The following is a 243,793-nucleotide window of genomic DNA, read 5'->3' on the forward strand; positions in this document are numbered from 1 at the left end:
GACTGCACCATTCCAAATGCTACTCAGTTGCCGTAATGAGTACTCTGGAGATCAGTTCTTGTGCTGCTCGGACTGTTGGAGATCTAGATTTCAGTTACTGAAATCCTACAGCAATATCACTGTGAATGGGAAGAGCATGTTTCAATGATATTTTACAATACAACCACACTAGACTGGGGGTACTGTGTGATACAGCACAGGCAGCCAGTGGAGAGGGGTGGATTTAACAGTACCTCTGATGATGTGCATAGTCTTGTTAAAGACTATATCAATTTACTTAACATGAGGGCTGTCTAGCCAGACTGCAGAGCAATACTATACCAAGCCCAAAGCAAATGTAGGGTGGATACAGAAGCTCCCCATGTGGAACCAACAAGTAGTATGTTGTTTCTTGTCCTTAATTTAGCAGTACTATTAGAAAGATGCTTGTTGAAAAACAATGTCCTATCAAGAGTTATTCCAAGGTACCTTGGATTGGTGGTGTGGGGTGAAGAAATTCCATTGCGTGAAACATCAAGTTTAGTATATGCTTATCTATTGTCTAGGTGGAAAAAAAAAAAAAAAAAAGCAAGTTTCTGTTTTACTGGTTCTTGGTTTTAAGCACCACTGCCTGAAATATTCCATTAGAGTTGCAAGATTGCCAGTATAAGTTCATTTTCAGGAAAGGCTTTTTTTTTTCTATTTGCTTTACGTCGCACCGACACAGATATGTTTCATGGCGACGATGGGATAGGAAAGGCCTAGGAATTGGAAGGAAGCGGCCGTGGCCTTAATTAAGGTACAGCCCCGGCATTTGCCTGGTGTGAAAATGGGAAACCACGGAAAACCATATTCAGGGCTGCCGACAGTGGGACTCGAACCCACTATCTCTCGATTACTGGATACTGGCCGCACTTAAGCAACTGCAGCTACAGGAAATGCTGTTAGGCATTTCTGCAGTATAGAGGTTAAACAACAGCAGAGATAGCATTCATCATTCAGGGAAACCATTGTTTAGAATTTTAACTTAGCTGTGCCAATTATGCATTGCAACCAGGATTAATCTGTTTGTTAACATGTTGTGCATCAACTGGGTCAGAACTTACACACTGTCAGCTTGAAGAATTTACTCACAAGACCTTACCTCCAGACTATGTCATATGCAGCAGTCAGATCTATAAACACAGCTCCACTCTTCAATTGTTTCTCAAAGCCTGTTTCAATTTGAGTAATTAGAATAGGAACTTGGTCTTCTTTAGTTAAGAAGGAAGCCATACTTTTCAGCATCAACTAATTAAAAAATATATATCTGTAACATACCTGTTAAAAAAAAAAAACACCAACAACACACCATTAAACAAATAATTTCATGTTTCATTCTATAAGAACAACCTCACTTTCTATCAGATCACTTTAAATCATGCACATGTATGTACAATATTGTTGACATATAATTTACAAAGTTTATTCCACCTACTCAAATCATATGTAATCTTAATTCAATACGGAACCAAAAATGAAATTTATAACCTTGAATGATATTGTTTACATTACGTAAACTAGTCACTGTTTGTGAAATGGTGATGTTATGAACAAATAATGAATGTAGTAGTCCTCTACTGTCACTTTAGTAACTTACAGAATTTTTCTTTTTACAACTTGTTTTACGTTGCACCAACACAGATAGGTCTTATGGCGACGATGGGATAGGAAAGGTCTAGGAGTGGAGAGGAAGAGGCTGTAGTGCAGCCCCAGCATTTGTCTGGTGTGAAAATGGGAAACCACGGTAAACCATTTTCAGGGCTGACGACAGTGGGATTCGCACTCACTATCTTCCGAATGCAAGCTCACAGCTGGGCGCCCCTAACCGCATGGCCAACTCGCCTGGTACGGACATTTTTCTGTATTTATCTTACCTGTGTTTGGACTGCTGCCACTTTTTTGGTTCCAGACTTGATCTTGGTAGCCAAGTGGGGGGGGGGGGGGGGGAAGAGAAATTTTGACAGGCTTTACCAGTGTTTGATGGGCATCAAATATTTTATTGTTATTAAAAAGTATGAAATTACTGATTGATTGAAACAAAACCATCAATACCATGGAGCAAAAAATAGCTGTTGACGCTAAACTTCTCACCACCATCATCATCATCATTCATCATAATCGTCATCATCATCATCATCTTCATCATCATAGAGACGGTAGGGAAAGTAGGTGAGGTGAGGTGAATGTTGTGCGCATTGACTCTATACATTGGAGACCAGAAGAGGGAATACTTCTTCATCTTGTAATGTATTTTGTGTATTAGAGAGTAAAACTAATTTAATGATTTTGATGAAATAAAAGTAAGGAGTTGAATTAAAGAGCATCTAGTTAGACATTATTTTTAGTCATAACCTACTAAAATGTCTCAATTAGCGAAGATGCTCCATAAATTCATAGAATTTACTACAGATAAGAATATCCTAACCCACATTCCAGACATTTAAGTCAAGAGTAGCCTGCTGTGGGATTCATTAAGCGCTAATGCAACAAGTGTGATATGTTCTGTAGGCAAAAACTTTGTTCAGTTCAGAGGTGAAGGGAAGTGGGATGGGGGTTGAGGGTGGGAGTGAAGTGAATTTTGTGGGCATTGCCTCTGTTCATCGGAGAAGGGTGTGGAAGTGTTGCTTCTTCACCTCATGCCACCTAATTTCCCTCCCCTCTCCAGGAAACAGAGTTATTGTCTACAAAATTTCTCCTCACTCACCTATTTAGCTACCAAGACCAAGATTGAAGCTAAGAAATTAGCATTAGTCCAAACACAGTTGCTGAAGGTAACTGACGATAGCAGGTAAGATAAGTACAGAAAAATTTCCATAAGTTACTAATGTGACAGTAGAGGACATATTACATTCATTATTTGTTCATATTGTTCACATCACCAATTCACGATCATTGACTAGTTTATGCAACATAAACAATAGTGTGCATATATGTGCGTGATTTAAAGTAATTTGATAGAATCTGAGGATGTTCTTGTAGAACGAAATATGTCATTATTTGTTTAATAGTGTGCATTTTTTTACAGGTATATTATAGTGTTATCAATGGATTAAAAAGCTTTTTTAAGTTACATTAACTTTGTCTTCACAATTCCCATGAGTTCTGAAATCTGCTTGTTCAACTGGAAGGCTGCTGGAAACTCCAGAACTTATTCTATTATAGATGAGACATTCCAAAAGTTTATAGCAAATACTCAATAATGCAATGGCTCTGTAGCTTTCTGGATGATCATCAGGTTTGCTTGGTTTTAGAATAGCTAGGATCTTAATCTGTTTAAAATCTGGAGGAAGCTTTTTTTTTTTTTTTGGAATATGTTAAAGAAAAATTGACACAGCCATTATCCCATATGATGGAACTTGTCAATGACAGCTAACATGAATCTGTTGTTTGGTGCCTCCTTATTAACTTCTTACAAAATTGTACAAAATTATTTTAATCCTCCTAGTCAACACTATATATTTTACGTCCAGTTAAGATGAAACTTCGCAAATAATAGACATGTTTCGACCCGGCATTGGGTCATCCTCAGTAAGACATGTCCCTAGAGGGCGTTCTTGTTTGTGGGCACCTTGTCCCATTTATGTTGATATAAGACTGGTCCTGTATGATTTATTATTTATTTATTTATCTGATGGCACCACATATATACAGATGGACATTTACTAATATCTATGTTTACAGATATCTACATAAATAGACACATCATAAACTAACAGTCGACAAAGCACTGGGGAGTCATAATATCACATCTAAGTTGTCCAGCCACTGTATAGCCTTTCAGAAGCTATCATGAAGTCCTCTGTAGATCCTGAAAATGACCTCTATGTAAACATGTCTTACTGAGAATGACCCAATGCCGGGTCGAAACATGTCTATTTATGTGTGAAGTTTTGTCTTAATTGGAAGTAAAATATATAGTATTGACTAGGAGGATTAAAATAATTTTGTACAATTTTGTAAGAAGTTTAACCGTCAATATGAATTTAGCAGGAGATTCATAGCCTCCTTATTAAATCACTTCTCGTACTGTTCTCTAACATGAAGCAAACTCGCCCCATTCTGATGCCCTATACCGTATGATTGGAAACAATGTTCTCTGATGTGAGAACCATAATTGCAGAAATCAACACAATACTGATTTCACAATATGTCAGACTATTATATACAATAAATAGCTCATTGCTAGGGAAAAGTGGACAGCAGATGAGTAGTAATGTCAGTGTCATCTGCTTTGCTGCATACCGTATAAAATCAAGTATCTGTTATTGCCATTATTTTATATGAAATAAAAATCATATTGAACTTGTTTAGCATCAGGATAACTCACATACAATAATTCGTAAGATTTGAATTCAAAGTTTGATTACCAATCTACAGTACCTGTCCATAATGTGAGTAATCAATTCCAAGGTTCTGATTAGATAAATACACAAGCTGAAGATTTTTATTTAGATACTGTCAAAATCAAATAAATTTTGAGAAGCTTTACCAGTTCTTGATGGGCGTCAAATATTTTATTGTCATTAAAAAGTATGAAATTATTGATTGATTGAAACAAAACCATCGATACCACGCAGCAAAAAATAGCTGTTGACACTAAACTTCTCACAACCACCACCACCACCACCACCACCACCATCATCATCATCATCAATTTTCCACACCAGCAGGTCAAGTATGGAAATGAACAAGCCTCCTCCATAAACTTCAATCTTGGCACCACTTCTTTTCCAGTATCTTCTCCTATTTTTTGGCTCCTCCTGACCATATTATTTTTCTCTCCACTTCATCCAGCCATCTCTAGGCTGCTTCATGTTTTTTTCCAGTAAGCTATCTTTCAAAGAAGGAAGCAGATTCCATTCTCAAATGTGGCCAAACCATTTCAGTTGTGATTCTTCTAGTATATCATGCACACTCTGTTGAAGCCATAACTGAATGAGGACTAATTCATTCCTGACTTAGTCCCTTCTGGTCTTCAGGGAAACAGAAGTACAGACGGCTACAGCTGCTTTAACCCTGCTGCTAATTTTATACGTAACTCTGTTGTTAGCTTGACTGCTTTGCTTCCTCTGCTCAATAGCACTCATCCTGTTTTGGTTGGTCTGATTATAAACCAAAACTTGTCAAATACCAGTGCCTTGTTATTTTTGTCTTTCTACTTGACTATCTTCAGATTTTATTCATACTGCTGATGAAGAGCAATGGGGAACAAGCAACTTTCCACTCCACTTCTTGCCTTACATGATCCAAACCTAGTTACTTGTACTGAAGACACACCTCTTAGTGTTTTGGTGTAGTTGTTTTGCTCAGGCCGTAATGTCTTCTGGCAATGCCTTCTCAAGTAAAACATCCCAAATGTACTGACGAGGGATGTGATCATACACCTTCTCTATGCAAAGAAAGACTGCTATTATATGTTTATTCCTCTTCAAGTTTTTTAAAACAGCATCCAGATAACAAAGATGTCTGCCTCAGTAGTGTAACAGTTAGCACTATTAGCTGCCATCCTTGGAGGCTCGCATTCGATTCCCAGCACTGCCAGAAATTTAAGAATGGCAGGAGATTTGGTATGTGGTTAAAATGGTACATGCAGCTCACCTCCACTGGGGTGTGTGCCTGTGAAAAGAGCCGCACCACCTCGGCATAAGGACACAAGTTTGCTTACTTGTGGATTGACCATGTAGAAATCCATGTTGCTCCTCTTCTAGATTTGGTTCAACAACTATCTTTCTTATATTTCCTTGCAGTAGGAAGATCTTACAACCATGAGAAAGAAGAGTTATGTCTCTCTAATTTGAACAGTTAAACACAGAATTACAAGGGCAGATCGGAAAGTAACACACAATAATGTTTTTTCTCCCCTGATATTGCACCTGGAATGTTGAAATTTCACAATGATATAGTTCGAAGTTTGCACTACAGAGGGTAATTTGTTTTCATGTGGAGCTCTAGCGAGAGAAGCCTGAACTACAAAACAAACATGGTGCGCATGTTACTGTCATCCGTGTGTGAAGAGCAGAAAAGTATAGTTCGATACTCATAGGCCAAAGGGCATACACCGAGTGAAATTCACAGGGACATGCATGGCATGTATGGGGGACCACTCGTTGGACTGTAGCAATGGTTCAAGGTGGTGTATATTATTCCAAGAGGGCCGTGTGAACCTTAGAGATTCGCCACGCTCCGGGCAGCTGGTAACAGCTTCAACTCCGCAGAATCTCCATGCCATTGAGGCAGCAATTTTTAATGACCAGCATGTGCACCTGTGAACCTTATCACAGACGTTCAATTTTACTATGGTGTGGTGTACAATGTTGTTCATGTCATGTTGAAGTTCCGTAAAGTTAGTGCTTGCTGGGTGCCTAAGAAATGGACAGACAACCACAAGAGCCAGCGAATGACGACAAGCATGGATCACTTAATGCATTACACCATAGAAGGGCATGACTTTCTGAAAAGAATTGTCTCTAGTGATGAGTCGGGGACGTACCACTACACGCCCGAAACCAAGCAGGCCTTTATTGAGTGGAAACATGCTGGTTCCCCAGCACGAAAAAATTTGAAGTGACTCAATCTTCTACTTGTAGGAAAGTGCTTGTGTTCTGGGACATGTTTGGTTTGTTATTGCTGAACTTTGCTGAACACGAGACCACTGTGAATGCTGCAGCCTACATTAAAACTTTTGTTAAGTTGCGTCGTGCCCTTCGTGACAAACGCTGCAACATTAGTGCTGACGGTGTCAAACTTCTTCATGACAATGCCCGTCTCCATGTTGCTGCTTCTATTCAAGAGGAACTCACTAAATTTGGGTGGGAGGTGCTCCAGCATCCACCATACAGTCCGGACCTGGCACCATTGGACCTTCACCTGTTTGGTCCCATGAAGAAATTTCTCACCAACCAACAATCAGCAGTCCGCAGATGGCTATAATCCAACCAAACGGACTTCTATGAACAGGCATATTGAAACTGGTACCACGATGGGAGAAATGTGATGAGAAACTTGGTGACTGTGTAGAAAAATAGGTCAAAGATGTAAGTTCATACGTGAATTGTTTGGTTTTGATAAATATTAAAACTTTTTTGGAAAAAAAATTGCGTTACTTTCTGATTTGTCCTTGCATCAAACTTTCTTTTATCCTATCATCCTCTCCATACTATACTATTTCTTGTAAAGTAACAATGCTGTATGAGCTTTCTGAACTATACCCATGAGTACAAAAAGAGCAATGATAACATACATTTTGTCTTCGGTAAATGGTTTCCAGTTTCACATCAGGAACAAAATATTTGTTTCACACACTAACAATTCAACTAATTCATCTGTAAAAATATCATGAAAGAGAAAGAATTCTCAAGAATGGCTCCCTCAGTGAACATTAATATCTGCCTCCCTGATAAAGCTGCAAAGCAGGAAACGCTTTTTGAGGGCTGGAGGAAAGAAATCTGGAAGAACTTCAGTTGATGAGGGGAGAGCTCTCTAGTTAAAGAAGTCCTTTGAGACAAAATTCTGACATCCTGGCATCTTATAAAGGTAATGCAATTGAAGAGATATGAAAGAAGTATTATTATTATTATTATTATTATTATTATTATTATTATTATTATTATTATTTGAGTCATCAGTCGATAGACTGGTTTGATGCAGCTCTCCATGCTAACCTATCCTGTGCTAATCTTTTCATTTCTACATAACTGCTGCATCCTACATCTGCTCTAATCTGGTTGTCATATTCATACCTTGGTCTACCCCTACTGTTCGTACCCCCTACACTTCCCGCAAAAACCAACTGCACAAGTCCTGGGTGTCTGAAGATGTGTCCTATCATTCTATCACTTCTTCTCGTCAAATTTAGCTACAACGATCTCTCACCATATCGATTCAGTATCTCTTCATTCGTGATTCAATCTACCCATCTCACCTTCAGCATTCTTCTGTAACACCACATTTCAAAAGCATCTATTCTCTTTCTTTCTGAGTAAGTTATCATCCATGTTTCACTTCTATACATTGCCATGCTCCAAATAAAAGTCTTTTTCTAATTCCTATATCAATGTTCGAAGTGAGCAAAATTTCTTTTCTTAAGAAAGGCCTTCCTTGCTTGTGCTACCCTGCATTTTATATCCTTCTTACTTCTGCCATCGTTAGTTATTTTACTACCGGTACCCAAGTAACAAAATTCATCTACTTCCTTTAAGACTTTGTTTCCTAATCTAATATTTTCTGCATCACCTGACTTTGTACGAATGCACTCCATTACTTTTGGTTTGGACTTATTTATTTTCATCTTGTACTCCTCACCCGACTCCACCCATACCACTCAGCAAATTCTCCAGATCTTCTGCAGCCTCTGATAAAATAATGATCTCATCGGCAAATCTTAGGGTTTTGTTTTCCTACCCTTGGATTGTGATTCTTTTTCAAATTCCTCTTTGATTTCCTTTACTGTCTGTTCTATATAAACATTGAAAAGGAGGGGAGACAAACTGCAGCCTTGCCTCACCCCTTTCTGGATTGCTGCTTCTTTTTCATAGCCCTCGATTCTTATCACTGCAGACTGATTTTTATATAAATGAAAATCCACAGTCTGTTTCCAGTCATTCAACCGGGTTAGGAGAGGAATGAACGAAGCCCCCATCTAGCGGCGAGGATAGGAATAGTGCCACCTGCCAAAGCCTGTCGCACTCCTCTGGGGCAATGATTAACGAATGACATACGAAATGAAATGATATTGGAGAGTGTTGCTGGTATGAATTATGGCAGGAAAAAAAATGGAGTACCTGGAGAAAAACTTGTCCCGCCTCTGCTTTGTCCAGCGCAAATCTCACATGGAGTGATCGGAATTCGAACCACAGAACCCAGAGGTGAGAGGCCAGCGTGCTGCCGCCTGAACTGTGGAAGCTCTTGATTTTTATATACATTGTAGATAATTTTTCTTTCTCGGTATCTGATCCTGATCTCACATGGCTTGGTCCAATCAATGTTATCGAATGCCTTTTCTAGATCTACGAACACCATGTATGTGGGCTTGCCCTTCTTAATTCGATCCTCTAAGATCAGGCGTAGAGTCAGGATTGCTTCACACGTTCGTACATTTCTTCTGAAGCCAAATTGATCTTCTCCCAACTCAGTTTCAACTTGTCTTTCCATTCTTCTGTAAATAGTACGTGTTAGAAATTTGCATGCGTGATATACTAAACTAATGATGTGGTAGTTTTCACACTTGTCATCACCGGCTTTCTTGGGAAAACGTATAACAACATTCTGCCAAAAATCGGATGGCATACATTTTGCACACTAAATGGAATAACCTTGCCATGCTGGTTTCTCCTAAAGCAGTCAGTAATTCAGAGTGAATGTCATCAATTCCAGGTGCTTTGCTCCTACTTAGGTCTCTCAAAGCTCTGTCGAATTCTGACCTCAAAACTGGGTCACCCATTTCATCAGCATCAACAGCCTCTTCTTGTTCCAGAACAATATCATCTACGTCCTGACCTTCATACAACTCTTGGATATGTTCCTGCCATCTTTCTGCCTTGTCTTCTTTCACTAGAAGGGGTTTTCCATCTGATATTTCCTAATATTCATACACCTAGTTTTCCTTTCTCCAAAGATTTCCATTTTCCTGTATGCAGCATCTACCTTCCCAAGGACCATCCAACTTTCAACATCCTTGCACTTCTCCTTCGGCTATTCTTCCTTAGCTGCCCTGCACTCCCTATCCACTTCATTCTTTAATCACCTGTATTATTTTCTGCCCTCTTTTTTTTTCTTCTTTTCATTCTTGTATTTTCGTAATTTATCAATCTAGTCTAGTATCTCTTGAGTTATCCATTGATTCTTAGTTGATCTTTCCTTTCTTCCCAACATCTCTTCAGCAGTCCTACTGACCTCATTCTTCATTCTTCTTCTACTGTGTTACCTTCAGTCTTTCCTTGCAGTCCTTGTGCAACATGTTTCTTGAAACAATCCTTCACACTCTTTTCTTTCAACTTGTCTAGATCCCATCTCACTGGAATCCTTCCCTTCTTCAATTTCAGATGGTATTTCATGAGTTCATGACCAACAAGTTGTGATCAGAGTCCACGCCTGCTCCTGGGAAAGTTTTGCAATCCAACACCTGGTTTCTGAATCTCTGCCTAATCATAATGAAGTCTATCTGATACCTTCTTGTGTCCCCAGGTCTCGTCCATGTGTACAGCCGTTGTTTATGGTGTTTGAACCAAGTATTAGCAAGGACTAAATAGTGATTGGTGCAAAATTCAACCAGCCGACTTCCTCTTTCGTTCCTTTGTCCCAATCTCAATTCTACTACTGCATTACCTTCTCTTCCTTGGCCTACAACTGCATTCCAGTCCCCCATCACAATTAGATTCTCGCCACCTTTTACATATTGTATGAGATGATCTATCTCTTGACATATTCTTTCAGTTTCCTCATCATCTGCTGAATTAGTAGGCTTATAGACCTGCACTATTGTAGTGGGCATTGGTTTGGTGTCTATCTTGATAACAATAATCCTTTCACTATGTTGGTTGTAGTAGCTTACCTGCTGACCTATTTTCTTATTCATTATTAAACCAACTCCTGCATTTTCCCTGTTCAATTTTGTGTTGATAATTGTCACCTGACCAGAAATCCTGCTCTTCCTGCCAACGTACTTCACGTATACCAACTACAACTAAGTTTAGTCTATCCATCTCTCTTTTCAGATTCTCTAACCTGCCACAACGATTTAAACTTCTAACATTCCACGCTCTGACTTGCAAAATGTTAGTATCCATCTTTCTGATGATTGTCCCCTCTCATGTAGTCCCCATCTGGAGATCCGAATGGGGGACTATTTTACCTCCGGAATATTTTACTCGGGAGGAAGCCATCATTAATACATCATTCATACAGAGAGGGCTGCATGTCCTCGGGAGTTAGTTACGGCTGTAGTTTCCCATAGCTGTCAGCCGAGCAGCAACATCAACACTGCTAAGCCATGCTGAGTATTATTACAAGGCCATATCAGTCAATCATCTAGACTGCCGCTCTTGTAACTTCAGATAGGCTGCACACCCCCCTTTCGATGAACCATTCATTAGTCTGGTCTCTCGACAGATACCCATCCGATATGGTTGCATCTGCGGCTTGGCTTTCTGCTTCATTGGGACGCGCAAGCCTCCCCACCGCAGCAAGGTCACATGGTTCACAGGGGAGGTTATTATTATTATTCAAGAAATTAGTGAAGAAAGGAAGGCAGCATCTCTCAGAAGGAAGAAATATTAGGCTGATAAGAAATTTTAAAAAATCCTTTGTATAATTGACTCTTGCCTTTGCTGGCAAGATGTAGTGTTTACAGTGCACTATGTCTTCTGGTATGGGCTAGAATAAAACTGTTACTTTCATTGACCTGTCTCAGTCTCTTCCTTGGCTTTGACAATATGAAAGTGGCTGAGGTATGAGTGACGCTAGTAATGCCATTCCTTATGCAGTCAGTACCTGCTATGAATGGTGTGAAAATGTCGCTCATAGGGTCGGTTGGTGCAGGCATTTCAGTGGGCTTGGCAGACTGATGTGCAATAGCAACTTCTGGCTCAGTAAGGAAAGTGACAGGAAACTACCTCACTCCTCATATTCCTAGTACGCCTCTTCAGTGTCACCTAGGCCATCTATGACAGCTAATAGTGAACCTGTTGAGGATCCAACCAGCCTTCGGGCTGAATACCCAACATACATACATACATACATAATTGACTAGAATGATCCTATGTAGGAAATAAAATGTAAAAAAAATTAATTATTCAACAACCATGCAACTCAAATACCACAGAATTTGGCCTCCTTTTTAGGTGCTAAACTAACAAGTTTAGTTTCAAGTTTATTCTTAAAATATTTGTATAATGAATCAAGACAGTGAATCAAGTCACTCGTTAAACTGATGTGATCAACTGATAATAAAGGCTATAACTACAGTAGTTGACTCCATATTCTTATAAAAGATAGCTGCACTTGAGTTCAGCACAAAGGTCAAAATGAGTATGGGGATAAATCACTGGAAATACTTTATATGCTTTTGGGTAATGAAGGTTGATACAGTTTTAACCGTGGTGAACAATCAGCCAAGTCACTTTGGAAAACAATATATTTGGCAACTTTTTATCAAATTCCTTTTTCAGGGTTGTCTCTCATTATTGGTAGGACCAGGGAGCTATAGTAATAAAACAAACTGTTAACTTATAATATTTATGGTACTGAGATTTTGAGGATAATACACTAGTTCAATTCCAGTTGGAATCCCACACACTAGATGTACCACCTTTATTTTGCAACCAAGACTTAAAAGATGTATGGTTTCCTCCCTGTTGCATAGGACTGGTAATTTTATTCCGACGTGCTGCATGGTTCAGGGTAGCCACTGGTATATTAAAAGCTCGAGCTGCTGGTTTTATCCCCATTTGGCCTTGACGAACCAAATTCAGTGCTTGCTGGAAGAAAGAGAAAGTTAAGACCAAATAAGAGTACATTCTTTATACCACAGTAAGTCATCAAATTTTCTATACTTTTCAATCTGTTCTGAAAATCAAGCAGCCAAAATAAGCCCAGTCATCCATCTCCGTACAGGACAGAGGACCCTTAAAACAATGGAAGGTAAAGGCTCAATTTTCCATAACCTTCGTGCTAAGTGGGATGGCTGCTTTTGTGCCCAGGAATGAACCAGTGCTCATCTTTGGTGTAAGCTTGGTGAACCTCAGTGCCATGTGTCATTCCAAAAGTGGAAATCTTGCTTCTTAATTTTTAGACTTCCTGACAGGGAATGAACCCATGTTCTTTAAGGTGAGCCACGCATGCCTTTACCACCTCAGCTAGGCAGCCCGTCAAATGAAGCACTCAAATAAATTTGTAATCTTGACAACAGACGGCTTTCTCTCTAATACCATAGTTCTCTGAAAAATCTTTAGAATTTATGACTTGTGCATTTACATGGTTTTCTATTCTAACATTTTCAGCACTTCACTCCTTGGGAAGTTTACTGAAGATTAAAGTTAGGTGCAGAATTTTTCTATGAACGGTTTAATCAGCATTTTGCTTTTTATACAATATATTATTCGATAACTCTTTGGAAACAAATGTTCTTGAAATATTACTAGAAATAATGCTCAGTCCATAATATTATTAGCATGGCAGTGCAGCAATAAAGCAGGATTACTCCCATATTATCAGTGAGTGATAATATAAAAAGCTGACTTAGGTACTAAGTGTTATTTAAAAATAAAAGTTCATGATGTACAGAATAACAATAGAACAAACACAGCTCTTTATGTGCTACAATGCATATTTCAGTGAGTTTTCTAAATATCAACAGTTAGAGGAGGACATAAAGAATAAACTTTGTGTAACAATACACAAACAGCAGGAGTTGCAAGACCAAGGGAACTACCTTGATAGCTTAGTTTAAGATTCCTATCTAGTTGGCCTAGGTTGAATGTACTGTATATGCCTGGTATGGAGAATATTAGAGCTGGAGTGGGATGCACTTGAGCTTTTCAGAAGAGATGGGGATTCAAATTTTACTCTCAGCTAACCTCTACAAGTAGTTTTCTGTGGTTTCTTATTTCAACCCCAGCAGAATGCAAGTATGGTTTCTAATATAGAGGTGGTCATGGCTGCTTCATTGTTAGACTCAATTAATAACAAATATCTGCCACCTGGGCAACTGCCCTAAATGCAGATCAGGATTGATTGATTGATTGATTGATTGATTGATTGATTGGAACAGACACAGCAAACACATTGAACTTTTAACCATGATGCCCCAGTCCCTAAATAATAATAATAATAATAATAATAATAATAATAATAATAATAATAATAATAATAATAATAATAATAATAATAATAATAATAATAATAATAATAATATTGTTTTCGAAAGTAATAACAGTAATATTAGAATGATACTATTTATTACATACGTAAATCACAGATGGATGCAGTGAAAACAATAGACATGGAGATTACAATCGTGACGTGTCAGAATGGAAAAAAGAAAAAAGAAACCGTAGTGTGTAGGTGGCGCTACTTGATGGTGGCTCAGCCAGAGTCATGTGAATATATATACATATTCTCAACACCGCCTCTCAAAGGCTGCACCAACTTCAACGTTTCAGTCTTCTGACACCTAGACATTCTAAGCACTTCCAGTGCTTTTCCTTCGGTAGTCCCTTGGTTAATATGTCTGCAGGCATCTTCTCAGTTGAGAACCATTCGAGATGGATGTCCCCAGAGGGAAGAACCTCACGTATAAAATAATGTTGCACATCAATGTGCTCAGTACGAGAGTGGAAAACAGGATTTCCAGCAAGCTTCTGAGCTCCAATGTTGTCGTTATATAGCTGTACAGTCGACACACTGTTAATGCCTATCTCCCTTGCTAGTTGTAGTAAGTGCACTGCCTCTTTTGAAACCTTACTCAAGGCCATATATTCAGCCTCCGTTGAGGACAATGCCACTGTTCGCTGTTTCCTGGATTCCCAAGATACGACTCTGCCAGACATTATGTGTATGATCTGCAATCGTTGATGCATGCAGCCCAATCAGCATCTACATAGCCAGTTAAATTACTAGTATCACTTCCAAAGGTGATTCCCACATCAGAAGAACCCTTCAGGTACCTCAGTACCCTCTTTGCCGCTTGCCAGTGTTCTGTGCCAAAAGAAACATTGTATTGGCTTAAGACACTCACTGCAAGAGATATGTCTGGACGCGTTGCAGTTGATAGGTACATAAGAGCACCTATGAGCTCTCTGTAGGGGGGGCCTCTCGCCATCATCCTTGGACCAAGTACTCGATCTTGACAGTTTAATTCCAGCTCCAACTGGTGTGGCCATGGACTTGCAATCAGACATTCGAAAGTGATCTAAGATGTCCATAACGTAACATTTCGAGAAAACTCAATCCCGAGACAGTACTTACAGTAATGTCTCCGAGGTCTTTGACCTCAGACTAATTTTGTAGAAATTTGTGGACCTCGTCAATTTCTCTCGAGTTCCATGACAAAACTAAAATGTCATCAACATAAACTATGATTAGGAGAGTATCAGCATCAGAACCCTTCACGTAGACGCACGAATCGCCAGACGTTTGTTTGACACCAAGCTTTAGTAGTTGCTCGTTCAAGCGTTGGTATCAACAGGTGGTGGTGATTGTTGTTTTAAGAGGAAGTACAACTAGGCAACCATCCTCTATATAACACTAATCAGAGAAAAAGAATGGAAGGGGTCCGACACTTTGAAAAAAGAAGGTATCGGCCAAAGGAAGACAAGGGCCACAAAGGGAGTGAAAATGAAGGAGTCCCTAGCCCTCGCAAACCTAATAGCGTCGGGGTCGGAAAAAAACAAGAGTTGACCAAGAGAGATCGGATAGGATAGATGAAAGTGAGGAGCCTGGCACAAGTAAGTGGAAACAATGCCAGGACTCAGCTAAGGCCTCGTGGTCGCCAACCCACGCTCCAAAGTTCAGAGCCCCTGGGGCCTCTTTTAGTCACCTCTTACGACAGGCAGGGGATACTGTGGGTGTTATTCTACTGCCCCCATCCACAGGGGGTTGGTGTCAACAGTGGCCAGCCTGCTTCAAGCCATACAGAGCCTATCTAATACAGCACACACAATCCTTGTTCAGCATCTTCAGCATCCTCTTGGTTTCAGCTATGATCTCGGATGTTGCACTGCTTTCCTGTACAATGAATTCGAGTATTTCCCTGGTGTAGTTCGGTACCTCCATAAAGATTTCTTCTTCAACAATTCCATTTAAGTATGCAGTTGCTACATCAAATTGTCGGACATACATTCCATGATGTGCAGCGCGCGCAATAGCCATTTGTATTGAGCTGAGTCGTGCTACTGGTGTGAATGTTTCAGTATAATCTATACCTGGCCTCTGGGAAAAACACCTGGACACGACTCTAGCCTTCCTTCTTGTGATCTCCCCATTTGCTCCGTACTTAGTCCTAAGGACTACACGACTTCCAGTTGTCGTCCTGTTTTCTGGCCAGTCTACAAGATCCCAGGTCTTGTTTCTTAGAATAGAGACAAATTCATCTGCCATCACCAGCATCCACTCATTTTTCTCTGAACCTGAAAATGCCATCTGAATTGGAACCTCAGCCAGACATACCGAATCAATTTGTCCTCCACCGTGTTCCTGGTGAAGCTTTTGAGGTCTGCCTCGTGTGCCTCAATGAATCATTTTTGGTCTTCTTGAAGCATGTCGAGATTGTCGTATTTCTGGTTCTGGTTCATTTTCAAAACCAAGAAATTCTTCTTCTGAACTATCTGGATCTTTGATGCTTTCTGTACGTTCTGTGTGTCTAGGAGTTATGTTTATATTGATGAAGGGCTTAACCTGCTCTGGCTCTATCCTAGGATGATCTTCATCAAAGTCCTCTACATTTAGGCGCTGACTTGGAAAAATATCAAGATCATATTTTTGCTCTTTTCTGTCTCCTTTCAGAAACTTGACATCGCGTGAGATTTCCACTTTTCGTTCCTGTGGTATCCAAATTCGGAAACCTTTGAACTGCTCCGCATATCCGAGGAATATGTCTTTTTTCCCGAAGGGTCGAATTTTCCTACGTTCGGCGATCGATTTAGGCAGTAGGTTTCAGATCCAAATTTTTTTGAATTTACAAACATTTGGAACTTTTCCAGTCCAGGCTTCGTAAAGAGTTCGTCCACCCAGTTTACTTGTAGGGAATCTGTTCCTAATGTAATTCGCTGTTGCAACAGCCTCTGCCCAGAAAGAAGGAGGAAGTCCGGACTGCACTAATAAACATCTGACCATCTTGACGAGCTGTACAGTTTTCCCTTTCCGCTAATCCATTTTGTTCCGGGTTACGCGGAATCGTCAGGCATCGTAGGATCCCGCAGCTTTTCAACAATGCGTCGACTTGGAAATTCACGTACTCCATACCATTATCAGACTGCAAAATCTTTATCTTTGCGTTTTTCTGTGTTTCCAGACATTTTCTGAAGTCCTGAAACTCATTTATGACTTCATTTTTCTGATGAAGAAACTTCACTTCGCACCATCCAGTCGAATCGTCGACGAATGTGATGAAGTAACGCGTGTTTCCATTCGAGGAAACCCTCATAGGGTTGCAAATATTGGAATGAATCAATTCCCCTGGTTCCATTCTCCTATTGGACTTCTTCGGAAAAGGGGTATGTGTCATCTTTCCTTGGAGACAGATCTCACATTCAAAATCCTCTTCAGTGTCGATGACTTTATTCCCTCTATATTTTTATTCTTCACTGCCTCAGGTAGATCCGTTATGTTTAGCTGCCCCAATCGAATGTGCCAGTCCATAATAGACCCTTTTCGCGTATCTTCAGCTCGGGCAATTTTTCCCTGTTCTTCGGTGTACGACCCATTAACGTAATAAAGTCCGTTTTTTCTATGTGCAATGAATAAGGTACTCTCGTTCGCATCTGTAACTCGAGCGGATGTTTTGTCAAACACTACGCGGTGACCCCTGTCTACGATCTTCTTGACTGAGAGTAGATTAGTATAAAGATCAGGTACGTATAATGTATCGCAAAGGTTGAAACATTTATCACAACCATCAACGCTCATTGACATTGTCACAACACCTTTTTCACTTATTTTCATTGTAGAACTGTTCACTAACATTAAATCGTCAGAAACACTGGATTCTACTTGTGAAAGATAGTCCAGATTTTTACACATGTGCGATGTATAGCCGCTGTCGAGGCACCACACTGTATCTGCGTCGCGGTCAGTCACGAACTTACACAAGTTCAGTTCTGATGTAATATATAGTGAGGTACTTCCTTCGGTCTTGTGAGCATTGTCATGATCGTTTTTACTCCATTTGCACTCCTTCGCCTTATGACCTCTCTTTTTTACAACGATAGCAACAAAGAGATGTGGACCCTCCTTTTTTGCCTTTATCGACTTTGCTTGTGGGCTTTCTATAATTCTTGTTCTTATATTTTCGTTCAACAGTCATACAGTGTTGCATCATGTTGTTCCGGTCACTGCTCCTCACGTCACTTTCTTCGACAATTTTATGCGTAATACCTCGGGCTTTGGAAGTTCGTCGCAAGATTCTATCGCGAACCGGAAGTATTCGAAACTGACTGGCAAGCTATACAGAAGTAATATGGATAACAAATCATCGTTGATTGCCACGTCCATACCACGGAGCTTGTCCACGGCATCAAAAAATCTCCGCAAATGATCGCGTACATCCCCATCTTCACCCATTCTTTGAAGCATGATCTGCTTTAATAATGTTGCTTTTTGCGCTGGCCCCTTCGATTGGTAAATCAACTCTAGTTTTAGCCACAGTTCGCACAAAGTGACACAATCTTTTAGCCGTTTCAATTCTGAGGGTGAGTGACACATTGCTTTACTGTCAAGTTCTTCCCATTCTTTAATAGCGGCCGCGTTCTCGCTGACCGACTCAGGTTTAACCTTTATCCCAGCTAGGTTATAAACTTCATGGTTCTGATCCGTATTGAATTGTAAGTACAGTCGAACCTCCCTTCTGCGGACACTGTCGGTTCCGAGGAAAAATGTCGTTACGAGAGGTGTCCGTTAAAATAAGTTTGTAAAAATAATCAAACATTTTAACGGCAAAGAACATCCACCTTAAATATAAGCATACATATCTTTATGTTTATTATTCTAAGTCATTTCTGTGTTAGTATTTCATAGAGAGTTATTATAAGTGATTTTACATCATTTACAAACATTACAGCTTCGTGAAGCTTCGTCTGCGTAAATTTAGCACACGTTTTCTTAACTGCGATATTCTCGAAAATGGAATAAAGTCTGTTAAATGGTTCCATAGTGTTCTCGCCGTTCTCACGGTCCAGCGTGATACACAAATTCTTTATCTGTTTAAGCATATTTAGTCCCTGCTTCATTGTCAGAACTTCTTGTTCTTCTACCGCCTCACCGTCATAGTCACTTTTCGTTCCTGATTCGGGCTCTGTTAAACGATAAAAAGTTTTATTCAAAATGGTCCTTTTGTACGACTAATGAAGGCTGTTATGGACAGCTAGAAATATTTGTGAAGTGCAGCGAATTAAATGAAAACTGAAAATTTAGCTTAAAAGAATTAAAAGCTGTCTATCACAAGAAGAAAATGAACGAGGAGTTGAGGTGCAAACAAACACGGACCTTACGATACGTGCAACACACAATTACTGTATAACTTGATAACACAGAAAGCTTACCGTAAAGTGCGTCCTGGAGTCGGGACTGCCTGTCGCCCTCGAGATCGTCACAGCAAGGAATATTCTCTTCTTCGGCTTCAATATCATACGTCAATCCAGCTGTCGTTGCTAAAGTCTGAAGTTCATCATATTCATTTTGAACCTCTACTTCTGCTTGTTCTTCAACTGTAGAATTAACGATGCCGCATTTTGCAAAGCATTTCCTGATTGTGGTTTCGCTGACTGCATTCCAGGATGCCTTTGTCCACGAAACTGCATCGCCAACATTGATCTTCATCAAATCAAAAGCGGAGTCTGTTTCATCCATGTGTGCCACTAACGACCATAAAACCCTCTTACGATAGTCTAATTTGAATGCTTGAATGATTCCTTGATCCAATGGCTGAAGATGAGAAGTGGTATTGGGTGGAAGGAACAAGAGTTTTACATTTGAAAGCTGTATTTCTGGATGGCACGTAGCATTATCTAGCAATAAAACCACGTTACAGTTTCTGGCCTTCATCTTGGAATCCAAAGCTAGGAGCCAATTATCGAATATTGCTGACGTCATCCATGCCTTTTTATTCGCATGCCATTCGACACCAAGACAATTTAAGTCCATGTTTTTAAAGCACCTGGATCTCAAGGAATTACCGATTATTAGAGGATTTTCCTTTTCACCGAGTGCGTTACAACAAAACACGATGGTGATCCTTTCTTTTGACATTTTCCCACCGTTGCAACTTTCATTCGGCAAAGTCAGTGACTTCTTCGGGATCACCCTAAAGAACAGACCAGTTTCATCAATATTCAAAATGTCTTTCAGTTCGTAACTATTCAAAATGTCTGGTAACCTATCTTTCCAATCTGCTACTTCAGTTGCAGACACATCACCACCTTCTCCACAGACTGTTTTGAAACTAACGTTATGACGTTTTCTAAAACAATCTAACCAACCATTGCTAGCTACAAAATTCTCAACTTCCAGATTATTTGTGATTTCTTGAGCTTTTTCTTGTAACATTGGTCCACTCACACACAGTTTCTTCACTCGAGCACACTTGAACCACTCATATACAGCAACGTTCACTTCTGAAAAAACTGAGTCCCGCTTTCTTTTCACTCCTCGATTCCTATTTTCCTCCCACTCCTTTAAAATTTCAGTTCTGTTCTTCACAATAGTGTTTATTTGAGTTTTCCCGCAGTTGAATTTTTCGGCAAGCTTTCTCACTGAAAGTCCCTTGTCACTTTCTATAATTACATTTCTTCTTGCCTCGAGATCTAAACAAGATCGTCCCTTGTTACTCATGTTTAACAGACAACTGAACTGCTACGGTATTACTGTCTCACTAATTAGCGCCTGTATTGTCTTTTCCTTCTCAAGTTGACTACATGAGCTCGACCTTATCAGCGACAATCCGAGTTATGAATAGAATGATGCAAGAAGGGACGAAAATCCCCAGGTAACTTGTGAGTCAACAGTCTCTGACAGCATTTCTGGGCAATTAGAATTCTCGGAATAGGCCTATACACCACTAGGTAGAATTGCATTCCGATGTACACTCTCTCCCCTTGCACTCGAAATAGTACAAACATTCAAAAGAGTTTTCCTTATGACTGAAGAATGGTTTTAAAAGAAAGAATGACATGTAGTCCAGCGTAATAAATTGTCCTGCAATGTGCAAAGTGTCCGCTTAAGTCAAGTGGACGGGACAAATGGCACCGTCCGCTGTCCGTAGTTCAAGGTGTCCGCTTAAATGAGGCCAATTTAACACTTGTCTTACATAAAATAAAATCGGTTCTGAGGAAAATTGTCCATATAGGGAGGTGTCCGCTGAATAAGGGTGTCCGCTAGGACAGGTTCGACTGTACAATATAATTATTAAATTAATGTAGTAATGGTCCACCTTTCAATACTATAATATGTAATATTCTAAATTACATTAATTAGGGACTAGTTTGAGCCGGGGCTGGCCATCTTCAGCCTTAATGTAAAACACCTAATAACTAAACAAATGTACATTGCACACAATTGACATAAAACAAATTGTTTTCATATATACAAAATGACATTAAAAACTGGGATGGAATTATGAATAAATTTGAAAATGAACTACGTTCTAACATCTTGAGTATGTTCATAGATTTGCTTTTAAGAAAGTTGGGTGTCAAATTGTGAGCGATACACTGAGAAATTCAATATCTTTGCCTAATTTGGCTATCTTGACTTTAAGACCTAAATATAAATAGGCTTTCTGTTTTGCCTGGTTGGCTATGTAATCATAGGTTATAAACTTTATGGTTCTGATCCGTATTGAATTGTAAGTACAATATAATTATTAAATTAATGTAGTAATGGTCCACCTTTCAATACTATAATATGTAATATTCTAAATTACATTAATTAGGGGCTAGTTTCGGCTGGGGCTGGCCATCTTCAGCCTTAATGTAAAACACCTAATAACTAAACAAATGTACATGCACACAATTGACATAAAACAAATGAAAACAAACATATACAAAGTGATATTAAAAACTGGGATGGAATTATGAATAAATTTGAAAATGAACTAGGTTCTAAAATCTTGAGTATGTTCATAATTTGCTTTTAAGAAAGTTGGGTGTCAAATTGTGAGCGATACACTGTTTGAGAAATTCTAAGTCAAATTAGGCAAAGATATCGAATTTCTCAAACAGTGTATCGCTCACAATTTGACACCCAACTTTCTTAAAAGCAAATCTATGAACATACTCAAGATGTTAGAAAGTCAAGATAGCCAAATTATGCGAAGATATCGAATTTCTCAAACAGTGTATAACTCACAATTTGACACCCAACTTTCTTAAAAGCAAATCTATGAACATACTCAAGATGTTAGAACCTAGTTCATTTTCAAATTTATTCATAATTCCATCCCAGTTTTTAATATCACTTTGTATATATTTGTTTTCATTTGTTTTATGTCAATTGTGTACATGTACATTTGTTTAGTTATTAGGTGTTTTACATTAAGGCTGAAGATGGCCAGCCCTGGCCGAAACTAGTCCCTAATTAATGTAATTTAGAATATTACATATTATAGTATTGAAAGGTGGACCATTACTACATTAATTTAATAATTACATTGTATTTATCCCAGCTATGTACGCCCACATACGATTTTTTACTAACACAGCCTTCATGTGAATTTTCCACGTGTCAAAGTTGTCCTTTGACAACATCTTGATGCGCACCATACTTGAAGTGGTCATCTTCACACACTATTTCTTCGCAGAAGACATTTGGCTAAATGTTTAACTCCACCTCGCCAACCGTACACGACACGATGTTTTTACGCGTCTATTCTTCAGTGTATTTTATTACTACGCATTTAATAACTTTCCAAACGCACATTCTGGGCCCATAACCTGTTGAAAAGGCATGATGTTTCAGAAAGTAATAAGGTCAGCATGGTTTATATTAGAATGACACTATTTATTACATACGTAAATCACAGATGGATGCAGTGAAAACAATAGACATGGAGATTACAATCGCGACGTGTCAGAATGGAAAAAGAAACCGTACTGTGTAGGTGGCGCTACTTGATGGTGGCTCAGCCAGAGTCATATGAACATATATGAATATTCTCAATAATAATAATAATAATAATAATAATAATAATAATAATAATAATAATAATAATAATAATAATAATAATAAACAATTAAATTAACAATTAAAATTGAACGTGGTATATTTCAAGGAGATTCATTAAGTCCTCTGTGGTTTTGCCTTGTAATGAATCCCCTATCCAATCTTCTAAAAGCTACTAGTTTTGAATTTGATATTAAATATAACAATGGGAAACACAGAATATCTCATTTGTTTTATATGGATGATCTGAAAGTGTATGCCCACAACGAAACACAAATGAACGCCCTGCTGAATATAATAGACTCCTACTCATCTGATGTGGGAATGACGTTGGGAGTAAAGAAATGTAAGCTGCTAACAATTGAACGTGGTCGGTACACAAACTCCCAGCCATATGAGCTCCATACCGGATCTTTAATTGAAGGAATGACACAAACAGAGACATACAAGTACCATGGATTTGCTCAGAATACAACTCTGGAGCACAAGAAAATCAAACAGGAACTCACTGATAAATATACATCGAGGTTGCATCAGATTTTGCGCAGCTACCTAAATGCCAAGAACAAAATTAAAGCAATAAACACGTACGCTATTCCAACCCTTGTTTATTCATTCGGAATTCTGAAATGGTCTGCTACAGAAATAGACAGCATACAAAGAAAAACGAGAACTTTGCTCACCACCAATAGATTACATCATCCCAATTCATGCATGGAAAGGGTCACTCTCCCACGAAAATCGGGAGGCTGAGGAGTACTGGATCTTCAAGTCATGCTCCTGAATCAGATAAAGAACCTACGGAGATACTTCCATAAAAAGCAAGAAAACAGCCTTCTCCATAAAGCTGTAGTACTTGCTGACAAGTACACTGTTCTGTATCCATACAATGCCTCTGACCCACATACAAATCACCAAGTATCCCTGCAGGAGAAAGAAAGGACATGGCGAGAAAAGACCCTCCACGGAAAATACTACAGCAATCTAAAACAACAGAGCATAGACAAGAATGCGTCGTGTATGTGGTTACAAAGTGGGCGCTTATTTGGGGAGACAGAGGGATTTGCAGTTGCTATACAAGACCAAGTAATAGCTACAAACAATTACAAAAAGTACATCATCAAAGACACCAGCGTACTCTCCGACAAATGCAGACGATGCTCCGTTCATCTCGAGACCATCGACCATATCACTGCGGGCTGCCCAGTACTTGCCCCCGTAGAATACACGAGACGACACAATCATGTTTCGGGAATCATACACCAGGCACTTGCTCAGGAAAACCAATTAATTTAGGAGCGTATCCCTTATTACAAGTACCATCCAACACCATTCCTGGAGAACGAGTCGATTAAGCTTTATTGGGACACTGCTGTAGTGACAGACAAAACAGTCAACCATAACAGGCCAGACATCATACTGGTAAACAAGAAAACTGGGACGACTTTCATTATTGACATCGCTATCCCCAATGACACCAACATTGACAGGAAGTACAGTGAAAAAATCTCCAAGTACAAAGAACTTGCAGAAGAGATAAAGAGGATCTGGAAGATGAAACTGGTATGAATAGTTCCTGTGATTCTGTCAGTCAACGGCCTCATTCCACACACACTTCACAAGAGTCAGCGAGAACTGGGTCTTCCACCGAACATCTACAAAATTGTGCAACATTCTGTCCTCCTGTCAACATGCAACATTCTGCGATCGTTCCTCTCGCAAGAATGAAGATCCCGTGATCTACAGTTTTGTATATACCTGTACATCAACGTTTGCATTATAATGTGTAAATACTTTAATTATGTACGACACTTGGTGCATCCCGTGCCCCATTACTACCCATATTTCCTGTGGAGAAGTGTATGAATAATAATAATAATAATAATAATAATAATAATAATAATAATAATAATAATAATAATAATAATAATAATAATTTTATTTATTTATTTATTTATTTATTTATTTATTTATTTATTTATTTATTTATTTATTTATTTATTTATTTATTTATTTATTTATTTATTTATTTATTTATTAACTTATCTAAAATATATTTGCAAATATGCAGTAGGATATTATGCATTATCTTTGCAATTATTTACACCTGCAAAGCACTTGATGTGCTTATTTGCCAGTGTAGTTGTTTCACATTTGTAAAACATTGTTGCAATCCTTACTGTTTACAACATTAATAAGGTTTGTATATTTACATTAGCATTGTAATTTTGTCCTGTGGTGTGAGTTTTTCTCAATCCCTGAAAGTATCATTCAAAATAGATAAGTCTTTGGTACATTTTTCATTCATGAACAAATATTTAAACTGTAATTTTATTATCTATGATCCATAGTCTCACATGTTTTTTTTTAAGTTGATATTTGGTTTTCAAGTGTGTCAACTCTGAGGACAGCTTGCTCAAAAAAAAAAAAAAAAAAAAAAAAAAAAAAAAAAAAAAAAAAACAACCCACTAAAGTCCCGTTAATCCGAAAGTCCGGTTATTCCGAACTGATGTATTAAATTTTTTTTTTAATTCTCCTTATTGAAATGAAAGAACATATTATAGAATGAAGATTTCCTTGCATTTTACTAGTCATATTTTACTAGAATAACTTAATGTAAACATAATTACACATCATAAACCATCAATCACCGTTTATCTTTACAAAGTCTGTTAGTTTCTTTTGCCATAGTGATTGGAAACTACTCGAAGATGCAGTGTTAAACCAGCGTCTTATAAACATCACATCAGTGAGCGTAGCAGTGGAGTGTTGCTCGACGTAGCGTACGGCAAGTTCTAAGGCGGCCGTGGCATCTTAATGTGACACTAGTTGTTCACTGTGGTCTTCTTCGTCGTCACTCTGTTCCTCATCAACTCCAGATTCTTTCTCCACCATAGCTACAATTCCTTGGTTTGTTTGTAATTGATGACCATCAGCTTCCTTCCACTCGCTAATGTCATTTTCACTGTCGTTTCCTCGTCTACAGGTTCTTAAATACCCTACTGTAATTTTGTATTTTGTTAATGTAACTGCTAAAGAATAGACATTTCAAATTACAGTATGTACTGTACTGTATTGTAGAAACTATTTTCTGCAGACGGTTGAGGCGCTGGCCTTCTGACCCCAACTTGGCAGGTTCGATCCTGGCTCAGTCCGGTGGTATCTGAAGGTGCTCAAATACGTCAGCCTCGTGTAAGTAGATTTACTGGCACATAAAAGAACTCCTGCGGGAGAAAATCCCGGCACCTAGGCGTCTCCGGAAACCGTAGAAGTAGTTAGCAGGACGAAAAAGCAATAACATTATTATTAGAAAATATTTTCCGGTTAATCCGAAAATTTCGTAATCCGAACAGGCTCCGGTCCCAGTTAGTTCGAATTAATGAGACTCTACTGTAATAATAATAATAATAATAATAATAATAATAATAATAATAATAATAATAATAATAATAATAATAATAATAACAATAATAACAATAATAAAATTGATAATAATACCATGTGATTATGACTTGATGTCAAACTACTGACATGTCAAACTGACATGTTACCTTACCACACAGCAGATAAACCTAAGGGTGATTAATACTGAACTTTAATTAGTATTGCTAGGTAAACACCAAATGTATAATATTTAGCTGTAGCAACACTTTGAAAAACGGAGGTATCAGCCAAAGGAAGACAAGAGCCACCAAGGACATGAAAATAGACTCCCTAGGCCTCGTAACCTAATACCATCGGGGTCGGAAAGAGAACAAGAGCTGACCAAGGGAGGTCAGATAGGATATATGAAAGTGAGGAGGCTGGCATAAGTAACTTGAAACAATGCTAAAGCTCAGCTAAGGGCCCTGTGGTCGCCCACCACGCTCCCAAGCTAACCCATTAGTGCACAGCGTCCGAAAAATCAGAAGTCATAAAAAATAAAATTGTGTGATATTTATGCATGGTTTAAGCCCGCGATACTTTCTTGTGCTTCAGAAAGGCTGTGCCTAACAAGAACCAAGAATACATCATTTTTATCCTTACCATTCATTGTTGAATCACACTTATTATTGCGAGCATGGCGGCAAGATAGTACAGAGTTTTGTGCAACAGTCAAGATTTTTATTTATGAATTAACAAATATTTCCAATAATTGTAAACTTTGGTATGTCTTATAATTGACAGGACAGAGGCATGTAAATATAGCTGTCCTGAAAATCGGACGCTGTGCACAAGGGGTCCTACTGTCTAAGACATTTTTACTGTATTCCCATACTAGTTTGATGGTGAGTGAAATTTTGGAAGTTTTGGAGGAAGTACCGACATTTGGAGAGGAGCAGCACATCAAACCTCCTGATGATGGGTGTGAAACAGTAGGAGTATGAGGGTAATCTAAATTACATTGGTAGAAACCTACTTCTGAGTAAATGTGAAGGGCAAATTACTTCTGTAACCGTACGAATGTACGATCCCAAAATTTTTAGGTTAGGAAATTTTCGTAAGATAATTTGTAATATTGAAGTCATTAAAATCATGTAACTTTGTTCATTTACATGTAAAAACATAATATTTTAAGAATAATTTATAGTAGGGAATTTTGTGTATGTTTGACTTTAATTTGTGTAAGTGTCTGCACATGGCATGGCAGTGTAGGTTGCTCAAGAATTGTGCAACACGGAAAACAGTGGCTATATCAGGAAAGACGGTTGAAGTCAGTTAGAATTGTTACAACATCTGGTTTAGAAACCCGGGCTTAGGCTGGGAAGTGGATGCTGAAGATGCAAATTCATCAATGTGGACAAACGTGCAAGTTCGCCATTTGCGGATCGGCAGCTTGGTAACCAATCTGTAAGCTCCGATTTCGAACGAGGTTGCATTGACCAGGAGACGCTTGAAGATGTGACAGTGGTAGTGTTGCTCCCTGTGGATTTTAGTAGACGCTACGCCAGATGGAACGAGTCTATATATGCGTGCGCGTGCAACGAGCTTCTCAGCTTGCTTGTTATGGAGTGATGGACGAAACATATTGTGGACGCATGCTACGAGTTTATTATTTAATGTGCACGAGTTTGAGGTTGCTGTTGAAGACGATTGCCACGGCGAAGTCTTTGCTGTGCGAGTTCTTCACGGGTGCAATACTGCACTATTACCGAGTCATGACGAGTGCAGTAGTCGTTAATTCACATTCCTGGCGAGCGGTTGGTGGAAGATGCTACATGGTGTTCTTTTATGAGTAAGGCTATGGATTCCTCGCCAAGGAGATGCACATTGTGCGCAGTCTGTTATATGTGTAATTTGGCAGCAATATGTTGTGCACAGAACTAATTAGGACATAGCCGAAGTGTTTAATACTTGCTCATTCCTTGAATAATACGACATGCTTGTCATTATTTATTAATCCCGCAGCAGACATTTTACGTTGTGGATGTTTATGGCTTAGTAACAGAGTATAGTGAGGTGGCTGGGTTTGTTCTTTTTGTACAGTTATGACATGTGGTAAGAGTCCATGGTGATGATGCCATTGTGCTAATATATTTAAGGTTAGGAAGGGACAATCTTCATACCAGTAGGATAATCAGTTTGAAGCTTGGCCTTCAGAATTATGTACAGTTGTGGTGTATACTTTGTAGATGTTGTTTGTGTAGGTTTATACTGGTTTCATCATGTGATGAGAATTGTTGGTTTATGTTTTGCTTTAATATTGTTTTGGGAGTAAATTGTTGTAGTGAAACTCGTGGTAAATATTCTATTGGTGGAGTGAGGATGAACCTGGCATGCTACCCAAGTTTAATTTCAGGGGTAAACAGCAACAGGTAAGGTTGTAAAGTAAGTCTGGAGCTTCGTCAGCCTGATGACTGTCGCCTTGGGAGAGGGAATTGCTCATGGCTCTACAGAATTAATTATTCCTGCAATTGTTTTGCAGGTGGTGCCCAGTCTTGTTATTTATACTTACTTTAGTCACAATTTATTCATTTAATAATTTCTATAGCTTGCAGATGTTACACTTCAGCCAAATATGAAAATGAGAAGGCTAGGTCCAGTGGTAGTTAAATTACTACAGAAAGTTTACAGATGGAACTGAAAAACCAGAAAACCGTGCAAAAGGAAGAGTCATACATAAGATTGGGCCAGTACCCCTGTTTCTGATATCCCTGATAAAAAATTCAAAAGCATTCGTAGGTCAAATTGTAACACAAAAGAAGCAACTCCAAAGTGGACAAGATCACAATCTACATCTCATTTGGTGAATGCCTGTTTCCCTGTCTCCCACTCCCCCAGCCCCCTCCTCCTCCTAATCAAATGATGTGCAAAATTGCGAAATTCTGCTAGACTACTTTCTCATCCAGTGGCTATAGGATACCTTTCCACATTTCCAAGTGTATCCAGCAATGTAAAATGAAAAGCTGAAGTAATTTGGACTTGGAGGAAGTGTAGTCCTACCTCTCATTGATGCAGGTGGAACTGAATCAAACATGGGGCATACAATATTCTTTGACAACTACTTTACATTCCTGAAATTGGTAAGACATCTGGCTTCAAAGGGAATAAGTGCAAGAGGGACATTTCAAGAAAATCACACAGATAAGTGCCCCCTTCAAAGAAAGGCAGACAAGAAAAAGAAGAAGGGGATCATACACCTGCAGGAATTTTGGTGGTGTATTGCTGGTATACTGGAATGGCAGTGTTGTCACTGCTGGTACGAATTATGCGAAGTGTCTGTACTGGAATGAAAGCTGTTCAACTCCTGTAGTGGCATCCAAAGAGTGGATCAGCTTGACCAGTTTAGACTTCACCTGAAATGCTTCTGTGGATAACATATTCAGTAAATACATAACTGTAAATAGCGTATACACTATACAGTACAGTTTTTTTTTTTTGCTAGTTGCTTTACGTCGCACCGACTCAGATAGGTCTTATGGCGACGATGGGACAGGATAGGGCTAGGAGTGGGAAGGAATCGGCCGTGGCCTTAATTAAGGTACAGCCCCAGCATTTGCCTGGTGTGAAAATGGGAAACCACGGAAAACCATTTTCAGGGCTGCCAATAGTGGGGTTCGAACCTACTATCTCCCGAATACTGGATACTGGCCGCAATTAAGCGACTGCAGCTATCGAGCTTGGTACAGTATTGTTAGTGGAAATTGTAGGTCTACTTTACAGTGTAAGTTGGATAAGATAGTCCAACTCTCTAACACTACCTAGCTTGCAACATTATTGTACTATATAATGCTGAGTAACTAGTGTTGTACTGACCTGAGTGCATAGCGTCCGATATATCGGACGGCCTGTGTAGATAAAACTATCACTTGTATGAACTTTCTGATTGTTGGGGCATGTTTCTGCAATTATTAAGAGTGGAAAGTGTAGATAAATTGAAATAAAACACAAAAAATTAACTTTTTGCAGTAATGGGTTAAGAGCCCCTGGGGCTCCTTTTAGACACAAGCATGTCCACAGGCCCCCTGTGGATGGGGGCAGTAGAATAACACCCACAATATCCCCTGCCTGTTGTAAGGTCAAGGACAATTATGTTTATGTATGGATAACAGCATATTCATTCAGGTTGGAGTGAAGAGCTACAACTCTAGGGATTTTCAAGGACAGATGGAAATACCAGCATCATTTAACTTGTGTGATCTATGAATTGGAAGATTTTAGTAAACATTTTAAGAGATGCTAATTTTAATAAATTGATTATATTTTCAGGTAGTAGACAAGGATGATGTTTTAATAAGATTGTAAATAGAATAGTGCAGTTTTAGTGTTCTTTTATGACATTTATAATATATTTTACTTTAATTATAACACATCGTCGTTGCTGGGACAAAACCTCCTATGTGATAATATTTTTGGAGATATACTGACCCGCAACACATACATTATGAAGAGCGAGAATGCCTTGACAATATTCACACAATATTGCACCTTAGATGACAGAACCTTACTGTCCAAAGTTCTAAGCTAAAATATTTCACATAGGAGGTTTTGTCCCGGCAGCGACAACATATTAGATTTTATTAAGAGATGTTTAGAACTTTGGTGTTTGATGTGTAATAATATGTAAAGAGGTTCAAGTAAAGAGATAGTGTGAAGAAACCGCTGAAGAAGAGGACAGTAAGGTCCTCAAAACATGTATGGTGTATGAGGTGATAACAAATAATTAATTAACTCTCAGTATTGATAAGGCTGATTTTTAATTATCAAAGGTGTATTTATTGAAGCAGAAACAATATACGTAGACGAGGTTTCGCCAACTCATAGAGGGAGGGATAAATCTGTTTCCTTTCTGACCATCATGACATCGGATTAGCTTGCTGGGCAGAGGAGGTTCCTGGTGGAATTTGTTCACTTCCACAACTGCAAAAGCTTTTGGGTTTGGGATTTTTATGATTCATATAACAGATTAATTTCACTCATTCCAAATGATGGACACAATCTTGAGATTTACTGTCGGTGTTGATGTTGACACAATGCTTCAATGAAGTGATTTCTCACAGTGACTGTCATGGGCGACTTTTTAGCCCTTTCAGTATTTCTAGGATGAGAGAAGCTGTAACTCTTAAATCTTGAGTAATGAGGCTTGTGTGAACGCAATCCCTTCATTGCACTTAAAACTTATTACAAGCTTGAATGAGTTTCTCAGCCATCTGTCTTACATTGGCCCTCGCAGTAGGTGTCATAAAATTAGAGCATCTTTCCTTTTTTCAATTTTCATTAAGTAGAGCTGTGGACGGTTAAAAATAAGAAAGATATATATACTGCACAATCAGTAGACCTGGTAACACTGATAAATATTGCAACTAACAGTTTAAATGGACTAGTTTGTATTGGGGAATCCCAAAATAAGGGAAAAGTGACAAAGTTCTCAGCTCAGGTTATACTCGACCATGTGCGACTGCGAGAGAATGATTTTGGCTTCCATTTGGAATCCGACAAAACTTCGACCAACTCAAGTGATCAAGTCGAAACTCGAAGGTGCGAGTTTCGACATTTGCACCACCTCTGCAGACTTAAACATGCAGATGCCTGTCCACTTTCTGACAGATTTCTTATTCTGTCCTCATTAGTAAGAAATTTCATAACGTTTTCCATATCCATAACTGGGCTATCACAAGACAAATATGCACCATGCTAGTCAACTTCACACAATTATGTACCTAATCCAGATGTAGGCTATCATGCAACAAATATTTGCTTCCCTTCACTGTACCACTCAACAAAAAATCAATTTCTAACTTCTGAATGGAATACGAAATACAAGCACAAACAGCCTTACTGTGTTATTCAGCAATCTCGCTGCCCACCGGCAAGCAAAACAGAACAATCCTGAGATTAATGGCTTGCTCCTCGAAGGTGCAACTCATCCTGTGAAGTTCAGGAATTCAAGGCCTTTTCCCATTATCACGCAAGATGCAAATGTTACATAAAATCAACTTCATGGTCTGTATCGCACTTTAACAGATTCACAACTAAATTTTTTTTTATTATTGTTATTATGTGGCTGAAGATGTTACAAAAATACGAAACATGTACCACCATTAACCAGTAAGTTGCCTTAAGCAACTAATGTATCGACAAGGTGGATAATAAAAAATATTTAGTTGTGAAACACGCAACTGTGGCGAGGTTTTAACCCCAAGTTGGAAATCATGTTCCTTTCATATGAGATGGCAAATAACATTTACAGGGCTAGGAAAAATGTGATTGTATACTATATGATAATAGAGAAAAGTCTTGATGCAATAAGTAAGGTACATAATCAAAAAATAATTGAATGGGAAAGAATCATTATTTGATTGTCTCATTCATTCGAATGGAGTTTCGAAATTGAAAAAATAATTGGATGGAGAAAATATTCACTATTTGATTGCCTGATTCATTCAAGTGAATAATTTAAAAAAAAATTAATGGAAATGTCGCCGGTGGTGAGTTGATAAGAGTCGGTGGAATCATTTAATCCTTGACATTATACTGAAAATTTGTCATGAAACCGTCATTGAAAGACATTTTTGAAGAAGTCAATTGAATATTTTTTTTTTGTTGCTGTAAATTGAAGTCAATTGAATTTTTGTTGTTGTTGTAAATTCACGTAAATTTCTGTGTTTTAATTTTTGTGAAATTTGTGGATTTAAAGAATTTTCAGGACTTACAGGAAAGACTGATCACCCTGTAGTTGCCACATGGAGACTTCGATCACGAAGTCACCGAATTTTGCAATCGAAACCTCTAGAATATATTTCCCACATTACAACATATGGTGCTGTAATGCCATTGGCGAAAATAACACTAATTTGTATTGGTGAAACTTCGGGTCAAATCATAGGTATCTTCCCTGGTTGGCTGTTTGAGTATTTCCCAATTTCCGGCCTTTTGGCTCCTCAGCAGGAGCAAGGCTCTGTTCAGCATCTTTAGTTTTTGTACGTCTTAACGATCGGACGCACCTTGTAAGGTGGTCCGCTCAGCGGCTCAGCCATCTCGGGGTAAGCATGTTTTCTTTTCTCAAGTATTAAATTAAAATGTAAATTCATTTGTTCGGAGTTTACCTTAGACCCTGGTTTTCACAGTTTTGATTTTGTAATGCCTTGGTTTGTCAGCTAGGCATATTCTTTGTTTTGGAGGCAATTCCTTTTATTAATCTTTTGTGTAAATGTAAACTTTAATTTTTTTTTCTTCCGAGCTACCTCCAGTAATTCCGCGTCAATTTAGTGTACACCTGTTGAGCTATGCATCCCTCACTGACGTGTATTACAAGAGGACTGCCCCTCTATAGGCCTCTGCGTTAAGTTTAATTTCCGTTGTTTCCTTTCCTTGTAACATTTTTCAACTTGCCTTGTAAGATGTTTATAATTATGTCATATTCCCTGTTAAATTTTCATTGTAAATTTTAATGTCGAAATTATGCTCACCTATTTAAATGTAATTGTAATATTATGTAGATATTTACTTTTCCGAAGAAACACTGATAGGAACCTCGTGGTTAGATTTAACCTTTTCTTAATTGATAATGTTATCCTTTTAATTGGTGTTCTTTATACCTTGTTTAAATTCTATATGTTGAGTAAAATCGAACAAAAGGGTTAATGCTCTCACGTTTCTTTCCCTACAACGTCACGTAAGATCTCGTCCTCTGTAGGGTCTCCCGGCCTGCTTCCCATACAACCTTTCTCTAGTTGTCATGTTGGTTATCCTGCGTAGCCATGTGTTGTTGAAATTTAAAATGTTCTTCTGGGTGTATCATCGGCTGACGTTATTCTTTCAGGTTTGTTATTTGAATTATTAAATCATTACATGTTTTGTATGTACCTTGTAACCTTGTATTATGTGCTCTTCTTCTGTAAAAGGGGGGGTCACAGGAAAAATTATTGAATAAACTGAAATAATAGAATAAGTGATTATTTTGTATTCGATTATCCCATCACTACATGGTAGTGAGTTAACGGCTGATGATGTGGTTCAGATTCCATGTGAAAGTATTTGTTCCAGCTGCTGTAAAAACATCATAATAATAATGTTATTTGCTTTACGTCCCACTAACTACTTTACGGATTTTGGAAATGCCGAGGTGCTGGAATTTAGTCCCACAGATGTTCTTTTACGTGCCAGTAAATCTGCCAACACAAGGCTGACATATTTGAGCACCTTCAAATACCAATGGACTCGGCCAGGATCGAACCTGCCAAATTGGAGTCAGAAGGCCAGCGCCTCAACTGTCTGATGATATAGATGTTGACCATTTATACTGGTATTATCAACTGTCTGTATCACTCAGATTTAATACAATGAGAATTAGGACTTTGAATTTACGATGTACTAAGCGGAAAAATGTGTTACTGAGGAATACACTAATGAGGTTTCACTGTACCTAACCTTCTGGTCAAATTTCACCAAGTCTTTCTCTCACCAATTCGATTCTGTGTCTCTTCATTCATGATTCGACCTAGCCATTTCACATTTAGTGTTTAATTAGACACATTATATGGTTTAATGCACAAAATATATTAGCTCCTTGTTACAGTAAGCATAACATAAAAGGCTTTGTCTTTCATTCCTATTATTGAAGGGAATAGACAGATAATGAGGGCTGCTTTATTTCAATAGACCTAAGTTGATTTATCAATGGTCTAACCAGTGGAATAGTAGCTCAGCCTATAAAACGAATGGATAGTGTCAGATACTGTAGTTGTAAACTGAGGTTTAAATCCCAGGCTCTACCATTTTTGTGTGTTTAACTTTGTTATTATTATGTTTGGCATTACTAGCCCGCATAACGTCATGGAGGAGCTGGCTAAATTACTTCTAATGAAAAAAAAAAAAAAATCTCACTGTAGTGAGTTAATCATACAGCGTTATGAGTTACTAAACTTGCTTGCCAGGTGGTTCAGATTCCATGTGATAGTATTTGTTCCAGCTGGTGTATAAACATAATAATAATAATGTTATTTGCTTTACGTCCCAGTAACTACTTTACACATTTTGGAAATGCCGAGGTGCTGGAATTTAGTCCCACAGGTGTTCTTTTATGTGCCAGTAAATCTACCGTCACGAGGCTGACATATTTGAGCACCTTCAAATACCACTGGACTGGGTCAGGATTGAACCTGCCAAATTGGAGTCAGAAGGGCAGCGCCTCAACTGTCTGATGATATAGATCTTGACCATTTATATTGGTATTATCAACTGTCTAAACCACTCAGCCTGGCTAAAAACATCATCAGCCGTTAACTCACTAACGTGTAGTGATGGGATAATCGAATACAAAATAATAGCTTATTCTATTATTTCAGTTTATTCGATTATTTTTCCATTCAATTATTTTTTGATTATTCATTCGAAAGAATCAGGCAATTGAATAGTGAATATTTTTTCCATTTGATTATTTTTTCAATTATTCATTCGTAACTCCATTCAAATGAATGAGGCAATCAAATAATGATTCTTTCCCATTTGATTATTTTTTGATTATTTATCCAAAATTCCACTCACATCAATGAGGCAATTGAATAGTGAATGCTTTTGAAATAATCAAATGGAAAGTGATTATTTTAACATTCAGTCCAAATTAGTGAGTGATTCTGCTAAAATAATTGAATTAAACATTTGAACAAACAGTTTCTTAGGAATAATCGAATTAACAATGATCTGTCCCATTGTCAAGCAAATAATTGATAAATTAATTGACTGACTGAGGGAGCATATTAGCTCAGTGATGTAATCACTGCCTCACCACAAAGACGGACTGGGTTCAATTGCTGGTCATTGCATATTAAGTCCACGTAAAATACGATGACTCTTGTAGTCACAACGTTGAAAGGCATGTAATAGTGGAAATGAGGCTTTTTGACTCATTGAAACAGAGTCTTTAATCACTCTCCTCCCAGTTTCAGAATAGGTTAAGTTGAATTTGAACTTATAAACAGCTCATACTGTAGAATAAAAATCCAATATTATATTACCTTGTCGTTACAGCAACACATGACAAAATGTTACATAATATTAAAATTAAAAAAAATTAAAATATGTTTTTACTTTTGTTGTCCAAACATAAATTGCTTTGAAAAATATACATGAAATTTTAAACAAATAAGAATCAAAGATGCTGTTATACAAATTCACAGAAACAGTAAAACATACCATATACAATTTCACATGAAATTATTCAAAAGCCTGTCAAAAATAAACTCTATAAACTTATACACGCACTTGAAACTTAAGGAAGCATAACGCACATTTTAAAACTACCTGTATCTGGGTCCAAACACTTCTGTATGAAAATGGTAGATGTATTAATGAGAAAATAAAAATGACTGAAGAGCTACAAATGCTGGCTTATCCAAAACAATAAAACTCCTGTAAAAAGGAATCATAAAACATTTCAAAAAATACACTTTAAGAACTTGTAAATACAGCAAACTCTCAATTATCTGGGCAAATCACCAGACAAATTCCCACGGATAATTTAAAACATGGAGAATACAATTTTGTGCACTGTAGCAAAACTCTTAATACAGAACATACAATACTGTTAGAACAAGCATAACGTCAAACAATTAACACATTCAATAACCACTTTTATCAATAAAGTAGGCCATTATAAAAATTACTTACATCTATTGTTGGTAAAACACTTGAGGTACAAAAAATATTCAAAACATCAGTTTCTGTTGTTTGGCAAAAAATAATCAGTAATGTTCTTTTGCTTTCGAGATTCATTTAAGTTCTTTCGTATAAAAGGTTGAATGTTTCAAAGTGCAACAAAATCACTACAATTAAAATCTCCCTGTTCAGCATAAGTTTTAAAATTAAAAGCACTATCTTTTGCTCCGTAGCCACGACTGGTGAGAATCAACTAAGAACTGCTGTACATTACAATGTTTAGTATTTAGTTGTCGACAAAGCAGGTAGGTAGGTAGGTAGGTCGGTCGGTCAGTGATCTGCACTTAGGGCTATCACCAAGGTGGCAGATTCCCTACCCATTGTTTACCTTGATTTTTCTTAAAGTTGACAGTGCACTCGAATTTCAACTGTGCAGTTCACACGTACTCAAAATGCCATGACAAAAATAAATGAAATAAATTAAAAATAATACTGCAGTAAACTTTGGGGGTGCATGGATAACCTGCAAACCGGATAATCCGCACCCGGATAATCGGGACCTTGCTGTATAAACAAAAATACACTTGAATTTCATTCAACCATACCAAAGATAGGGAACCAATTATTGAACCCAAAAAATATAAATTTGACCTACATTTGTTGTATAACAGGAAATAGAAACTAAATATAAATACCAGTTTCAGAACATCAGCTTCACATACACTGTAAATCCACATTAACATTCATGGAGAACTTTGAAACTACACACACGCTGGAAACTTAATAAAACCCCTGGTGAATTGAAACTTACAGTATGTTCCTGATATATTAACACATATCGTTATAAAAATCAATAATACAGCAAATAGTTAATATAAAGTTAAAAAAAGAAAACCAGCGCAAACATGCAATAGAAACTTATGAAAGGTATTGGGATACACTACTTCTTAATCTTCTAAAGGAACATTTCAATCAACCAAATCAATACTGATCTGCATTTAGGGCAGTCGCCCACGTGGCAGATTCCCTATCTGTTGTTTTCCTAGCCTTTTCCTAAATGATTTCAAAGAAATTGGAAATTTATTGAACATCTCCCTTGGTAAGTTATTCCAATCCCTAACTCCCCTTCCTATAAATGAATATTTGCCCCAGTTTGTCCTCTTGAATTCCAACTTTATCTTCATATTGTGATCTTTCCTACTTTTATAAACGCCACTCAAACTTATTCGTCTACTAATGTCATTCAATGCCATCTCTCCGCTGACAGCTCGGAACATACCACTTAATCGAGCAGCTCTCCTTCTTTCTCTCAATTCTTCCCAGCCCAACCTTTTCAACATTTTTGTAACGCTACTCTTTTCTCTGAAATCACCCAGAACAAATCGAGCTGCTATTCTTTGGATTTTTCCCAGTTCTTGAATCAGGTAATCCTGGTGAGGGTCCCATACACTGGAACCATACTCTAGTTGGGGTCTTACCAGAGACTTATATGCCCTCTCCTTTACATCCTTACTACAACCCCTAAACACCCTCATAACCATGTGCGAGATCTGTACCCTTTATTTACAATCCCATATATGTGATTACCCCAATGAAGATCTTTCCTTATATTAACACCTAGATACCTACAATGATCCCCAAAAGGAACTTTCACCCCATCAAAACTGAGAGGTCTTTTCCTATTTGTAAAACTCACATCCTGACTTTTAACACCGTTTATCAACATACCATTGTCTGCTGTCCATCTCACAACATTTTCGAGGTCACGTTGCAGTTGCTCACAATCTTGTAACTTATTTATTACTCTATAGAGAATAACATCATCCGCAAAAAGCCTTACCTCTGATTCCACTCCTTTACTCATATCATTTATATATATAAGAAAACATAAAGGTCCGATAATACTGACTTGAGGAATTCCCCTCTTAATTATTACAGGGTCAGATAAAGCTTCACCTACTCTAATTCTCTGAGATCTATTTTCTAGAAATATAGCAACCCATTCAGTCACTCTTTTGTCTAGTCCAATTGCACTCATTTTTGCCAGTAGTCTCCCATGATCCACCCTATCAAATGCTTTAGACAGGTCAATCGCGATACAGACCATTTGACCTCCTGAATCCAAAATATCTGCTATATCTTGCTGGAATCCTACAAGTTGGGCTTCAGTGGAATAACCTTTCCTAAAACCGAACTGCCTTCTATCAAACCAGTTATTAGTTTCACAAACATGTCTAATATCATCAGAAAGAACGCCTTCCCAAAGTTTACATACAATGCATGTCAAACTTACGGGCCTGTAATTTTCAGCTTTATGTCTATCACCCTTTCCTTTATACACAGGGGCTACTATAGCAACTCTCCAAACATCTGGTATAGCTCCTCTGACCAAACAATAATCAAATAAGTACTTCAGATATGGTACTATATCCCAACCCATTCTCTTTAGTATATCCCCAGAAATATTATCAATTCCAGCCACTTTTCTAGTTTTCAACTTTTGTATCTTATTGTTAATGTCATTGTTATCACATGTAAATTTGAATACTTCTTTAGTATTAGTCTCCTCCTCTATCCGGACATTATCCTTGTAACCAACAATCTTTACATACTGCTGACTGAATACTTCTGCCTTTTGAAGATCCTCACATACACACTCCCCTTGTTCATTAATTATTCCTGGAATGTCCTTCTTGGAACCTGTTTCTGCCTTAAAATACCTATACATACCCTTCCATTTTTCACTAAAATTTGTATGACTCCCAATTATGCATGCCATCATGTTATCCTTTTTTTTTCTGCTAGGGGCTTTACGTCGCACCAACACAGATAGGTCTTATGGCGACGATGGGATAGGAAAGGCCTAGGAGTTGGAAGGAAGCGGCCGTGGCCTTAATTAAGGTACAGCCCCAGCATTTGCCTGGTGTGAAAATGGGAAACCACGGAAAACCATCCTCAGGGCTGCCGATAGTGGGATTCGAACCTACTATCTCCCGGATGCAAGCTCACAGCCGCGCGCCTCTACGCGCACGGCCAACTCGCCCGGTCATGTTATCCTTAGCTGCCTTCTTTGCTAGATTCAATTTTCTAGTAAGTTCCTTCAATTTCTCCTTACTTCCACAGCCATTTCTAAATCTATTTCTTTCCAGTCTGCACCTCCTTCTTAGTCTCTTTATTTCTCTATTATAATAAGGTGGGTCTTTACCATTCCTTACCTCCCTTAAAGGTACAAACCTGTTTTTGCATTCCTCAACAATTTCTTTAAACCCATCCCAGAGTCTGTTTACATTCTTATTTACCGTTTTCCACCAGCTTCATGATCACTAATACCATCTATTACTTCAGTTTCTCTATAGAGCTCATCTGGTTTTATCAGCACCACGTCCAGGATATTTTTCCCTCTGGCTGGTTCCATCACTTTCTGAATCAGCTGTCCTTCCCATATTAACTTATTTGCCATTTGTTGGTCATGCTTTCTGTCATTTGCATTACCTTCCCAATTGACATCTGGTAAATTCAGGTCTCCCGCTACAATCACATTTCTTTCCTTGTCGTTTCCTACATAGCTGATTATCTTATCAAATAATTCTGAATCCGTGTCAGTGCTACCCTTTCCCAGTCTGTACACTCCAAATATATCAAGTTGCCTATTATCTTTAGAAATGCTAGTTGCTTTATGTCGCACCGACACAGATAGGTCTTATGGCGACGATGGGACAGGAAAGGGCTACGAGTGGGAAGGAAGCAGCCATGGCCTTAATTAAGGTACAGCCCCAGCATTCGCCTGGTGTGAAAATGGGAAACCACGGAAAACCATCTTCAGGGCTGCCGATAGTGGGGTTCGAATTTACTATCTCCCGAATAGTGGATACTGGCCGCACTTAAGCGACTACAGCTATCGAGCTCGGTATCTTTAGAAATGAGCCTTACACCTAGAATTTCATGTGTCTCATCTTTAACTTTTTCGTAGCATACAAATTCTTCTTTCACCAAAATGAATACTCCCCCTCCCACCATTCCCATCCTATCTCTACGATACACACGCCAGTTCCGTGAGAAAATTTCTGCATCCATTATATCATTTTTCAGCCATGATTCAACTCCTATTACAATATCTGGTAAATATATATCTATTAAATTACTCAATTCTATTCCTTTCTTTACAATACTTCTACAGTTCAACACTAACAATTTTATGTCATCCCTACTTGATTTCCAGTTCCCTGTTCCCTTATCACCGCTCCCTAGGCCACCCCGTTTCCCTGAATGTATCTCCCTATTACCCTTCCAAACAAATTTTGAAAGTGGGCCCTACCTAAGATGAAGTCCAAGGCTGAAGACAGCACAAGCACCTAGTCCCTGAGCTATTCATCTTAACTAATGAAAGTTAAAATCCCCAACCCAACTGGGATTCAAACCTGGGACTCCTTGGACCAAAGGCCAGCATGCTAACCATTTATCCATGCACCCGGACAATATAAAATTAAAGTAGGTATATTGCACACTGCTAGTTAAAAGAAATTGTCAATTGGTATTACTGGGGCTTAGTTGCATCGTGTGTCCAGAAGATGGCATTTATTTAAATAAGGGACTTTAGTTTACAGATGTTATTAAGAAAGTTAATTCACTCATTTAGTTTCAACATTTGGAAAAAAAAAAAAAAAAGGTGTATTTCTATTTTTTGTAAGAGTTCACCTATTTGCTAATTTCAATGGATTATCCATCCGACACATTTAAACTGAAAACTTTATTCATGACACATCCAATTATCCTATGTGAAACAATAAATGATATTTGAAACTCATTAGATTACTTTATTTGATTATTTGAGGTCAATTGATTATTAAAAGTATTCGATTATCCCATTACAACTACGTTGAGGTATTCTTATTCCATAAGGGCCAGTTAGCCACCTCCCACATGACATGGCTAACAATACATAATAATAACATAACATAATAACAATACTGAACAAAAAAGTAAAAGTAAATACTTAAATTCGAAACTCAACTGCCAACCATAGTATCTGACACTATGCAACCATTTTACAAGCTGAGCTATTAATTCACTGGCCAGTCCATAGATAAACTGAGATTGATTGAAATACAACAATACTCGTTATCTATTGTCTTCAATCACTGGAATCAAAGACGAGGACATTTAAGTTGAGCTTAATGTAGCAATGAACCTACATGATCTGTGCGTTAAACAATTAAATAACACCGGCCTGCAAAGATTTTGCGGCAAAAGTAATTGCATGTGATATACGTTACATTTAGTGTTCTTATGTAGAAAATAATACCAGTTGTTTCGTATCACATACAGATTTGTCACAAGCCTGTCTCATGTTTATGCTAATGGAGCTTCGTTGTTGTAAATTAGGTTTGGATTGGTTGTATGGAATGCAGGTATGGACATGTCTGAGAGAAAATATTGTATGTGCTCTGTTTTGGAGGGGAGTAGGTAATCATACAGGAACACTGGAAGAACAATTAGAACAGTTGCAGTTCGCACATGCGCAATGTCAGACAAGGTCAAAACGCCAAGATTGCTTTTCTCCATAGTCTGAGAGGAGAATCTGAGAATGTGTGTCACGCCTTTGTCTACAAGTTATAACGTGTACTTGAAGTCGATTGAGTAAATAAGTGAGTTAGTTTGTGTTAAAATGGCAAGTGGCAATGATGTTTGGAGGCGAAAATGTGTGAACAATTCCAACTCTTTCTGTTATATATGTGGTCAGTATACAATTAAAGGCCAGAAACAAAATATTACACCATTTATAAAAAGCCTGTACTTGGCATATTTTAACATGACGTTGGTGATCAGGACAAGAATTTCGCACCCCATAATGTGTGAAAAACGTGTGTAGAAAACCTGCAGCAATAGTAAAATGGGTTGTTGCCGTCAATGCCATTCGGAATGCCGATGACTTGGCAGGAACGAAGAAATCATTTTGACGAATATTATTTTTGTGTATGTAAAGTGTCCGGGTTCAATACGAAAAACAAAAAGTACATTGTGTATCCCTGCCTTCCATCTGCCATAACCCCTGTACCACATGGACCCGATATTCCTGTCCCAAAACCACTAATACAGTTACCAGAGAGTGTGTCTTCGTCATCTTCAAGTGCAGAGGATGGTGATGATGATACCTTTGTACCGGATGTTGAAGATATAACTCCGCGTATTTATAATCAGTGTGACTTAAATTATTTAGTGCGTGACCTAAGCCTCACTAAAGAAACGAGTGAACTTTTAGGATCAAGATTAAAAGAGAGATTTTTTAATTCCCGGGACAAATTCATATTGTTACAGAAATCGCGAGGAAGAATTCCGGCAGTTTTTAGTTCACAAAGACGAACTTGTGTTTTGCTGTGATATCCCTGGCTTGATTCATCGTCTTGGAACTATTTACCAAGCAAAGGACTGATATCTATTTATTGATACCTGTAAAAGAAGTCTCAAAGGTGTTCTTCTGCACAATGGAAATAAACTTGCTTCAGTGCCAGTCGCCAATTCAACATTTCTTTGTGAAAACTATCACAATTTATCTATGGTGTTGCAGAAACTGAACTACAATGAACACAGATGGTTACTGTGCTGTCATTTAAAAGTGTGCAGTATCATATTAGGGCAGCAGGGAGGACATACAAAATTCCCGTGTTTTCTGTGTGAGTGGGACTCTTGGGACAGGGATCATCACTGGTTAGTGTCTGAGTGGCCCAAGAGGAAACAGTTCATGTCTGGAGAAACAAAAAACATTGTAAATTGTCCATTAAGTGATCCTCAAAGTGTGTTATTGCCCCCTTTACATATTAAATTGTGAATTACGTAGCAGGAACTGAAGAGTTTGGATAGAGGCAGTTCCTGCTTTTGGTACTTCTGTCAGAAATTTCAAGGACTGTTGGATGCCAAAATTAAGGAAGGTGCTTTTGACGGCCCCCAAATTCGGAAGCTTATGAAGGATCCGACATTCAGTACAACGATGAACAAAACACACCTTCAGGCATGGGAATCTCAAGCATGTTTGTAACAAATTCCTGGGTAATGTTAAAGATATCAACTACTGAGAGATTGTGGAAACCATGCTGTACAACTTCCAGAAATTGGGTTGCTGCCCAAGAGCTTAAAATTACATTTCCTGCACAATCATCTGGATTATTTTCCTGCAAATTTAGGACCATTCAGTGAGGAACAATGCGAGCGGTCCATCAGGATCTAAAAGAAATGGAACGAAGGTATCAGGGGCAATGGGATGTCTCCATGATGTCAGATTACTGTTGGTGTCTAGTGCGATATAACACTACTGAGGAACACAAACACAAATCAACACAGCGTTCATTTGCATCAAAGTGCAGCAAACAATAGTGTTCTTGTAGTGAGATTCATACATTCTAGCAATGAACATGTTACTTTTTAGCATATTCGTTGCAATTTGATCATGTCTCATTAAAATTACATATATTCTCTATTATGGTGTTTTCTATCAAAATTACAAAAATATGTCAAATTTGGATTTCAAATAGAAAAAAAAAAAAAAACTATACATGATAGCCAAAAACGGTTTACATATTTGAAATTTGCACACCAAATTCAGGGTAAATCACCTCTTCAACCTTTCGCTGGAGAGAATTTTTTTTTTTTTTTTTTCGCTGGCCAGTGTAATCAGTCTAAATAAATGCAAGTAAAAACACAAATGAATAATACGCCTTCTTTCTATGCTTACCATCTTACCTAAGCTATTAATGGACCAAATGTTACTGTATGTACTGCTATACAGAGAAATTAAACAAAATATGGGAATTACAATAAATGTTAGTGTATTCCAAAAAGCGGCTGTGCTTACACATAGTTCTAGTTAGCGATAAAAGGAAAGATTAGTGAGTACTGGGTGGATTTGAACCACTGCAATTTATACCCTATTGCCCACATACAGTATATCTACCAAATAAGCTACTACATCCCAGTGTTGGAACAGGCCACCACTTAGCGATGAGGTATGTTATTAATGAGATTATTGGAAAGACAGCAGCTCCTTTATTTGTTGCTTATGTGTTATGCATCGATCTAGAAATTGGATCTCAATGACGTCTACAAACCAGATATTATGTATGCTTTTGTTTCAGAGTCAGTACTGTACAGATTTACACTGATTGGTGAGTCTCTAATGTGGCGGATTCTTTCAGTTTAGCTAACGGTAAAATTTTATGTGACTGAATGTATGTACCTTTAAAGATTAGATGGTAAGGAATTATAAAAACCCACTATATTATAATAGAGAAATAAAGAGATTACGAAGGAGGTGCAGGTTAGAAAGAAATGAGAAACAATTGTGGAAATGAGATATTTTATTTATTATTTGCTTTACGTCGCACTGACACAGATAGGTCTTATGCCGATGGTGGGATAGGAAAGGTCTAGGAGTGGGAAGGAAGCGGCCATGGCCTTAATTAGGGTACACTCCACAGCATCTGCGTGGTGTGAAAAAAGGAAATCATGGAAAATGGAAAACTATATTCAGGAGATATTGAAGGAACTTCCTAGGAGATTCAATTTAGCCACTTCGGCCACTCTGTGAAAAGCGTGAGCTAGGCAGGTTACATGTACTATTATTGAGTAAAATGCTTTGATTGCATTGGCAGCTTTAACTATGCAAGGCGCTGCAACAGTCACGAAGAGCAGAACATCATCATACCTTAAACTCTCAGGCCATCGTAGTCCCATCGATTTCTCAAAGAGGCGGCATATTGTAGAATGGTTCGCAGATTGAAAACTTCGGTCGTGAGCTAAATTATTTTTCCAGGCCTGTCTACATCTAACGTACCCACGATAACATTGGCAATGTAACAGCCCTCTACATCACTGATTTCATCGATTGAAACAAATATTTTGTTTCTGCAGACTTCTTCTCTGATATGCCTTATTGTGTCATCATAGCATTGGGATACATACTGTAGTTCTTTCTCAGAGTAGACTCATCCGGAATTACACAGCCCATATACCATTCTAAGAAATCTCTCAGTTTAATATTCTTCAATTTGCAGAGTGGAATGTTTGAAGAAACCAAAGCTTCACACAAGTCTTTACAAAACACCGAGGAAGTACCACCATCGGAGGATGACTGTGAGAGTAACAGTTGAGAAACTTTTCATTTGCTACTATTTTGGACTCCACGTATGTGCTTCTTTTGACTGATATGTTGCTGAACGGTAAATCTCCTCTCTCCTACCACTTTTACTTCACATATTTTGCAGAATAGAATTTCACCATTGGTGGTAAAAATATCCTCGCTGAATTCCCAAATTATTTGTTTGAAATGAAAAGTCCTAGGTAGCTTTAACTTCGGCATTTTAAATACACTCGAAAAACAATCGTGGCCGATAACACAAATCCACTTAGCACAAGTATGGTTGCACTGAGGTACTAGACCAGACTGGCATTACTCGGCCTACTGTCATCTGTCTCCTGGAATGTGGATATTCCAAGAAATAAGGGTTGAACAAAGTTGTGAAGATTCTCATGTCTTCGTATTCATCCTCACTTTCAGTTCTGTTAATATCCAGTACCATATGCAAAAACTGCATCATAAACAATTAAGAATGTGAGAAAATTACTCAAAACTTATAAAATATTCTAATAAATTCCATAAAATGACATTATCATGATGTAAAAAGTGAGAAAATGACCTAAAAATAAAATACTTAGGAAAATGACAAAAAATGAATTAATAAATATGCATTTCTGTAATATGGGGGCCATAAACAGGATTTGTATATAAGCAATGTCTGAGGTGAACCATTTAAAAGATTACATCATCAGAATTCAGGTCCTGGTGATTACTTACCTGTAGATCATCCTTAGTGTATCTTCTGTACGGAGGTTTATGTTTAACCAGAGAAATTACTGGTATCTCCGATGAAATTTCCATGGTAGTCGAAGCTTTCAATGATTCTGTACCAGGTTTCTGAGGGGGGAAAAAATATTGCACTAAAATACATGTAATTGATTTCATCTACAAAATTGGTATAACTAACCCTCAAGAATTCCATTATGATTTTCAAAAACCGTACCATACCATACCATACCATACCAATGGTTTAATGGGCTCAATTACCACTTTTCTACATTTGAAAATACGGTTCTTATTTAGGCTCAATCTGTTTATCATAGTAGTATTGTTCTTCAAATACTCTTTGTCCTTGGACAATCTGCAGCTTTTTCAGGAAGATTTACAATAAATTGTAAAAATCTGTTCTAAACTGAATATTATGCTGCTTTCTAGATCTCTTATATCACTTGCTTGAGACTTTGAAATCTACCATATGCATAATTTGTTTTGCATTAAAATTCTATAAAGTTAAACCATTTGGTTTAAAATGACATTTATATTACCAATTTTTATTCAAATAAATTTTACAGTAGGTCTACACTACTTATGGTCATCTAATATATGCACAGTCGATTATCTGAAGCATTTGGGACTGGACGTAGTCACGACAATCTAATTTTTGGATAGCCGAACACCATTAAAGAGTGCACAAAATTTTAGGTCCCAAAGATAATTTCACCATGAATATCAAATTATTTAATATAACTCATTCAGCAGACTTACCTTTATCTAATAATAATAATAATAATAATAATAATAATAATAATAATAATAATAATAATAATAATAATAATAATAATAATAGCAGCAGCGTGTGACCTACAAAGAGGCCTGGTGCAGGTCTCTTGATTTGACTCCCGTAGGTGACCTGCGCATCGTGATGAGGATGAAATTATGATGAAGACAGCACATAAACCCAGTCCCCATGCCAGGTGAATTAACCAATTATGGTTAAAATTCCCAACCCTGCCGGGAATCAAACCCACGACCCCTGTGACCAAAGGCCAGCACACTAACCATTTAGCCATGGAGCTGGACAGCTTTATCTTCAGAAATACTGTAATTGGTAATTTTTCGCTATTGAAATGTAGCTCTGCATTTCCTACCTCCAGGTCCCTGATTCTCTTCAGCAGAAGAAGTTGAGTTGAGCAGCATTCAGGTTGATGTTCGAACCACATCATTGCAGTTTCCATGCCAGCAAACTGTTCTGCATGTGTTGGACCCTTATTTTCTTTGTCATCCATTTCATTTTCTGAGGTATCAGATGTTCCCAAAACACAATCGATGATTTAGTAAAAATGAAAATCCACAGTCTGTTTCCAGTCATTCAACCGGGACAGGAATGGAATGAACGAAGCCCCCATCGAAGCAGCGAGGATAGGAAATGTGCCAGCTGCCAAAGCCTATCGCACTCCTCTGGAGCAATGATTAATGAATGATTAATGAAATGAAAAGTTAATGGAGAGTGTTGCTAGAATGAAAGATGACAGGGAGAACTGGAGTACCCAGAGAAAAACCTGTCCTGCCTCCGCTTTGTCCAGCACAAATCTGATATGGAGTGACTGGGATTTGAACCACGGTATCCAGCGGTGAGGGGCCGGCGCGCTGCCGCCTAAGCCACAGAGGCTTCCAATGATTTAGTCTTCATTTAAAATTTGAAAATCAGGGTCTGCATAACTTTCCAACCATTGATTTGTATCTCGTTCATCACACTCTTCAAATCCAGAGATTGAGTGAAACAATCTTGTAAATTCAGGCTCATTTTTTGTAAGCTTTTCTACTGGCCACAGTTTATTCCAAGCTCTTTTGAGATGGTTTTCCTACACCAGTTGCCATGATTCTGCTAACATATAGCAGCAGTCTTTAAGATTGAACTTCTCAGAAAAAGCAACAACGCCAGAGGACTTGCTTTTTATACATTCTCTTCAGTGTTTCAATGACCCCTTGATCCAGTGGTTGAATAAGAGTGGAAATTACATAACCTTAAAGTCATTATCAATAGCGTTCAGAACTTCAACTACAGATGGCACGGTGCATTGTCGAGAAGTAGGAGGACTTTACCACTTTTACCTTAATGTTAACACTACCTTTTTAACACTGAGTAGGAAATCTGGATACCATTCAAAAAAAAAAGCTGTGAATTCATCCATGCCTTTTTTCCCCCCCATCTTTGTACACAGTAGCAATGCAAGCAACATTTTTCAAGCATCAGGGCTTCTTGGATTTTCCAATCATCAGCAAAGGTAAGCTATGTGTCGCACAAACCATTACGCAGTTCTTTCTTTACTAACTTTAAATTCTGGAGCCGCAAATTCCCTTTTTGAAGCAAGTGATTTTTGCAGTAGTGATTTCCAATTCAATCTTGTCCCATCTGAATTATAAACATAATCTCTTGAATATCCTTCATTTTCCAAAATGTTGAGCGATTTTTGTTTTATTTTACTTGCAGCTATATCATCACTACTAGATAAGGATTCTTCCTCAACTTGTAATTCCCTTAGACCGTGCCATGATTTGAAATTTTTTAACCAGCCAGTACTGGCTTTGTAATCTGAAGACCATTTCAATTTACACTGACTGACAGAGCAAATGCAACACCAAGAAGGAGTGGTTCGAAAGGGATGAAAGTTGGGGAAAAAACAGAGACGGCACGGACGAATAATTGATGTTTATTTCAAACCGATATGCAGGTTGCACAATGCGCACGGCATCGACTCAGTAGGATGTAGGACCACTGCGAGCGGCGATGCATGCAGAAACACGTCGAGGTACAGAGTCAATAAGAGTGTGGATGGTGTCCTGAGGGATGGTTCTCCATTCTCTGTCAACCATTTGCCACAGTTGGTCGTCCGTACGAGGCTGGGGCAGAGTTTGCAAACGGCGTCCAATGAGATCCCACACGTGTTCGATTGGTGAGAGATCCGGAAAGTACGCTGGCCATGGAAGCATCTGTACACCTCGTAGAGCCTGTTGGGAGATGCGAGCAGTGTGTGGGCGGGCATTATCCTGCTGAAACAGAGCATTGGGCAGCCCCTGAAGGTACGGGAGTGCCACCGGCCGCAGCACATGCTGCATGTAGCGGTGGGCATTTAACGTGCCTTGAATACGCACTAGAGGTGACGTGGAATCATACGAAATAGCGCCCCAAACCATGATGCCGCGTTGTCTAGCGGTAGGGCGCTCCACAGTTACTGCCGGATTTGACCTTTCACCACGCCGATGCCACACTCGTCTGCGGTGACTATCACTGACAGAACAGAAGCGTGACTCATCGGAGAACACGACGTTCCGCCATTCCCTCATCCAAGTCGCTCTAGCCCGGCACCATGCCAGGCGTGCACGTCTATGCTGTGGAGTCAATGGTAGTCTTCTGAGCGGACGCCGGGAGTGCAGGCCTCCTTCAACCAATCGACGGGAAATTGTTCTGGTCGATATTGGAACAGCCAGGGTGTCTTGCACATGCTGAAGAATGGCGGCTGACGTGGCGTGTGGGGCTGCCACCGCTTGGCGGCGGATGCGACGATCCTCGCGTGCTGACGTCACTCGGGCTGCGCCTGGACCCCTCGCACGTGCCACATGTCCCTGCGCCAACCATCTTCGCCACAGGCGCTGCACCGTGGACACATCCCTATGGGTATCGGCTGCGATTTGACGAAGCGACCAACCTGCCCTTCTCAGCCCGATCACCATACCCCTCGTAAAGTCGTCTGTCTGCTGGAAATGCCTCCGTTGACGGCGGCCTGGCATTCTTAGCTATACACATGTCCTGTGGCACACGACAACACGTTCTACAATGACTGTCGGCTGAGAAATCACGGTACGAAGTAGGCCATTCGCCAACGCCGTGTCCCATTTATCGTTCGCTACGTGTGCAGCACAGCGACGCATTTCACATCATGAGCATACCTCAGTGACGTCAGTCTACCCTGCAATTGGCATAAAGTTCTGACCACTCCTTCTTGGTGTTGCATTTGCTCTGTCAGTCAGTGTATTATTAAGTTCTAATGCCTTTTCACCCAGCAGTGGACCTGATATTTGTTCACCTTTTGAATGCCTTGGCACAAACCACATAGAAACTATCTGATCAAGAATGGAATCATTTCCTTCCTTAAAGCTTTTCTTTTTCTTGAACCATCCTTGGAATCAAGTTTTGATGCAAACTATAAAATCTTTCGCCAGTTTTGTTTTACATCTGATATTATGGATTTAACTACGTTATACACTCTTGCTAGAGAAGATCCACTTTCTCCCTTTTCTAGCCGGTTTAAAATTTCTAATTTTGTTTCAATTGTCATCACATTAAGATTTTGTTTAGTGGAAGATGCCATGTCTGATATACTATTACTGTACTGTACACGACCAACACTCAGAAATCACAAGTTTATAAAACACAGAACAGAATACAACTCTTCAACCACCTGGCAAACTGAAATATTTGTAAGAATTTATTGAAGTCAAATGATCAATACACGGTTTAAAACTGTATGTAACCTGTACATGTTCAAGAGGCTTAGAGAGGAACTTGGACTTTCCGCAAACTAATAGTTCATTCGGAGATGTTAAGTGGTTCTTGCAAACGTTTCTTGACCAAACTAAAAGCTAATTAAGGTCAGATGATTGACAGACTGGAAAGTGAGGGTCTGGTGTAATTCCATAACTGTACTATTAAAGAGTGACAGAGAGAACATTATTGTACCGTGCATTTAACAATGATGAAGAAAACACCAGGAAAATTTGAGTTTGGATAATTGACGTTCAAATAATCGACATCCTACTGTACTCACAGTTTCTCTTCACACAATCAGCTAATGTCATTACACTGTAGATAAAAAGTATTCTGATACCGATTTCTGCTTTAGTGAAGCAGCTTGTTTCTCCTGTATGCCACTATGAATTTTACGCAGAACCAGCTTATCAGCGAGGGGAGCATCTTCTTGTTGTTCCAGGTAGTCCATCAACCCTTCAGCCCACTGAAGTGCAATTCCATGGCTGATGAGCTTCTCCGGAATGAGAGTAATGTTGCCATATTTGTCATTTTCATTAACTTCGTCAATTTGCCCTTGAGCTCATCTCATAATATCACTGTCACTCAACAATTCATGACTGATTTTGGTTTGGTCAACTTCAAACCACTCTGAAATGCCGTCACTGTTGACATTACTACATCCTGGGGTAGACAGCAAGGCAGTTGCTAACGCAGCTGCTGAAAATTCTTCACCTTCTATGAAACTGAAGTCTGCTTCTACAAATCTCTGGAATTAAGGCTGTTTTGCCATCACATGGCTAAGGTCTATGCAGTTTTTACATGGCAGTAATTACTCCTTTGTCCATGGGTTGAATCAGAGTGATCACTTTAGGGCACAAGTATTTCACACGTATGTCATCATCACCTGATTGTAGCTTGTCTTTGTTTGGGTGCACTGGTAGGTTGACTAATTGCAGCACTACCTTTGCTGGCAGACCTTTGATATTAAATGTTTTCACACCTGCAGTATAAAGCAATTATAGAACCATGTTTTAAACATGGTACAATACATCCAGGCGCCTTTTTGATTCAGGCAGGTTACCTGTAAGTTATGTTTTTCTCTCCCTTCGAAGCATCTTGGTTCCTTACCTTTGCCTATCATGGTAAGTTTAAGTTTGTGTGACCCTGCGCCTTTAACACAGCACAACATTGTAATCCTCTCCTTCCTAGATTTATGGACAGGTGCATTTCGTTCTGTCTCAAAAGCTAATGTCTTTGTTGGAAGACACTTCCAAAATAACCCCGTTTCATTGGCATAATAGATCTACTCCAATACTAAATGTTCCCTAGCAACACATATTCCTTCAAATTGCTACAAAACTCTGAAGCAGCTGTGTTTGCCCACTTAACTTTTCCTCTTGAATTGTACTCTCCCGGATCCTGGGACATTGTTTAAAACGTGTCAACCACCAGGACTGAGCAATGAATTCATCTTCAATTCCTAACGCTTCACTTGTTTGGTATATATTACACTTGGCACTTCCGTGCCTTCTGCTTGCTTTTGTTGAAACCATTCTAACATAACTTTGTCAAGTTCTGCGTAAGTGGATATTTTCATAGTTTTTCATTTCGATAAACCCCTGAAAGAGTCAGAACAACTTGCAAAATTAATTACCTTGTCTCTGTTCTTTTGAATGTACTGGATTGTTATTTCACCTATGTTATAAGTCAGAGACAGGGGATTAAAGAAGCCTCCCCAAAGATTGTGGTTACTGCAATCGGGCGTTCCCTGGGCAACGGTTTAACTGGCTGATTCTTCCACAAAGGTGCTGCTACACAGCAACAAATATGCAAGAGAACTTATCTACAAATAGTCCTTTTCAGGAACAACCAAGCATGGAACACTCATCAATTTCCCTTGGAAACAACTTACGGATATGTCACCTGAACATCAAACCAATTTCAACTGCTAAGAGTCAATATCTCATACCTGATGCTGCAGAAGACTGTAGATGTAATAGCAATACAGAAGACTCACACCAAGGATGACACAGATCTTTACAGAAAAGGAAGGATACATGGTTATGCTCTGGCTGGAGTCATAAATGATGAACAATACGGTATTGCTACATATGTCAGGTCCCATCTCACTGACTACAAAGTAACTTATCAAGACACAACAGCAGATGTCTTTGTTTTGGCTGTAGAGATTGCAGGCATCACTGTTGTAAATATTTACAAACCTCCACAAGTCAGTTGGCCAAATCCTGTCAGTGATTTCAACAGCCATATTCATGTATGGGATATCAGAATGAAGATGACAATGGAGCAATTCTAAATGAATGGATGGATCTGTACAATCTTCAACTTGTGTACAACCTAAAGATCCAGGAACGTTCCGATCTGGTAGATGGTTAAAGGATTATTCCCCTAATCTGTGCATCATACCTAAATCTGGAAATAACGATATGACACAACGAAAAGTCATCAAGTCTTTCCCACGAAACTAACATAGGCCGGTCAATATTCAGTATGGTACAGAAATTCCACTAGTCACCTCCATCTCACAACCTCGATGGAATTTTCAACTTGTGAACTGCGAACTGTTTCAGAAAGGTCTTGATAACACCGTTCAGTGGATTTCCCCAATTCCATCCAATTATAAACGATTTGTGCGTGCTATTAAAGTTAATGCCAAAAACTATATTCCACGTGGGTTTTGGAAGGAATACATCCCTGGATGGTCTCAAGAATGCAATGAGTTATATGCTAAATATCAAGAATCTCTTGATGATACAACAGCTGATGACTTTTTGACAGCTCTCAATAAGAACAGAAGAGAAAAATGGCATAAAACAGTGGTGGAACTTAACTTTACACATTCTTGTCACAAAGCCTGGAACCTTATAAGAAAACTTGCTGTTGCATCCAGACTAATGAAGAATTCAAAAGCTGAAATTGACAAGGCACCATACACAAATTGTGAGAAATGAAATGTATATAAAGAGATCCAACACCACATCCTGACTACTCAGGTGACTTCGGCATTGAGGAACTTGATATAGCCTTGAATAAGCTAAAGGTAAATAAAGCTGTTGGCTTTGATGGCGTATATACAGAGTTTCTTAAAGCCATCGGACCTAAAACAAAATTGTGGCTCATTGAATTTTTCAATGAAATTCTATGAACTGGAAGATTACCAAAGCTTTTCAAGCAGGCTAAGATAACTGCCATCCTGAAACCAGGCAAATATTGAACCGATGCTTCTCACTACCAACCAGTATCGCTACTCAGCATGACCTATAAGCTACTAGAAAGGCTTATTCTAAATTGCATTCAAGAGACCATTGATCAAATCATTCCTGTTGAACAAGGTGGCTTTAGGAAACATCGGAGCTGCTGCGACCGGGTTTTAACATTGACAACTCTAGTTGAAGCAGGATTTCAACGAGGTTTCCGATCAGCTGCAGTTTTTGTGGACCTTACAGCAGCTTATGACACTGTGTGGAGGGATGGCTTGATGTCTAAGTTTATTGAAATCATCCCATGTCAAAAGCTGGTGGTTCTAGTGAACAACATGCTCTCTGAGAGATGCTTTAAAGTGTTTCTGAATGTACAATCTAGCAGATGGAGGACTCTAAACAATGGCCAACCTCATGGATCAGTTCTGGCCCCCATTCTGTTTAACTTGTATATCCATGATATGCCAGACACGGACTCATTGAAAATCCAGTATGCAGACGACCTAACATTAGTCTTTCAGAATAAATATCTTATGCACTGTGAGAATGTACTGAAAGTGATCTGACAAAATTGAGTGACTACTTCCATAAATGGAGACTTCAACCTAACCCAAATAAAACTGAGGTTACTGCATTCCATCTAAATAATAAAGAAACCCATAGGAAGCTACATGTGACTTTCGACGGAACTGAAGTACCGCACAACTACAATCCAAAATATCTAGGAATCACTCTGGATCGGTCCTTGACATTCAAACAACAGTGAATCACGTTATCTAAGGAACTTGGCTCCAGAGTGAATCTACTCTGCAAGATTGCCGGAAGTAGCTGGGGTGCGGACGTCAATACCCTACGCTCTGCTGCACTCGCTCTTGTGTATTCTGCTGGTGAATACTGTGCTCCTGTATGGGAAAACAGTGTTCACACAACAAAGATTGATGTCCAGCTTAATGAAGCCATGAGAGTCATCACTGGTACTGTCAGATCTACTCCCATTTAGTGGTTACCTGTCTTAGATAATAATGCCTCAGAAGATTTAAGGAGAAAAGCAGCTAAGGTAAACTTGCTCAAGAAGATCTCTTCTCATAAGAAATCTCCCTTGTACGATGCCCTACAAGACCCACCAACAACTCGTCTGAAATCAAGCAAACCACCCTGGACTGATTTTAAAAGTATCAGTTCTTTCGACATGACCTCTGAGTGGCGACAACGTTGGCATGGACATCCATCCAACAACGCTCACTTGGTTCAAGATCCAACAAAGAAGGTTTAAGGATTCCAAATGCCACATCAAACCTGGTCAAATCTGAACTGAATTAGAACGGGTCAATGGAGGTGTGGTTACATGTTGAAGGAAAAGGGGTTTCCGTTCATCTGCTGACTGTGACTGCGGAGCGGAGGAGCATACAATGGAACACATTGTTAAGGAGTGCCCACTTTGAGCATTTAACGGTGATCTGAGGCTTCTACACCAAGTGACTCCGAGTGCTCTGGACTGGTTGTCAAATTTGGATATTTCCATTTGATATTAGATATTTTGTGTACTTGTAAAGCCATACGATATATATATATATATAGGTGCCATGAAGAACTGCCTTCTTCAAGTTTATGCATAATTTCAAGATTCTGGTATATTGTTAACACCACACGTTTTCATTTTCCAGACACTGTTCAGCACTAACAAAAATCAATAATTTACTGTAGGCACACACTATCCAGATTAAACCTATACACGGAACAAACAAAACAGAAGTAGTCAAGGTTGCTGCATGGTTATTTCCAATGTGCAAGAGGCAGGAAAGAGAACAGACAGAAATGGTCAGGTGGCTGCAATCCCTTCTGAGGTTTTGTACAAACACAAAGGTAATGGTATGTATGTATGTTCAGTCCGTCAGCGATGCCGCTGGTGGGATCCTCAACAGCACTGCCATCAGCTGTCATAGATGGCCTAGGCATCACTGAAGAGGCGTACTAAGGAAATGAGGAGTGATGTAGTTTCCCGTTGCTTTCCTCACCGAGCCAGAGTTGCTATTACATATCAGTCTGCCAAGCCCACTGAAATGCATACACCAACCGACCCTATGAGCAACCATTCATAGCAGGGACTGGCTGCATAATGATTGGCATTACTAGCATCGCTCATACCTCAGTCACTTTCATATTGTCAAAGCCAAGGATAAGACAAGAGACAGATCTATGAAAGTAACAAAATTGCTCTAGCCTATACCAGAAGACATAGTGCACTGTAAACACTAGGTCCTGCCAGCAAAGATATAAAGGTAATGGTAGCACTTTAAAATTTTCTAGGGGAAAATTCAATTTCTTATTGTTTAATTTTTAAAACTTTTTTTTTATGTTGCACCAACATAGATAGGTCTTATGGCGACGATGGGATAGGAAAAGACTATGAGTGGGAAGGAAGCAACCATGGTCATAATTAACATACAACCTCAGCAGATGCCTGGTGTGAAAATGGGAAACCACGGAAAACCATCTTCAGGGCTGTCGACAGTGGGGTTCAAGCCCACTATCTCTCAAATGCAAGCTGACAGCCACCTCATCAAAACAAATGCAATGAAAAATTAACATTTTCTCATGAAGATTGTGAACAGATATCTACACAATACTGGGGTATGGGAGAACTTAACGAGCAATTGACTTTCATCAGTAATTTGATGGAAATTAAAAAGACAACAACAAGAATACAAAATCCATCTAATGATGATAACCATTTCTGTCAAATCACAGAAACATACCACATTGAAGTACAATGGGACAGGAAGACTGTTTATAAATCATGCTTCATGAAGGTATATGGAGAATCCTCGAGATTACTTGAAACAGTGCTGCATAAGAAATGTTCCAGCTTAACAGGAATTATTCCGGAAGATGGCAGAAGTGCTCATGAACCCCTTGACAAGAAATCACCTGAAGATTTAGAATATATGCATAATTTTTTAGAACGTTTACCAGCGTACGAAAGCCATTATACCAGAAGAGACACTTCCAAGAAGTATTTACTGTCGTACTTTACACTTGCTCAAATTTGCCAGGATTACAGAAAAGAATGCAAAAATGAACCAGTGAGCAGGTGTATTTTTGAAGCAATGTTCCAAAACATGAAACTATCAATAAAGAAACCTTGTAATGATACGTGTCAAACTTGTGACAAGCTATTGCTGGTCCTTGCGGCAGGAGAAGAAGGAAAGGAAGACATAAAGAAACAGCTCCAGGATAACCAGAGGGAAGCAGAAATTGCGTATGGAATGAATCTCAGCCGATAAACGTGATACAAGATATGATCCAAAAAGAAAGACAGTAGCTTCTGACATGGAACAATGTCTGCCCACTCATTCCTTACAATGTTCTGTTTCATTTTATAATAGGCAACTCTGGACATTCAACTTGACTGTTCACAATTGTAACAAAGGCCAGTGTTATTGCTTCGTGCGGCATGAGGCAGTCGCAGGGAGGGGTGCAAAATATGTCAGCTCCTGTCTACATGAGTTTCTTGTCAATAACTTGAAGCCGGAAGTAAAATATATTACAATGTTTCTGGACACATGCAGTGCGCAAAACAAAAACAGTTATGTCGCAGCTATGTGTTTGATGGCTTTGCAAGATTCTGAAACACTACAGACCATTGATCATAAATTCCTAGGCCCTGGCCATACCCATATAGTACGTGATTATGATCATAGTATAATAGAAAAAGCAAAGAAGAGGTTCAATGGAAACACTGATCACCCTCACAACTGAACCCAACAGATTAGGCAGTCTGCCTTGAAGGAAATGAACCTGGAAGATTTTTTGGATTTCTCAGCGCTTTTGTGAGGTCCTCTGCAACACAGGAAAGTAAACAAAAACAGAGTATGTTCCAACTGGCGGGAAGTGAAATGGTTGTATTTTGACACACAGTGGCACAGTCACCCTTCATTATAAAACAAACTTGATGCCAGTGAATTTGAAGAGGTCTCATTTTTGAAGAGAGTTAAGCGTGTCACCCTAAACCCACCTCAGCTTATAATGGTCCATTTCTCATCCCTGACAAAAATTAAAGAAAGATTTAGTGGATCATCTCCAATTTATCTCGCCAGTTTTTCACAACTTCTACAAGGAGATTATTTCTAGGGGCTTTACGTCGCACCGACGCAGATAGGTCTTATGGCGACGATGGGATAGGAAAGGCCTAGGAGTTGGAAGGAAGCGGCCGTGGCCTTAATTAAGGTACAGCCCCAGCATTTGCCTGGTGTGAAAATGGGAAACCACGGAAAACCATCTTCAGGGCTGCCGATAGTGGGATTCGAACCTACTATCTCCCGGATGCAAGCTCACAGCCGCGCGCTTCTAAGCGCACGGCCAACTCGCCCGGTACACACAAGGAGATTCCCTCGGCAAGCACAGTAAGAGATTTTCATCCCAACACCCTCAATGATGGCCACGATGAACAACAGAATGTCATGTGAACATAATGTTACTGTCAATGAAATGTGACTTTCTGTGGGGTGAAATGATTTAATCAAATACGAACAAATTGCAAGTAGGTTATGAAAAATAATATCTGTATTAATACTGGATGTGATATTGTTCATTAATAATAAAGCTAACTGATGTCCATATAATGTGCAGGTTTGCATTATATCACTAAATGTGGGTGTGCAAAGTGTGTTAAGTCATAATTTATATGACACCTTGAATTGTTTGGCTCCCTAACTATGTGAATTTACATGGAATTTGTTATGACGAGTTACCCCATTGTTGTGAACAACATTAGGTTCCTGAAGACATAAATTAAATTAATTATATTCCATCATTCGATTTTGGGTTTTGAACTGAACTTTAAAACCTAATTTTTTCAAAACTAGTAAATCATGACATAACGCATTTTATGCATCCACCTGTCAATTTATGTGCCGTATTGTAACACATTTTTTTGAAGCACAGATAACACAGAGTAAATGGAGGTTACCGGTACATATTATCATATCATACAAGTGTGTAAATTACTCAGAGGACAGGTACTAAAACCCTTATATGTATGTATGTATCATAACAGAGTATGATTTTTGGTGAGTAATATGAGCAATATTTTTTGGTACAGAACATTCAAAACGCTTTAATGAAAGACTTGTTCTTTAACATGTGTTAGTATCAGGTTATAATGTGATATTCAAATAACAGGGAGTATAAATTAATGTGAGGATCACACTCATTTACTGTGTAAAAGAATACCCCTGTGGGTGGGGGCAGTAGAATAACGCCCACAGTATCCCCTGCCTGTCGTAAGAGGTGATTAAAAGGGGCCCTAGGGGATCTCAACTTGGAAACGTGAGTTGGTGACCATGGGGCCCTTAGATGAGTCCTGGAATTACTTCTACTTACTTGTGCCAGGCTCCTCACTTTCATCCATCCTCTCCATCCTACCTTGGTCAACTCATGTTCTTTTCCGACCTTGCCTCCTCAATAAACTAACTCCTAAATTTTTAAGAGACTACAACAAAAGACATAGGTCAACAACCCAAACACGTAACACCCATAATAAAACCAACAAATTATGGCTAAAGGAAGAAATAAAGTTCCTATATAGGTAAAAGACCTTTTTAAATATTCAGCTCTATGAGTCATACTTAGACGCAGAGCGTAATCTTCCATCAACTTATTGGGACGATTTTCTCAGGCACACGCTTGACAAAATAAGAAACATTTTCACTAAGAAATAGGACAATCTCAACAAGAAAATAGATAACCTAAAAAAAGCGCATGCCAGTTAAAATCACTCCACACTGCCCACGTCAAATGAGAGAGATACCACACCTTGCTCCAACACAAACAATGAAGTTCTCAATGAAAATATTTTCAACCCCCGCCCCCATCGTAAATATTCCTAAGACAACCGTTAATGAAACTGAAATAGAAATATTGAGCAGAGGTCCAAAATGTAAGAGGGCAGATCAGAAAATAAGTTGCACTTCCCAGCTATGGCCATTTATTACACCACCTATACAACAGCAACACGACTATAACGACATACACTGTAACATCACTTTTCCACATAGTTTCCAAGAGACTCCACACATTTCTGGGAATGCACAACCAACTTGTCGATGCCGGATGCATAGAAATTTCCTCCAGCGTTCTGCAACCACTCGGAGACAGCGGCCTTCACCTCCTCATTAGTCTGGAAACGTCGACCACCGAGCTCCGTTTTGAGCTTACCAAACAGATGAAAGTCACATGGCGCTAGGTCGGAACTGTAGGGTGGACGCTGCCAGACCTCCCACTTGAAACGCTGCAACAGTTCTCTCTTTTGGCGGGCCTTGTGAGGTGTTGCATTATCGTACAACAAAATCACACCGGTGCTTCTCTTTAATCGCTTTACGCAACCGGTGCAATGTTTGACAATACGACGCCGCGTTGATCGTCATTCTTTTCAGCATGAATTCCACGTGCAGCAAACCCTCCATGTCAAAGAACACTGTCGCCATAACCTTACCAGCTGAAGGTTGAACCTTGGCCTTCTTCCGTTGTAGTGATAAGGGGTGCACCCATTCCATTGATGTTCGCTTCGTTTCGGGGGTGAAGTGGTGGACCCACGTTTCGTCGCCTGTGACGATTCGCCGCAGAAATCCGTTGCCGGCTGCGGCATAGCGTTGCAAAAATGCCAGGGAGGATTGGAAACGTCCCTTGTGCTCATTGGTGAGAAGACGTGGGACCCATCTTTGACACAGCTTACGATATACAAGGTCCTCGTGAACAATGGCAAACACACTACCATAGGACATGTTCAGCTGCGTCGCGATTTCTCTCAGTTTAATGCGCCGGTTCTGTCTAATGATCGCATTCACACTGTTGACCTTTGCAAGGGTCCTGGACGTTGCGGGCCTGCCTTTGCGATGGTTGTCCGTGATATCCGTGCGTCCGGCTTCGAATTGCTGACACCACTTTATGATACCTTGCCGGGAAATGGCCCACTCCCCATACACAGCACTAATTTCATGATGAATGTCCGTGCAATTCTTCCTTTTGGCCCATAGGAATCGGATTGTCGCACGCACCTCATATTTGGAGTGAACGTCCAGTTGACGTGCCATTGCATTTGGCTGCTATTCCCACAATACTAGACGAGACACCACAGCGACCTGCCTAACAGACGTGTGGGCAGTGTCTGTCCCTTTCTCCGCTGTGCCCACGTTTGCGACACACAGCGCGCTGCTGCGGCGCGTTAGTGCAACTAACCTTTTGATCCACCTACATAACTGGATTCCGCAATCCAGATCCAAAGAATTAAACACCCTAGTTACCGAAACAGAACATGCGATTGGTAAACTCCCCACACAACAACAGGAAGAAATTAGATATGAAGCCAAAAAAAAAATGATTAACCAAACTAATTAACAACCAGAAAAACAAACCAAACAATAACTCTACCCAATGCCAACAAGTCAACCAATTAAAAGAGAAAATAAAAACTAACAATCTCATAGTTACACAAGCTGACAAAGGAAATATTACCGTCATCTTAGACAAGAAAGACTATGTCAAAAAAAAAAAAAAAAAACCACCAACATTTTTCAAGAAGGAAATTACAGAATAATCAAAAAAGACCGCACCCAAAGAATACAGAAAAATCTGAAACTTTTACTTAAGAACACTTCATTTATACTCGGCGAACAAGATTCCAGTAAATTAATAAGTATGAATCCCAAGCTTCCAACAACAAGGGCACTCCCTAAATTCCATAAAGAAAACACCCCAGTAAGACCAATAATCAATTTTAGACCTAGCCCTACCTACAAATTAGCGCAATTCACCCAATATTTCTCAGAAAACACTATGTCCCTCAAGCAAAAACTTCCATTAAAAACACATTAGAATTTTGTAACAACACCAAAACCTTACAATTCAATCTTATCATTCATTACCATCCTTTGACATCAAAAATAAGTACTCGAGTATTCCTTTAGACGAGACCATTTCCATTATACAAAGTAACTTGCAACAGCATAGTAAACTAAGTTAACTTGAAGTAGAAGAATTTATTAGTTTGGTTAAATTTACGTTCAGTAATTATTATTTTGTTTTTAACGGGATAATATATCAACCAAACGGCCTTCCAATGGGATCTCCAGAATCGGCCATCATGGTGACATTTATTTAGACCATCTGGAGTATACACACATCAGCAAAATGGGGCACATTTTCTTCTGGACATGATTTGTCGATGACACCTCCACAATTTTAGATGGAAGACATACCAACAGCCTAACAAAACTGGATGAGTTAAACAAGTTAAGTCCCCACATACAGTTCACACTGGAAACAGAATCCAACTGTTCTCTAAATTTTCTAGACTTAACAGTCACAAGAAATCAATTCTTCCTTTCTTATGGCATATACAGGAAGCCTGCACAAACCACCAATATTATCAAACAACTTTCAGTCCACCCTAATTCCCACAAAAAATCCACTTTCTATAGCTTGGTCCATAGAGCATTCAATGTACCATATCTCATCCCAACCTAAAAAAAAGAACTGGATACCGTCAGGGCAATTGCTTATTCTAATGGGTATAATAGAAGGTTCATCGACCAAATAATATCTAAAATTCAAAATAAACCAAAATCTACTCTTATTAAAGAAAAGAAGCAGAAGGACGGTTATTCAGTTTTCACCTTCAAAAAGGAATCAGTATACCAAATAACAAACTTATTTAAAAAACACAGGGTAAAAATAGCGTTCAGGACAACCAACAAAAATCTATCTTACTTCCACAATCCTCCAGGGACCATGAATAAATCTGACAAGTTTGGTAAATCAGGTATTGACAGATTACAGTGCCAGTCTTGTTTAGCAAGCTATAATGGACAGACAGGGAGAAGCTTTAACACCACGTACATCAAACATATTAATGCAGTCAAACATAACAGGCATTCTGCCATGGAAATACATATGCACGAATCCAGTCACAATTTTTCCATTATAGACAAGGACTTACAAATTATTGAAATTATGAAAATGGGACCTCTCCTTAACATCATGGAAATGTTTTATATATCATTGGATCAACGAGCCAATTTTAATCACAATCTGAATGAATCCACCGAGAAAACTAACATACTTTTCGACGCCATCCACCCCCTTATTCTCAAGACGTATCTAGGTAGAACAGCGTGACAACGGATCACTCCCTACTCTCTCACATCCCCTCCACACCACAGCCAATCCTCTCCTCCCAAAGCCAGCAATAAGCTCCAGGCAGACACGGACGAGCAGTACACCTCCTACTTTTCTAGCGGCAGGTTAACGAGAGTGAGGAATAAGGGAGTAAGTACTATCAAACCACTTTCCAATAATTAAATCCAAACACACACATTAGTTCTCATTACATTCTTCTTCTTCCTCAGACATCCACCTTTTACAATACTGTGCCATACAACCAAGGCCGTACCATCATTCAACTTTTACTTCAACAATAACAGTCGACAGTTTCAACAACAAAGCAGATGTTACAAAACAACGAAGGATGTTCCCCCAACTCCTCAGCTACTTAACATCAGCACTTTACAAGATCGTCAAGTTCGATATATGTTTTTACCCTCTACGGACGATTCAACTACGAATATTTGAACATTTTAACATAGTCTTTTATATTCACAGTAACAAATAAGAATCTCACAGTATTCCTCAACTTCAAGTTTTTATGCATTATCTTAAAGCTCTGTTCAACACTGTACTAACGCACTGCAGTTATCTGTGACTTGGATCCAAGGATGCTCTCTAAATAGTAATGTGTTATGTCAACCATTTTAAATGTATTTAAAGGCAGTTTTCATGGCGACTGTTGTTAAGATCCTTTGATTTATTTATTTACTGTGAACTGACGATGATTCCAAGGGAATCAAAACCAGTTTTCACTTAATAAATGTTATACATTTATATATTGTGTTGAAGGGTGGAACATCCCTCAATTTATTCCTATTATATAAGGTATTAGAGCATTCAAGGCCTAGGGAGTCTTTTCATTTTCACGCCCTTGTGGCCCTTGTCTTTCTTTGGCAGATATCTTCATTTTCCAAAGTGTTGGATCCCTTCCGTTTTTTCTCTCCAATTAGTGTTATATATTGCCTAGTTGTACTTCCTCTTAAAACAATAATCACCACCACCACCACTGTGTGAAACAAAATTGAGAATTTAGTGCACACATGCTACGTTCAAAGTTGTGGCTGGACCTTGTCAAGGTTAAACTTTATCATTTTTAATGTGAGTGGAGGTAGGCCTAACCCCCACATGCCAGAACTATTCTGAATCAGTATTAGTAAGAGGGGTAGACTTTTGTTTCCTCAGACCAGCTGAAATGTGAGTGATGTGCATGTAGTTCAAGGCATCAGCTGACTGTGTATAACAAGGCTTATAATGAATATTTAAGGCCATGTTAAGTGATATTTATCCCATACCTTCTGTAACCTTTTCAGGCCCATGATAATAAGGAACAATTATGTTGATTACCTCACATGTAACTCCTAATCCAATCACTATTTATTAACTGGTGTAGCTTACCAGTGATATACAAATACAAACAGAAAGATATACTTCTCATTACCAAACACTGCAATTTGTTAATATATATGATTATAAATATTTAACACTAGAACCACCGGACCGGTCAAAATGACCACTATACATTTTCCAAACTCAATTTTGACTACAGTTTTTATTGTAGGATATTGAGCAACAGTGACTTCTCCTGATTAGTGGTCAGGAAAATCCATATTAAATATAATTAATTTTTCATTAATGAATGGGGCGTTAGTAACAGGTATACCTACTACCGTCTACAGAGACAAGAAAGATGTTCCACCTATCAATACTATTTATTATGAACAGATTCACATCAGTACCGGTTTCAACTACTTACAGTCATCATCAGCTGATATATTACAATTTTACAACCATTAGACATTGGTATGTGTCACAAAGATGTTATTGTTTGTTAGAGCATCCAGATGTCTAATAGGGTTGTGATCTTGATGTGACTATGTGAGGTTAAAACTGTGTCTAAAACCAACATAGCGGTGGAAAACTTAAATAAACTAAAAACAATTTGTACGTATACATTAAACACATTAAAATACATGAAACATATATATAAAACACTTGATGAGTTTAAACACATTCAATATAAAACATATATGTAAAAACCACCTGTTGAGTTTAAAAGTTTATGCTTTGTGGAGTTCTATCTTCAGGCTTCCATGTTGATTCTTGTACATCTTCATTTACATTGTTTGGTGACATAAAATAATCCTTAAGATGTTCTATTTGACTAGTACTTGTCATATGTGTTCGTAGCAAAACCCATGTTGTAGGATGGTTGAGTAATATTGTAGTTCAGCTATTGATGTATTTTGGTGAGTTTTTGAAGCAGACTGTAGTGTCTTGAATATTTAAAATTTGATTAATAAGTTGTTGGTAGCAACCTCCCTCTTGTCTGTATTCATGTTTGAAGCTGTTGTTATTATGGTCATGCGGCATTGTGTTTAAGAGCTTGTTGCGCACACAACACCGCATGATCACAATAACAACAGCCATATTAGCAGTCAAATAGAACATCTTAAGGATTATTTTATGTAACCAAACAACATAAACAAAGATTTACAAGAATCAACATGGAAGCCTGAAGATAGAACTCCACAAAGCATAAACTTTTAAGCTCAACAAGTGGTTTTTACATACATGTTTTGTATTTTAATGTGTTCAAACTCATCAAGTGTTTTATATATATGTTTCATGTATTTTAATGTGTTTAATGTATACGTACAAATTGTTTTTATATTGGTTTTAGACACAGTTTTAACCTCACATAGTCACATTAATATCACAACCCCATTAGACATCCAGATGCTCTAACAAACAATAACATCTTTGTGAAACATACCAATGTCTAATGGTTGTAAAATTGTAATATATCAGCTGATGATAACTATAAATAGTCGAAACCGGTACTGATGTGAATCTGTTCATAATAAATAGTATTGACAGGTGGAACATCTTTCTTGTCTCTATATTCGTGCATCCAATCAATACGGAAATGAAACTTATAAATAATGATACACCTACTACCGCCGGAGCAGTCATTTTGACCGCTGTATTAATTATCAAATTAGATGTATTATAACACATATCTCTTATAGAGATATAATCATCTACTTTTAAATATCTTATCAACAACGGTAACTTAATGTTAAAAAACACAACAATGGAACTCTGATATATTACGAATTGTACGAGAATTATGTCCGCTGTGTCTCCAATAGTGTTATCATTTGTCAGCTTGTCACAGTACAATAAAACTGTGTCGTAAACCATCAGCTGCTGAGTCAACTGCATGACATTACTGAAGATATGTCTGATGTAGAATGTGGTCCAGATATAAAGGACCTAAAAAGAGAAAATGCATACGAAGATTACTACCAGTCAAGTGATAACTCGGAAAGCAGTGATTCAGATCACGCTCAAAACCGGATTGTTCAGGCTGAAGGTAAACTGATATTAGTATCATTATAACTAACCATTCCTTGATTTATACCGTGTTCAAATTATAACGATGCCTCGCACAGACTGAGTACTGACGAGTTTTCAATTATTCTATTACAGCTGTAGAAAGAGTAACCCGCAAAGCATGGTATCATAGGGGATGCGATAACCAAGGTAAAAGCCTCCCATGGCCAGATAATGCGCCATTAGGTACTGATGGCATCAGGAAGTGGACTGTAGCAGACTGGGAAGATGACACCTGGTTGGATTGCTCGCCATAACCCTTGAAAGAAAATCCACGACTTACTCCATATTCAAAGCAGCATGTTCCTGACGACAGTGTAATGAGTGCGTGGCGTCTTTTTATTGATAAATAATTATTGAAACAAAGCAACGTCCGTAAACAGAGACATAACGATAATAATGAGTAACCGTGCGTATCAAGAACGAAAATATAATAATTTCAATAGCGGTCAAAATGACCGCATCGGCGGTTCCAGGTATACAATATATTCTGACAGTTCTACTGTTAAGTGAATGTTACGGTGGAATGGTAATACTTACGATTTAATACTGTACTCTGGAATTGTAATAATGTTTTATTTTCCACATTTTATGTTCTTTTGTTAATAAATGTAAGTGGATGTTTGTTTTATAACTGTGACTTTCTCTCTGTGAGTCTCTTGTTTAACCATGCACATCTTGACGCAAGTGTAATAGACTAATATAACTTGGAAACAATATTCTTTAACCCATGGGTTATTATTATTATTTATTATTATTATTATTTTTATTATTATTATTATTATTCTTTTTTGTGAGGTATGTCTATGAAGTGTTTACATCCATTTAGTATTAGTATTTACGTAGTTGTGTACGAACCTTATTTGATGTAATCATGATCGTATTATTTGTGACGTTATATCATGAAATATCTGCTGTATATATACAGCGTGTCCCATCCAACTCTGCGACCCCAAATATCTCCGAAATGAAACAAAATATGAAAATTCCAAATTGGCGAGGAACTTACCCACGTCAGGGGCTCACAGAATGAGAAGGCACGCACAATCCACAAAGGCAAACAAATAACACCTCCAACACCAAGTTGCGCTTTGTTAAATGGAACATGTATGTTTATTCTAGCAAAATGACAACTAGAGCTACAACTAGTGATAGCACACTTGGTTCCGCTTTTCTAAGCACATTTACTAATGGCCTATAGCCCTCAGAAAATTCATTGTTGTGCAGTATATCTGGCATGGAAAATGCACCCAAAAATCACCACTAGCGTCTTGTCCGATGAAACCGTGTCACCTCAACAGATTTTTGAAGTGCCCTCCGTTTGCATCCATACACTTTTGGAATCTGGTAACAAGAGAGTGTTGCACGGATTGCCGTGTTTCTACAGCTACTGCTGCACACCCCGCAGTAATATGATGTTGCATATCCTCTACTGTTGTTGGCAGTTCTTGATACACTCTACTTTCACTGTGCCCCAGAGAAAGAAGTCTAATGGCATCAAGTCTGGGGACCGAGGTGGCCATCGCACAGGGCCTCCCCGTCCTATCCACCTATTTGAAAATATCGCATCCACAACGTCTCTGAAAAAACGTGCAGAGTGTGCGGGACATCCATCATGCTGGAACCACACTGATAGATGCGTTTCCAATCCCACATCCTCCATGAGGGGGGTAGATTGTGTTGCAGAAATGATGAATATCGCTGTCTGTTTATTGTTCCCTGATAAAAATAGGGACCTAAAATACGGTTACCAATGATACTGCACCAAACATTGGCACTCCACTGTCGTTGATGACCAACTTGGCGAGTCCAGTGGGGATTTTGCTTGGACCATTAGTGCATGTTCCACAGATTCACATGACCATGATTTGTAAATGAATCTTCGTCTGTAAACAACGTATTACGTAGGAATGCTGGATTACTTTGCAACTGCTGAAGTGCAAAACGACAGAATACAATGCGGGATTCAAAGTCCGTCCCGTACAGTTCCTAGTGCAGTGAGATATGGAATGGATGAAACCGATGCGTTTGCAAAATTCTGCTCACACTACTGCGGCTTATTCCAGAACCTCTTGCAATCTGTTGGACACTCACCTGAGGATTGTGCGCTACAGCAGCCAGAACAGCAATTTCGTTTCCAGTGCCAGTTGCTGTCTTTGTACGTTGTCGCTCTGTGGGAGCCCAGATTCCTGTTTCCCTGAGTTCCGTGCAGATGTTGGCAATGGTACGAGGCGAAGGATACCGTCGATCTGGGTAGCGTTCAGCGTACTATGCCACAGCTGCGGTTGCATTTCTGCGATATTCGCCGTAAATTAAAATAATATCCATGTATTCTTCGTTACTGAAGGCCGGCATATTGACTAGATGACGGCAACTGTTACACACCACACGAAAACACAGTTTAATGTGTCAATATGGAAAGCAATTTCCGAAACATACATGAATTACGGTACAGTATGACAGCAGACCAGATCAGGAGACACTAGTACACTGAAGTTAGAACGTGCCAAGCTGATATCGGTTTGTTTACAGCAGGCTACAGGCCAGTGCAAGAAACTCCTGCTCTGAGCACAGACGTACATGCGTTGCATTGCATCAGAAACGGTGACGCCATTGCCATCTTCTAACAGCCACTTATTTCAGAACGTATGAGGTTTAGAAACGTGAAACCAAGTGTGTTATCACCAATTGCAGCTCTAGTTTTCATTTTGCTAGAACAAGCATACATGTCCCATTTAAAAAAACGCAACTTGGCATTGGAAGTACTACTTGTTCATCTTTATGGATTGTGCACACCTTCTCATTGTGTGAGCCCCTGACATAGGTACGTTCCTGGCCAATTGGAATTTTCATATTTTGTTTCATTTCGGAGCTATTTGGGGTCACAGAGTTGGGTGGGACACTCTGTATATTAATATGAGTATATTTAATCTAAGAACACGTAATTATATAATTTATTATTACTTATATATATGATGTATAATCCAATGTAACATTGTGCAACACACTGTAATAAGTCCAGCACAGTGCTATGTGCGACCAGAATTATGTAGAAAGTTTCTTACACTGTAAGTAGGCTATTGGAGATTCCCAAATTATGAGAAAACATGTTATGTCATATTCTTCCAGAAGCCTGGCCAGGCAACATATGTAAAGAGGCAGTCTTGAAGATAGAGTTGGGTTGCTGTGATGAGACTTGTGTTGAAGTCGTGTTAGCGGAGTATTTAAGTCACGTATGTGAATCGGTTTTGTTGGGTTGGTGGTTGACATGCATCTATTGCAGTCTTCTTCTGATTCTTCATAGTAGCGTTTTGTTTTATGATGGCAGCTAATTATATTGTGTGTACAGAATTTGTGTGAATAACTTGTAAATAAAATAGTGTACACAACTGACAGCATTTCGTGTGTACGTCTTTGTGGATACATCAATGGCGACCGCGACAGGATTGAAGAATAATTTTCGAGTGAATACGAGTGTAAATGTGAATTAGAACAAAATGCAAGTTGATGCTAGAAAATATGTCTGTACAACAACTTAAAAGACAAACTCGCAAAGAGAAATCTTCCGACGAACAGCAAGAAGAAATCACTGAAGACGCGGTTATGAGAAAATCTCATCGGGAAAGGCGAAGATTGCAAGTAATCAGCTTCATTTTCCGTATCAAAATCTAATCACAGAGAGTTACAATAATTGAATATCAAAAAGGTGGAAGATTTTCAATTATTGTAACTCTCTGTGAAAGGCGAAGATCCCAAAAAGTCTTTTATCGAAATGGACAAAACATCAGACTCGACACCGGAAGAGGAGGTAAATATTACCTAAATGTGTTCCAACTTACTGACCATGATGCAGGCACTCAATGACAAAATCTCAGACGTTTATTCACGAGTTAATTCCAACTTACCAGATCAAATTTTGAAAGTAAATGACAAACTTTCAGACAAAATTTCAGGCGTCAAACTATCCTTACCTATCCGGTACGCTCCAAAACCTCATGCCTATCATAGCCTGATACTTTTTAGGGCACAATATATGACTTGATTTGACATGTGTTTGTTCTTTTCCAATACTTATATTATCCTGTTGGAATCGTTTTCTCTTTTTGTGTGTTGTACCAGTAATACCAGTACAGATATACTGAGTTGAAAATGCAAAGTATTTCCAGTGATTCGAAATACAACAGCTACACAAGTTCCAGCGTGGAGTGATAGATGTAGGCGAATCACTTCTGGCTTCTGCTGAACTACACGTCACCAAAAGGCAGCTCACATTATATTTATTTTAATAACTCCAAAAATAATTGGAATAAACTGAACTTACACCAGTAGCAAATGTATCCTTACAGTACCCAAAGGAATGACTAGATTTTTAGCCAAATATAAGAGTCCTATAGCTCACAAAGAAAGAAATATAAAAACAAATGCATATGTATGGGCTATGACTCAAATTACTCTGTCTATATAAGTCCAGTGAGAAACAGAGCATTTACACATCTCCTTCTTGCTAGTTAGCCTAGCTGCTGAGGTGAAAGCTTTATGGAGACAGTCATCTGCGTAACATAGCAGCAAATACAGAGTGGCAATCCGCAGTCTAACTAATGAATGTGAACTGTTCATGAACGTGTGACACTCAACATGATTGAATAACCAGCTAAGGCAAGACTTGTGGACTTCATAATATTGGAGAACTTAGTGGAGCTGACTAGAGATGTTCTGGATTGGAATTGTGGTGTACTTCGAATGAGTGAAAATAAAGCAGTATGTGTGCAGCGTGCGTGTAATTAGGATTGGATGCAGTGGCGTTTGCCCCTAGCCATGTTTCATGAGCAGGTGAACACTATCTCAGCATGGTTTGAGCAATGGAATGAGTGCAAACAGACGGTGGCTCTGTACTCGCTGCTCAAGAGTACCCCCTGTCAAGGCCAGATTTTTGGCCATGACATTGGACCAGTCTGTCGGAGTGCAATGAGCTGAAACTTCACGGATATCAGGCAAACAACCCAGGTTTTGTTGGCAGTCTTCTGGCCGAGAGTAAGGAGACAGCTCTGGGGCAACTTCTACTGCATCTACCACTGCTAAGACCAGGTAATGTGGAGGCCAAGGCACGATACCTGGCTGTCATCCACAAGGTACTGAGTCACTCCGTGGAAACAAATAGCCACATAGAAGAGGCAAGGCAGCTGCTCTCCTACAGCCTCATCCACCCAGCCATCAGCAACGAGGACTGCAGATCTTTGACCCACTGGCTGAGGCATTTGGAAGAACGAATCACAAATGGCCCCAATGGCCCCAATAGACCTATGAGCTTCTCAAGCTCTGACTCGCCACAGCACCAGTCGCAGAGCACCAGCAACAGCAGTACAACGTGGGGGCCCCAACACCCTCAAAACCGCAGCTCAAGTGATGGCATTGACAAATGGCCACTATCTTGTTCATAACTCTAACTATGCTCCCTCTATCACTTCTCAGAGTTCCATTGCAAACTATACCAATGGTAGTCATCCCCGTGTTAGAAGAAGCAAAAGTCTCACCCCTCCTGTTAGTATCAATCAGACTTCAGAGTTATAGAGTTCTCAAGATGATCTCTCTGGGCGTCAAAAACCTCGCAGTTTCTCTTTGTCATCTGACCATGCTCCACCACTCTCACCACAAAGATCACAGGCATCATCAGGCAGTAGTTCTGAGTCTCATCTGGATGAGTTGCGTGTGGGTTTCGGTGCAGAGGGTTCTGGTATGCGAGAAGTGCCAACATGGCTCAAGTCATTGCACCTACACAAGTACGTACCAATATGAGTAAATTTATAATGAGTAAATTTACTCATTCAGGACAAATATTTTAAGTTCCCTATGGGAATCAACATCTATATCATACACAAGTACGTGTTGCTATTTGCGATGCTGACCTATGAAGAAATGCTGGGACTGACAGAAGAGCGCTTGGCTGCCCAAGATGTGACTGAAGGTACTTGTCACAAGATCATTCTCAGTATCCGAAAGCTGAAGGAGCGTTACTACACTCTCTGCTAGTTAAAGAAGGAGGTTGCAGCAGGTGGCAATCTCCGCATCGCTCTAGAGGGGCTTAAGGTGATACTTTTGTCGCCCATAAAGCCCAGCAGTGATGGCAGTGCTGGCACTACCAAAGCCAAGGAGAGAGAAGAGACTGAAGGTGAGGAGAAGAAGGATGAGACTGACGTCGTCACTGTAGAGGATGACATACCAACGCATTTCACTAAGGTTATGGGAAAGTGTGAACCATGTCAAGGAGGAGTCTGTGTGCCTGTTTGTGTGGCTGCTGGAGCGGTCAGTGCAACGCGAGGCCTTCAATGCACAGCAGAAGTGTCGCTTGGCTTCGTGGAAGTTGCAGGTCCAGGATGTGTGGAACCCTCTACCCTCGCAGCACAAGAGCAGTGGTGGAGATCAGAGGCATCAAGGCATAGATGGCATCATCCTAACCGGTTCTTTGTGACGGCCCCACCGTCGAGCCATAATGGGTACCCACATGGTGATCCACATAACCATTTCCATCATTCGCTAGGTGCTACTCGACCCCAGCAGCGGTTCCCAGCTCCACCAGCTTCCTCACAACCTTGTAGCCAGCAGCAGCAGAACCGCAGCAACAAGACTGTCCTTTCAGGCTTCTCAAGCCTGTATCCTGTGGCACCCCAACAGCACCGCAGTAGCTCGACTGTGGTGGGGAGTGGTGCTGAAGGAGGAGCTACATTCCTTGCCAAAAGACCCAGTCTACAGGAACCACTGCCAGAGCCTGATGCTCACACCACTCTTCAGAGAACTCATTCTGCTCCACCAAAACCAAATTACTTCTGCGGCCTCAAATTCTCCAAATGTCCACCATCACAGGAGACCAATGCTGTCACAGACCCAGAGATAAACTCTTGCCTCGAGTCGCTGTGCCTCAGCATGACTGAATATGCCTTGGGCGGCTGGGGAGGGGTATGAACTAATGTCCATTTTCAGTGGGGAATAACATAAGTTATGAGTAAACTATTGGATAAAACAATGTCAAAAGTACATAAAAGTGATACCTGTATGAGCTAGTCTTGGATAGAAAGCAGCACTGGGTGTATATTCACATATACAAATGTTTATAATCTTGTTTCATCCGCGGATGAAGAGAATGATGCCTGAATATGTTTGCCTACAAGATGTGATCTGTATGAAGATACCAACTTATACAAGTAGGTGTATTTCTTTTACATTGAAGATTCTGAAGTTACGCTGTATTCTTTATAATAATGGCTCAAGTCATGTTGGGTTCGAGTTGTTGCTGCTGGGCTTCACATCATTATTTCTTCCTTTACCTGTATGTAGAGGCAATGCCTGAGTTTTAGCTTGATAAAAGACATGTTATATCTTTAATTCTGCAGGAAAAATTTTGTTTTTATTATATGAAGGGTATAAGTTACATTCCATGATTGTGTGTCAAAATGCTCTGCCTCATGCCTGCAATTTGTTGATGGATTACCTGTAATCTCCAGTTTGGAAGTTACCATAAGATGTCAAAGTTGTTGAATATTCCATTCTGATACTGGCGTAATATATATTGGAAGTGGAAAGTGTTTATAGATTTTATTTGTAAACCTTGTTTAGTACTTACTGTATGAACTGAAGTGTGGTGATAGAATGTTTTATTTGTATTCCATGCAACGACCTAACCTGTACAGTGTAAATATTTTGGTAACATTTTATGGTATTTGTAACAACTACATTTCATTTCTATATTTACTGGAACTGTCAAGAAAGTTGTGACATGAATTTTGGAACAGGGTGTGTTGGCCTTTGTTAGTTATGTATTCTAGAAAGTATGTTCGACTGTTGTGGAAATGGAAGATTTGCAATTGTGTGTATTCGAGAAAGTTATTTAAACATCGGGACTGAAGTAAAAATTGTGATTGGTGAAGCTGGGTGGCGATCGGCGGGCTCCTGCGTTCTGATTGGCTATTCCAAGGCCAGGGTTCCCCTTTTTAAAGAGAGCAAGGCAGCATTTCGTGGTCTGCTGCCTGTCTTCTATCTCTTGACTGTCCGAAAGTTTTGACGTCGTCAGCGACGCCTCGCTACCGGGATGGGCCATTTTGGGGTAAGCACTCTTGATTTCTGTTACACCTTAAATTACATTTAATGTTCGCTTGCCTTTTCATTTAGGAGTTTGCTCTAACCTCACCCAGACTCGCCACTCAATTATTTCAGACGCCTTAACTTTTCAGCTGGGCTTGCCTGTTTGATTTCGAGGCATTCCCCTTTCCTTGTTTTGCTAAACATATAAATTGTAGTTTTATGTATTTACCTTGGGTTTTGCCTCTAGTAGTTCCGTGTCACTTGACGCACGCTAGTTTTCCACTGCCCCGCATCAGAAGTGTTTTTGGTGTGGGACCAAGTTGAACTGGCCTCTGCGCCAAGTTTAGATATTTTTACCCTTTTTCAATTATGTTGTTCAGATATTTTGAAAGGTACGTTTAACTTCACTCTAAACAGTAATAGCATATTATGACTTGGCTTGTAATTAGTTGTATGGTGATTGCTTGACTCTTTGAACCTGTAGGAAGCTATTGTCATGGAACGTCCAATTTGTGTATCTCAAGGAACATGTCATTTGTATTTTACAAACTATGTATCGGTACCTTCCGCATAGCTGAAATTGTTCGGAATTCATGTGTAAAGTTAATTAGTAAATAATATTGTTGAAAATCAAGGATCACGGTTCATTATTCGGGAAACTGCAACCTAAGCCATCTCCATGCCCTTGGTAGGTTACCAGCCCCTTCCCACTTATTATCATCACGTTGGCCCTACTGATATTTACCAGTGTGTTATCGGTGGAGTTCCGCGTAGTTCATGAGAGAGAGAGAGAGAGAGAGAGTGTGTGTGTGTCTCATAAGTACTGTGTAATTGCACTTACTTTCCTCCCTTTACTGTGTTTGGTGTAGCCGCTGAAGTAACGGTTACACATTCCAGTCATTACAATGAACTTCCTAGGTACATAATGCAGGGTACAAAGTTGACTCTTGTTGAAGACTGTTTTTTAGTTTCCTGAATTGCCCAATACAGTGCTCCTTGCTTTCAGTTTTATTTTCCCTACTGCTTGCGGGATCTCTTGCAGGTTTAAGAGATCACTTCAAGGAATTTCTGTTAAGATTAATTTGCCCTTAATGTAATGAATGCAGAAAATATATTGTCTCTCATATTTCATTTGTTTTATAATTTATTTAATTTTTTAAATTCTCAGTCATTTTTATGATTACATACTAGGTAACAGGTAGGAACCCTCTTAGAGACAGGCCCTGCCTAGGTGAGTCCCAGAGCACATTGACCCGGTGTGTAACATCTGGTAAAGGGTCCCAGCTCAGGGTAACGAGTGAAGATCTCAACGGCAGCAAAAGCAGAGAATATGATTCGGTATGGTAGAGCTGGCAGAGGAGGCAACGCATTCCTCTGGGAGTAGTACAGATGGAACTCTCTGCCTTGTGGGATGAGGAGGGATCCCCAAGGCTAAGGGAGTAAACCCCAAAAGAGAATCCTCAATTACATTAGGCCTAGCAAGCCAGTAAAAGACCTTATTTGTAGTTGCTTTCAAAACACATAAAGAACCTCGAGTGCAATTATCAACTAAATTAAGATATCATCATAAGCAGATCATGTCAGCAATGATAGTTTATGGCCTGATGATAGACAGCGTCTTGCAAAAATGCAAAAATCCTGGAGGAGACTAACATGGATTGGGACCATCAACTTACTCAGTCTCAAAGGGAAATATGAAGAACTAGTGGACCTCATGGAAAGGAGGAAATTAATGATACAGGGGCTGAGTGAAACCAAATGGAGAGGGAAAGAAATGAAGAAATTAAAACAGTATACACTGTATTGGCATGGAAATGACAAAAATGAGGAATGGTGTTGGTTTCATCATGAGTAAAGATCTAGAAGGTGTCACTGACATTCAGTATGTTAGTGAGAGAATTATAAAGGTGATTGTGCATGTCGGGAAAGAAAAACTAACTTTGGTACAGGTGTATGCACCTTAAACTGGATGTTGTCAAGAGGATAAGAACCAGTTTCTTGATGATTTGGAAAAAGTTATTAGTAAAGAGAAAGTAACCATTATAGGAGATCTGAATGCACAGATTGGGACAGATAGAACAGGATATGAGAATGTAATGTGACCTCAAGGATATGGTGGAAGAAATATAGAAGGTGAACATCTCCTTGACTTGGGTTGGTGGTGAAAAATAGTTGGTTCAAGAAGAGACAGAACCATAAGATAACACGATACAGTTGGGATGGACTACAAAACACTGCAATTGATTATGTCATCTCACATGAAGAAAGGAGCAGAATGGTAACAGATGTCAGAGTAAGACCCAGCGAGAGCCTTGACAGTGACCACCGTCTATTAGTATCGGACCTGAGAAACTTCTATGTGCCAAGAGTACAGAACAGGAAAATTCCAAAAATAAGGTATGCGAACTCCAGAAAACATATAAGAGAACTGAGTATCAGAACTGGATAAAAGCCCTGTTACCAAGAGATGAAAGGAAAACTGGAGAGGCATAAAGGACCAGACTAAGGGACACATTGGTTAAGGAATGAACTGAAGTTTGTGGAAAGACAAGTATGAAAACAAGGGAGAAGGAAACACCGTGGTGGAATGAAAGAGTGGGAGCAGCAATCAGGGAAAGAAATCTATTGCGGAAAGAAAGGGATTGGGAGAAAAATAAACTGGACCTTATTAGAGACGAGGCAAAGATCAGAAACCTCGAACAATTATACCAAAACAAGAAACTGGACGTTAAAAGAACAGTTACAGAAAAAAAGACCAAGACATGGAATATATTCATTCAGAAATTGGAGGAAGACAGTAGAGGCAATAAGAAACCACTGTATAGTGTTATCAGAGGTAAAAGGAAACCAATGAATACCATAAAGGCACTTGAAGATGAAAATGGAAATCTGGTTAGGACAGAAAGCGACATGAGAAAAGTCCTGAAGAACCATTTCGACCACCTACTGAATAGACCACTTCAAGAACAAAATACAGAAGCGGAAATCCAAGCCTACAATGAGGAACCTCCCATCACCTGGACAGAAACTGAGACAGGCTTAAAATCTATGCCTAAAGGAAAATCTTCAGGTGCAGATGAAGTGAATGCGGAAATGATAAAGGCAGCAGGCATTCAGGGTATACAATGGCTGCACAGAGTACTAAATGCCATATGGACAGACAACAAAATACCTGCAGTTTGGAGCAAGGGCGTTATGATTCCCCTGTTTAAGAAAGGCAGCATACGGAAACCCACCAACTATAGAGGAATAACCCTGCTGTCTCATGGGCTAAAAATTCTAAAGAAGATCATAGAAAGGAGATTGAGAACCATCACTGAACCACAGTTAGAGGAGGAGCAATATGGATTCAGAAGTAACAGATCAACAATGGATCTAATTTTTAGCACCTGTATGCTGATGGAAAAGTACTGGGAGAAAGGCAAGAACCTGGAAATCTCAGTGCCAGGAATATAACCTTAACATCAGCGAGACCAAGACAGTGCTGATGGCAGTCAACAGAGAAGGGCGTCCAACAAGTGTAAAACTTACCTTGGAAGAGTAATCTCCAGTGATAATTTGGTCAGAAAGGAAATTACAAACAGCGTTCAAAAGGGATCAGAATTCTACCTACAAGTAAGAACACTTTTATGGGATGACATGATTCCAAAACCGGCCAAATTGATGATGTTTAACTGCTATTTCATACCAATATTGAGCAATGGGATTGAAGCGTGCATCCTCACAAAAAAACATTCATCAAAACTGCAAGCATCAGAGATGAAATTTTTTAGATCCACCATTCAGAAGACCAAGATGGACAAGTTATGAAATAAGGAGGTGAGGAAAGAAGCCGGAATAAAGACATCCCTATTATACCGAATCGGCACATCCAGACTATGGTGGTATGGGCATGTGATGAGGATGGAGCCTACAAGAACAGCCAGAATAAATTTGGAAAGACAGGTGGAAGGGAAAAGACCTGCAGGAAGACCTAAAACCTGATGGATGGACATGATCAAGTTTGATCTAGTTACCAGAGGATGGACAGTGGATGATGTTCTCCATGACAAGTTGTATATGGACAGGAAAAAGTGGAAGAGGCTCATTAACAGTACCCGGGAAACTGGAACTGTACAATGATGATTATGATGATTAGTGCAGTATAAACATTTAACTTATGCTACCTTGTGTTTCGAGTGTTTAAATATTTGCCAAGACAGTACTTGGAGACTTGTGATCATTTCAGCATTATGGTATTTGAGAACTTAGTCCAGCCTAACGTTTAAGTTACTCTGTCTTCTGTTTCGAGTGTTTGAATATTTGCCAAGACAGTTTTTGGAGACTTGTAACTAATTCTATACCATAATATTTGACAACTTGTGCTATTTCTGCAACGCAAACATATAATTTATGTCAAGTGTTAAATGATCACCAAGACAATACTTCGGAACTTGTACATATTTCAATACTGTTACATTTAAGGACTTCGGTTTATTTCTGTTGTCTGAACATACATTATTTTCTATGCCGAGTGTTAAAATAATTTGCCAAGACAGTACTTGGAGACTTGGATTTATTCTGTGTAGCAAATATTTAAGGGACTCATATTTATTTTTGTGGCATAAATGTTTAAAAGGACTTGTGTTTATTTCTACAGCGAGTGACTTAATCATTTGACATTTAAACTATGCTGTGTGTAAAATAATTTGTACAGTAAATTTTTTTTTTTTGCTAGGGGCTTTACGTCGCACCGACACAGATAGGTCTTATGGCGACGATGGGATAGGAAAGGCCTAGGAGTAGGAAGGAATCGGCCGTGGCCTTAATTAAGGTACAGCCCCAGCATTTGCCTGGTGTGAAAATGGGAAACCACGGAAAACCATCTTCAGGGCTGCCGATAGTGGGATTCGAACCTACTATCTCCCGGATGCAAGCTCACAGCCGCACGCCCCTATGCGCACGGCCAACTAGCCCGGTACAGTAAATTTAAAGACTTTGTCTGTTTCAAACTGTAATTCAATCAACTTTGCATATGAACTCTACTACAGAGATGAGGGACTTCTTCATTTTCTAAGATGACACCAGTTCACAAATTGTGAGTGACCACAAGGACCCTGAATTCTAAATGAAAGCCTAATTACATATGCCATCCAGAAATTGATTTTCCCTATTTCTTTTCTTGTAAAGTAAACATATTTAGCTGGGAAATATGAGCATGTCTGACAGATCTATGACGCAGCAATCATATACCGGCCGGGCAAGTCCCGCCTGGTGTCAGTAGCGCAGCAGTAGTTGCTAAAAATGCCGCCTCGTATTCTTTCTCCTGCTGCCTGCGAGGTTCAGTATGTTAAAAAGTTTCTTAATGCACAAAACATAGTGCTGATTGAAACTCACTGTCAGCTGTGTCAGGTCTATGGGCCAAAGGTCATGAGCAAACAGATGGTGCGTCGCTAGTGTAGGCATTTTTCAGATGATCATCAAAATGTCCGTGATGGAGAAGGCAGTGAGCGACCATCCCCCATCAATGACAACCTTGTCAAGGTTGTGCTGCAGCCCATTATAGAGAACTGTTGCTTAACGATCACAGACCTCAGCAGTCAACTTCCGCAGATATCACAATCCTTGTTGCATGAAGTTGTCACTAAGCACCTGCTGCTCAAGAAAGTGTGTGCCAGGTGGGTGACGAACCGCCTGACACCCAACCACAACATGCAGCATTTAGGAGCAGCACTGACATATATGCAGTGACACCATGATGGCGGCAATGAGTTCCTTGACAGCATCACCATGGGCGATGAGACGTGGTTGCTGACTTCACCCCAGAAACCAAGCAGCAGTCAATGCATTGGCGTCACAGTGGACCTCTGGTCAGGACGAAAGTGAAACAGACTGTGTCGGTGCAGAAAGTGATTGGCACGGTGTTCTGGGACAGGAAGGACATTCTGTTCATTGATTTCCCACCCCGAGGTGAAACAGTGAGCGCGGACCGTTACTTTGAAACTCAACGGAAATTGCGACGAGCCATTCAAAATACACTAAGAGGCATAGAATGCTCAGTGTAGGTGCTGTGCTGATCTAGAACAATGCTTGCTCATATACAGCTCGGTGCTCAGCAACTGTTCTGCAGGAGTTCGGCTGGGAGGTGTCTGATCATTCACCGTACAGTCCTAATCATGCTCCTAGTGATTTCCATCCTTTCTTGAACTTCATGAAATTCCTGTCCTCCAATCAGCATTTTCACCATGAACGAAGAGCTGAAGATGAATGTCACACGCTGGTTCCATTCCCAGGTGGCAGATTTCTACACCAGCAGACAAAAGTTGATCTCACGATATGACAAGTGACTCCTTATTGCAGTGCGCAATAAGGACACTTGATGAGCATGTTTGAACATTGAGTAAGTGACTGCTACAGCTAATGACTGCTAGGAATAATGCTATCATATATATATTATTATTATTATTATCATCTTTATCATTATTTCTCTCTTGATTCTGGGGTTTTAATTCAATGGAATGAGGGGCATGGCATGAGGTTCTGAGGATGACTGCTGTGGTGACTCTATTTTGGGAGTTGTACGTTTCCGGAGTATCCAACGAACCTCATGGCATGCCCAGGGGATACGGTAATTTCTTTCCTTACCCTTTTTTGTGATAGGAGTTGTCCATTATTATTATTATTATTATTATTATTATTATTATTGAGATATGATTATTTTATTTATTGTTGTGAACGTGGTGGCTTACGATTAGGAGTGGAATGGTGAGAGGGAAAGCAATGTAATCTGGTCGGATCTTGGGGCCTTCAGGAGGTCTCCACGGGAAGGGCCGGTCGAGTCATCATTGGGTTGGCGGCCTTCTTCTCAACAGGGGTGATGACTCGGCCGGACGGTAGGTTATTATGTGGTGTTTGTTCTGTTTGTTTATATGGTGGAGTGTGGTGGCTTAGGTTGGATTATTTTATTGTGAACATGTATTTGGGGCAGAACACCTGTTATGTTCATGAATAAATGAATGAATGACAAGTGACTCCATTCTGGTGGTGATTATATTGAAAAACATTGCTGTATCAGGTGCCAATAAAGTCTTTCAAGTAAATATGTTTTTTTTTTTTTTTTTTTTTGTTTTTTTAAATAGGAAAACTTGATTTCTGGATGCCCCTCAAATTAGAAAGGTACATACTACTCTATAGAATAAAATGGTCCGCAACAATATTGTGAGTCACAATTAATGGGGTAGGAGTAGGTCCACCTGTTCAACACACATATAGAAACAATGTAATTATGCTTTTTGTTTTCAAACAACATTCATTGGAACTAGTATCAACCTTGATTGTGAGGTCATTCTCAGCCATTACATCAAAACCATAATTGGTAAAATATCAAACATTAACAATGAAACACAATATCTATATATATATAAAATAAGTTTTGTCTGTACATTGCTCAGAATTTGAAAATAATTGTATTTCTGTATCGGTCATGTCCACAGTAACAAGGAAATGCATTTTTTACTTTTCTGTAATTTCTGTCTGTCTGTATGTATGTACACGCATCACAAGAAAACGGCTGAAGATAATTTAATGAAAATCGGAATGTAAAGTCGGGTGATGAACCACTACAATCTAGGCTATAAATTATTTTATTCATGCTGAGTGAAATGGTAGTTTAGGGGGAGGCCTGAAATTTAATTCTCAAATATTTATGTTATTAGTGGTCGTGTCTTAATGAAAATCAGTATGCTAAGTCGGGGTAATAAGTCAATATAATCTAGGACATAAACAACTGAACTCATGCTGAGTGAAATGGCTGTTTAGGGGAAAGCCTAAAATTTAATTTTCAAATATTTATATTATTAGTGGTCGTATCCTAATGGAAATGGGTAGACTTTTTTTTTTGCTTTACGTCGCACTGAAACAGACAGGTCTTATGGCGACGATGGGATAGGAAAGGCCTAGGAATGGGAAGGAAGTGGCCGTGGCCTTAATTAAGGTACAGCCCTAGCATTTGCCTGGTGTGAAAATAGGAAACCACGGAAAACCATTTTTAGGGCTGCCGACAGTGGGGTTCGAACCTACTATCTCCCGATTACTGGATAATGGCCGCACTTAAGCGACTGCAGCTATCGAGCTCGGTGAAATGGGTAGACAAAGATGGAAAATAAGTCGCTACAATATAGGCTATACATAATTGTATTCACGCTGAGAAAAATGGTAGTTTAGGGGAAGGCCTAAAATTTAATTCTCAAATATTTATTATATTAGTGGTTGTATCTTTACAAAAATTGGTATGCAAAGTCGGCGAATAAGTCGCTATAATCTAGGCCATCAATAATTTTATTCACACTGAGTGAAATGGTAGTTTAGGGGAAGGCCTGAAATGTAATCTATATATATAAAATAAGAGTTTTGTCTGTACATTGCTCAGAATTTGAAAATAATGGTATTTCTGTATCGGTCATGTCCACAGTAATAAGGAAATGCATTTTTTTACTTTTCCGTAATTTCTGTCTGTATGTATGTACACGCATCACAAGAAAACGGCTGAGGAGAATTTAATGAAAATCGGTATGTAAAGTCGGGTGATGAACCACTACAATCTAGCTATAAATTATTTTATTCACGCTGAGTGAAATGGTAGTTTAGGGGAAGGCCTTAAATGTAATTCTCAAATAAGTCATTTATGTTATTAGTGGTTGTCAAGAAGTTAATATAAAGAACCACCTAATTGATACTTTATTTTATGGCTCTGGCAAAATTGAATATATATTAACACTTACAGAACATGTTTCGACCACTTAGGTTATAATGAAAAAAATTGCTGTGTTGACTGTTTGGTAAAAGTTCTTTGGTTATTTATTTATATCGTATCAGAAGCATACATAAGTTTAAAATTAAAGATAAGGAAAAACATAAAACATAATATAAATACTCCAATGGCGAAGAGCCACATTAAACTATGTGAGCCCAAAACCTTGCAACATCAAGTGCATTTGGCTTCGCTTTAACCAGGTCTTCTGTTGTGCAGCTGAATGGGCATGAACTGCATTGCAGCAGATGGGCTGTGGTCTGCTCTTCTCCACATACACACAAGGTACTGTCCACTTCGAAACCCCATTTCTTCTGGTTTACCCTGCACCGCGTAACACAAGAGCGCAGTCTGTTCAGTGCTCTCCAATTCACCCAATCTGTGAGATGGCCAGGAGGGAGTTCCTCTTTTGGGGTCATCCATTGACTGATCCTCGTATGTTGACTCCTGACGCGCCATTCTTGAATTCTTGCTTGCTGCGCTGTTCCTGCAAGTGTTTCGGTTACTCTCAAGAAGCTTTTCCTAGACTTAAGCCGCTGGCGTGGTGGCTCATATCCAAACAAAGGGTGGGCTTCCGATGTCAACACCTTTCTCTTTTCTTTCTTGGCTGCCACTTCACGGCGAATATCGGGAGGTGCTATCCCTGCAAGGCAATACACTTTTTCCAAAGGTGTAGGTCTCAAACATCCAGTAATAATGCGGCAGGTTTCGTTGAGTGCTACATCAACTGCTTTGGTATGGCAAGATTTGTACCACACCGGGCATGCGTATTCAGCTGCGGAATAGCAAAGCGAAAGGGCAGATGTCCTCACTGTGTCTGGTTGTGCTCCCCAAGATGTTCCAGTTAGCTTCCGCACAATATTGTTTCTAGCAGCCACTTTCTGCTTGATGTTCAAACAATGTTTTCTGTAGGTTAAGGCACGGTCCAGAGTGACTCCGAGGTACTTCGGGGTAGGATTGTGTTGTAATGCTATGCCTTGCCAAGTGACCTTCAGAGTTCGGGAAGCTTCTCTGTTGTTTAGATGGAAAACACAGGTTTGCGTCTTAGTTGGGCTTGGTGTTAGTTGATTCTTCATGTAATAGCCAGCAAGAGTGTCTAGAGCTGTGGACAATGTTTGTTCAATTGCCTCGAAGTTATCCCCCTGAGATGTGATGACACAATCATCAGCATAGATGAAACTATTCGTCCCGGCAGGAAGAGGCTGATCATTTGTGTAAATATTGAAAAGCATTGGTGCCAACACGCTTCCCTGAGGTAGTCCGTTCTTCTGTATCCTCCACCTGCTTCTTTTTCCCTGGAACTCAACGAAGAAACTTCGATTTTGAAGTAGGTTTCTAATGGCACAAGTCAGATGGAAGTCCTTTGTCATGCTGTATACCTTTCCAAGGAGAATTCGGTGATTAACAGTATCATATGCTGCCGAGAGATCTATAAATGCAGCTCCTGTGATTTTCCGGCTTTCAAAGCCATCTTCTATGTGTTGACTTAATTTCAACACCTGCGATGTGCAGCTTTTCCCTCTCCTGAATCCAGCTTGCTGTGGAATCAGAAGTGGCTCGATTTTATCAGTCAACCTATTGAGGATTAGTCTCTCCAGAATCTTAAAAAGATGGCATAATAAGGAGATTGGCCTGTAGTTCCTAGGGTCATTTTTATCTTAGCCTGGTTTTAAAATGGCTATGACCCTAGCCTTCCTCCATATTTTAGGTATCATGGAAGACTGAATGCAGTTATTCATGAGTTCTAGCAACCAGCACTTCGCAGTAGGACCAAAGTTCTTAATTTAGTTCTTTGGTGACTCCTTTGTTATAAAATGGCGGTCACCTGATCAGGACATCTTGTCTCTCGTTCTTATTTGGAAAAGATGTTTATTCTGCGCTGTCCAGAAGGTCTGTCTTTGAGCGCAATGTAGTGTAGTAGCGATGTGACACAGTCTGACAGTTTGTGCAATACTCTGGAGAGAAGGGAAGTAGAGTTCGGTCGTCATCTAATATATCAAGTGAGGGAGGAGGAAGATTAGGTTGTGCTTCTGCGATGTCGTGTTTGATTATATCTCTTGTCCGTATTGTCTGTTTCCTGTCTAACCATTCCAAGTATTTTTTTTTTTTTTTTTTTTTTTTTTTTTTTGCTAGGGGCTTTACGTCGCATTCCAAGTATTTACTGATATGCTTGTATAAGATGTTCTTTTGCTCATTGTTTTCATTGTTCACCATTTTTTTTAATTTATCAAGAACGATGTGGATGTTTTCCAGGTTGTTCATTAGACTTCCTTTATTGATCATACAGATGACTTGAAGGTCCTGTCTGATATTAGTGAATTTGTGGTTAGTCTCTTTCACATGAGTTCCCATTGCAGAGAATCTTCTGTATTTTTCTGCACTGAAGTGTTCTTGATATCTAATTAAGAAGTTCCTTCCCGATTGTCCCACATAAGTTTTTTTACACTGAGTACATGTTAGCTTATAAATGCCAGATTCCTGGAATTCGTCATCCTTAAGTTTATTAGCTTTATTGTGACTGAAGAACCTATGTTTCGTGTTGTTGTTGGTAGAGAAAGCTTTGGTGTTGTGTTTCTTGAATAAGTTGGTGATCTCATAAATCCTCGGGTTATTAAAGGTGAATTTGACGTATCCCTTTGCCTTTTCTGATTGCTGTTTAAGTTTAATTTGTTGTTGATATTTGCACTTAGTAATGATTTTACTGATGAATTTCAAACTAAAACCGTTATGTAGGGCTTGTTGACGAATGATAGTTCCTTCTTTCTGTCTGTTTCTGTTAGTGGTATTTGAAAGGCTCTGTTGACGAAACTATGGTAAGCAGATTTCTTTTGTGAGATGGGATGTAAAGAATCACACTTGATTGTGGTTGGTGTAAAGGTGGGTTTCCTGTATATTTTAAACTGGAAATGGTTGTATTTCCGAATTGCTTGGATATCTAGAAAATTAAGTATGCCTTTCTCTTCTTCTTTAGCTGTAAATTTTATGTCAGGGTCTAAATTATTTAAAGTATTTAGAATACTAAGACTGTCATTGATAACCTTATTAATTATGGCATAAGTATCGTCAACATAGCGTAGCCAGAGATCAAGTCCTTTAATGTGGCCTATTATCTAAGTGTGTTCCAAATAATCGAGGAATTTTAGCTAACATATACCACTAACAGAAACAGACAGAAAGAAGGAACTATCATTCGTCAACAAGCCCTACATAACGGTTTTAGTTTGAAATTCATCAATAAAATCATTACTAAGTGCAAATATCAACAACAAATTAAACTTAAACAGCAATCAGAAAAGGCAAAGGGATACGTCAAATTCACCTTTAATAACCCGAGGATTTATGAGATCACCAACTTATTCAAGAAACACAACACCAAAGTAGCTTTCTCTACCAACAACAACACGAAACATAGGTTCTTTAATCACAATAAAGCTAATAAACTTAAGGATGACGAATTCCACGAATCTGGCATTTATAAGCTAACATGTACTCAGTGTAAAAAAACTTACGTGGGACAATCGGGAAGGAACTTCTTAATTAGATATCAAGAACACTTCAATGGAGAAAAATACAGAAGATTCTCTGCCATGGGAACTCATATGAAAGAGACTAACCACAAATTCACTAATATCAGATAGGACCTTCAAATCATCTGTATGATCAATAAAGGAAGTCTAATGAACAACCTGGAAAACATCCACATCGTTCTTGATAAATTAGAAAATGGTGAACAATGAAAACAATGAGCAAAAAACATCTTAAGGCGGGTACAGGCATGCGCGCCTAACTCTGTAACGTAACCACGTTGCGCGCCAAGGTTAAACGGGGCAATGTTACGCACCGCGGTTGCGAGGTAACTTTTCTACCCCGCGCCGCAGGTCGTAATGCGTAACCTACCAGCGTTCCGCCAGTTGAGACAGTGCAGTTTTGAAAGATGGAGTTAGCTGCAGCAGCCTATACTTATTTGCATTATGCAACTAAACGGAAACATAGGCGATGGTGGCAAACTCAGCTATATTCATGTAGAACTACACATGGTGGTTCAAATTTGCTGGCTGACATGAAGTTTCAGACAGTTAGTGGGCATTGTAAACAGTTTACTTGCTAAACCTGACCAAGGCGTCGTTTCCGTTTCCAACGCTTTGTGATGATTTTTGTTTTCGAGTTCCGCGCAAGAGTATTATTGCTTAGGCAATCAAGTCGGAGGTTTAAATGTTTCAATATGGGTAGGTTTTTTTACAGATAGGTCTTATGGCGACGATGGTATAGGGAAAGCCTAGGAGTGGGAAGGAAGCGGCCGTGGCCTTAATTAAGGTACAGCCCCAGCATTTGTCTGGTGTGAAAATGGGAAACCAAGGAAAACTATCTTCAGGGCTGCCGAGAGTGGGGTTCGAACGCACTATCTTCTGGATGCAAGCTCACAGCTGCACGCCCCTAACCGCACGGCCAACTCGCCCGGTAATATGGGTAGTGAAAACAATTATTAAACACGTTTTTCATCAAGTGAAAATAAACAAGTGAATGACTGTAGCCGACTCTGCTCAGCGATTTTCAGGCCTGACGACAGTTTTCTGTACTTTAGTTTTACAATATTATATTATTACAGTATATAAGATTTTACAATGGTGAAATGGCTGAACTGACTGAAATCCACATTTCGTCTTTGAAAGAAAGTCGTAATTCTCAGCAGACTTCTCCTTTTTTCCCCTCCATGTCTTTCTATTACATTCATTCATTTCGTGATCTGAATAATTCGGGGAGGGTGTGGAGGAATGTGCGGACTTATATTTAATTCATAAATTTAATCTATAACAACGCCTGAACTTCTGGGGCAGGAAATACCACCGTCTTATGCGTGTTGTACACCATTACATTTTCCTGTCAGTTCAACATTTCACAAGAAATTTGTCAAATCTTGTCAAAGACTGTTCAACATTGCTGAAGGTTTGATAAGATTTGAAAAGATTTGGCAAGGTTTGATAGCATTTCGTTTTAATATAGAGGAAAGGCAAACAGCTGTTGTAGTTGTTGGGCTAGCAGCGGGGTACAGTCTTAAAAAGAAGAGGAACGCGCAAAAAAAAAAAACAACATAATTTACATGGGCAAAATATTAATGTAGTTATCTTCAACATAATTTTTGCAATGTATTTACTGCCACAACATCATTTGTAGAGGTTAAGTTATACTGCATAGCTATACTCACATTAATTGAATAAAAATGACAGCAATGAAATGGAAATACGTATCTTATTACATGAAAACATATTAGAAATTTCATAATAATAATAATAATAATAATAATAATAATAATAATACATGTCTTTCCTTCTTTCTTAATCCGTTTACCCTCTAGAGTTGGCTTTTCCCTCAGACTCAGCGAGAGATCCCACCTCATCAATCTGATAGGGTCTAAAGTTGCTAAGAAGGATACCACATTCAGAGAGGCTATCTCGGTGCAAGAGAGACTGGCAGTGACAGTACGATTTCTAGCAACCGGTGATTCAAACACTAGTCTGCAGTATCTTTTCAAAATATCCAAACAGTCGATTAGTGTTATCGTACCGAAATGTGACAAGGTCTGATTGAAGCACTAAAAGAAAATATAAATGTAAGTAAGGAATTTATTGCTGGGATATTCTTCCATACATCAAACATTATCTATTTTAATTGCTTATTCAACACAGAAACACTACTTTGTAAATCTAATCAAGTCCTGAAAATCCATATCCACATCGTGGGAATTACTGTATTTGACTCAGTAGACAGATTGGAGTTGGAGTGAAGGAGAATTGGGTGTAGTAGTAGTATTCAGTGAGGATAAGGAAGCTGTTGGAGTGGGTGTTGAAACGGTGTAACCTTGAAAATGTGATGGGTTCGGCAGCTGATGAACTTTACGTTGTGCAGCATGATAGGGATATTGGGAATATGTAGAGTGAACCGGAGAATAGAGTGGATGGGGAAAGTGGTCATTCCTTAAAATTTTGTTGAAATGCCTGGGATGGCTAGTTAGTCACAACATTTCCTTAGCTCTGTACATTTCAATAAAATGTAGTGTTTTTCGTTCAGTCCACAACATTTTTTCTGATCAAGCAGACAGAGGCGAATATGTGTTACGCGCCGAGGTCCTGTGTACGTCCAAGCTTGCTGTAACTTACGCGCGCGCAGCTCTTTGATGTGACGCGGGAAAACCGACAAGCAGTGGAACGCAGCGAACCTCATTCCGTATCGTTCATGTTGAGGGCTAAGGTTGCGTGACGAGGTTACGCAGTACCGTCCAGACAGGAGCGCGACGCGGTTACGTTGCGATGTTCTGTAACAAGTCTGGACGTGCCTTTATACGAGCATATCAGTAAATACTTGGAATGGTTAGACAGGAAACAGACAATACGGACAAGAGATATAATCAAACACGACATCGCAGAAGCACAGCCTAATCTTCCTCCTCCCTTACTTGATATATTAGATGACGACAGAACTCTTCTTCCCTTCTCTCCAGAGTATTGCACGAACTGTCAGACTGTGTCACATCGCTACTACACTACATTGCGCTCAAAGACAGACCTTCTGGACAGCGCAGAATAAACATCTTTTCCAAATAAGAACGAGAGGCAAGATGTCCTGATCAGGTGACCGCCATTTTATAACAAAGGAGTCACCAAAGAACTTTTACCAAACAGTCAACACAGCAATTTTTTTCATTATAACATAAGTGGTCGAAACATGTTCTGTAAGTGTTAATATATATTCAATTTTGCCAGAGGCAAAAAATAAAGTATCTATTAGGTGGTTCTTTATATTAACTTCTTGATTATACTCATCGATACGGTCATGAAATGGACGACTTGTAACATTAATGGTTGTATCGATAAATACTACATAACTAACCTAACTTTAGTGATGTCGTAAGTTAGTAGTAGTTATTTAAGAAGTTATTAAATTTCTGATCGCTTATGTCTTATACATTGTTAACGTACCGCATATAATCACAAGAGATATTCATGAATTTGGATTTTTGTTACTTTCATATCAGCGCTGAGTCATGAGAAAATGGGTAAACAGAATTGAGTGAAAATAGGTATGTAAAATCTGAGAATAAGGAACTACAGTCCATGATATATAAATAATTTTGTAAGACGCCCTAATATCACAGAGTCGAAAGAAAACTAATGTGAAGGCTTGCAATATAGAAAGCTCATAAACTTTATCAACAATAACATTACATTGACCATTGTTTGTTGTGATGTGCTTTTTGTCTTCTGTTTCCACTCATCCCCGATAGATAGGATTACTGCAGCGTACCAAGGTTTTTAAAAATTTACTTTACGTCGCACCGACACAGGTAGGTCTTATGGCGACGATAGGATAGGAAAGGAATAGGGGTGTGAAAGAAGCGGCCTAGGCCTTAATTAAGGTATAGTCTGGTGTGACTGGTGTGAAAATGGAAAACCACGGAATACCATCTTCAGGGATGCCGGCAGTGGGGTTTGAAGCCACTATCTCCCGGATGCAAGCTCACAGCTGTGCGCCTCTAACCACACGGCCAACTCGCCTGGACGTACTGAGTGTAATAGCCTGCCTGTATATTGGCGGGAAGTAGCTGGGGAGTTAGATAACATTCTTCTTTAGCATGCCATTCCTCTGGTTCATACATTTTCTGATATTACTGGTACGTAACACACTGGTTCATCACAGCATTCGAGCTATTCAATCCCTACTCTGAGGCACTGATTGGAATGAGTAGTGTGCATTTTTAATGGAATAATGACAGAGGAGTGTTCACGGCAGTCTGCGACCTGGTTATTCCAGCTCTGGAACTTCGGACTGTTAGATTGGCACCGTAGTACTGTTCTTTGAAAGTGAGAAAGTGTGCGGTTTTTCATTTGATTGAGTATTTTATATGATAACATTGCTTTCAATCGCTACATTCCTACTGACGTTTTTGTAATGACCTATGTTGAATTAAGTTAGGAAAACCACCAAGTCAGTCTTTCTGAGAATCCTGTAGCGAAGCACGGGTACATCAGCTAGTACATATATATATAAAAAAAGAGTTTTGTCTGTACATTGCTCAGATTTCAAAAAGAATGGTATTTCTGTATCGGTTGTGACCACAGTAACAAGGAAACACACTTTTTACTTTTTTGTAATTTCTGTCTGTCTATCTGTCTGTAAGTATGCATGTACAAGCATCACGAGAAAATGGCTGAAGAGAATTTAATGAAAATCGGTATGTAAAGTCGGGGAATGAGCCACTACAATCTAGGCTGTAAATCATTTTATTCACACTGAGCAAAGTGGTAGTTTATACCGTACTGGTTATGATAACAGAGATATTAATGAATTTGTATTTTTGTTGCTAAGTCCATATCAACGCCGAGCCACAAGATAACGGGTGAACAGAGTTTAAGAAAAATTGGTATATATAGTTGGGGTATAAGAAACTACAGTCTTAGCTATAAACAATTTTATTCACCCTGGATGAAATGGTAGTTTAGGGGAGGGCGCCAAAAATTTAATTTTTAAATACCTATATTATTGGTTCTATCAAAAAATACTACATAACAGAATTGAGAGTATACAATTTCGGATCATTTATGTTTTATTCAGTGTTACCATACCGACTATGATAAGAGTGGTATTTCATAGTTGCTGGTGTACAACACACTGGCTCATAGTTTTCCAGTTATTTGATCCCTATTCTGACGCGGTGATTGGACTGATCGGTGTGCATGATTAACGGAATAGTAGCAGAGGTTAGAATTACAATTTCGGCCTATTCCAAATTATAACACCACAATTCACTAAATAACTCAAAATTCAACCCTGAATGAGCTGCTTCTTAAGAATAGCTTCTTCCCCTTCACTTTTATCAAGTTCTACATTCATTTTATTCCAAAATAGGTGCAAAGGGCGGATTTCTCCTCTGACTTGGAGGAAAAATTTGCTTCCATGTCAGATAGATTTTCCCCTACCAGTGTCGTGAATTGAGATTTTCCATCTCACTGGGTACTCCAAAGATGAGTAAAAGGGCACAGCTTTTTCCCAGAGATTCACCACTTTTCGCCCCCTTCACCCCCCCAAAAGATAAAACTGTTCACGGCTCACGGCTGTCTGCGGCCTGGTCTTTCCAGCTCTGGAACTTTGGACTGTTAGATCAGCAGTGTATTACTGCTCATTGTGGTTTTTCATTTGATCAAGTATTTCATATGATAGCATTGCTTTTAATCGCGAAATTCCCACTGGCGTCATTGTAATGACCTATGTTGATTTCAGTTTGGAAAACCACTATGGCAGTCTTTCTGAGGATATGAAAAGGCAGGTGGAGAGTGAGAGTCTGCCATTATAATGAAAATTCCCCAACTTGATTGTGACTGATGGTACGCAAGGGCACCTACCATTACAATGAAAATTCCCTAACCCAGTCTTCACATAAATATAAACATTTGGTGACTTTCCTGACACGTTTCTAGGATAACGTTAAGAGCTATGCAATTTAATACAATCTTACTCAAGTGTACACCACCTAACCTAGAATTCTGTATACAATGTAGAATTCTGTAGTGAAGCATGGACACGTCAGCTACTCTAAAAATATAGTGAGAAAACGCTTTAAAATCTTGAGATTTTGTTATGAAGCATACAAGCTTTACCAGCCGATGATGATAATGTTGAAGAGGTTTATCCCAATGAGAGGGAACCCAAAGAGGATGATGCGACATCCATCACTGTGCAGATAGCTGATGAGAGTCGGGACTATTCAGTGTCAATAAGCAGTGCAATTGCGAGCCCAGTGTCAAAGGAAGATTTGACGGAAGCAACATCAAAGATAAACTGACATCTTTGACAAGAAGCCCAGAGAGATCCAAAACTTCCTGTATCACCTGCATGTTGAACAGCGATCACCATAAATGAGGAAACCTTACCCGATACCAGAAAAATATTGAGATGAAGCCAGGCAAATGAAAGAAGATGGCATTATATCCAAATGCATAACCCCTAACATCAACCCCTAACTACTGTACACAAACTCAATGGTAGTCTGCGACTTACAGTAGATGCCCATGTGTTGAATGAGAGGCTGATTCTGGAATATGATCATCCTCCCCTACTCAGGGATATTATCAGGCAGTTTTACGGGAAGTACTTCACAAAATTGGATATGACTCCTTCGTGTTGCTAAATCTCAAGAAAAACATTTAGAAGGGAAGTTAAAAAGAAAATCCTTGTCCAAATTTTATTTTCCACAAAGGAGGGGGATGTGTACAAGTTAACGCCAGTACAGTAAATATTCTGAGTTGAAAACGTGATTAGTTTTCCACTGATTCACAATATAACAGCTACACAAGTTTCAGCGTGGAGAGAATGACATATGCCACATCACTTGCAGCTTGCGCCAAGCTGCACGTCACTAAGAGCCAGGTCACATTATGTTTATTTTAATATCTCCACACATAATAGGAATAAAATGACAGTTACACTGGTAATAAGTATATCCCTACGGTACCCAAAGGAATGACTACATTTTAAGATGATTATATGAGTCCTATGACTCATAAGGAAAGAATTATGAAACTTGATGCAACACGTATGGGCTATGGCTCAAATTACTCATCATCCCAGAGAGAAACAGAGCATTAACACAGCTTCTTTTTGCTAGGCAGCCTAGTTGCGAGGCAAAAGCTTTTTAGAGACAGTGATTTGCATAACACAGTATGAAATACGAAGTGGGGGATCCGCAGTGTAACTTACGAACTTAAACTGTTCATAAACTTACACTTAAGGTGTTTGAATAATATGCTAAGGTGAGACTTGTGGACTTGTATTATTTCAGTGTCATAATATTTGAGAACTTGTGCAGTGTAAACATTTAACTTATGCTATCTTCTGTTTTGAGTGTTTCAATATATGCCAAGACAGTATTTGGAGACTTGTAACTATTTATGTACCATAATATGTCAGAACATGTGCTATTTCTGCAATGCAAAGATTTAACTTACATCAAATGTATACTTGGAAAGTTGCAAATATTTCTGTGGCGCGAACATTGAACTTATATTATTTTCTACGGCACGTGTTAAATAATTTAGTAAGACAATAAATACTAAGAGACTTGCATTTACAAGCATGCTAGTCATTTAGCCATGAGGCCGGAAGGCTGTTGTGCCAATGCTACAGTGCTGAGGAGACTGAAGTAAGCCAATTATTTTACTATGCGATGTACCTTCTAAACTTCATGTACAAACCTATGCATACTTAAGAGACAAAATAGTTGTTAACAAGAAATTCCATTTATTCATGAACACAATGAGATGTCCTGTTGAGGCGGTGCATAATGTTCAAATTACAGTCATGGCTATGGCTATTTTATTTTTTTGACATTGTGGCAACGAAAGTATCGTAGATTTGTATACAATCTGCATCAGTGATTTATGGTGCATAAAATTCCCTTTCATGTTCGTTGTCAACTGAAAAGAAGCTGCGTATATTTGCAAGATTGATTCTACACGTCTTGGACGTGGTTTGCAATACACGTCTTATGGTCTTACATCTTTGATTATAAAACTGATACTGCGTTAGTTCATAGTTGTATTTATTTTTCCTATTTTTACGGACCCGTTTGCCTGCTCGTTGCGGATTTCATGTGCAGCCATGGTATTTGCTATTAGGAGCTAAACAATGTTTTCTTTCTAGCTTCATAATATTTTGTAGCTGGATGTTTGGGGCCCAGTAGAAGGTTAATAGATGTAGACAAGAATTTCACAAATTCTTCGACCAGCATATTATAATCTTGATTGTCATCAATTTGTTCAAACTCGAGTGTCCAACGATGTACTTCTTGTTTATATTCTGATGATAGTCTATTAGATTTGCTTGTGTATTTGTTAGTAGCAGCTTCATCACTGTCAACCTTATCGGAAGTACTCATACATGTCTCAGTGACATTTGCTACGCGACTCTGAAGTAATATCTCACGATGCTTTTCTGGATGAGAGCGACTACTGTGGTCGGAAACGCCCCTCTCACTGCAGAAAAACTAGCCGCTAAACTGGCATTTCGCCTGTAGAGAATCAGTTAATGTGGTTTGGTTATCTTGTAATCTTGTATGACTGATATCAGGGACCTGTACCAAGCTGCGGCCCAGCTGTTGAAGTGCAGTGCATATTGAGTACATTCCACAAAGATGTGCAGTAGAGGAAAATTGGCAAGACTCAGGGATCAACTGTAAGGAGCATTGTTCTGATCACTGAGCTACTGTTAGCTGAAATGCTTTCTATAGAGTTGGTGCTTCAATGTGTCATAGAACTTAACTTTACTGTTCATTCAACTTAGGAAAACATGTTCACCAAATATTTAAGGACAGACAAGTTTTATGGCAAATAGTAGTATATTACCAGTGAAAATTTGGATCTAGAAAATCTGTGGCAAAATAAACAACCAAAACTCACAGCTACTCCATCAGTTCACATGCTACTATAAATACCTTTTCCTTATCTTCAGATGCCTTCTGCAGCATGATTTCACATCCTGGAATATCCTGTGGGGGGTGAAGAGCTCCACTCTCACTGGACAGCCACTGCATTATACAGAAGAATTTTAAAATTATGAGACTGTATACTACAAAAATTTACCTGAATTACCCACTTCTTAGTTCAAAAGAACAGTGTTCAGACAGCTAATGAAATACCATGCCAAGAGATGCAAGCTATTACAAGTATCCTCCCTTGACCCTCTGAGCACAAACAATTTTTAAGAGAGATGTATGTCAGAGAAAGGAATTAACAGGACTTTTCCTTCAAATAGCAAAAAGATGCAAGATCAGTGTTGCCAACTTAGCAGATTTTCTGCTAAATTTGGCGGAATTAGAAGACTGTTGGCGGAGAAAAATAACATTTGGTGGACAGCGGATTTTTTGGCGGAATTCTAAATTTATTATAGTGGAATTTAGTGTTTTATCAATTTTGCGTTTTTTAAAAATTCGTACTCCAGTCTGTCTTCGAGCTATTCCGTATATTTTATTAGGAGCTAGTAATCACATGAGGAAAACGTGTTATTTGGATTTGATGTTATGAGATCATGGTATCATAAATTTGTAATGAGTGGGGGAAAGGGTAGTTACTTATCTCTTAGTTGACGAATGACGACAGATAATGAAACTGTGAGAGAGTAGCATTTATATTTATGCTATGAAGGAAGACCGTTTAATGAACTGGCCTGTTTGGTGTGTGGCCCTTGAGGTAGGGGATTCACCTAGTTTTGCAGCCGGCACTAAAATGTCTACAAGTTTTAGCTCGCCGGCTCTCAGGCAGGAGGTTAATCCCAGTGAAACTCGCAGATCAGGTGAGTACAGACATTTACTTTTTTTATTATTATTATTATTATTATTATTATTATTATTATTATTATTATTATTATTATTATTGCTCATTATTTGAGATCGGATTTCTTGGCAGAATTTCAGTGGATTTTTAGTAGTATTTAGCGGATCTTGAAAATATAAGTTGGCAACACTGTGCAAGATTGATATTTGACTCCGAGAGTAAGACAGTTTTCAACAGGACCAATTTGACGATCTTCAAATGGCTGAAAACTATAATGTACACTATCTACTGTTGCTTTATAAATCAGATACACAACTGTAGTATACAGTATCTCGAAGTCTATGACATAAAGATAGGTGATGCCTGGCTCCCAGAGAAAGTGTAGGTTCTCGTAACTTTGTGTGGACCATGGCAATAATGTTGCTTTATTACAGTAACTATAAAATCTGATTCCCCCCGCTATTTGCTTAACGTCGCACTGATAGGTCTTATGGTGAGGATGGGATAGGGATGGCCCAGGAGTGGGAAGGAAGCAGCCGTGGCCTTAATTAAGGAACATCCCCAGCATTTGCCTGGTGTGAAAATGGGTAACCACAGAAAACCATCTTCAGGGCTGCCGACAGTGGGATTCAAACCCACTATCTCCCGGATGCAAGCTCACAGCTGCGCAACTCTAACCGCAGGGCCAACTCGTCCGGTAAATCTGAATCTAGATATGAAATGAAACCAGACTATATTATGATAACCAAAACAGAACCTAATACCTTGCATCCCTACACAAAAGGTTATATTTGTAATTTTGAAAAAGTTTCTGTATTATAGTCTGCTATCATGAAAGGTACCAGAGATGGATAAAATTAGTGTGGAAATGTTAAAGTCTGATGGACCTGTTAAACTACAATGGGTAATGAAATAAAATGGTATATGGTTTTTAGTGACGGGAGTGTCCAAGGATTAGTTCAGCTCGCCAGATGCAGGTCTTTTGATCTGATGCTCGTAGGCGATACACGTGTTGTGATGAGGATGAAATTATGAAGAAGACATATAACCCAGTCCTGTGCCAGCGGAACTAACCAATTATGGTTAAAATTCCCGACTCTGCCGGGAATCGAATCCGGGACCCCTGTGGCCAAAGGCCAGCACGCTAACCATTTGACCATAGAGCCGGACACTACAATGGGTGTGCAGATTGTTAAAGTGCATACGGAAACAGAAACGTGGGCCAGAAGATTAGGGAAAGAAAATAATAAGAAGGGGAACAAAAATCTGTGTAATAACTATACAGCAATTACACTCTAATCACAAGTGGGAAAAATACTGGGAAAGATATTAGAGAGAGGAGAATGAGAAGAAAGGTAAGAGGAGGTGCAAGAGGAACAGTATGCCTTTAGAAGTGGAAGATCTACAGTGGACCCATCTTCAGAATGAGGCAATTAGTGTAAACGAATTGGGAATATGCGAAGGATATGGTCATGACATTCATAGCTCTAACAAAGGCATATGATAGTGTTTCCAGAGAGAAGGTTTGGGAAACCATGGTCAAAAAGGGATTGGGTACACAGACTGTAGCAGTGGTGCAAGCAATGTACAACAACTGCATTAGCAGTGTACAGAATCAGATTGGAAAGACGGAATTGTTTTTGAAATGAAAGTGGACTAAGGCAGGAGAGTGTGCTGTCACCTCTATTGTTTCTAATGATTGTGGGTGATGTTGTAAAAGAGACAAAGGAAGCTTATGGAAACAGGGAGATGAAGTAATTACTATTTGCAGATGTTATTGCGGTCTGAGGAATGAACAGCAGAGAAGTCCAAGAACAACATGATGCACTCAACGAGAAATTGAAAAGTATGGTATGAAAGCAGTGTAAAGAAAAGCAAGGAGGTGGTGACGAATTTTGCTGTAAGAAGAAGTACAAGTAGACCATCCTCTCTGAACAAATTAAGCAAAAAAGAAACTTAAAATGAAACAAAATTATTTATTCAACAGAGAAATTTCAAACATTAATTAAAAAGTAAAACAAAAATTACTTTATTAAGACAAAAGGGTCAGAAATGCATCAAAAGTGAACGTAAGTTCCCTGAGTAACAGAACACTTCAAATTTACATACCCTTGATTAATCCACTCCCACACATAAACTGAATGACGAGATCAGCAGTAGTTGCGACATCAGCTAGTATGAGTTTGAGTGTCTGCTGCAGACTGAAGGTCCGTCTTAGGCCAGAGAGATCGGCACACTCCGTAAGGATGTGGGCCACGTTGAAGTCGGCACCACAAGAAAACACAATTGGGGTTCTTCCCACTTAAGGAGGTAAGAGAGCATAGATCTTACATGACCGTTAAGGCCAGAAAGAGGACAGTCACATGATAGTTGTCTTCTTAATTGCTCTCAGCTTGTTAGGAGTTCGAATAGCTAGCCACTCTGTTTCCCAGGGCGGCAAGATGGTTCGATGTAGCTGAGAACAAATATCCCTAGCAGGTACATTCACAGGTCTAGGAGGTAAAAGTACCACTTCTTTTGCTGCTTCATTCGCAAGTTCAATTCCCACAATCCCAACGTGGCTTGGGAGCCACGTAAAAGTGATTCTGGTGTCAACATCACACAACCTGGTGGACCTTCCGCTCCAGTGAGTAGGAAAGGACTGGGGTAGTACGGAAAGCTTCCATTGCCAGCGTACTCCATTATGCTGTACCTGTGGGTGTTGCAGGAAACAGGTGTCAACAGACTGCAGAGAACTTAACAAGTATTAAAAGGTGGAAACTACCTCTAAATCAAAATTGAATTAAAGTCAAAACTGACTACCGTAATTAAATTTATAAACTGAGGACTTAACGAGTCAGTATGCACAAGAAATTGGTTTCTGTCATCACCCAGTGCAAACTGCAGAGCTTCTAAGATGGCAAAAAGCTCAACCGTATATATCTTACAGACATTAGGAAGCGAGATCTTCGTGTTAATATTATCAGAGACGAAAGAGCATCCCACACTTTCTCTGATGTTAGAAACATCGATGAAGACATATCTTGCGGCCGAATAATGGTGCATAAAGTCCTGGAAATGCCTCAGATGAACAGAGGCATCCGTGTTCATCCTCGATCCACGGAGTAGATCTAGCCGTACATTGGTCATGGAAATAACCGCAGAGGTATGTCGCAAGAAGTCTGCTCAGGAGAACCACTGATAGCCACATTTAACTCACGACACAAGCTATCAATAGTATTTAAATATTTTATTATTAAGGTCCACCTTTTCAATACAAACTGTACAATGTTTCACATTACAATTACGTTCAGGGACTAGTTTTGACCCAGTGCAAACTGCAGAGCTTCTAAGATGGCGAAAAGCTCAACCGTATATATCTTACAGACATTAGGAAGCGAGATCTTCGTGTTAATATTATCAGAGACGAAAGAGCATCCCACACTTTCTCTGATGTTAGAAACATCGATGAAGACATATCTTGCGGTCATCATCAGCCTTAAAGCAAATCACACAAATATATCGAAGAAAATAGACAATGTATAGACACAAAGGTCCCTTTCAAGATTCTTGAAACAGAAGGCTCTTTCAAGATTCTTAAAACAAAAAAGAGCCTTTCTAACATCATTCATCGCATTAATGTATACTGAATATGTGAATATCTTGAGAAGACAGCTTATCTTTGGCTCAGTTGAACTTTGAATAAAAAGCAGCCTATTTAAGAAGCCAGCCTTAACTGAGCTTCTATGCAACATCCTTATCCAGCATTTTAAGAATCTCTACCAACAGCAACTTTTTAATGTAGTGCACCAGCATTTTATGAATCTCTATCAAACAGCAACTTTTTAACGTAATGCAGTGCATCTCTTCAACTTTACCTTAATTCATACATGGTATGTGCATATCATTTTTATGTCACTGACACTGCACTGTATCTTAAATTGCTTGCACTTTCAACAGAATTTATTTTATGTAACCAGTCTTAACTTCAATTCTAAGAGTCGTACATACAGTTTTTTTAAGACCTTTGTTCTCTTTATTGTTGATGGCTATAATGGCCACTCTTCTCGTTAAGTCGTTGGTAGAGATGTAGTGAACTTCCTTGTGCATCTCCCATCCACGTTGCCTCAGGCCTTGAGCAGTTGATGTCCTTACTCAATAGTGACGATTGTTACGTAGTAATTCGGTGCTCCTGCCGAATCCCAGAACATTTACAAGTGTTTCAGTCTCGTTGCAACCATTTTGGCAGCAGCGGGTTGAGCTGAAAGTTCTGCCGGGAACCGATCTTACTGCGGTCAGGTTGCACGACATTTTTATAGCATTTACGTAAATGTGTAAAGGTGACTTGCAAGACATCCAAGAATTTGCTTTATTATCTTTTGTTTTACCATATTGTTTAATCCTACCTTCACACCATTCTATAGCTAATTTCAAACCTTGTGTTTTTTCAACTCCTAGAGTTCCTACAGATTTACATATTGTACAACCTAGTACTACTTTACTGTTTTAATTTTGTCTAGCCACTGATCCTGTGTCCAGTAATTAGGGAAATAATTAGCACTATCATCTTGTAATTTTGCTTTTGATGTGTCATCACTGTTTGTAGCTGCTGTTGAAGAGGATAAACAAAGTAAAGAATGAGAATATCTGGCAACAACTTGGATTGGACAAGAGTCTGTTGGAAACCTTAGAATTAACACTTTGACTACCAGAAAGTTGCCAGAGCATTTAAACCTCCAGCCTAGCCATTTTTCAAGAGTCCCTGCCTGCCAGTCACGCAGGTTTCCAAGTTTGATAAATTGAATATTTCGTGAATGGACGCGGTGCACTACTGATGTGTTGTGCATGTAAGTTAGTCTGCTCACAAACATACTAAAAAAAAACCTGTCACTGATAAAAATATTTACAAAAGACATTATTTCTTCACTGTTTGGAACCTCTGCATTTAGGCCTACATTTGCTAAGAACTCAGGTAATGGTGGAGAATAGCCCGGAGATGTGTCAGATAGAGGAACACTGTCTGGTATTTCACTATTATCGCGCTCTGTTTCATCCTCATCACTTTTACTGTCTAAATCTGGGATGGGTTCATCTCCAGAATCATCAGTATAAATCATTTCAACAGTTTCTTCAACACACTCGCTGTACTGCATCTTGTTTGTGGCACTAACACAACAATACTGGAGTCAAGACCACGGGCTTAGAATGTGCTGGGAAAAAAATATTTATGCTAGATGAGCCAAGGCAGAAATTACTATTTTGATATGTGTTAACGAAGGTCAGAACATTCATCTAACTGCCTTCTATGAAAGAATGAAGGAACTACGATCTGCAGTGCATTTTAAACTTGAAATTTTTGCACAAGTTCTTATCCGCCTTAAAGTGGGTATGGGAGTTTACAATGGCAAAATGTTATTCGCCTTAAGGCACCTACAGGAGTTGATGTGTTAAGCAGATTATGATAGTATGGACATACGAGAAGGATTGCCCCAAGAGCATTTGATGAAAGGAATGTTGTTGGTAAGAGGCCCAGAGGAATGCCTCATGATGGTTGGGAGAACGCAAATTTTCTGCCGATGGAATACGTAAGCTGAGACATTCATCTAAAGTACAGTGTTTTCATTGGCTGATAATAATACAATAAGAGTTATTTTCCTGGCATATTTTGTAGTTTGCCGCATGTGTTTGTTGGGTTCCAAACTACGTGTTTACAAGAACAGAAAAGTGTGGTGACCACTTGGTGTAAACATATGATGTGCCCATATAATAGAACTGACCACTGCTTGCGATGGAGTGGGATGGTGGCAGCGATTTACAAAATAACCATCATCATCATCATCAGCAGCAGCAGCAGTTCTCCACTTTAGCAAGCTGGGTGCAGGTATTTACAAGCCTCCTCCAGTTGGTCCTGTATATCTACAGTTGATGATCTACTATTTGTTGCCAATTTACATGATGTTTGGCAAAGTCTTTGAAAATATGGCTCCCCAATTTACTGTTTTAAAATTTGTTATGGCTCATCACTGCTGCCAACATCTCGCCTCCGTAGCGTAACGGTTAGAAGTATTAGCTGCCATCTTCGGAGGCCTGGGTTCAATTCCCGGTACTGCCAGAGATATAAGAATGGCAGGAGGGCTAGTGATTGGTTAAATTAGCACGTGCAGCTCACCTCCATTGGGGGTGTGCCTGAAAAGGGCAGCACCACCTCGGGATGAGGACATGAGTTTACTTTTTACTGCTGCCAACCTGACTAGTTACATATTAAAATCACCAAACATAACCATAACAAACTAAACTCAATGTAAACATCAATAATGGAGGTTCCCTTACCCAAGTACATAGTTCATAAGAGTTGATGTAGCAATGTCCATCATATTGCCATATGAAATAAATACTGGTAACAACTTATATATTAGAAAAGTTTTGTCCAGTCCGTCCATCCGTTCTACTGGACCGATATGCTTCAGTTTCTTTTCTTTCCCTCCAGAATTACATGCCCATAAATAATCAGTCATTAATAGGTCTCTAAGTTCAGTCAACTTTGAGTGATCCTAAAATCAAATCACTAAATGACCACTCCAGTAATAGCAGGCAAAGGCTTATCCTAGCCTGCAAGACATTCTTTACTTAGTGGGTTACACACAGTTAAGGAACAATATCTTGACATAAAGATATCAGTGAAGCTACATGATAAAAATTAAGTGCGTCCAGTATCCAGTATTTGGGAGATAGTGGGTTCAAACCTCTCTACCGGCAGCTCTGAAGATGGTTTTCTGTGGTTTCCCATTTTCACACTAGGCAAATCCTGGGGCTGTACCTTAATTAAGGCCACGGCTGCTTCCTTCGCACACCTAGCCCTTTCCTGTCCCATCGTTGCCATAAGACCTATCTGTGTTGGTGCGACGTAAAGCAACTTGTAAAAATTATAAAAACTGACAGCAACTATGGACAAACCTGCAATTTCAACCAAACTTGGTAGACATATGAATTAACTAGCTGATGTACCCGAGCTTCGCTATGGAATTCTACATTGTATACAGAATTGTAGGTTAGGTAGTGTACAATTTGTGAGCAAGATTGTCTTAAATTGTATAGCTCTTAACGTTACCCTAGAAATGCGACGGGAGGTCACCAAACATCTTTTCTCATATGAAGACTGAGAGAATTTTCACTGTAATGGTAGACCCAATTTCATACCATCAGTCACAATCAGGTTGGAATGTTTTCATTATAATGCCTTTTTACATCCTCAGAAAGACTGTCTTAGTGGTTTTCCCAACTGAAATGAACATACAATGACGTCAATAGGAATGGCACGATTAAAAGCAATGCTTTCATATTACGAAGTACTCGTTCAAAATTAAACACCACACATTTTCTCACTTTTAACGAACAGGACTACGCTGCCTATCTAACAGTCCAAAGTTCCAGACCTGGAATGACCAAACCGCAGACAGCCGTGATCCGTGAACACTCTTCGGCTTTCTTCGGCGGGTAAAGGGTCGAATAGTGGAGACCCCCAGGGCAAAAACTATGCCCAATTACTATTCTGTTTCCTAGGAGTACCCGATGAGTGGGAAATTTCAATTCACTACACTGGCGGCGGAAAAATCTATCTGACTTGAAGGCAAATTTTTCCTCCAAGCCAGAAAAGAAACCCCCTCTTCACTGCTAGTTTGGAATAAATTGAATGTAGAATTAATAAAAGTGAAGAGAAAGAAGCTTTTGTTAAGAAACAGCTCTTTTCAGAACTGAATTTTGAGTTATTTAGTGAATATTGTGGTGCTATAATTTGAGAAAGGCCTAAATTGTTATTCTAGACCAGGCGTACTACTACTACTACTACTACTACTACTACTACTACTACTACTACTACTACTACTACTACTACTACTACTACTACTACTACTACTACTACTACTACTACTACTACTACTACTACTACTACTACTACTACTACTACTACTACTACTACTACTACTACTACTACTACTACTACTACTACTACTACTACTACTACTACTACTACTACTACTACTACTACTACTACTACTACTACTACTACTACTACTACTACTACTACTACTACTACTACTACTACTACTACTACTACTACTACTACTACTACTACTACTACTACTACAGTTAAGAGACAGATTATGTGCTCTGCAGTATATTCCATTTTACTTTATGCTGCACCTATCTGGCACAATGCACTCAGGAGGAAGATTCACCGAAGAGCTATGGAAAGAGTACAGAGGAAAATGCTGCTCAGAGTTACCTGTGCATATCGAACTGTTTCGACAGCAGCTTTGCAAATTGTAGCTGCCAGTATTCCCATTGACCTCCTCGTTGCAGAGAGAAAACTTTGGCATGAAAGGGGTGCAACTATATCTGCTGAGGAAAAGAAAGCCTCGAGGAACCAACTCTTACTAGAGTGGCAAGACCGATGGGATGGCACAACCGATGTTGGCCAATGGACAAAAAAGCTAATACCCAACATAGGAGACTGGCTTAAATGTAGACATCGGCAGGTAGATTACTATCTGTCGCAGATCCTGACAGGACATGGAAGATTCGGCGTATACGCCATGAAGATGGGAAAGACGCAGGGAGATGGTTGTTGGTACTGTTCTGAAAGGGATACAGTAGAACACACCTTTTTCTACTGTGTTCGATGGGAAGAAGAACGAAGAAAAGCCTGCCAACAACTTGGCCGACAACTCACGCCAGGGAATCTGGTTCAGATTATGTTAGAGAGCCCGTTTGCCTGGAACACAGTAAAGGCAATGGCGACAAGCATTATGGGGATGAAGGAGAAAGAAGAGAAAGGAAGAACTTAATAACATACATCACTCCATTCTGATGTCATGCCGACAAGCAGTTCCAGAATGGTTTGAGTGAAGAGGGCAGGGGTTTTTAGTTGGTGGAAATCCAACTCCCACACAGAGTGGTGTCTTTAAAAGATTTTCCCCTGCCATAACAAAAAAAAAAAAAAAACCTACTACTACTACTACTACTACTACTACTACTACTACTACTACCACTACCACTACCACTACCACTACGACGACGACGACGAAGACGACGAAGATGACGACGACGTGAGGCTCTGCCTTAAGTATGCACACTGCTCATTCAAAACATAGTGTCAGAGTAGGGATCGTATAACTGAAATACTATGATGAGCCAGTGTGTTACGTACCAGCTGTATCAGAAAATGTATGAACCAAAGGAATGGCATGCTAAAGAAGAAAGTTTTCTAACTGCCCGGCTATTTCCTGCCAATATTCAGCCAGGCTGTTATACTCGGTACGCAACAGTAATCCCTTCTATCGGAGTTGAGAGTCAGCATAAGAGACAAAGAACATTACAACAAACAATGGTCAATGTAATGTTATTGTTGATTAATGTTATGCACTTTCGATATTATAGGCCTTCACATTTCCTTTTCTTCTTTTTTTTTGTTGCTATTTGCTTTACGTCGCACTGACACAGATAGGTCTTATGCGATGATGAGATAGGAGAGGCCTAGAAAGTGGAAGGAAGCGGCCGTGGCCTTAACTAAGGTACAGCCCCGGCATTTGCCTGGTGTGAAAATGGAAAACCACGGAAAACCATTTCCGGGTGGGGCTCGAACCCAATATCTCCCAATTACTGGATACTGGCCGCACTTAAGTGACTGCAGCTATCGAGCTCGGTCCCTCACATTTTGTTTTATTCCCACTTTGAAATACCACTCTTATCATAGTCGGTACGGTAAAACTGAATAAAAGATAAATGATCGGAAATTGTATTCTCTATAACGTTTTTATATAGTACTTTCCGATAGGACCAATAACATTGGTATTTAAACTACATTTTAGGAGCTTTCCCCTAAACTACAATTTCATCCAGGATGAATAAAATTGTTTATAGCTTAGATTGTAGTTTCTTATTCCCCTACTCTATATACCAATTTTCATTAAATTCTGTTAACCCGTTTTCTCGTGGCTCGGCATTGATATGGACTAAGCAACAAAAATAAAAATTCATGAATATCTGTGTTATCAAAGCCGGTACGGTAAAAATGTGTCAGACATAAATGGTCGGAAATTTAATTCTCTATAACTTTGGTTATGTAGTATTTATCAATACGACAACTAATAATATAAATATTTGAGAATTACATTTAGGCCCTCCCATAAACTACCATTTCACTCAGCGTAAATAAAATTACTTATAGCTTAAATTGTAGTGGCTCATTCTCCGACTTTGCATACCAATTTTCAATGAAATAGGACCACTAATAATGTAAATATTTAAAAATTAAATTTTAGGCCTTCCCCTAAACTACCATTTCTATCAGTGTGAATAAAATTATTTATGGCCTAGATTGTAGCGACTTATTCTCCGACTTTGCATACCGATTTTCATTAAATTCTCTTTGGCCGTTTTCTAGTGATGCGTGTACATACAGACAGACAGACAGACAGACAGACAGACAGACAGACAGACAGACAGACAGACAGACAGACAGACAGACAGACAGACAGACAGACAGAAATTACGGAAAAGTAAAAAGTGCATTTCCTGGTTACTGTGGACATGACCGATGTAGAAATACCATTCTTTTCAAATTCTGAGCAATGTACAGACAAAACTCTTATTTTATATATATAGAAGATATAAAATCCATTGCTCAGAATTTGAAATTAATGATGTATGTACACGCATCACAAGAAAATGGTTGAAGAGAATTTAATGAAAATCGGTATGTGAAGTCGGGGGATGAGCCTCTACAGTCTAGGCTATAAATAATTTTGCTCACGCTGAGTGAAATGGTAGTTTAGGGGAAGGCCTAAAATTGAATTCTCAACTATTTATGTTATTAGTGGTCTAATGAAAATCGGTATGTGAAGTAGGGGGATGAGCCTCTACAATCTAGGCTATAAATCATTTTACTCACGCTGAGTGAAATGGTAGTTTAGGGGAAGGCTTAAAATTGAATTCTCAAATATTTCTTATTAGAGGTATAATTGATGAATGCTACATAACTAAGGTTATATAGTATTAAATTTCCTATTATTCATGTCTTATACATTGTTACCGTACTAGCTATGATCACAAAGATATTCATGAATTTGGATTTTTGTTACTAAGTCCATATCAGCGCCGAGTAACGAGAAAATGGGTAAACAGTATTTAATGAAAATCAGTATGTAAAGTCGGAGAATAAGAAACTACAGTTTATGGTATAAAATATTTTACAAATCACAGAGTCGAAAGAAAACTAAATGTGAAGGCCTACAATATAGAAAGCTCATAACGTTGATCAACAATAACATTACATTGACCATTGTTTGTCGTGATGTGCTTTGTGTCTTCTGTTGCCCCTCATCTCTGGTAGATAGGATTACTGCTGCGTACAGAGTATTTTTTATTTGATTTTTGTTGCACCGACATAGATAGGTTTTATGGCGACGATGGGATAGGAAAGGGCTAGGAGTGCCTTAGGCCTTAATTAAGGTACAGGCCCAGCATTTGACTGGTGTGAAAGTGGGAAACCACGGAATACCATCTTCAGCGCTGCCGACAATGGGGTTCGAATCCACTATCTCTCGGATGCAAGCTCACAGCTGCGCACCGCTAACCACACGATTAACTCGCCCAGTCGTACAGAGTGTAACAGCCTGTCTGAATATTGATGGGAAGTAGCTGGGGAGTTAGATAACATTCTTCTTTAGCATGCCATTCCCCTGGTTTATAAATTTTCTGATACTACTGGTACGTAGCACACTGGATCATCATAGCATTCGGGCTATTCAATCCCTACTCTGAGGCACTGATTGGAATGAACAGTGTGCATATTTAGCGGAATAATGGCAGATGAGTGTTCATGGCAATCTGCGGCCTGGTCATCCCAGCTCTGGAACTTTGGACTATCAGATTGGTGCCGCAATCTAACCGCAGCACTGTTCGTTGAAAGTGATAAAATGTGCGGCTTTCCATTTGATCGATTATTTTATATGATAGCATTGCTTTTAATCGCTACATTCATACTAACGTTTTTGTAATGACTGATGTTGATTTCAGGTTAGGAAAACCACAAAGTCAGTCTTTCTGAGAATCCCGTAGCGAAGCACGGGTATATCAGCTGGTATAGATATAAAATAAGAGTTTTGTCTGTACATTGCTCAGAATTTGAAAAGAATTGTATTTCTGTATCGGTCATGTCCACGGTAACAAGAAAATGCATTTTTTACTTTTCCGTAATTTCTGTCTGTCTGTATGTATGTATGTACACACATCACGAGAAAACGGCTGAAGAGAATTTAACGAAAATCGGAATGTAAAGTCGTGTGATGAACCGCTACAATCTAGGCTATAGATTATTTTAATCACGCTGAGCGAAATGGTAATTTAGGGGAAGGCTTAAAATTTTATTCTCAAATATTTATGTTATTAGTGGCCGTGTCTTAATGAAAATCGCTAGAAAAATATGGGAAATGATTCGCTACAATATAGGCTATACACGCTGAGAAAAATGGTATTTTAGAGGAAGGCCTAAAATTTAATTGACAAATATTTATTTTATTAGTGGTCGTATCTTCACGAAAATTGGTATGCAAAGTCGGGGAGTAGGTCCCTATAATCTAGGCTATTAATAATGTTATTCGCACTGAGTGAAATGGTAGTTTAAGGGAAGGCCTAAAATGTAATCTATATATATAAAATAAGAGTTTTGTCTGTACATTGCTCAGAATTTGAAAAGAATTGTATTTCTATATCTGTCATGTCCACAGTAACAAGAAAATGCATATTTTGCTTTTCCGTAATTTCTGTCTGTCTGTATGTATGTATGTACACGCACCACGAGAAAACGGCTGAAGAGAATTTAATGAAAATCGGAATGTAAAGTCGGGTGATGAACGGCTACAATCTAGGCTATAAATTATTTTAATCACGCTGAGTGAAATGGTAGTTTAGGGGAAGGCCTGAAATTTAATTCAGAAATATTTATGTTATTAGTGATCGTGTCTTAATGAAAAGCGCTAGACAAAGATGGGAAATAAGTCGCTACAATATAGGCTATACACGCCGAGAAAAATGGTATTTTAGGGGAAGGCCTAACATTTAATTGACAAATATTTATTTTATTAGTGGTCGTATCTTCAAGAAAATTGGTATACAAAGTCGGGGAATAGGTCCCTATAATCTAGGCTATCAATAATGTTATTTGCACTGAGTGAAATGGTAGTTTAGGGGAAGGTCTAAAATGTTATCTATATATAAAATAAGTGTTTTGCCTGTGCATTGCTCAGAATTTGAAATTAATGATATTTCTGTATCTGTCATGTCCACAGTAACAAGAAAATGCATTTTTTACTTTTCCGTAATTTCTGTCTGTCTGTCTGTATGTATGTATATATGCACACGCATCGATAGAAAACGGCTGAAGAGAATTTAATGAAAATCGGTATGTAATGTCGGGTGATGAACCACTGCAATCTAGGCTACAAATTATTTTATTCACGTTGAGTGAAATGGTAGTTTAGGGGAAGGCCTGAAATGTAATTCTCAAATAAGTTATTTATGTTATTAGTGGTCGTATCAATAAATACTACATAACTAACATCACTTTAGTTATGCCGTAAGTTAACTTTAGTTATGTCGTAAGTTAGTAGTAGTTATGTAAGAAGTTATTAATTTTCCGATCACTTATGTCTTATACATTGTTACCGTACCGCATATAATCAGAGATATTCATGAATTTGGATTTTTGTTACTAAGTCCATATCAGCGCCGAGTCGCGAGAAAATGGGTAAACAGAATTTAGTGAAAATCGGTATGTAAAGTCTGAGAATAAGGAACTACAGTCTACGATATAAATAATTTTTTATGACGCCCTAATATCACAGAGTCAAAAGAAAACTAATGTGAAGGCCTGCAATATAGAAAGCTCATAAATTTTATCAACAATAACATTACATTGACCATTGTTTGTTTTGATGTGCTTTTTGTCTTCTGTTTCCACTCACCCCCGATGGATAGGATTACTGCAGCGTACTGAGTTTTTTTTTTAATTTGCTTGATGTCGCACGGACACAGGTAGGTCTTTTGGCGACGATGGGATAGGAAATAAATAGGGGTGTGAAGGAAGCGGCCTTGGCTTTCATTAAGGTACATTCTGGTGTGACTGGTGTGGAAATGGGAAACCACGGAATACCATCTTCAGGGATGCCGGCAGTGGGGTTCGAATCCACTATCTCCCGGATGCAAGCTCACAGCTGCGTGCCCCTAACCACACGGCCAACTCGCCTGGTCGTACCGACTGTAACAGCCTGCCTGTGTATTGGCGGGAAGTAGCTGGGGAGTAAGATAACTTTCTTCTTTAGCATGCCATTCCTCTGGTTCATACATTTTCTGATATTACTGGTACATAACACACTGGTACATCATACAGTAGTATTCGAGCTATTCAATCCCTACTCTGAGGCACTGATTGGAATGAGTAGTGTGCATATTTAACGGAATAATGACAGAGGAGTGCTCACGGCAGTCTGCGACCTGGTTATTCCAGCTCTGGAACTTTGGACTGTTGGATCGGCACCGCAGTACTGTTCGTTGAAAGTGAGAAAGTGTGCGGTTTTTCATTTGATCGAGTATTTTATATGATAACATTGCTTTCAATCGCTACATTCCTACTGACGTTTTTGTAATGACCTATGTTGAATTCAGTTAGGAAAACCACCAAATCAGTCTTTCTGAGAATCCCGTGGCGAAGCACGGGTACATCAGCTAGTATATAGATATTATCTGGAGATAAATACTGTGGGAAGACACACCTAGCATCCCTAGGAGTGGAATGGAGAGGGAATGACATGTCAGAATAATCTAAAACAACTTATATTGGTGTTGAATACATAGTTTTCAGGCTTGCTGAGATGAATAGTAACACACTGTGTGACATTTAGGCCCAAGTTCAGTCCAGGACCGCATAGTGAAGACTGGCCCACAGTGGCCTGGCATGTGTCGTTTCGCTGAAGCGATCCGTCACGTCATGAGCCAAACAGCACTGGACAGTGCTTCTGTAAGCCAGGTACAATGGTCTGGCTTAATTCGTGCTATTGATACATCATACTACTGTACTCATAATGAATTATGATGTCAAAGCCTTCATTCTAATAGCTGTTTAAAATGCAATTCATAAACGTACAATGTATACTTTTGATCCAACATGTCTTTCACTCCACTTTACAGTATGGAAAGGAGCAAGTTTGTGGGACAGTTTCATTTTACCAGTGCCTTTCTTTAACACATCAATCAAAATTCCTGGATTATCCCTGTGCCATCTTCTAATACGATCTCTTCAACCAGAAAGTGGTTCCTTAAAAGTTTGATGCAGTGAAGCATACCTTCTCTCAGTCCGCAGGATTAATAAAATATGTCTTCTGTGTTGATATTTCGAGTTCCTTCCACAGTGTCCTGCAGCCTCCTAAATCAGAAACAGCGGCTAATAGTTTAATTCCTGAAGATTCTACAGTGGTGATGATCTTGAAAAGTAATGATCAATTCATAACCTTATCAAAATCAAAATACACAGACTGTTTCCATTGAGCACACAGTCCTCTGATTAGTGCTACCTGAACTTTTAAATGGGGAAGCAAGAATTTGATCCATTCCAACATCATAAATAACCTTACCAGGTGAGTTGGCTGTGTGGTTAGGGGTGCGCAGCTGTGAGCTTGCATCTAGAAGATAGTGGGTTCAAACCCCACTGTCAGCATCCCTGAAGGTGGTTTTACACAGTTTTCCATTTTCACACCAGGCAAATGCTGGGGCTGTACCTTAATTAAGGCCTCGGCTGCTTCCTTCCCATTCCTAGCCCTTTCCTATCCTATCGTCGCCATAAGACCTATCTTATGTGCATTTCATCAAAGCTCAGGAGGTCCACTGTCGCTCACGTCCACAGAAATGACCTCCTCATTACTGTGCATGTATCCCCCGGGTGGTGCTAAGCGAGCAACAATAATCACGATGTGACTGAACTGCCTTAATCGACCTCTCGGTCAAAGATTAAGGAGAAAAGATGCCCGAATAAGTCCTTCTCAGGACCCTCAATTTCCTAAGATTGGACCATCAATACAAATTTACAAACTCAACGTAGAGAGTATAAGCAGAGCAAAGTGTGAATATTTATCCAAAAGCTTGAAGAATCATCAAATTGACTTCATCTTACTCCAAGAAACCCATGCTGAAGATGACTTACAGCTTTACAGCAGAGGAAGGTTCCCAGGGTTTAAGTTTGTGGTTACAAACAATCATCCCAAATATGGATTAGCAACCTATATAAGAGATAACATCAGCAACTACAAAGTCCTGCCATCAACTTCAGATGACAGTGTATTTACAGCAACAGTTAAGGTGGGTAACCTGACGATAATCAGCTTATACAAACCACTAGAATTCATCTGACCTTCTCCAATCCTCCCCCCCCCACTACAACAGCAAAGCATCATCGCTGGAGACTTCAAAAGCCATCATACTCTCTGGGGATATCAGGAGTGTGATGAAAATGGACAAAAACTTGTGGACTGGACGGAAACATAAAACCTCAAACTCGTTTATGATGCTAAAGATAAAGCAACTTTTATCTCTGCACTTTGGAATCATGGCTATACACCTGATCTGTGCTTCATTACTCAGTCTCCAAACGTTTCCAGTGAGGTGCGTTGCACAGTACTAGTCAGTTTCCCTCACAGCCAGCACCGGCCAGTAATTCTCCAGACAGGTCTGTTCATACCCATTATCTTTTCCTACCCGAGACCACGATGGAACTTCAACAAAGGAAATTGGACAGAATTTTGAAATCAGACTGACTCCAATATAAGATGGATAGAATCCACTTTCAACAACTACAGCAGATTTATTAGTATACTAAAAAGTGCGGCAAAATTATGCATACTAAGAGGTTACCGCAAAGAGTACATCCCTGGTTGGAATAAAGACAGAAAAAAGCTTCTCAAGGAATATGAAGACAATGGTGATCCTGCAACTGCGTCTGTCCTCCTACAATCACTGAATGAAAACAGATGAAACAAATGGCAAGAAACCGTAGAATCCTTGGAATATACTCACTCCAGCAGAAAGGCCTGGATCTGGAAACTGGATACAGCAAAAATACCATGAGTGAAAAATGTAACATAAACTTAGATGGTAAGGCCAAACACTACCTCCAAGTCAAGAAAGGAAAAACATAAGAGAAGTCAGACAACAGATGAATAACAGGAAAAGGTCAGTTCGACAATCATCTGAGTTCTCTGCCCCATTTCAACTAGAAGGGACTATAGAAGCTATGAAGTGCACGAAAGCTGGAAAAACAGCAAGTGTTAATGGCATTTATCCCAAATTTCTGTTACACTGTAGTCCAGCTACTGTCAGATGGTTGAACGCCTTCTTTTCTAACATTGTAGAAACAGGTTATCTGCCTCCACTATTCAAGAAAACCAAAATCATTGCTATACTAAAGCCAAACAAAGACCCTTCAAAAGTTGAATACTACCCGATTGCACTCTTTAGTGTCACATTCAAGCTGCTAGAGAGACTGATTCACAATAGAATCTCCTCAGCCATCAACAAGGTTGTCCCTATAGACCAAGCTGGATTTAGACCAGGAAGAGGATGTGAGGAACTGGTGCTAAGAATAGCAACTCATATCAAAAGTAGCTTTGAGAAGAAGTTGATAAGCATGGGTGTATTCTTAGATCTAACTGCTGCTTATGATACTGTTTGGCCTGACAAACTGCTGCTCAAATTCATTATTCATCCCTTGTCAGAAACTAACCACTCTAATAGGCAATATGCTGAGCAATAGGTATTTCCAAATGTTTTTAGAAAACTCTACAAGTACGGTATACAAAATAAATGACTGCTCCCACAGGGATCTGTGCCGGCACCACTCTTTTCTAATTTGTACACATACAATCTTTCAAATACCAAGTCCAAGAAATTTATTTACGCTATGATATTGCCTTGATAGTCCAGGATCAAAGCTTCCCCGAAGCTGAAGCAACATTAACATCAAATCTGAAGAGATGGGATGAATACTTCAAACATAATTCCCTTTGACTGAATCCTCAAAAGACTGTTGTATCAACTTTTCATCTGAGGAACAAACATGCAAATTACAGTCCTACAATCAGTTTCAGATATGAGATTCTCCAATACTGTAGTAACCCTAAATACCTGGGGGTGACCCTGGAGAAATCACTGACATACAAAATGTGTCTGAAGAACGTAGCAGCTAAAATTAAAACCCGGAACAACATATTACAGAAGTTAACAGGGACCACCTGGGGTGCCAATATAACATTCCTTAGATCCACAACTCTGGCTCTTACATACTCAGTTGCAGAATACTGCTGTTTTATATGGTTAAACAGTGCTCACACTAAAATAATTGACACGCAGCTCAATCAAGCAATGCGCCTCATCACAGGATGTATTTGATCTACTAACATGCACTGGCTATCGGTTCTAAGTAATATTCCCCCCCTAAGAAGATCTCAGTCATTGCTGAACACATGGAAGAAAATTGAAAATAACCCACTGTTGCCAATACATTCAGATTGTCCAGTATTATTACTGCAGCGATTAAAGTCCAGACAACATTGTGGCGAACAGCAATCAATCTGCATGACGATCACTTCAAAATACTAGATGCCTGGAACAATCAATGGCAGAACCAAAACTCCCTGACACATCATTACTTAATTAAAACTCCTTGGGAGCAGCCCGCAGGCTTACATTCACCTCGACAACAAAGGTGTGCACTGAGTAGGATAAGGACTGGCCAAGGAAGATGCGGAGCAATACTGAACAAGTGGCTCATTGTGACTGCGGTGAATAGCAGCAAAGTGCTTGAATGTCCCCTCAGAGCATATAGAGGCTCAATGAAAGATCTCCACAACCTAACACAAGAAGCTGTTGAGTGGATTAACCATCTGGACATAGTATTGTGAATATTTTTATGAACTTAAGAGTGTGTGTATATATATGTGTGTGTGTTTTTGTAGCCTATATATTTTGTAAATAGCTGATATTCCTCCTTTCATCATACGATAAATAAAATAAATCAAAGCTCAGAACACAAAGTTTGTCTGTCATGGGTAAATTTTTGCTACATTTTGAACCACCTTCAGTATGTTATCAAGAATACTGGGATAACAAGTAAACTTTGTGCACTACCTGCTTAAAATTTATGGTGAGAGCAAAGGAAATCCAAGCTTGTCCCAGAAGTTGTAGAGTTTAGGAGATAAGGCCCTTATCATTATTGAATATCCAGCTCCATGCGTAAATCTGTGGCTTGGTTCTAAAAGGGCCAATGTCATTTTTTTTATCGAAATTGAGATATTAACTGATATAAACGCGTTTTTTCCTGGCTTTCAACATGTTAAAAGGGCCAATGTCTCTGTTAAGTACTAAACGAAGAGTTAACGTTTAATTAAATAAGCCCTTGCCAATAATGTTAGATTACCAATAAAGATTAGAGACTTGGCAATTTTTAAAGAATACGATAGAAAAAATTAGCGTTTAATAAGGTGACTTCCACAAAGAAAGTATAAAGTTGTTTAAAGTTAGTTGTTGAACAAAATAATTGGAAAACTATAAGCAAAACTTCAAATGCTCATAGCTCAAAAACAGGTTTTTTGACATTGGCCCTTTTAGAACCAAGCCACAGAAATGTTTAGTGTGCTGGCCTTTGGTTTGGAGGGCCCTGGGTTAGATTCCCGGATGGAACAGGGATTTTAACCTCCATTGGTTAATTCCGATCGTTCAGGAGTTAGGTGTTGTGCCATCATCATTAGAATTCATTCTCACAGATACGCAGGTCGCTATTAGGCGACAACTCAGAAGACCTTCACCAGGCTTCTCCAGTGGCCACATGCCATTATTATTATTATTATTATTATTATTATTATTATTATTATTATTATCATCATCATCATCATTATTATTAAATAGGAAATGTCTTGGCTTGCCCATCGAGTCGTTTTTTCCACCAAGTGCCAGTGACTGCATAAGCGTAGGTGTTTTCTTCGTTTTTTCATTGAAAGACGCATACTTCTTGTTTTAATTATTTTGCCTTACTAATATACTTCCGAATGCTTTACAATTATTCCAGTTTTTATTGGTAATTCTTCTACAATGTTTTCTTTCTTCTTTCAAAACATTCAAGTTTGTTTTCAAAATGTTACCTGCTTTCTTTAAAGATTCACTTTCTTTGAGTAATTGATCGTAATAAATACAATGAGCACAGCCCTCATTTACTTCTTGAGTAGATATATTGGTGGACGTTTCTTCCATTTCTGAAATACTTCTTTGTGCTTACAGTTTCCAGTCTTACGAAGGCAACTAAACAAGTTTTTCTTCCTTTAAGTAATGGAAGTTGAATTTGAATTATTTATATCATGTTGTTCTGCATGACCTGGTAGTTTCAGAAATGAGGAGTTTAAAGACTTTCAGTGTGAATGAAGATTATATTATCAGCTAAGCCACATGGGCTCTCCAGGTTGTCACTGGAAAGATGTCTCTCAACTCTTGTGGTGAAACCTCTGCAGCATTCAAAACAATGTTCCCAGGCAGTAAAATTACTCAAAACTTTACGACGGGCAAGACTAAGACTTCCTATGTTATAAATCATGGATTAGACCCATATTGTAAAGAAAATTTGCAAAATGACTTAAGTCAGTGCTGTGACTACAGTATGTTGTTTGTTTTGATGAATTTTTAAACAAATTTATCCAAAGAGGACAAATGGACTTGTGTGTAAGGTTTTGGATAGTAAATCTTCAAAAAGTTGCAACAAGGTATTGGAACAGTGTATTTTTAGGCAGGGCAACTGCGGATCACTTATTAGATGGGTTTATACATGGACTCTCCTTACCTTTAGGAAATACTTTGCAAGTTTCAATGCATGGGCCGAATGTTAACCTCAGTTTTATTTTAAAACTTGAAAATAATCTGCAAGTGCTAAACCCTGAGGGCAAATCTCTTCTTGATATAGGCATACAGTGAATGGAGCCATGGATCTCCAAAATTGACTGGGACCTTTATAATTTTTTCAGGTCTCTGTACAATCTTTTTAAATATAGCCCTGCTCGACGTACTAAATATACAAACATAGAACAAGCACCACATCTCCTTCCAAGTTCACTGCGATAAGATGGTTGGAAAATGGACGCTGTGTTGATGAAGCTCTTAAAATATATGATCACATTCACAAATTTGTGAAAAAGCACACTGAGAAAAACAACAAAAACCTTCAATACCTTAGAGAATCTGTGCATAATCCACTGCTTAAGGCAAAATTAAGTACTTTTAGAAGTATTTTGTCAGATGTTGAACCTTTCCTCAGAAGATTTCAAAGTCCGAAACCTATGCTGCCTTACCTTTAATCTGAGTTCAGGAGCCCAGAACTCTTACCACCTGAGCTAGTCATACACTTTCTCTTTCACTTGCTTAATTTGCTTTTAAACATTTCCTGCTTTTATTTTGAAGAACTCATTACTATAACTGTATTCTTAAAAAGAGATATGAAGTGTATGATTTATTGCAATTGCCAAAAGTTCCAGAACTTACTTGTCATGTAGGACCTATCTGTCCTTCCTTTTGCTTGAAATTTATTTCCTTCTTTCTTTCTTTCTTTCTTTCTTTCTTTCTTTCTTTCTTTCTTTCTTTCTTTCTTCAGTAAGCAGTAAGGGAAAGGCAGTTTCCAAACATATTTTCAGCTTGTAGGCTGGTTGTATCTCAAGCTTACCCACATTAGGGAAACCCAGGAATTGCACAGGTGCACTAATAAGTCAAATAACATCAGCAGATATATATATTCGTTCTTTTTTGCTATTTGGCTTAAATCACACCAACTGCAGACAGGTCAAAAGGGTTAGGAGAGGTCTAGGACTGGAATGGAAGGAAGCAATTGTTGCCTTAATAAAGGTACAGCCACAGCATTTGCCTGGAGTGAAAATTGAGAAACCTCAAAAAACCATCTTCAAATCTGCTGACTGTGAGGTTCAAATCACCATCTCCCAAATGCAAGTTCACAGTGATGTGACCGAACTGTACAACCAATTCACTCAGTTTCTTATGATTCGTAATACCATGTGGGCATGATCATACACCGTTTGACTTCAACCAGAGGGCAACCCACTTACTTACCTGTATATGGATCTTCAGTTCTTCTACATAAGAACATAATCTAACCTCGTAAAAGACACTTCCCTTGTCTGATTGGTGCAGGTATAAGAAACTCTTTCGGGTGAAATACTTGTATATTTACATCATAAAGATGGCATATTGTCATAACAGGAATACACATTGAAATAAATGAATACAAAAAGATAAACATAATTTACTACATTAAATATTAGATTATTTACATTTTAAGGAATATGTGTTGTAATAACAACAACAACAACAACAACAACAACAACAACAACAACAAAAGTATGCAATACATATAATTGACAACATTAAGAACCATTCTATGGTCACTGGATTGCAAACTGGGTGGTATAAACAAACAAACATAATAAACTTGTATTTCTAGTATAATTATACTCAGCTTTTCAGTGCAAGTACTCTGCTTCATAAGAATCTAGTTCTTGAGAGTGTACCTTTTAGCTGAGAATTTGTTCATGTTATGGAGGTGGTGTAGCATAAACTGACATTTTGAACAGTCTCAGAGTAGACTGATTCTCAGTTGTGCTATGACTAAAGAAGAATTAGTGATATCTGACTGGTAGCATGTAGGAGCACCTTTCGCTCTGATGATGGTAGTGATGCAGGGTAACAGTGGCTCAAACAAGACACTGGAAACATTGGGAAGCCATCTTGGTCCACAACTACTGCACAGCCTCCCATAATGCACAGAGATTTGTTGGAACAATAATCAGGGTGTGCATATCCCTCTCGATGGCACCCTAGTTGTCCTCAACAGGATTTAAATCGGACGACCTTGGGTGGTAAGCAAGCATCCTTGTGCCCATGGGGTGTTAACTCGCCAATGCCCACCAAATGATACACTTAAGAAAATGGAAATTGCAACACCATGAAGGCATTGGTCGTTTGTATTGATTTTCAAGATATAGAACGATGACATGCAGGTATGTAAACGATCAAAGTTTCAGACCCATTGGATTGTTGCTACAGGTCCCCCCACATGATTTGGTCGCGGAGAAATCAACTCCAGTAGATGGACTCTGGTATAGCGTAGTTGACTTGCAGTCTGTGCAATGAAGTGTTCCCCGTCAAACATGCCTCGACGACAGAGAAGAGCACGCTATCAACAACTGTCGCCGTTTGAGAGGGCTCGGATAATTGGGCTGGGTGAGGCTGGATTATCGCTAAGGACTGCGCTGAACGTGTTGGCCGACAGGCATTTACGGTACAACGTGTATGGCAGCAGTGGTCAAATGAAGGTACCCACACTCGTAGACCTGGCACAGGCCCAGCGCGACAGACAACTGTGAGAGAGGATCGCAGCATCATTCGGATGGCCCGGCTGGAACCCCATGCAACAGCAGCGCAAATTCGAGCAGCTGTGGCACCCCACGTTAGACAACAAACAGTTGGTAATGGCCTGCGTGCAGCTGGCTTACGAGCCCGTGTCCCTGCAGAAGGTGTTCCATTGACCCCACAACAGCAACATGTAAGGCTGGCCTGGTGTCGAGAAAGATCGACGTGCGTCGACAAATGGCATAGGGTCGTCTTTAATGATGAATTGCGCTTCTGTCTTGCCCGCAGTGATCGCCGGAATTGTGTGTGCCGACATACCGGGGAGAGGGGTCGCCCAGATCTTATTGTCGAGAGGCACACAGGGCCAACACCAAGCATTATGGTCTGGGGAGCTATTGGCTTTAATGTGAAATCACAATTAGTGCTTGTTAAGGGCACTATGACTGCTCGACAGTACGTTGATAGGGTACTCAATCGAGTAGTTGTCCCTATGATGGCGAACATTGCTAATGGGATGTTTCAGCAGGACAATGTCCAGGTTCACACTGCACGCATCTCCAGAGAAGCTCTCCACGACATCACAACTTTAGAATGGCCCGCCAGATCCCCAGACCTCAGTCCTATTGAGCATGTGTGGGACATGATGGGTCGACAACTGGCCAACTGACCTCAGCCACCCCACAACTCTGGAACAACTGACCCGTGCAGTGCAGCAAGCATGGGCCACAATTCCTCAGGAAGCGATCCAGGGCCTTACTGACTCCATGCCTCGATGAATTCATCAATGTATTGCAGCTCGTGGTGGGCACATCCTGTATTGATTGTTGTCCAAACTTGCGGTCAGAGGGACCTGAAAGTGTAATCATCGAATCACAACCAAACAGTCGTCCTGCATGTTCAATTGCAGCAATGTAGCACTACTTCTTCTGGGTGTTGCAATTTCCATTTTCTTCAGTGTATATCATATGCACAACAAGTTTTTCAAATTACATTACATACCTGTTACCTTAAGTGCTTTGTAATTGTTAAAGCCATTATTTAGTGTATCAGGGTCATCAATATCAGAGAATGAATATGTGAAATAAGGTAAAATAGGTCCACCTATTCAATACATAGGGATCTGCATTTTTCGTTTTATTTTTTGGTGGAAATCGGGGTTATTCTTTTAGAATTTTGCGTTATTTTTAATCATGTTAGTATTTTATTTTGGGATTTTAAAGGTACATTTTCATGTAAATAAATTATTGAAGAACAATATGTAGTTTTATTTAAAGACACACACACATTTTTATCATTCAGTTATCACTGAAAAAGGCATAATATGGAAGAAAAATACATATATATATATATATATATTTTTTTTTTCTAACTGTCAAAGGAGAAAATTTTCACTTTCCTGTTGCAAGTAAGTCGCTCAAAACTCCTGAGTAGCAAGAAGAGAAACGTTAACAGTCAACATTAGCACATGGTTACCGCACTGATTGGAGAGTTCTGCCACTAAACTCAGGATGACTGTCAAGCAAACTAATCAAAACTTTCACAATATTTATTTTTCCATCTCGCAATTTGATTGGTTTGTTCTTGAAGTTCACTGTACCCTTTTGTGATCACTGAATCATTCTCATTTTTAAAGAATGGAATACATTTTACTTTTTCCACTTGTGCTGAATCAACATTTCTGTTAATGATAAATACTGGACTAAACACTTATGCATATAAAATTTTTAAAGTTGACATATGCATGTTATTGTCTCATTTTGTTTTATTTTTGCATAATTAATCTGTCCAATTTTTGTTATGTATAGGTAACAGTTTCCCAAGCATTTTTGGGAATATTTTTAAAAAGTCTGTGTTATTGCAAACGCAAAAAACACAGGTCCCTATCAATATATAAACATTAATGTCAAATATAACTATATTTTGTAAAAGAAAGGAATAAGAGGATGAACCGCTGTTATTTAGAAGTGAAAATGAAAAGAGATATATTACATGAGACTTACCCTCCTCACATAGGTTCAGGAGTATCTTTCACCAACGGTACAGTGTACCACAATGATTACTAAGTCAAATCGGAGACTGGCGATAGGATTTCATGATGTCGGAGGAGTGTAGAAGGGGAAGCAATAAGTGGATGTAGGGGTGGTGAGAGGCAGGTAGGAGTAATGTTACTTCTGTTCAAACTAAATTTGTGTTTGTTATAAATAGGAATGATTATATCAAATAAAATATTAGGATTTTAAGATATTTCATTTAACTAGTAATTAGGACTGAAATATTATTCCAAGTGGATAAAGCAGTTTTTGAGAATACTGAGCAGAATGCCTTTTTCTGCGATGTTCAAGATTTCTATGTCTTGATTAATGGATGTGAACTGATGGTTGGAATCAAACATATGTTGGCTCATCGCAGAAAAACGGTTGTATTTGCTAGCATTACTATGTTCTAAAGAATTCGTAGTAAAATTTCTGCCTGTCTGACCAACATACGTTGTATCACGTTTATTACACTTAAATTTATAGACTCCAGAATTGAGAAATCTATTATGAGAGTTGATTAAATGTGTGTTATAAAATATGGAAGAATTGTTGTTACTAGTTTTAAAGTCTATATTCAGATTATGTTTCTTAAAATTGTTACATAATTTCTCAATTCTTCAACATTTTAAAAAGTAGAATTATTTTATTCAAGCCAAATATTCAATAACAAATACCATAAAGTCATGCAATAATGTATCAAAATTCAATCATACCATTCTATCCACTCTGTAGTTAATGTCCCCTAGCATCCCCATAGTTGACACAATAGACATTATTAGCAACAATAAGACATTTAGCAAATTATGCAAACCTGAAGAATTGTTAACTCTTTTAAAATTGGTCCTACACAACAATTATTTTAATTTCAATAACATATCTATCCGCAAAACAGGTTGCCAATAAGTTTTCTGGCTTCAGGGATTTTAGCAGAGAATCTTAAACATGACAGAATTGTTAATAATAATGTTAAGTTTAGTAACATATGCTATTGGGCCAGATATGTTGATGACCTAGTTCTACTAATGCGGCTGCCGCTCTTGTAAATGTCTTAGGTCCACACATTAAGTTTACTCTGGAGTTGGAAACACACTAATCTTTGAATTTTTTATAGGTAACCATTTCTAGACACTCGAATCACTTGTTCTATAATATCTACACAAATTGCTAATACTATTCAGCAAGACCCCTTCCATCCACATTCACACAAAAAAGCCCCTTATTAGAGATTGGTACATAGAGTTTTCACCATCCCCTTATCCAAATTATATCTTAAAAAAGAATAGAACACTTCATGTAATAGCTAAAAATTACAGATACCAAAGATACCCATCTCTGTGGCCTCCATTATCTGTCTACAGGAATCTCATTTGACCTGGACATGACACAACTATGAGAAGATATCGTCTCTATTCTAAAGACTGAGTAGCTCTGGATGGCACGGCAACTGGGGCGTTTGTATCCTAGTCCACTCTGACATATTCAGTTGTACATAAACATAATGGAAAAATACCGCAAGTTTAACCTTTTAACTTTTATTATTTTCGTATGAACATTGAAACTTCAATAAATACAATAACAGTGTTTGGAAAAATCAAGAATCAAACGAGAATTAACCAAACCTTCCAATTTAATTGGCATATTTACTGTGATTTGGACATCGATATTATGTTATTAAAGTCTAGTCCATTAATGACACATTTTAATTGTCAAATTATCGTGTTTACTTTTTAAGTAGTGACGACATTTCATCAATATTATGTAATTAACGTCTAGTCCATTAATGAGACATTTTTATTGTCAAATTTTTCCTTGTTTACTCTTTAAGTGTGACAACATTTTACTGTGTAAACTATTTTTAATGTGCAAATTTACTGTAAATAGGACTTAATGAATGACTTAACCTCGAGACAATCGTATAAAAGATGGCTGAAGATGCTCGATACAGCGAGCGAAACATGTACCAATTAATGTTTGTATTGTAATGTCCCTTCAGGACAATAAACATTTTATGTATTGAATTGGTGTGGATAATAAATACAAGAATTGTAGATACTAATAGTAGTTCAATACGGGTAAAAACATAAAACTGGTCTTACGCAATACCTACCTTAGACGAATTAGAGACTTAACCCTTTGACACTCAGCCTATATGCAGGGGTTTGCTCGAAGACACTCAAACTAATTTTTGTGATTTTCCAAAGCAAATCACAAAAATTCAACACATAAACAGTTTAACACACACTCAAATAAAATAAATCACACTAATACAGGAAACTATGAGCATTTCAGAAATTAATATACCTAAGACGTATTGTTATTGGTAAAGCCCAAAAAAATATTAAATTTTGAAAATCAATTTTAAAAAATAAATTATCGTTTTCAATGACAGAAAAATCAGACATTATTGCATCTTCCTTCTTTACTCTTAGACGTGAAAGAAAGAACATTTAATTCCGAATAATTTGATATCAATATGATGTATGTGCTGCAATTCACTCATGAAGCATGGCACAAAGTTATTCACTGTACATGTAACAGTCATCAATGTCAGATCCTCGCGGTCCGATGCACGGTGAGCAGCTGCGACTGTGTCATTTCCCACATAATGGGAATCACTTTTGGCAAAAGAAGGTCATTATTACTGTCTAAATCATCTGAAAATTCAAGGATATCGGCCTCGTTCAGCCTTGAATATGGCCTAGCCATTACGATAAAAAGATGACGCAAGCACGTGCAACAACGGAGTTATGAGAAGGAGTAAAATTGTAGTTTACGAAGTACATCGAACACACGATATACCAAAGAAACTAAATAAACATTAAACAAAACTCGTAGCAAGATCAACTTGTTGTATTCATAAGCCAACCAAAATAGATCCACGAAATAACAACTTCAAATAACCACAACATAAACATTCACGGTCAACACATTTCATTTGTCGAAAATAAAAATATTTTATAGGGCTGGTGGATATATCTGTTGAGTAAAACACAAATTCAATGCTTTAAGGTACCGTCACGATCAACTCTTACGATTTAACAGCCACGCAAATGACCAAAATCCGTAAATAGGACAGAGCCGATGTATCGGCGCCGTGAGCTTTCTCGCCATAACCTCTCGCGGCGATAGATCGGCGCGCTGAGTGCGAAAGGGTTAAGAGCACAGGGCTACAAGATCTTTTTACAGATGAAACCTGGTGCGGACAGAACTATACTATGAAATATTTTTTTTTTTTTTTTTTTTTTTTTGCTAGGGGCTTTACGTCGCACCGACACAGATAGGTCTTATGGCGACGATGGGATAGGAAAGGCCTAGGAGTTGGAAGGAAGCGGCCGTGGCCTTAATTAAGGTACAGCCCTAGCATTTGCCTGGTGTGAAAATGGGAAACCACGGAAAACCATCTTCAGGGCTGCCGATAGTGGGATTCGAACCTACTATCTCCCAGATGCAAGCTCACAGCCGCGCGCCTCTACGCGCACGGCCAACTCGCCCGGTGCTATGAAATATGGGTGGCAAGAAAACATGGTTGAAGCTTTAGAAAACAACGTTGACAACTATAATCTGTATGGAGGGTACATTCAGCAAATTTATGGATGGCGAGGAGGGTTCAAAACACCGTCTGGAGCTAGGAAACGCAGCATAATTTTTTACATCGGAAGTGAAGGAGGATTTCTTGACGGTGTAGAACTTTGTTCTATTGGCAAGAAAGGAAGTGGTGATTACCACAATGAGATGAACTCGACTCATTATGAAGAATGGTTCACGAAAGTCCTGAGTTTATTGCCTCAAAGGTCGGCTGTCGTTATAGATCAAGCTCCATATCATACGATGGTCGATCCTTCATCTAAAAACCCGAACATGTCATGGCTAAAACCTGAAATTATACCTTGGATAACATCAAAGAATATTTCACTACCACCTGGAGAAGACGATTATAACAAATTAACTAAATCTGAGCTGATTGTCCTTGCCAAGCCTTATTTTCAAACACCGGTAAAGAAGCTGGAACAGCTGACTAAACAACTTCAACCAGATGTACAGCTTGTCTGGTTACCAGTGGCCCATTGCGAGCTTAATCCAATCGAGCTCATTTGGGCTTACGCAAAGGGGAAAATAGCAAAAACAAGTAAGGCTAACACATTAGATAATGGTAGAGGTATGAAAGCAATTAACGCTTTATGCCGAGAAGCCTTATGTACCGTGACCCCTGAACTCTGGAAACATTGTATTAAACACGCTAAGAAAAAAGAAAAAGATGGACTGTCTGAAAATGTCCCTTATTTTGAGCCAGTCATAATCAACATGAATGACAGCAGCACCGATTCATCGGAACACACTGATTTTTCAGACGAAGAAAATTGATAGAATTAAATATTGTACTTATATGTAAATAATAATGCAAATAACTCTTGTAAAAATTGTGCAGTGTGACATTTCTAAATTAGGAAGTCAACCATTTTTAAACCTGCCATTGAAGGTCCAAAGCGCTTATGAGAAAAGGTGATAGGAAGTGGAATTTATAAGAGGAAATAAAATTAAAGTTTGAAAGTAAACAAAAACCTTTGTTCATTTCACACGTGATTACTATTGAATGCGGAACACTGCACCTGATTTCACCACCCGGCCTGCTGATAATCGCACGGTCCAGCGTTCACAAAACCTCCTTTCAATATTATACTTCATAAATTCGGTACCACACTGTATGGTTACAATTGTTGTAGTTTCTGATAACCATGACTGAGTGCTTCAAAACAAGCCCAAGTTTGCTGCTGTACGTTTTTTTATCCTGGGCTGAGAAAGAGTTTCTTTAGAAAAATGATAAGAACTTTTTTCAGGGTGTTTGAAAAAAATTGTAACTTGAGTATTACACTACAAATACATGTGGTTATAACATATAAAATTTCATTACCATCAGACAAGTAGTTTTCCTTGTATATATTCCTAAGTGAGCGCTTCCTAGATAAGAAACAAAAAACCCGGGCAATATTTATTACAACCACAAATAAAAAATATTTAATGAATGTTGAAAACAATGTGTCTTATATACGCTAATGTAGAATTAAACAAGGAAAATATTGGTATAATTCGCATAGCACTAGGCCCATTGGTTTGTTTGTAATTAAAGCCTAAACTTGAGTGTCCATAATAAAAAATCCTTCAGTATTATCGTCAGAATCCTACGTTGGCCAACCATATTACTTTTATGACGTGTCTGCGCGCTAAGGCCCGGTTTTTTGATTCGAGAAAGTAAGAAAGCTAGGTGAGAAAAGTATGTGTCTTCTATGATGATACATACTCCATCATCACAAGTGTGGACAAAACTCTGCCGTATTGTATTAATGGAGATGTAGTTATGATTCCTTCGGTCATCGCAGATCACATTGTGTCACATTTCACAGATACGTCCAGCTCTGGGTGATATGACCATGCTTTCCTGCCTATTAAGTGTGAAGTGGAGGCACACCATCTCTCCTTTGCCTCTAGTGCTTCACATTTCTGTAATGTGCCTTTCACGCAGTCGTTCCATTGCTGTATGTAGATGATTTAGCTCCAGTATGAAAGACAGTTACAGCAAGCTACTAGCCGAGTTGACAGATGGGCTCTGCAATATGGTTATTGATTTTCACCAGCAAAAACCTCAGTTGTACACTGTCGATGTTGGCTTGTGCATCCTGAACCAGAGCTCTGCTTGTGAAACAGTGTTTAACCAGTGGTACACACCTGCAGGTTCCTGGATCTCCATTTTGGTAAGAGACTAACTTGGCAGCCCCACCTCTGTCAGTTGAAGGTAGCCTGCACGAAGAGACTTAACGTGCTAAAGTTTCTCAGCGGCACCTTGCTGGAGGTTGACTGTGCAGTGTTGATACGTTTTTACACGGCTACAGTACTTTGCCGACTTGGCTATGGTGGTACCGGTATAATTGGTCCGTTATTGGATATCATAAATTTTCCAGCTAACTCATTCCTGGTTGCCAGCGTTTCACCCCAGTGTGCTAAGTTGGGCTCATCAGTTGGTAAATAGCACACCTACCAAGACGCATGGTTAGTGCATACTGTGGAGGCCACTGCATAGGCTGCTTCGAGCCACCGGCAGTGCCAATGCACTATTAGAGACTTTGTCTCGTTTAAAAAAATTGATGCCTGCCTGGCCATCAGATGATATAGACATTGATTCCATAGGGAACCTGAAATATTTGTCCCGAATGAGTAAATTTATACTACCAATATAATTGGTGGTCTTCCTTATGTTTCAGCATCAAGATCTAGGCTTAACCTTTTAGACAGTGTTCACCATAATGGAGTACGCTGGCAATGGAAGCTTTCCGTACTACGCCAGTCCCTGCCTACTCACTGCAGCGGGAGGTCCACCTTTACAAATGAGGCAGCAGTTACTCTTCATTTACACTGCCAAAATTCATGAAATACTGCTATATCCAAGTTATCAGTGCACCTTTAGTACATGACTCTCTTCTCCAAACCATCATTGAAGGTAAAGTACTGGGAAAGAGACCCACGGGACGACCAAGTATGTCGTACATCAGGAACTCTGTCGGTTAACTGGCATGTGGTTCATATAGCAACACGAAAAGGCTAGCAGAAAATCATCAGGTGTGGCTACAGCAACAAGGCATTGCCTTTAGTAGATGATGATGATGACCACCAGAGGTACCAAAACCGGCCAAATGCTACACGGCCGGTTGGGATTCGAATTGGTAGCTTGTAAAAAGATATAAATTTTATAATGATTGATCCATATTGAACTGTGATTACAATAGTATTTAAATATTTTATTATTAAGGTCCACCTTTTCAGTACAAACTGTACAATGTTTCACATTACATTTACATTCAGGGACTAGTTTCGACCTAGCTGTAAGTCATCATCACAAATATATCGAAGAAAATAGACAATGTATAGACGGGTTAGATCCTACCATTCACTTCGAGAGGGACCTGCAAGAAGCCCAGGATGTTAAGCTGGAAAAACAAGCAATTTATCACCATGTCTGCCTTATCTATCACTTAAATATAATATTCCTCTTGATCAATGGGTTGTCAGAGGCCTCTTGTTTGGATCCAGAGGTACCCTGTCGAAGAACACATCCACTAACCTTCAAAATTTAAAAATTCCTTTTTACGACATAGAGAAAATCTTATTATAGATCATAAGAGATTCTCTGCAAATTACAGTTTCATTTATACTTGAAATCATAATCTCCTTATGATGAATTTTCCAGAAAAGATATGATTTCATTATTATAATTACATACTGTAAGTTATGTATTCTAGAACTTTATGGTCACCTTCACTGAAGGACGGATGGTTTAATTGTTTTAATAATTCTTACTATTAGCTGATTAGGAAAAAAAAAACTTTGTCATACACATTCAGCAGCACAATGTATCAAATTGCAAAATTTTTATCAAGAAACTGGATATCATTTGCTTGTGAAAGGGCTTCTAAGACTTAGAAGACATGCAGATCTTGCAAAGCTTTTGCTTAAGAAGTATCCTAATTTGATTATTTTGCACTCAAGGGATCATCAAAATAGCAGTGAATGATGAAGTATGAGAAAAGTTAACATGCAGTAATTTTCTGTCAAACTATATTCTGTTAACAGCACATCCCCAGAAAACAAGGCTGAATTGGAAGGTGTTGCCCTACAACTGAATATTCAATCTAATACAATAGGGCAAGAGTTAGAACCGACTCATTGGGTATCAAGTCTGTAGACCCTAACCACGTAGGAAAGGAGAGGCCCCAGTATTCTTGACTCAAAAGAAAACTAAACATGGGACTTCTGTTAGATGCTATAAATGAACTTGAACACTTATCTTTAAAACTGCAAGAAAGAAAAGTTAATAATAATGTTATTTGCTTTACGTCCCACTAACTACTTTTACGGTCTTCGGAGATGACGAGGTGCTGGAATTTAGTCCCACAGGAGTTCTTTTACGTGCCAGTAAATCTACCGACACGAGGCTGTCGTATCTGAGCACCTTCAAATACCACCGGACTGAGCCAGGATCGAACCTGCCAAGTTGGGGTTAGAAGGCCAGCGCCTTAACCGTCTGAGCCACTCAGCCTGGCAAAGAAAAGTTAGGGTACTTTAAATGAAAAACACTGTTTAATTTATCTTAAATATCATGTATTTCAATCTGTTGCAAAAAATCCAGGGTGAACAGCAGTTAATAAATTAACATTTAAGGGAGATAGCAAGATTTCTTTCAGAAGCTAAGTGACAACATAAATACTTGGATGTTCACTAATAGAGCCTCACATGAGTCGCTGAAAGTTCACATATGTTGACAAACCAGAGAAGATATACTTCGCAGCTTGAAAACATGAAAATAATGGATAAATCTAAGTGGATAAAATGTCAAGAGGGGTGGCCTCACATTCCATTTCCTAATGGGACATACCCAAATGTCTCAGTTGAGAACGAATATCACTGGCTGGAACCTTGTAAGGTAACGGGGCCAATGCGACAGCCTCCCTGGCGGCCCTAACAGCTAAATAATTTCTCACTATACTCATGTGACTTGTGAGCCACAAAAATGTGTTTTTGGTGTTAGAAGTCCAACAACTGGCCAGCAGGTCCTGGATCTGCTGCACCAGAGGGTGCCACAGGAAACATGCATCAATAGATTGTAGCAAACTCAAGGAGTTACTACACAGCAGAAAGTGCCGACATTCACTGGACAGCACGTACCGCACACCTTCAAAGATAGCATAGAGCTCTGCTATGTACAGCTGCTATGAACAGACTACAGGTTTCCGGTAGAGGGAAAAAAGCAACTCTCATTATCAACAACGAACATACAGCCTACTTTCATTTCTGCCCTTGAATCATTCGTGTAAATAACTACTGAACCTGGATACTGGCTAACAACAGACAGGAAGAGCTTCATATATGGAGAGGTACGTATTCACTTCTGGGCTGGTGTGCAGATCCAAGATGATTTCAGGTCGTCGTATTAACCACAGAGATCGTCTGCGAAGACAAAGAACTGAAGGTACATCAAACATTTTGTAACGGCTATCCAAGTGTATACCAACTGACTGTGTTGCTCGTGGATACAACAGACTGTTTCCATTGTAGAATATGCAGGGATAGCTTGGGTGAAGTAGCATCTGTCACAAATTTGCAGCATACGACAATAGCGCTTGTTTGCGCCTCAGGTGTAGAAGTGGTACACCAGATTCAGTGAGCAGACTAGCAATGGGGCTTATACAGAAAGCTCCCGTTGCCAACCTAACTCCGCTGTGGTGGATGCTATTGTTTAATACGCACGCTTTGCCTGGCTAATTTATATGCTCCACTGTCATAGTCTAACCTGGATAAAATACGTGCCTTATAAAAGCACCGTGTGGTCAGCCTTCCAAGTAGTGCCACCAAGAAACTTCAAAATATTCAGCTTCTTAGTGCATTTGACTTTTAACTCAAGCACATACACCTCCCAAATTAATTTGCTATCGAAAAGGAGCCGAAGAAATCGGTAAGTGTCAACTACTGGAAGAGTGACACCCCTCCCATTAAATACAGCTCAGGATGGGGATGAAGAGCGCGCTTCTGGCAGAAGTGAACAACAGAGATCTTTGCAGTTGAAAACCAATAGCCATGTTGTAAGGTCCAATTCTCTACTCCACTAATAGCTTGCTGTAATTGCCCCTCTGTGAATGACACATTTTGTGAGCTATAATGCATAGCAAAGTCATCCACATATAGTAACAGTACGACTGCTGAACCAGTACCAGCCACAATACCGTTTATGGCAATCGTGAACAGAGTGACACTGAGAATCGATCACTGTGGGATTCCAATTTTCTTGAACATGGTATTCATGGTATTGTGAATATGCCCTCCCTACTCGGATGCAGAATAAATGAAGGAACAAAAAGCTCACGATAAAAACCGGCAAGTTACCTAGGAATTTCCAATGATGCAGGACAGAAAGGATGCCATATTGCCATGTGGTGTCACAGACCTTCTCTAAATTGAAGGAAACAGTCACCAAATGCCGTTTTCAGAGAAATGCGTCCTGGATTGAAATCTCCAGGTGTACCAAGTACTCAGTAGTGGACCGGGCAGCTCGGAAACCACATTGGTACTTGGGCAAAAGTCGTCTTTTCTCCAACACCACACACGTCGTCAGTTCACCATCCTCTCAAATAATTTACAGACAGTAAAACAAATAGGACTGTAACTTCCTGCATACTTAGAATTTTTGTAAGACTTGAGGAGAAGAATTACTATTCCATCTCACCACTGTGACGGAAACTCACCCACTATACACATTCGGATGAACACCCCAAGAAGATATAAGAAGCTATCCTCACTGAGGTGTTTTAACATCTGGTTATCCACATTATATGGTCTGGGAGCCATGTCCTTGCAAAGCAACAGGCACTGCAGAGTTCCCACTCCATAAAGGGCACATTACAATACTCTGAAGCGTGAGTGGCAAAACAAAGATGATAGCATTTTGCCTTCCACTTCAGAACTGATCTTCATGGGTTTCTTTGTGCATGACTTCAACATTAAAAAAAATATATAAGTGCGAATCTTATCAAGGTAAGTAATTATTTTCTCTGTTTATGGATTTTGTGTTCATTATTTTGATTTGATTTCACTCTTCATTTCCTTGCTTCTGTTCACTTGGCATTTAGCGTATTAAATATTATTTCTTGAGTATGATCCTTCCTTCTATTTTTGATGTTCAATACTTATTGCTGTTAATCTCCGTTTAATGTATGCAGTTGTTAAAAATTATTCCAGTTATAGCAGTTTCAATATAAAATTTAATGCTCATGTTCTACATTCTGATCATTGCAACTGACTTCACTGGATCTATGGGGTTAGGGTCTTTACTCCTACAACAATATTTGCATCATCTGCAATGGACAGCCTGCCACTCCTTGGTTCATTCTGAACCTTGTTGTATCCTTTTCGAAAATTTTTTCAATGCATTATAGTCATATGAAAGGCAGATGTCTTAATCATGAATTTGCTAAACAGATTTGCTATGAAAGATAGGAATATTATTATAATGGAACAAATCTCCATTTTGTACATGGTGTCAATTCATTTGCAATTCTCCCAATTTTCTGTCAATTTTTCTTTCTTATAACACTTTACAAAGAGGGACATTTTAATTGATACTGTGTATTTGCAATAATACTCAGCTACCTTGTTTGCCTTAACAATTTCTTAGTAGAAAATAAAAGATTTTGATTACTCTACATTCTGTCAGTACAGGTAAAGCTTTACTTGAAACAATTTTTTTATTAATTTTACTTTTATAGTTGTCTCATTATGCATGCAATGACTAATGCATAGCTTGCACATCATTTAATTGAAAATCTACTGTGATTTGATAACACCAAAGTGTCAAAGAAACTGTCAATATAATGAAGGACTTACTTGTTCGGTTTCTGCCATATCTTGTTGCATTAGTAATGTAGAGTCCTCTTTAATTTCATCACTAACAGCAATCACTGGACTACTGAAAATCAATACATGCTGAATTAGTCAGGCCCTCCCATAACCTTCATATGAAAAAAGCATTTAATAACAAAGTGCTAGAATTTACATACAATGAATTGGAAGAGAATGAGGGCTTGTTCCTTGGAAGGACTGTGGTTGGTGAGTGTCCACCTCCTCCATCTTTTCTTTCAATTTCATTAACATATAAATGACCTATAGATGATATCTGTTTTTCTGGTGAAGAAACTTCTTGAATACATTCTTTATCATTCTCAAATGGATCACCATCCTGAGTACTATTCAGGGCTAAATCTGACCATGCAATACTTGATAAACCTAGAACAAAAGGTAAAGTAAGAAGATTAATTTAAAAGAAATGATCATTAGCCCCCCCACTGTTTTCTTTCTAGTCTGAAAGCCAATAGATATTAGTTCAGTACAACTGGTCGGTCAATGTATCTCAAAATTGCTTCATCAATATTCAACGTTATATATACCTTTTGTAATTAGATCTAAAATACATTTTTGATGATACTTGATTACCAACTAAGCCTTAAATGGGATGAAGATTGCTCTATTCCATTCTGTAAGTAATAGAAATGGAACACACAAGTGTACAAGTATAAATCATCATAGACAGGATGCCAGGTATACGAATTTGTACACACAAGAGGAGAAATCCACCAACAGCCTAAAGTGGGCATAGTGAGCAATGGAAGAGAATGAGAAAGACAAAGATTATAATACAAAAAGATAAGGACAAGCTCCATCTCTCTTCACACTGCAGTCTTCATAAGTGGCTATGCCTCCATCAATTTCATTTCATCTGGGTCTCTCCTGAATCCCTGACTTGTTTGTTTCTGCTTATATGTCTCATCATGAGAGTGGGCATCCACACTCATAAGAGGGGGTCATCCTTGAGGCAGAAACTGTGTTTATATTGTGTTCCTTCCCTTCTACCACCTGAATGAACATTTTTTCTTTTGCCTCTTATCGTATTCAGAAAGACGCACACATGAGATGCTGTCAATTGTGTACAGTTTTATTTACAAATTATATACACATTATACACACTAATGAACTACCATCCTGAACTCGACTAAATTGAAGGAGGAGCAGAAGAAGAAGAAGACTGCCACATTAGCATGTCAACCAACTACCAACACAACAAAATCACAACATGAGTTCACACACATGACTAGCGACTTTCACTAGCAACTCAACTCAACTCAACTTAACTCAACTCTGTCTCTTTATATACCTTGCATGGCCAGGCTTCTAGAAAAGCATCACACAACATGCTTTCTCGTATTTTCTTGAATCTCCAATAACCTATGTACAAATGGATACAACATTCTATAAAACTCTAGTGACAAAGGTGCATCCTTCTATACTATCACCCAGTGTTGCACAACATTACATTGGATATATACATCATATTTACATGTAATAATAAATTATATACTACTAATTACGTGTCCTTACATTAATTAAAGTCGTATGAATATATATACAGCAGATGTATCGTGACATAACCTCAAATGTTTTGTTACACAATACAGATCATACAACACTCAAATAATAAACGATATGACTATGATATATACCAAATGAAGTCCATACTGACAACCAGTCAAACATAACTACGTAGATGATGATAATAATAATAATAATAATAATAATAATAATAACAACAATAATAACAACACCTACTAATCAAACTCGATATTTTCACCATTTGCCCATGGATTTAGAGAATTGTTTCCAAGTTATACCAGTCCATTACACACTTCCATCACTCTCCCTTTACTTATAAATACTGGACTTTCTCATTATCCTACAGTGACCTACCATTCTGTTTATCCTATCTGAATATACCAAATGTTAAACTATAGTTTTTTTTATCTTAGATCTAAATTTATACCCGTAAATTTCCCCCAGGGAAATCGGAAACTCTTTAACGATGGAAGTATTAACACTTATAGCAGTGAAGTCTGGTATTCCTACATTGGTTATCAATTTTTACAAACACATCATATGAAACAAAACTAGCTGAATGTAACATAAAGGCTTTTCAGTCTGTCAAACACACAAGTTCAATATAAATATTACACTATAACATACCTGTAAAAAAAACACACTATTAAACATGGAATAAAAATCTACACTATTAAACAAAGAATGATTCTATCAAGTCACACTCAATATTTGGAAATATTTATGTTTACTTCTGTCCAAACACCTAGGAATTTGAAGGTTGGAACTTATCTTAATGAAGTCCTGCTTTTGTCTCCACTCCAATATACACTGTAAGATGTTTGAAAAACCGTTGCTCTTTCATGGATCGGAAAGAAAATTAAATTTGCTCACATAAAAATAAAAGTAAAACAATAAACAAATTTTAAAAGAAAAGATCTCACTTAAAGAAGATATGCTGATTAAAAACAGAGCAGAACTAATTAAAGAACTAAATAAACTTAAAGTAACGGAGAGTACACAAATTATATACTTTGACATCACCAACGTGTACACCAATGTACCAATAGATGAATCCATTAAAATTATAGAAAACCATCTAAAGGAAAGCACTTCACTACAAGAAACAATTAACCTTCTTAGAACAGCATTACGCCAAAATTGCTTGATATTCAATAAAAAAAAAAATCTACTTTTAAAAAGAAGGGTTAGCCATGGGCTCACCATTATCAGATATAATAACAAATGTTTTTCCAAATAACTTTGAAAACATTTTCTTAACTTAACTGGCCAACATTCTAAAGGAATCTTACACTGGAGCAGATATGTAGATAATGTATATATGATAATGATGCCACAAATGTGCAACAGTTATTTAACACACTAAATTCTTTATACAAGTCAATCAAGTTCACAATGGAACCAGAACCTAACAAGAAAATAAACATTTTAGACATCACAATCAGTATGAATAATGACAATTCTTGTCATATAAAGTATACAGAAAGCTTACTCAGACGTCACACACTACTGATAATGAATCGAACCACCCTTATGCCTGTTGCTCACGGTAAAATTTTCTGTCAAATTTATTGTACAATAATTTAATTTTATAAAATTTCTGTTGCTCACGGTCAAATTCAAGTTTTATAAAGCCTTTGATAAAACTTTTCATAAAATAGGACATATTCTATTCTGTAAAATTAGTTTTACGAAACAAACCAATAAGCAAAGCTGACATTATGATGATGCTGGCGCTACATCATGAGAAGATAGTGAAGCTCGATTGTAAACAAACACTTCTTTCAAAAATGGCAGGATCCAGGTGGACTAAGGAAGCTATTAGTGTTTTACTGGATGAGTACCAGAAATATCCTTATTTGTTCTAAGCTAAAATGCCACTTTACCAAAACAGAAATGCAAGAAGAGAGGCAGAAAACACAATCACCAAATTCCTATATGAATGCTGATCTTCTAACCTCAACTAATTTTTGACCAAGGACAACAATCCTCTACCTTCTTCTCTTCTTTTGATCCAATCTCGAGTCTAGCATTTCCTGGCATTTTTTTCCTTCCTTTTTACCACTGTACAACATATAATTGCAGCTAAAGCAGCAAGTTTTGCTTTGTTTGTTGGAGCCATACTCTCAAATACACTGTAAGTTAAACAGCTGATTCTTGGTTTAAAAGTTTATCGATAGATGGCAGCACATACACATCTTAGTTCAGAAGTGAGTTCATAGATGGCCATCCTGATGCTTCCACGGATTTTATAAAATAATTTTACCGTGAGCAACACAACTTGTTTTCACCAAATTTTTATAAAATTAATTGTACAACAAATTTTACAAAACATTTTACCATGAGCAATAGGCATAACACACACAAAATAGCAGGGCTATTTCTGTCATACAATAAAGGAGAGTGCAAATGGTCCACCTTATATCAATACAAAATATGTTGCTAATACAAGATCACAACATTTTTAATAGGTACCCGTTTCAATGTCTTTGGACACCATCATCAGCCACAATAGGTCAAATGAACAAAGATATATTATAATACAAAATATAGACCATTGGTAATAAAATGACATTAATTGGATGAAATATACAACGTGATGGTGCTTAAAAGTCATTCTTACAAAATTTACAACTTAGGGACTTGAGGGTCAAATAATAAAATAGAAGTGAAATAATATTAACAAATGGTTTAAAAAGTCTTTGTCACTGTGTAATGCCTAAAAGTCTTGAACGTGGCATGAATAAACACTGGATGAATGTTGACATCTAAAAGCTGACGTAAAACATTGTTCCTATGTTGATAATATGTAACTTGGTAGTGGCCTGTAGCATCAGTTTTCATAAGGTAAACAATAAATTAAAAAGTAATTAAGCAAGTGGATCGTGTTAACGGCATTGACAGAAGTATTGTTGTGAAACCATAAAGTTCTCGATCCAATGCGGGACCTTGATGGGCCTGTTTGTACGGAGAACGGAGAGGAACTGAAGGCTGGAGCTTGAAACCCACAAAAAAGTTTCTGTTATTACCCATGATCACAAATAAATGCTTCACACATTAATGTGTTGCTATGTAAATTACTATCGGTAACTGTTCAGTATTATTGTAATAAAAAACAAAATATTTCTACAAACATGCCAAAGGCAAAATAAAACTTAAATTCTCACGCACATGTCTACAGTACAGTAATCACGACATTCACAAACACATGCTTTTCTACACACCAGAGCAGTTGATACTTCCGTGAGAGTACCTAATAAGCACAAACGGGAAAAACCTACATACCCCAGGACCTGGAGAGGCCCACTTGTGGTGGATTACATGGGTTCCAAGTAGGGGTGTACCTACTCATAAATTTCCCAATACTGGAATGTTTGATTACGTATTATACCAGACCACAAGAATGTGGCCCATGGCAGCTGAGTACGTGACAGTGTTATGAAAAAAGGGCACATTCATTTTGATTCTCACCAGTGATGAGAACAAATATTAACTTGTTTTGTGAATTAAATTCCCAGTGACTCATTCTGCCGCATTTGCTTGCATATTCTGATACCAATGTACCCCTCGTTGCAAGCCTTTGAAAGCCGTACTAAAAAACAAGTGTGTGCAGTGCCGGTATTTCCCGGTGACACTGCCGACAAGCGATAACATACAGCCTTACGTATCTCAAATGAGAACTAATAACATCACAGGTGAATAAATTGTACATTGTCTCGCGACCACGCTCTCAAACTACAAATCGTGCTGCTTTTCTTTGGATTTTTTCCAGTTCTCTAATCAAGTAATTCTGGTGCGGGTCTCACACACTGGAACCATACTCTAACTGCCATGCGTTGTACGTATATAGATATTATTTATTTAGTCATACATTTCATTCGGACTATTTCAATTATTTGGATGGATATATGCGGATATTATGTGAACCTTGAAATTGTACCAAATGCAATTTAATTACCATAAATTAATTTTCTGAGTAATAAAAATACTGGTATTGAAAATTCTTCACGTAAGGGTCACACCTGACAATTTTTCAAAAATTTTGGTATAAAAAGTGCAACAATTATGCACTGAAATACGATACACTTTTTACAATAGCACTTAATGAATCCCACAGAAGGTAATCTCTAACTTAAAGGTCTAGAATGTGGGTTAGGATATTCTTATCTGTAGTGAATTCTCTGAATTTATACACTGTCTTCGCCAGTCAAGACAATCCTTTAGAATATCACTTATCACTAAAAAATCTTACAAGAACTCACCATAAAAAATAAATAATTAAAATAAAACATTAAAAAAATTGCAGTATAATATGCAGACTATTAAATGCCCATTAAGAACCCTTGCATAGTCAAAAAAAATGAAGTGTAATACGAGAAATAATAATACGAAGAAGAATAGTAACAACAATTATAATACCAAGGAAACACATGGAGTAAAGCAACAGAAAGGGAAGAGCAGCATGTCAATGACATGACTATAAATTTTTTTTAATTCCTCACTATTCGCCCTACTTAATTAACATCTGGACAACATTTACACTTTTAACATTAGCGCTTAATGAATCCCACTGGAGGTAATCTCTGACTTAAAGGTCTGGAATGTGGGTAAAGATATTCTTATTTGTAATAAATTCTCTGAATTTATGCACCGTCTTTGCCACACAAGATGATCCTTTTAGATTACCATTTATCACTAAAATAATATCTTGAAAGAACTCTCTAAAATAATAATAATAATAATAATAATAATAATAATAATAATAATAATAATAATAGAAAAAAAGCAGGAGAAGGAGGAGGAAGGAAGGAAGGAAGGAAGGAAGGAAGGATCATCTCGCTGAGTTGAAAGCATGTGAAGACTTCTACAGTGATATCACCGAGGAATTCTGAAAAAAGATTTGCAGGGTTGAGTTCACCTACAAGTAATTAGGATGAGTAGAATTGGAATTTACTAAATATATTGTGCTACAGCATGGTTACTAGTTGCATGCCTCCATGGGAAATTCAGGATACACCACTGCCCGCCAACATCCATCCTTTCTCCTGGACACGAATGTGCACACCAGAAGGAAACTTCCTTTCAGGAATTGTTTTTCGCTTGAAAATTACATAGGGAGGAAGGTTTTGCCCGTCAGCTGGAACAGCTAGCATAACTATTCAGTGAAGTTTCCCTGCCCCAGTAGTTCTCATGACTATGCTGGATGCTCCCGTTTTCAGTAATTGTAGTGTTTCTCGACATATCAAAGAAAATCAGAGTTTGATCTACATTTCCAATTTGCGATAGAAGGTAATTGTACTCGTGCCGCTTCCTAATTACAAATCTATGAATGTGCATGATTTTTTCACTGTGGTCCTTTCGAAGTCACTGGCATAGAGATGTCCTTCTTCAAAGAGAAAAGCTCTTCCTTTTCATGAACTGACAAAGCCACCCTCTGCTTGCTTTCAAATCAGGAATTTTCAAGGTTTCTGCAACCTCTACAGCCTTTAACTGGAGCATCTTGTGAGAAACTAGAAAGCCATCGTTTCTCAATTGATTTACGTAAGAAACAACTTCCTTGTCAATTTCTGGATGCTTCCCAGTTTTTGGTCCCCAAAATGATAGTTGTTTTCTTGGTACACTGTAATACTTCGTTCTGCTTCCGCCAGTAACACACGTGATGGTGCTACGGAAAATTCACGAAAATAACAGCAGCACAATTGCCGTTATTTTCAGCAAATTCTATTACAAACAATTTAAACTGCCCGTCATAACTACAGTTTTTTTTTTTTCTTCATCATATCACTATCACACACTTCACACAATTCACATGTAAGAACACTGCTGGATGCGATTACTGTACGTGTGCGAGTCACAGCTGATAACAGGGCGAGTTATGGCTAGCAGTCACAGGTGTGTTCTGGCCCCGGGCACTGGAATGTTGAGTAATCAGACACTTCCTCCTCTCCTAGCATGGGAAACATGCTCCAGAATTTCCAAACTAGTTTCCGATTTCCATACAACGGTATGAAACATGAAGACGAGATACGTCCGTGGTTCGCAACTAGTGGAAACCGTAGATAAAAGAAGGGGGGAAAATTTGCGTTCTAAAAATCAGGAAGTGAAAATTACGTGAGTAAATACAGTATTCTACAAATGATTATGTTTAGATTACACAACTCATATGCTTAACCCTAGAACTACCAATGGGGGGCAAAAATTACCCGTGTTATCTCATTTTATGAATAAAATGCGCAGTAAGCCAGAAAAGCAATATTTTAAATAGTTGTCACATAAGATGTCTACTAAGATGTCACATAGTCATTATTCCAATGTGTGTTTTTTTAAAGTTCCTATATATACTTTTGTTGAGGGGGCAATTTTTGCCCCCCCCCCCCCTTAGACGTGCATGTAACAGATTTCCTATCTGACGAAATATTTTAATAATGTCAAATGGTCGGATTCACATATTTGCACTTTGAATGTTGGCACTTATGAGATCGTTATTACACATCAATTGAATTGGCAGAAGAGTTATTTGAAGAAGCAAAGCTCACCTTAGTAGAGACATTGAAGAGCAATCGTCGTCACATACCAGAGGAGCTGAAGAAAACCCAGGGCCGTGAGAAATATTCCTCCAAGTTCTTATTCAAGGGCCCAAGAACACAAAGACCGCCCGTAACCCTGGTTTCGTACATCCCCCGCCAAAAGCCCACAAGAAATCTCCTCCTCCTCCTCCTCCTCTCTACCCAGCATAGTGATGACAAAATTGACAATTCTAGTGAGAAAAAGCTAACTGAGATCAACTTGTATTATAACGATACAAAAGGAGGTGTAGATAATGTTGACCAAATGGCAAGACATCACTCTGTAAAACAAGGTACGAGAAGATGGCCACTTTCTGTGTTCTTCACCCTAATAGATATTACGTGTATAAATGCCTGCACCATATTCATAAAAAATAACCCTGACTGGAATAAGAAGAAACTGAATCTCAGGAGGCTGTATATGTTAGAGCTGGGGCAACAGCTTTTAAGACCACTTGCAGAAGACAGGGCAAAGAACATGCTTTGTTTGAAGAAACCTATCATTTCAGCTATGGAAAGTGTCCTTTGAAGGTCATTACCCAGTGCTACTTCAACAACTGCTTCTGCTCCATCATACACAAGAGGAAGATGTCATCAGTGTTTGAAATCCATTCACACTAAGAAGGACAAAGACAAGATAACCAAAGTGACAATGGTTTGTTGCAGATGTTCCAAATACGTCTCCAAGACTCATTCTACAAAAACTATTATCTGTACCAACTGTGAAAGTGAAAGTGAATGAAGGAACATTCATAATGTTCCTATGATTTATGACTTAACTGTTGCTATACACGATGCAAATTTCATTATTCTCTTTGTTGTAGTTTTTGTTGTTGTTTGTGAGTGCAGTCATTGTTAACTTATCTCAATACTGTAATATTACAGGAATTGTATATTAAAAACTTCATTAGAGATGAAAATAATAGCGGGTAAATTTTGTCCCCCCCCCCCCCCTTAGATATCCAAGTGACAGATTTTACCTTGGTAATGCTAGGGTTAATAATTTCAGAAATGATCTATGATCATATTTTGATGGAGTGAATTTACATATCATTGCAAACATTACTCCTATAGGCACTTAAAATACTGCGTGATCACGCTAGGCACGTGTGTTAGCTGTTCACTTTGTACATGTGTTCATATTTGTTTGATGTTAGAGGTTATGCTACCTGTCACGATAGATGGATAGATAGATAGATAAATGTATTTAAGGTGATCTATTCTACATTTACACGAATTGCGACGTGTTATCTTGAGTAATATTACATAGTCCTACACAGTATTTCTTTTAACAGGGAGAGGATCTAGGTTTTGATGAATGCATGGTAAAATATTACGTCAGGAACAGCTGCAATCAATTTATATATGGAAAGTCCATCCGCTTTGGGTATAAGGTCAGGTGTTTGAACACTTCCTCAGGCTATCTCATAAATTTTGATATTTAGCAAGGAAAGAATCCTCATGGTAATAGATTGTGAACAACAAATTGGGATGTGTATTACTCTAATGGTACTGGTACTTGATCAGCACCTGGTGATACGTCACGCTTGCCCTTTTGATAATGTTTTGATAGTATTTTTACCAGAATGGCACTTTTGGATCATCTAACATTTTGCAGATATGGCGTTAGAGGGACAGTTCGAGAGAATGGAATTCCCAAAGACTGCCTGATCAAATAATATGAAGGGACAAGCTCGAGGAATATACAACATGGTAAAGAACTCGGACAACAGAAGTATTATTCGTTGGGCTGATAACTCTGTAGTTACCATAGTATCAACTTCCCATCACAATGAACCAGTTTCTATGGTGACATGACACTCCCAGGCTGAGAAACGAAAAGTACGTGTCAAGCAACTGGCTGTGTTCTCAGCTTACTGTGGTGAAATCGGGAGGACAAGATCGACCAGAATGTGTCGTAAAACAGAGTAGGTATATGCGGAAAGAAATTATGGTGGTCGCTGGTCACATGGTTCCTGGACATTTCCGTTCACAATATTTTGTTCCTTCTAAAGAGGTATGGATGTGATTTATATCATCTAGAATTTAATCATCATATTGTGCAGGCATATCTCAAGAAATTTAAAATGATGCCAATAGGAAGAAGTCATTTCACAGTATAGCATCCAGCAGATTAAAGTTAGTAATGAAATACGCCTCGACGGGATTTATCACCTTATAGTGCCCTACGATCGATGGTGCTAATATGGAAAGGAATGTTCCAGCACTGTTCGTACCAAATGCAGAAAATGCATTGTTGGTCTCTGTGTTCCATGCTTTGTTGTATTTCATGCTGCATAAAGCTCATAATCCTTGAATATTTATTTCCATTCACTCATTTCTATGAATTAGATAATTTTATAAGTGTGTAATGCATTACAACAATCAGTATATACATAATCTTGTGACATTTGGTGCAATATTTATGAGTGTATTTAGTGCATATCCTTCATAAATTATTATCTTCAGCCTATTTTAGTTTATTTTCTTCATAATTTATCAACACCAAGACTTGAAATCTATACATATTGCAAGAAATCTATACAAATTGTTATGCTAACACATCCACCTAGCATGATCGTATGAAAAGTATGAGCATAATATTACATAGTTACGTTCTACTATGGATTACAAGGATTTCAAAGAAAACAGACAGAAAAAAAATTGTGGCTTTAAGGGGTTAAATTAACATCTGGACAAGATTTACACTTTTTACATCAGTGCTTAATGAATACCATAGATCTCTGACTCAAAGATCTGGAATATCGGTTTGGATGTTCTTATCTGTAGTAAATTCTCCGAATCTACTTAGCGTCTTTGCCACTCAAGACAATCTTTTAGATTATCATTTAACACTAAAAACAAAATAAAAAAGAATTAATAATTTAAAAAATTACCAGTATGTCCAATTCATTAGGCCTTCTGTTCAGAGGATCCCGGGTTCAATTCTCGCCTGGGAAGTGGGCGTTTGTCCCAACACTTTCCTCTTCATTTTCAGAAAACACATCACACTACCAACCACCAGAAACCTGCAAGTGATTTTATCTCCCCATATAGGGTTGGCATCAGGAAAGGCATCCAATCGTGAAACAAGAGCCAAATCCACGTGTTACACCGTTCGCACTCGCAATCCCACAGGTGTGGGAAAAAGCAGTAGAAGAATAATTTTAAAAATTACCCGTGTAATAGGCAGACCATTACATGCTCATAAAGAACCCTTGCACCAGGCTGAGTGGCTCAGATGGTTGAGGTGCTAACCTTCTGACCCCTACCTGGCAGGTCCGATCCTGGCTCAGTCCGGTGGTATTTGAAGGTGCTCAAATGTGTCAGCCTCGTGTCAGTAGATTTACTGGCACGTAAAAGAACTCCCGCGGGACTAAATTCTGGCATCTCTGCGTCTCCAAAAACCGAAAAAGTAGTTAGTGCAACATAAAGCCAATAACATTTATTATTATTATTATTATTATTATTATTATTATTATTATTACTACTACTATTATTAATATTACGAACCCTTGCATATTTTTAAAAAAGAACTTTATTATGAGAAATAATAATTACAGCAACAACATTGATAATACTGAGGGAACACTAGCGGTAAAGCAACTGAAGGGGAGGTGCAGCGTGTCACTGACCTGACCTGGGCGGGGGACTTGACGCAATGGAGGAACAGCGGACTGGTAGCTGGTTCGATTCCAGTCAATGAAAGAGCAACGGTTTTTCAAATGCTTCAGAGTGTATGCTGAAGTGGAAACAAAAGCAGGATTTCATAAAGATAAGTTCCAAATTTCAAATTCCTAGGTGTTTGGACAGAAATAAACAGAAATATTTCCAAATATTGAGTGTGACTTGATAGAATCTAATGACGTTCTTTTAATAACGAAACATGTCATTCTTTGTTTAATAGTGTGTATTTTTATTCCTTGTTTAATAGTATGTTTTTACAGGCATGTTATAGTGTAATATTTATACTGAACTTGTGTGTTCAACAGACTGAAAACATTTAAGTTACATTTCACTGTGTCAACACTGTAAAGTACAGCTTCCTTCTTTAAAAAAAAAAAAAAAACCTATATTATTATACTGATCAACGTTGCCTAAAATGACCAATGTATAACAATTGAAAACAAAAGGTATTTCAGTTACAAGTTTGTATGGGATTCTACACTTCATTTAAAATTCTGAGGCCTGAGGATGAGAAAAGTGTAAGAATAACAACAGCTAGTGACATAATCGGAATGAGAAATAGACTTGGTTGCTGCACCATTACAAGAACCAACGTACAAATCTCAATATTGAGAGTATCCACATCAAGTGTTGTTTTCAGTTCCAGATTATTCCACATCTATTCCAAGCAAATGTGTCTTTGCTAGAAGATCCAAAGACCTACACTAACAGGTTTTCATTCATATGATTTGTTCCAAAAAATCACGGAAAACTACCTGAGAAACATGACGGACTCAGCAATATCCTTTATAATTAATAAATACATTATACTTAATTATTGTTATGCCTTTCATGTACTTTCTGCATGCTTCTATGAATTAATTACACACACCCCCAATATCCCCTATTCATAGTTATTATTGCGGTATATTTTACTCCTATCTCTCATATCCAGGGTCTTCTTACCATCACATTTTGCTTCTCTTAACCTCTATGATCAAGTCCATTAGCCTCTTCATCCATTTCCATCTCACTGTCTTGTGAACAAAACCAACGCACATTGTTATTGTTTGGGTCATCAGTCCATACAATGGTACAACGCAGGCCTCCATGCCACCATATGCTGCACTAACCTTTTCATTTCTATATAACTACTACATCCTACATCTACTCTAATCTGTTTGTCATATTAATAGCATGGTCTACCCCTGTTGCTTTTACCACTTGCACTTCCCTCAAAATCTAACTGAACAAGTCTTGGGTGTCTTAAGTTGTGTTCTATCATTCTATCCCTTCTTCTAGTCAAATTTTGCCACAAACTTCTTCAGCAATTCGATTTAATATCTCTTCATTCGTGATTCAATCTACCCATTTCTCCTTCACCATTTTTCTGTAACACCAGACTACAAAAACTTCAATTCTCTTTCTTTCTGAGCTAGTTATCATCCATATTTCACTTCCATATAATACCATGTTCCACACGAAAGTCTTCAAAAACGTCTTTCGAAGTGAGCAAATTTCTTTTCTTAAGAAAGGCCTTCTTTCCTTCTGCTAGTCTGTATTTGATGACCACCTTACTTCTGCTATCATTAGTAATTCTATCACCAAAGTAACAATATTCATCTACGTCCTTTAAGACATAATTTCCTAACAGTAGTGTAGCCAGGATTTCAGTTTGAGGGGGGGCATTAAGAATTTTATTTTGACCTTAACCACCTTAATTTCCAGAGTTAAGGTGGTATAGAATACCTAAAAAGGAAATGAGTGTCCTTGGATCCAAGAAAGAGTGGTGGATTCATGCAGATTCCAGAAGCTAAAGATAATATACATTATATATAAAATGCTTTAAAAAAGTACATTCGTTAAAACTCCTGGGGTGTCTGGACTCCTTGGACGAAACCTCCCGCCAACCTCTGTTTCTCCCACACCAACAAAACAGCAGCATTTCATATATTCCGAGTTCAAGTGAAAAGCATGCAAGAATATACAGTTTGAGTCAAGATGCAATACTCTGGTTTAGAATAAATACGGTAATTTTATTGTAATAATGGTCATGTGATAAGCTATAAAGAAGGGACATTTTATACAAATAATGCAGCAAAGAAATACACACACAATGTACATCTATATATATAAAATAAGAGTTTTGTCTGTACATTGCTCAGAATTTGAAAAGAATGGTATTTCTGTATCGGTCATGTCCACAGTAACAAGAAAATGTATTTTTTACTTTTCCGTAATTTCCGTCTGTCTGTCTGTCTGTCTGTCTGTATGTATGTATGTACACGCATCAATAGAAAACGGCTGAAGAGAATTTAATGAAAATCGGTATGTAATGTCGGGTGATGAACTACTGCAATCTAGGCTACAAATTATTTTATTCACGTTGAGTGAAATGGTAATTTAGGGGATGGCCTGAAATGTAATTCTCAAATAAGTTATTTATGTTATTATTGGTCGTATCGATAAATACTATATATGTCGTAAGTTAGTAGTAGTTTTGTAAGAAGTTATTAAATTCCCGATCACTTATGTCTTATAAATTGTTACCGTACTGCATATAATCAGAGATATTCATGAATTTGGATTTTTGTTACTAAGTCCATATCAGCGCCGAGTCACGAGAAAATGGGTAAACAGAATTTACGGTACTGAAAACAGGTATGTAAAGTCTGAGAATAAGGAACTACAGTCTACGATATAAATAATTTTGTAAGACACCCTAAAATCACAGAATCGAAAGAAAACTAATGTGAAGGCCTACAATATAGAAAGCTCATAAACTTTAACAACAATAACATTACATTGTCCATTGTTTGTTGTGATGTGCTTTTTGTCTTATGTTTCCTCTCATCCCCGATAGATAGGATTACTGCAGCGTACTGAGGTTTCTTCAATTTGCTTGACGTCGCACCGACACAGGTAGGTCTTATGGCGCCGATGGGATAGGAAATGAATAGTGGTGTGAAGGAAGCGGCCTTGGCTTTAAGATACAGCCTGGTGTGAATGGTGTGAAAATGGGAAACCACGGAATACCACCTTCAGGGTTGCCGGCAGTGGTTTTCGAGTCCACTATCTCCCGGATGCAAGCTCACAGCTGCGCTCCCCTAACCACACGGTCAACTCGCCTGGTCGTAACGACTGTAACAGCCTGCCTGTATATTGGCGGGAAGTAGCTGGGGAGTAAGATAACTTTCTTCTTTAGCATGCCATTCCTCTGGTTCATACATTTTCTGATATATCTGGTACGTAACACACTGGTTCATCATAGTATTCGAGCTATTCAATCCCTACTCTGAGGCACTGATTGGAATGAGTAGTGTGCATATTTAAGAGAATAATGACGGAGGAGTGTTCACGGCAGTCTGCGACCTGGTTATTCCAGCTCTAGAACTTTGGACTCTTAGATCGGCACCGTAGTACTGTTCGTTGAAAGTGAGAAAGTGTGCGGTTTTTCATTTGATCGAATATTTTATATGATAACATTGCTTTCAATCGCTACATTCCTACTGACGTTTTTGTAATGACCTATGTTGAATTCAGTTTGGAAAACCACCAAGTCAGTCTTTCTGATAATCCCGTAGCGAAGCACGGGTACATCAGCTAGTATAGAATATAAAGGGAATGGGTATAGATATTTTGTTAGTTGGTAAAGATAAATACATGTCACAACATATGCTAGGTAGGGTTTACCTTGTCCTATTAGTTTCCCTTGCAAGCCTGGGATACAGAATATTGTAGTGTAAAGTTACAGTTTTGTGAGGCTAATATTCGTATGTATAATTTGTATTAACGTGCCAGAAACCAATGATATGGAGCTGTTGCCATTTCAACACCCTTTAAAGGGCCACCGACACAAGCCGGGATTTGAACCTGCGAACTCGGACTCAGAAGGACAGCGACTCAACCAAGTGAGCGACATGAAAAGGAGGCGTTTGTGATTATTGTTATAAATAGATTCAGTTAGTATTTCTATAAAGGTTTTATGAGGAGCATTTATTAAGGTGTACTTTTTCCAACTGTCCTAAATGCACGAGACCAGACAGAAGAACTAGCTGGAAGCTAAAGAGCTTGCAGGGATGTCGCTTCCTTCTCTGTTTACTTTTCCAAACCAAACTCCATGGCGTAACAGCCTCGAAGGGCCATCACCTACCAAGCGACCGCTGTTCAGTCCAAAGTCCTGCAGATTACGAGGTGTCGCGTGGTCAGCAGGATGAATCCTCTTCCCCGTTATTCTTGGCTTTCTAGACCAGGGCCACTATCCCACCGCCAGATAGCCCCTCAATTATAAGCACGTGGGCTGAATGTACCTCGAACCAGCCCTCAGATCCAGGTAAAAATCCCTGACATGGCCGGGAATCGAACCCGGGGCCTCCGGTAAGAGGCAGGCATGCTACCCTTACACCGTAGGGCCAGTTGTTTACTTTTAGGTCTCCTTATTTTAGAATTTGACTTAAGGCATCCTGCATTCGATTCCTGGCACTAACAGAGTTAAGAAAGGCATGGGATGGGGAAGATACAGCCTGGTTTGTGGGTGCAATAGAGTTGGCCTTGAGTCTCCCGTAATCAAAATATCTACGACCTGGAAGGTAGTCACCTTCACGGGGTGTAGTACCAAAGTGGTTCCTTTTTTTTTTTTTTTTTTTTTTTTTTGAAGGCAAATTAAATGAAGATTCTACTTCCTTATAAACGAAGAACGATATTATCAATTTTACGAACAGTTTCAATAATGCAACCGGTTTATGTTAAGAGTACAGAAGCTATGATTTCAATTGTTGGATATGATTACATGGTAACAATCAAAACCATCAATATCTACTGAAGATCTGTCACTGCACCCGGTAGGACCGGCTTTCTCTTCACATCCACCGGGCGAGTTGGCTGTGCGGTTAATGGCGCACAGCTGTGAGCTTGCATTCGGGAGATAGTGGGTTCGAACCCCACTGTCGGCAGCCCTAAAGATGGTTTTCCATGGTTTCCCATTTCCACACCAGGCAAATGCTGGGGTTGTACCTTAATTAAGGCCATGGCCACATTCTTCCCACTCCTAGCCCTTTCCTTTCCCATCGTTGCCATAAGACCTATGGTGCGACGTAAAGCAAATTCTAAATAAAAAATCTTTTCACAACCCCTTCCATGGAAAAGTTGTATCCACACTACTGGCCTGGGCTTATACCCCACCCACTGAAAATATTTTGTGGGTACATCACTGCATCCACTCACCATTTAAGGTACAAGGTAGGCCCAAAGAATGGTTGGATACTCAAAATACACCACCATAAATTATGCGGTTATGGCTCAAAAGTTCTAAAGAAAGGTAAGGGACGGGATCTAGTGTTTTAAGTAGAATCCGAATCAATAAAACGTAACTTCCCATTTTAAAAATGTTTCATGCATCGACTGCAATTGAAGCCTAGGCTGCCTTGATGAGAAGATAAAACCATTGGAACCGAGTTATCACACCCGCTAATTACAAAATAGTTATCCACGCTTTTGATGGTGCCATTCAAGGTTCCAATCAGTTCCCGGGCATTTGACAAAATATATAGGCCTACCTATAGAACTTAGGCATGCATCCGTGATCTCTCTTGCTACTGTTAGAATAAAAAAACTTTTTCATAACTTACCGAAGATGCACATAGTTTTGGCTTCTTTATGACAAAATGGTCCATCTTCAAAAAAAGTTTCTTATATGACACAAAATGAGGAACTAACGTGCAGCTCACAATCCTGTCACAGTCTTCCCAACACTGCAACTTAAACACAGCACATATCTTAACCACAGTACAGCCGCAAGCTCCCTAGGACATCATTGTTTCCTGGAACCGATGTGCTGACACGATGTTGTAAGCTTGCAACTGTTTCTGGCCGTGGCCCCCATTATCTCCGTGGTCACGTTCCGGCCCTCTACTGAGTAATCCCTTGCTAATTGCCCTTTTCCTCATCTCTTGAAATTTGTCAACACACGGTTATATTCCAAATACTGAGGCCTCTACAGGAAAATATCCCCGCACATCACAATCCAAAGTGTTTTCCTTTCATTCAAGCAGTACAAATATGGAGAATTATGTATCGCCCTACTGAGCCTTCCTAGTAGATTCTTTGTCACTACGTTAATTTAACATTTCGGAGTAAGTTTTAACTTGTTCGTACCGTACGTAAAACAACGTCTGATCCTCACTCTAGTTTCTGGAAACATTTTGGGGGGGGCCCACCCCCCCTGGGCACCGCCCTTGGCTACGCCAGTGTTTCCTAATATAATATTTCCTGCATCACCTGACTTCACTCGACTGCATTCTATTACTTTTATTTTGAATTTACTGTATTTATTTTTATCGTGAACTCCTAAAAGACTGTCATACCATTCAGCAATTTGTTCAAATCTTCTGCAGACTAAGATAAAAATAACTATCATTGGCAAATCTCAGAGTTTTGATTTCCTCTCCTTGGATTGTGATTCCTTTTCCAAATTCCTCTTTGACTTCCTTTACTGCCTGTTCTATATTAAACAATGAAAAGGAGAGGGGACAAACTGCAGCTTAGCCTCATTCCTTTCTGGAGTGCTGCTTCATTTTTACAGCCTTCGATTTGTATCACTGCAGACTGATTTTTTACAGACTGTTGATAATTCTTCTTCATCAGTCTGATCCCAATCACATTCAGAATTTCAAATAGATTGATCCAATCAACATTACTGAATGTCTTTTCTATATTTTCAAATGCCATATATATAGGCTTGTCTTTCTTAATTCGCTCCTCTAAGATCAGACGTACAGTCAGGATTGCTTAACGTGTTCCTATATTTCTTCTGAAGCAAGCTCACTCCCAACTCAGCTAACTTGTTTTTCCATTCTTCTGTAAATAACATGTGTTAAAATATTGCAAATGTGAGATAATAAACTAATGGTACGGTAGTTTTCACACTGATTTCTTGAGAATAGTAGGTATCACAACTTTCTGCCGAAAATCGGATTGCACCTTTCCTGTATCATACATATTACACGCTAAATGGAATAACTTATTAAAGTTAAAAACTTTTATTTTATAACCACCTATTCAATACAAAGATAATGCACTCAATTATTTATAAAATATTCATGAGGTACATTGGTTAATAGGACATGTTTCATTCGTCTTTGCGAACATCATCAGCTATAAATAACAAAGCCTAAGGTCAGGGCCCTGAGTTTATTTAAATGGTTAAAAATGTCGTTATATTAAAAGAATGGTAAAATTGTGATAAAAGTAGTTGTATAGTATTAAAATTAGACTGTAACATAGTATAACGATTAGCATCAAGAATTTTTCATAAAGTACAATGAATATTGATAATCTGAAAAGTAAAAACAATCATAAGGGTTATTAAATTAGAAAAGATGTAATAGTAGACATTAAAAAGACTTCGATGTTTGAAGCGTGGATTAATTGTAGAGTTGTTGGGTATAAACTTGAAGTTTGAAATCTAAAAAGAAAGAAAAATGGAAGAGTGAGGTAGTGTTTAAAACGAGAATAAAAAGGGGGATGGAAATAGTAAAAGGGGAAAGCTTACCCATTAGACCGGTGAAGATATTTGCTAGCGGTAACAGCGTGAATAGGACAAGGCAGGCCACTTGTTATTGCCTCTAGTGAATTGTGTTGGGTTGAGACTGATAATATTGTAGGCACTAAAATATGTCCATATGTGACGCGTGGATGATGTTGAAAGCATGAACTTTAAATTATTTAAATCTGAAAAGAAGAAGAAAAAGGAGGAATTGAGACCATGTTAAGACGAAAATTAAAAGGGGAAGAAAGAGAAAATTGTAAAAGGAAGCTTACCTGCTGTGTCCACTGACGTTAGCTGCGTGAGGCAAACTGGCAAGCGGCTTTGTTATTGCTTCTCGTGTTATATGTGTGTATACGTAGAGGTGGGGAGTGAGTCATGTGAGGAGGGGAAGTAGCTGATTCTTTAGACGCGCTAGATGTTCGTGGAGGGGGTGTCAGATGGGGGGGTGATGGAGTAGTAACTGTTGTTACTGAGGAAATGTTCTTAGTGGTTGGATAATTAAAAATGTTCATAAAGTTGTTGTTATTTATATTTTAAAAAAGAGAGTAATTCTGGAATTTTCTCAATTAATGGGCTATTGATTTCTGAAATTTCGTTTAAGTTTTGATTTCCATTGAAATGTTGGTCTAAGGATATGTAAATGTTCTCGAACTCTGTCATTAGTTTGCTTTTACTGACGTATTTTAGGATTTGAAGATCTTTTTCAATCGTCGTAAAACTGTGGCCAGTTTCTTCCATGTGAATACTCATGGCGGAATATTTCTTGTGTTTTGAGGCGTTGTAATGTTCAAGATACCTTGTCAAAAAACTGCGTCCGGTTTGTCCGATGTATGAAAAATCACAATGAATACATTTAAGTCTATAGACACCAGAGTTCGAGAATTTAGTGTGATTACTGTTAACTATGTTTGAATTGAGAAAAATATTACGGTTCGTGTATCGTGTTTTATGGGCGATGTTGATGTCGTGGCCTGCCTTGTCCTATTCACGCTGTTACCACTAGCAAATATCTTCACCGGTCTAATGGGTAAGCTTTCCCCGTTTACTATTTCCATCCCCCTTTTTATTCTCGTTTTAAACACTACTTCACTCTTCCATTTTTCTTTCTTTTCAGATTTCAAACTTCAAGTTTATACCCAACAACTCTACAATTAATCCACGCTTCAAACATCGAAGTCTTTTTAATGTCTACTATTACATCTTTTCTAATTTAATAACCCTTATGATTGTTTTTACTTTTCAGATTATCAATATTCATTGTACTTTATGAAAAATTTTTGATGCTAATCGTTATACTATGTTACAGTCTAATTTTAATACTATACAACTACTTTTATCACAATTTTACCATTCTTTTAATATAACGACATTTTTAACCATTTAAATAAACTCAGGGCCCTGACCTTAGGCTTTGTTATTTATAGCTGATGATGTTCGCAAAGACGAACGAAACATGTCCTATTAACCAATGTACCTCATGAATATTTTATAAATAATTGAGTGCATTATCTTTGTATTGAATAGGTGGTTATAAAATAAAAGTTTTTAACTTGAATACATTATCTTCAATACGGTCTAATTATGAGATTTATCACATGTAAATGGAATAACCTCGCCATGCTGGTTTCCCCTAAGGCGGTCAGTAATTATGAAGGCATGTCATCAATTCTAGGTGCCTTGTTCCTATTTAATTCTCTCCAAGCTCTGTCAAATTCTGTCCTCAAAATTGGGTCTCCCATTTCATCAGTATCAACAGCCTCTTCTAGTTCCAGAAACTCAGCATCCAGTACTTTCCCTTGATACAAGTATTTCATAATGTTCCTGCCATCTTTCTCCCTTGTCTTCTTTCCCTAGAAATGGTTTTCCACCTGAGCTCTTAATATTCATACACCTAGTTTTCTTTTCTCTAAAGGTTTCCTTGATTTTTCTGTATGCACCATCTACCTTTCCTACAATCACAAAACCTTCAACATCCTTGCACTTCTTTTTCAGTCATTCTCCCTCAGCTGTCCTGCACTTTCTATCTTTAATTGCCTGTATTTTTTGTGCCCTTGTCATTTTTTGCAATCTGGTATCTTCACAGTTCATCAATCAAGTCTAACATCTCCTGAGTTAACCACTGATTCTTACTTGAACTTACTTTCTTCCTAACCTGTCTTCAGCAGCCCTACTGCTCTAATTCTTCATGACTGTCCATTCCATCTATTGTACTTTATTTCAGCCTTTTCATTTAGTCCTTGTGCAACATGTTCCTTAAAACAATCTCTCACACTCTTTCCTTTCAACTTATCTAGATGGCATATCCTTGCATTCTTTCATTTCTTCAATTTCTTCAACTGCAGTTGACATTTCATGACCACAAAGTTGTGGTCAGAGACCACATATCTGCTCCTGGGAATGTTTTGCAATCCAACACCTGGTTTTTGAATCTCTGCCTGAGCATAATGAAGTCTATTTGATACCTTCCTGTGTCTTTAGGTCTCGTCCACGTATACAACCATTGTTCGTGATGTTTGAACCAAGTACTATATTAGCAAGAACTAAATGATGATCAGTGCAGAATTCAACTAGTTAATTTCCTCTTTCATTCTTTTTCCCCAGTCCAAATTCTCCTACAGCGATTACCTTCTCTTCCTTGGCCTACATCTGCATTCCAATCTAATATCACAATTAGATTCTCTTCCTCTTTTACACATTGTATTAACTCTTCTATCACTTCATATATTCAGTAGATTTCTTCATCTCCTGAACTAATAGGCATATTAACCTGCTCTATTGCCATGGGCACTGGCTTGTTGTCTATCTTGACAATAATAATTTGTTCACTATGCTGGCCATAGTAGCTTACCTGCTGCCCCATTTTCTTATTCATTATTAAACCAATTCCTACATTTCCCATGTCTGATTTTGTCTTAACAGCTCAACAGTTGCCCGGCCAAAAATCCAGCTCTTGCTGTCAACGTACTTTACTTATACCAACTACATCTAATTTTAGGCCATCCGTTCCCCTTTGCAGATTCTCTAACCTACCACAACGATTCAGTATCCATCTTCCTGATGATCGCCCCCTGCCATGTAGTCCTCACCCAGAGATCCGAATGGGGACTATTTTATCTCCAGAATATTTTACCCAGTACATCATTCATTCACACAGAGAGAGCTGCATGTCCTCAGGAGTTAGTAACCGATGTAGTTTCCCTTTGCTTTCACCCATGTAGCAGTATCAACACAGTCCGGCTCCATGGCTAAATGGTTAGTGTGCTGGCCTTTGGTCACAGAGATCCCGGTTTGATTCCCGGCAGGGTCGAGAATTTAACCAACACCGGTTAATTTTGCTGCACGGGGGCTGGGTATATGCGTCGTCTTCATCATCATTTCATCCTCATCACGACATGCAGGTCGCCTATGGGCGTCAAATCAAATGATCTGCACCCGGTGAGCTGAACGTGTCCTCGGACACTCCCGGCACTAAAAGCCATATGCCATTTCATTTCAGTATCAACACAGCTAATCCATGTTGAATATTATTACAAGGCCATATCAGTTAATCATCTTGACTGCCGCCCTTGCAACTTCCGAAAGTCTGCTACACCCCTTTTGATAAACCATTCGTTACTCTAGTCTCTCGACAGATACTGAACCGATATGATTGTATCTACAGTTCAGCTATCTGCGTCACTGGACGTTCAAGCCTTCCCACAGTGGCAAGGTCACATGGTTCACAGGGGAGGAACGAATGAATTGGTTATGTAAAGTTGCATCAAACTTATTCTTTCTTAAAAACATTCAAGGTCCTTAGGCCTTTACAATCATGAAATTACCAGTGTTTCGCCCCAGTATGGCAGTGGGGTATTCAGTCAGAATGCTACACGTTTTCAGGATGCTCACGACTAGTGGGTTATTGAGACACCACTGCAAGCCTCCTTTGTAGGACGATACAGTGACAATGCACTAGGGGAAGTATGTACATCTACTTGTAAAAATGCCTGTCTTTGGCTTTTGTCTCAAAAATTTTCCCACAGGGAAACCATATTTTAATTTCATCAAATTCAAATATTTAAAACATTCAAGCACTTTATGTCTTTTCCATCATGATATTACCAGCGTTTTGTCCCACTGAGGCAATGGACTATTCAGTTGTAATGTAATGTATTCTGTGATGTATTCATTATACCTTCATTATAAAGGGTCTGTTGTCATTATCTTCATTTGCATTTAACATAAATCATGATCACTGTATGTCCGGTTCTTCCTTGTTTAACCCCAAGGAGATGGGCTGCCTCCTACATCAGCCACGCCATACCAAAGACTCCTCCGCTGTTGCTGCAGCAAGGTCTTCACCAATTACATATGTCCTACGTGGCAACAACAGATAAATCACACTGACACTAACTTCTTATCAAAACCACTACAGATAAGTGATAACTTTAAAACAGATACCCTATGACTTAATTCCATCTGTAGATCTACCGACACAAGGCTGGCGTATTTTAGCACCTTCAAATACCACTGGACTGAGCCAGGATCGAACCTGCAAAGTTGGGGTCAGAGGGCCAGTGCCATAACCGTCTGAGCCACTCCGCCTGGCTAGTGGTACTAATCACAGACCACGTATACTCATGGCGTTGCACACACAGTGTTACTAATCATAATCAATGTAGACCTACGGTGTATCACACATTATGGTACCACCACCATACAACACAGACCCACGGTGTTCCGCACATAATGGTACTACTCTCATACAACGCAGACCCATGGTGTTCCTCATATAGTGGTACTACTCACAGGTAATGCAGACCCAATCTGAACACAGTAGAACCAACGCATTTGAGTGCAGCGCTCGGCACTTTCTTGCGCTGGATACTAGTCCGTGCAGCCAAGCACCTACTTCCCGCCTGGGTGGGATGCACACGATGGTACTCATCACAGGCAACGCCCTAACCGTGATGTTCCTCACATAATGGTACTGCTCCTAGGTAGCGTACAAACATGGTGTTTCTCGCAGGGTGGTACTAATCACAAGTAACGTCGACCGATGGTATTTCTCACGTAATGGTACTAATTACAAATAGTCCCATGGTTCTAAGTCCATCATCCCTTGGTCGCCCCTTTTAGTCACCTCTTAAGACAGGCAGGGGATACCATGGGGGGTGTAGCCTATTCTTTGTCTGCGTCCCCCACCCACAGGGGGTTGTTTTACTTTGTAAATTGTGAGGTGTTCCAAGTGAGTGCGGAAAGGAAGTTTGTTGTACAGCAGCACATTAGACGAGAAAAACACCTGAAAACTGTAACAAGTGTTCCCAGGTTCTTTCGGGGCAAAGTGCATGCACTTCATCCAACAAATCATTTCATCCATATTGTATTCACATCCAAGTAAATTAGGAGATAATTATTCGTGTAAAAACAAGAGCTGAGCGGTGAACAGAACAGGGATATATTACTTAAAAAACCATTCTTACACGGTCATCAGAATTTAGCTTGGTCGTATATTATATAGTTTTTATTTTTTTACTTATTTTACAGCACTTTTCCATAAATGTAAGTGCATTTTATTGACCATTTTCAGTGACATTTTAGGTCATCAACATCTGCCCCCGATGATTAGTCATATGAAGAAAGAGAGGAATGTGTAGGATCTCATTAAGACAGCAAGGGAGAGGTTTAAATGAGCAGAGATTGTTATCAGTGGGATGTGTAGAAGTAGTACTAACTGGAAAGTGATAAGGGACTTAAATGAGATTATGAAGTGGGTATGTGAGAAATTGGAAGGGAGATTGGTAAATCCTAATGGATGAATAGGAGATAAGAGATCTACACTCATATGGCCTTGACTTGAACTAATAATGTTGTTTGAGTCATCAGTCCACAAACTGGTTTGATGCAGCCCGCCGTGCCACCCTATCCTGTGCTAACCTTTTCATTTCTACGTAACAACCGCATCCTACATCTGCTCTAATCTGCTTGTCATATTCATACCTTGATCTACCCCTACCATTCTTATCACTACACTTCCTTCAAAAACCAACTGAACAAGTCCTGGGTGTCTTACGATGTGTCCTATCATTCTATCTCTTCTTCTCGTCAAATTTAGCCAAATCAATCTCCTCTCGCCAAGTCGACTCAGTATCTCTTCATTTGTGATTCAATCTATCCATCTCACCTTCAGCATTCTTCTGTAACACCACATTTCAAAAGCTTCTATTCTCTTTCTTTCTGAGCTAGTTATCGTCTATGTTTCACTTCCATACAATGCCACGCTCCACATGAAAGTTTTCAAAAAATCTTCTAATTCCTATATATATGTTTGAAGAGAGCAAATTTCTTTTCTTAAGAAAGCTCTTCCTTGCTTGTGCTAATCTGCATTTTAAGTCCTCCTTACTTCTGCCATCGTTAGTTATTTTACTACCCAAGTAACAATATTCATCTACTTCCTTTAAGACTTCATTTCCTAATTTAATATTTACTGCATCACCTGCCTGTGTTCGACTGAACTCCATTACTTTTGTTTTGGACTTATTTATTTTCATCTTGTACTCCTTACCCAAGACTTCATCCATACCATTCAGCAGCTTCTCGAGATCTTCTGCATTCTCAGATAAAATAACAATATCATTGGCAAATCTCAAGGTTTTGATATCCTCTCCTTGAATTGTGATTCCCTTTCCAAATTCCTCTTTGATTTCCCTTACTGCCTGTTCTATGTAAACATTGATAAGGAGGGGGGACAAACTGCAGCCTTGCCTCACTCCTTTCTGGATTGCTGCTTCTTTTTCAAAGCCCTCGATTCTTATCACTGCAGACAGATTTTTATACAGATTGTAGATAATTTTTCGTTCTTGGTATCTGATCCCAATCACTTTCAGAATCTTAAATAGCTTGGTCCAATCAATATTACTGAATGCCTTTTCTACATTTTTGAATGCCATATATGTAGGCTTGTCTTTCTTAATTCGCTCATCTAAGATCAGACGTACAGTTAGGATTACTTAAAGTGTTCCTACATTTCTTCTGAAGCCAAACTGATCTTCTCCCAACTCAGCTTCAACTTGTTTTTCCATTCTTCTGTAAACTACATGTGTTAAAATTTTGCAGGCATGAGATACTAAACTAATGGTGCGATAGTTTTCACACCTGTCAGCACCAACATTCTTCGGAATAGGTATAACAACATTCTGCCGAAAATCAGACTTCTCCTGTCTCATACATCTTACACACCAAATGGAATAACTTTGTCATGCTGGTTTCTCCTAAAGCAGTCAGTAATTCAGAGGGAATGTCATCAATTCCAGGTGCCTTGTTCCTATTTAGGTAACTCACAGCTCTGTCAAACTCTGATCTCAAAATTGGGCCCCCATTTCATCAGCATCAACAGCCTCTTCTTGTTCCAGAACCAAATTATCTACATCTTCACCTTAATACAACTGTTGGATATGTTCCTGCCATCTTTCTGCTTTGTCTTCTTTCCCTAGAAGTGGCTTTCCATCTGAGCTCTTAATATTCATACACCTAGATTTCCTTTCTCCAAAGGTTTCCTTGATTTTCCTGTATGCAGCATCTACCTTTCCTAGGACCATACAACCTTCGACATCCTTGCACTTCTCCTTCAGCCAGTCTTCCTTAGCTACCTTGCACTTTCTATCCACTTCATTCTTTAATTGCCTGCATTCTTTTCTGCCCTCTTCATTTCTAGCATTCTTGTATTTTTGTCGCTCATCAATCAGGTCTAGTATCCCCTGAGTTATCCACGGATTCTTAGTTGATCTTTTCTTCCTTCCTAGCATTTCTTCAGCAGCCCTGCTGATTTCATTTTTCATGACTATCCACTCTTCCTCTATTGTGTTTCCTTCAGCCTTTTCATTTAGTCTTTTTGCAACATGTTTCTAGAAACAATCCCTCACCCTCTTTTCTTTCAACTTGTCTAGATCCCATCTTTTTGCATTCCTTTCTTTCTTCAATTTCTTCAGCTTCAGATGGCATTTCATGACCAACAAGTTGTTGTCAGAGTCCACGTCTGCTCCTGGGAAAGTTTTGCAATACAACACCTGGTTTCTGAATCTCTGCCTAATCATAATGAAGTCTTTTTGATACCTTCCAGTGTCTCCAGGTCTCGTCCACATATAAAGCCGTCGTTTGTGGTGTTTGAACCAAGTATTGGCAAGGACTAAATTATGATCAGTGCAGAATTCAACCAGCCGACTTCCTCTTTTGTTCCTTTGTCCCAATCCAAATTCTCCTACTGTATTACCATCTCTTCCTTGGCCTACCACTGCATTCCAGTCTCCCATCACAATTAGATTCTCGTCACCTTTTACATATTGTACTAAATCTTCTATCCCTCCATATGTTCTTTCGATTTCCTCATCATCCGCTGAGCTAGTAGGGATATAGACCTGCACTATTATGGTGGGCATTGGTTTGGTGTCTATCTTGACGACAATAATTCTTTCACCATGCTGGTCGTAGTAGCTTACCCGCTGCCCTATTTTCTTATTCATTATTAAACCAACTCCTGCATTTCCTCTGTTTGATTTTGTGTTGATAATTCGGTAGTCACCAGACCAAAAATTCTGTTCTTCCTGCCAATGTACTTCACTTATACCAACTACATCTAACTTTAGTCTATCCATCTCACTTTTCAAATTCTCTAATCTACGACAACGATTCAAACTTCTAACATTCCACGCTCCGACTCGCAGAATGTCAGTATCCATCTTCCTAAAGATCGCCCCCTCTCATGTAGTCCCCACCTGGAGATCCGAATGGGGGACTAGTTTACCTCCGGAATATTTTACCCAGGAGGAAGCCATCATCAGTACATCATTCATACAGAGAGAGCTGCATGTCCTCTGGAGTTAGTTACGACTGTAGTTTCCCGTTGCTTTCAGCCGTGTAGCAGAATCAACACAGCGAAGCCATGTTGAGTATTATTACAAGGCCATATCAGTCAATCATCCAGACTGCCGCCCTTGCAACTTCCGAAAAGCTGCTACCCCCTTTTCAATGAACCATTCCTTAGTCTGGTCTCTCAACAGATACCCATCCGGTATGGTTGCACCTGCGGCTCAGCTATCTGCTTCATTGGGACACACAAGCCTCCCCACCGCGGCAAGGTCACATGGTTCGCTGGGAGGGAACTAATAATAATAATAATAATAATAATAATAATAATAATAATAATAATAATAATAATAATAATAATAATAATAATAATAATAATAATAACAATAATGTTATTTGCTTTACGTCCCATTAACTACTTTTATGGTTTTCGGAGACGCCGAGGTGCCAGAATTTAGTCCTGCAGGAGTTCTTTTACGTGCCAGTAAATCTACCGACACTAGGCTGACGTGTTTGAGAACCTTCAAATACCACCGGACTGAGCCAGGATCGAACCTGCCAAGTTGGGGTCAGAAAGCCAGCGCCTCAACCATTTGAGCCACTCAGCCCGGCTTGACTTGAACTGGAAGGGTATATATAAGTTATGGGGTTTATGTAGAAGAGTTATAGGGAGGTGTTTTCAAGAAAACAGGATGGACTAGGGAGCGGTGATAAAGAGTACAGGGAGCTGGAAGTCAGTAAAGATGACATAGTGTTATTAGTGTTAAACTGTAGGCGTATTGTAAAGAAATGAATAAAGTAATTTTATAAATATATATTAAGTAGATATTATCATAGAAGTTGAATCATGGCTCAGAAGTGATATTATAGATGCAGAAATTTTCTCACAGAACTGGAGTTTCACTACAGAGACAGAACAGAAACAGTAGGAGGGGGAGTACTAATACAGGTGAAGAAGAATTTGTAAGCTACAAAAGAGTTAAGGATGAGAAACATTAAATTCTAGGTGTAAGGCTCATCTCTAAAGATAATAGGCAACTTGATGTTTTTGGGGTCTACAGAGCTTGAAGGGATGACACTGTCACGGATGCAGACTTATTTGATAAGATAATCAGCTACGTAGGGAATAGCACTCAACAGAACGTGATTATAGTGGGTGATCTCAATTTACCAAGAAAGCTTGACCAAGAAATGGTAAATAATTTAATCTGGAAAGGACAGCTGAGTAAGAAAGTGATGGAACTAACTAGAGGGACCAATATTCTAGATGTGATGCTAGTAAAACCAGATAAGTTTTACAGAGAAACTGAAGTGACAGATGGTATAAGTGTGATGAAGCTGTTTTTGTTGTAGTTAAAAATAAATGCCATAGCAAGGTTGTCAAAACAGAATCATTATGCAATACCATATGGTTGATAAAAAAAGGCATGTGGTAGTTTTTAAAAAGTAATTATAATCAGCGGAAAATGTTAAATGGGATATATGGGATAGGTTTAAAGCAACTGCTGGAGAGTGTGAAAACAGGTATGTACTTATCCAGCTGATAAAGAATGGTAGTAAAGACCTGCTATATTATAACAGAGAAATAGAGATTATGATAGAAGTGCTGGTTAGAGAAAAACAGATTTAAGAATGTTTGTGGAAGTAAGGGGAAACTAAAGGAACTTACTAGAAAGGCAGAAATAGGTTCCAGGAAGGACATTCCAGGGATTATTAATGAAGAAGGGGAGTGTATACTGTATGTGAGGACATACAAAAGGCAGGAAAGCATTCAGTCAGCAATATGTAAAGATAGTTGAATATAAGGATAATATCCAGGTTGGGGAGGTGACTCATACTGGCAAAGTACAGAAATTTATCTATCACAATAAAGACATTTATGAAAAGATACAAAACTTGACAGCCAGAAAAGCAGCTAGGATTGACAAAAGAATTCTGGAGATAACAAAAGGAAATGGGTTAGGATATACTGCCATATCTGAAATATTTGATTACAGTTTACATGAAGAAGCTATACGAAATGAATGGAGAGTTGCTATAGTAGCCCCTGTGTACAAAGGAAAGTGTGATAAACATACAGCACATAATTACAGGCTAGTCAGCTTGACATGTGTTACTTGTAAGATCAGGGACAGCATTCCTTTCTATTATATTAGACACGTTAGTGAAATTACTACCTGGTTTGATAGAAGGCAGTTTGGGCTTAGGTTAGGCTATTTCAATTGCGCTCAACTTGTAGGATTCCAGCAAGATGTAGCAGATATTTTAGATCAAGTGGTCTGTTTTAAAAGGCTTTTTGATAGAATTTAACAGTATTTAACTTAGATCTAGTCTTGCAAGGATACAATTAGTTAAATTTTCATTTAGTATTTTTATTAAGCTTATTAGTATTTTTACATTCTTATTTCTTTTGTTGTGTATTGATTTTTTTTTTTCTTTTTCCTCAAACCTGTATTATGTAGGCAGTTACTTTTTCTTTCATTCTTCTTTGCATGTATATATTCATATTTTTGTTTTAAAAATTAGTGTTATTTGTAGTTCTTAGTATTTTAAGTTAATGTCATTGTATGGAATAATAATAATAATATGTGTGTGGTTAAGTGTAAGAAAGGGCCAAGAGCCCTAACTTCGCCACAGAAAATAAAGGCTTTATCTATCTATCTATAGAAAATGGGAGACTACTGATGAAAATGAAGCCATTGGTCTAGACAAGAGTGGTTGAATGGGTGGCTAAATTCCTAGAAAATAGAACTCAGATAATTAGCACTATCTGTTCACGTAATGATTAAGAGGTGGGTATCACACAAGGCATTATTATTGGACCTTTATGTTTTCTTATCATCATATTCATTGTTGACCATCTCCAGTTGCCTGGGTGTGGTGTCCCTCCATCTTTGTCTGTCCACGAACCACTGTTCTCTCATAATCTTCTCTCAATCTTGTCCTCTCTCCTCGACAGCTTTCTTCACCAGATTGATCCATCGTCCTCTGGGTCTGCCCACTAGTCTTTTTCCTTTTACTTCTCTTTCATATTCTCTTCTTGCAGTCCTGTTTGCACTCATCTTCTTACATGGCCAAACCACTTCAGTCTTGGTTTCTGGATGCTCTGTAGTAGGGAGTCTTATATTCCCACCTCCTCTCAGACTTTTTAATTCCTGAACTTGTCCTTTCTGGTCTTTTGTATCATGGTGCATAGGAACTTCATTTCTGCAGCTTGGAATTTTAAGTTGGCTTGTCTCGTTAACGTGGTAGTTTCCAAGCTATACGTGAGGATGGGTGTATAATACGATTTATATAATGTTATCTTAGCTTTCAATGGTACTTGTTTATGCCACAGCAGTTGTCTTACTTGGAGGTGAAATTGAGTTGCCTTGCTAATTCGACTGTCCACTTCATATTTTGCAAGGTTGTCTTTTGATAGTATTCTACCCAAGTAGCCTACATAAACAGTGTCATTTTTCTGATTTGTGGTTTGTTATCTCCCCTCTGTAACTTCATCACCACCATCTTAGCCTTGTCGATATTTAAATCATATCTCTTAAACTCTTGACTCCATTTCTGCAGCTTTTCCTCCACATCATTTCCAGTTTCACCCCAGATCACCACGTCGTCTGCAAAGAGAAACCTTGGAAGTCCTGTTGCTCGTTCCTATTTAGTGCCTTTATATGGCATCCATCATAATGATAAATAGGATAAATAAAATGGACAGCCCACAACCCACTTGCACACAACAACTGTTTTTATCATACAGCATCTTCACTTTTGCAATAAGACTGTCATGAACTCCAGCTTTTTTAGGCATTACCAGATACGCTCTCTTGGTATGCTATCATAAGCCTTTTCAATGTCTAGGAATAGTAGAAAAAGTGAGTAAAGAACTGGAATCACAGGTAAGACCCTTTCCGGATGATGTCATACTTTATAGAGTAATAAATAAGTTACAGAATCGTGAGTGACTTCAAGAAGTTCTCGATTATATTGTGAGATGAAGGGAGACCAGATATACTGAAACAGGAACCGCCCGGGATCGAAGTGGTGATCGCGCTGTTTGCTTCATCCTTTCAAATTGTGCGCGTTGTGAGCTATGATGCAATGCTTCCGGCAAGCGAGCTTGTGGCAGCCTGCTAAGACACAACTACGACACTACGAAGTGCGTGGCCCACACGTCAGAGGGAACCCTCTGGAAGCTTTTTTATATCTCCACTTCCAGGTGAGATATCGACTAACGGACAACGGGACCGTGTAGCCTATAACAACAGATAGCTCATGTCCAAATTTCATGTTAATAAACTATTTTATTTAAGGAGATATCACGTCAAGATATCAAGTAATTTCAATAACGTGTATGCTCAGGGTCAAGCCCGGGTATATAAGACGGGCCAATTTCTCCAGCAAGTCAGTGTAGGAAAAGTACAGCATAGTAGAGACCTGCTGCCCAAGGTTGTGCTGGCAGTAAAGTTTAACTTTGTGCGCGAGTGTCAAGTCCGAACGCCAAACTAAGTATCCGTGAGGTACAGTCGAGAACTCTTCCGACAGCAGTATTAATCCTGCATTCTAAGTATTTCCAAATATTTAAACATTTTGCGTGACTTATAATACACAAGTGTTAGACATCAGACATGTTAATATCGTGTGTGACAGAACTGTTGATTAACTTGTCCATTAATATGACGAGTCTACGTGTTAAACTTCTACGAGTAAAATAACCAGTTAGGACTTTGTTTGTGGAAACTACATGCCTAATACTTCATGGTTAGAAGTAAAGACAGTCCCATTAACTATTTAATATTTTGTGGTGATAGAGTGATAGTAGACTATTTCTCAACCCATAGGGAACATAGACTGAATCCTAAACTAGTATCACGTGTGAAGCTGAATGAATAGACTTTATTTCAATTTCCTTGAACTGCATTAACCTGACAGTCAGAACTTAGTGAAGTCAGGGTATCGTGAAAGTTCAATTATCCTATTATAGACTTTGTTTAAAACTTATTGAATTGCACTAAACTGGCGAGTGGAACTTGGTTAATTCAGTGTCTCATTACAAGTCAATCACCTTATTAATGGACCTGGTGCAAATTACTGTGCATATTAGACTGCTACTTGGAATGAACAGTGCATATCACCCGAAGTGACGTGTCTAAACCACCGCCCCATGCATACTCCAACCGCCCGTATTATCATGTGAACTTCCGCCGACAGAGACGTGGTAATGGTGTTCCTGATCTATGGTGGACGTGGTAACTTCGAGGGATGTGGCGATGGTGTTCCTGATCCATGGTAGACGTGGTACTACAGACTGTGAGGACATAGTCGAATGGAACCAGCACTTCAATAAGATGATATGCATCTGTGTCATTAAGGAACAATGTGAACTGTGTCTTATAAAGTAATTTTTAAATTCAGCAAGTCAATTTAAAACTTTCTAGCAACTTTAATTCTCATGATTTTCAACTTATACATTCCAATTTTTCGAATGACTTGCTATTTCTTAAAGCCAGTACAATATTAAGTCAATAAAATTAAATTCTTTCAAGGTCCACCTATTCAATACAATGACGTTTTATTGTGATTTAATCACATGTCAAATAGTCAAATGGTACTAGTTTCGGCATCTATGTGCCATCATCAGCCTTGAGTACAAATTAAAACAAGATATATATTCCTAAAACATCTAAAACACATTTTAACTCATTATAAAATAACATACAATTAATGTGGTGATACATGAAATACGATAAAATTATGATACAATTGGTGTGATATAAAATTCTTAAAATTCCGGCTGTTCGTTACATAATTCAGTCTGTGTGCATCCAGGATAAGTGAATTTTTGCAGTTGTATGCTGTCTATGTGAATGACATTTGTTCCTTTAGATATTAGGTGGTTCCAGGGAAGTTTACCTTGATCATATAAGATCGTGATGTAATTAGAGATGAATTCCCACTTCAATTTGAACCTGAAGGAGAAATAGCCAAGTTAGACATTGGAAGCAATGTGTGGAAGTTACTAGAAACATTAGAATCGTTGAATGATGATTGACTCACCTTCAGCAGCATGTAAACGTGTTGTTACACAGACGGAGCCGGACGAAGTGTGTGGGCATGGTAAAGGAGGCGAGGGGAAGGAAGGAGGCGGAGCTCTTGTGGGGGAATGGAACTAAGGCGGGGCGGAAGGATGGGGTAGTGGGGGTAATTGACGGGAGTGTGTATTCCGGATTACTTGGAAAATCGAAATGTTTTTCGATAGTTTGGTATTTTTAAGCCAATCGATTAAAAGATTGAAAAGAATATTGGGTTTCTCGTAAATCTCATTTAAATTGTAATTGGGGTTAAAATATTGGTCGCAGTTGATGTAACAACTTTCAATTATATTCATTATGGGTCCCTTGTTTACTGTTTGAAGAACTTCCATATCTTGTTCAATGTCGGTAAATTTGTGATTAGTGCCGTGCATATGTATACCCATGGCGGAGAACTTATTGTGTCTCATCGCGTTGACGTGTTCCGAATATCTAAACATAAAGTTGCGTCCTGTTTGACCTATGTAGGAGCTGTTGCATTCATTGCATTTTAGTCTATATATTCCAGATTTGGAGTAGATACTGGGGGTATTGATTGATACACAGTTGTGTAAAATTTCGGAGGTTCTATTGTTAGTTTTGAATAAAATTCTTACATTGTGTTTTCGGAAAAAGTTGGTGATTTTGTGGACGTCATTATTATAAGTGAAGGTGGTTGAGATAGGAGTTTTTTCTTTTTCTTTTATGAGTTTGGTTTTAGGCCTGTACCTATATTTATTTATTATTTGTTCTATAAACTGCCTGTTGTACCCATTGAACTTGGCAATTGCCCTTATGGTATTAAGTTCGTTATTAAGATCTTTCTTTGCCATGGGTATGGCGAAGGCTCGATATACCATGCTATTGCATGCTGCACGTTTGTGCATTATGGGATGTATGGAATCTTTGTGTATAGTGTTAGCAGTTTGTGTAGGTTTCCTGTATATTTTGTAAGACAGGCCAGATGTATTTCTAATAATGGTTATATCTAGGAAATTGAGTGCTTTATTGGTTTCTGACTTTAGTGTGAATTTAATGTATGGGTCAATACTATTCAAGTCTTGAAGAGTGGATTCCGCGTTCTTGATTGATTCATCCATAATGACGAATGTGTCGTCTACATATCTAGCCCACATGATAATATTTGGAAAATTGTTATTTTTGATTTTTGTATGTACTAAGTTATCTAAATAAATATTAGCCAAAATTCCTGATAAAGGTGATCCCATCACCAGTCCATTCTGTTGATATATAATTTTGTCGAAAACAAAGAAGTTATTGTTGATGACCAAGTTTAGAAGCTGAATGAAATCTTGTATTTCTAGTTTGCTAAGAGAACTATGTTTACTTAGATTATTTTCAATGATTTTTGGAAGTTTAGAAATTGGTATGCTCAGGTACATATTTTCTATATCAAAGGAGTGGAGAGAGTAGTTAGGTTGTAGGTTTAATACCTTTAATTTCTCAATCAGTTCAGTAGTGTTTTTAATGGATTTGCTGGAGAGAAAGTGATAATTTTTTGTTAGGAAATTTTGAATGAATTGGGATGCTTTGTAGAGTGGACTGGGTCTGTAGTTGATAATGGGTCGGATAGGAATATTAGGTTTGTGAATTTTTGGAAGGGCTTTGACTGTAGGAAGGCCTGGATTCATGGTTATCAGTTTAGATTTTGCATGGTCTGTAAAAAAAAAAAAAGTTCTTTAAATTTTGCTTTAGTTGCCTCGGGATTTTTTGGGTAGGATCTTTCTTGATTATTTTAAATGTGTTGTTGTTGAAAAATTCTTTAGTTTTGGATACATAATCAGTTTTATTCATTACGACAGTAGCTTTACCTTTATCTGCCTTTGTAATTATTAAGTCATTATGTTTTATTTTACTTTTAAGTTCTGTGATTTGTTTGTGTTCAGAGGTAAATTTGTCGTCATTAGAGTTAGTGGAAATAGTTTTCCTACTTACGTTTCTAGCTGTGCCTATCTTATCTAGTTTTCTTTTTATTTCAAATCTAATTTCGTCTTGTTTCTCCAAAGGCATTTTGTTTATTGTAGCTTCTGATTCTATAATCATGTTAGTCATTATGTTTATTTTATTCATGTTAGGCCAGTTTTGGTTAGGGCCTTTTGATAAGACGGCGATTTCTTCTTTATTAAAGTTTACATTGGAAAGGTTAACTACAGGGGGATGAAATTTCTCGATTATATTTTTTGTCAAATTGAATTCTTTAGGTTGATTTACAAGTAAAACCGTTTGTTTCTTCTTTTTTTAAATGTTTAATTTTCTATCTAAAGTAAGCTGTTTTTGCAAAAGAATATCAAACAATTTATTGTCAGTTTGACTTTGAAATATGTTCCATTGTGCTGTAGAAAGCAGATGAGCTGCTTCAAGGTGAGTTTCATACAATTTGTTATTTAAGAAGGATTTTTCTTATGTAAAAAAACAAATTTCGTTTTTCAGCCAAATCTTGATCGTTTTTTGGTGAGTTTTGATCAAATGTGGTGCATAACGATGTTTTTTAATTGTTCCTTTCAAAAAATTGGGTGTTAAATCATGTGTAATACATTGCTTCAGGAAATTAATATCTTTGCCTAATTTGGCAACTTTGATTTTTAGGCCCATATATTGATAGGCCTTTCTCTTTGCCTGGTAGGCCGTTTCACTTACAGTTATGAATTTCATTGGTTCCGTATTGAAGTGGGATTACAATAAAATTAAATTCTTTCAAGGTCCACCTATTCAATACAATGACGTTGCAACCGCTCCGGGTTAAACATTCTTTGCCCGATACCTCCATTTTCTAACTCGTCGTTGGGCAGCCTAATTTGACGAATGGAGTCGCTCAGCGGATACCTCAGGGTTTACTTATGGCAAGTAGGACATGTAATCCTACTGTAGAATTCGCTTTACGTGAGTCCAAGAGAATTCCAACTCACGGGTGATACCTATCGTTACTCACGACATAATGATAATCATCGCCGACAACCTAATTAGAGTTTGACCTCGAGAGAAACTAGCCATGGTTAAATAAACATTTAATTGTACTGTAACCGTACAACAGGGTTACAGACTCCATTCTTTATTTATTATTATTATTATTATTATGATTATTATTATTAACCCGATTCATTAGATTTTATATATTCTGTTTCTCATCATTTAGACTGTAATAATTAGGTATCGCGTATATTATTGTATTTAATCATAGGTTAAGTGAATATGTTTGTAATTATTCTGTATTGTAGTAAGTGAGATTTGTTGGTTTCATATTGTCATGCTGTGGCTTGTAACTTTGGCTAGATGAGCTGGCATAGTATTTTGCAATCGAGGCTATGTTTAACTGGGAATGTTGTGTACAAGGAGATTTCCCGGTGACGCATTCGGTATAGTCATTCTCGGACCGCTTGGGTACGCTTAGACGACACATGACTGATGACATCAGTGCGTGGACACGTGATTGCGACCAAGTGTCAGTATTCGCCAGCTACTGTATGTGGAAGTGGAAGGGATGAACAGTGAGTGGGGAGATGAGTCGTCATCGCGAGGTGATATAAGGTGATGCTACGGTAGGGAGAGGTACTCAGTTCAGATGATATCACTCAGTTCACAGTACTCAGTTGATAGTACTCAGTTCATAAGCAGTTGAGATCGTGCAGATCATAAGTAACAGTCAGATGTATCAAATGGAAGAAGTGGTCTTAGTGTGATGGTCAGAGCTAAGAGTTGTGTTTGAAGAGGTAATCGTCGAGGAAGTCTACAAATGGTGCTTGTATCCGAACAGAGACGGGTACTATGCTGATAAAGAAACATCATCTTCTTGTGAGGATGGACTTCACAAGATGTTTCAATAATATTTTCCAATTATTTAAAATATATTGAGTGGACGTAATTACATTGGAGCTCCCTACCCGCGTACATGGTATGTAGGCCAACTCCTTGTTATATAAGAAGATTACAACAGACGGCTCCCGACTTCAGCTCACAGGTTTTCCCAAGAATTTCAAGTTCAACAGCGGTGTATGCAGACAACAGGTAATTAAAGCATCAGACATGTTATGCATTCATAACATGAAGAAGAGAGTAATCAGCGGCGATATCACATCTCACTTCAAGTTCATGCCAATAGCTTTTGTTGTTTAGATTAAATTTTCCTTTTCTTTGTACCACAAATCTCACGATATATTTCTTTTGTTAAATTAAAAGACGTAAATGATTGTTCATTGTGACGTAAATTTAGTCATAAACTCAGTTTTATTTTTAATTATAATAAGTGATTCCAGTTCCATGTACAATCCTCAATTGTGGAAATGCAACAGTAATTTAATATTGTCCTGATCCATATCCCTGTATATTGCCAGATATGTGAGTTTATCACCTCACGCCTTGAGATAATTGATATAAGAGGTATGCTCTACCGAATTTTGTTGTTTTTCTTAAAAAAGCAACTGGCGCTCAAACAAATGTTATGTATATTGTGTGAAGGAGATGTAAGTATAAGAGTAGTGGTCGGAGTAGCCACAAAGTGTCGCCAGCAACGTGGGACTCGAAAGGTTCAGAAAAAGTGTTTCTGAATGGCAATATACATGGATCAGTTCTTTTAATGAGTACGCACATGTTAAATTCACCGAGTAATGTTAGGAAGGTCATTTTGTTGAAGTTTGTATTTAAGGGGTAATGTCAGAGGAATTGCAAGGGGAAATAGCTTTGAGATCGCGAAAAATTAGCAGGAAACCGAAGATGGACAAGGATAGCAATATGCAGTCAGGTGATGAGGCTGAGGTTATTGTGTCCAAGGAAATCCAAGGTGGTAACATAAATAGGAAGTTGGTGAGTAAGGTGGGACCTGCTGAAAGTCAGAAAATAGTAGAAACTGAGGAAAACGCTGTCACGCAAGATCAAAGTAAAGGGGTGATTGACCTGGGTTTATTTAATTTGCTGATGTCCAAAATGACTGAGCAGAATAATATCATTAGTGAGAAAATTGAATCTCAGAATATTATTATGAGTGAGAAAATTGAAACGGTTATTAGTGAAAAAATTGAATCTCAGAATAATATTATGAGTGAGAAAATTGAATCTCAGAATAATATCATTAGTGAGAAAATTGAAGCTCAGGGTATTAGTATTAATAAGAAGATCGATGATGTTAGTAATAAGATAGATCATAAGGTGTTAGAAATAAGTAAGCAAATTAATAATTTAGAAAGTAAGGTAAATAGGGAGTGTAGTGACATCAGAGCTGAGATGGAATTGGGTCGGAGCAATCTCCATACTGAAATAGAGCAAGTTAGTGAGACATGCATCAAACAAGGGCATAAGATTGATGAATTAGGTGCCAAGATCGAGTCTAATAAAGGAGAAATCAATGAGTTAGTAGAAGAAAGGTTTGAAAAGATAACCAATACAGTGGGGCAAGAAACTAGGAAATGTATTAGTAGGGTAGAACATGTGGAAAGAAAACTTGGAGAAGTAGGTGATCTAGAGAGTGAACAAAAATCATTATCACAGAAGGTGAGAGAATCGGAAGAAAAGTTGCAAGAGGAATTAAGAAAAATTCAAGAAAGGGCTGAGGAAACAGTGGAAGAAAAATTTCTGAGTTGCCAGAGAGTACTCCAGCAAGAAGTGCGTGATAGTAAGAATGTACGTGAAATAATTGTAAATAATGGTTTAATCACTAGAGATCATGATTTACCTAAGTTTTCTGGGAAAGAATTCAACCCGATGGAATTTATGAGAGTAGTAGAGAAGAAATTTGCTGTTCAATTAAGAGACAATATTATTAGCTGGGAAACTGTATTGGAGATCTTATCTAATGCTTTCGTAGGAGAGACTAAGTCTTGGTTTCAAGTATATAAAAGCTCGATGTCTAGTCTAACTGAATTTAAGGAGAAATTCATGGCTAAATTTTGGAGTGAAGGTGTTCAGAGTAGAGAGAGAGAGAGAGAGTAATGTTTGGCAGGTATAATTCTAACGAGGGTGTTAGAATGACTGAATACTTTTTGGCTCATGTTTTGGTGTGGAGAAATTTAGAATGTATTGGACCTGAGGCTGATATAGTTAGACTTATGGCTAAGCACTATCCCGATAGAATAAGAGAAGCTGTTTGTATGCAAAGAGTGGAGACTATTAAGGAAATGGAGATTTTGTTGGAAAGTTTTGATGCTTTAGGTAGTAGCTTGAATAACAATAGGACACTAAATAGGAATGTAGAAGGAAGGGGTAACCAATCTAATAATCAGGACAGGCCTATGAATAATCGTAACTACAGAAGAGAATATCAGGAGATACCTAATAATAATTTCCACAGGGAGAGAAATTATCAAAATAGTTCGGAAAATTTCAGGACTGGGAGGCGTGATTATGGTAATCAACCAGAAGCTGGGAGGCGGGAGAATACAGGCCATAATAATAATAATAATGACGCTAGAGGAAATAGGCAACAGGGGAGGCCGACTGAGGTGTGTAACCAACAAGTCGTAACCGAACCAAGTACTTTAAACGCGCAACGGACTGTATAAACAGGTCACTGAGACAGTCCGTAAATGGTAAGTTCACGTATAAGGTAGATAAGTATGACAATGTCGACCAGCCTATAGTTGTAAGTGAACATGATTGTGACCTAAGTAGCAATAATTCAAATGTTTTAAGTGACGACTTAATCGTAGACAATAAATTTTATAAGTGTAATTTAAATTTAGATATAAGGCAAGATTTGTTAAGTGATCTTATATTATGTAATGAGGATAATTTAAGTAGTGTTACTGTTACACCGACGATTGAACTGCTGATATGGGGCAGAAAAGTTAAGATTTTGTTGGACTCTGGTAGTGAGAAGTCATGTGTAAATTCCAAGCTGTATGAGGAAGTTTTAAGAGAGAAGTATGAGGTAGCGGAAATTCCAGTGAGGAATACGTTCATCGTAACAGCTGTTGGAAACAAGTCTCAAAGAGTGAATAAACAAATAGCTGTCCCCATTAACATAAGTGGAGAATGTATTTTCCAACCATGCTTAGTTGTGCCTAATTTAGTTTATGCCGTTATTTTAGGTACCGACTGGTTAACGTGTCACAAGGCTAAATTAAATTTTGATCTGTGTAATGTCAATCTTATTTGGGGAAAGAGTAGCAGGGAAGTCAGTTTACCATATGATGTTTTGTCAGAAATTAGTGCGAATAAAGTGTGTTCTAGTACGGAAGGATCTTGTGAAATTCCTAATATTAGGAAAAATATTGATGTCTGCCATGTGTCCATACAGAGAGATTCTAGAGATGAATTGTATGAGACAGTGGAGAAATGTAATTTAGCGGAAAGTCAGAAGGACGAATTGTGTGAATTATTGATATCACATAGTGATGTTTTTAGCGATCGGCCTGGTAGAACACATCTTTACGAACACAAATTTAATGTTATTGATAACTCAACTTTTGTAGGACCGAAATATCCCATTCCGTTAAAATACGCTAGCGCTGTTGAAGAGCAGATTGACATTATGCTAGATTATAATATAATTGAACCATCATGTAGTCCTAATTTAAATCCACTTGTTATTATACCTAAGAAGGATAACACGGTAAGACTGTGCATTGATGGCAGATTAATGAATATGAGGATAGAAGCCGATCAGCAAAGGGCGGAGACGGTAGAGGAACTTATTCAACGTTTTGAAGGTAGAAAATGGTTTTCTACTTTTGATTTGTCGTCATCTTTCTGGCAGATTCCACTTAGAGAAAGTGACCGTCCACTTACGGCCTTTGCATACAAGAATTGCTTGTATCAGTTCGCCAGGGTGCCCTTCGGGACCCGTACTTCTTCTGCAGCATTAGTTAGAGCCATGAATAAAGTATTAGGGAGAGATACGGATAGTTTTGTGACCATGTACATCGACGACATTGTTATAGCATCCCACACGTTTGACGAACACATGAAACACTTACAGATTGTTCTACAGAAAATCAGGGAAGGGGGATTTACATTAAAACTGAGTAAATCGACATTGTGTTCACAACAGATCACATTTTTGGGACACACTGTATCTGAACAGGGGGTAAAACCGGAACAGACGAGATTAGACAAGATAAACAACACTCCTACTCCACGTAATGTTAAGCAATTGAAATCTTTTCTGGGAATGTGTAATTACTTTCGACGTTTTGTGGGTAAATATTCTGCGCTGTTAGAGCCGTTTCGTGAGCTATTGAAAGGAGGTGCGAAGTGGAAGTGGAGGAAAGAACATGATGAGGCTTTCCAGAAGTTGAAGGATGGATTTAATGAAGCTGTTATGTTGAGATATCCTATGTCAGATCGTGAATTTATTCTCATGACTGATGGTTCAGAGAAGGGAGTTGCTGGATGTTTATGTCAGAGAGATGATAACGGCAATTTAGGCATAGTTTCCTTGGCAAGTCGTGGGCTCAGTATGGCAGAAAAGAGATATACGATCACTGAGATTGAATTTCTTGCAATCATGTATTCATTAAGTAAGTTTAGAATGTATGTTTTAGGTAATAAATTCGAGATATGGACTGACCATCAGGCTTTGGTATTCTTAAATACTTATAAATTAACTAGTAATCGTATGACTCGTTGGATTTTAGCCATAAGTGAATATGATTTTAAGATACGTCATATTAAAGGGAAAGATAATGTTATGGCTGACTTTCTCAGCAGGTATCTCCCTAAGGAGGAAAATACTGTCTCGTTAGAGGTGAAAGAAGGTATTTTGATTTGTGTTGGCTCGATGACTGATAATACTGCAGAAAGAGATAGACTTCGTTATTTGTTGTCCGAGCAGGAAAGAGAAGAAGAGTTGGCGGGACTGTTGACCTCGCTTAGAGATAAGGAACCAGGTACTGTTCTAGTGAACGGTAAATTTACGTATAAGTTATGTAATGGTTTTCTCACTCGGAAATGTTATTCTGGGAAGTTCAATGTATGTGTACCTAAAGCCCTGCAAGAGGATATGATTTGGTTTTATCATAAGGAGCTGGGTCATTTTGGAGCAAATAAGGTCTTATATGCTATTCAGGGTAACTTTGTGTGGAGGAATATGGGAAGGCACGTGAGGAAAATACTCGCTACGTGTGATCTCTGCCAACGCTCTAAGCACCCGACTAGACTTCTAGAGGGGCCCAGGCAGGCTGTTATTGTTGACAGACCCGGGAAGCTTATTAGTGTTGATCTGTTTGGACCGTTAGTTAAATCCAGATATGGTTACCAATTTGTTTTTGTCTTGATTGATGCCTTCAGCAAATATGTCAAGATGTACCCATTGAGGAAAGCTACAGGGAGGGGTTGTCTCAAACAGGTCGTGGACAGATATATTCCTGAGTTCGGATGTCCCCTCAGAATATTATCTGATCATGGCAGCCAGTTTATTTCGAAGATCTGGAATACCAAACTAAATGAACTGGGGATCAAAACTATATTTTCATCGGTACGTTGCCCGCAAAGCAATATGGTTGAAAGAACGATGCGTGAAATAGGACGTATATTTAGGGCATATGTGCATGACAAACACAACTCGTGGTTTTCACAGTTGGGTAATGTCGAACGTTGGTGTAATATCACATTGCACGAGTCCACTGGATTTACGCCCTATGAAATTCATCACGGCAGGAAGCCTACTGATGAAATTGCGAGTATGTTAGGCTTGGACTTGGGAGAGGAGAGAACTAAGGATTTTTATATCCAGCTGGCTAGGGAGAATTTAAAGAAAGCAGGAGATAAACGTATTCGCCAGCAGAAAAAGACTATATTGGATGAATTTGAGCTTGGTGACAAGGTTTTACTCAGAGTCCCACTCCCATCATCAGCAGAAGCTGGTCAATTTTCTAAGTTTTTCTTGTTATATCAGGGATACTTCACCGTAGTGAAACGGATTGGGAAATGTGCTTATTCATTAGAAGACAAGGAAGGAAATATCGTAGGCACATACAATATAAGAAATCTTAAGAAATATATCATGTGAGTTTGTTGATTAATTTTCATTATTATGTTAATTCACCATATTTTATGAAGCTGGCATTGCGAACAGGACTTCAGTGAAATTAGCGTGTGTTGTGATAATAAGTGAGGCACGGCAGTGCAATAAACTCCAGTGCTTGGAGACAGTGTATATAATGAAATGTCTTCGAGAATTACTATTGAACACTCAATGAACGTTTGAAACGTCAGAAGTGAGAAAGAAATGTAATCTCTGTATGTAAATAATACTGTATAATCAAAGTGAAAATGATAATTGATCAATGTTTTATATGTGTAACAACGAACATCCAGATGGATGATACTATGTACCAAATTTGTAAAGGGCATTTTTATACATGTATCTATGGTGTACTCGATTTCAGGTGATTGTGTAGATATTTCATGAATCAATCGATTCATTTAATCGATTATTTCATGAGGGAGGCGTTCTGTAACCGTACAACAGGGTTACAGACTCCATTCTGTATTTATTATTATTATTATTATTATTATGATTATTATTATTAACCCGATTCATTAGATTTTATATATTCTGTTTCTCATCATTTAGACTGTAATAATTAGGTATCGTGTATATTATTGGATTTAATCATAGGTTAAGTGAATATGTTTGTAATTATTCTGTATTGTAGTAAGTGAGATTTGTTGGTTTCATATTGTCATGCTGTGGCTTGTAACTTTGGCTAGATGAGCTGGCATAGTATTTTGCAATCGAGGCTATGTTTAACTGGGAATGTTGTGTACAAGGAGATTTCCCGGTGACGCATTCGGTATAGTCATTCTCGGACCGCTTGGGTACGCTTAAACGACACATGACTGATGACATCAGTGCGTGGACACGTGATTGCGACCAAGTGTCAGTATTCGCCAGCTACTGTATGTGGAAGTGGAAGGGATGAACAGTGAGTGGGGAGATGAGTCGTCATCGCGAGGTGATATAAGGTGATGCTACGGTAGGGAGAGGTACTCAGTTCAGATGATATCACTCAGTTCACAGTACTCAGTTGATAGTACTCAGTTCATAAGCAGTTGAGATCGTGCAGATCATAAGTAACAGTCAGATGTATCAAATGGAAGAAGTGGTCTTAGTGTGATGGTCAGAGCTAAGAGTTGTGTTTGAAGAGGTAATCGTCGAGGAAGTCTACAAATGGTGCTTGTATCCGAACAGAGACGGGTACTATGCTGATAAAGAAACATCATCTTCTTGTGAGGATGGACTTCACAAGATGTTTCAATAATATTTTCCAATTATTTAAAATATATTGAGTGGACGTAATTACATTGGAGCTCCCTACCCGCGTACATGGTATGTAGGCCAACTCCTTGTTATATAAGAAGATTACAACAGACGGCTCCCGACTTCAGCTCACAGGTTTTCCCAAGAATTTCAAGTTCAACAGCGGTGTATGCAGACAACAGGTAATTAAAGCATCAGACATGTTATGCATTCATAACATGAAGAAGAGAGTAATCAGCGGCGATATCACATCTCACTTCAAGTTCATGCCAATAGCTTTTGTTGTTTAGATTAAATTTTCCTTTTCTTTGTACCACAAATCTCACGATATATTTCTTTTGTTAAATTAAAAGACGTAAATGATTGTTCATTGTGACGTAAATTTAGTCATAAACTCAGTTTTATTTTTAATTATAATAAGTGATTCCAGTTCCATGTACAATCCTCAATTGTGGAAATGCAACAGTAATTTAATATTGTCCTGATCCATATCCCTGTATATTGCCAGATATGTGAGTTTATCACCTCACGCCTTGAGATAATTGATATAAGAGGTATGCTCTACCGAATTTTGTTGTTTTTCTTAAAAAAGCAACTGGCGCTCAAACAAATGTTATGTATATTGTGTGAAGGAGATGTAAGTATAAGAGTAGTGGTCGGAGTAGCCACAGTACGGTACCTTACTTAACTAGTAGTTAACTTACAATCTAGACAGTAATTGAAGAACTCATGACACCAGCAATTAGAAAAATAACAAAATATTTATTAATAAAATATTAAATAACTAACTTCATATTATGCAACGCATTATTCAAATTAACTGAAAATACGTAATGAAAATGAGTCAGCGCTGGCTCGTATGACAAACAAAAGATAATATTGAGTATTTAAATTGTTAAATGATCAGTTCCTTTGTGAAGTTGAAGTTCAATATTTGCTCATTTACAACAGATCACTGGACACACCTGAGGTCCACCTCGCTTTTAAATTATAAGTATAACATCGACACAATTAACTCGTTCCGAAAGTTCACTTTCTTTAGTCGTATTTAAACAATCTCACTTGGATATAATATCCAGCCGCAATGCATCACAAATAGATTAATAAATTAAGTGTGAATTAATTGGAATTACGTCTAAGTAGATCTGAGTGAATTATAGGTAATCTAAACTAGAACTGAATATATTAAGTTAGGTTTTAATAAAATCCGAAGACATGATTTTGTTGCAACGATCTCGTTGTGCATAGAAACTCCTTACAAACTAAGACATTCTTTCCTAATGCCAGTTAAATACGGCTCCTACTCTAGCCTTTCCCTAGCTGAAGTTCGTTAAAGAAATGTATGTTCAAAAACGGAGAATATTAACCAATCTAGCTATCTATCTAACTTTAGCTTAATCTTTGGCTTTCTCACACATGCCCTAATAGGTTCAATGTCCCTTTTATTAGTTATCTTTCAATAACATTCAACCACAATGCAAGCTACTTTACTTTCTTGCAATTAACATGGAAGCGCTAAGTTGCGAGGTTCGGAAAACATAATCTCATATATATATCGGTGTCGCAATACTTCTGTTTAACTACAGCTATTCAAAGTCGTATTATTCTATGTTCATAATAAGTCATCTATACTGAGATACAATTTCGTCACGAGCATACATCTATACTAATAAATCCAGTTCGTACCTTGGCTTATGTAGCTCCCGCGGTGTGGGCACTCTTACGCAAATAAATCATATAATTCACTTGTAGTGTGGTATAACTTGAACTACAGGTACACAATGGTCCTGCATCGCGTAAAACCTTCTCAAATCACAATACATAACTCGAAACTTTCATCTAATTACCATATTCATTTTCTCATAACAACATCAATCTATTATAAACACCGTAGCCTCCATAAAAATATATCGCGTTTCCCAACTTGACGACTACGATAAAATACCACACTGATTCTTAACAAAATTTACAAGTCGCAGATTCTCATAACTTACATACGAAGTTCAATGCCCTTTCTATGAACCAAACAAATGCGTAATTCCATGTTTCTTTCAACACCGCGCACAACCATACGTGACGTCAACTTCATGCATTACTTCAATGAAATCTCTATACACTCCCAGTATGTCATTACAATCAGCTGTTTCACATTTCTCTACAAACCTCACGCTTCCTACGAATGTTCAGGTCGATATAGCATAAACTATTGCCATATTACTAAATCGTAACTTCGAACTTAATTATCTTACACTTTGTTGGTAATCATCACTTGCATTGCTATATTATCGGTCTACAATTGCCATCAGCACATACCTAAGGTACATGTGTAAGCAAACCAAAAATTATGCAATAAAATGTTATGAATGACTTAGCTCGCTCATGGTTGTCCCTGGTCCAGCTGTTCCATTCCCATTGGATGTAGATGGGTCTTCGGTTCGGTCACGGGTTAGACATCTGGAACGTCATCCGCTCCTTCGTTCTGGTAGTACTTTCTGGTTACCCGTCTCCTTCCTTCGGCATGGCTCGGTCGGATGGTTACCCGTCGCCTTCCTCGTCATTTCCAGGTCGTATGGTAAGATGAATTGTTCCCAGGTCGATCCATCATGTGAATTTAGCACATCATCTTGATCATCTTCTTGACAGTCTCAAGGTTGAAGACAATAATGCAATATACTGCCATTTTAATATTCTTATCTGACGTCGTTTATCCTTAATTTAATTTATTTTTATTTTTCTTCACAACTCTTCGACGTATCTGCAATTTCTTACGTAATGACTTCAGTACATTTATTTTCGTCTCAACTGATTTTGAATTCAGGCGAAGACTTATATTTTATTCTTATTCAATCGTTGTATTCTTTCTTTTCTCTTATGCAATCCTTTGCTTCTCCAAAAGAAATATCCGATGACGGTAATTGCGTCCGCTCTCGATGTCGTGAAAATTCAAGATGAAGATTATTTAATAATAACGTTTTTTTCTATTTTTTTGAAAACAATACTGTAGACCGTCCACTGTCCGTTTTACTCGAATACATGACCATTCCGAGAAGTATATGGCCCTCTGAGACATCATAGCAGGTGACTATTCCTTGCTTGTTTTAGATTACAAGGCCCATACCTTCGGTCGACGCCATTTTGTAATCTGTCGTGGACGTGCGAACGGGCACAACGTTTTATTGTGATTTAATCACATGTCAAATAGTCAAATGGTACTAGTTTCGGCATCTATGTGCCATCATCAGCCTTGAGTACAAATTAAAACAAGATATATATTCCTAAAACATCTAAAACACATTTTAACTCATTATAAAATAACATACAATTAATGTGGTGATACATGAAATACGATAAAATTATGATACAATTGGTGTGATATAAAATTCTTAAAATTCCGGCTGTTCGTTACATAATTCAGTCTGTGTGCATCCGGGATAAGTGAATTTTTGCAGCTGTATGCTGTCTATGTGAATGACATTTGTTCCTTTAGATATTAGGTGGTTCCAGGGAAGTTTACTTTGATCATATAAGATCATGATGTAATTAGAGATGAATTCCCACTTCAATTTGAACCTGAAGGAGAAATAGCCAAGTTAGACATTAGACATTAGCAATATTAAGTCATATCGACAAACTTGCTAGCGAGTAGAAACTTCAAAACTTAACCACCTCGTTAACCTATCTACGAACTGGAACTTTGCTTATATCCATACTCCGTTAGTTAGTTAGTTAGTTAGCTAATTGAAGAATGAACTTTAGCTCGCTATTTTATAGGCATATCAAGATTGAACTTTATTTGCTCGCACCAATTCGTCATTTTAGAAAGAAATTCTAAGCAATTTCATTAGTTCCATTTTCAAGAATGATCTTTATTTATTTCAAGGTGAACTTAATAAATGTCGTTATTTATGAAATTCAAGAATGAACATTATTCACTTAAAATAATTAATTATTTCAAGGTGATCTTAATTGATGTTGTCATTTATAAACTTCAAGAATGAACTTTCTTTATCCAATTTAATTAATTATATCAAGAAGAGATTTTATTAATTTGTCGCTAAGTTTGACACAACCTATTATCAATTTACTGATTATTAAATGTGGATGACAGTCCAAGTATTAAAAGTATTAAAAGGAAATGATAGACTGTTCGTTTACTTTGATTGATTTTAATAAAGTTTATGTGGCCAGTCTATGCAATCTCTTACTCCCTCTCTGTACAATCTCCTACATAAGACCGCACACGCCCTGCAAAACCCTCATGCTCCATTACACGCGTCAATGAGTGCGTGTCAGTTACTGGTACAATATATATATATATATATATATACACAGTAAAACCTCGTTAAGATGTTTCTGCAGGTGACAACAAAAATGGACGTGTTATGCAAGAAAACGTACCAATGAATATATGAATAAAAACTATCCAAGAGGGATATGAAAACATTAGATACGATTTTTTCCGACATGAAGGCATTTTACATCGTGCAAATACGGGAACAGTGAAAATTATGTCTACCATTTCCAGATAAGAGGTATGTATTAAAAGGTGTGAAAAACACGAGACAACAAAATAATATGAAAACCTTTTCTGCTGGGGCTTATAAAATAACAAGTGCACTGAACAGTGTGAAAAACTCCAAACAACAAATATGAAAACATATGCACGGGGACCAATAAAAATATCTAAGTATTATTGCAGATCACACTCTTTCTAAAACAAATGTTGGTAGAAGCCTTTTATTTCACAGCAGTGGGTTATAAAACATTATTTTCTGGTCACACTGTCAGACTATGAAATGGAGGTTATACTCGGCCATGTGCGACTGCGACAGAATCAAAGAAAATGGACAGAATGACTTTGGCCGCTATTTTGAGCAAAACCAACTTTTGGAGTCGTCTTGTTTTGAGAAACTTCGAACAAGTTGAATCGATCAAGTCGAAATTCGAAGGTACAGTTCAACACTTAAACATGTGGATGCCGGTCTACTTTCTGCAAGATTTTAATGTTGTCTTCATTAGACAGGAATTTCACATTTTCCGTATCCATACTTAGGCTATCACATAACGAATGTGCACCACGCTGGTCAATTTCACACGATTATGTTCCTAATACAGATATAGGCTACCGTATCATGCAAAAAAACTTCATTGTACCACTCAACACAAAATACATTTCTAACCTCTGGATGGAATACAAGCACAAATAAGCTCCTTTTTTTCCGTAATGATGCAACTGTAGCGACGGCCCTTACCCGAGTTGTAAATCACATTTCTTTCACAAGGGATAACAAATAACATTTTCAGGGCTAGGAAAAATGTGATCGTATTCATAGTAAGGGAAAATTCGTGATGCTATAGGTATGTTTATATGTTTCTATTCCAGATACAGACTACCATATCACGCAACAAATATTCGCTACACTTCACTGTAGCACTCAACACAAAATAAATTTCTAACTTCTGAATGGAATGCGAAATACAGGCACAATAATAGACTCACTGTGTTATTCAGCTATCTTGCTGCTAACTGGCAAGCAAAATTGAACATTCTCGAGGCTAACAGCTTGCTCCCTGAACGTGCAACTTATTCTGTGAAGTTCAGGAATTTAAGGCCTTTTTCCATACACATGCAACTGTGGCGACGGATCCTACCCAAGTTGAAAATCACGTTTGTTACACAGGGGATCACATAACATTTTCAGGGTTAGGAAAAATGTGATCGTACTAAGCGGTAATAGCAAAAATTCATGACACGATAAGTGATGTATTTTTATAAAGATTTAATACGATGAGAATCGGAAGTTCAAATTTACGACATGCTAAGCCGGAAAAGGCATTAATGAGGAACGCACTAACGAGGTTTCACTATATATATAAATGACATGAGAAAAGAACTGGAATCACAGATAAGACCCTTTCTGGATGATGTCATACTTTATAGAGTAATAAATAAGTTATAGGATTGTGAGTGACTACAAGAAGTCCTCAGCTATATTGTGAGATGTACAGGAGACAATAGCAGTATGGTAAACGGGGCGAAAAGTCAAGCTGTTTCACCCAGAGGAAAAGTCCTCTCAATATTAATTACTGTGTTGATGGGATGATAGTACCTCAAGGCGATCACTGTAACTACAGTACCCAGGTGTTAATATAAGGAAAGACCTTCATTGGGGTAATCACATTAACCAGGTTGTAAATAAAGGTTACAGATCTCTCCATATGGTTATGAGGGTATTTAGGGGTTGTAGTAAGAATGTAAAGGAAAGGACATGTAAGTCTCTGATAAGACCCCAGAGTACAGATCCAGTCAAGGCCGTGCCCAGAGGGAGGGTTAGGGGGCTTCAACACCCCCACCCCACCAAAAAAATAAAAGATATAAATGACATGAGTAAAAAACAGGAATCACAGATAAGACCCTTTCCGGATCATGTCATACTTTATAGAGTAGTAGAGTAATAAGTTACGGGATTGTGAGCAACTACAAATTTAAACAGCACATATGTGTTTTCAAAAATTCAACCCATTAAATTAAAACTATTGTGAAATCAAGGATATGGAAAATAAAACATTTGAATTTGAGCTATAAAACTGTACCTCCTTTAAAGGTTTCTTTATGAACATAGTTAACAAATTTACTGAAAAAATAAATGAAAATTTTAATTTTGGTGAGATGTGCTTGTTTTTATTGCTTTCATAATAAATTTTGCATCATCATTCAATTATTTACACTCCAGACCAAGCCATTTTTGTCTAAAATGTTTTCTTTTTTTTTCCGCTATTTGCTTTACGTCGCACCGACACAGATAGGTCTTATGGCGACGATGGGGTAGGAATGGCTTAGGAATGGGAAGGAAGCGGCCGTGGCCTTGATTAAGGTACAGCCCCAGCATTTGCCTGGTGTGAAAATGGGAAACCACAGAAAACCAACTTCAGGGCTGCCAACAGTGGAGTTTGAACCCACTATGTCCCGGATGCAAGCTCACAGCTGTGTGCCCCTAACTGCACGGCCAACCGTCCGGTTATGTTTTGCTTGGGCCTTTTGTTAGTGTCATACAAATACAGAAAATGGAAAACATACTCTTCTTCTTTTTCTACCGCTTTTTCCCACAACTGTGAGGTCGTGGGTGTGAACTGTATCCCACATGTGGTTTTGGCCCTGTTTTCTGGGTGCCCTTGCTGAGGCCAACCCTATATGGATGGATGTAATCACTACTGCGAGTTTCTGTGGTGGTTGGTAGTGTAGTGTGTTGTCTGAATATGAAGAGGAAAGTGTTGGTACAAACACAAACACCCTGTCCCCGGGCCAGAAGAATTAATCAGAGGCGATTAAAATCCCCGACCCGGCCGGGAATCGAAACCGGGACCCTCAAAACCGAAGGCCTCAACGCTGACCATTCACCCAATGAGTAAGACCAAAATGGAAACCATACAGTATATTGTCTAAATACTTTAGGTGTTCACATATCCATTTGGATGGTTATATGCCTAGAAACTTCACTTTTTGACACATTTGTTATCAGTTCATTTGGGTATTGGTACAGATATAGGTAGTTAACAGATTCTTCTACTTTCCTGGCCTTTTCTGGGACAGGCAGTTTTGTGGATTAAGCCCTGTATTATGAACGCTACATACTCCCAGAAGCCAACCCTATGTGGGGGTATTTATTCACTAATGTGTGTTCCTATGGTTGATAGCAGTGTGATATGTTGTATGTAAGGGAAGCTGTATTAGGACAATTACAAACATCCAGTCTTCAAGCTAGAAACGATCACAAACACCCAGTCTTCAAGCTCCGTCCCGCGGAGTAGGGAAAATAATAGTAATCCACCACATGTAATAGTCACATAACCACATTTCAGTTGAGAATTGTGTAGATATGGTACGGTATATCAGATAGTATCTTGCCTGTTATATTCATGTGTATTTTTGAGTAGATGGCAGGTTTCATTTCTATTATAGCATAGTAGGATAAAGTAGTACTAATATTAATCCGTCCGCGTGTTTAAACTTGTACGTAATCCTTGAGTACTGCTAGTTCTTGCAAATAAATTTAGGCCTAATTGGAAGTTTCATTTCTATTTGTGCTTAGTAATAACCTGTTCTAATTAGGATACGCCTGAACGTAGTTTAAAAATTATTGTAGTGTATTATACCCAATAGTACCTTATTAGAAAATAGTGTGTTTATTCTATTACTGTGAAATAGTTGTGTAGTATAGTACCTGTGGTATCTGTAGTAACTCCCTTACTAGAATTCTGTTGTAGTAATTAGGGTAGACTTAACTGCAGTTTAGAATTGTGTAATTCTTGTGTATTATTCTCTGTTTCAAGTAGTTAACAGCAATTTTCATCGTGTTAGGGTGTTGTAGGAATAAAAAATCGTGCAATTAAATACCGTAGCATTGTAGTGTAGTAGTAGCCTACATTAATTACGGTACCTTATTGTCGTGTGATCTTTGTGAACTATCCTAGACAATATTTCTTTCCTTTCATTTTTATTTTGTTTGAATAAGTTATCTTATTTTTCCTTTTCTTTTTATTATTCAGTAAAGAATGGCTAAGGAGTGCAAGTGTAGGAACTGTGGGTGTGGCGAGGCATTAAGGAGTATGAGGGAGGAGTTGGAGAGTTCAAGGGAGATCTCAGAGGACAGGAAGGAAGGTAAGCCTCCCTCAAACAATGTACAGGATACAGTAAGTATAAAAGAGAGATGGGAAGGATAGTGGGAAATCGTAGAAGACAGGTGGTCTAATGTTTTAAGAGGACGGAGATTGCAGCCTAAGGGCTCCATTCAGGATCAGAATTCAGGACAGGTGTCGGTGAGAAATTGGTACGAGTCATTGCAGGTAGAACAACCGAGGGAAGATGAGGAACAGGGAACTGTTGCCGAGAAGTGTGGAAGTAGGAGAAAGGGAAGAGGTAGGAAAGGGAAATGTGGAGTAGTGGATAGGAAAAGACAGGTGGAACAGGGTATTGGGATGGAGAAAAGGGAGGAGGAAGTAGCTTCTTCAGCTGTCAGGAAAGACAGGACTGACCAGGAGGGGAGGGGATCAAAAGAGGTGGGTAGGGTTGAGGCTCTGGTCATGGGGGATTCTATCGTTAGACATGTCAGGAAAGTGTGTGGAGGAAAGAGTACCAGGGTAGAGTGTTATCCAGGAATTAGGTTAAGGCAGATGTTGAGGAAAGTAGAAGAGAAGGAGGAGGGAAAGGAGAAGGCGGTAGTGTTTCACGTTAGTACTAACAACGTAAGACAAGCAGATATAAGTACCAACAAAGTTGGGGATGTGTGGGACCTGGTAAATGCAGCAAGGGCGAAGTTTAAGGAAGTGGAGATTGTTATCAGTGGAATACTGTGTAGGAGGGATACTGACTGGAAGGTGATTGGGGATTTACATGAGACTATGGAGTGGGTATGTGGGAAACTGGGAGTGAGATTCCTAGATCCTAATGGGTGGGTAGGAGATAGGGATCTGCGCTCAGATGGCCTTCACTTAAACCGCAGTGGTACATATAAATTACGAAATTTGTCTAGAAGGGTTATAGGGAGGTACATTCAGGGAAACGGGTTGGCCTAGGAAGCGGTGATAAGGGAACAGGGAACTGGAGATCAAGTAGGGATGACATAAAATTGTTACTGTTGAACTGTAGAAGTATTGTAAGGAAAGGAATAGAATTAATTTAATAGATATATATTTACCCAATATTGTAATTGGAGTTGAACATGGCTGAGAAATGATATAATGGATGCAGAAATTTTCTCACAGAACTGGAGGGTGTTTCGTAGAGATAGGATAGGAATGGTAGCAGGGGCAGTATTCATTCTGGTAAAAGAAGAATTTGTAAGCTACGAAAAAGTTAAAGCTGACAAACATGAAATTCTAGGTGTAAGGCTCATCTCTATAGATAATAGGCAACTTGATGTCTTTGGAGTGTACAGACCAGGAAAGGGTGGCGCAGACGGTGATTCAGAATTATTTGATAAGATAATCAGCTATGTGGGAAACAATAAGGAAAGGAACATGATTGTAGCGGGTGATCTCAATTTACCAAATGTCAATTGGGAAGGTAATACGAACGACAGGAAGCGTGACCAACAAATGGCAAATAAGTTAATATGGGAAGGGCATCTGATTCAGAAAGTGATGGAACCAACTAGAGAGAAGAATATTCTAGATGCTGTGCTGGTAAAACCAGATGAGCTCTATAGAAAAACCGAAGTAATAGATGGTATTAGTGATCACAAAGCTGTTTTTTTTGTAGTTAAAAATAAATGTGAAAGAAAGGAAGATATTAAAATGGGGACTCTTAGGCAGTACCATATGGCTGATAAAACAGGCATGAGGGAGTTTTTAAAAAGTAACTATGATCGGTGGAAAACAGTAAATAAAAATGTAAACAGACTCTGGATTGGGTTTAAAGCAATTGTTGAGGAATGTGAAAATACGTTTGTACCTTCAAAGGTGGTAAGGAATGGTAAAGACCCACTACATTATAAAAGAGAAGTAATGAGATTCCGAAGGAGGTGCAGGTTGGAAAGAAATACGAGTTAGAAATGGCTGTGGAAGTAAGAAGAAATTGAAGGAAATTACTAGGAAATTGAATCTAGCAAAGAAGTCAGCTAAGAATAACATGATGGCAAGCATAACTGGCAGTCATACAAATTTTAGTGAAAAATGGAAGAGTATGTATAGGTACTTTAAGGCAGAAACAGGTTCCAAGAAGGATATTCCAGAAATCATTAATGAACAAAGAGAGTGAGTATGCGAGGATCTTCAAAAGGCGGAAGTATTCAGTCAGCATATGTAAAGGCTGTTGATTACAAGGATAATGTCCAGATAGAGGAGGTGACTACTACTGAAGAAGTATTAAAATTTACCTGTGACAGCAATGACATTTACAGTAAGATACAAAAGTTGAAAACTAGAAAAGCAGCTGGAATGAATAAGGTTTCGGGGGATATACCGACTAAAGACAATGGGTTGGGATATAGTACCATATCTGAAGTATTTGTTTGATTTTTGTTTGCATGAAGGAACTTTACCAAATGAATGGAGAGTTGCTATAGTAGCCCCTGTGTATGAAGGAAAGGGTGATAGACATAAAGCTAAAAATGACAGGCCAGTCAGTTTGACATGCACTGCATGTAAGCTTTGGGAAAGCATTCTTTCTGATTATATAAGACATATTTGCAAAATTAATAACTGGTTTGATAGAAGGCAGTTTGGGTTTAGGAAAGGTTATTCCACTGAAGATCAACTTGTAGGATTCCATCAAGATATAGCAGATATCCTGGATTCAGGAGGTCAATTGAACTGTATCGCGTTTGACCGATCTAAGGCATTTGATAGGGTTGAAAATGGGAGACTACTAGCAAAAAATGAGTGCAACTGGACTTGACAAAAGAGTGAGTGAATGGGTGGCTATATTTCTTGAAAACAGAACTCAGAGAATTAGAGTAGGCAAAGCTTTACATGTCCCAGTAATAATTAAGAGGGGAATTCCTCAAGGCAGTATTATTGGACCTTTATGTTTTCTTATATATATATATATATATATATATATCTATTCTTCTTCTTCTTCTTCTTCTTCTTCTTCTTCTTCTTCTTCTTCTTCTTCTTGCGTTACGGCCTCTGTAGGACCACGGACAGCTCCTTCATGGATTGCATTTTCTTCTTCTCCTCCCAGAACCTCTTCATCCTTTCTCTTCTTCTCTCCCGCTCTTCTTCCGAGATATTCAGTATCCTCTTCTCTTGTCTACTCCACTGGTGACTCTCAATCCTTTTCCTGTATCCATCCCTATCATTGATCTCTGGTATATTAGTCGGTATGTACTTGCTTCTCCAATTTTCCTTTTCTTCCACCTTGATCCCCAATTCCGACCAATCTTTCCGGAGTTCAACTACCCACTTGGGTCCTGTCTTTCCTCATGTCCTCGCTGTTGTTTCCCATACTTTTTTCGTCATTCTATTCATATTCATCCTGATTACATGTTCCGCAAACCTTGCTCTTTTCAGTCTGATTTCTTCTGAGATTGTCCTCATGTTCTGGTATAGTTCTTCCCTGGGTTTCCTCATCCATCTCTCACCTCCTCTCTTAGGGCCTAGTATTTTCCTCAATATTTTTCTCTCCTCTTTCTCTAGTTGTTCCGCACCATTTCTTCCTAGTGCTATTGTCTCAGTAGCATATAATACAGCATTTCTCACCGTTGCCTTGTAATGTCTAATCTTTGCGTCTGTAGATATATTCTTTTTATTGTATATATCTCTGGTCATACAGAAGGCTGATCGCATCTTCTTTATCCTCTCTGTTATTCCCTCATTGCTCCTATTCCTTCCTGTTATAAATTCTCCTAGGTACTTGAATTTGTCCACCTTTTGCACGGTGCCTTCCGGTGTTGTCCAATCCTCAGTGGTATTCAATGTCTTTGTCTTGTTGTAGGCGATCCTCAGTCCTACCCTTCCGGCTATATTGCTTAAGTTGTTGAGTTGTGTCTTTGCATCTTCTTCTGTCTCACTTACTATAGCTATGTCGTCCGCAAAGGCTAGACAATCTACTTGGGCCCTATTGTCCTTTTTGTCCCCAACATGCGTCTTTGGTATTCCCATTGTCTCATTCATTGTTCTCCACTGCCTGATGACTTCATCCAGAGCTATGTTGAACAACATTGGTGATAATCCATCTCCTTGTTTGACACCAGTGTTGATATCAAATTCTTAAGAGAGTACTCCTCTGAATCTCACCTTTGCCTTTGTGTCTGATAGAATTTCCGTTATGAGTTCATGTATAGTGCCATCTAATCCTCTGTTCTTCAGGATTCTTCCAAGGGTTTGTCTGTCGATGGAATCATATGCCTTAGCGAAATCTACAAAGGTTACCACCGTTTTTTTGTTCTTTAAGGTCCTATGTTCTATCAGTTGTTTCAGTATAAATATCTGTTCTATGCATCCTCTTCCCTTCCTAAATCCTGCTTGGTAGTCTCCATTTGTAGTTTCTAGCTGTTCTTCCAGTCTATTGAGCAGGACTTTCGACAACACCTTATAGCCAATCTCTAGTAGCGAAATTCCTCTATAGTTGTTTGCATTCCTCTTGTCTCCCTTCTTATGTATTGGTATTATGATCGCATTCTTCCATCCTTCTGGTAACTTCTTTGATCTCCAAATCTGGCCGATGATGTTGGTCATGTTGTCTACTGCCATGTCACCTCCCCACTTACTCATCTTAGCTGATATTCCATCTTCTCCGGTTGCTTTGTTATTCTTTAGATCGCTTATGGCCTGTGCGACCTCATCTCTAGTTGGAGGACATGACTCTCTCTCTTCTGTGTTTGTCCCCAGCTCCAGCTCTTCTTCAGGTGGTTCACAGTTTAACAGGTCATGAAAGTATTCTGCAAGTATCCTACAGTTCCCCTTCGCACTAACTGCCAGATCCCCATTCTTATCTCTTATAAAGAGTTCTCTGCCTTTATATCCACTCAGGCTCTTTTTGAATTTCCCAAAAAGGTCTCTACTATTGTTTTTCCTGAAGTTGTTTCCAATTTCATCCAATTCCTGCTTCATCCTCTGTCTTTTGGTCCATCTTATGGTTCTGGCTGTTTCCTTCCTTACTCGTAGGAAAACTTCCCATTTTTCCAGGTTCTTCTTAATGCTCCAGTCTCTCCAGGCTTTCCTGCGATTCTCAACTGCTTCCTCACAGTCCGTATTCCACCACCAGTGTTTCTTTTTCTTTTCTTCCTTTCCCCATATTTCAGCCTGTTTCCTCATATTCAGCTTCATGTCATCCCATCCATTGCCAGTTTCTATTCTTTCCTCGTATTTGGATCGATTGTGCCGTAATTTGTCTCTGTCTATATTTATTTTTCCAGTTGGTCTACTTGTCTGTGGCAGTCTACCCCTGTGCGGAATCCAAAGGCACTTGATTTCTGTAAGATAGTGATCTGATTCTATTCTTGTGTTCTTTCTGACCTTTGTGTTCATAATCTCTTTAGTGTTTGTCCGATTGATTGCCACATGGTCCATCTGGAATTCCCCAATGTGGGTGCATGGGCTTGCCCATGTCTTTTTCTTATTCGGTTTGGCCCTGAAGTGAGTTGTCATAAGTCTCATTCTGTGTTCTCGACATAGTTCAATTCACCTTTCTCCGTTTTTGTTCGTCCTCTTGTGTGCTGGGTACTCGCCTACTATCCCCTTATGTTGCTTCTCCCTCCCTACCTGTGCATTATAATCGCCTACAAGTATCTTTACTTGTCTGTGTGGTATGCTTTTCAGTGTATCATCCAGTTCTTCCCAGAAACTGTCTACAGCTTTCTTGTCTTTTCTGTTCTTGTCATTGGTAGGCGCATGTCCATTTACTATGGTATATTTTTTGTTCCCTGCTCGAATTGATAACGTGGATATCCTTTCAGACCTACTCTTCATTTCAATTATGCCATCCTCATACCTCTTGTCTATTATGAATCCTGTACTAAAGCATGTAGGTGTGTGTCTTCCTTTTCCCACTCTGATTCCTGGTTTTCCTTTCAGCACTATGAAGCCTTCTGACTCCACTGTGTCTTCATCAATATATCTTGTTTCTTGCATGGCTAGTATTCCAATGTTTCTTTCTCTCATCTCATCTATTACCTGTTTAAGTTTACCAGTCTTTGTCATTGTCTGTACATTTATGGTCCCCATCCTGAAAATCTTTTTCGTTTTGATCCTTTTCGAGGTTCTTGGGAGCTCCGACTTTTCCCATTCGCACATTCTGGCAGGTCCCCCAGAATCCGAAAGCCTGCTTGCGTCAACTTTGGTTGATGGGGGATTGTCCCCCTGGGGTAATCTCAATTCTACAGTGCGATCCATTCCATGAACTAAAAGGAATGTTTGTTGGGACAGCTCGGGACTGTCCAGTTATAGGACTGACGTTGTTAGCCCCAGAAGATGAAATAAGAGCTTGATGTTCAGCTCAGGCAGGCATTTCCTCCAAACCTCACGCTTCGGTTTTCCCGCCGGTACTCGGGTGGCTGACTGCAGTGGTTTCCCACTGGGCGATGGGTGCGCCACGTCCCTACGATATATATATATATCTATATATATAAAATAAGAGTTTTGTCTGTACATTGCCCAGAATTTGAAAAGAATGGTATTTCTGTATATGTCATGTCCATGGTAACAAGAAAATGTACTTTTTACTTTTCCGTAATTTCTGTCTGTCTGTCTGTCTGTCTGTCTGTATGTATGTACACGCATCACGAGAAAACGGCTGAAGAGAATTTAACGAAAATCGGTATGTAAAGTCGGGGGATGAGCCGCTACAATCTAGGCTATAAATCATTTTATTTACGCTGAGTGAAATGGTAGTTTAGTGGAAGGCCTTAAATTTAATTATCGAATATTTATATTATTAGCAGTCCTATTGATAAATACTATATAACTAAAGTTAAGGCCTACAATATCCAAAGCCCATAACACTGATCAACAATAACTTTACATTGACCATTGTTTGTTGTGATGTTCTTCGTGCCGCTCCCTCCGATAGATGGGATTACTACTGCGTACCGAGTATAACAGCCTGACTGAACATTGGTGGGAAATAGCTAGGGAGTTGGAAAACTTTCTTCTTTAGCATGCCACTCCTCTGGTTCATACATTTTCTGATACTGCAGGTGCGTAACACACTGGTTCATCATAGCATTCGAGCTATAAAAATCCCTACTCTGAGGCACTGATTGGAATGAGTAGTGTGCATATTTAATGGAATAATGACAGAGGAGTGTTCATGGCAGTCTGCGACCTGGTTGTTCCAGCTCTGGAACTTTGGACTGTTAGATCGGCACCGTAGTACTGTTCCTTGAATTTATTTGATCGAGTATTTTATATGATAACATTGCTTTCAATCGCTACATTCCTACTGACGTTTTTGTAATGACCTAAGTTGAATTCAGTTAGGAAAACCACCAAGTCAGTCTTTCTGAGAATCCCGTAGCGAAGCACGGGTACATCAGCTAGTCAATGATATGTGTAAAGAAGTGGAATCTGACATAAGGCATTTTGCAGATGATGTTATTCTGTACAGAGTAATAAATAAGTTACAAGATTGTAAGCAACTGCAAAATGACCTCGATAATATTGTGAGATGGACAGTAGGCAATGGTATGTTGATAAACAGAGTTAAAAGTCAGGTTGTGAGTTTCACAAATAGGAAAAGTCCTCTCAGTTTTAATTACTGTGTTGGTGGGGTGAAAGTTCCCTTTGGGGATCATTGTAAATATCTAGGTCTTACTATAAGGAAAGATCTTCATTGGGGTAATCACATAATTATGATTGTAAATAAAGAGTACAGATCTCTGCACATGGTTATGATTGTATTTAGGGGTTGTAGTAAGGATGTAAAGGAGAAGGCATATAACTATCCGGTAAGACCCCACCTAGAGTATGGTTCCAGTGTATGGGACCCTCACCAGGATTACTTGATTCAAGAAAAGGAAAAAAAAATCCAAAGAAAAGCAGCTCAATTTGTTCTGGGTGATTTATGACAAAACAGTAGTGTTACAAAACTGTTGCAAAGTTTGGGCTGGGAAGACTTGGGAGAAAGGAGACGAGCTGCTCGACTAAGTGGTATGTAATACCAATATAAATGGTCCGTTATTGGACATTATAAATTTTCCAACCAACTCATTACTGGTTGCCACCGTTTCGCCCCCGTGTGCTAGGTTGGGCTCGTCATTTGGTACCTAGCACACCTACCAAGACGCATGGCTAGTGCATATCGCGGAGGGCACTACGTAGGCTACATGAAGCCACCGGCAGTGCCAATGCACTATGAGAGATTTGATTGAGAAGAAATAACCAAACATGGTTGATGTCCTCAGCCCATCCTTAACATGAATCCAGAGCCGCATCCCAATATGCTGACAATTTATCCCAGGAGCTGGAATTTCAGACATAATTAAGAGAATTTTCAATATTTATAGCAAAGAATTCAAATAACAAATTTGTTTTTGTTAACAAAATGTTCAGTTTTTAGTCTTAAATTGTCCAGTGTCCTACCAAATTTCATCCAGAATAGTTGTCACCCATTCATTCCGATAAATAAATAATTATTTTTATACAGTTTGTGGTGGTCACTAAATAATTTCTTCAGTTTAAATTTTCCTTAGAGTAACTGTATTTTGTAAACCCTTATTTATGTCAACAGATTAACAAAAAGCCAATCCTTGACTTATAAGCAGGAGAATAAATTGCTCGCAAAGGAAACCTCTAACCTGAAGAAAACTCAGCAGACGTGGGGAAGCCAATTAACAAAAGGCCAATCGCTGAGTCTTAAGCAGGAAAACAAACTGCTCGCAAAGGAAACCTCTACGTAGGATCCTAAAAGGTTTGTTTTGTCACCTATTCAATACATGTTATGTTATGTTATGTTATGTTATGTTATGTTATGTTATGTTATGTTATGTTATGTTATGTTATGTTATGTTATGTTATGTTATGTTATGTTATGTTATGTTATGTTATGTTATGTTATGTTATGTTATGTTATGTTATGTTATGTTATGTTATGTTATGTTATGTTATGTTATGTTATGTTATGTTATGTTATGTTATGTTATGTTATGTTATGTTATGTTATGTTATGTTATGTTATGTTATGTTATGTTATGTTATGTTATGTTATGTTATGTTATGTTATGTTATGTTATGTTATGTTATGTTATGTTATGTTATGTTATGTTATGTTATGTTATGTTATGTTATGTTATGTTATGTTATGTTATGTTATGTTATGTTATGTTATGTTATGTTATGTTATGTTATGTTATGTTATGTTATGTTATGTTATGTTATGTTATGTTATGTTATGTTATGTTATGTTATGTTATGTTATGTTATGTTATGTTATGTTATGTTATGTTATGTTATGTTATGTTATGTTATGTTATGTTATGTTATGTTATGTTATGTTATGTTATGTTATGTTATGTTATGTTATGTTATGTTATGTTATGTTATATGTATTGAATACATGTTATGTTATGTTATACATGTTATGTTATGTTATGTTATGTTATGTTATGTTATGTTATGTTATGTTATGTTATATGTATTGAATAGGTGACAAAACAAACCTTTTAGCATCCTACATTCAGTATCTTCAATACGGATAACAATGATTTTTATCACTTGCAAGGAAACCTCTATCGAGCAGAATACCAATGAGACTTCTACGGAAAGCTCCCGTTGCCAAACTAACTCCACTGTGGTGGATGCTATTCAGTTTAACAAGAACGTTTCCCGTTGCACCGGGCAAGTTGGCCGTGTGGTTAGGAGTGTGCAGCAGTGAGCTTGCATCCGGGAGATAGTGGGTTCGAATCCCACTGTCGGCAGCCCTGAAGATGGTTTTCCGTGGTTTCCCATTTTCAATCCCAGGCAAATGCTGAGGCTGTACCTTAATTAACGCCACGGCCGCTTCCTTCCCATTCCTAGGCCTTTCCTATTCTATCGTCGCCATAAGACCTATCTGTGTTGGTGCAATGTAACGCAAAATAGCAAAAAAAAAAGTTTCTCGTTGCTAGTTCATGTGTTGAATTGCCGCTATCTAATCTGGGTAAAATATATAACCTATAAAAGCGTAAGAGCACCATTTGATCACCCCCTCATGTCGTGCTGCAAAGAAACATCAAAATATTTTCTTAGCACATTAGACTTTTAATCAATGCTCATACAGCTCTCGCGATAATTACTATCAAAGAGGAGTCCAAGAAATTGGTATGGTCTGCCACAGGTAGAGTGACTTCCCCTAAATAAAGCTCAGGATGGGGATGAATAGTACGCTTCTGGCAGAAGTGAACAACAGAGGTCTTATCCTTGAAAACCGAAAGCCATGTTCTAAGGGCCACTGTTCCACTATCATAACGGCATGTTGTAATTGTCACCCTGCGACTGCCACATTTTGTAAGCTACACTGCAGAGCAAAATCGTTCACATATAGGAACGGTATTACCCTACTAATGAACCTGCAATCGCAAACAGTGACACTGAGAATCAATCAAAGAAAACAGTTACCAAATGCCATTCTCCGAGAAATCATCTAGATAGTACTCTCCAGACATACCATCTGATCAGTGGTGGAATGAGCAGCTCGAAAACCACACTGGTAATTGGAAAAAATCCTCTTTTTATAGACACCACACAAATCGTTGACTCACCATCCTCTCAAACAGTTTACGCAGTAAGTTTGTAAAACAAATAGGTCCAAGACTTCCTGCATATTTAGGGTCATTGTCAGGCTTGAGGAGAGGAATTACTATCCCCTAACGCCAATGTGAAGGAAACTCATCCTGAAACCAGATTTGGATGAACACCCCTAGAAGATATACTTTACTGGGCTATCCTCGGTGAGGTGTTTCAACATCTGGTTATAGATGTTATCTGGTCCAGGAGCCGTGTACTTGAAAAGCGCCAAGGCGCTGCTGAGTTCCCACTCCGTAAAGGGCAGGTTCTAACACTCTGAAGCATGAACAGCAAAACGTACTGTAACCGTACAACAGGGTTACAGATTCCATTCAGTATTTATTATTATGATTATGATTATTATTATTATTATTATTATTATTATTATTATCATTATTAACCTGAATCATTAGATTTTATATATTCTGTTTCTCATCATTTAGACTGTAATAATTAGGTATCGCGTATATTATTGTATTTAATCATAGGTTAAGTGAATATGTTGGTAATTATTCTGTATTGTAGTAAGTGAGATTTGTTGGTTTCATATTGTCATGCTGTGGCTTGTAACTTTGGCTAGATGAGCTGGCATAGTATTTTGTAATCGAGGCTATGTTTAACTGGGAATGTTGTGTACAAGGAGATTTCCCGGTGACGCATTCGGTATAGTCATTCTCGGACCGCTTGGGTACGCTTAGACGACACATGACTGATGACATCAGTGCGTGGACACGTGATTGCGACCAAGTGTCAGTATTCGCCAGCTACTGTATGTGGAAGTGGAAGGGATGAACAGGAGTAGGGAGAGGAGTCGTCATCGCGAGGTTATATAAAGTCAAGGCGACGGTGGGGAGAGGTATTCTGTTCTTACTCAGTTCATAAGCAGTTGATATCGTGCAGATCATATGTAACAGTCAGATGTATCAAATGGAAGAAGTGGTCTTAGTGTGATGGTCAGAGCTAAGAGTTGTGTTTGAAGAGGTAATCATCGAGGAAGTCTACAAGTGGTGCTTGTATCCGAGCAGAGACGGGTACTATGCTGATAAAGAAACATCATCTTCTTGTGAGGATGGACTTCACAAGGTGCTTCAAGAATATTTTACAATTTCTTATAATATATTGAGTGTACGTAATTACATTGGAGCTCCCTACACGCGTACATGTTATGTAGGCCAACTCCTTGTGACATAAGAAGATTACAGCAGACGGCTCCCGACTTCAGCTCACAGGTTTTCCCAAGAGTTTCAAGTTCAACAGCGGTGTATGCAGACAACAGGTAATTAAAGCATCAGACATGTTATGCATTCATAACATGAAGAAGAGTGTAATCAGCGGCGATATCACATCTCACTTCAAGTTCATGCCAATAGTTTTTTTTGGTTTAGATTAAATTTTCCTTTTCTTTGTACCGCAAATCTCACGATATATTTCTTTTGTTAAATTAAAAGACGTAAATGATTGTTCATTGTGACGTAAATTTAGTCATAAACTCAGTTTTATTTTTAATTATAATAAGTGATTCCAGTTCCATGTACAATCCTCAATTGTGGAAATGCAACAGTAATTTAATATTGTCCTGATCCATATCCCTGTATATTGCCAGATATGTGAGTTTATCACCTCACGCCTTGAGATAATTGATATAAGAGGTATGCTCTACCGAATTTTGTTGTTTTTCTTAAAAAAGCAACTGGCGCTCAAACAAATGTTATTTATATTGTGTGGAAGATATGAAGGTATAAGAGTAGTGGTCGGAGTAGCCACAACGTGTCGCCAGCAACGTGGGACTCGAAAGGTTCAGAAAAAGTGTTTCTGAATGGCAATATACATGGATCAGTTCTTTTAATGAGTACGCACATGTTAAATTCACCGAGTAATGTTAGGAAGGTCATTTTGTTGAAGTTTGTATTTAAGGGGTAATGTCAGAGGAATTGCAAGGGGAAATAGCTTTGAGATCGCGAAAAATTAGTAGGAAACCGAAGATGGACAAGGATAGCAATATGCAGTCAGGTGATGAGGCTGAGGTTATTGTGTCCAAGGAAATCCAAGGTGGTAACATAAATAGGAAGTTGGTGACTAAGGTGGGACCTGCTGAAAGTCAGAAAATAGTAGAAACTGAGGAAAACGCTGTCACGCAAGATCAAAGTAAAGGGGTGATTGACATGGGTTTATTTAATTTGCTGATGTCCAAAATGACTGAGCAGAATAATGCCATTAGTGAGAAAATTGAATCTCAGAATAATATTATGAGTGAGAAAATTGAATCTCAGAATAATATTATGAGTGAGAAAATTGAAGCGGTCATTAGTGAGAAAATTGAATCTCAGAATAATATTATGAGTGAGAAAATTGAATATCAGAATAATATCATTAGTGAGAAAATTGAAGCTCAGGGTATTAGTATTAATAAGAAGATCGATGATGTTAGTAATAAGATAGATCATAAGGTGTTAGAAATAAGTAAGCAAATTAATAATTTAGAAAGTAAGGTAAATAGGGAGTGTAGTGACATCAGAGCTGAGATGGAATTGGGTCGGAGCAATCTCCATACGGAAATAGAGCAAATTAGTGAGACATGCATCAAACAGATTGATGAATTAGGCGCCAAGATCGAGTCTAATAAAGGAGAAATCAATGAGTTAGTAGAAGAAAGGTTTGAAAAGATAACCAATACAGTGGGGCAAGAAACTAGGAAATGTATTAGTAGGGTAGAACAGGTGGAAAGAAAACTTGGAGAAGTAGGTGATCTAGAGAGTGAACAAAAATCATTATCACAGAAGGTGAGAGAATCGGAAGAAAAGTTGCAGGAGGAATTAAGAAAAATTCAAGAAAGGGCTGAGGAAACAGTGGAAGAAAAATTTCTGAGTTGCCAGAGAGTACTCCAGAAAGAAGTGCGTGATAGTAAGAATGTAAGTGAAATAATTGTAAATAATGGTTTAATCACTAGAGATCATGATTTACCTAAGTTTTCTGGGAAAGAGTTCAACCCGATGGAATTTATGAGAGTAGTGGAGAAGAAATTTGCTGTTCAATTAAGAGACAATATTATTAGCTGGGAAACTGTATTGGAGATCTTATCTCATGCTTTCGTAGGAGAGACTAAGTCTTGGTTTCAAGTATATAAAAGCTCGATGTCTAGTCTAACTGAATTTAAGGAAAAATTCATAGCTAAATTTTGGAGTGAAGGTGTTCAGAGTAGAGAGAGAGAGAGAGTAATGTTTGGCAGGTATAATTCTAACGAGGGTGTTAGAATGACTGAATACTTTTTGGCTCATGTTTTGGTGTGGAGAAATTTAGAATGTATTGGACCTGAGGCTGATATAGTTAGACTTATGGCTAAGCACTATCCCGATAGAATAAGAGAAGCTGTTTGTATGCAAAGAGTGGAGACTATTAAGGAAATGGAGATTTTGTTGGAAAGTTTTGATGCTTTAGGTAGTAGCTTGAATAATAGTAGGACACTAAATAGGAATGTAGAAGGAAGGGGTAACCAATCTAATAATCAGGACAGGACTATGAATAATCGTAACTACAGAAGAGAATATCAGGAGAGACCTAATAATAATTTCCACAGGGAGAGAAATTATCAAAATAGTTCGGAAAATTTCAGGACTGGGAGGCGTGATTATGGTAATCAACCAGAAGCTGCGAGGGGGGAGAATACAGGCCATAATAATAATAATAATGACGCTAGAGGAGATAGGCAACAGGGGAGGCCGACTGAGGTGTGTAACCAACAAGTCGTAACCGAACCAAGTACTTTAAACGCGCAACGGACTGTATAAACAAGTCACTGAGACAGTCCGTAAATTTAAAGATAAAAATTTCATTGTTCCGTATTGAAATTATTGATGTTAAAAATTAAATAACTGGAGGTTCAACCTGTTCAATACTCAAAAGAAAGAAACGTAGCAATCACATTTCTATTTAAATGGGACCGGTTTCGACCTTAGTCTAGGTCATCATCAGCCATAAAAAACATGTAAAATGTTTAAGAATGTTGGAGGTCAGTTTTTCACTGTTAGGCACAAAGACACGACATCACATTCTGTTCTGCACAAAGTCACAACATTAACAATCAAATTGCGAAGATCAAAAAGGCTTGAATTCGCAGACGAACAGATCTGTAGAAGAAAGCCGCCAGCTCCCGGTGACTACGTGCCACGTAGTCACCGGGAGCTGGCGGCTTTCTTCTACAGATCTGTTCGTCTGCGAATTCAAGCCTTTTTGATCTTCGCAATTTGATTGTTAATGTTGTGACTTTGTGCAGAACAGAATGTGATGTCGTGTCTTTGTGCCTAACAGTGAAAAACTGACCTCCAACATTCTTAAACATTTTACATGTTTTTTATGGCTGATGATGACCTAGACTAAGGTCGAAACCGGTCCCATTTAAATAGAAATGTGATTGCTACGTTTCTTTCTTTTGAGTATTGAACAGGTTGAACCTCCAGTTATTTAATTTTTAACAGTCCGTAAATGGTAAGTTCACGTATAAGGTAAATAAGTATGTTAATGTCGACCAGCCTATAGTTGTAAGTGAACATGATTGTGACCTAAGTAGCAATAATTCAAATGTTTTAAGTAACGACTTGATCGTAGACAATAAATTTTATAAGTGTAATTTAAATTTAGATATAAGGCAAGATTTGTTGAGTGATCTTATATTATGTAATGAGGAGAATTTAAGTAGTGTTACTGTTACACCGACGATTGAACTGCTGATATGGGGCAGAAAAGTTAAGATTTTGTTGGACTCTGGTAGTGAGAAGTCATGTGTAAATTCCAAGCTGTATGAGGAAGTTTTGAGAGAGAAGTATGAGGTAGCGGAAATTCCAGTGAGGAATACGTTCATCGTAACAGCTGTTGGAAACAAGTCTCAAAGAGTGAATAAACAAATAGCTGTCCCCATTAACATAAGTGGAGAATGTATTTTCCAACCATGCTTAGTTGTGCCTAATTTAGTTTATGCCGTTATTTTAGGTACCGACTGGTTAACGTGTCACAAGGCTAAATTAAATTTTGATCTGTGTAATGTCAATCTTATTTGGGGAAAGAGTAGCAGGGAAGTCAGTTTACCATATGATGTTTTGTCAGAAATTAGTGCGAATAAAGTGTGTTCTAGTACGGAAGGATCTTGTGAAATTCCTAATATGAGGAAAAATATTGATGTCTGCCATGTGTCTATACAGAGAGATTCTAGAGATGAATTGTATGAGACAGTGGAGAAATGTAAGTTAGCGGAAAGTCAGAAGGACGAATTGTGTGAATTATTGATATCACATAGTGATGTTTTTAGCGATCGGCCTGGTAGAACACATCTTTACGAACACAAATTTAATGTTATTGATAACTCAACTTTTGTAGGACCGAAATATCCCATTCCGTTAAAATACGCTAGCGCTGTTGAAGAGCAGATTGACATTATGCTAGATTATAATATAATTGAACCATCATGTAGTCCTAATTTAAATCCACTTGTTATTATACCTAAGAAGGATAACACGGTAAGACTGTGCATTGATGGCAGATTAATGAATATGAGGATAGAAGCCGATCAGCAAAGGGCGGAGACGGTAGAGGAACTTATTCAACGTTTTGAAGGTAGAAAATGGTTTTCTACTTTTGATTTGTCGTCATCTTTCTGGCAGATTCCACTTAGAGAAAGTGACCGTCCACTTACGGCCTTTGCATACAAGAATTGCTTGTATCAGTTCGCCAGGGTGCCCTTCGGGACCCGTACTTCTTCTGCAGCATTAGTTAGAGCCATGAATAAAGTATTAGGGAGAGATACGGATAGTTTTGTGACCATGTACATCGACGACATTGTTATAGCATCCCACACGTTTGACGAACACATGAAACACTTACAGATTGTTCTACAGAAAATCAGGGAAGGGGGATTTACATTAAAACTGAGTAAATCGACATTGTGTTCACAACAGATCACATTTTTGGGACACACTGTATCTGAACAGGGGGTAAAACCGGAACAGACGAGATTAGACAAGATAAACAACACTCCTACTCCACGTAATGTTAAGCAATTGAAATCTTTTCTGGGAATGTGTAATTACTTTCGACGTTTTGTGGGTAAATATTCTGCGCTGTTAGAGCCGTTTCGTGAGCTATTGAAAGGAGGTGCGAAGTGGAAGTGGAGGAAAGAACATGATGAGGCTTTCCAGAAGTTGAAGGATGGATTTAATGAAGCTGTTATGTTGAGATATCCTATGTCAGATCGTGAATTTATTCTCATGACTGATGGTTCAGAGAAGGGAGTTGCTGGATGTTTATGTCAGAGAGATGATAACGGCAATTTAGGCATAGTTTCCTTGGCAAGTCGTGGGCTCAGTATGGCAGAAAAGAGATATACGATCACTGAGATTGAATTTCTTGCAATCATGTATTCATTAAGTAAGTTTAGAATGTATGTTTTAGGTAATAAATTCGAGATATGGACTGACCATCAGGCTTTGGTATTCTTAAATACTTATAAATTAACTAGTAATCGTATGACTCGTTGGATTTTAGCCATAAGTGAATATGATTTTAAGATACGTCATATTAAAGGGAAAGATAATGTTATGGCTGACTTTCTCAGCAGGTATCTCCCTAAGGAGGAAAATACTGTCTCTTTAGAGGTGAAAGAAGGTATTTTGATTTGTGTTGGCTCGATGACTGATAATACTGCAGAAAGAGATAGACTTCGTTATTTGTTGTCCGAGCAGGAAAGAGAAGAAGAGTTGGCGGGACTGTTGACCTCGCTTAGAGATAAGGAACCAGGTACTGTTCTAGTGAACGGTAAATTTACGTATAAGTTATGTAATGGTTTTCTCACTCGGAAATGTTATTCTGGGAAGTTCAATGTATGTGTACCTAAAGCCCTGCAAGAGGATATGATTTGGTTTTATCATAAGGAGCTGGGTCATTTTGGAGCAAATAAGGTCTTATATGCTATTCAGGGTAACTTTGTGTGGAGGAATATGGGAAGGCACGTGAGGAAAATACTCGCTACGTGTGATCTCTGCCAACGCTCTAAGCACCCGACTAGACTTCTAGAGGGGCCCAGGCAAGCTGTTATTGTTGACAGACCCGGGAAGCTTATTAGTGTTGATCTGTTTGGACCGTTAGTTAAATCCAGATATGGTTACCAATTTGTTTTTGTCTTGATTGATGCCTTCAGCAAATATGTCAAGATGTACCCATTGAGGAAAGCTACTGGGAGGGGTTGTCTCAAACAGGTCGTGGACAGATATATTCCTGAGTTCGGATGTCCCCTCAGAATATTATCTGATCATGACAGCCAGTTTATTTCGAAGATCTGGAATACCAAACTAAATGAACTGGGGATCAAAACTATATTTTCATCGGTACGTTGCCCGCAAAGCAATATGGTTGAAAGAACGATGCGTGAAATAGGATGTATATTTAGGGCATATGTGCATGACAAACACAACTCGTGGTTTTCACAGTTGGGTAATGTCGAACGTTGGTGTAATATCACGTTGCACGAGTCCACTGGATTTACGCCCTATGAAATTCATCACGGCAGGAAGCCTACTGATGAAATTGCGAGTATGTTAGGTTTGGACTTGGGAGAGGAGAAAACTAAGGATTTTTATATCCAGCTGGCTAGGGAGAATTTAAAGAAAGCAGGAGATAAACGTATTCGCCAGCAGAAAAAGACTACATTGGATGAATTTGAGCTTGGTGACAAGGTTTTACTCAGAGTGCCACTCCCGTCATCAGCAGAAGCTGGTCAATTTTCTAAGTTTTTCTTGTTATATCAGGGATACTTCACCGTAGTGAAACGGATTGGGAAATGTGCTTATTCATTAGAAGACAAGGAAGGAAATATCGTAGGCACATATAATATAAGAAATCTTAAGAAATATATCATGTGAGTTTGTTGATTAATTTTCATTATTATGTTAATTCACCATATTTTATGAAGCTGGCATTGCGAACAGGACTTCAGTGAAATTAGCGTGTGTTGTGATAATAAGTGAAGCACGGCAGTGCAATAAACTCCAGTGCTTGGAGACAGAGTATATAAGGATATGTCTTCGAGAATTACTTTTGAACACTCAATGAACGTTTGAAACGACAGAAGTGAGAAAGAAATGTAATCTGTATGTAAATAATACTGTATAATCAAAGTGAAAATGATAATTGATAAATGTTTTATATGTGTAACAACGAACATCCAGATGGATGATACTATGTACCAAATTTGTAAAGGGCATTTTTATACATGTATCTATGGTGTACTCGATTTCAGGTGATTGTGTAGTTATTTCATGAATCAATCGATTCATTTAATCGATTATTTCATGAGGGAGGCGTTCTGTAACCGTACAACAGGGTTACAGATTCCATTCAGTATTTATTATTATTATTATGATTATGATTATGATTATTATTATTATTATTATTATTATTATTATCATTATTAACCTGAATCATTAGATTTTATATATTCTGTTTCTCATCATTTAGACTGTAATAATTAGGTATCGCGTATATTATTGGATTTAATCATAGGTTAAGTGAATATGTTTGTAATTATTCTGTATTGTAGTAAGTGAGATTTGTTGGTTTCATATTGTCATGCTGTGGCTTGTAACTTTGGCTAGATGAGCTGGCATAGTATTTTGCAATCGAGGCTATGTTTAACTGGGAATGTTGTGTACAAGGAGATTTCCCGGTGACGCATTCGGTATAGTCATTCTCGGACCGCTTGGGTACGCTTAGACGACACATGACTGATGACATCAGTGCGTGGACACGTGATTGCGACCAAGTGTCAGTATTCGCCAGCTACTGTATGTGGAAGTGGAAGGGATGAACAGGAGTAGGGAGAGGAGTCGTCATCGCGAGGTTATATAAAGTCAAGGCGACGGTGGGGAGAGGTATTCTGTTCTTACTCAGTTCATAAGCAGTTGATATCGTGCAGATCATATGTAACAGTCAGATGTATCAAATGGAAGAAGTGGTCTTAGTGTGATGGTCAGAGCTAAGAGTTGTGTTTGAAGAGGTAATCATCGAGGAAGTCTACAAGTGGTGCTTGTATCCGAGCAGAGACGGGTACTATGCTGATAAAGAAACATCATCTTCTTGTGAGGATGGACTTCACAAGGTGCTTCAAGAATATTTTACAATTTCTTATAATATATTGAGTGTACGTAATTACATTGGAGCTCCCTACACGCGTACATGTTATGTAGGCCAACTCCTTGTGACATAAGAAGATTACAGCAGACGGCTCCCGACTTCAGCTCACAGGTTTTCCCAAGAATTTCAAGTTCAACAGCGGTGTATGCAGACAACAGGTAATTAAAGCATCAGACATGTTATGCATTCATAACATGAAGAAGAGTGTAATCAGCGGCGATATCACATCTCACTTCAAGTTCATGCCAATAGTTTTTTTTGGTTTAGATTAAATTTTCCTTTTCTTTGTACCGCAAATCTCACGATATATTTCTTTTGTTAAATTAAAAGACATAAATGATTGTTCATTGTGACGTAAATTTAGTCATAAACTCAGTTTTATTTTTAATTATAATAAGTGATTCCAGTTCCATGTACAATCCTCAATTGTGGAAATGCAACAGTAATTTAATATTGTCCTGATCCATATCCCTGTATATTGCCAGATATGTGAGTTTATCACCTCACGCCTTGAGATAATTGATATAAGAGGTATGCTCTACCGAATTTTGTTGTTTTTCTTAAAAAAGCAACTGGCGCTCAAACAAATGTTATTTATATTGTGTGGAAGATATGAAGGTATAAGAGTAGTGGTCGGAGTAGCCACAGTACGACGATGGCGTTCTGCCTCCCGCTTCAGAGCAAGGAAATCAGGATGGTAATTCCTGGAACCAGACACATCTGCGAAATGACTTGCTAGATAATTAGCAACCATGGGTGGATCAGTGATGATATTCATTCCTTCATTTTCATTCATTTATTTAGCTTCCATAGACTGTACAATTACATATTTTGAAATATGCCAACAGTATAGGAGTTGTCAAGTGATTTCCTAATACTAACAATAATATATGCACAACAATGAACATTTTGAAAAAGAAGAAGAACAGAAACACCACATACCTCAATGTTAGGACAGCACATCTTAATTTTTTTTAATAATATTAATAACCAATATTTACAAGACAAAATAAAAATATATTGGTGTGGTGTTAATAATGTGAACATAGTCAATGTGACATTAACATATTTTTAAGGCTATATACTAGATTACAAGTTAATAAGTAGTAGCATCATTACCAGCACTTCATCATGTATTCTTCTGTACTGTAGAAGCAGCTACTCAGCAGGAGATTTTTTAAAGCTGTGGTAAATGAACTGACGGGACTAATATCTTTAATCGTATTTGGAAGCTTATTATACAATCTGATTCCAACAGAGTCTACATGTCTCAAGGCAATGGTTTTACTCTTGTGTTCGATAAAAATATTATTTCTTGTTCGCGTCTGGTAATTGTGATTGTCAAAATTCTTTCTGAAGTGATTAATATTTTTTTTCACGTGTAGAATGCATTGCATGATGTATATACTTGGTACTGGGAGTATCCTTAGTCTCTTAAATAATGGTCTGCAATGATCTAACCTGTTACGTCTCAATATAATTCTGATAGCTCGTTTCTGTATTCGAAAAATAACATCAAGATTTGATTTGTAACAGCCCCAGAGACCAATAGCATAAGTGATGACTGAATGGAAATATCCAAAATATGCCATTCTAACATATTCTTCACTACAACTATTAGACAAAATCCTTAAGGCAAAACAAACAGAACTCAGACACTTCCCTATTTTTTTAATATGACAATCCCATCTTAATTTTTCATCTATATGGACAACTAAAAATTTTGTGGTCAACGTATTTTCAATTGCATTTGCATTTAATATAAGGTTGTGTTTTTTTGCAGTTTTGTCATGGTAGTTAGATGCCTTGAATTCCATGTATTGGGTCTTTTTAAAGTTCAATGTTAATTTGTTTTTCCTGAACCATGATTCTAACCTAGACAGGACTGTATTTGCTGTAGTTTCTATAGACGTAGGGTCAGGATTATTAATAATTATGTTTGTATCATCAGCATACAGAACTGCTGTTTCTACTTGATTATTGTGAGGAAGGTCATTCACATAGATCAAGAAAAGAACAGGCCCCAAAATACTACCCTGCGGAATACCTAAGTCTATGCTTTTTACCTGAGAGTGATATGTCTCATTATGCCCTTTACTGTTACAATGTGTAATTTCAACAAACTGGGATCGTTTATTCAGGTATGATCTAAACCAGTCATTAACAATTCCTCTCATTCCAATCTGATATAATTTGTGCAACAATATTTCATGATCAACAGTATCAAATGCCTTTGAAAGGTCAAGAAATAGTCCTATCACAGTTTCATCATTGTCAAGAGCATTTACGACCAGCTGTGTAAAATGTGATAAAGCAGACAAAGTACTTCTGCCAGCTCTGAACCCATGTTGTGCATTATTTAACAAGTTATATTTGATTAAAAATTTAGTAAGCCGATCTTTCATAGCACATTCAAATATTTTTGAAATAACAGTAAGTATTGATATTGGTCTGTAGTTATGTAAATCGTGTAAGTTTCCACTTTTAAAGACTGGGATAACTTTAGCTATTTTTAGGAGATTAGGAAACTGACCACTAGAAAATGATTCATTGATGAGATAAGTTAAAGGCTGTACCAGATAGGGAGCACATTTTTTAATGAGTTTTGTGGGAACTTCATCTACACCTGTGGAAGTTTTGTTCTTCAAAGATTGTATGATTTTAAAAACTTCCAGTTCTGTTACTGGAGTTAACTGCATAGAGTTTTGCACAAAGGTTGGGAGTTCTGGTAATACATCTGATTTATTTGCATTTTCAAGTTTGTATGGTAGGGATAGAAAGAAATCATTTATATAATTAGCCAAATGATGAGGGTCATTCATTTGTATTCCCTTATCATTTTTTATGGCAGCAACTTTATTTCCAACTGCATGTCTGTTGGTTTCTCCCTTGATTACCTTCCATATGGTTCGTGATTTATTGCACGACTCTTTAACTTTCTTGTTATTGTGCATTATCTTAGCCATCCTAAGAACTCTTCGATAGACTGATTTGTAGTTTTTAACATACTTACAAAAAACCTGGTCACAACTCTGCTGTGCTAATCTACTTAGCAATTTACATTTTTGACTTGAGATCCGTATACCCTTCGTGATCCATGGCTTTTTTGAAGATTCATTAATTACTGCAAGTTTTTTTGGAAAATGTAATTCAAATTCCGTTAAAAAAAATGCTTAAAAAGGTTCTATACTTTTGGTCAATGCTATGACCGAATGTTATTGGAGTCTAGGTCTGAAGTTTAAGACTTTCAATGAAACTGCCACATGCAGCTGCAGAGAAAAAACGAGTTAATTGTGCTTGCTTTATTTTGGTTGAATGCTTGCTAGCATTCTCAAATTCTAGTTGTAAAATTTGAGCATGATGATCTGATAATCCAAAATTTATATTGGATGCTTGCATTTTAGAACAATGGAAATTAATACAAATGTTGTCTATCGTTGTAGCTGAGGTGGCAGTTACCCGAGTGGGTGTAAAAATTAAGTGTTTTAGATTACAGCTTTGAAGAACATGCAGTAGTTGTGATGTTGATGGAAGGTTTTCTTCAGCAAAATCTATGTTAAAATCACCACAAAGTATTACTTCTGCGCTGCTATTCCTACCGAAAATGTTATGAAGGACTTGATCTAATTTTTCTAAGAAAATCTCCACATCAGCATCCGGTGAACGGTACACGGTTAACAGAATTACCCTTTTACCATAGGGAAGCTTAAATTCCACTGAAGTTAGTTCAAAATCTAATTCAGAATTATGCACTTCAAGATCCTTCCTTTCTTTACATTCAATTCCTGACTTAGCAAAAATACAAACTCCCCCATGCTCTTTATTAACCCGACTGTAATTACTTGCCAGATAATAACCTTCAATATTAATGAGTTCAAGTTCATCATTATTACACCAATGTTCATCCAAACAGATAAACATAACATCCTGTATTGAATTTAAAATTACTTGTAATTCTAAAATTTTATTTTTAAGACATTGAATGTTCTGATGAAATATTTTGAACCGCCTATTCCTACCCTCCAAGTCATTACCGGTATTTAATTCTAGACCCACATTTTCGATTGAAATGTTATTGGGTCCAGAATCTAACACACGTTTCCCGGACTAGGTAGTTCTAGGACAGTCTTTTCGTGATCTTTACTTGTAATGATGTTACTTATTAACTTGCTTACATATTGCTTCCCAAGTCCATTCAAGTGCATGCCATGCCTCTTATGAGATGTTCGGTTTAATTTACTAATGTCTAACAGTGTAACATTTTTGAAATGACTACATATTTGCCTGAATTTCTCATTTGTGTCCTTGACAGCTTTATTCACAATTGACCAGTCTGTTAAATCATGTCTATGGGGTACGTTTGTCACTATCACATTTGTATGGGTCAGCTTACCTAGAGTCCTTTTCAGAATACTTGCAGCCTGATGGCCTTCATTTCTTGCTACATCGTTGGTTCCACCGACAATAACTATGATGTCGTTTGACGAGAGTGTATCAGAATTTCTCAAGAGGGGTTTCACGACTTCTGAAAAGGGGGCACCTGGTTGAATAACACCTGTCACTTCACTGTCGGCTCGCAACTCTGCTATATTTGCTGAAAGGCCTCGACCGTGACTATCACCAAACAGTTTCACTTTCTTCTCCTTCCTTACTTTCTTGATCACGTTATCGGCGTGAATTCGGCGTTTTTTCGTCGGTGAACTCGCATCTCGGGAGAAAGAAATGCTTCCTTGCTCTTCCCGAACTTCGTGTAAAACGCTGAATTTGTTCGTTACTGTAGGTTGATTTCCAGATGAATTAGGCCTAGTTAGCGACACTTTGTTGTGCCGCGACGTAACCTCACTCCACGACGTGCCAACACCATCGCATTTTTTTAGTTTTTCCACCTGTTCAATCAGATTTGTCTTTTCAGATCGTAACTTTTTAATTACAAGGTTTGCTTCTACCAAATCCTTATGTAGCACTTCTATTATTTTGTGTAGTGATTCAACAGTTTCATGGACAGATGAAGGCGTCATTTTAGACCTACACACACACTCGCGTTCGTAGATATTACCGGTACAAATGTTCTTTTCTGGAGATAAAGAGTGATTACTTTCACTACTGAGAATACCTTGACTGTTCTTCTCACCATCTGTAACATTTTCTGTACATCTTACAGCACATTTCACTTTGTTTTCTGACAAAAACCGGGAACACTCATTACTAGCTTGCACTGCCGACGCCATCTTGGATACTGCCTGCAATGAAAATTCCCAGTACAAAGGCTGGTCCTTACACACCCGCAATGCATCAAAGTTTAGTCCACACTTGAGAAAGTGTATGTGCCATCATGAATGACACATATTTTTCCCATGAAGTTCTCTTAGTTTGGAAATTCTAAGGTCCTATGGAGGGAATTAGATATTTTTCCACCAATAGAATCAACATCTATATCAACCAATAGAGCATGTCAAAAAACAGATCAGATGTAAGGCTTTTCAGGCATTTGCTCTATCAACCAGCGTTTCGTCTTAGGTCTGACACTAGACTCATCAGAGTGGGATGTGTCAGACCCTACCCACTGATGCTGGGGTGTATCCAGGTGAACTTATCAGAAACCCATTATAAGAGGCACAGTCTGATAACTGCATAGTGTCAGACCTGAGACGAAACGCTGGTTGATAGAGCAAACGCCTGAAAAGCCTTACATCTGATCTGTTTTTCCTCTCAGTTTGTTAAATAAGAACTGCTGGGCTGAGTGGCTATGACGGTTGAGGTACTGGCCTTCTGACCCCAACTTGGCTGTTTCGATCCTGATCAGTCCGGTGGTAATTGAAGGTGCTCAAATACGTCAGCCTCATGTCGTTAGATTTATTGGCACCTAAAAACCTCCAATGGGACAAAATTCCGGCACCTCAGTGTCTACGAAAACCATCAAAATAGTTTGTGGGACATAAAAGCAATAACATTATTATTATTCAAATAAGAACTTGCGACTTAGCACGGAGTTTCTTAAACGTTACCAAGTTTGTCACAGCAGGCTGCCTACGATAGCATTTATGAGTGTGACGTAGTTCTTTTATAGCTGCAGCAATTTCTTCATTCCATCAAGGAACGAATTTTCATAGAGGAATCTGAGAAAAAGATGGAATGGACTCCTTAAAGGCAGCAACAAGAATAACTTGTGTGATATAAGTCACAATATTGTTTACACTCAAGCTATTCAAGTTGTGTATGACAACAGGTGATGGGAAATTTGGCCAAGGAGCCTCAATGGATTTCTGTTTCAACAAAATAAGAACAATGAGGAAATGGTCACTGTCACAGAGCTCATTGTGTACATCCCATTGAAGCAGAAGAATGAGTGCATGGCTGTGCAGACTAACATCAATGAGGGAGAAGGTTCCATGCACTATGCAGAAGTGTGGTTTCCCTGTATTTGAAACGCTTAGATCCAGCTCTTCTATCAACTTCTCCAACTCCCTTGCTGTGGGGCAAGGCATTTCAGAGCCCCATAATGGGTGACGGGCGTAAAGATCACTTAATAGGAGGAGAGGAGGTAGGAGCTGATCTACAAGGTCAATTACATCATTGATATTTAGAGGCTGGTCTGGTAAGAAATAAACATTACAAACTGTAGTTAAAACAGGCATTGATACACGTACTGCTACTGCATGTATGTATCTGAACGAGTGAATATACCAATACCACCAGAAGCCCGGTTAGCATAATCCCATTCTTTCGAGTATAGTCCAAAATTTCTCAAGACCGTATGATCTTGTCTGAGATCAGTTTCTTCAATAGAGACTACGATCACTGCTAACTGACTGATTCGCTGGCGCAGGTCAGTACGATGCCAATCATAACTGTTACAATTCCAATGTAACAGTGCCATAGTATGGACCTTAAAAAGGTAAAGTTTTTTTTTTTGTAAGCAGTGAGATGCTTTGAAACCTAAACATTAACATCTCCATCTCAGGATAGAGATAAATCCGTTGCGCTTTTCAGCGGCATGGGTCCTCTTATGAGGTGAGCGTACAAGTTTTGCAGCAGGTGCTGCCACATACCCTCTGGATGGAGGGCGGGTTCTCATCTTCAAAGGAGGGATGAGGGAGCGTTTGGTAAGGGCTCCCTTCTTCCCAACCTTCTCTTCTTGTTTAGACGGGCTGAGAGTGGGATTCCCAGCCCTGGTCAATGAATCCATCTTCGCCAGCTTGAGAGCAGCATTCGCCAACCTGTTGGGGGAGGGAGAATTTGTCTTCCTTCTGTACTGGCTTAGTTATCTTGCCAAGCACAGGCTTCTTTGTGGTCGTAGGCTGGGTAGTCACCAGCTTCAAGCTTTTACTCTTGGGAGCGTTGCTCACAGGAGTAACTGCCACCTTGGGCACAATGGTCTTCATAGGTGTTACTGGAAGAAACGATGAACCTGGTAGACTCTTGTGCTATAAACGCTAAATTCTAATGGCTTGGCAGGTGGAAGTAAACTTACGGTGCACTTCCTGGTAGGAAAGATAACCCAGTGTTTTTATCTTCTGGATCTTCTTCTCACAGAGATGGACAGGATAGTTTCTGTCCTGAGGAGAATGAAACCAGGGCAGTTAGTGCACCTGTTCAGAGGTGTGCATTGCTCTGCACCATGAGCTTCTTTCCTACATGTACCTCACATAGACTGATTCAAATGTGCTCAAACATTTGGCAGTTATAGCACAGCATAGGAGGTAGGATGTACGGCCTCATATCCGGTAACAGTGACAACCTAAAGGAGTCAGTGGGCAACGTCTTAACCGTTGACTTTGCATGTAATGTACCAGATGTGTGTCACGCTACGGTTCTTCATATCTTCCATCAGCTAATCATCAATGTTCCAACATCAGGTCGAGCAGCAGAAAACTCCACAAACCAGATTCAAGGATTTGTGATCTTCCACTTTGACAGGAATTTTGCTGCACTTCAGCAAATGATCAGCCTAAGCTTTGGTGCGAGTCTTGAACAACAAACTACCATTGAGCATTTTCCTAAGATCTTCAATTTTGCCATAAATACCTTCAATTTGCCGACTGAAAAGAATGGATTTAACCATCCTGAAATCAAGCCCATCGGTTCTGATAGTAACCAGGGACCTAGACAAGCTGGATTCCGTAAGTTCATGCTGTGCATGTTCCCGCGGGGATTGCCTGGGGTCCGATATTAAACAATGCCTAGAAAGGGCTGACACTCATCTCCCATGCCTCAGTGCTATGCCACAACTGTTTGCTGAGGCTTTTGGCTGCTGGGTTTCCCCCCTGGCCTGGTTCATCTCTCCTTAGCCAACCTGATCACCTCAAGATCCCCTAAGGTGCCCATTTTGATGACAAGCTTTGTGGGACACCAAGTCAACATGAAGCACTGAGCACCAGAGCTCCCATCCTCAAATCATCCATATAGGCAGGTATCTCATAGTGTATACAGAGCAAAATAATAATTTAAAAATAAACAAATAAATTGATAATAATATATGCTGTGGCATTCGGCTGCGAGAACCTGTGTCGTCAGATGGATATTACTGCAAGGTACATAGCGCTCCAACCAGACCGTCTGGGCTTCTGAGCATAACTGCAAGTGTAAGAAGCCCTTCCCCAAGCAGCATGCACATAATTTTGATTGGGCTACAACTAAGCCTCAAGAGGGGATCAATGACCATATGATCCTTTTAGTCACATTCTCTGACAGGTAGGTATTATCTGTGGATGTATTCAAACCCACTCACAGGAGGTTCAATTCATGATTCCAATGCCATAATTCATTTCCACATCTAAGTCGACCCTTTAAATTGCCTCTTATAACAGGCAGTGGGATAATGTGGATGTATTCTTTGTCTGCGGCTCCCATCCACAGTGGGTCATGCCCGTAAAGGCCATACCAGGTACTAAAGAGTTCCTTTACGTGAAAATATGACATTAATGGATGGTTATTCCACTTTGATTTAGAACAGTGTTTAATTTCTGTTTGCAGCATCCATGTGTACAATGAGACATAAGCAAGATGTGTATATTACTATTAGATCAAGGTTTGAACTGTCTGGTAACATATGATATATCCTTATAAACATAATTTGTGCAACAATGTATGCATTCTGAATCTTATACCTTTAATTGTTTTGAGTAGTCATATTAAACATATTTTTATATTTAGGAGAAATTGTTTCTTTCACTTGAATTAAGAACTCAAATTCATCCATGTTCCTTTCAGGAAAATAAGATAAAAGCACTGAAGAGTACAATATTATACACATGAAAACTATGCTTCTAAGAATAACACTGATGTGAAAATTTGGAAATAAATCTGTTCTGTGGGTTTGCAGGCGGCATCATTGTTGGACTTCAATATAAGCTACATTATAAATTACTAATATCTGCATATGATGATAATCTATGAGTGTCTAAGATATCAATAATTTACCTGTTATTTTCAAGGCATCTGCTGTCTTGAGTATACCATGTAGATTTTCTTGTGAAACACAGGCTTCTCCTTTGTATATAAAATCGAGTATTGCTTTCATCTCAGTATGTTTCACATCTCTCATGAAGATTACAGGATGTGATGCAGGATGACTCTCTAATATTGCACGGAAGTATGAACTAGGAAAACATTTCATGTGATATAAAAATAGGATCAGAAAGTAGTGGCACAATGTTGTCTTATACAGTGGTTTTAAAGATAAGTAATGGAAAGAAACAAATAAATGACAAACTACGTCATACACTCATTTGCAAAAAAAAAAAAAAAAAAAAAGTTGTGCATCATGAACAAATTGTGCAAGTACAACAAAGATGGCCACACAGTATCGTCACAGACTGACATGTATCCCATTTGCATTTAATACAGACTGCTTGTGCTAATGTGGTTCATGTTTGTGGGTTACTGTAGTCACGTCCTAGTTCGTGAACCATGGGCAACGGCTGAGTGGCCTAGTAAGTGGTCCTGAGAGTCGGGATACCAGTTGCTATGGAATGGGAGTGGGCATCTCGGACATATTCTGAGTCCTAGCCCTCCTTGTGCTCAGGCGGCTAGGACTACACAATCCACCGGTGGTCCATAACCCGTTAGAGGAGAGATCCTCACTTGGACTATGTGCAAGTAGGGCAGCATCCTGCTTCATGAATCGACCGAGCTCAGAACATTTTAAGCAAGCCTCGGACCTATGGGAGTAACGGAGTCCCACTCCAATTTGACAGGCAAGGGACTCCTTGGAAACAACTTGGCGAACAAAATGGAATTTGATGGGGAGCTATCAATATTAATGGGGCTTATGGAAGAAAGAAAGTAGAACTGGCTGAGTCAGCAAAGAGGATGCATCTGGATGTGCTAGGAGTAAGTGATATTCGGGTAAGGGGAGATAACGAGGAAGAGATAGGAGATTATAAAGTGTACTTGACGGGTGTTAGAAAGGGAAGGGCAGAGTCTGGGGTAGGGCTCTTTATCAGGAATACAATTGCACGGAACATAGTTTCTGTTAGGCATGTAAATGAGCGAATGATGTGGGTAGATTTGTCAGTTGGAGGAATTAGAACAAGAATTGTGTCCGCGTATTCACCATGTGAGGGTGCAGATGAGGATGAAGTTGACAAGTTTTATGAAGCATTGAGTGACATCGTGGTCAGGGCCAACAGCAAGGATAGAATAGTGCTAATGGGCGATTTCAATGCGAGAGTTGGGAATAGAACTGAAGGATATGAAAGGGTGATTGGTAAATGTGGGGAAGATATGGAAGCTAATGGGAATGGGAAGCGTTTGCTGGACTTCTGTGCTAGTGTGGGTTTAGCTGTTACGAATACATTCTTCAAGCATAAGGCTATTCACCGCTACACATGGGAGGCTAGGGGTACCAGATCCATAATAGACTATATCTTAACAGACTTTGAATTCAGGAAATCTGTTAGGAATGTACGAGTTTTCCGGGGATTTTTCGATGATACAGACCACTATCTGATCTGTAGTGAACTAAGAATCTCTAGGCCTAAGGTAGAGAAAGTGAAATCTGTCTGCAAACGAATTAGGGTAGAAAATCTCCAGGACGACGAAATTAGACGGAAGTACATGGATATGATTAGTGAGAAGTTTTGAACAGTAGACATTAAGCAGGTTCAGGATATAGAAAGTGAATGGGTGGCATACAGGGATGCTGTAGTAGAAACAGCCAAGGAATGCCTTGGAACAACTGTGTGTAAAGATGGGAAAAGGCGAACATCTTGGTGGAATGATGAAGTGAGAGCAGCTTGTAAACGTAAAAAGAAAGCTTATAAATGGCTCCAAACAAGGGCCGAGGCAGATAGGGAGTTGTACGTAGATGAAAGAAACAGAGCGAAACAAATAATTGTTGAATCCAAAAAGAATTCATGGGAAGATTTTGGTAACAACCTGGAAAGGCTAGGTCAAGCAGCAGGGAAACCTTTCTGGACAGTAATAAGGAATCTTAGGAAGGGAGGGAAAAAGGAAATGAACAGTGTTTTGAGAAATTCAGGTGAACTCATAATAGATCCCAGGGAATCACTGGAGAGGTGGAGGGAATATTTTGAACATCTTCTCAATGTAAAAGGAAATCATCCTGGTGGTGTTGTGAACAGCGAAGCTCAAGGGGAGGAGGAAAATAATGTTGGTGAAATTATGCTTGAGGAAGTGGAAAGGATGGTAAATAAACTCCATTGTCATAAGGCAGCAGGAATAGATGAAATTAGACCTGAAATGGTGAAGTATAGTGGGAAGGCAGGGATGAAATGGCTTCATAGAGTAGTAAAATTAACGTGGAGTGTTGGTAAGGTACCTTCAGATTGGGCAAAAGCAGTAATTGCACCTATCTATAAGCAAGGGAACAGGAAGGATTGTAACAACTATCGAGGTATCTCACTGATTAGTATACCAGGCAAAGGCATCTTGGAAGGGAGGGTGCGATCAGTCGTTGAAAGGAAGTTGGATGAAAACCAGTGTGGTTTCAGACCACAGAGAGGCTGTCAGGATCAGATTTTCAGTATGCGCCAGGTAATTGAAAAATGATACGAGAGGAATAGGCAGTTGTGTTTATGTTTCGTAGATCTAGAGAAAGCATATGACAGGGTACCGAGGGAAAAGATGTTCGCCATACTGGAGGACTATGGAATTAAAGGCAGATTATTAAAAGCAATCAAAGGCATTTATGTTGACAATTGGACTTCAGTGAGAATTGATGGCAGAATGAGTTCTTGGTTCAGGGTAATTACAGGGGTTAGACAAGGCTGTAATCTTTCACCTTTGTAGTTTACATGGATCATCTGCTGAAAGGTATAAAATGGCAGGGAGGGATTCAATTAGGTGGAAATGTAGTAAGCAGTCTGGCCTATGCTGACGACTTGGTCTTAATGGCAGTCTAATAGCGTGGAACTTGAAAATAGGTGCAATGAGTATGGTATGAAAATTAGCCTCTCGAAGACTAAATTGATGTCAGTAGGTAAGAAATTCAACAGAATTGAATGTCAGATTGGTGATACAAAGCTAGAACAAGTCGATAATTTCAAGTATTTAGGTTGTGTGTTCTCCCAGGATGGTAATATAGTAAGTGAGATTGAATCAAGGTGTAGTAAAGCTAATGCAGTGAGTTCGCAGCTGCGATCGACTGTATTCTGTAAGAAGGAAGTCAGCTCCCAGACAAAACTATCTTTACATCGGTCTGATTTCAGACCAACTTTGCTTTACGGGAGCGAAAGCTGGGTGGACTCAGGATATCTTATTCATAAGTTAGAAGTAACAGACATGAAAGTAGCAAGAATGATTGCTGGTACAAACAGGTGGGAACAATGGCAGGAGGGTACTCGGAATGAGGAGATAAAGGCTAATTTGGGAATGAACTCGATGGATGAAGCTGTACGCATAAACCGGCTTCGGTGGTGGGGGTCATGTGAGGCGAATGGAGGAGGATAGGTTACCTAGGAGAATAATGGACTCTGCTATGGAGGGTAAGAGAAGTAGAGGTAGACCAAGACGACGATGGTTAGACTCGGTTTCTAACGATTTAAAGATAAGAGGTATAGAACTAAATGAGGCCACAACAGTAGTTGCAAATCGAGGATTGTGGCGACGTTTAGTTAATTCACAGAGGCTTGCAGACTGAACGCTGAAAGGCATAACAGTCTATAATGATAATGTATGTATGTATGTATGTATGCTTGTGCTAACATGCCCCTATGGGGCGTACATGTCCCTCCCTCATTCACAAACGCAAGACCCAAATAAGGCCTTAGTATCGGTGTGAGTGGTGGTGGTGGTGATTATTGTTTTAAGAGGAAGTACAACTAGGCAACCATCCTCTATACAACACTAATCAGAGAGAAAAAATGGAAGGGGTCCGACACTTCGAAAAATGAAGGTATCGACCAAAGGAAGACAAGGGCCGCGAAGGGCATGAAAATGAAAGACTCCCTAGCCCTCACAAACCTAACAGCGTCGGGGTGTTATTCTACCACCCCCACCCACAGGGGGGAGTCGTATCGGTGTGAACCACAGAGATAAGTTGAGTGAACATGCAATATGCCCTGACACCACATTGGCCAAGCATGTTTGGACTTCTGCCAGGAACAAGCAGCATGGCAGCTTGCAGACTGGTGATGAGTGGTATTCAGAGATGAATCACAGCTCCATCTGGACACAGAAGACCACCGAATTTGAGTCTGAAGACATGCTGGCTAACACAGTGATCCACGTTTTATTGTAGAGCTGCACATTACTCCAGCAAGAGGTGTCACAGTGTAGGTTGCGATCTGCTACCTACTAGTGGTGACTGAAGGAACCCTCACAGTGCAGCAATACATCCATGAAATTCTGAGACCGTATTTGCTTTCCTACCTGATACAGCTCGACAACCCTATTTTCCAGCCGAATAATGCCCGGTCTTACACTGTATGGGTATCTCTGGTCTGTCTTTGTGATGTTAACATACTTCCTTGGCCACTAATGTCTCCAGATCTCTCACCCATGGAGAACATTTTGGAACCAGACTGGGCAGCAACTCTGGCCAGTGGCAACTAAGGCAGATTTGTAGGGTCAATTACTCCAGCTGTGGCAGGATCTTCCTCAGGGGAACATCCAATGTCTGCATGGCTTCATGCTCGACCGTATCACTGCTGTCTCCATGCTACAGATGTTCCAACACTGTACTAAGTGCATCCTACAAGTGTTCGTACCCTGTAATAAATGCTTGGTGTAGTAACTCACATTTGATGTTTTCTTTATACTACCATGTCCCGTGCCTGTACCTTCTTATGTGCTCCTCCAATAGTTCCTTCATGGTGCACTTTTTTTTTTTTTTTAATGACAACAACACGAACATGTTTCCATCTCTTCCCATTTCCTGTGTTCATCCAGCTTTCTTCTTATAGCAAACTTAACTTCTCACATGAAGACTGAAGATCTGTCTAGAATGCCCTTCTAATGAGTGTTAAAGCAAACCCCCCTGTTGATGAAGCTGGGAAGCAGAAATGAATTCATCAGGGGCTGGGAAAAAGTGGATGTACTAGAACTGAGATTGATGAGAAGAGAGCCTATATACTCGAAGTTAGCAGTGAATGAAGATGAAGATATTGTTTTTATGGTTTTCATATTTTTTCCTTTTTCTATAGATCTCTCTTCCCACACTGACCTGCCAATGTATTTATCATATTGTGTGTTCCTTTTTATGTGCCTCTCTCTACATAACTTCCTTTGCCTTAATATAATTGACTTTTAGAACATGGGTCAGAAACCTCTCAAAAACACACTATGTAAATTTATTTCCATCCTGTGTTTAACCATACGACCCTTAAATGTTCCATATATTATATTTATGAAACATACTACACTGAACATGTAATAAATCCTTACCTGCTGGCACAAAGTATAATCTTGTGAGCTTTCAGCAATTGACCTTCAACTGCAATAGTGACATCAACAAAACTGCTCTCTTCTAGCAACTGAACCAGAGAAGTTAAAAGCTCCAGATGGCTGCTCCATTTAAGATATAAATTAGTCATATTACTGGCAAGACTATGCTTTGTTCTGCTGTAAGAAATACAATGGATTACAAACAATAATGGTTTTATTTATTTATACAAGAAAAGAAGTCACAAGATATATTATACACAACAAGGTACTGTACTCAGAAATGAGTTCAATGAAATACATATGGTAATATACTGTACACTGAATTAGGAAACAATAAGGCATCATTGAAGTCTCACCAAAGCAGCCATGGTTTGAATCCTGGCCAATGCATGTGAGACTTTTGAAATGAAAAGTCATGTCCAGGGAACAATGTTAAAGTTAACTAAATAATGAGTGTGCTCAGGCAAGGTTTGTCCGCCACTGTTGTATTGTTCTACTCCATAAGACAACTATCACCACCACTGTTGCACACGGCACAGCTAATGCAAATGTTGTCTTTGTCTTCCCTTTCTCACGATTTATCAATAACTTTCCAGATATAGTATCCTTGCAAAAGCAAAGTCATCTCCATACAGGCCATTGGAGGGGTGGAATGTAGAAGATAGCTTCCGCTATCCGTAACCTCGGCACTTGATGGGGTAGAGTGGTTAGCTCTACACCCGGCCGCCTTTGTTCCCAGGAATTAACCTGGTACTCATTTCTGGTGTAGGCTGAGTGAACATCAGGGCCATGTGCACCTCCGGAAGTGGAAATCTTGTTTCTTAAATTTTACGACCTCCTGACGGGGATTCGAACCCACGTCCTTCCGGGCGAACTGAGCGCGCCTTTACCGCCTCAGCCAGGCAGCCCCTCATAGTGTCCTTGAGGCAGTTAAAATATGTAGGCTATGAGCTGACTACAGTGAAACTACCAGATTTTTCATTTAATGCCCTGAGTTTCTATCACCTGGCATCACTATCATAGTCAAATATACAATAATCATAACTCTTAGTAGCAAGACTAGTAACTCTAATAAGACAGTTAAAATGCTGAAAGACTGTAAATATAGCCACATCTGATGAGCACACTAAAGTTCATTCATGCATAGAATATACACAGACATATAGGCATAGAATCTCTGTCGTCAAAAATACATTGATCCCAGCTGGAATCAAACATTCAACCACATCTCAACAAAGGTCTTCCCCTCCTCCTTCTTCCAGGTATTTTCTCACTTCACACTGCAGGGTTCTATTCTTCCGGTAGCAGTAGTAAATGGCTAAGCAGCACAAGTGACTGCACAGACGATAGTGCACATGCATCCGCTTCTGTCTGGATAGACGTGAGTAATTTTAATCCTGGTCCATCAACTATGATTCCAATATACACTCACCAGCAAGAAAAGCAAAACACTATGTATTTCTGACAAAATTTAATGTTAGTCCATTTGAAACATGGTAAAAATCAAGTATTAGACATTACAATAATACGGCAATGTATCATAAGTTAATTAGACTATTTGGGAAGTTTCAGTGCGATAACTGATAAAGATTGTTAATCGTGGCAATCACAACAGTCTACCAACATGAATCTGGAAATGTTGAAACCTGAACTCTGCATGGTTTCGTATGCAGTCCATTTGTCCAGAGATTTTCAACACATTTCCACTGCCTCAATAACGGGCATTACAACCTGTATCCGCAGTTACAGCTATGATTCTATCAGATATGCTCAAGATGCAATCTAGAATGTTCTCGTGTGGTATGAGCTCCCATTCTCCCTGGAGCGCAGCCCAAAGTTGAGCCAGCGTGTCAGGGGAACAACTCCTAGCACATCTCTCAAGCAAACCCCAGACGTGCTCTAACGGGTTTGGGTCAGGATTACGAGCAGACACTGAGACTAAAATATTTTGACTAAATATTTGGTAAATTGTTCACTGCACAGGTAACAATTAGCTTCAACGTTACTCGGACCTTCTCCATACACTATCCCTTGCATCCGGTGTCCTCAATTCCGACTTCATCCAGGTACTCATGTACACAAACAGCAACATGTGAGCAAGCACTGTCATGCATTAGGATGTAGTTCCCATCGATGACAGGTGTAAAAGGCATCATGTGATGCAATAAAATCTCCTCGATGTATTGGTGGGCTGTCAGACTTCCATTCTTGACAAACACAAGCTCCGTGCACGCATCAATGGTAATCCCAGCCACACCATCAGAGAGCCTCCAATGAACGGTGTCTTTGCAGAGAATGTACAGAGTGAACAATGTTTCCCCGGACCTTCTTCATACTGTCTCCCTTCCATCTGGTGCCCTCAAACAGAATCTGTATACATCTGTGAACAGCACTGAGTTCCTCTACTCCTTAGTCCAGTTTCGACGGGTGTTGGCGAACTGCATCCGAGAGGAGCGGTGCGCACGTGTAAGCAGAGGTTCTGTTGTGAGCCTCTTGGACTTTAAATCCACTTCATACAACCTCCTTCTTTCTGTACTTTCACTGATGTTTGTGCCCTGTACTTGCTGCAAACGCTTTCTGGCCTCCACAGCCGTTGTGCGTCAATCATGAGAAAGCGATCATCGAGCTGAGTAGTGCTATCGAGACTACGTCCAGAACCGTGCCTCCTTATGTAGATATTGTCCTCTCTGTACCTTTTAAGAGTTCTGTACACATTATAACAAGACGTGCCTATGACGCCTGCTACATAGCATATACTGTGCCCATCGTCCACTAATGCTACGGTCCTTGCTGCATTTTCAGGTGAAAGAGCCACTATGACCTGATTTAGAAGCACAACTAAATGTTGTACACAAGCCGTAATGTCCACAAAAATAAGCAGCACAAGAATTCACAGCAATAAACTTTAAGACAGCTTTTTGTGGCTATTCCTGTCAAAATTATTGCACTAAAACTTCTCAAATGGGCTAATTAACTTACGATACATTGTCATATTGTTGTAATGGTATAATATTTAATTTATACAAGGTTTCAAATAGACTAACATTAAATTTTGTCTGATATACGTATGTTTCGCTTTTTTTGTCGGTGAGTGTATAATATTGAGCAGAGACCAATATTACCATCACATTTTGATCAAGATACTGTTACACTTCAGTATTTTTATATTTTCTTTGATGATGAGATTTTTGAGATAATTATGAATGAAATTCGTATTCAGGGAAACACAAGTAAGAAGAAAGCAACACCCCGGACTAAAAGGGCAAGAATTGCATCATGGTCTCCCCCAAGTGTTTCAGACATGAAAGCATTTATTGGTGTGATGATGATGATGATGATGATTACGATTATTATTATTATTATTATTATTATTATTATTATTATTATTATTATTATTATTACTACTACTACTAGACATTGGATTTATATGCTGTATCAATGACCAATATAAGCATGCAACTATGCTGCAAAAAGTTGTAAAATATACATTTAAGTATACACTTATTTTAATGTTATTAAACACTTGTACAAAATGCTAACAAAACATACCTTTGCTAGACTCTTCGATTCACCCACACCAATACACAAAATCATGATCATAAATAAACAACCGAATAAAAAACAAAAAAAACCCACTACTTAAAGCTGCAACTGTTCACTAGTAAATAATCTGTGCATATCAAAAATAATGTTCCTAGAAAGAAACCATAATTTAATTTCATTGATTGCAAATGTTAAAAACATTAAGCTCTTTAGGTTTTTTCAATTGTGAAATTACCAGTGTTGCACCCCAGTGTAGCAGTAGGCTCATCAGTTGGATTGCTACACCTTTCCAAGACGGTGGCGGCTAGTGGGCCATTGAGACACCACTGCAAGCCTCTTATGCAGGACAATACAGTGATGGTGCAGTAGGGGATGTATGTACCTCCACTTGTATAAATGCCTGCTTTTCGTCTGTATATATACAAAAAATAACCAGTGGCATGCAGTGAACATATTCATTAGCTCAGCTGCAAAAATGTTTTTAAAATATAAACAATCGTAGCCTCACTACACTCTCTAAAGTCAACATTACCATTTTATAAGGCAGCATTTTTTGTGGAAAGCTCTACCTGAGAAAGATCTTTCAAGAATATTTTCAACCACATGCTTGCACATATTTCTAAATTGATATTCACGGCAGTGACAACAGCATCATAACTTAATCTATAGCAGATTTTAAACAATGTACTTACAGTTTCATCCGGTGATGCTTTGTGATAGTACAGTCATAGTTTTCACAAAAATACACCGGGACTAACTATTTGTTTTTCACTTAAAATGCCTAATCTAAACTAATCAGCAAAATTTAAGGGTATTTTACCATCGTTGAAGTTTTATAGTTTCACTCACATACTGAGTATACGTGCATCAACGACAAATGAGGGAAAATATTTGTCACGACATATAACACACGTTATATTCATGAAGAATGCCACAGAACTCACGAAACCTTCACCTATAATCCAAGGGGAACACTACAAAAATTCACTATATACCACCATCACAGACAAACATTCGCGCTTAACTCTGTGTTCATGCTGGACAATCTAAATATTTTTATGCGGCTACTGGAACACATATTCTACAAGTGCCATCAATAACTTGCTCGAAAAAACTGTATATATGCCAAAACCCAAGACTAAAATATATTCTACTATACTACAATTGATTTCATACACAAGAAGATGTGCAAGTGGCTATACTGTTAAGATGTTGATATTTTTCTTGCAGTTTCAAGTGTGTCTCGAGGAAGCTTCAAGTGCATGCGTCACCCAAGCGACCTTAAATTTTGCTGGGGGTAGCGCTCTGTTGCGCCGGCAAGAAAACCCAGCTCGCTGGAGAAGCTGAACTGCAGTAGTGAGAGCGGATTGTCGAGACAGCTGTACTTGGCTTGGCTTAGATGTTCGCAATTTTTAAAACATTATAAAAAGCGTTCCGAGGAATCATTAGAAAATATTAATACAAAGTTCTTTACCCCAGCAGGGTTCAGTGCATGCCACCAAAAATAACGTTCCTGGAAAAAAACCATAATTTAATTTCATCAATTGCAATGGGGCGAAACACTGGTAACTTCACGATTGAGAAAGCCTATAGAGCTTAATATTCTTAACATTTGCAATAGATGAAATTAAATTATGGTTTATTTCTAGGAACCTTATTTTTGACATACAGGCCCCTATGGGAGGGTCGAGTTATTTACCGCCGCTCGACACTCAGCATTAGCAGTTTTTACAGCTGGCTGCCAAACCAGCTAACTCTCCTCCTTTCCCATTCCGGACTTAGGACCGGACAATGGTAGAGTACAACTACAGTCTCCTGACTAATTTTTGGGCTTTCAATAGTTAAAAAGTGCAGAACCTAATGCCAAAAACACTAATGTGCACATGACACGAAAAAACACTACTCGACACTTTCAGTGTACAGTACAAGTAATAAATAACAGCCCATTTCTTGAAGTCATAAAAGTTGAAGTCCTCTAAGTAAGCAAATGTTACACAAGTCATTCTAGCCGTCACATGGAAGCTTGCAGCATTAGCACTGTGGGAAATTTTGGTACATTCACTATAAAATGACACGAAGAAAGCTTTGGGACAAAAATTAGACCGGGCCAGGCACATAAGAGAGGAATATGTTTATATTTGTCCAACATGCAGGCACATAAGAGAGGAATATGTTTATATTTGTCCAACATGTCTCTATAGCTCAGGCATCTTGAGTATGTCTTTCATGTCAAAGGACGCAGGTTTGAACTCCACTCCCTCCTTTAACACCTAATTACAATTCCATTACAGGCAATGTAATCGTCATCTTATGGCCGTCCTTACAACATAAAAAAAGAAGAGGATAAAAATTTCTGCCCAATAACCTGGTGGGATAGTTTTAGGGGGAAAAAAACATACAGCCTAACAAATAGGCATGAGGACCAAACAATTTGCTAACATGCCTAGACTTCCCAAATTCTTTGGTTTTTCTGTGGCATGTAGATCACCAAGTTGCAGGAACAGTCCTCGTCCTGGGCGAGATTTTTCCAGACCTTGAGAACTTGATCCTGCAACTGGTCAGCACTCTTCGGTGGGTCGTCTATATAGACATTGAACCTCCTTTGTTTTAATATTACCCATACATTGTCCATGACATACGTCCTATGACTTTGAATGCCAATAAAAAACTGTGGCTTCGGTCTGTCCAAAATGACACCTTAACGACTTTGGCAGATTGGAAAATTAATCCACCAGCATAATGTTCTGGGATGAAATAAACAAACATGTGAGCGGTTAACCAGAGTGGATGATACCAACACGCCAGCACCATCATAAGAGATCCAGTTCCAGCATAAAACACTAGTGTCCTGCCCTTTTAGGCCAGTTCACAAAGAGTAGGTCATATCTAGTACCAGGATCATGATGCCCTCTGACAAGGTCCTGCCAGTCAGTTGAGATGCATGTCTTGTCAGAGAAGACGATGCTTCCCCAATGTACATTCTCTGAAGTTACAACAGAGACTTCACATTCCACATTCCACAGTCATCATCATCATCATCATCATCATCATCATCATCATCATCATCATCATATTCTGCAGTTTCCAGCTGTTGGCCGGGTCTGCTTGGAACATAAGCCTCTCCATCTCCTCTTGTCTTCCCACCACTTCTCCCTAGTCACTCTTGCCCAGTCCTCTACTCTTCTCTGTACAAACTCTTCCACTTTTATCCACCTGTCTCTTGGTCTTCCTCTTGGCCGTTTACCTGTTTTCTCCATTTCGTGCAATCCTCCCCGGTATCCTTTCCTCTTGTCATTCTCGTTATGTGTTCATACCATCTAAGTGTCCGGCTCCATGGCTAAATAGTTAGCGAGCTGGCCTTTGGTCACGGGGGTCCCGGGTTCGATTCCCGGCAGGGCCGGGAATTTTAACCTTAATTGGTTAATTTCACTGGCATGGGGGCTGGGTGTGTGTGTCGTCTTCATCATCATTTCATCCTCATCACGACGCGCAGGTCGCCTACGGGTGTCAAATAAAAAAACCTGCATCTGGTGAGCCGAACTTGTCCTTGGACACTCCCGGCACTAAAAGCCCTACGCAATTTATTATTATTATTTACCATCTAAGTCTAGATGTGTCTATCCTATTCGGTAGTGGCTCTTCTTTTACTATATCTCGAACTTTCTCATTTCTAATCTTACCCCATCTTGTCACTCCTATCCTGCTTCTCAGAAATTTCATTTCACTGGCCTGTATTCTATTCACGGCTCTCTGCCTCATTACACACATCTCAGCTGCATACGTCAGAATAGGTATATAGTACATCCTGTATATCACCCTTTTGCTTCTCTGAGGGACATCCTTGCTCCAAACCAAGCTTCTGACACTTTTCAGGAATTCTCCCGCTTGTCTTCTACGCTTGATTATTTCCTTATCATTTCTTCCACTTTCCTCTATGTTACTTCCTAAGTACTTGAAACTCTCTACCTTCCTAAGCTGTTCCCCTCCAAGCATTATCCGTCTCATAGGTCTCTGCTTCTTTCTAGTTGTGATCACTGTCTCGCTCTTTTGGGTATTAAATTTCATTCCATATTGTTCCACCTCATCTACCCAAGCATCTAACTGTTCCTGGATATCCTCTTCCTTTTCTCCCCAGACTAACAAGTCATCCGCAAACATCATCACTTTCATTTTTCCTTCTCCAATTTTCTTTGCCACTTTTGTCAGTATCTCGTCCATTGTTACTACGAAGAGCAAAGGTGACAGAGCACTTCCTTGTTTTAATCCACCTTTGTACATCTCCTTCACTCTTTCTACAGTCTGTTCCTTGACACCTTTTCTCTGTAAGGCTTCCCAGACCTTGTTTCTACACACACGGTCATAAGCTTTCTCAAAGTCCATGAAGGCCATCACAAGATCCTTACCCCATTCCTAACGACGCTCTTGTAGTTGCCTTAATGCGAATATAAGGTCTACTGTGGACCTTCCTGATCTGAAACCATACTGCTCTTCTCTTAACTTTTCTTCCACCCTCTTTCTGATTCTATTCTCAAACACCTTTGCACAGTGGCATATCAATGTGACTCCCATATAGTTCTTAAACTCTTTTCTATTCCCCTTCTTGAAAATCTTCAGGGGTCTTCCTTTCCTTCCGTACTATTTTCAACACACAATAAAGCCACTGTTTCCCTACCTCTTCTGCTGCCTTCACCATCTCAATACTCACTTCATCTAACCCTGGGGCTTTCCCTTCTTTCATCTTGTCCAGTGCTAGCTCCACTTCTGCCCATATTAAGTCTTTTTCTTCTTCCACATTTCTTACTTCCTCCCTGCTTCTACTTTCCTCCTCAAGAGCATCCTTCTGGGTTTAGTAAATCTTCGAAATACTCCTTCCACATTCCTTTGAGTTTCTCCATTTCTTGCTCTTCGTTTCCATTTTTGTCTATCATTATAACATCTTCCCTCTTACTCCTGACCATTCCATACAGTACTTTTTTATTTCCTTTGCTATCCTCTTCCATCCATTTTTTCTTCTCCTCCGTTACAACCCGTTTAGCTTCTTCCTTTTTCATCTTATATTCTTGTCTTGTCTCTGGTGTCCTCTGTTGAAACCACACTCTGAAAGCTTTATTCTTCTCCCTAACTGCTGCTTTGACTCTGTCGTTACACCATGGGGTCTCCTTGCATCTTTTCCTGGCACTAGTTCTCCCATAAACTTCCTCTGCAGTTTTTACTAGTGTCCTCTTGAACCTTTTCCATTCCTCCTCTCCTGTTTTTGTATTATCTGTTGGTACGTTCAATCTTATTTTTTTCCTGGTATTCTTCCTTGGTTTCCTTTTTCTTCAGTTTCCATATTTTGATGCATATTTCTTGCTTTTCTGTTATTTTCCTTTCTGTCATTGTTCTCAGTTTCATTACCAGTAGTCTGTGGTCACTATCCAGGGCCTCTGATGGCATTACCCTTACCTCTATAACATTCCTCTTCATTTCCCAGTCGTAGATCATGTAATCTACAATGGATTTCCAAGACCAGTCACTGCTATACCACGTTATCTTATGGCTTTCTCTCTTTTTGAACCACCAGTTCCCGACCATCATCCCATTTCTTTTGCACAAATCCAGTAGTCTTTCTCCTTCCTTATTCCGATTTCCCCATCCTTCCGCTCCAAGCACTTTCTCATAACCCTTCCTTTCTATGCCTACATGGGCATTCAAGTCCCCCATTACCACATTATTTTGTCCATTCAATTGTCTGTCCAATTCTTCCTCAAAGTCATCTTTATCCTGTTGCGTGCATCCTGCTTGTGGAGCATACACTTGTACAATTTCCCAGGTTTTACCTTTGACTGTTATTTTGACTTTTATCAATCTGTCACTTATCCCTTTTACTTCCTCTTTCAATCCATTTCTTACTACCACTCCTACTCCATTTCGCTTTCCCTCATCATTTCCTATCCAGTACAACCAAAAACCATTTCGCAGCTCTCTCCTACCCTCACCCCTCCACTTAGTCTCTGCCAGCCCTAATACATCCAGTCTTCTTCTTTCCATCATGTCTACAACATCATCTACTTTTCTGGTCAATGTTTGTATATTCAGTGTGCCAATTCGTAATCCTGTTCCTCACCAGGGTCGTCTGTTACATCCGTCCGGCTTATCGTTCCTTGTTTCCACAGTATGCTCCTCTATTACAGCCTCCTTCCTAACAGCTTTCTGACTATGAAGTTGACAACTCCTCAAACAGCTGATCACCATTTGAGGAGTGCCAGGGAATTCTACCACTGCCCTTCACCGACTCGCCGAGCTGAACAGGTTATCTTCATAAGGTGAGCAAAGGGCCTTATCCTGTTCCTCTGTGGAACAACACGAGCGTCCAGGCTTAGGGCACCTAGCAAACTCCCGATAATTTTCTTTCTAAAGTATTCAGTCCACTGAGCAGGTGTTCATGGAGGAACACGGAATACCTGCCGGTCTCCCTGGCCGAGAAACCATTTTCAAATAGCATGTCCACAGGCTCTCAAGCAGGTCTGTCATCTGCCATGTCGTCCACAACAGAAATATGAAACTTACACATACCGTATGTAGTGTGGAGTCGAAAGATCACCTATGTGCAAGAGAAAGTGGTTCTTATTAGCATGGTAATAATGATTTTCACATATTATTATATCCAGAAACTGGCGTGTAAAATACGAAGGACCATCATCGCAACGAATGTTAATTAGATCACATCTTGTCAAAAGTAAAGTCTAGTTTGAGAGGGAGCCCCGCAACAGTATATTGTTAATTATTTATCACGTAACATTCTAATGACAATAATTCGATTTTACTATCACTGATATGAAATCATTTTTTCGTTCCTCTTTTCACGTGCATGTGGATACTACAGTAATTACAATAACGGTGACTTACAGTGAATACCCTCAGTCAGCACATATACACAGTGCTTTGAGTCCAAGCCAGGAATTTTGATAGCTCGTATGTTCATTGGCTACGAGGACAGTTTGAAAAGTTCTCGGAATCACTGCTAGATGTCAGTGCTAGAGCTACAAAGTTCCCGCGCAATAATTACACATCCTTTGTGAGTGAACACGTGGTGCGTCAGTGCTCTAGCTGCAGGAGCATGGTAGTGACGACTCTTTGTTGTTGTTCCCGCGTAGTGATTTGTGACAATGGAAAAAACTGAGATTCGAGCAGTGATTAAATACTTTGTAAAGAAAGGTATGAAAGCAAAGAAAATTCATGCCGACTTTCAGAACACACTGGGGGACTCTGCTCCTTCATTTTCAACTGTTGCCAAGTGGACCAGCGAGTTTAAATTTGGTCGGGAGAGCTTGGATGATGATCCGCGTAGTGGACGGCCAAAAAGTGTTACGACCCCAGAATTTATCGCAAAAGTGCATAATGGTCATGGAAGATCATCGACTGAAAGTGCGGGAGATTGCTGAAGCTGTAGGGATGTCTTCTGAACGGGTATATTATATTTTAACCGAAGAATTGGGTATGAAAAAATTATCCGCAAGATGGGTGCGCGGCTCTTGACATTGGACAATAAACGCACCAGATTGGAAATGTCTGAACAAAGTCTGGCCCGTTTTCAGTGCAACCAACAAGATTTTTTGCACTGGTTTGTGACTACAGATGAAACTTGGGTCCACTACTATACCCCAGAGACAAAACAGCAGTCAAAGCAGTGGAAACATGCTGATTTTCCACCACCAAAGAAAGCAAAGGCAGTGCATTCGGCCAGAAAAGTCATGGCCTCAGTTTTCTGGGATGCAAAAGGCATTCTGCTGATAGATTATTTTCCTACTGGCCAAACAATTACGGGGCAATACTATGCAAACCTCCTAGACCAACTACAGGAAAAGATATGCGAAAGAAGGCCTGGTTTGGCAAGGAAAAAGGTCATCTTTAATCAGGACAACGCTCCGACACACACAAGTGTTATTGCCATGGCAAAACTTGAACTGGGGTACGAATTGTTGCCACATTCACATCATTCACCTGATTTGGCACCATCAGACTTTCATCTAATCCCCAAGCTGAAAATTTTCCTCAGTGGACGGAGATTTTCTACAAGGGAAGAAATGACAGCCGAACTGGAGAGGTATTTTGCAAGCCTGGAGGAATCTCATTTTCGGGATGGGATCAAGGCATTGGAACATCGCTGGACCAAATGCATTAGTCTACAGGGAGACTATGTTGAAAAATAAAAGAAGTTCCACCGAGGTAAGATACTTAATTCTAGTACATTCCGAGAACTTTTCAAACCACCTACGTATTTCTATACCTCTAATATCTAAAGTTGCATTCTGACAGGTCTTCGAGGGAGGTCCATTAACTGCCTGCCGGGGCGGGATAAAGGAAGTGGGGGTATGGTTGGTATGGAAATGAGGGTGGGGCAACTATGGTTGCCATGGAGATAAATCTTCTGGCCAGCTCATCTTGCTTGGAGTTACCAAACCTCTCACTTCTGAGTTAGATCTTGTCGCAAGCAATTCAGTGTGAGTGGCATTCTATTTCTGTTTTGTGGCCAGTGGTAAGTATCTAACGGTATTTTAAATACTAATTACGTACAATCATTGTATTTCAATATTTATTTTGAGTACAATGAATTCTCCTCAAGGGAGAAGGAGGCCCAGGACTCGTCCACCTTGTGAAAAAAATACAACCGGCCATGGTGTGACAATTCATCACCAAGGAAGAGAAATGATATGTGCCACAAGGGAATTCTTTGAAAAGGAGGCTGCGAATTTATTGGAAAGGAATGTTCCCTTAATTCCATTCCAGAGAGTCCAGGAACGCACTGCCAAAGCTCTTAGAGTTAGCAGAACTACTGAGACAAGAGTTACGATGGAGAAATATAAGAACTACGCCTGGAAAGAAGCGGCCTAGAACTTCCAAAATTACAAAGCTAGATCTGTATAAAGAGGATGCTATTCGCCATCACATATATTCCTACTATTCCAGGAGGGAACATCCAACAATTAAAAAGCTGCTTATTCTTCCTTACTGAAAATGGTTCATAACCTTGGTTTTGAATATAAAACTATTAACAGTAAGAAGCTGCTGTTGGAGAGAGGTGACGTAGTAGCTCTAACGAGTACCTTCCTACAGAAGATTCGAAGGCGGGAACTAAGGTCTACTGTGTGGCTAGACGAGACATGGGTTAATGCTGGCCATACCAGAAATAAGGGATGGCTCTCTCAAGGGAACGATCGCAGGACCAAGTGGAAGAGGAGGGCGACCACAACCGATACCGAAAGTGGATTGAGGAACAGCTAATCAAAATCAAATCAAAAATCAAAATCTCTTTATTTGCAAATGAGGTGTCTACCTCGGTGGCAAATGGTACACTAAAATACATTATTGTCAAGCACTAAATTTTAAATTAACAGGAGACGAAGAAAATTTTCCTAGAATACAATATTATACAATTTACGCTAATAATTTTTTCTATTAAACATACACATCATCCTTAATAAATTTATATTGTTTACAAAATTCTACTTATAATAATATCTTACAAACATAGTCACAGTACGGTATGTGAAATTACTTCTAATAATACTATACAACTGGTATAAGATTAAAATTAACACTGAATTTATTTACATATTTATATTTTACCCATTTTGGAACCTAAGTAGCATAACGACCTGCTGCGTCTTAACCAGAGCCCCTTTTGCCACCACTTTTCAGAGTTCCTGAAGGGCCTTCACAGCTACCGTAGCGGTCCCAGGGCCCTCGAAGTCCCCACTGTACTTCACCCCTACAGGCAGTCCCCTACTTGGGCTGTCCAAACTCCTTAGACCAGGGGATGGAATTAATTTATTCACACACATTCTTTATTTACATTAACCTGCACTGGTCGAATGCCCTCTAACATTTCATTTATTTTCTCTGTTGCTGTTTATTCTCTTCTTGAATATCTGTACAGATTTTGGAAAAGGATCAAACACTACCCCTGGTAAACTGTTCCACTCCTTCACACCCTTCCCAATGAATGAAAATTTACCCCAGTCGCTTCTGCTAAAATTCCTTCTAATTTTATATTTGTGGTCAGTCCTGCCGATATAATTATTTTCCAACTGAAGCCTCTCACGGATATCTCCCCATGCTGCTTCTCCTGTATAGGCTCTATATAAACCTATAATTCTAGTTTTCTCCCTTCTCTTACTTAAAGTTTCCCACCCTCGTTTCTTTAACATTTCTGACACACTACTCTTTCTCCTGAAATCCCCTGTTACAAATCTTGCTGCTTTCCTCTGCACACTATCTATTTCTTTTATTAGGTATTCTTGGTGAGGATCCCAAACACTGTTTGCATATTCCAATAATGGACGAACCATACTTAAGTAACCTTTCTCTTTTAATTCTTTGTTGCATCCTTTAAGTAGCCTCATTATGACATGTAACGATCTGTATACTTTCCCAACAATGTCATCCACATGACCCTTCCAGTGCAAATTACATTCAAATCTTACACCTAAGTATTTGCACTTGCCATCTTTTGGGATAACTACCCCATCCAAAGTATATTCAAATCCAGTTTTAAAACTCCTGTTTGTAAATGTTGTAACAGTTGATTCGCCTCCATTAACCTTCATGTTATTCTCTTCAACCCATTGTTGGATATTCTCAAGGTCCCTTTGTAATTCTGAACAATCCTCAATGGTATTTATTTCCCTATAAACAATTATGTCATCTGCATACAATCTTATTTTTGATGTTATATTGTTCCCTAAATCATATACATATATTAAGAAAAGTAATGGACCGATTATACTACCCTGTGCAATTCCCTTCCAAACTTTCTCCTCCTGCGATACGTTAATTCCTACTTTGACTTTCTGAACCCTTGAATTTAGAAATCTTCTTATCCAACGTATAACCCTTACATCCAATCCTATTCCCTCCAATTTCTTTAATAATATTTCCATGTTCCACTCTATCAAAGGCTTTGGAAAGATCTATGGCTATGCAATCTAACTGGCCTCCTGAATCTAACTGATCTGATATGTCCTGCTGAAATCCCACCAGTTGTGCCTCGCAAGAAAATTTCTTTCTAAATCCATACTGGCTCCTCATGAACCAATTTTTATCATCACATATCCCTCTGATGTACTTTGCTATTAAACTCTCCAGTATTTTACAAACTATACTGGTCAGGCTGATTGGTCTGTAGTTCTCTGGTTTCCTTTTATCACCCTTTCCTTTATAAATTGGTATTATTATAGATTCCTTCCATTCCTTTGGTATCACACTATTATTTATGACATAGTCAAAGAGAAATTTTAAATAAGGCACTATATACCACCCCATTGTCTTTAATACCTCCCCAGTAATTTGATCACTTCCTGCTGCTTTTCCTTGCTGAAGCAGTTGGATTTCTCTGAAAATATCTTCATTTGTGAATGAGAAGCTTCTTGTTTCCCTCTGTGTCTCTCCCTCTCTATCTTCTATTACGGTTTCCAAGTCCTGACAATCTTCTACTGAATCTCGGAATTCCCTACTAAAGAGGTTTGCTTTCTCAGTATCTGTTAAATAGTGTTCACCCCCTTCTCCCACCATTGTAGGAATTTGGATTCCTTTTCCTTTTTGATTCCTAATATATGAATACAGCTTTTTCCATTTCCCTTTGTGGTCATTACCCTCTTGAAGAATGCCATTCATATAATTCTCTTTTGCTTCCTTTTTCACTCTATTCAGTTCCCTCATTAGCTGTTTTCTACTTTCTCTACTCTCCCTACCTTCTTTGATTTTCCTGTTTACTATTCTACATTTTCTTTTTAATTTTCTTATTTCCCTTGTATAATAAACAGGGTCTGAGGTCATTTTACCCTTCTTAACAGGTACAAATCTCTTCTCTCCTTCCCAAATGATTCCTTTAAATTTAGCCCAAAGTGTATCCACATTACTCACTTCACTTATCCAACAACTGAATTGTGATTTAAGGTAAGTCCCAAATTCATCAACTTTAGTTTTTCTGTACAATTTCTTGTCTTGTGTGACCCTCTTATTAAGCCTTTTTGGTACCAGTCCTACATCCATTATTACAGCCTTATGGTCACCTATTCCTTCAATTACCTCAGTTTTATCAACAATTTCCCATGGTTTAACCAAGAATACATCTAGCAAGTTATTGAGACGAGTTGGTTCTTGTACTACTTGTGTAAATCCTCCCTCCCAAATTAACTTATTTGCCAGTTTCTGTTCATGGGCTTCACTTGCAGCTCCATTCCATTCAACTTCAGGCAAGTTTAGATCTCCCCCAATTATTACCGTATCATTATTGTTTTTATGAGTATAATCTATTATTTTCTCAAATATTTCCATGTCTCTTTCCTCTCTTCCAGGCCTATATGTTCCTATAATTCCCACCTCCTTCATATTATCACAAACTAATTTTATCCCTAATATTTCATCCCTTTCATCAGTAAACCATTCATGCGAACAATAAGTTTCCTTCACCAGAATAAATACCCCTCCTCCCTTTTTATCTCCTCGGTCTCTACGATAGACTGTATACCCTTCTGGAAATACTTCTGTATTACCCACCCCTTCTCTCAACCACGATTCCACTCCTATCACCACATCCGTCTCATAAGATTCCATCAATGTACCGAATTTTAATTGTTTATTTACTACACTCTGACAGTTTACCAAGAGCAATATCAGACCTCCTTCCTCCCTAAAACTTGACTGTTGCAATTGGGTAACGTTTGACTCATGAGTTGAGAACTTCCCTGGAACCCAGATCCTTGTACATAGATCTTGATTTAAGGGTCTGGGTTTTCTGGCAAGTTTCCCTGTATGTGCCAGTTTAGTGGTATGGGTTTTCATAAGTACAGATTAGTTTGCAAATCTCTGTTGATAATTGTAGCAATTTGTCTACAGAGAGTTGCTTTTCCATTACCATTTAGATGTAACCCATGTCTAGTGAACATTTGCCTGCCAAGACCTAAAGTATCTACTACATAGACATTTCTAAAACTCTTACTTAATCTCTTGATTTTTATATTTACATCATGTACAGCTTTGTTCACATATGAGTCCTCTAAAAGGTCAAACCTGGGTGGCACATTTACTACAATTACTTTTGAGTCAGGTAGTTTAGAAATCTTACCTCTGAGAGTCGTAATTAATTCCTCACCTTCATTTGCAAACATCAAACCGAACAGCGTGATAGCGATGGAAAATGCTCCCTACCACAGTGTCCAGCTTGAAAAGGCCCCAACAAACGAAATGATAGACTGGTTAGTTTGTCACGGAGTCAAAGCAAACAAGGAAATGACGAAGGAAATTCTCCTAGGCCTCAACAGGGAAAAGAAATTTAGAATACCAGTGTATCACATTGATGAAATCGCCAAAGAGCAGGGCCATGACGTCATAAGACTGCCCCAATATCACTGCCATTTTAACCCTATTGAACTTACATGGTCTCAAGTTAAGGGTTTGCGGTAAACAACAAGCGATTCTTTCCCCATGTGTGAAACTGTGTTTTTCCAGTCTTCGGCTGTTACTCGATTGATTCCCTCAGACACAGGTCTTTCGACCTCTGCCAGTGTGAATCGCTTGTTGTTTACCGCAAACCCTTAACTTGAGACCATGTAAGTTCAATAGGGTTAAAATGGCAGAGTAGAGTAGAGTAGAGTACCTGGCACATTTTTTTTAATAGCGGTATTCTCAGGTAGGCCTAATCCACGGATGGTGTTCTTAATCATTTTGTAGTGGCTCAGTCCGTTCTATCTCACCTTCGCTGCTGCGGCTGTCAGGGCTTGAATAGGAGCCAGGACTGGAGGAACCTTCCATCTGTATTATTTCATCCACCTCGTTGTCCAAAGGCATCTCCTTTTCTATAGTAGTCTTAATTTCTGGTGGTGTGGAAAAGAGTATACGATGTATGACCGCCCGTTCCCTTTTCGCCTTGAACTCAGGGGTACAGAGACAAAGTATAGAACAAAGGGCATGTTGAAGGATTTTTTTTTTTTTTTTGCTAGTTGTTTTACGTTGCACCGACACAGATAGGTCTTACGGCGACGATGGGACAGGAAAGGGCTAGGAGTGGGAAGGAAGCGGCCGTGGCCTTAATTAAGGTACAGCCCCAGCATTTGCCTGGTGTGAAAATGGGAAACCACGGAAAACCATTTTCAGGGCTGCCGACAGTGGGGTTCGAACCTACTATCTCCCGAATACTGGATACTGGCCGCACTTAAGCAACTGCAGCTATCGAGCTCGGTGTTGAAGGATTTGTCAGGCTATAGGTACCAACATTGTTAAAGAATAATATTATTGAATTTATGCCCAGCAGCACTTTCAAATACCACTGGACTGAGCCAGGATTGAACTTGCTAAGTTGGGATCAGAAGGCCACCGCTCTAATGTCTGAGCTTATCAGCCCGGTCCCTGTTAAAGATAATGGGACATAAAACCAAGTCAGTCACAGTCTGGCCAGATATATAGTCTACAACAGATCACAGCGGTCCGAATGCAATTTTTTTTTCTATTTGTTTTACGTTGCACCGACACAGATAGGTCTTATGGTGACGATGGGATAGGAAAGACTTAGGAATGGGAAGGAAACGCCCGTGGCTTCAATTAAGGTACAGCTCCAGCATTTGCCTGGTGTGAAAATGGGAAAACCATCTTCAGGAATGCCGACAGTGGGGTTCGAACCCACTATATCCCGGATGCAAGCTCATAGCTGCGCGCCCCTAACCCCACCACCAACTTGACAGTTGCGGTCTGAATGAACGAGGGAACAACTGAGCATGAAGCGAGGGGTAAGAGAAGGGAATCCTGGAATGTGGCAACGTCGTGAAATGGCAAGTGCAATGCTCCTCCCTCCAGCCCTAGCTGCCAGAACCCAACTTTAGTTACCGGTATTAGAGGTATAGAAAGGTACAATTTTTTGAGGGAATAGGTCACCGATACATTAAAACGAATTAAAGGTGATCTAGAGCTTCCTTCTCCATATGTTTAAATTTGATGCTTCATAGATAAACAAGAAATCCCACTACGTTACAATTTCTGACACTAGTCACCTATAGGCCTAGACGATTTTACTGATATCAAGGGGTGACATGAATACAAATCTAACCTACAACCAAATATATGTAACAAATGTTTCCTACATCACACATCCTACGTATCGGAAGTGAAATAACTATACGCAATAAACACATCTTACCGGCCAGTCAAACGTCTCGAGGTAACCGCTCATGTATAGGCAATGTTTGTAAACAAGACAGACTTCTAATCAAAGAGTTCTGTTCTGTTCGTGAAGTTTATTTGGGCTCGTTATTTCACCCAGACACTATACCGTATGATATTTGTACTAGATCTACACACGCACACAATTTCAATAAAGTAGTACACCAATGCAGTTGACAATGTTTTCGGAGTACAAGTACTTGAAGATTGAGGGAAGTATAGTAGACCATGCAGCAGACTCACAAATGGTTTCAAAGCACTGAAAGTAGATCAAGAAAAGACGTATCACCTAGACAATTAAAAGGGAGGAATTACGTATACAAGACTAGGAGATATAGGAAAAGCACAGGGACACAAGGTATACTAATCTTCACGCTAGAGTGGCCGTCTCAGCGACTTCTACAAAACATACACACCGGGCCAACATATAAGGGACAAGCAGGAGAGGGCAGGGGAACGACGGAGGGGTGGATATATGTGAGGGTGTAGGACTTTGGACGGATGGAAGGAAAGATCTGAGCAAAGTATATGGGGGATGTAGGGAGGGGAAAGTGTCGGTGAAATCGTAAACAAAAGAGGAAGAGGGGCGATATTGTGTTGTTATGAACATCAATGAAAAGGTACACGCGATCGGCGGAGGGGGAGATGAAAAAAAAAAAACGGTAGCTATGTGTCGTGGTTGAAGAGGAGGCGTTAGGGAGGGCAGGAGGCAATGAGAATATGATGAAATATGTAAGTTGTGTCAATGTATTGTGGGAAAGTGGGGTTAGAGTTGTAAATTAGAGTGATCTAAGAACTGATTTAAGATACGTATGATTGTGGGAGAGGGCTTGTAGACGAGACATGCAATTGACGTGGGAAGTGGATAATTGTATTGTATTAAGTTGGAGTACAGGCATCGACGAGGAGAGTTATACAATGGGCATTGAAAAAAGAGATGATTGATATCAGCATCTACAGATCCACAATGGCATATGGGATGCGGTTGTAAGCGAAAGCGAAATTTATAGAGAGGGGTAAGGGAATGATTAAAGCGAAGACGTATGATATTGATGATATGACGACGAGTGTAGGTGTCGTGTTGATACCAGAAAGTAGTAGGTAGTATGGGTTGGAGACTATGATAGAATTTGCCCTTCTGACATGCAGATGTTGTCCATGTGTTTTGCCATGTTTGTCGTTGTTGTGATTTGAGGAGAGATGTGAAATCTGTGGCTGGAACAGAAAATGTAGCTGGGGTTGTAGATAAGAGGGAAGCCTCTTTCGCTAAGCGATCGGCTCGTTCATTGCCTGGTATGTTCTTATGTGCAGGTATCCAAATGAGGGTGATTTGGACACCTGATTGGTGTAAATTGAAGAGGATGTGTTTGACGTTATAAACATACCAGTTCAGTGTAAACTTGTTAGATTTTAGTGTTTGTAGCACAGAGAGAGAATCAGTGAATATATTAGCAGATTGTATGGATGAATGTTTGATGTAGAGTAATGTTTGGCGTATGGCAAGGAGTTGAGCCGAAAAAATAGAAAAGTGGGACGATAAGTGAAACAATTCAGCATACTGAGTCTGTTCGTAATAAAAAGCAGCGCCGACACCACAAGAATTTTTCGATCCATCAGTATAAAAATTGGGACAGGCATTAGTGGATGATATGCGAACTTTTTTAGAATGTAGAGGAAAATATGAAAGCCGGTAAGGGAGCATAGCAAAAGAAGATTCTTTAGAATGAATAATAGGAGGTGTATATTGAATCACATCATATGCCACAGAATAGTATGGTAGCACATGACTACGAATAATAGTAGATTTAAAAGGGGAGACAAACTGAAATGCCCAAATTAAGGCAGGGGCTCGGCAAGGATGTGGGATAGGCGTTGCAAATGATTGAGCGAGTAATTGTATTTTGGGTAGAAGGTTATTGGAGAGTACGAGAAGTCGTTTGAGGAGATACTTAGCTGCTAGAAATCTGCGTCGAAGGGGAAGAGGAGGGTCACCAGTTTCAACTAATAAGGCATTAGTAGGTGTGGTAGACAACGCACCAAAACAAACTCGTAGTGCTTGATTTTGAATTGTGGTGAGGGATTGAAGGGCAGATGGTGATGCTAGATCAATTATATGTGCACAGTAGTCGAAACGAGCACG

The 243,793-nt window shown here is 38.7% G+C and overlaps 1 protein-coding gene and 1 pseudogene across 6 annotated transcripts; one reads left to right on the plus strand and one right to left on the minus strand.

The window, feature by feature from the left end:
• Window positions 1-12,060: 12,060 nt before the first annotated feature.
• LOC136875853 (protein bric-a-brac 2) lies at window positions 12,061-241,707 on the minus strand. Of its 6 annotated transcripts, none has more exons than XM_067149491.2 (8): window positions 241,631-241,707; window positions 222,916-223,089; window positions 217,489-217,667; window positions 134,412-134,637; window positions 134,239-134,320; window positions 96,460-96,552; window positions 46,808-46,927; window positions 12,066-12,494 (listed from the first exon to the last, which is right to left on the minus strand). In XM_067149491.2, exons 2-8 carry the CDS (start codon window positions 223,062-223,064, stop codon window positions 12,288-12,290), a joined length of 1,056 nt encoding a protein of 351 aa, XP_067005592.1. In that variant the 5' UTR covers window positions 223,065-223,089; window positions 241,631-241,707; the 3' UTR covers window positions 12,066-12,287. The 6 variants fall into 6 exon arrangements, with proteins under 6 accessions (XP_068084373.1, XP_068084367.1, XP_067005592.1 ...); XM_067149483.2 differs by having other exon boundaries at window positions 222,916-223,092; XM_068228275.1 differs by lacking the exon at window positions 12,066-12,494 and adding an exon at window positions 29,631-29,671 and having other exon boundaries at window positions 222,916-223,092.
• LOC136858822 (protein Smaug homolog 1-like) lies at window positions 71,933-74,074 on the plus strand (annotated as a pseudogene).
• Window positions 241,708-243,793: the final 2,086 nt, after the last annotated feature.

Source organism: Anabrus simplex, chromosome 1, assembly GCF_040414725.1.
Source record: "Anabrus simplex isolate iqAnaSimp1 chromosome 1, ASM4041472v1, whole genome shotgun sequence".
NCBI classification, from domain to species: Eukaryota; Metazoa; Arthropoda; class Insecta; order Orthoptera; family Tettigoniidae; genus Anabrus; species Anabrus simplex.

What these genes read in the sequence shown, in the direction of transcription:
- LOC136875853 (XM_067149491.2), bottom strand. Translation starts at nt 223,064, where the DNA reads ATGACTAATTTATATCTTAAATGGAGCAGCCATCTGGAGCTTTTAACT. An exon ending in ATTATACTTTGTGCCAGCAG is followed by an intron (nt 217,668 to 222,915) that starts GTAAGGATTTAT and finishes ATGTTTTCCTAG; the next exon opens with TTCATACTTCCGTGCAATAT. An exon ending in TCATTCTCTTCCAATTCATT is followed by an intron (nt 134,321 to 134,411) that starts GTATGTAAATTC and finishes ATTGATTTTCAG; the next exon opens with TAGTCCAGTGATTGCTGTTA.